This window comes from Loxodonta africana, chromosome 9 (assembly GCF_030014295.1).
Source record: "Loxodonta africana isolate mLoxAfr1 chromosome 9, mLoxAfr1.hap2, whole genome shotgun sequence".
NCBI classification, from domain to species: Eukaryota; Metazoa; Chordata; class Mammalia; order Proboscidea; family Elephantidae; genus Loxodonta; species Loxodonta africana.
Window position 1 is genome coordinate 78,919,973 of NC_087350.1, and position 238,073 is coordinate 79,158,045.

At 43.1% G+C, this 238,073-nt stretch overlaps 4 protein-coding genes across 11 annotated transcripts; 2 read left to right on the forward strand and 2 right to left on the reverse strand.

Moving 5' to 3' along the window:
• Positions 1 to 59,802: 59,802 nt before the first annotated feature.
• On the forward strand, positions 59,803 to 86,732 carry XPA (XPA, DNA damage recognition and repair factor). Of its 4 annotated transcripts, XR_010323059.1 has the most exons (8): positions 59,809 to 60,002; positions 64,084 to 64,194; positions 65,664 to 65,769; positions 69,484 to 69,649; positions 70,553 to 70,670; positions 76,036 to 76,180; positions 81,843 to 82,252; positions 82,723 to 86,732. XR_010323059.1 is itself a non-coding variant. In XM_064291700.1 (7 exons), exons 1-7 carry the CDS (start codon positions 59,831 to 59,833, stop codon positions 81,868 to 81,870), a joined length of 846 nt encoding a protein of 281 aa, XP_064147770.1. In that variant the 5' UTR covers positions 59,809 to 59,830; the 3' UTR covers positions 81,871 to 86,732. The 4 variants fall into 4 exon arrangements, 3 of the variants coding, with proteins under 3 accessions (XP_064147773.1, XP_064147770.1, XP_064147772.1); XM_064291700.1 differs by having other exon boundaries at positions 81,843 to 86,732; XM_064291703.1 differs by lacking the exons at positions 76,036 to 76,180; positions 81,843 to 82,252; positions 82,723 to 86,732 and adding an exon at positions 73,122 to 73,252 and having other exon boundaries at positions 59,803 to 60,002.
• On the reverse strand, positions 72,963 to 126,664 carry NCBP1 (nuclear cap binding protein subunit 1). 4 transcript variants are annotated; one of them, XM_003407845.4, is made up of 23 exons: positions 126,225 to 126,664; positions 116,850 to 116,938; positions 116,211 to 116,311; positions 114,484 to 114,640; positions 112,054 to 112,161; positions 111,380 to 111,501; positions 109,204 to 109,273; positions 108,555 to 108,770; positions 106,390 to 106,487; positions 105,593 to 105,656; positions 103,831 to 103,941; positions 103,139 to 103,203; positions 98,204 to 98,266; positions 97,894 to 97,968; positions 95,328 to 95,431; positions 91,820 to 91,942; positions 90,510 to 90,612; positions 89,451 to 89,544; positions 88,591 to 88,694; positions 86,616 to 86,730; positions 83,083 to 83,211; positions 82,065 to 82,178; positions 72,963 to 80,832 (listed from the first exon to the last, which is right to left on the reverse strand). In XM_003407845.4, exons 1-23 carry the CDS (start codon positions 126,256 to 126,258, stop codon positions 80,719 to 80,721), a joined length of 2,373 nt encoding a protein of 790 aa, XP_003407893.1. In that variant the 5' UTR covers positions 126,259 to 126,664; the 3' UTR covers positions 72,963 to 80,718. The 4 variants fall into 4 exon arrangements, with proteins under 4 accessions (XP_003407893.1, XP_064147768.1, XP_023400878.1 ...); XM_064291698.1 differs by lacking the exon at positions 126,225 to 126,664 and adding an exon at positions 125,820 to 126,173; XM_023545110.2 differs by lacking the exons at positions 116,850 to 116,938; positions 126,225 to 126,664 and having other exon boundaries at positions 116,182 to 116,298.
• On the forward strand, positions 126,662 to 149,754 carry TSTD2 (thiosulfate sulfurtransferase like domain containing 2). 2 transcript variants are annotated; one of them, XM_064291699.1, is made up of 10 exons: positions 126,662 to 126,883; positions 131,963 to 132,177; positions 133,439 to 133,752; positions 134,574 to 134,694; positions 139,542 to 139,667; positions 140,490 to 140,595; positions 143,822 to 143,922; positions 144,405 to 144,563; positions 145,148 to 145,286; positions 147,275 to 149,754. In XM_064291699.1, exons 2-10 carry the CDS (start codon positions 132,013 to 132,015, stop codon positions 147,511 to 147,513), a joined length of 1,470 nt encoding a protein of 489 aa, XP_064147769.1. In that variant the 5' UTR covers positions 126,662 to 126,883; positions 131,963 to 132,012; the 3' UTR covers positions 147,514 to 149,754. The 2 variants fall into 2 exon arrangements, with proteins under 2 accessions (XP_064147769.1, XP_003407627.1); XM_003407579.4 differs by having other exon boundaries at positions 126,666 to 126,883; positions 143,804 to 143,922.
• Positions 149,755 to 149,849: 95 nt separating this feature from the next.
• On the reverse strand, positions 149,850 to 234,365 carry TMOD1 (tropomodulin 1). The gene is made up of 10 exons (XM_064291704.1): positions 234,260 to 234,365; positions 216,847 to 217,014; positions 194,800 to 194,956; positions 189,661 to 189,780; positions 176,136 to 176,225; positions 175,034 to 175,164; positions 173,264 to 173,371; positions 170,233 to 170,376; positions 158,170 to 158,314; positions 149,850 to 150,265 (listed from the first exon to the last, which is right to left on the reverse strand). The coding sequence occupies exons 2-10, from the start codon at positions 216,964 to 216,966 to the stop codon at positions 150,201 to 150,203; spliced, it is 1,080 nt and encodes a 359-aa protein (XP_064147774.1). The 5' UTR covers positions 216,967 to 217,014; positions 234,260 to 234,365; the 3' UTR covers positions 149,850 to 150,200.
• Between the last annotated feature and the right edge of the window lie 3,708 nt (positions 234,366 to 238,073).

Here is a 238,073-nt window from a genome sequence, read left to right on the forward strand (position 1 = left end):
GCACAGAGACATGGAACAGCATGACAAGTTTGGATACCTTAGTGTTTTCATCTAGCTGGAGCAAAGGGATAAAGTTGAGAGATGAGAGAAAATACAGCCGAAGAAGTAGGTAGGGGTTAGATCAGAAAAAGCCTTATGTGCCACATTAAAGAATTTGGAATTCATCCTGAAGTCTACAGGGAAACCATGGAAAGCTTTCAAGCAGTGAAGAGACATGACCAGATTTGTATTTTTAAAAATACTGTAATCATAGCTATCATTAATGAGGTGCTAACTGTGTTCCAGGAACCTCAGATACACACTGTAAGAAGATTACTCTGGTTGCAGGGTGGTGAGTGGGTTGGAAGTGGGCAGAAGGGGGACAGGCAGACCAGTGGGAGTCTACTGCAGGGATTCAGGTGAGCAGAGCTGAAGGCCTGAACTGAGGTAATGGCCATTGGAATGGGACAGATAGAAGTGATCAGGAGGCAACTGACCACCTAATGACTGCATCACAGGAGGGAAGAAGAAGGCTAGGATGACTCAAATGTCTGGCTTAGCGATGGAGGAGCATTTTGGAGCCAATAGCATCACGGATTCTCAATATCTTAAAATACTAGATCCCAAGATTTGAAGAGAGTTTACAGACTATCTAACCCCCATCTATTTCACTTACCACTGGTGATTCCCAAGCTGATTTTAGGTAGTATAGGGACAAATCTTTTTTTCAAAGTTATTAACTTATAATTACTTTATCTTTTATCATATTAGGATCTGTTGTTGTGTGCCATTAAGTCAGTTTCAACTCATAGCGACCCCATGTCACACAGTAGAATTCCCCATAGGGCTTTCTGAGCTGTAGTCTTTACAGGAGCAGGTGTTTTATCCCATGGAGCTGCTGGTGGGTTTCAACCACAGACCTTTTGGTTGGCAGCTGAGCGCTTAACTGTTGTGCCACCAGGGCTCCTTGTATTAGGAGCTACCAGCCCATAAAACCCATGCTTTAAAGAGTGAGTTGTTATAATAGTACAGGTAGTAGGCAGATACAGCTGAAATTGGGAATGAGTGAATTTCAGGGATTTTGCACTACGTGAAGCACAGATTTTCTGCACAGGTTCCCAATAATGAACCCCCACCTCTTCAAGTGGTCCGGCTTCCAGTCACATCTGGTCCACCGGCGGTCAGTAGCTGGCAAGGACACCTATCTTAGAGTAGCCTTCAATGCCAGACCCAGCTTGTCCGGGTTAAGGATTAGAGGCTGTAATGAGGCACCGAAAATGAACGTGCAGGTTCCCCCGAACCGTTCACGAGCTTCGACTCACGGAGACGAACTTGTCTTCACCCGCCTGCCTGCCCGCCTGCCTTTTGTGCAGATCTCTGCATTGTCCTGGGAAAAGACTCCTGCGCGCAGGCTGAAACCTCGTGTGCGGAGGGCTGGGACCTTGAGGCGTCAGCCACTACCAGGGATGGCGCCCACGGCCCTCTGGGTGTGTAAGCCCACCCACCGTGGACGGGTCAAGGGCAGCGCCGGCCCCCAGAGAAGGCTACCCCGGTGAGGCTTGGCCTCTGGCTCAGCAGCCGGAAGGAGTTGGTTCTGCAGCCGGGCAGGCCGCCCCAGCTCCCGGGCGGTGGATGCCCGCCTGCCCGCCGAGACACGGCCTTTCCCGACGGGCTGGGCCTCCCTTTGTGCGCGGCTGAGCACAATGCGCGTAATCCCGCAGGCTTGCCCAGCACAGGCGGGCGGGCAGGAGCGCGCTTGGCTTCCTGTCTTGCTGAATGGTTTGAATGGGCGCTGGGCCCGCTCTTAATCCCCCAGCGGCTGACTGTCCCGACAGGGGCGAAGAGGAGGAGGGAGGGACGGACAGCGGCACTCAGGTCTCCTCTCCAGCAGGAGGCAGGTGGGGCCCCGCCCTGCACCGTTCTGCCTGCCTTTCAAAGGCAAGACGCGAGACCAGCAATGGGACCTCTTGCAGGCATCCTCTTGGAACCCTCTGCCCTTCTCCCAGGGCTGTCCTTGGCCAGAGCTGTGTATGCTGGGTAGTGCAGGAGAGCTTCCAGATGCCAGCACATCAGCACAGGAAGCACCCTTGGGGAACTGGTTCTGTTCCCCCCCTCCTACTTTACAAATGGGGAAACCGAGACCCAAGAGGTCAAGGACATGTCCAAGGTCACACAACAAGTGAATGCCAGATATAAAATAAAGGTTCCTGACTTCAATCAGGTGACCCTTCCAAGTGGCCATCAGCTGTTTCCCAAACTGTTCTTTGGAGCACCCACAACCATTTTGAGGTTTTTAGTGCTCCTCACAAAAAGAGATATGCCTGGAAAACACCAAGCATGCACAAAGGATATTGAGAAGCAAAGGCTGTGAGAAGTCCTGAAGTATGTGGACTCGGTCCGCGTTACTGTGACACTTTCCAAACTTATTGGGCAGTGCAGTCGTTTTTTCACATAGCACCCTTTCTCACGTAGAAACAGCACTCTGAAGCACACTGTCTGGGAACGCTGCATTGGATCCTGCTGTAAGCTTTCCAGAAGTGATTACAGAAATGATGAGGACGCTTCTGTTTAAACTCTGGAGTTTAACCCACGTGAGGGAGGAGGCACGAAATGCGACGGATCTCTTTTTACATTAGAGTCAACCAATGTTTATTGAGCATTTATTATTACCAGGTGCTTTCCACTCCAATCATCCGGCTAAGACTCACAACAATCCTGCGAGTGGGTCATAGAACCTCAGTCTTACAATCGTGGAACTGAGTACCTCGCTTATGGCTACGCAGCCAACAGTCAGCACGGCTGGTTTCAAGCTGAGGTCTGCCTGGCCTTACATCCAGTGCTCTTGCCTCGTGCTCTTCTGCCAGGCTTGCCTCTCCCCTTTCCACAAGATCTGATAATAAAGAGCCAAAAGGACTGCATTTGAGGTAAAAGAAAAAAAAAAAAAAACCCTGGGTTTATGCTCCACCCTACTCCTGATACACTGAGCGACCCTGGACGAGACCCAGTCCCTCCCTAGGCCTCAGTTTACTCATCCTTACAATGAGGGGGTTAGATGAGCTGGCCGGTCCCTATGGTCTCTCCTGCTCTAGGACTCCATGGTTCTATAACTCTGGTTCTTAGACCCAGTGGTCTTGAGGTTGTCCTACCAGGGCATAGATCACGCGGAGGAGTCAGTTCAGGAATTAGGTGACATGAGGCTGGGATTATGTTTGGTGCAGGGATAGACCAGCAGCCTGTCTGCAAAGTCAGGGTATGTGCCAACTCTCCTCCTGACATCTTGTCAGAGCCATGGGAAACTGCCACCCATGGCTCAAGGCTGGAGTCAGGCCCTGCATTGTGCTGGTTCTCAGTAGCCTGAACTGTGACACCCTCACAGGTAATGATTTCCTTAATGGGTGGTAGAGAAACTTGCAAGACTGGTGAGGGTGGGGCCAGGAAGGGGGCAGGCAGGTGGTAAGAAGGCATTGAGGTATTCTAGACCTGCCGGGTTTATTCTTAAAAGGCTGTATTTGTCATATTTTGGTCCACCAAAAAATAAGCTGCCCCCCCCCCCTTGTTTTTAAAGGAGGTAGTTGTCTTAGTTTGGGTTACCCCGGAAGCAGGCTCTAAGATGAGGTCTCGAGCGCAAGTAGTTTATTTGGGAGGTGATCACAGGAGAGGAGGTTGCTAAGGAGCATGGAAGTAAGGCAGGGAAGGGAAAGAACACAATAAAGAATGTATTATCAAGCATGTTAGCCATGTGGGCAACTGGAGCTCGGACCTGCTAGGGAACTCTGGAAGCCAGTGTGGTATGTGGGCCACAGAGTTGTCTCCCTGAGGGGCAAGCCAGCTGGAATATGTATCCACCAACTCCCTTCAGGCACTGGTTGAGCATGCTCCTAGGCAGGGGGCTGTTAATTCCCCAGCGTGGCTGGCCTGCACCAGCAGTGCCCAGCACAGAGAGCCCCCAGGCTGATCAACAGGTGCTGAGGCACGTGGGTGAGGCCCCAACAGGTCTGCAACAAAGGCTTAGTAAGCCAGAAGCCGAAACACCTGGGAAAGGGTTTAAGCTCCTCCACAAATTGCTAGGTAGGGTGGAGGGAGGTTGAGTAAGTCACTTGCCCTCTTCAGGCTTCAGTTTTCTCATCTATCAGATGTAAACAGAATCCCTGCTCCACCTATCGCACACAGGACCAAATCATAAATTGCAACAATACAATGAGTACATATTCACCTCTCTTCCTGTCTCCCTGCCACCATTACCACATGCCAGTTTACATTCACTTAAGTTGGGACTGTGAGTGTTGAGGCTGCCTCAGCACCTACACACCCCTCCTGCCCATCCTGGCCCTTGGAATAAGAAAGGACTTTAGATCTAGAAATTAAGTTTTTTACTTCTAAGGGGAAGGAGAATGATACAGCAAAATTAATATGAGCCTGTGTTAATGGATTGAACCGTGTCCTCCAAGAAGATACGCTGAAGTGCTAATCCCTGGTACCTGTGAATGTGACCTTGTTTGGTAATAGGTTCTTTGAAGATGTTAGCAGTTGAATTAACCTAAGGTCATATTGGAGTAGGGTGGATCCTAATCCAATCTGAGTGGTGTCTTTATAAGAAAGGAGAAGAGACACAGGATGGATGGACACGTGAGGATGCACCTAAAAGCCAAGGAATGTCTGAGGTTAGCAGAGAAGCTGGGCGAGACAAGAAAGGATCTTCCCCTAGAGACTTTGGAGGGGGCATGGCCTGCTGACATGTTGATTTGGACTTTCAGTCTATAGAAAGTAGATAGTAAATTTCTGTTCTTATGAGTCAACCGGAAACCCTGGTGGCATAGTTGTTAAGAGCTATGGCTGCTAACCAAAAGGTCAGCAGTTCGAATACACCAGGAGCTCCTTGGAAGCCCTATGGGGCAATTCTACTCTGTCCTATAGGGTCACTATGAGTTGGAATCGATGCAACGGGTTTGGTTTTTTGGTTTATAAGCCAACTGGTTTGTGGTAGTTTGTTACAGCAGCCCTCGGAAATTAATATAGCCTGGATTCAAATGTCTGTTAACCAAAAGGTCAGCAGTTCAAATCCAGCAGCCGCTCCTTGGAAGCCCTATGGGGCAGTTCTACTCTGTCATATAGGGTCCCTATGTGTCAGAATCGACCTGATGGAAACTTTTTTTTTTTTTTCAATTCAAATCTTAGCTCATTCTTTCATCAAATACTTTTTGCCATGTGGGCAACTGGAGCTACTATAACACGAGGGGCTGAGGCTGTTTAGATGGAGAAGACAGTCCCAATGGAGCTCTGTGGCCTTGGGCAGGCAGACCCCTTGCCCTCTCTTGGCTGCAGTCTCCCCACCTGTGAAATGGGCCAAGTGGTTCCTGAGATCCCCTCCAGCTCTATCACATCTTTCTTTAAGCACAGCGCCCCGAGTCCCCTTGAGGCCTGCAGCCCACAGGTCAATAGAGAAAATGGAGGCCAGGGTCCCGTTTAGCTGGCAGGGAAAGAGCCACTGGGTCCTCCGGTGAGACAGCAACCATATCTGGGCTTCCTCTGCTGTGAGTGCTGCCTAAGCTCTGCAAATAGCAGCTGAGGATGGTGGATTTGGTCAGCATTAAGCTGTATTAAGTCGAGCTTTTTCTACAAAGAGTATATTTTAGGATAAACATGGCACCAAAGCCAGTAAGAGGATGTAGCACTTGTAAGAAGTGGCTTCATGCCATCCCCAGCACCTAGCGCAGACAACCGTTCTAATCCACCCATATGCTGGACTCCCTCAGGAGAAGAAATCGCCCAGCACCCGCTTTCTCTGTTTCCTCTAGGAACACATTCTTTGACAGGGTGGGGGTGGGCACATGACCCAGGCTGACCCAATCAGAGCACCCCATCTTCCTGGCCACTCTGATTGGCCTAGGGGCGGTCATGTGACCCAAGACAGCGTCCTTTCCTGGGATTCTTTTAACTGGTGGAGAATAATTCCTTCTCCTTTTGGGTCAGGGAGATGTGTATCTAGGCCAGTTGGTAGCCATGTCCTCAATGCAACACAATGAAATCAACAGAGCTGAGAAGCTGAGAAGAGAGTGTTTTGATGGTGCCTGAGTCCCTGGTCCTAGACCTCTCTAAAGCCAGCTCCACCGCTGTCCTTCTTTGTTACTTAAAACAGTAAAACCCCGTCTTTACTTAAACGGGTGCGAGGTTGACTTCTATTACTCCAAACGAAGAGAGTCCTAAATGAGACCTACATCTCCCATTTATTGAGTTTACTATGTGCCGGGAACTTTTTCACTGCATCAATTAACAAAACCCTTCCCACAGCCACATGAGCCATGATTATTACGCCCATTTTATAGATGAGAAAGCTGAGGCTCAGAGGGGTGAGGGAATTACCTAAGGTCACCCAGCTGTTAATAAGTGGCCAATCAGGGATTCAAACCCAGGTTTTCCTAATACCCAAACTCATGTTCTTCGTTATTTCACCACAGTTCTCATCCACACCTCGTGCCTAGAAGCTTCTCCAATTCCCGTCAGCAGGGACACAGCTTCCGTGACTTCATCTTTTGTGTCTTGGCTTCTTCTGCTGCCTTTAAATTGTAAAATTTCTCCCACAGATAATTTTTTAATAATGGCCTCTTATATGGCTCTTAGCTTAGCAGTTCGAGTAAAAATCTCTGTGCTTGAGCTTCCTTGTAAGTTTCCACGTGTGATCTCTCCTCATACCTACACCAAGCTGAGCAAATGTTTCTTTGGATGTCCTTTGGAATATGAGATATTATTGATCCCATTAAACTGTGGCCTTAGGAACTGCAACAAATGTTGCTATCTCCCGAGGCTCGGAGAGATGAAACGACTTGCCTAGAGTCACCCAGCTTGTCAGGGACAGAGCAGAAATTGGAGCTTAATTCTTCGTTTAGTCTAGTCCCTTTTCCGATACATTTCTGGGTCCTTTCTTATGGCCCTCTGGGTCCCAAACCCTGTGCCACAAGACCTCATGTCCAAGCTCAGATGGTGGTGGCGCTGCTGCTGGCAACCAGTACAAAGCCGGAGAGAGAGCCCTTCCTCTTTTCTTTTAACCACTGAGAGCTTGAGCTTCCCTCATTAAAGTCTCCTGTGCAGGTTGTCGGCAAGGCTGTGAGTAGAGAGTTGGCGTAAAGTAGCTGCCCTTCCTTCCAACAACGGAGGGTTCCTCCAAAGCCAGTGCGGGCTGGCCGGAGACACAGGACAGCCCAGGACTAGCCTTGCGCTGGCCATGAATTAATGAATGACCCTGAATATGCCCATCACCATTACCATCACCACCACCTACTCCTCCCGGAAAAAAACTAATAATGACAAGTGCTCACAACTATTCCATGGGGTAGGTACTATAGTGATTCCCACATGACAGAGGAGGAAACTGAGGCACACAGCAATTAAATAACATGCTTGAGGCAACACTGGCACAACTAGTAAATAACAGAGCTAGGATTTGAACCGGGGCAGTCTGGTTCCAGGGTTTATTCTCTTAACACTTGAGTATGTAATCTTCCTAAAAAGTTAAACAACACAATACTAAAAACAACAAAAACCAGTTGCCATTGAGTCGATTTCAGCTCATAGTAACCCTGTAGGACAGAGCAGAACTACCCCATAGGGTTTCCAAGGAGCAGCTGGTGGATTTGAACTGCTAACATTTTGGTTAGCAGACAAGCTCTTAACCACTGTGCCACCAAGGTTCCAAACAACAAAATACCCTTTTAGATCTCAAATCAGAAATTTCTCTGCAATCAAACCATGCCAGATTTGGGGGTGGGAGGTGGTGCCAGACAGCCAACTCTGCTTCTGAGACTGAAATTACCAACTCTGTATTATGATAAAGCTAGAGTAAATGTATCTAATCTCCATTTATTTTATTATTTAAAGAAAAGGAAAAAGTCCCCTTCTCTGCCATTCATGTGGGCAGATTGAATTGTATCTCAACAGGGTCTCCCTCCTACCTTACAGCTTGGAAGCAAACCTTAATGCTTCTGAACTTTAGGAACCCTCCGATAAGGCAGGAGGAGAAGCCACTTGCCGAGTGTGAGTGTGTGCCTGCTCCCGTGTGTGTGCTTCTATGTGGAGAAGGGCCGGTATGCTTCTGCAGGCCTGGATCCCAGTTGTGAGAAGAGCTTGTCAGCTCTGGTGCTTGAAGGGGAGCGTTCCAGCCCACTGCCCCTGTATGGAGTCACTCAGACTTAGCTAAGTACACAGCAGCCAGAAGCCTGTGTTTCAGCAGCTGAAATTAGTGGGCAGCACAAAAATGTAGGTGTAGCTCTCTACCCCTTACCCTCCTTCCCGTTCCTCCCCCCTCTTTCAGGGTGGAACTGCCTGGAACAAGCCCAGTCCAGCCAACAAGTCTACACATGCAGCACCCGGGGAACAACCGCAGGGCAGCTCTGGGGCACATGTGGAAACACGCACCCTCATACGCACGCATGTGTGTACAAGCATATGGATGCACGCATGACCTTCTAGGAGGCACACTCAGGAAAGATGTGGGGCTGTGCGTTCTGGTTTTTCTCAGCTTCTGACTTTTTGGTGACCTCTGACTGTTCCCTCCTCTGAGCCTCAACTCTCCATCTGTAAAATGGGCATAACAATGTCTGCCTCTGCAGGCTGTTACTACTGTCCCCCCTCAAAAAAACATGAAGTGAGAAATACTAGAGCTCCAGATCTGAAAAGGCCTGGGGAAAACAATCTAGTCTAATGCTTCCATTCTACAGATGGGGGTGCCAAGGCCCAGAGAAGGACAGGGAATTGCCCAGCTCACACAGCAAGCCAGGGCGACTAGAGCACTGACCTCCCGGCTCCCCTGTGCCAAGCTCCAGGCAGGGCTCTGAAAAAAGCAAAGCACTGTTAGAGATGAGTTCTTGCCCTTGAATCTGAACTTCCATGTAGATGTGACTTTGAGACTAAGATACTGTGTAAACACCACTTATTAACAGAAGTCATGCACTGTGCCACGGGGGATGTCCTTCTTCCTTGTGAAATATTAGCTGATGTAAGCATAAAAAGGACGTCAGGAATTGTGATTTGCTTAATACGTTTGCTTTGCCTTATGCCTCTAAGTTCATACTAAGCTCTTACATATCTGCTAGTCTCTATCGACACTGTATCAATCCAACTTTACCCACGAGATAAACTCCAAAGTGAATGGAGAGATGGAACAATGGGAGGTGGGGACCCGAGTCGGCCAACTTCTCGATCCTCCTTCATGTGTCCATCTCTAAAGTGCCAGGCTTGGACTTGTCCAGTGTTTCCCCTGCCAATGTCTGCCTACCGAAGTCTTCCTCACCCCTGACGACTTGCCCCAAGCCCACCTCCTCACCCAAACTCTCACTTTTCTCTATGCACTGTGGCTCTGCATGCTGGGTGCTCCTTGACGGCAAGGACTGAAAAACCCCAGGAACCCTCACAGCTGCTCAGGAAATGGGTGTCCAGTGGAATGACTCCCAGGGGAACTCCTTTATTGCAAATTCCATACACCTTTAACTTCAGTATTGCTATTCCTTGGAAAACCCACTGTCAGTTTTTATAATTCTATCACCAATAGTAGTGTTACAAAATCAGACTATGAATAAATGCTTGGTTATTACCCAATTCAACAAAGAAGTCACTTACGTCATGAATAAATGAGTGTTGGTTGATATTTTCATTTACATTAATTAGTAAGACAAAAGTGAGACAATGAAGACGTCACTTGTTCATCAATGATACCAACATTTTTTGTTGAATCAGAAAACAGTTTTCAAGCACTAGAGGAATTTTCTAAATTTTTTTGGTTCTAATCACAATATAAAGGCTTATAGACACAACATATCTTTTTAGTTTAATCTGCATTATTAACACTTTCTCCATCACATTCTTAAGACTCTAGACTAATAAGAAAACATTAAATCAAGCCCTGATGTGTTCCATTTGCCAATTTCTACAGTGTAAATACCCACATTATGGCCAATCAGTTTCAGGTTACCAACATGATGCCACTGAACAGAGAGCTGGGGAGAGATGTACAGCAGCACACTGTTACAGTGTTTCCACCATACGGAAAGAATCAGATGTAATTAACCTCAACAGCAGGAGTCCCTGGGTTGCCCAAATGGTGTAGCACTCAGCTACTGAGAGGTTGAATCCACCCAACAATGCCTCCACCCACAGGTGCCTTGGAAGAAAGGTCTGGTTATCTACTTCAAAAAAATCACAGCCATTGGAAACCCTGTGGAGTGCGGTTCTACTCTGACACCCATGAGGTCACCACAATGGCAGCTGGTATGGTAACTCAACAGCAAAAAAAACCCAAAAAAGCAAACCCGTCGCTGTCAAGGCAATTCTGACTCATAGCAAAACTCCACAGCATACCCAAACCAAACCCGTTGCCGTCGAGTTGATTCCGACTCATAGCGACCCTATAGAACAGAGTAGAACTGCCCCATAGAGTTTCCAAGGGACGCCTGGTAGATTTGAACTGTTAACCTCTTGTTTAGCAGTCGTAGTACTTAACCACTGTGCCACCAGGGTTTCCTTCAACAGCATCCAAGCCCGTTGCCAGTCGAGCCGATTCTGACTCGTAGTGACCCTATAGGACAGAGTAGAACTCCCCGTACAGTTTCCAAGGAGCACCTGGTGGATGCAAACCACTGACCTCGACAGCACAGGTAACAGTAAAATGCCGCAAAATAATTAGGATGTGATGAGCTGTATTATCTTTGATTTCAATATTAATTTATCTAATTAGTTTATATAATTTAATTTTTAATAACAGCTATGTTTAAGTACTGCTTGCAAGATTCCTAAAAATTTAGCAGTCAAGCTTTTGTGAGTCTATACAAACCGGCTCCAGCGTGCCATAGATCTTCTTGCACGTCAGGGCCCAAACATCACCTCCTTCTTGATGTCTTCCTGGTCACTTCAGGTAGAGAGCATTTCTCCCTCCCATATGCTCAGTTAAAGCATGTCTATTTCTCTCCCCAGACTGGGGGCTTCAGGCACCAGGTCTGATTTGCCTCTGCCTCTCAGGGCCTGGCACTGAGTAGGCATCATACTTCCGTAAGCAGGTCCCAAGGCCTGTGGTGAACCAGTCCTTTCCACACCAACTCCAATTGTCTTCTGCAATCTCATTCTCCTGGTACATGGCCACCAGCTCCTCCAGACCCTTGCAGGCCACATGGAAACTGTAGGGACAGGTCCTTGGCAGCAGGGGCAGCCACTGGGCCTCTGTTTCCCCATTTTTAAAGTGCTAAGGAAGGAGGAGATGCAAGGAAGGAAGCCACACTGATACTCCTTCTAGCCTCTGTTTCTTAGGCGTATAGTTGTGGGAAGTTGTATTCAGTCTCTACATGCAATTTAACGTCTCGTGGTGTCTCATGTAACATACCATAAAAAATTTTCCTTGATCTGCATAGCTTTCAAATTTTCCATTATTAATGGCTGCAGGTGGTGTAGTGATTAATTGCTATGGCTGTTAACCAAGAGGTTTGCAGTTCGAATCCACCAGGTGCTCCTTGGAAACTCTGCGGGGCAGTTCTACTCTGTCCTATAGGGTCGCTATGAATCGGAATCGACGGCAGTGGGTTTAGTTTGGTTTTTGGTAATGGCTGCAGAATATGCCATATTTTATCTAACCAAAAATGCATCTTACATTTCTTTTATTGGGGGATATTTACGTAGCTTTTGGTTTCCAGCACCAGTTTTCCCTCATTGACACTACCATTGAATGTTTTCATTTCAGAAAAATATATGCTAATTTGAACACCAAATAATTACAGTTGTTTAATGTGTTTTTTATTTTAATTGCTAGTGCTACTGGACATTTTTCTGTCAATTTTTCTACTAGTTGTCCTTATCCTCTTAAATAGCACAGATCACAAAGCAAGTAGATTCTTGATGTCTTGAAGTATTACCAAGAGCAGGGGCTCCTGGGGCGTGTAGGCTTTCAACTCCAGACTATGATTTTGAGTGAATACAGCTCCCTTTTGTGCTCTTTTGGCCATTTCTCCTGTCAGGCTGTTAAATATTGTTTTTTGCTGGGGTCAGTGGGCCAACTTCTTGAGTCTTTGTTTGCTTCTACTCTGAGAAATCAGGCACAATAAGAAGGCTTGTCAGGACTGTCTAAAAGAAACCATGCCGGGCATTAGAGCTTGGTCGCCCCATTGTGAAGAAAGTATGTGGGTTCATGGCATCTCATAAAGCCCCGAGGCCTTCCATACTTACACCTTGACTCTTGCCTGGGGTCTCGGTATCTGAAGGTGTTGGTGTAATGATCCCCAGAAAAGAGGAGTGACTCCGTTTGGTTTTATAAAAATCATGCTGGTAGAACAAAAATGGTTAACAATATCTGTACATGCGCATTGAACTTGACACTTTATGAAGCCCTTTAAATACCTTATGCCATTGATCCTAACAATAACATTATGGGGTGGGTATGACTTTTACCAGAGTCCTTGGGAGATGCAAACAATTAAGCGCTCGGCTACTAACTGAAAGGTTGGTGGTTTGAGACCACCCAGAGATGCCTTGGAAGAAAGTCCTGGCGATCTGCTTCCAAAAAGTCACAGCCATCAAAAACCCTGTAAAACGCACGGGATCGCCAGGAGTTGGAATCAACCCAACAGCGATTTTTTTTTAATGGTTTTTACCATTTTACGGATGAGGATGTTCAGACCTGAAGAAATTATACATCTTACCAGTGATCCCTCGGCTGATCCCTCAGCTGTTCGTGACGGGGCTGGCCACTGAACTGGGGCTCTGGACTCTAAGTCCGTGACTCCCCAGCTACATCTGAGGGCTTCAGGACTTGAGCTCCTGCGTGTCTGGCTCCTTCACATGTTTGTTCATGTTCAAAACGCAGGATGTGGAGAAATTGCCTTTAAGTATAATAAAGAAGAAACAAGCAGATGAGCTCACGAGGTCTTTTGTTTGGGATGGTACCTGTTTATCTAACTGACTCTCCCCAAATCACTAATACAATCTTTGTAGCCAGGAGACGGGCCACCCTGTATCTGAGACATAACCCTCTCTTTCCAGAGTTCATAAGGTCATGATTCCACCCATCTTGGTGCCCAATGTTGGACAAATTCAAAACGAAAGGAGTGACTGTAGAGAGGGGGCTACTAATGCCATCCTGAGGACTCTTATGGGAGCCCTGGAATCTCCAAAGGCAGGTGGGGCCTGTAAGATTCTGTGGTAGATGAGGATTCCCTGTGGGTGGCCCTCCATAGAAAGGGCATTGGCCCCGGTATAGTGACACAATATGGGATAACATGGGTGGTATGAATTGAACTGTGTCCCCCAAAACTGTGTGTCAACTTGAGTAGGCCATGACTCCCAGTATTGTGTAGTTGTCCGCCATTTTGTGATCTGATGTATTTATCCTATGCGTTGTAAATCCCAATCTCTATGATGTTAATAACGCAGGATTAGAGCCAGTTATGTTAATGAGGCAGGACTCAGTCTACAGGATTAGGTTGTATATTGAGTCAACTTCTTCTGAGATATAAAAAAGAGAATTGAACTGAGAAGAGAGGGACCTCACGGCACTAAGAAAGGAGTACCAGATGTGCAGAGTGTCCTTTGGACCCAAGGTCCCTGCGCTGAGAACTCCTAGACCAGAGGAAGACTGATGACAAGGACTCCCCCAGAAATGACAGAGAGAAAGCCTTTCCCTAGAGCTAGCACCCTGAATTCAGATTCCTAGCTTCTTAAATTGTAAGAGAATAAACTTCTATTTGTTAAAGCCATCTGCTTGCAGTATTTCTGTTACAGCAGCTCTAGATAACTAAGACAGTGGGCTTCGGACTCAGAGCAGGGCTGGAGTTCTGATTCTGCCACCCGTGTGACCCTAGGCAGGTACTCAACCTTTCTGGGCCCCATTTCCATGTACCCTGAAGGCCTGTCCTATGTGTGACACTGGTTCTTACTTTATTTCTTTTGTTTTGAATGTCTAGCCTTAAAGGAATTAGGACTTTCTTAGGGCTGATGTGGAGACCCTGGTGGTGTAGTGCTTAAGTGCTACAGCTGCTAACCAAAAGTTTGGCAGTTCAAGTCCACCAGGTGCTCCGTGGAAACTCTATGGGGCAGTTCTACTCTGAGTAGAACTATGAGTCGGAATCGACTCCACAGCAATGGGTGGGTGGGGCTGATGTTGTCAGTGCTCTACCTGTATCCATTTGAATCTCTTTGCCATATTTGGGCCTACTTGTGGCCAGTACCCGCATCTGCTTGTCAGAGGACTGCCTGGGAGACTGGGTACCCTTCACTTTTACTGATAGGTGTCACTGGTACACCTATCCCAGCTCCCTTGATCCAGCTCTCATGCCCCTGACCAGGGCAACTCTGGATATGACTTTCTCAGTCTCCAGTGCTCACTTGAGGGACTGAGCCACAGTTATCCTTCGACAGACTTGCTTGATAAGCACCCTGGCTGGGCCTCCTTTCCTATCTGATCCTACTTTCTCACTTCTTTGCTGGTATCCCAGGGTAGTTTCTGGGGAACCCGACATAAGACACAACCTTGCTGCTGGCCTGTCTGTAAGCCAGAACCCAGGTGGGCTTACTGAGGCTCCCAGAGCATCTCTGCCCAAACCCACAAGTCCTCCCAACTGGCCACTCCATTAAAAAGAAAACTGTTAAAAATTCACTATTCAATAAAGCATTAAACAAGCTTTTTTTTTTTTTTAAAAAAAAAAAGCTTTTTAAGGAAACCATTTACCTTTGTAAGAGTTTTAAAGGCATTTTCATATATACGGTTTTATTTGAGCCTCATTACATTGCTGATACAGCGAGAAATTATTGTCCCCTTTTTCAGATGAGGAAAGTGAGGCTCAAATTGATGAAGCGTTTTGCTTAAAGTTACCCGGAAGCACATGCCAGATACCAAATGTAGGAAGCCAAGTTTTCCAAGCCCTGGTTCTGTGCTGGTCCACGGTACAAGGCTTCGTTTTTGACGGTTGTAATTAATGATGACTAACAGGTGCTTTGGGTACATTTTTATTAGTGTTTGTGGACTGATTTATTCGTCCTTTTGTAGTGTTCTCAGAGCTGGCCCATTCAGTGATTCTTAAAAAAAGAAAAAACTTTTACGTCATTTTCCCCATTATAGAAGTACTGTAATACATTCCGATCAGATAAAACTTGGAATATAGAGAAAAAAAGAGCAATATGAAAAAAATTTATCATCATTTCACCACTCAGAGTCAACCATTTAGTAACATTTTGATATATTTTCTTCTAGTCCTTTCTTTTTTCTATGCATAGTTGTTTCTTTGTGTTGCATACTTAGAAAGATTTACTTTTTTTTTTTATTGTACTTTAGATGAAGGTTTATAGAGCAAACTAGCTTCTCATCAAACAGTTAGTACACATATTGTTTTATGACATTGGTTAACAGCCCCAGCACACGTCAACATTCTCCCTTCTCAACCTTGGGTTCCCTATTCTCAGCTTTCCCATCACCTTTACTTTCTAGTCCTTGCCCCTGGGCTGGTGTGCTCCCTTAGTCTCGTTTTGTTTTATGGGTAAACCTCAGGAGTGACTTTATTACTGAGCTAAAAGCCTGTCCAGGGGTCATACTCTCAGGGTGTCTCCAGTCTCTGTCAGGTCAGTAAGTCTGGTCTTTTTTTGTGAGTTAGAATTTTGTTCTACATTTTTCTCCGGCTCTGTCTGGGACCGTCTATTATAATCCTTGTCATAGCAGTCAGTGGTGGTAGCTGGGCACCATTCAGCTGTACTGGACTCAGTCTAGTGGAGGCCGTGGTAGTTGTGGTCCATTAGACCTTTGGACTAATCTTTCCAAAGATCATTAGTGTCATTAGTTTTCTTCATTCTTCCTTGCTCCCAAAGAGGTGAGACCAGTGGAGTATCTTAGATGGCCACTCACAGGCTCTTAAGACCCCAGATGCTACTCACCAAAGTAGAATGTAGAACATTTTCTGCGTAAACTACGTTATGCCAATTGTGCTAGATGATCCCCAAAACCATGATCCCCACAGCCCTCAGCCCAGCAATTCGGTCCCTCAGGGAGTTTGGATGTATCTATGGAGCTTCCATGACCTTGCCTTGTACGACGTGTGCTGGCCTCCCCAGTATTGTGTACTGTCTTAATCTCCACCAAAGTTACCACTTATCTATTGTCTATTTAGTGTTTTTCCATCCCACCCCTCCCCTTCCTCGTAACCATCAAAGACTGTTTCTTTCTGTGTATAAACTTTTTCATGAATTTTTATATTAGTGTTCTGATACAATATTTTTCCTTTTGTGATTTACTTATTTCCCTCAGCATGATACCCTCCAGATTCATCCATGTTGTGAGATGCTTCGCAGATTCATCGCTGTACTTTATCTTTGTGTAGCACTCCATAGTGTGTGTACACCATAGTTTGTTTATCCATTCATCTGTTGATGGTCATCTAGGTTGTTTCCATCTTTTTGCTATTATGAACAATGTTTCAATGAACATGGGTGTACATATGTCTATTTGTGTGACAACTCTTATTTGTCTAGGACATATTCCTAGGAATAGGATTGCTAAATCATCTAGTATTTCTATTTCTAAGGATGCGCCATATGGTTTTCCAAAAGGGTTGTATCATTTTGCATTCCCGCCAGCAGTATATAAGAGTTCCAATCTCCCTGTAGCCTCTCTAACATTTGTTATTTTCTGTTTTTTTGATTTGTACCACTAATGCCAGGGTGAGATGGTAATTCATTGTGGTTTTGATTTGCATTTCCCTAATGGCTAGTGGGATACCCCGGTGGCGTAGTGGTTAAGTGCTATGGCTGCTAACCAAAAGATCGGCAGTTTGAATCCATCCAGGTGCTCCTTGGAAACTTTATGAGGCAGTTCTACTCTGTCCTATAGGGTCACTATGAGTCAGAATCGATTTGATGGCAACCTTTTTTTTTTTTTTCTTAATGGCTAGTGATTACATTTCCTCATGTGCCTGTTAGCTGCTTGAATGCCTTCTTTGGTGAAGTATCTGTTCATTTCCTTTGCCCAATTTTTAATTGGATTGTTTGTCTTTTTGTTGTAGAGGTGTTGGATTTTCCTGTAGATTTCTAGAAATTGGACCTTTGTCAGATTTGTAATAGGCAAAATTTTTTTCTAGTCTGTAGGTTCTCTTTTTACTCTTTTGGTGAAGTCTTTTGATGAGCATTAAGTGTTTAATTTTTAGAAGATCCCAGTTATCTAGCTTATCTTCTGGAGTTTGTGTGTTGTTAGCTATGGTTTCTTTCCTGTTAATGCCATGTATTAGAGTCAGTAGCACTGATCCTATTTTTTCTCCTATGATCTTTATAGTTTTTGGTTTTATATTTAGGTCTTTGACCCATTTTGAATTAGTTTTTGTGTATGGTATGAGGTATGGATCATGTTTCATTTTTTTGGAGATGGACATCCAGTTTTGCCAGTACCGTTTGTTAAAGAGACTGTCTTTTCCCCATCCGATGGTCTTTGGGCCCTTGTCAAAGATCAGGTGACTGCAGGTGGATGGATTTACATCTGGTTTCTCAATTCTGTTCCATTGGTCAATGTATCTGTCACTGTACCTGTACCAGGCTGTTTTGACTACCGTAGCTGTATAGTAGGTTCTGAGATCAGGTAGTGCAATTCTTCCTACTTTATTCTTCTTCAGTAGTGCTTTACTTATCCAGGGCTTCTTCCCCTTCCATATATGATTAGCTTTTCCACCTCTTTAAAGAACGTTGTGGGTATTTGGATTGGGATTGCATTGTATTTATATATAGCTTTGGGTAGAATTGTCATTTTCACAATGTTGGGTCAATCTATCCACGAGCATGGTATGTTTTTGCATTTATGTAGATCTATTTTGCTTTCTTGTGGTAGTGTTTTGCAGTTTTATTTGTACAGGTCTTTTACATCACTGGTTAGATTTATTTCTAAGTATTTTTTTTAGGGGATATTATAAATGGTATTGTTTTTCCTGATTTTCTTTTCATCATTCTCTTTATTGGGGTATAGGAATTCAACTGATATTTGTATGTTTATCTTGTGTCCTGCTACTCTGCTGAATCTTTCTATTAACTCCAGTAGTTTTCTTGTGAAGCCTTTTGGGTTTTTTATGTATAGTATCATATCAACCACAAATAGGGACAGTTTTACTTCTTCATTACCAATTTGAAGAGTAATTAGCTCTTAACTTATACCTAACTTGCCAGTACACAATCATCTTTTTTGATCTGTAAGGGCCACTTTTTTGAATTCCATAGTTTTCTTTTACAAAATAAGCTTGGAGCATCTTTTAATTGCAGAAAGTAAGGCAGTGCTCAAAAAAGAAAAAAAAAATGCTGGGGCATGTCAAAAGGACGAAGGAGTCAGCCAGCTTGAAGAGCTCACTGGCCAAATCTGGGACAATTTGTGCTCCAAAACAATTAAGAAAATAAGGAATAATAAACCATCGAGTAAATAGGGACCTATGAGTCGTTACTGATAATCAATCATAAATAAACAAATGACATGGGTAGAGGAAAGAGCTCTTGCTCACAGTAGTATACCAACCATAAATGTGGGGAGTGCTGGAGTTGGGAGATCATCATTTTGCAACCATCATGGTAAAAATTAGTTTGGACAAGAATCAACATGGGGTGCTACATCTTAGGGTAAAAATTTTTTAAATAAACTTTTTATTTTGGAATAACCTTTGATTTACAGAGAAGTTGCAAAGGTAATACAAAGTGTTCCTGTGTACTCCTCACCCTGTGTCTCCTAAAGCTGACATCTTACATTACCATGGTATATTTGTCAAAACTAAGGAACCAACACTGATGCATTAACTATAAACTCTGGGCTTTATTTCACCAGTTTTTACACTACTGTCCTTTTTCTGTTCCAGGATCCAATCCAGGATTCCACACAGCATTTAGTTGTTTTGTCTCCTCTATTCTGTGACAGTTTCTCAGTCTTTCCTTGTTGTTCATTACTGTGACACTTTTGAGGACTACTGGCCAGATATTCTGTGGAATCTCCCTCATTTTGGATTTGTTAGATGTTTTTCTCATTGCTAGCCTGTGGCTATGGGTTTGAGGAAAGAATCCCACAGAGGTAAAGTGACATTCTCATCACATCATGTCATGATATCGATGACATCACTGGTGATGGTAACCTTAATCATTTGGTTAAGGTAGTGCGTGATGGTTAAGATTATGTGTCAGCTTGGCTGGGCCACGATTCTCAGTGGTTTGGCAGTCGTATGGTGTGATAACTTCCGTGATGAGATTTAACGTTATGGGATCACCTCCATGATGGGATCTGCTGTGAGCAGGCAATCAGCTGAAAGGGAGTTTCCTTGGGCCCGTGGCCTGCATTGAATATAAGCGAATAGTCTGACAAAGCTTGGGTGCTTTTTGGTCATACTGGATCCTGCAGCTGGCTTCTGTTCATCTGACCTCTGGTTCTTGGGACTTGAGCTAGCAGCTTACCTGTAGTCTTGCCTGCCGATCTTGGGATTCATCGATCTTCACAGCCTGTGAGAAAGTGCTCTGCTCTCTGACCTGCCGATCTTGGGTTCACCAAACCTTGTACCTACATGAATCAGGAGAAGCCTCTATTCTGACCCACGGACTTGGGACATTCCAGCCTCTACAACCATATGAACCATTTCCTTGGTATAAATCTTTCTCTCTCTCTCTATATATGTATTTATACACATTACTGGTTTTGCTTCTCTAGAAAATCCAGCCTAAGACATAGTGTTTGCCAGGTTTCTCTACTATAACTTTACTAATTCCCCCCTTTCTACGTTCTATTCTCTGGATGCGAGTCACTAAGTCCATCCCCAAAGCGGGGGCGAGGATTAACCTTCTTCAAGGAACATTTGTCTCATTCCTTTATTTATTGAATAATTTATTTATACCAGTGTAGTCTCATGTATATTTATTTTATTCTTTGGGTTGTAATCCAATTCCACCATATTTATTTCGTTGCTCAAATTTTGCCAGTTTTGGCCATTGGAAGCTCTTTCAGATTGGCTCCTGTGATGCCTTAACATTCCTCATCCTTTTGTTTTTTTCGAGTATTTCCTTGCTTTTTGCCACTACTAGATGCTCCGCAGTGGTTTTTTTGTTTAGATGCTCCAGGCTCAACTTGCATTTTCCCTGCCTCAGCTCTGGAACGAGCAATTTCTCCAAGGTGACCTGGTTTCTTTCTCTGGAGAATGATATTTAGAAACTGCAATCTGAGTATTGGATGTGATTATTACTACGGAGGTGCAGAAAAAATTGTGATGTTAGGCAGGATATATGTATGATCTTAAAGCGTCTCTCCACAGATTACTTATTAGTGGCAATAGAAAAAAGAGTTAACTATATAGTGGAGAAACTAGACCACACCTTTACTGAGAGATCAAAATTAACATCACTAACAAGGGGGAGATGGACATGTGCACCTCCAGATATGATACCCTGAGAAGGACACAACATCACTTGTGTATATATTCAGCCTGGAATGCAAAACCTGAATCCAATCATGAGGAAACATCAGGCAAACCCAAAATGAGGATCATTCTTTGAAAAAAAAAAAACCTATATTCTCCAAAAATGTCAATATCAATGAAAGAAGAAGAACGGCTGAGGAAGTGTTCTAGATCAAAGGAGACTAAAGAGATATGCAGCTAAATGCTTTATGTAATTCTGGGCCCGGTCATGCACTGGAAGAGAGAAAAGTGCTATAAAGGACATTACTAGAAAAATTTATAGAAATTGGAATAAAGATGGTAGATTTGTTAAAATTATTGTAATCGATGTTAAATTTCCTGAGGTTGATAACTACATTGTGGTTATGTAAGAAAATATTCTTGTTTTTAGGAAACACACAGAAGTATTTAGGGGTTAAGCTGCATGATATAGGCAATTTACTCTCAAATGACTTAGAAGGAAATGATATGGCTTAGAGAGAATGATAAATAGGTCAAAATACTAACAACTGGTAAATCTGGGTGAAGAGTATAGGAAAGTTTTTTGTCCAAATCCTGTAAATTTTCTGTAATCTTGAAATTATTTCCAAATAAAAAGTTACATTTTTATGTAAATTTCATACATAAAAAGGACAAATGGAACATATGTGTAACTTTAAAGTTCCAGATTATCGTATGCCACTATTGGAAGGCTTAGGTAACAGGCTTCTTAGATCCAGAAGAAACCGTTTCCATTGTACCCACAGGTCTTTAAGTGGGCAACCTCGCTCTCACAACCACCTTTACAGGGAATGCACCCACAGCCTTGGACTGCAAATTCCACAAGCCTGGAGTGTACCCTGGAAAAGAAGACGGAATAAATGTTGTTGGAAGTATGGATTCACAAGGTACACATTAGCTCCCTTTCCTTGGAGAGGAAGTAAGTGTTTTTGAGTGATCAGGAGCATTACCAAACCTATTTCAAGCCCTCATGAACCTGTCAATCAACTAGGAAAAGCAAACAGCCTGGGAGGTGGCTGAGTCCGCAAATGGAGGGCAATTCTAACAGCTTCACACAAAGAGAAACACCAACAGGCAGACCCAGTCTCCTTTCCTGAAGCCAGTGAGGGGGCAGGTCCCCCCCATGGACTAAGAAGATGGGGACATTCTTCCCAGCCCCTCAGATCTTGTCTCAGTTACGATAATAGTAGCTAGAGTTTACCGGCCCCCTATCACAAGCCTGGCTTGGTGCTAAGTGTTTTATGTGCATGACCTCATTGACGTGTGCTTTTTTGTTTAGCCTCCCAATGGCCCCATTTTACAGAGCCACAGCTAAGGGCTCATTTTGGGGGAGACGATTTCTCTTGCCCTTGCACCTCTTTCTCACTTAACCCCACTCTGCCCCATCTAGAACTCTTGTCACAGCCTCCTAGCAGATCTCCTTGTCTCTTCTCCCTTCCCGCTTTCCTTCAGCTTCCACGTGGCCGTCAAGGGTTACAACTCCCCTTTGATGACGTCATGTCCCTCTGATGATGTCCATTTCAAGCTTAAATGCATCGAGGGATTCTCAGCACCTACAGAATAAAGAACACATTCAATATCCGTAGCATCTAAAACTCCCCAGGACTTAAAAAAAAAAAAAAGGACTTGGATGGCTTCAAATGCTCTTTTCTCATTCCTCTCTTCAACTAGTACCATGTTCACCATGCTCTTTCGGTTTCCTCAGACTGAAATGCCCTTACCTATTGCTCATTCTCCACCTATGGGAATCCTACTTAACCCAACTCCTACCTCCTCAACGAAGCTTTCTCAAGTCACTTGCCTCCAATCAGAATTATTCTCTGATTTCACTTCACGTCACCTTTAACACCATTACATACATCTCTAGTTAACAGTTACTTCAGTGTACCTTGTTTTTTGATTTGAATTAAGTGTTCATATGTCTCACCTCCAGACAGGAGCTGCCCACCTAGTCTCATGTGTCTACTTGAGCCAAGAAGTTCATTCTGCACCAGTATCATTTTCTGTCTTATAGTCCAGTCCAATCCTTGTCTGAAGAGTTGGCTTTGGGAATGGTTCCAGTCTTGGGCTAACAGAAGGTCTGGGGACCATGACCTCTGGGGTCCCTCTAGTCTCAGTCAGAGCATTAAGCCTGGTCTTTTTATGAGAATTTGAGGTCTACATCCCACTCTTCTCTTGCTCCATCAGGGATTCTGTCGTGTTTCCTGTCAGCTCAGTCATTGGTTGTAGCTGGGCACCATCTAGTTCTTTTGGTCTCAGGCTGATGTAGTCTCTGGTTTATGTGGCCCTTTGTGTCCCTTGGGCTCATAATTCTGTCTTTCTGACTTACACAGTGCTTCAGACAGGAGAGAATGACCTAACCCTCTGCCATGGCACAAAGCTCTGCACACAGTAGGTCTTTGATAACTGCTGCTGAAAGAAATCAAACTAAAATTGTAAAGGTTGCTTCATGGTTCAAAAATTTGGATTGAAGGGTACATGTTTTCCCATGAGATTTCAACTGCTATAAAAAAACTGAAAAGCAGCCAGTGACTTCTGCTTTAACCAAACCCGGCTACCCTTGTTAGATAGTGTCCTGAGGGGACTAGGTTTGACCCTTGTTAGACAGTGCCCTGAGGGGACTAGGTTTGACCCTTGTTAGACAGTGTCCTGAGGGGACTAGGTTTGACCCTTGTTAGACAGTGCCCTGAGGGGACTAGGTTTGACCCTTGTTAGACAGTGTCCTGAGGGGACTAGGTTTGACCCTTGTTAGACAGTGCCCTGAGGGGACTAGGTTTGACCCTTGTTAGACAGTGTCCTGAGGGGACTAGGTTTGACCCTTGTTAGACAGTGTCCTGAGGGGACTAGGTTTGACCCTTGTTAGATAGTATCCTGAGGGGACTAGGTTTGATTTGGATTGAAATATGCTTCCAGATTCTGTTGTCAGAGCTGGGAGAACTGTTGCTTAATGACAATACTTGCTTCCAACATTTGGAAAGCACCTTTGGGTTCCCACATATCTCCCCATGGTTATTATTTCAATAGTACATCTGCTTGGCTTTAAGTGAAAACCGAATGGGTCCCTTGAATTCTACTGAGTTTTATAATTAATTTTTTTTTAATTCATACATCTATGATCAACTAATTTTTAACAAGAGTGCTAAGTCCATCCAATGGGAAAGGAAGAGTCTCTTCAATAAAAGGCGCTGGGAAAATAGGATTCCCACATGCAGAAGAATGAATCAGGATCTATGCCTCATACCATACACAAAAACCATTTCAAAATGGATCTAAACATGAAAACTAAAACCATAGGCTGCAAGGACCATGGTCTCCGGGAACATCTAGCTCAACTGGCATAACATAGTTTATAAAGAAAACGTTCTACACTCTACTTTGGTGAGTAGTGTCTGGGGTCTTAAAAGCCTGTGAGCGGCTGTCTAGAACACTTCACTGGTCTCACGCCATTGGGAGCAAGGAAGAATGAAGAAAACTAAAGATACAAGGGAAAGATTAGTCCAAAGGACTAATGGACCACAGCTACCACAGTCTCCACCAGACTGAGCCCAGGACAACTGGATGGTGTCCAGCTACCACCACTGACAGCTCTGACATGGATCACAATAGAGGGTCTCAGACAGAGCTGGAGAAAAATGTAGAACAAAATTCTAACTGAAAAAGAAAAACCAGAGTTGCTAGCCTGAGAGGGTCTGGAGAAACCCTGAGAGTATAGCCCCCGGATACCCTTTCAGCTCAGTAATGAAGTCACTCCTGAGGTTCACTCTTCAACCAGAGAGTGGACAGGCCCACAAAACAAAATGAGACTAAAGGGGCACACCAGCCCAAGCGCAAGGACTGGGAGGCAGGAGGGGACAGGAAAGCTGGTAATAGGGAACCCAAGGTTGAGAAGGAAGAGTGTTGACATGTTGTGGGGTTGTTAACTAATGTTGTAAAACAATATATGTATTAACTGTTTGATGAGAAACTAGTTTGTTCTGTAAACCTTCATCTAAATTACAATTTAAAAAAGAAAGAAAAAAAAGCCCGTTCTCTGGAATTGTGTTAATTAAAAAAAAACTAAAACTGTAAAATTCTTAGAAGAAAATGTAGGGGTGAAGCTGTGGAACTTAGTTTATAGCAATGCGCTATCAGATAAGACAACAAAAGCATGAACGGCAAAAGACAAAATAGATAAATGGGATCTCATAAAAATTAAATACTTCTGTCCATTAAAGGGCTTTATCAAAAAAGGAAAAAAAATCCTACAGATTGGAAGTAAAATTTTGGGAACCATATATTCGATAAGGGTCTAATATCCAAAATATATAAAACACTTCTACAACTTAACAACAAAAAGACAAACAATCCAATCGAAAAATGGGCAAAGGACTTGAACAGACATTTTGCCAAAGAGGATACTCAAATGGCCAATAAGGACACAAAAAGATGCTTAACATCATTAGACATTAAAAAAAAAAAATTTAGGGAGATGCAAATCAAAACCACAATGAGATACCATCTCACCCCCATTAGAACAGCAATGATCACAAAAATGGAAAACAACAGGTGCTAGAGAGGTTGTGGAGAAATAGGAATCTTAATTCACTGCTGGTGGGGATGTAAAACTGTACAGTCACTATGGAAAACAGTTTAGCAGTCCCCCAAAAAGCTGAACATAGAACTACCATATGACCCGATTATTCCATTCTTCAGTATATACCCAAGGGACTTGACAGCAGAGACCTGAACAGACACATGAACACCAGTGTTCACTGCAGCACTATTCACAATAGCCCAAAGGTGGAAAGAGCTGAAATGTCCATCAGAAGATGAATGAATAAACAAAATGTATCGACATACAATGGAATATTACTCAGCCTTTTTGAAGTCCTGATACATACCACAACATGGATGAACACTGAAAACACTACGCTGAGCGAAACTAGTCACAAAATGGCAAATACTGTATGATTAGACTTACATGAAATAAGAAAATATATAAAAACCAAATATTATTGGTGGTTACCAGGGAAGTAAGGAGCCCTGGTGGTGCAGTGGTTAAGCACTCGGCTGCTAACCAAAAGATCAGTAGTTGGAACCTACCAGCTGCTCCTACAGAGAAAGATGTGAAAACCCTAAAGGGCAATTCTATTCTGTCCTGCAGGGTTACTATGAGTCTGAATCAACATGGAAATGGGTTTTTTTTTTTTTTGGTACCAGAGGAGAGAAAACCAAAAAACCAAACCTGTTGCTGTGAAGTCAATTCTAACTCATAGCAGCCCTCTAGGACAGAGTAGGACTGCCCCAGAGGGTTTCCATGGCTGTAATCTTTAAGGGAGCAGACTGCCACATCTTTCTCTCGCAGAGCTGCTGGTGGGTTCGAACCACCGACATTTTGGTTAGCAGCAGAGCACTTAACCACTGCGCCACCAGGGCTCCTTACGGGGGAGAGAAAGATGGGGAAAGAGGAAGTTTTTGCTTAGGGGACAGTGAGTTTATATCAATGCTGGTGGAATAATTTGGAAAAGGACCGTGAAGGATCGTTGAAGAGTGTCATCAATGTCACTGGATTATACACATAGAAGTTGCTGAATTGGTGTATGTCTTGTTGTGTATATTTTCACCACAATAAAATTTGTGTGTGTGTCTCTAGATGTTAGTGATGGAAAATAGAGTGTTGGGTGTTTTTAGCTGTCATAGAGTAAGGTGGCCAAACCGCCTCTCTTTCTGCCTGTTCCTGCTAGTTCAAATATAACCTTTTCCAATGCAATCTTGTTCCTCAAGATAGTATATTTTGTTATTTTATTTTTAGAGATAGGAAAAAAGAAGGAGGGTATTTTGTTTTGGATAGTGGCAAACATTTACTGGAAACCTCCCAAGTTGGTTCCTAGTTTCAAACAATCTGGAAAGAATAAAGTACAAGTCAGGGAGACAAACATTTGAGAGTTATGTGTTGATTTAAGAATGTTTACCCAATCCTGGTAAGACTCATTTGCCGCTAAAAGGTTTCCGTCGCCCTGTCCCCACCACCATGTCAACCTGCAGAAGGTCAAGTGGCCTTATGCATAGGGCTAATTCCCTGCATTCCTGATCCAGGGGGCACAGAGAGGTGGGTGAAGTCACTGCTGTCACAAGCAACCAGTGGTCAGGAGGAGATTAGGAACAGAGGCCTGCAGATGCATGGGTAATTCATATACACCATGACCTTCCTTCGAGGGCTAAAAAGCAGAGGTTTGGGGCTTATATCCATTTTGGGCAGAACTTTAGGAAAGGAAACAGGTAGACTGAAGTCTAGCTGTCCTTAAGATGGATGATCTCATATGACATTTGCCTGGTATGTTATGGTTTATCACATGCATATTACTAGCCTGCTAATGACAGAGTCAAGGGATCTGTCCTAAGGGCTGAGTTTCAATCCCAGCTCAGTTACTGACTTGCTGCGTAATCTTGGACAGGTAACTTACTTTCCCTGGGACCCAGTTTCCTCACCTGTAAAATAAGGAGGTTGTTGTTATTGTGTTAGGTGCCGTCAAGTCAGTTGCGACTCATAGTGACCCTATGTACAAGAGAACAAAGCACTGCCCTATCCTGTACCATCCTCACAATCTTTGCTACATTTGAGCCCATTGTTACAGCCATTGTGTCAAACCATCTCTTCAAGGGCCTTCCTCTTTTTCGCTGACCCTCTACCTTACCAAGCACGATGTCCTTCTCCAGGGACTGGTTCCTCCTAATAACCTGTCCAAAGTATGTGAGACGGCGTATCGCCACCCTCCCCTCGCTTCTAAGAAGCATTCTGGCAGTGCTTCTTCTAGGACAGACATGTTCATTCTCCTGGAAGTCCATGGTATATTCAGTATTCTTCCTCAACACCATAATTCAAAGGCACCAATTCTTCTTGGTCTTCCTTATTCGTTGTCCAGCTTTCACATGCACATGAGGCAATTGAAAACACCATGGCTTTGGTCAAGCCCACCTTAGTCCTCAAAGTGACAGACATCTTTGCTTTTTAACACTTGAAAGAGGTATTTTGCATCAGATATGCCCAGTGCAATATGTCCTTTGATTTCTTGATTTCTGCTTCCATGGACATTGATTGTGGATCTAAGTAAAATGAAATCCTTGACAACTTCAATCTTTTTTCCATTTATCATGGTATTGCTTATTGGTCCAGTTGTGAAGATTTAGTTTTCATTATGTTGAGACGTAAACCATACTGAAGGCTGTGGTCTTTGATCTTCATCAGTAAGTCCATGAAGTCCACTCCGCTTTCAGCAAGCAAGGTTGTGTCATCTGCATATCTCAGGTTGTTAATGAGTCTTCCTCCAATTCTGATGCCATGTTCTTCTTCATATAGTCCAGCTTCTTGGATTACTTGCTCAGCATACAGATTGAATAAGTATGGTGAAAGGATACAACCCTGTCCCACACCTTTCCTGATTTTAAACCATGCAATATCCCCTTGTTCTGTTTGAACAATTGCCTCTTGGTTTATGTACAGGTTCCACAGGAGTACAGTTATGTGTTCTGGAATTCCCATTCTTCACAATATTATCTATAATTTCTTATGATTCACACAGTCAAAGTCATCTGCATAGTCAATAAAACACAGGTAAACAGCTTTCTGGTATTCTCTGCTTTCAGCCAAGATCCATCTGACATCATCAATGATATTCCTTGTTCCCCTTCTGAATCCAGCTTGAATTTCTGGCAGTTCCCTGTCGATGTACCATTGCAGCCGTTTTTAATTATCTTCAGCAAAATTTTACTTGTGTATGATATTAATGATATTGTCTGATAATTTCCACATTCTACTGAATCACCTTTCTTTGGAAATGGTCACAAATATGGATCACTTCCAGACAGTTGGCCAGGAGCTGTCTTCCAAATACCTTGGCATAGACAAGCAAGTGCCTCCAGCATTGCATCCATTTGTTGAAACATCTCAATCGGTATTTTATCAATTCCTGGAGGCTTATTTTTTTTGCCAGTGCCTTCAGTGCAGCTTGGAGTGCAGCTTCTTCCTTCAATACCATTGGTTCTTGATTATACGCTACCTCCTGAAATGGTTGAATTCTTTTTGGTACAGTGACTCTGTATATTCCTTCTATCTTCTTTTGTTGCCTCATGCATCATTCAATATTTCGCCCATTAAAAAAAACCAAACCCAGTGCCGTCAAGTCAATTCGGACTCATAGCAACCCTATAGGACAGAGTAGAACTGCCCCGTAGAGTTTCCAAGGAGCGCCTGGCAGATTTGAACTGCCGAACCTTTGGTAAGCAGCCGTAGCACTTAACCACTATGCCACCAGGGTTTCCTTTTGCCCATAGAATCCATCAATATTGCAACTCAAGGCTTCAATTTTTTCTTCAGTTCTTTCAGCTTGGTTTTCTAACTCCAAGTCTTTGCATACTTCATTATGACACTTTGTCTTCTTGAGCCACCCTTTGGAATCTTCTGTTCATCTCTTTTTTACTTTATCATTTCCTTCATTCACTTTAGTCTCACAGTTTGTCATACTGTGGTGGCTTGTGTGTTGCTGTGATACTGGAAACAATGCCACTGGTATTTCAAATACCAGCAGGGCCACCCATAGTGGAGAGGTTTCAGCAGAGCTTCCAGACTAAGACAAGCTAGGAAGAAGGACCTGGTGGTCTACTTCTGAAAAAATTGGCCAGTAAAAACCTTAGGGAATAGCAGCAAAACATTGTCTGATATAGTGCCGGAAGATGAGCCCCTCAGGTTGGAAGGCACTCAAAATACAACTGGGGGAGCGGGGCCAAGATGGCGGACTAGGTGGACGCTACCGCGGATCCCTCTTGCAACAAAGACTCAGAAAAACAAGTGAATCGATCACATACATAACAATCTACCAACTCTGAACAACAAACACAGACTTAGAGATGGAGAACGAACAAATACGGGCAGACAGCGATCGTTTTCAGAACTAAGAGCCAGCGTACCAGGCAGGTGACCTTCGGAGCCCGATCTGGGGCAGAGCCCAGGGGGGCAGACGGCACAGAAAAGGGGCCCAGCTCTACCCCCCCCGAACCCATCCCGGGAGGGAGTCTAGCTGTTTGGCGCGGGCAGCGTAGTGGCCCAGCCGGCGGGAGAAGCACCTGGGAGGTAGTGACTGATCTTGGAGTGGGGAGAGCGGCATCCCAGCCGGGGAGCCGTCCTGCCGGGAGTTTGGCGGGAAGCGGGTGAGGTGCGAGCGTAGCGATCACCTTTATTTCCCTAAAGCAACCCCGGGGGGGGGCGCCCAGACGTTTGTGAGGGCCACGTCCACCCAGTTCGCGCGAGCGGTGCGGCGCACCGGAGGGAGAAATCCCCAGGAGGAAGTGACTGATCTTGGAGAGGGGAGAGTAGCGTCCCAGCTGGGGAGCCGTCCTGCTGGGATTCTGGCGGACGGGGGCGGAGCATGAACGCGGGGATCAGCTCTATATTCTGTGGTGCTACGCGCCTAGCTCTCTGATCCCTCCCCCACCCTCCCCAGGCGGCTCCATTAACATCCAAATACCCTGAGCCAGAAGGAGAATTCAGATAGGGATCTCACTGCATTTTTTTTTTAGCTGATTACCTGGAAAATCTAGTTTCCCAGTGATGGCTCGGAGACAGCAGTCCATATCAAACCACATAAAGAAACAGACCATGACAGCTTCTCCAACCCCCCAAACAAAAGAATCAAAATCTTTCCCAAATGAAGATACAATCCTGGAATTATCAGATACAGAATATAAAAAACTAATTTACAGAATGCTTAAAGATATCACAAATGAAATTAGGATAACTGCAGAAAAAGCCAAGGAACACACGGATAAAACTGTTGAAGAACTCAAAAAGGTTATTCAAGAACATAGCGGAAAAATTAATAAGTTGCAAGAATCCATAGAGAGACAGCATGTAGAAATCCAAAAGATTAACAATAAAATTGCAGAATTAGACAACGCAATAGAAAGTCAGAGGAGCAGACTTAAGCAATTAGAATGTAGACTGGGACTTCTAGAGGACCAGGGAATCAACTCCAGCATAGCTGAAAAAAAATCAGATAAAAGAATTAAAAAAAATGAAGAAACCCTAAGAATCATGTGGGACTCTATCAAGAAGGATAACTTGCGAGTGATTGGAGTCCCAGAACAGGGAGGGGGGACAGAAAACACAGAGAAAATAGTTGAAGAACTCCTGACACAAAACTTTCCTGACATCATGAAAGACGAAAGGATATCTATCCAAGATGCTCATCGAACCCCATTTGAGATTGATCCAAAAAGAAAACACCAAGACATATTATCATCAAACTTGCCAAAACCAAAGACAAACAGAAAATTTTAAAAGCAGCCAGGGAGAAAAGAAAGGTTTCCTTCAAGGGAGAATCAATAAGTTCAGACTACTCAGCAGAAACCATGCAAGCAAGAAGGGAATGGGATGACGTATACAGAGCACTGAAGGAGAAAAACTGCCAGCCAAGGATCATATATCCAGCAAAACTCTCTCTGAAATATGAAGGATAAATTAAGATATTTACAGATAAATATAAGTTTAGAGAATTTGCAAAAACTAAACCAAGACTGCAAGAAATGCTTAAGGAGATTGTTTGGCCTGATGACCAATAATATCAGGTACCAGCACAATACAAGGTCACAAAACAGAACGTCCTGATATCAACGCAACTCAAATAGGGAAAGCACAAAAACAAACAAAGTAAGATTAATTCTAAAAAATAAATAAATAAACAAAATAAAACACATAACAGGAAATCATGGAAATCAATAGATAAACGATCACAATAATCAAAAAGAGGGACTAAATATAGGAGGCATTGAACTGCCAGATGGAGAGTGATACAAGGCGATATAGAACGATACAAGTTAGGTTTTTACTTAGAAAAATAGGGGTAAATAATAAGGTAACCACAAAAAGGAATAACAATTCCATAATTAAAGAAAAACATAACGACTCAACAAACATAAAGTTAAACATTATGAAAATGAGGATCTCACAATCTACTAAGAAAAACGTCTCAGCACAAAAAAATATGTGGAAAAATGAAATGGCCAACAACACACATGAAAAGGCATCAAAATGACAGCACTAAAAACTTATTTATGTATAATTACGCTGAATGTAAATGGACTAAATGCACCAATAAAGAGACAGAGAGTCACGGACTGGATAAAGAAACACGATCCATCTATATGCTGCCTACAAGAGACACACCTTAGACTTAGAGACACAAACAAACTAAAACTCAAAGGATGGAAAAAAATATATCAAGCAAATAATAAGCAAAAAAGAAGAGGAGTAGCAATATTAATTTCTGACAAAATAGACTTTAGACTTAAATCCGCCACAAAGGATAAAGAAGGATACTATATAATGATAAAAGGGACAATTGATCAGGAAGATATAACCATATTAAATATTTACGCACCCAATGACAGGGCTGCAAGATACATAAATCAAATTTTAACAGAATTGAAAAGCGAGATAGACACCTCCACATTTATAGTAGGAGACTTCAACACACCACTTTCGGAGAAGGACAGGACATCTAGTAAGAAGCTCAATAGAGACATGGAAGACCTACTTACAACAATCAACCAACTTGACCTCATAGACTTATACAGAACCCTCCACCCAACTGCTGCAAAATATACTTTTTTTTTCTAGTGCACATGGAACATTCTCTAGAATAGACCACATATTAGGTCACAAAACAAATCTTGGTAGAATCCAAAACATCGAAATATTACAAAGCATCTTCTCAGACCACAAGACAATGAAGCTAGAAATCAATAACAGAAAAACTAGGGAAAAGAAATCAAATACTTGGAAAATGAACAATACCCTCCTGAAAAAAGACTGGGTTATAGAAGACATCAAGGAGGGAATAAGGAAATTCTTAGAAAGCAACGAGAATGAAAATACTTCCTATCAAAACCTCTGGGACACAGCAAAAGCAGTGCTCAGAGGCCAATTTATATCGATAAATGCACACATACAAAAAGAAGAAAGAGACAAAATCAGAGAACTGTCCCGACAACTTGAACAAATAGAAAGTGAGCAACAAAAGAACCCATCAGGCACTAGAAGGAAACAAATAATAAAAATTAGAGCTGAACTAAATGAATTAGAGAACAGAAAAACAATTGAAAGAATTAACAAAGCCAAAAGCTGGTTTTTGGAAAAAATTAACAAAATTGATAAACCATTGGCCAGACTGACTAAAGAAAAACAGGAAAGGAAACAAATAACCCGAATAAGAAACGAGAAGGACCATATCACAACAGAGCCAAATGAAATTAAAAGAATCATTTCAGATTACTATGTAAAATTGTACTCTAATAAATTTGAAAACCTAGAAGAAATGGATAAATTCTTGGAAAAATACTACCTACCTAAACTAACACATTTAGAAGTAGAACAACTAAATAGACCCATAACAAAAAAAGAGATTGAAACGGTAATCAAAAAACTTCCAACAAAAAAAAGTCCTGGCCCAGACGGCTTCACTGCAGAGTTCTACCAAACCTTCAGAGAAGACTTAACACCACTACTACTGAAGGCATGTCAAAGCATAGAAAAAGACGGAATACTACCCAACTCATTCTATGAAGCTACTATCTCCCTGATACCAAAACCAGGTAAAGACATTACAAAAAAAGAAAATTTTAGACCTATATCCCTCATGAACATAGATGCAAAAATCCTCAACAAAATTCTAGCCAATAGAATCCAACAACACATCAAAAAAATAATTCACCCAGATCAAGTGGGATTTATACCAGGTATGCAAGGCTGGTTTAATATCAGAAAAACCATTAATGTAATCCATCACATAAATAAAACAAAAGATAAAAACCACATGATCTTATCAATAGATGCAGAAAAGGCATTTGACAAAGTTCAACACCCATTTATGATAAAAACTCTTACCAAAATAGGAATTGAAGGAAAATTCCTCAACATAATAAAGGGCATCTATGCAAAGCCAACAGCCAATATCACTCTAAATGGAGAGAACCTGAAAGCATTTCCCCTGAGAACGGGAACCAGACAAGGATGCCCTTTATCACTGCTCTTAATTCAACATCGTACTTGAAGTCCTAGCCAGGGCAATTAGGCTAGACAAAGAAATAAAGGGTATCCAGATTGGCAAGGAGGAAGTAAAGCTATCACTATTTGCAGATGACATGATCCTATACATGGAAAACCCTAAGGAATCCTCCAGAAAACTACTGAAACTAATAGAAGAGTTTGGAAGAGTCTCAGGTTATAAAATAAACATACAAAAATCACTTGGATTCCTCTACATCAACAAAATGAACACCGAAGAGGAAATAACCAAATCAATACCATTCACAGTAGCCCCCAAGAAGATAAAATACTTAGGAATAAATCTTACCAAGGATGTAAAAGACCTATACAAAGAAAACTATAAAACTCTGCTACAAGAAATTCAAAAGGACATACTTAAGTGGAAGAACATACCCTGCTCATCGATAGGAAGACTTAACATAGTAAAAATGTCTATTCTACCAAAAGCCATCTATACATATAACGCACTTCCAATCCAAATACCAATGTCATATTTTAAGGGGATAGAGAAACAAATCACTAATTTCATATGGAAGGGAAAGAACCCCCGGATAAGCAAAGCATTACTGAAAAAGAAGAAGAAAGTGGGAGGCCTCACTCTACCTGATTTCAGAACCTATTATACAGTAGTCAAAACAGCCTGGTACTGGTACAACAACAGGCACATCGACCAATGGAACAGAATTGAGAACCCAGATATAAATCCATCCACGTATGAGCAGCTGATATTTGACAAAGGACCAGTGTCAGTTAATTGGGAAAAGATAGTCTTTTTAACAAATGGTGCTGGCATAACTGGATATCCATTTGCAAAAGAATGAAACAGGACCCATACCTCACACCATGCACAAAAACTAACTCCAAGTGGATCAAAGACCTAAACATGAAGACTAAAACGATAAAAATCATGGAAGAAAAAATAGGGACAACCCTAGGAGCCCTAATACAGGGCATAAACAGAATACAAAACATTACCAAAAATGATGAAGAGAAACCAGATAACTGGGAGCCTATGCTCATCTAAAGACTTCACCAAAAGAGTAAAAAGACCACCTACAGACTGGGAAAGAATATTCAGCTATGACATCTCAGACCGGCGCCTGATCTCTAAAATCTACATGATTCCGTCAAAACTCAACCACAAAAAGACAAACAACCCAATCAAGAAGTGGGCAAAGGATATGAACACACATTTCACTAAAGAAGATATTCAGGCAGCCAACAGATACATGAGAAAATGCTCCCGATCATTAGACATTAGAGAAATGCAAATTAAAACTACGATGAGATTTCATCTCACACCAGCTAGACTGGCATTAATCCAAAAAACACAAAATAATAAATGTTGGAGAGGCTGCGGAGAGATTGGAACTCTCATACACTGCTGGTGGGATTTTAAAATGGTACAACCACTTTGGAAATCCATCTGGCGTTACATTAAACAGTTAGAAATAGAACTACCACACAACCCAGAAATCCCACTCCTCGGAATATACCCTAGAGATACAAGAGCCTTCACACAAACAGATATATGCACACCCATGTTTATTGCAGCTCTGTTTACAATAGCAAAAAGCTGGAAGCAACCAAGGTGTCCGTCAACGGATGAATGGGTAAATAAATTGTGGTATATTCACACAATGGAATACTATGCATCGATAAAGAACAGTGACGAATCTCTGAAACATTTCATAACATGGAGGAATCTGGAAGGCATTATGCTGAGCGAAATGAGTCAGAGGCAAAAGGACAAATATTGTATAAGACCTCTATTATAAGATCTTGAGAAATAGAAAAAACGGAGAAGAACACATACTTTTGTGGTTACAAAGGGGGGAGGGAGGGAGGGAGGGAGAGGGTTTTTTATTGATCAATCAGTAGATAAGAACTGCTTTGGGTGAAGGGAAAGACAACACACAATACAAGGAAGGTCAGCCTAATTGGACTGGACTAAAAGCAAAGAGGTTCCCGGGATAAAATGAAAGCTTCAAAGGTCAGTGGAGCAGGGGCTGGGGTCTGGGGAACATGGTTTGAGGAGACTTCTAAGTCAATGGGCAAAATAATTCTGTTATGAAAACATTCTGCATCCCACTTTGAATTGTGGCGCCTGGGGTCCTAAATGCCAACAAGTGGCCATCTAAGATGCATCAATTGGTCTCAACCCACCTGGAGCAAAGGCAAAGGAAGAACACCAAGGCCACATGACAACTAAGAACCCAAGAGACAGAAAGGGCCACAGGAACCAGAGAACTACATTATCCTGAGACCAGAAGAACTAGTTGGTGCCCGGCCACAATCGATGTCTGCCCTGCTAGGGAGCACAACAGACAACTCCTGAGGGAGCAGGAGGCCAATGGGATACAGACCCCAAATTCTCATAAAAAGACCATACCTAATGATATGAATGCGACTAGAGGAATCCCAGAGACAATGCTCCCCAGAACTTCTGATGGCACAGGACAGGAACCATCCCTGAAGACAACTCATCAGGCATGAAAAGGACTGGTCAGCGGAGGGGAGAGAGATGCTGATGAAGAGTGAGCCAATTAAATTAGGTGGACACTGGAGAGAGTGTTGGCAACTCGTGACTGGAGGGGGGATGGGAAGATAGAGAGGGAAGATGGCAAAATTGGCACGAAACGAGAGACTGAAAGGGCTGACTCAATAGGGGGAGAGCAAGTGGGAGAAGGGAGTAAGATGTATGTAAACCTACATGCGACAGACTGATTGGAATGGTAAATGTTCACTTGAAGCTTAATAAAAATTAATTAAAAAAAAATACAACTGGGGAAGAACAGCCTTTTCAGAGTAGAGTTGACCTTAACGATGTGGATGGAGTCAAGATTTCAGGACCTTCATTTGCTGATGAGGCACAACTCAAAATGAGAAGGAACAGCTACAAACATCCATTAATAATTGGAACATGGAATGTATGAAGTATGAACTAGGAAAATTGGAAGTCATCAAAAATGAAATGGAATGCATAAAGAGCTATATCCTGCACAGCTGAATCAGACAATTGTATTGTCTAGGATGCCAGGAATGACAAATTGAAGAGGAATGGCATCACATTCATTGTAGAAAAGAATATTTCAAGAATCTATCCTGAAGTACAATGCTGTCAGTGATAGGGTAATATTCAAATGCTTACAAGGAAGCTTGATTAATATCTCTATTGTTCAACCAACCATTAATGCCAAAGATGAGAAACTTGAAAATTTTTATCCACTTATGCAGTCTGAAATTGATCAGACATGCCATCAAGATACATTGATAATTACTGGTGATTGGAGTGTGAAAGTCGGAAACAAAGAAGGATTTGTAGTTGGAAAATATGTTCTTGGTGATCTGGAGATCACATGATAGAGTTCTGCAAGACCAATGTCTTACTCATTGCAAATACCTTTTTTCAACAACATAAACAGTGACTATACACATGGACTTTGCTAGATGGAAAACACAGGAATCAAATTAACTACATCTGTAGACAGAGACAATGGAAAAACTCAATATCATTAGTCAGAACAAGGCTGGGGGCTGACTGCAGAACAGACCATCAATTGCTCATGTGCAAGTTCAAGTTGAAGCTGAAGAAAATTAAAACAAGTCCATGAGAATGAAAATACGACCTTGAGTATATCCCACTTGAATTTGGAGACCATCTAAGAACAGATTTGACACACTGAACACTAATGACCAAAGACCAGATGAGTTGTGGGATGACATCAAGGACATCATACATGAAGAAAACAAAAGGTCATTAAAAAGACAAGAAAGAAAGAAAAGACTAAAATGGATGTCAAAAGAGAGAGAATCTGAAACTTGCTCTTGAAAGTAGAGTAGCTAAAGGAAAAGGAAGAAATGATGACGTAAAAGAGCTGAAATAAGGTGGTGCAGTAGGTAATTTCTAAATTGGCCCCTGATTCTTCCTTTGTGACCCACATGACAAGAAAAACAGCATTAACCCCATTTTAGAGATAGAGAAAACTGAGGCTTACAGAGGGGAAGAGTGGGTTTGAATCCCCTAAATCCTGTGCCCTTTCTATACATTGAAGCCTCTCATTGCACAGTTGCCATCAGAATTGTTACACTTAGGAGAACAGGCATTGCAGGTGGAAGACCAGTATGGGGAAAAGCCCCAAACCCTGTCTTTGTAGCCCAGGCTCGTCCCCTTGCCCCATAATGCTCACTACTTTCTCTTTAGGGGATCCAAAAATTGGCTTATCAATGTAGGTTTTCCATCACCACTTAAAGAAGTTACCACAGACAGACAGTCAGAAACAACCCTAGAATGACAAGAATGCAGCCACCTCTTTAGGCATGTCAGCAAAGGACACGCTGACTGATTCCAAGTGGAGAGATGTCTGTGAGAGAAGCTCCCTCAATGGGCCCCCAGTGTAAGCAGTAGTGGCGTTAGTTCAAAAGATGGTAATTCTGGGCAGCCACACACAGGTCACCTTGCTCTGAGCTCTGCCCATGTCATCTCATTTAGTCCCCACAGCAATCCTAGAGGTAGGACGTGTCATCATCTCCACAGTGGAGGAGACAAAGGCCCTCAGAGGTTGGGGAGCTTGTCCAGAGAGTTACCACTGCTCTATGTGTTGGGTCTGAGACAGGACTTGAACCCATATCTGTCTGTGTGCAAGGGCAAGGGCTCTGTCCATTACCCCATGAACACACACCACTTTCAAGATTATTTTGGGATAATTTTCTCAAAAATCCTGGAGTCACACAATTAAAAAAAAAAAAAAAAGTCAAATAGAACCAGTAGTAGAGGAAACCTCTGGGGAGGAAATCAGCATGGCTGATGGGATGGAAAGGAGGGAGATTTCCTTTCTGGCATATATCCTTTGCACCTAAGTTTGGGACTATATATGTATTATCTATTCAATTTTGAACCATACGCATGTATTATCTATCTAAGTGAATCAGTTAGATTTAACAAAAGATAACCCAGGAGTTAGCAGTGAATCTCCATCCTTTCCCTGTCAGATGTTATTTTTTCTTCCCAGTGTGTCCCTCTGGGTAGGACATTGGTGTCTAAAACCAGGGACTGTGGGTTTGAATCTCATCTAGTTTGTTTCCCATGGCCCTTTTGGAATCAGTGTGGCTTATAAACTATGTGCACAAGCCTAACATTGGCTCTAGTCCCAGTTCTTCGACTTACCACCTAGGAGGCCTTTAGGAAAATCAAGCTGCTCATTTTGCCGGGCACCCTGGTGGCGTAGTGGTTAAGTGCTATGGCTACTAACCAAAGGGTCGGCAGTTCAAATCCACCAGGCACTCCTTGGAAACTCTATGGGGCAGTTCTACTCTGCCTTATAGGGTCACTATAAGTCGGAATCGACTCGACGGCACTGGGTTTGTTTTTTTTTGGATAATATTTCTAAAACATGATTCTGATGATATTACATCCCTTCTTTCAAGCGTTCAATAACTTCCTGGTATCAATCAAATCAGTCACAGGATGGAGAAAACAGTGAAGCGCTCAGCTGCTAACGAAAAGGTGGCAGTTCAAGTCTATCCAGAGGAACCTCGGAAGAAAAGGCCTGATTAACTGCTTCCATAAAGATTACAGCTAAGAAAACCATATGGGAGGAAAACCATATGGGAGCAGTTCTACTCCATAACACATGGGTCACCATGAGTCAGAATCGACTTGATGGCCGCTAACAACAACGGCCACCAGATCTACTACAAATCCCTGGCCACAGGGTTCGAGGCCTTCTGATCTGCCATGATTCCCCTGCTCAGGCCTGCTGCCCCAGACAAGCGCATCTCGTGATGATATGAACTGACCTTGCTCTCTCCTGCTTCCTGCCTTTGTCTTGCTCTTCCCCTGCCTGAAATCCCTTACCCTGTTCTTGTTGAAATCCTTCTTATCCTTCAAGGCCCAGTCTAATGCCATCTCTTCCATGATGTCTGTCCTCTCTTCATGTGGATAACAGAAGTACTCACATTACACCCTTAGCCACCTGCAGGGGCTTCCTTAGCCCCTGTACCATTTCAGGCTTTGCAATTACCATCCTCTCCACAGGTCCATCCTTTCCTAAAGAACAGTGGGCCTCCTGTGGGCAGGAAATGTGCATATATGCGCTGTCAGGGCCAGGAAGAAAGTCTGACATAGGATAAGTGTTCAGTGCTGCTGGTCATTAAATCAAATACATATTCCGGGATAAAATGAATGCTTCAAAGGTCAGCGGAGCAGGGGCGGGAGTCTGGGGAACATGGTTTGCGGGGACTTCTAAGTCAATTGGCAAAATAATTCTATTATGAAATCATTCTGCATCCCACTTTGAAATGTGGCGTCTGGGGTCTTAAATGCTAACAAGTGGCCATGTAAGATGCATCAGTTGGTCTCAACCCACCTGGAGCAAAGGAAAATGAATAACACCAAGGCCACACGACAACTAAGAACCCAAGAGACAGAAAGGGCCACATGAACCAGAGACCTACATCATCCTGAGACCAGAAGAACTAGTTGGTGCCCGGCCACAATAGATGACTGCCCTGACAGGGAGCACAGCAGAGGACCCCTGAGGGAGCAGGAGATCAGTGGGATACAGACCCCAAATTCTCATAAAAAGACCAAACTTAATGGTCTGAGACTAGAGGAATCCCGGCGGCCATGGTCCCCAGACCTTCTGTTGGCACAGGACAGGAACCATCCCCGAAGACAACTCATCAGACATAAAAGGGACTGGTCAGCGGGTGGGAGAGAGACGCTGATGAAGAGTGAGCTAATTATATCAGGTGGACACTTGAGATTGTGTTGGCAACTCTTGTCTGGAGGGGGGATGGGAGGATAGAGAGAGAGGGAAGCCGGCAAAACTGTCACGAAAGGAGAGACTGAAAGGGCTGACTCAAGAGGGGGAGAGCAAGTGGGAGTAGGGAGTGAGATGTATGTAAACTTATATGTGACAGACTGATTGGATTTGTAAACGTTCACTTGAAGCTTAATAAAGGTTAATAAAAAAAAAAAAAAGAGTGATAGAAACCACACTGGGAAAACCCTCAGGGTTTGCGTTTCAAAACCCCCCATTTTATAGGCGAGGCAATGGAAACCTAGACTGGGAAACTACATATCTTCCATCCCAGTCTTTCAGGAAAACTTGAGGGACTGGACGTTTGGAAGGTCCCATCTACGGCCCTATTAGCCCCTGGCATGGGTATTGGCGTTCCTGATTCATTCACAATGATGGCCAATTGCATACATTTCATGGCGAAGTTGTTTTGTTTTTAAAGTAACAAATTCAAGCAATTTAGTTTCTTTCTCACTATCCCCTGGCCCTTACCAGCAGATTGCAAACCGAATTTCACATAGCTGGATTTAGAAGTCTCTTTCAACTTCATCCTAGACTTTTTTTTTTAACCATAGAGCCCATGCCTTTCCTAGCTCAGATTTAGTCCTTCATGGCCCTTCAGATCTAAAGCTTTGAGCCTTTTTTGAGAGTCCTACCTTCCCAGGAGGAGCACAGGCAGGAAAATGACAGTTGTCTTGCACACCAAACCCTCCTAGTTGTAAAGGCAGACCAGCCCTTGCTGCCATGTCTTTGTCATCCGGCACAGGGTAAAAACAGTGAAGCAGAAAGGCAGCCCAGAACACCTGTGGCCATTATGAACAGCAAAGCCACATCCCAGCCCTGCGTGCTTTTTATTCTGAATGTGGCGGCATCTGTCAGCCACAGACGAAACTTCAGCAATGGAGGACCAAGAACCAGGGTTCAGACAGTTGACTGAGGAATTAGAAGGATTTTGTAATAAGCCCATTAATTCTGCTGGATTGAAATATCCTCAAAATCCACACAGCCAGAGACAGCTGTACTTTTGTTTATATTTTACCTAGCATCTTATGCCTGCTGAAAGCTATGGGGCAAGTCTTCAGAGAAGGGCAAGAACGGCCAGAGATTCTGACTTCAAAGTCCAGGGCTTGGATTCCAGAGCTACCCACTAACCAGCTGAAAGGGTTCCTGGCCAAGTCACTTAAGCCCCCGGAATCTCAACAAACTCATCTATACAAGGTTCACATCAGGACCACATTAGATTATGTATTTTACCATGAGTTCAAATTACAAAGAAGTATGCAATTGTTCATCTGATTTCCAACTCAGGAGAAAAGGAAAAGCAAAACTTGGTGGTTGAGGGAAGGCCATTTATCTGGATTTTCTCAGTTCCACGAAAGGAGGATTCACCCATCCTTCTTAAACTCCATCTCTTGCCTGAGGCCTGACTGAGGGCAGGGGTGGTTCCAGCACCTGGGTGGGGAGGAGCTTGCATGGAGACCCACCTGGACTTAGCTGTGGGGAGGGGGACTGCTGGGGGCAAAATGCTACTTCATTGACCCTCAAGGTCATCCTTTAAGGCACCATGCATTTCTCTGTATTCTGTGAGGAACCTTAGTTACTTCTCTGAACCCCAAATATTGGACACCACCAATATCTCTTTGAATGCAGGGTTTTTTATTTCACATTGGTTTCTCTATTTACACATGCCTCAAATATAAAAACCAATGCTAATGCTCTTGCTATTATGTTAAGTCAATGAAGTAAGAGACAAAAATTATACGTTGGGATCTCAACTATGTAAAAGCAATAGATGCAGTGAAGAAAAGACGAGATGGGAGTATTAACACTGGTCGTATCTGAGAAAATAGACAATAGATGTTTTTCCTGCTTTTCTTTATTTTCTAAAAATTTAAAAGGGGTCATCATCAATTACTCTTATAATAGAAAAAAACAATTCAATTCAATCAAATATTTGAATGCCCCAAAGGGAAAATCCAATTATATATTTTCATGTAAAATTACATATACAACTTCAATTAAAACTAATGATATATTAATAATAAAAAATTTGAAAAAATATTTTATGAATATTAATAAAAGATACCAAGTCTGAGTCACTCAAAAATACCATACAGATCGAAGCATATTACAATATATTTCTTATGCCCTAAAAATATCAAAACAGCGCTTGGTTTCTGAAAATAGTACACTTACAACAAGGACTATTTATGCATTAAGAGCACAGCACAAATGTAAAAGAATTGGGGCAGCCTTTTGGAGTTTGTTGTAACAGAATTTAACCTGTATTTATTTAGGCTCAAAAACATTGTCAGTATTGTTTAAAGTCATAAACTGGAAATCATGAAGCAATGTATTAACATTTTAAAAGATTGGAATTGTTGTAAGTAAATATATGTACTACGAATATATGTTCTATAGCAGCACTGCCCAAAGCTTAGTTCGTCAAGAGGCCTTGGACGTTGCCTGACAAGAGGGTTCAGTAGTCAGAGAAGTTAGGTAAATCCGAGGTTAAAGCATTCAACAGGACTCTTCCTTGCAAAACCTCTTGGAGCCGCAAATGTACTAATTTTCACTGCGACCAAGAGAGGTGGCGAAAGCATGTGTTATGGATTGAATTGTTCCCTTCCAAAAGATATGCTGAAATCCTAATCCTTGGTTCCCGTGAACATGACCATGTTTGGAAATAAGGTCTTTGAAGATGTTATCAGCTAACACCAGATCATACTGGAGTAGGATGGGTCCTACTCCAATCTGAGTGCTGTTCTTATCAGTGGAGCTAAAGAGCTTTGTAACATTTGTCCAAGCATGGCAGAGGCCAGGTTGGCCCAAGAGTCCAGAGGGGCAGAGAGACCAGGGAGAGGCCTGCCTGGGGGCATGGCCGAGAAGCTGTCCTGCCCGAAGAACTGTATCCTGAGTCCTTCCTGATCCTGAATTGTATGTAACCTGTTACTTCCCTAATAAGCCCCATAATTGTGAGTATTGTCATGAGTTCCGTGTGGTCATTGCAACAAATTACGGAACCCAGCAGAGAAGTAGAGAGCACTGTGGGCAGGACAGCCGGTGTTAGAATTGGTAAAAAGGTTGGAAAAGGGAGGTATGTCTGATCTCTATCTCATAGCAATCAGCCTTGTGCTATTGATGCGAGAGTGATTCTCTCTCCCCTTCAGGAAGTTAGGGGAGGTCAGATGCCCCCTCCATGCCGTTTTTACAAACGTCCACTTACAGATCACAACAAGCCGTTTAATGAGTCATGTTATCTGGAACCAAAGCCCAGTTCCCACCATGGTGTCAGGTCTCCTTTAGAGTCATTCCCCTGCAGAAGTTCCACGCTGATGAGAAACAGATCAGAAGGGTTTTTGGCCTCATTACAGGTTCAATACTTGGATCTCCTTATAAAATGGCTTAAGAATGACATACACACACCACCCCGCCCCGCCACCACACTTCTGCACACCCTCTGCTGGCATGCAAAGCGTGCTTAGAAAGGGGAGGAAAAACCCGAACCACAAAACCCTACATTCCTTTCGAGGGCTGTGTGTGTACACACCCTGGACCTTTTGACTCTCTTTCCCTAGTGAACAGGGGTTTTTGAGGCTTTGCATCAAGAGTCCCGGACTGTGAAGAGGCAGCTCTAAAAGGTCCAAGCCTTATGATTTCAGCACTTACCCTCTCAGGGGCTCTGTTTCTCCATCTGTGAAATGGAGCTAATGAGCCCTGGGTCCTGTCTAACTGCCCAGGATTATTGTAAAGATGAAACACAGAATAAAAACGCTATGAGAAGTTGGAAATTGAGGCTTGGTTACACGATTGCAAACAGGGACTGTCTACTTCCTATTTACTTTGCTTGAGGGTGGCGGGGAGAGGGAGAACTAGCTGGGGGCAGGTGGGAAAAAGTAACAAATACTTCCAGACACCTGCCCCCTGCCCTCTCTTCACAGTACTACTTATCTCGTCAATCTTCATCTTCTCGCCAACACGGAGCCACCATTCAGTCTCAAGATAACGAAAGCAGGAAAAAGACAGGACACACGAAGTAAAGTATGCCTAAAAGACCAACCATAGCCTATTTATTCCAATCCTGATAAAATGTATACCACTGAAAAAATGCATTCAAATGAGCACTGTTTTGTTATTTAAATATAATGTAATTTAAATAATATTATTATATTTAAATAATGTTTTTTAAAAAATAGTATCTGGTTAGCAGCACCTGAAACAGCCATAGAGAACTTCTTCTGAAGAAACAGGAAAAGATACCAAGAAAAATTCACCACACCTCTGAAGACTGACCAACAATCAGAATCTGAGAAAAATTACCATTCATTATAAGGCAAATAGAGCTGGATTAAGAAGTCTACCCAAGTGGCAGAAAGACTTAGGAAGACCTAGCGTCCCATAATGTATATTCCAAGTGCTTGTTTAAATTTTTAATTACAAAAAAGAAAACCACAGAAGTACGAAAAGAAAACACACACACACACACACACACACACCGCACACACACCGCACACACACCACACACACATTACGCACATATACTCACACACCCAAACCAAACCAAACCCATTGCTGTAGAGTTGATTCCAACTCATAGTGACCCTGCAGGACAGAGTAGAACTGCCCCATGGGGTTTCTAAGGCTGTAATCTTCACAGAAGGAGACTGCCACATCTTTCTCCCATGGAGCGGCTGGTGGGTTCAAACTGCCAACCTTTTGGTTAGCAGCCACTGTACCACCAGGGGTCCTGAGAGAGAGAAAAGAGAGAGAGTGACTATTTCTGTAATTTTGAATGGGCAAACTTTTCTAAGAATGACTCAAATCAGAAATCATAAAGACAAAAATTATTTTACCACATAAAAATTTTGAAGTTAATGTATCAAAAAGTCATAAACATATATTGCTGGTGGGAAAGTAAAATGCAGCCACTGTGGAAAACAGTTTGGCAAGTCCTCAAAATATTACACATAAAAAAAAAAATTTTTTTTTATAGGCATCATTTATTCAGCAATTCCAGTCCATACCCAAAAGAAGTGAAAACACATGTCCACATAAAAATTTGTACACAAGTTTGTAGCAGCATTGTCCATGATAGCCCAAAAGTGAAAACAAACGAAATGTCTATCAGCTGATGAATGGATGGATAAAATGTGGTATATTCACACAATGGAATATTATTCGGCCACAAAAGGAATGAAATACGGATACCTGCTGCAACACGCCACGTAACTGAAAGAAGCCAGTCACAGAAGACCCCATTTTGTAAGTTTTAATTTATACGAAATGTCCAGAATAGGCGACCCCATAGAAACAGAAAGTAGATTAGTGGGCTGGGGAGAGGGAGAAATGAGGAGTGACTGCTAATGAGTGAGAGGTTTTTGGGGGGGATGATGAAAATAATCTGAAATTAGATGGTGCTGATGGTTGCAAAACTGTGAATACACTAAAAAGGACTAAACTGTACACTTTAAAAGGGTGAATGGTATGGTATGTCAATTATTTCTCAATAACCAAAAAACCAAACCCACTGCTATCGAGTTGATTCCAGCTCATAGCAACCCTTTAAGACAGAGTAGAGCTGCCTCATAGGGTTTCCAAGGAGCGGCTGGTTTGGATTCAAACTGCTGACCTTTTGGTTAGCAGCCAAGCTCTTCACCACTGTGCCACCAGGGCTCCATTTCTCAATAAAGAAGCTGTTATTTAAAAAAAAAAAAAAAGGCAATGCTAATGATTAACAACCTGCGTTATGCAGATGATACAACCTTGTTTGCTGAAAGTGAAGAGGACTTGAAGCACTTGCTAATAAAGATCAAAGACCACAGCCTTCAGTATGGATTGCACTTCAACATAAAGAAAATAAAAATTCTCACAACTGGACCAGTGAGCGACATCATGATAAACGGAGAAAAGATTGAAGTTGTCAAGGATTTCATTTACTTGGATCCACAATCAACAGCCATGGAAGCAGCAGTCAAGAAATCAAAAGATGCATTGCATTAGGTAAATCTGCTGCAAAGGACCTCTTCAAAGTGTTGAAGAGCAAAGATGTCACCTTGAAGGCTAAGGTGCTCCTGACCCAAGCCATGGTGTTTTCAATAGCATCATATGCATGTGAAAGCTGGACAATGAATAAGGAAGACTGAAGAAGGGTTGACGCCTTTGAATTGTGATGTTGGCGAAGAATATTAAATATACCATGGACTGCCAGAAGAAGCAACAAATCTGCCTTGGAAGAAGTACAACCAGAATGCTCCTTAGAAGCAAGGATGGCGAGACTGCGTCTTACATACTTTGGACATGTTTTCAGGAGGGATCAGTCCCTGGAGAAGGACATCATGCTTGGCAGAGTACAGGGTCAGCGGAAAAGAGGAAGACTCTCAGTGAGGTGGATTGACACAGTGGCTGCAACAGTTAGCTCCATCATAACGATTGTGAGGACGGCTCAGGACCAGGCAGTGTTTCATTCTGCTGTGCACAAGGTCACTATGAGTCAGAACTGACTTGATGGCACCTAACAACAACAACAACAATGATAAATGAAAACAATTGTAATATTTCACAGGTAGGTTTAGTAGCCATATGTAGTTCTTATATAAAAATTAAAAAAATAAATAGGCCATGAAAAATTAGCAAAAGCCAAGGAGAAGAAAAGCTGCAAGAGAATTCCCAGAAAAAGCCGGTAAACATTTTTCTGTTTATGCTCATTTTAAAATTATTGTGATTATTAGATCAGCTACTGTTGTTGTTGTGTGCTATCAAGTCAACTTCAATTCATAGTGATGCTGCCATTTAACGTGTTCATAATAAGGCACAGATTTTACTGTCACAATTCTTAAAAACATGTTTCGAGAAGGGGTCCTTTAGGCTTTACCAGTGTGCCAGAGAGAACCACGGCACAAAAAAGGTTAAGAATCCTTGAACTATAGGAAAGTATATCTATATGAGGAAATGCGACGTAGCCATTAAAATTGATGCTGTAGGTCAGGCAGTAGGGCAATTCCAACCAGAGCTCCAACTGCAAGCTGGTGCGACCCCTTTGGAGACCAGCTGGTAAAAAAAAAAAAAAAGGCCCTTTGGAGACCAGCTGGTATTGTCTGTTAAAGCTGGACATGTGCATATCTGTCACGCTGCAGTTGCACTCCTAAGTATAAATGTGAAAGAAATAGATACGTATGCTCACCAAAAGCCATCTAAGGAATTTTCATAGCAGCTATAATAGCCCAAACCTGAAAACAACTCACGTGCTCATCAACGGTAGAGTGGGTAATAGTGATGCGTTTACACAACGGCGCACTGTAAGCCAACAAGAGTGAGTGAGCCGTTGCTATATGCAGTAACATGAGAGAATCTCATTAGTACATTGTTGAGTGAAAAAATATAGAAGAATAAATACTACATAATTCCATTATACGAAGTTTAAAAGCAGGCAAAAAATAAAGAGATGTTGGAAGTAAAGACAGTGGTTGCTTTTGGGAAAGAAGGGACTGTAACTGGAACAGCGACCAAAAGGCTTTGGGGTGCTGGGGGTGCTCGATTGTGTTATAAGGGTGCTAGATATAAAAGCAGATGCATTTTAGTGAAAACTCTTTGAGCTTTACACTTACGATTTTTGCACATTTCTGTTTTTATGTACTACTTCAAACAGAAGTCTGCTTAAAAATGACATTGTAGAAAAAGTTTAATGACATGGAAAGATATTGAAATTGCCATGTTATGTTGAAAACACAGCTTAATAAAGATGCAAAAAAGGAGCCCTGGTGGTGCAGTGGTTAAGCAGCACTTCGCTGCTAACCGAAAGGCCGGTGGTTCGAACCCACCAGCTGCTCCGCGGGAGAAAGATGTGGCAGTCTGCTTCTGTAAAGATTACAGCCTCGGAAACCCTATGGGACGGTTCTACTCTGCCCTACAGGGTCGCTATGAGTTGGAATTGACTCGACGGCAAAGGGTTTTGGTTTTCTTATAGGTGCAAAATGTATTCAGTGAAAAAGGCAAGGTGCAGAACTGTGTGTGCAGTGTGCTCTCGTTTTGTTTCCTTCAGGATTCTCACGCTTATGTATTTGTAAACGCCTAACGTACCTGTAGGGGGATACACAAGTACCTGACGGGAGTGAGCGCCTCGCAAGAGGGCCTGTGGGAGAGAGGTTTATTTTTTACTTTATTCCCTTTATTTAGTACCCTTAGAATTTTTTATTATGTGTATATATTGACAATTCAATGCATAAATAAATAAATAATGCAGATTAAAAGACAGAACGATGTCACTTTTGTGAAAATAAAGGGCTGGCTGTATCAATGAATACTAAGTTGTTAACCATGGGTGATGGAATTGGGGATTTCTTTTTTTTTTTTTTTTTTTGTCTTCTAGTGTGAACATGGTGGCGCAAATGGTTAAGCCCTCGGCTGCTAACCGAAAGGTTAGTGGTTCGAACCCAGGAGCAGCTCAGCGGCAGAAAGACCTGGTGATCTGCTTCAGTAAGGAGCACTGCCAAGAAACCCCTATGGGGCAGTTCTGGTCGCTGTGAGTGGGCGGCGGCTCTGAGTCCGAATCAACTCCAAAGCGCTTTGTAACAACGATAACAACGGTGTGAACACGTATTTCTTTTGCGAATGAGAAAGGTCATTTTAACTTTCTTTTGCAACTCGGTTTTGTCGATGCTCCTGAGGCGTAATTTGCATACGATGACTGATTTTAAGTGCATTTTAAATGCGTAGTTCAATGAGCTCTGACAAAGGTATGTATGTAGCCCATGTCATCACCACCCAATCAAAGTAGAAAACATTTCCTTCACCCTAGGAAGATCCTTCAGGACTGACGTTTTGCCGTCAAATTTACCCTCCCCTTTTTTTTTTTTTTTTAACCAGGCAACTTCTGATCTAATTCTATCACCAGAGCTCGGTTTTGCCTGCTCTAGAACTTCATAGAAATGCAATTATTTAGTAGGTATTTTTTTTAAAATAGGGCGTCTTTCCCTCAGCAAAATATTTATGACATTTATCTATATTTTTGTATCAGTAGTTCATTCTAAATTTTTTTTTTTAATGAAGAGTCACGTCTTAAGCCCTTTCTGCTTTCCAATCTGCACCACGAGACGCCATTCACGCAGGAAAAGTCCTCCGCAGCCTCCCCTAGCAGGTGTGCTGCGGCCCAGAGTGATCTTACCGCCCTCCTGCCCTGGGAGCACTGAGAACAGCCCTCCTCCCGGAAATCCCGGCCTGCCCGTCTGCTCCGCCAGCGCCAGGCTCAGGTGAGAGCCACCCTGCTCGTCGCCATTGTTCTGAGAGTGACAGCCTCCGGGGCAAATGGAAAGCCGTCAACCTGAGGGCTGTCAACTGCAGACAAGAATTCCTTTCTTTGTCAGGCTGGGTGGTCTCCCTAGCTTCGGCTTCACCTGCACAAAAGATGATAAGCATCGTGTGCACTTGCAGAAAACATCGCCACCACCCAACAACTCTAACCGCACTCCTTTGTGAGGCCGGGATTAGCCTCTACCTGGCTTCCCTTGACTGTGTATAGATGATCAAATCCCAGCCAAGCGAGGGCATCCAAGGGTTGTTAGTCCACTCCCCCACCCCGACCCCCACCACCTGCAGGTTTCGTAAAATGTGTTTGTCCCAGAATCTTAGTCACAGACAGCTGGAAGGTCCCTTGGAGGTCACCTGCTCCAACCGTCTCAGGTACAAGAGGGGATCTGGACACAGTCCAAAGTCACACAACCCAAGGACGGGACTAGAACTCACTTCTTTGGGGTATTCTTTCTACTACCCCAAGCTGCTCCTGTTATTAACTGACCCCCGACATAGCACAATGTAAAGTTTAATTTCTAGCTTTCCGGTAAAAAGGAAGTGTGTGGGGGAACCTTCATACCTGGTGGCTCTCCTGCAGCCTTTGTGTGAGTTCTTTGTATAAGGCTTGCTTTCCTTTGTGATCTGCACACCAGGGCAGGTTTCAGCTCTAGAATAGTTTGGTGCCCTCTAGTGGTTTTTTTTTGTAACAACAATAGCTACCCCGTCTTGGGTGCCTCTTGGGCAGAGAGGGTTCAACATGCATCGTTATTTCTAATTGCAGATTCGAAGAACAGGCCTATATGTAGGTAGTTTTACCTGCTCCAGAGCTCAGATATTCAATAATGTGCCCAAAGTGGCTGAGGCTGCATTCAAACCCAGACCTGTGGGAGCCCGTGTTCTGTCACTCCTCCTCTTCACTACTACTCATCACAGTCCTTACACTGTGACACATTCTCCTCACATAAATAAATACCTCAAAGTTTGCCCTGAAGGGGCCGTTAACGTCCCCTTTTAACACATGGGGAGGCCTAGGCTGGAGCAGGGTCACAAGGCCAATAAGCCCTGTGCCTGCTGTTCACTGCTCAAGGCTGCCGTCTGAACCAGAGCTCGTGTACAAGGTCTGCAAGGGATCTTCTTCCCCAGGTGGCCTCCATCCCGAAGGGGAACTGGGAGCCTTCAGCACTCCCACCCTGGGGACCAAGGGCATCTCTGAGCCTCCCTTCTTCCTCCCTCCCTCCCATGCATTCACGCTTGCTCTGTTCCAGCCTGTCTAGCCATACAATGGAGTATTATTTGGCCACAAATGCAATGAAGTACTGATACATGCTATGACAAGGATGAATCTCAAAAACATTATGCTAAGTGGAATCAGCCAGTTACAAAAGACCACATATTATATGACTCCATTCATAGAAAATGTCCAGAATAAGAAAATCTATAGAGAGTAGATTAGTAGTTGCCTAGGGCTGAGGGAGTTGGGGAGAGTGTGGAGTGACTGACAGTGGCTGTTGAGTTTCTTTCAGGGCTGAGGAAAATGTTCTAAAATGGATTGTGGGGATGGCTGTACCACTCTGTGGATATACTAAAAACCACTGACTTGTACACTTCAAATGGGTGAATTGTGTGGTATGTGAATTATATTTCAATAAAGCTGTTATGAAATAACAAACACTAGGAGACACCGCCTTTCATGTGTGCTTTATGTAATCCCTCTGAATTGGGTTCCCACTGACAGGTGGTGGATTCAGTGGAAATCAGCAGTGTGGGTCAGCTACTCCACTCGTCCCTGGACACAAAGGGGCTCTTCCCACAGACGCTGAAGTGCATCTTGCATCATACAGGGGATATAAGTCACCTGCATAATTACAACACAAGGCAGAATGTGCCTGAAGATGGGGGGCGGGAGCGGATATGGCCTCTGAGAAGGGGGGAGGGTACGTCCAGCTGAATTGTTGAGAAAAGGCTTCAAGGAGGAGAAGAGCATCCTTTCAGAAAAGATTGTGACAGGTGGTGATGGGTGTGACCAGAAAGAGTCCAGATTAGACTTCGAGCTGCTTGCGAGGGGGATCATGACTGATTCGTCACTGTATTCCTGAATCTCAGCACAGAATCTGGCTTAGAGCAGGTGCTCAGTGAGGGAATAAATATACAAATGAAAGAATAAATGAGGGTGTGAGCAGAAGAACTGCAGAGGGAGAGAAAAGCGTGAGCGAAGCATAGAGCAGAGGGGTGCGGGGCAGGTCTACAAAATTCATGATGAGGGCTCATGGAAGGTAAGCCTCCCAGAGGGAGGCTGGAGTCAGGTGAGGAGAACATCCGATTTCTATGGACTGGTTTTCCGTCAGAGAAGCATCGTGGTTAAAGCTGCTCTTCAGAGAGATGAGGTGAAAGCCCGAGTGGAAGACAGATTAGAGATCAGCCTGGAGGCTGGGGGACCCGTCTACAGGCTACTCAGGGAAGAGATGGTGGAGGCTCAACTAGGCCAGGAGCAGTGGGGTTGGAAAAGGGATGGGGACCAGAGACACTCAGCCACTTTCCAACCATTGTGTTGTTGTTAGGTGCCGTCGAATCAGTTCTGACTCATAGTGCCCCTATGTACAACAGAATGAGACACTGCCTGGTCCTGCTCCATCCTCACAATTGTTGCTATGTTTGAATCCATTGTTGCAGCCACTGTGCCAATCCATCTCGTTGAGGGTCTTCCTCTTTTTCTCTGACCCTCTACTTTACCAAGCATGATGTCCTTCTGCAGGGAATGGTCCCTCCTCATATTACGTCCAAAATACATGAGACAGAGTATCATCATTCTCACTTCTAACGAACATTCTGGCTGTACTTCTTCCAAGACAGATTTATTTGTTTTTCTGGCAGTCTGTGGTATAGTCAATATTCTTTGCCAACACCATAATTTAAATGCATTAATTCTTTTTCTGCCTTCCTTATTCATTGTCCAGCTATCCATAATGTTTTCACTAGCCAATTTTTTCAGAAGTAGATTGCCAGGTCCTTCTTCCCACTCTTAGTACGCCCACCATTGGGTGACCCTACTTAGTCTGCCCACCATTCGATGACCCAGCATCACAGCAACAAACAAGCCACCACAGTGCAACAGACAGACGAGTGGTGGTCCAAACATTATAAAAACCATGAAAACAAGTGCATGTGGTGATAAATACTTCACCTATGCAACAGAACTATTAGAGGAAACATTTGCCAATAAAATATAAGTGGTTTGTGGTTTGAAGCTGCACCCACACTTATTTAAAAGGTAATTGAAAGGAAAACCCCAATTGGGGGTGATAAGAAACAGGAAACCACCAGCCTGTAACTCCATGATGTGGACTGGAGCGCACACATTGTCCTGGACTGTGTTCCTACTCCCTTGGCTCCACCCACAACTGGTAGCAACAACCCTGGGGCCAGGCTTCAGGCAGGGCCAGCCCTCTCTGTTTCAAGCCACTCGGTTTGTCACTTGGGGTATTGGCAAGGACCTGGCTTCTGCTCTCAGCTCTGCACTAACCCAGGCAGGACAAGCGCTTGAGAGGAAGTATGAGGAAGTCTTTTCCTAAGTCAGAGACTGAGAACTTAGCGTTGAAACTGTGGGATGCTGGAGCTGGACTGTGCCTGGCTGAACCCAGCTGTCACTTATTAGCCGTATGACCTTGAACAGGTCACTTAACATCTCTGTGCCTCAGTTTCCTCATCAGTAAAACTGGGATTAGTGAATGTACTCCTTGAGTAGTTATGAGGATCAGATTAATTAATAAACTTAAAACGCTTAGATAAAATCCTAGCAACTAGTAAGTGCCACATAAGTATTGTTGTTGTTTTTATTATTATTACAATGAATAATAGCCAAAGCTAGACAACAGTGAAACGGACTGTTCTGAAGCAGAAAGTGCCCTATTACCACGGGTGTACAAGCAGAGACGAGGTCCCCGTAAGGTTTAGCTTTGAAACTTGACTTTTCAGTGCTGGTGAGTCATCCAACGAGGCTTATTTAGTACTAATCATCCAAATTGATTTAATCCCACAAACATTTACTGAGCAGCTACTCTGTACCAGAGACTCTGCTAGGCTCTGGACATGTTGGGATGAATCAGATGGCCCCAACTCTCAAGGACCTAGAAAGGACGGCAGGTACATATCCCCTCTGGTGTGATAAGTAACATCATCAGCACACATGAGGTTCAGAGGCAGAGAGGAGGCAGTCAGGGCAGGCTTCCTGGAGGAGGCAGTGAGAAGCAAGGTCCTCTGGGCCATACGGAGGACCTGGGGATGCCCAGTGGGGAAGATGTGCCCTTGTTGGTCTATGAGTGACAAAGGATTTTGATGTCCAGAGCTGATGTCATTTTTCTCTAGGCCCTGTCCTTAGTTGAATCATTTGGACTCTCCCACACCTTACTGCTTTTGAAAAGACAATTTCTGTGAGTGTTCAAGATGCTTGTCAAATCTTTCTGCAGACACATTTTATTGATCAAGGCTGCAACATGATGTTTTTGCCTCTGTTCCTTTATCTTTTGGTTCAGGGAGATTGAGAACCAAGTTTCGCCAGGAAGGTTTGCTTAGGGAATCACAACAAAAAGGTTTGCATTCCTTGGATTTCTAGGTCAACACAGCCTAAGTCAACAGAATCGGGCAGATTTCTAGGCTACAGCACCCTTGTCCCAGGAAGAGCCAATTTTCTCCCTGTGTGTCCCCCTGGCTTGTTCCTCCCCACAGGTGTTTTCCTATTGTGGATTTAGGCCAACAATGTTTAAAGTGACCATATTAAGAGCTAAAGCTCTGGAGAATAAGGGGAAGAGTAAAAATAAAAAGCCACACACATGTACTATTTACCAGATAATAAAGACAAATGTGCTCACATCCGTCATCTCAGGCATGAATGACCCCAGTAATGCACTTAGAGAGGAGGCCCTGTCAGGAAGCCCTGCCAAGTTTCTCATTTCCCTTTCTGGCTTCCATTCTTTCCTGTCTACTCTTTTTCAGGTCTTGGTTAGGGCATTCAATTCTTTCTGTGCTTATTAAAACAAACAAACAAAATCCCAGTTGCCAGTGAGTCAATTCTGATTCATGTTGACCCCATGTGTTACAGAGTAGAACTGCACCCCATAGGGTTTTCAAGGCTGCGACCTTTCGGAAGCAGATTGCCGGGCCTTTCTTCTGAGGTGCTTCTAAATGGGTTCAAATTGACAATATTTGGTTAGTAGCCTAATGCTGAACCTTTGATGCTTAACCATCTGTGCCATCCAGTGACTCCTGTTTTGTTAATTACCAGCTTTTAGCCAGGATCACAGTTGGTCTGGGAGGTAAGAGAGGTACTAAGCAGGAAGACAGATGTCGTCACATGTTGGAACTGTGAATGGGAGAGGCAAGAACACATCCCCTGGTCTTTTTTTCCTTTTGTGCCCCCACCAAGATGACTCACGCTGCTGTGCCCTGGGCAAGCCCTGCAGACTCAGCCGCCCTGTGGGGCGCACAGATCAGGGCATGCATTCTTCCCTTCTCTAAAGGAGTCTCCTTTCAGCTTGGTTGTGGAGTCAGCTAGCAATTTAGACGCAAATTACACGAAACTTGCTAACAAAGGTCAGTAAATCAAAGGGGAGGGAGTTGCCAGCAAAGGAAGACCAACAGGTTGTCAAGAATTTCAAAATATCGAGGCCTGGACAGCATCTGAGCTATGGCCGTTGTCTCCAGTATTCAGGCTTGGAATACTTCATTGAGGAGGAGGTTTTGGGTGCTGATTATTCTCAAAAGGTTACCTTGGGATAGGAGGGGAGATGTTAACTTTCCCCCCAGAAATCTCCCTCAGAGCAGTGTGGAGGCTACAGAAGTCATCTAGGGCCCTGGCTCTCACAGTTCGCTGTCTAATAGGATAACTGAGGGGGATGGGGGAAGTTAAGGGTTTTTTAAAAAAAATGCTGAGGCCTGGATCCCACTCTAACTAATGACATCAGAATCCCTGGGGTGGAACCTATGCAGCAGTGTTTTTTGAACTCCCCAGGTGCTTCCAATGTGCAGCCAAGTTTGAGAACCTGGGATGTGGACCCTTGCCATTCAAAGTGTGGTCTCAGGAGGCACTGCATCACCAGGGGTGCATCTCGGGTCCACCATAGACTGACAGACTCCGAATCTGCATGTTAACAAGATCTGCAGGTGAATGACATGTTTGAGAAGCAGTTACTCTTCTTGAAACATTGGACAATCAAATAATCTTGGGCCAAAATTTTCTCTTGGGAACTACCAGCTAGCTGGCCAAACAAGCCCTGGTGGCGGCCAGGTTCAGTTAATTTCCATTACCTTCCTGGGTCCAGTCAGGTTTTGAGCTTTTTTTTTTTTTCTTATTGTGTTAAAATAAACATTACATAATATTTAATATTAGTGACATTGGTACAGTCACCATGTTGTGCGACCACTACCACCATCTGGTTCTGGGACATCGTTATCACCCCAACAGGAAACCTTGTACCCTTAAATGGTCACTCCCCATTCCTTTTCTGGGTATTCCTTGGCTTTCTGTCACTATGGGTTTGCCTATTCCGGATGTTTCATATAAATGGAATCATATTATACGCGGCCTTTTGTGTCTGGCTTCTCTCACTCAGCATGTTTTTAAGGTTCACCCATATTGTAACATGCATCAGTATTTCCTTCCTTCTTATGGTTGAATGATAGTCCACTCTATGACTATGCCATATTTTGCTTATCCATTCATCAGGTGATGGACACTTGGGTTGTTTCTATCTGTTGGCTGCCATGAACATTTGTATACAAGTTTATGTGAACATTTGCTCACAGTCCTTTTGGGTGTATATACCCAGAAGTGGAATTGCTCAATCATACGGTAGTTATATGTTTAACTTATTGAAAAACTGCCAAACTGTTTTCCAAAGCAGCTGCACCCTTTTACATTCCTACTGGCAATGTACAAGGGTCCGAATATCTCCACATCCTCACCAGCACTTGTTATTTTCAGGTTTTTTTCTTACAGCCATTCTAGTGGTTGTGAAGTGGTATCTCATTGTGGTTTTGATTGGCATTTCCCTAATGACTAATGATGTTGAGTATCTTTTCATGTGTTGCTGGCTATTTGTACATTTTCTTTGTAGAAATGTCTATTCGAGTCCTTTACCCATTTTTAAAATTGGGTTATTTGTGTTTTTGTTGTTGAGTCCTAAGAGTTCTTTATCTATGCCTGATATTAGACCCTTATCAGATATATGACTTGTGAATATTTTCTACTTTTCTGTGTTTTTTTACACTTTCTTAATAGAATCCTTTGATGCACAAATGTTTTTAATTTTGCTTTAGTCTAATTTAACAATTTTTTCTTTTGTTGCTGGTCCTTTTGGTGTCATGCAGAATTTGGGTTTTTATCACTTGGAGATGATCAACGGATAAGGAGAGAGATATGAGGGGAAAGGAAATGAGGATGGCTTGAGATCCCTCCCTCCAGTTCAACCAGAAGATCTTAGCATTTATCTGCTTTGTATATGGTTTTGCTGTTTCAAATATACACATATAACCAATACGTTAGGATCACTAGATTCATGCTTCTCAAACTTTAGCCATCGGATATTCGTGGGAAACCTAAGTCTGTCAGGCTGGTCTTTCTGAAAATTCGCCCTGAATAGTATATGTAGTAATTAGAACTTAATGTTTTCTGGTTTCAATTTTCTTTTTTAATATACCTTATTTTTCTTGTTGCTGAGAATATACACAGCAGAACATACATCAATTCAATAGTTTCTACACGTAAAATTCAGTGACATCCTTTAAGTTGTGCAACCATTCTCACTCTCTTTTTCTGAGTTGTTCCTCCCCCACTGACAAACTCACTGTCCCCTAAGGTTCTTATCTAATCTTTTGAGTTGCTATTGTCAATTTGATCCCATATAGATAGATCTTAAAAGAGCATAATGCTCAAGGGAGACATTCTTTACTAGTTAAGCTAAACTATTTTAATTGGACTTCAGGGGATATTTTACTTTAAGGTTTACAGATTATCTCATGGAAATAATTTCAGAGGTTCATCTCTATGGCTCCAGAAAATTTGAATTCCAGGAAAGTTTGAAATTCAGTTTTACATATTCCCTCCTTTGATCTGGATTCTTGGTTTCAATTAAGCTTTATTTCTTCTTTTTTTATTATACTGTATATGAAGGTTTACAGAACTAGTTTCTCATCAAACAGTTAGTACACTCATTGTTGTATGACATTGGTTAACAACCCCATGACATGTCAACACTCTCCCTTCTCAACCCTGGGTTCCCTATTACCAGGTTTCCTGTTCCCTCCTGTGTTCTAGTTCCTGCCCCAGGGTTGTTGCGCCCCTTTAGTCTCATTTTGTTCCACAAGCCTGTTCAATCTTTGGCTATAGGGTGAACCTCAGGAGTGGCCTGATTAGTGAGCTGAAAGTGTGTCTGGTGGCCATACTCTTAGGGTTTTTCCAGTCTCTGTCAGGCCAGCAAGTCTGGTCTTTCTTTCTGAGTTAGAATTTTGTTCTACATTTTTCTCCAGCTCTGTCCAGGACCCTCTATTGTGATCCCTGTCAGAGCTGTTAGTGGTGGTAGCCAGGCACTATCTAGCTGTACTGGCCTCAGTCTGGCGGAGGCCATGGTAGGTGTTGTCCATTAGTCCTTTGGACTAATCTTGCCCTTGTATCTTTTAGTCTTCTTCATTCTTCCTTGCTTCTGATGGGGTGAGACCAGTGGAGTATCCTAGATGGCCACTCACAGGCTTTTAAGACCCCAGACGCTACTGACCAAAGCAGAATGTAGAACATTTTCTTTACAAACTATGTTATGCCAATTGAGCTAGATGTTCCCTGACACCATGGTCCCCACAGCCCTCAGCCCAGCAATTCAGTCCCTCAGGGAGTTTGGATGTGTCCATGGAGCTACCATGGCCTTTCCTTATACAGGCCGCGCTGGTTTCCCCAATATGGTGTACTGTCTTACACTTCACCAAAGTTACTACTTATTTATTGTCTATTATTAAGTATTTTTCCATCCCTACCCTTTCTCTCCCTCGTAACCCTCAAAGATTGTTTCTTTTTGTATGTAAACCTTTTCATGAGTATTTACAGTAGTGGTCTCATACAATATTTGTCCTTTTGTGACTGACTTATTTCACTCAGCATAGTGTCCTCCAGATTCATCCATAGTATGAGATGCTTCACAGATTCATCGTTGTTTTTTATCGTTGTGTAATACTCCATTGTGTATATGCACCGCAGTTTGTTTATCCATTCATCTGTCGATGGGCATCTAGGTTGTTTCTATCTTCTTGTCAATTAAGCTTTATTTGTAATTTTCTTAAAAACCAATGCTTCTTTTGCTCCATTTGCCACACTTTTGGGAAAAAAAGGATATTTGGCGCTCGATTCAGACCCACTGTCTATCTGGTGGCAGCTCAGCCACACTGAAGGAATAGTCCATGAAAAAGACAGTCAACTTCATGCATCCTAGCCTTGGTCCCAGGTGCTGCATTTGCTTGACATCACACAGCAAGCAGGTGAAGGTTTGAACCCAAGCCTCCTGACTTCAAATCTAAGGCTCTGTTCCCCTGACTTTGCATCTGGAAGGGAATCAGGTCAAGCAGGTACTGGTCTCTCTGACTGGCACTACTACTATTAACTGTTATCATTGTTTTTGGAAGCTATTGTGATGAAGACTTTACATCTAATCTTCCCAACAACTCATGAAGTGGTTCCATAATTGTCCTCACTTTACCACTGAGGAAATTGAACTCAGAATTTAACTTACCCAAGGTCACCCAGAGGGTAAGTGTCAGAATTAGGAATTCTGAACCACCGAGCGAAGCTGTTATTTTAAAGATCCCGAGAAGTTGTATCTGTACCAACCCCTCTCTAAGGTTACAAACAAACCAAACTAGTTGCTGTCGAGTGGATTCCGACTCATAGCGACCCTACGGGACACAGTAGAGCTGCCCCATAGGGTTTCCAGGGAGCGGCTGGTGGATTCGACCTGTCGATCTTCCGGTTAGCAGCCGTAGCCTTTAACCACCGCGCCAGCAGGGCTCCGTCAGGTTACAAGCGAACAGGTAGTTCCGGTTTTTCCGCGCACTCAGACCCCGCCCCGCGGCCCCTCCCTTCCACCGCCCCCCCCTCCGGCTGCGCAGGCGCGCTCCCTCTGAGTCCGCTCCCTGGAGGCCGCCGAAAGGAGGCGCTAGAGCACATCAGCGCCGTGGGCACGCTTTGCCCCGGCGGTGCGCGTGCGCGGGGCTGGAGCTGCGGTCGGAGGACGTCCGAGATGGCGTCCTCCGAGAGAGCTTCGCTGGAGACAGTGGCTTTAGAACAGCCGGCGGAGCTGCCTGCCTCCGTGCGGGCGGGCATCGAGCGGAAGCGGCAGCGGGCGCTGATGCTGCGCCAGGCCCGGCTGGCCGCCCGGCCCTACCCGGCGACGGCGGCAGCGGCTACTGGAGGTTTGGGCCCTGGCCGCGCATTCCCGTTCCCTGCCCGCACCTCCGTGGTCCCTCCCCGCACCTCCGTGGTCCCTCCCCCCATCTCCGTGGTCCCTGCCCGCACCTCCGTGGTCCCTGCCCGCACCTCCGTGGTCCCTGCCCGCACCTCCGTGGTCCCTGCCCGCACCTCCGTGGTCCCTCCCCGCACCTCCGTGGTCCCTCCCCGCACCTCCGTGGTCCCTGTCCGCACCTCCCTGGTCCCTGTCCGCACCTCCGTGGTCCCTCCCGGCACCTCCCTGATCCCTGCCAGCACCTCCCTGGTCCCTGTCCGCACCTCCCTGGTCCCCGTACAGACTCGCGCGGGTCGGGGCCGGGCTCCGGGTGTGGCGCTGAGCCCCGTCACATCTGCGCTCAGATCCTCCCGCAGTCGCGGGAATCCGCCCAGCTGGCCTTGTCGGAGCGACTTGGCCAAGACCACGGAGCCGTTCCCCGGGACAACCCAGGCCTCCTGGCCCCCGAGCCCGGGCTTCGCTCACTGCACGCCGCGTGCCCAGCTCGGTCTTTAGCTTGAGAATGCAGCCGCCGCCTGGAGGTGCCAGCCGGTGCCTGTCAGCGCCTCAGCTCTCCCAGACCTTCCCCTTCTGCTCTGTTCCTGCAGAGCTTCTTACAGCCCCAGCGGAGGTCCTTGTAGAAAGCCTTTAGATGTGTAACCATTTAAATAATAATCCTACACCTGCTCGCTCATTCACCCACTCACCAAAAAGCTATTGCGTGCCTAGGCTTAAGAGATGAGCAAGACTGCCACAGCCGCTACCTTTTTGGAACTAACCGAGTGGCACCTGTAGTGCCTCACATGTTTCAGAGGGCTTTTGAATGGTCTTATCTGATTCTCACAGCCAACCTGGAAAATAAATAGTGCAGACTTTGGTATCCGTGTTTTACAGATGTAGTTATTAAGGCCCAGAAAAGGAAAGGGATTTTCTCAGGTTCGGCAAGTGCACAGGATAATCAGGATTAGAACTCGTGGCTTCTGACACTGGGTTCAGAGTTTCCTTGCCCACCAGCTGCCTCTTTGATAATAAACTCATCTCTCATCCTCAGGAAGAAAGACTTATTCTTAGGGGAGTGGATCTCGTCTTCCCCCTTTCCCGGGACAGCCCTTGATTAATATAATCAGGTTTCTGGCTGCTGGCTTTGCCCTTGGTAGTGATTCACTCAAACTTTCCACAAAGTTTTAGAATCTGTTCCATCTTCTCCACCCCACCCCCCTTTTTAAATTTTTTTCCCTACATCCTGTTTTCCCTGATAAGCCTTCCAGTTTTTCCTGTCTCTGAATGCTAATCTAACACACACATATTTTTCTTTCCTACTTAAAGCCCTTCAAAGGTTTTCCATTGCCTCCATGATAAACCTGGAGCTCTTTTTTACATCACCTGGGTTCTCCATATTTCCACAGCCTTCTCTCTTTTCACCTCATACGTTCAACTCCGTCAATATTGCAGTTCCTCTTCACCCATCCAGCACATGGGACACTGTTTTTGCCCTTTGTACCTTACCCTTGCTGTACCTTGTGACTGGAAAGTTCACCTCATGTGATTTCTCCATCACTAGTCTGAGCTTTAGTGGTTAAGAGCTTGGCTGCTAACGAAAAGGTCAGCAGATCAAATCCAACACCCGCTCCTTAGAAACCCTGTGGGGCAGTTGTACTCTGTCCTCTAGGGTCGCTGAGATGGAATCGACTCAACGGCAATGGGTTTTAGTCTCAGCTTCTAGAAGGCAGCTCCTTGGTTTGCATCTTGTTTTTGTCTCTAGCCCTTAGCACAAGTGTGATACTCAGGCTTTGTTGACTGGATGAAAGGTAGGAATGCATCTGCTCTCCAGTCCCTTTTCTGTACATTCTCCTCCTTTCCTCACAAAGTGTTCCTGTTATTAAATAATAACACTTATATTTTATAATTTAAGCATTGTTTTCAAACTTGCCATTGAATTTGCTCTGTTGCTTTTTGCTATTGGTTCTGAGCAGAATTTCTCTCCCCCTTGACAGTGTAACAGGCAGAGAATCTGCCTTGTAACTAAAGCCGGCAAACCACCTTAGAGAAGTTCTCCAAGTTATTTTTAAAGTCTTGTACGTTATAAAGTGCTTTTTATATTCATTATCTATCTTGATTATAATACAGACCTTGAAAGTTAGGTATATCAAGAGGCATTTTCCCCGTTATCCATAAAGCCGCATGAACATTGACACATAGTACCTTGAAAGCGCTCCCCTCTCCAACATACTGGTGCCAGAGGTACTGTCTAAAGCCATGTGGATCCTCCCCAACTTTCAACAACATGCCAAGTGTAGAGAAAGTAAAGAACTCCCATGCCAGCTAGACCCAGATCACAAAGGAAACTAGAAAGTGATATAAGATTAGGCAGTGTTGGGTATCACCAGTAATGTAAGTCAAACCAATAAGGTCTTTGTCCCCCTTTGGGGGGCAGGAACAGGGAGGTATTCGGTCTACGTGTCTTGACTAAATACCCCTGTCCATTGAAACACCATAGTCCTAAAAAGTTTTTTTGCACTTCAGCAAACTCATACATTAAGGATTTTGACTTTTTGCTGTTACATATTTTGCAATATTGCCAGCTCAATTTGTTGTTTGCTGTTAATGATGAATCACTTCTCTTCACATTCCTCCCACCTTTAAACCCTCAAGGCAGCCCTTAAATAGAAATTTCCCCAATTTCGTTTATCCTGTTTGCTCCCTGTTCTGGTTAAGATAATCCTCTTAAAGTGATTTTAACAGTGCCTGGTACAAAGTTAACATTTAGCAAATATTAGTTATTATTAGTAGTAGCGTTATGGACTGTCAAAGATGTTGGTTTTATGTATATCTAAATTTTTTTTTAATATGTTACAGAGTTTTCGGTGGAAGTTTATATAGCATGTTAGGTTCTCATTTGACACATAATCCTAAATCTCGTATTGGACAGAAGTAAACACCTGGCCTGAGACTATTATCCTTACCAAAGCCTGCTTGAAGGTTGGCACTATACCAGCTTTTGGGAACTTGGGTTTTGGGAGTGTAAATGATAAAGGTAGTTTAGTTTACATTGCCTAAATTGTATCAACAGTGTGGTTTATGTGAAATGCCTGCTTAGACTTCTGGGAGTCTGAAATTTTGGTACATGCTAGGCAGAGGGTGCCTATGTGACCAGCCCCAACAAAAACCTTGGGTGCTGAGGCTCTAATGAGCTTTCCTGGTAGACAGTACTTCACAAGTGTTGTCACAATGTGATAATGGAGGAATTAAATGCATCCTAAGTCACTCCACTAGGAGAGGGCTCTTGGAAACTTGCCTGGTTTCCTCTGGACTTTGCCCCATGCACTTTTTCCCTCTGCTGATTTTGCTTTACATCTTTTTGCTGTAATCATAACCATGAGTATGACTGTTACAATCAGCTTGTTAACCCCCCACCCCAATAACTGTTGCAGTTTTAACTGGGATTACATTGACTCTTTGGGTAAATTTGGGGGAGAATTGATGTCTTTACAATATTGAGGCTTCCTATCTATGAACATGGTATATTTCCCCATTTATTTAGATCTTCTGTTGGTAGTGTTTTGTAGATATCAGTGTAGAAATTTTATACCTCTCCCTACCCCATTGCTGTTGAGTCAATTCTGACTTATAGCGACCCTATAGGACAGAATAGACATGCCCCGTAGGGTTTCCAAGGAGCGGCTTGTGAATTCAAACTGCAGACCTTTTGGTTAGCAGCCAAATGCTTAACCACTGTGCCACCAGGGCTGCATCTCTTCCTAGGTATTTGATATTTATTAATTCTAATTGTGAATTCCTGTGGATTTTCTACATATATAACTATATGTGAATAAAAGATGTTTTACTTCTTTCTTTCTAAACTTTACGTTTTTTTTTTCCCCCCTTGCATTATTGTACTACCTGGGACCTTCATTATAATGTTGAATAGAAGTGATGATAGTGGACATCTTTGTCCTGTTTGATATATAATAAATTTAAAGAAAGTCTGTTTATGTTCAAGGGAACATATGGGTTTACCTGTTTGACTTGTTGACTGTTTTTTCTTTTTGTAGGTGTGGTGAATGTAAAAGCAAACCCGAAGGTAATTGACACAGGAGGAGGCTTCATTTTAGAAGAGGAAGAAGAAGAGGAACATAAAATTGGAAAAGTTGTTCATCTACCAGGTACAGTGTATTCTTCAGAAAATAGGTTATCTAGAATTGGCTACTTTGTGTAATATGCATAATTCTTTGAAGATTGATGTTAAATTGCACTGCGCTTATTTTACTCAGTGAGCAGATTAACTTCATAAAAGTGATAAGTTTTGCAGTTTTGCTAGTAGATTAAAAATCAAAGAAACACCTGTACCTATGGAAATGATCAATAGTTTACTTTGTGTTTGTGTTTCTGATTGTGTACTAAGGGTTGAAACTCACTGTTGTTCTAAAATAGGTAAGGATAGCTAATATATTGACTGATAGAATAAATACTCAGAATATCTTGGTGGACTGAAATGAGGGGCCAGAACCTCATTTAGGTAAGTTCTTGTACTTATGTTGGGAGGTTAAAAAACTGTTGACGTAAGTATAAGATACTGTAACCTAAGGTCAATGTTTCAGTAAAAGTTATAATCAGGATGAGGATATCTTCAGTCTTTGAAAACATAAAAGAACTAGAAGCTTTATTTGATCATAAGTTTGACAGCCAGTGGTGTAATATGACAGTTTAAAAGAATCTATTCTAGTCTTTAGATGAAGCAACTGATGTGTACTCATTAAGGTAGGTAAGATTCTCTGTATGTCTGAACTATTTTATTCAGAAGGTTAGACTTGAAAGATTAGTTTGGATGCCATACTTTAAGAGGGATATTGACAAATGTTTAGTGTCAAAAGTGGGTGGCCAAAATGGAAGCCTGAAATTGACATATTAGGAACAATTGTCAAAACCGGTTAGGTTTAACTGGGATAAGGCTTCCAGCTGCCTGCAGATGCAACAAGTCCTCCTTTATGGAAGAGGGATTATACTTAGTGTGATTTGCTTTGGAGAGCAGAACTTGGAACAATGGGTGAGAATTACAGTGGGGGAAATTTTGGCCCCATGTAGCCCTCTAACTTACATACATTTAGCATTTTGCACTTAGATGCTGGCATGTGTATCATGTGAGCCTCACAGTGACTCCAAAATGGAGAAACTTCTTAACCATGCGAAGTGCTGCCACAAGGTAGCAAAGCACTGGAGGAGCTCAGAGAGTGAAAGACCACCTGACAGGGATACTATAGAGAAGAATTCCTACATCAGGAAGGAAGGTGTTGAATTCAGTCATCTTTAAGGGTCCCTGTGATTATGTATATGAAGACTCAGTTTAACTATTCTGTAGAATCCTGAATCTATCCTAGGCTATAATGCCTGTACTCTCATTTAACAGGTCATTCAAGAAATATTTATTGAGAACCTTATTCCTTAGATTAGTTCATTTTTTCATTTAAAAACTTTTTTTTAGATATATATGATTATTTAATAAGTTTTTTATTTTGTCTTCTACTTAAATGTATTTGTGTTGGGCATAAAATACATAAGAGAATAAAGTAGAAGAAAATGTATTGTTCTATTTACGGAAAAAGGAAACTTAAAGAATTAATCTTCCCTTTTTTAGGACCTGTTATGGAATTTGATTATACAATATGTGAAGAATGTGGGAAAGAATTTATGGATTCTTATCTCATGAACCACTTTGATTTAGCAACTTGTGATAACTGCAGGTACTTAACTTTGTTTCAGACAGTGTTCTTCATTGCTTATGTTTAATGCTTACATATAGGTTTAGGGCAAAACAGTCGATCCTTTTGGCTTTAATGTTTCCTTAGTTATGATTTTGATTTTGGGAGTTGACTAAAATTTCTCTGGTTTCCATTTTGAGAACGAAATACAGGAATTCTCTAGCCTGTGCTTGTCAAACTTATGATATGTCCTATATAGGAAGGATGCCAATGGCCTTGCCATAGAAATTTCCTTTTCCTTTCAGCTGGCCTGTGGGGTTTTACCATCTCTCAGTAGCAAGTTTCCAGCCCTTCTCTTCACCCAGACTCTAAGAATCCCTGTTTCTTACTTATCCCAGTGTATGTTGACACCTTGGTCAGAGAACTGGGGCCATTAGTGAGAGGAGGGGAGAAAAACCTTTTCAACCACTCTAGTGGTCCTTTCAGCCTACCTCTTTCCACTCAACTTTTCCCCCACTGGATAGGCAGGGAGAGAATAGATGAGGAGAAATCACATTCTTCTGTCATTTTTTTTTTTTTTTTTTTTACCTTTTTTCTTCTTCTTCTGGCGTTTATTCTTTTACTTTATCACCCCAGGAATACTTCTCACTCCACATAATTCTCTTATCCCTATTGTTTACCTCAGCCAAGTCCTGCGTTGGTGTCCTTCCCAATTTTAAGTCCTGTGGTTTTGTGATAGAATCCTTTGCTGCAACCACTGATTTCTCCCCTCCCTGACCTACACATGCACTTCCTTCAGTATTCACCATTTCATAAAGACCTCCTTCATTTCTCTACTATCCCATCTTTAATTCCAAATCCGTTTGACTCTATTCTCAAACCATATCCTGAATCAGTCTACTTCTCATTCTGTCTTACTACTACCTTAGTCTTGGCGGCCATCAGCTTTTGCCTGGGCCACTGCTTTAGTGTTCTAACTGGTCTCTGGCCCCTTGCTTTTGCACCCCTTGAGTCTTTTCTCCATATGGCAGCCAGACAATCTTTTAAAAATATAAACCAGACCATGCCACTCTTCTGCTCAAACCTCTTTAATGATTTCTGTCCATGCAGAATAAAATTTTTAATCTCTGCCATTGCTACGAGGCCCTTGCCTACTTCTGACTTCAGCTCCCTCTACTCCTCCTCACTTTAAGCATTCTAGTTACACCACCTACTTGCTGTGAGCTTCAGCTGCAAAGCACGCCTGCCCTAGAGCCTTTGCACTTGCTGTTCCTTGTGCTGTGACTGTACTCTAGCTATCCAGAATGCTTATTGCCTTCTCAAGGGCTCTGCTCAAATAGCACGTCATCATGGCCTTTTCTGATCACCCAGCCTATCTGGAAATTCCTGTCCCTTTACCATGGCTTACAGTTCTTTATAGCACTTTTACTTGTCATTTTTTGTTAATTGTCTTTTCCCAACTAGAATGTAAGCTTCATGGGAACAGGGCTTTGTATTCTCTGCTCTGTTCCCAGTGTCTCAAACCTGGCACATCGATGGGAAACAGCTGAATGAGAAGAACTATGTAATTACTGTGTCTACATTTTTATCTTGGCTTTGAAAAAGCTTAGATCCAACTGGAAACTCATGTTAGGTGGTTGGAGCTTGCATGTTTATATTCCTCATTTCTTGCCCATTTTGACTTTATGCTTTTATATTTTCTTTCTTATTGAGTCTTTGCGCTTACTTGTGTTTACTCTCATAAGTCATTTCAAATCATTTGTGGCATATGAGGAACTTGAAATAAGTACAAAAAAAAAATTCTTAAGATTACCTACAGACTAGGAAAACGTTTTTAGCTGTGACATTTCCGAACAGCGCCTGATCTCTAAAATCTACATGATACCGCAAAAACTCAACTACAAAAAAAGACAAATAACTCAATTAAAAAATGAGCAAAAGATATGAATAGACACTTCACTAAAGAAGACATTGAGGTAGCTAACAAATACGTGAGGAAGTGCTCATAATCATTAGCCATTAGAGAAATGCAAATCAAAACTACAATGAGATTTCGTCTTACTCCAACAAGGCTGGCATTAATCCAAAAAACACAAAACAATAAATGTCGGAGAGGCTGTGGGGAGATTGGAACACTTCTACCCTGCTGGTGGGAATGTCAAATGGTACAACCACTTTGGAAACCCATTTGGTGCTTCCTTAAAAAGCTAGAAGTAGAACTACCATACGATCCAGCAATCCCACTTCTTGGAATATATCCTAGAGAAATAAGAGCTTTTACACTAACAGATGTATGCACACCCATGTTCACTGCAGCAATATTTACAAAATCAAAAAGATGGAAGCAACCAAGGTGTCTATCAACAGATGAATGGATAAATAAATTATGGTATGTTCACACAATGGAATACTACGCATTGATAAAGAACAGTAATGAATCTGTGAAACATTTCATAACATGGCGGAATCTAGAAGACATTATGCTAAGTGAAATTAATCAGTTGCAAAAGGACAAATATTGTATAAGACCACTATTATAAGAACTCAAGAAATAGTTTAAACAAAGAAGAAAATATTCTTTGATGGTTATGAGAGGGGGAGGGAGGGAGGGTGGGACAGGGTTATTCACTAATTAGTAGATAAGAATTACTTTAGGCGATGGGCAAGACAGTACACAATACGGGGGAGGTCAGCACAACTGGACTACACCAAAAGCAAAGAAGTTTTCTGAATAAACTGAATGCTTCAGAGGCCAGTGTAGCAGGGCCAGGGGTCTGGGGACCATGGTTTCAGGGGACATCTAAGTCAATTGGCATAATAAAATCTATTAAGAAAATATTCTGCATCCCACTTTGGAGAGGTGGCGTCTGGGGTCTTAAATGCTAGCAAGCGGCCATCTAAGATGCATCAATTGGTCTCAACCCACCTGGATCAAAGGAGAATGAAGAACACCAAGGATACAAGGTAATTTTGAGCCCAAGAGACTACATCAGCCTGAGACCAGAAGAGCTAGATGGTGCCCGACTACAGCCGATGACTGCCCTGACAGGGAACACAACAGAGAACCCCTGAGGGAGCAGGACAGCAGTGGGTTGCAGACCCCAGATTGTCGTAAAAAAGACCAGACTTAATGGTCTGAGACTAGAAGGACCCCGGTGGTTACGGCCCCCAGACCTGGCCCCCGAGACATTCTGTTGGCCCAGGATGGGAATCATTCCCAAAGCCAACTCTTCAGACAGGGATCGGACTGGACAGTGGGTTGGAGAAGGATGCTGGTGAGGAGTGAGCTTCTTGGATCAGGTGGACACTTGAGACTATGTTGGCATCTCCTGCCTGGAGGGGAGATGAGAGGGTAGAGGGGGTTAGAAGCTGGCGAAATGGACACGAAAAGAGACTGGAGGGAGGGAGCGGGCTGTCTTATTAGGGGGAGAGCAATTGGGAATATGTAGCAAGGTGTATATAAGTTTTTGTGTGAGAGACTGGCTTGATTTGTAAACTTTCATTTAAAAAAAAAATTTTTTTTTTTCATTTAAAGCACAATAAAAATTAAAAAAATTCTTAAACTGTTAGATGATATGGGTCTGCTGCCAATGTAACAGCTTTTCAGAATAAGTAAAAGATAAAGTATTTTTTCTTTTAGAATTTTTATGCTGCTAATTTGACCTCAAGAGCTGCAGGAAAAAGTATATTTCCCTTTTGGTGAAAACTTAGTTTAGTAAAAAATGAATTTATATAATGGACTTAATCTGTTTTCAGAGATGCTGATGATAAACACAAGCTTATAACCAAAACAGAAGCAAAACAAGAATATCTTCTGAAAGAGTGTGATCTAGAAAAGAGAGAACCAGCTCTTAAATTTATTGTGAAGAAGAACCCTCACCATTCACAGTGGGGCGATATGAAACTCTACTTAAAATTACAGGTCTCTCATTAGTTGTATTCATTTCAAACTCTGGATCAGGTGAAGTTTTAACAATGAACTAATTATAATTCAGTTTTGCTTACAGAAAGTTAAAAAGATCTTTTTCCTTTGTATATGAGTCACAGTCGTATAATGATATTTAACAACATAATATTTTATTTTACTTTTTAGTATGGCACTTTGGAATAAATATAATGCTGTTGGGTGATGTTAGGTGTGCAATTCAGAAAGTAAAAAAGTTTGGAATAAACATCAGACCCTCTTCCCCAGGGTGGGGGGTGGGGGGGGGTAGGGGGGGATCATTAAAAAAAAAAAAAAAAGAAAAATTTCAGGAATTCACAAATAACCTAAGATTTAATTCCACCTGGGAAACACCCATCTGGAACCCTATCCATGTAACTCTAGTATATCTCAGAGCACTCAACTGCTATGCCACTTCTGTGAATGGTTATAAAAGTGTGCCAAGCTGTTTATCTGCCTAGTGCCTTGGGCTGCAGGAGTGCCCAGGCTAGTTACCTTGAGTCACAGCCTCCTGTATCTACCCCAGTGAATGGTACAAATATAATAATACCCTTTCTGTGCCATTATATTGAAAAGATTGGGAGGACCTGCTTTAGAGCACAGTTTGAATTGTATGTACTAGAAGATCCCATATCTTCAAATAAAACAAATAATAGATTCAGAGGGAGAACAACTTCTCTATTTACAATCTAATTCCGTATATATTTACTGAGATTTTCTTAGATGTAGACAGACATGTTATTAGAATTGCTTATCATTAATATGTAAAATCTTTTGAATTTCAGATATTTATAAATTTATACTTGAGTTAGATAATTATAACCTTGTAGTATTTTTCAACCTTGAATCACAACCAAATTAAATATGGATTCTGTGTTATAGATTGTGAAGAGGTCTCTAGAGGTTTGGGGTAGTCAGGAAGCATTAGAAGCAGCAAAGGAAGTTCGACAGGAAAATCGGGAAAAAATGAAACAGAAGAAGTTTGATAAAAAAGTAAAAGGTAAGTGGCTGCATTTTATATCATGACATACTGCTTTACCACTTTGTAAAAAACCTTCAGCTAAGTTCTTCCTGTGTGAAGAAGATATATAGGGATTTGATTTTGCAGATTGGGGGAAAAAAAGGTCAAGTTTGCCCTTAGTAGGTTGGTGTTGGAGGCACAGTCCAACTCTCACAGTATTGCATTTCTGAAAAGCATGTAAGCTGTCATCTTAAAGTGAGACATGCTTTTATATAGTAACAGCTTTAGGGTCGGGATGGTATTCCTGGTCAAGGATTTGGCACTGATGACATCTTAAAATGACCAACAGTGTTGTAAAAAGCAAAGATACTCCTCAGCAAACCGCTCTGATTGTTTAAATTGAAAAAATCTGAGTCATCTGACTTTTCAGCTAGGAGGGACCTTCTGACATTAGCTAGTTGAATCACTCTTATTTTACATGTGAATAAAAGACTTAGGAAGGTAGACTGTTAAATAGTGAAGAGTTGAGACTGGAACCAGACTTTGTTGACTGTAAGTCTGTATTTCTACATTCATCTCTCCATCCATGCATCTGTCTACCCATCAACTGTCCATTCCTTTGCCCATCTGTCTGTCCATTCCTTTGCCCATCTGTCTACCCATTCTGTTGTCCGTGCATCACCCATCTATCCATATATGCATGTCTGTCAGTTCTATGCCACCATCCAGCCATTCATCCAGTATTTACCAAGTGTCAGCTCTTTGCCAGGTACTGTATATATGGAGCCGTGGTGGTGCAGTGGTTAAGAGCTTGGCTGCTAACCAAAAGGTTGGCAGTTCTAATCCACCAGCTGCTCCTTGGAAACACTATGGGGCAGTTCTACTGTCTTTTAGAGTTGCTGTGAGTCAGAATTGACTTGATGGCAATGGGTTTGGTGGTTTTTTTTGTGCTAATGTAATACTGTCAGTTTGTCAGGGGAGAAAGACAAACTTAAAATCCTAACAGTGTGATAAGTGCTAAGATACTGATGAACTTAGGGTGCTATAGAAGCACAAAGGGCACTGTGTGCTCTATCATGAATCCCTAAAGAGTCTTAAAAAGGAGGCATAAATGTTCTTCATATATTAATTATATAGAGTCCCAGTGTGGCGTAAATTACAGACACGTGTGTGTGTATAAAACTTAAATTGATCCCCCTTTTTTTAGTATAAAAATGCAGGGCAGAAAAGGTGAAAACTACTACCCAGAGACAATTCTTACTAACATTTTAATGTCTGTTCTTCCAATTCTTTTCTATGGATAGATCCTTCTTAATATTTTTATAAAAACAGAAGTACTGTTGGACATTTATCAAGTTTATCAAGACAAGCCCATGATAGACATCGTCATATACATCTTTGTATACATTATAGCTAACTTATCAATTCCTGAATCAGAGGGTATGCACTTTTAGGCTTTGTATAGAAGTTTCCTATAGCAAATTATTATATAAGAACATTTCATTGAAGAATCTTTTCAAACTTAGCCACTGCTGTCACAGTATTCAAAGACATTAGCAAGGACCAACTGAGAGGATTTGAAAAGACTTTTCCTGAATTCTGCCCCTTTGTTTAATCTTTTCAATATTCTCCCGTAGCCCTTCCTCTCTTCCAACATCACAGAGAGCCTTGACGGTTAAAGAAAGTAACAAAAAGACATCTTAAGGGGTGTGAACGAGGAGGGCATATTTGTAGACTAATTATGTACTAGCCTAGGGTTTTTACTAACCTCAGCTACCTGGATCGCCTTAACTTTTCCCTCCCTGCTGCCTCCTTAAATCACTTTCCTATGGTATTTTGGTACAGACAACAATTGTGGATAAAGGAATAAAGGATTTGCAATTTATATTTACAAAGTCACAAATATTTAAAAAAAAAAAAGACTAATTTTTCTGGCTTTTGTAGTCTGGATCAAAATAGCTAATGGTGACTCACTAATTTGACTAAAGAATAAAAGATTGACATCGGTTTAATTTCATTTTGCTTTTTACTATAAAGATTCCCTTAAGATAGCATATTTATTAAATAATAGTATGAACAGAACATTTTTTAGATTTGCACAATTCTCAGGGTTTTTAAAAAAGAATTACAAATTCAGATATAACTGGCTGTTTTTCTCACTGTATTAAATTGCTATTATTAATCACTGTAAACTACTATGAATTTTCCTCATCCTTGAAGTTTGAATTTGCCCTGAAGTTTTTTGAGTAAGACCTTTTTAGGACTGGTTCATTTCATTTCTTGTTTGGATGAAGCATGTCTTTTAAGTGGTACATTTTCCAGGTCCCTACATATCTTTTTTTTTTTTTACATATCTAAGAATGTTTTTCTGTTGCTTTTGCATATGAAATCCTTTTGTAATGTTTACCCCACTGTCTTCTGGTGTTTCATGTGCAGAGGTCAATGCGATGCTTTCTTTAATTATGGCTTCTTCTTGTTGATTTAATTTAGAGGTTGGTGGATATGTTCCTGTCCTCCTGGCTAGGCCACAAAGGGCTGAGAGTGAAGTAGACACTGTAGAGATTAGAAACAAGGAGTTTACTCTGCAGCTTCCTAAGAAGGCTCAGAACAGAGAGGAATAAAGGCAAATCTAAAAGTTTTTTAGTTGAAAAGGAATTGGAACCTGATTCCTCTTGGTCTTCTGATTTTGATCCACAAAGAAGCTGACACAAAGCTTACCTCTTTATGGAAAGGTAAGAGATTACATTTACCTGCTTTTAGATTATGATATTCTACTTTAGCAATCTGAGAATTTATCTTAAGAAAAAAAGTATAAATAGTATTAGGTATATGTTAAGTAGACAAGGTGCAAGAGAAAAAACGTTCTTGTCAGTGATTTCAAGCTATTAAAGAACTATTAGATCCAGGAAGGCAAAAACAGTAATGATAGCATCATTACTGCTCAGTTTAACTGAATTTCAAAAAATACAGTATTCTTTGGCCTTGACATTGGATGTGAACTTTCAGTTGGTGCAGATACATTTTGGGTCTGCAACCCTCCTTCCTACAAACAAGGTAGTGATAAGGCCTTTCTTTAAAGTTATGCTCTTGCCAGCATTTTTAAATGGGCCTCCTAGGGTAATACTTCCCACCCTCCTATCAGGTCTTTAAAGTGTCTAGCCTCCCTCCAACAGTTCCTAATAAAGTTTACCTCATAAGCAGCATCGGGCCTGCTTCTTTTGTAAAATTAAGGTGTTTAAGTAAAGTTGGTGGTATAAAATTGTTTTCATTGAAATAAGGGCCTAGGGAAAAACTTTGGGTAAAAAGTGTAAGCAGATATCAGTAGCAAAACTACATATAATTAACCTTGAGTTCACCCTGATACATTCTTCTAATTTAAAACTGCAGGGTTCTTTATTTATAACTCCTGTCTCTGACAGTGAGAAACCTGCTCTCATTATCCTTAATATAGTATTTGATCATTGCAATGTAAACCTTAATGTCCAGTTATTGCTAGAAAGCTAAGACTTTCGCTTTAAGTAAATGAGTCAGAGGTGACTTGATGGCAATGGGTTTATTCTTTTAGTGTTAAGAAAATAATTTTTCTTACCTCTCTTCTTAAGTGCACTTAATATATTAGGCAGAGAGGTTAGCCTGTCAGTGACTGGGCTACACTCAAATTTTGAAGAATTTTCTCAGCGGGGCAGTAAAGTGGCCAGGATACCTTTCTTCAGAACAAGGCTGAAAATCAAGTAGGTATTGGAAATCAAACAGGAAGCATCTTCCTACAATTTATCTGAATCCATGAGTCATCCAAGCAGTCTGGGCAGCATATGTCTTCATTTATCTTTTATTTAGAAAATGTTCCAGGGTAAAGTAAAATAATAAAGGGACATAGAACATCCCAGATGTCTCAAAAAATCAGAGATCTTCAGTATACAAGAGGAGATTGACAGGAATAAAGGTTAGAATTTGGACGAACATGATCCCCGCCCCCGCCCCGCCCAGGTTGGGAACTTACCTAGAGGTGTATACATTGAAGCTTAAAAATAATAAATTTAAAAGAAAGTGCTTTTCAAACTGGAGGTATAAAAAAGGTAGTACTGCTTAGTGGTTAAGCACATAGACTACGCCTCTGCCATCAACTAACTGCTTGACCTTGGGCAGTTTATATAACTTCTTATCTATATAACTAGGGTGACAGTCATATTCATCTCCCAGGGCTGTGAGGATTTGAGTTTATGTATATAGGGCTTAGAACAGTGCCCAATACATAGCTGTGTTTATCCTCACAACCTAAGAAAGGTGTAAATACAAAGATTCAAGTAATATTTCGATATTGACATAGATTTTAAGTCTGAAGTGGGTTAAGGAAAATCTGTGATTTCTTGGTATACATTGATTTTTATGGTTCAGAGATTATAGATGATAGCTCTCATACTCTCACTGAGGTGGTCTGGTGCCTCAGCCAAAGAGTGCTGGGCTGGATGGGTTACTGGTCAGGATGCAAACATAAACCGTTAGGTTGCTTTTTTTTCATTAAACTAGAAACTGAGAAGTTACCTGTTTGTTCATTTTCAACTAACACTAAGCATTTGGTTTCTTGGTAATAATGTAATAACAACTTTGAAAATGTGACTTAGTTGCTTTTTAAAGCATACACATAGCTCTATTTCAAGATGACATTTTAACATGATGTAGTAGAGAAAGCTCCAAGGATTGGAGTAAGATGACCTAGGTTCACATTCTATCTTTGTCAGTTTTCCCACCTGCAAAATAAAGTGAAATAAAACAAAACTCTGTTGTTCTTTCCAGCTCTTAATATTCTGATTCTTTTATTTAGGTTATGCTTTCTAATAATTTTTAGCAACTCTCTTAAGATGGTGCCGTCATTTTATAGGATAAAGAACTTAAGAGACTTAAGGTCAAGTGCGTGAGCAGTTTTTCTGAGATGAGACATCAGCATAGTGGCAGAGTTCTTGGCATTAATTTTTTTCTTTTTTTGGAAGCAAAGCTTGACAGGCCTTTTAGATAAAAGTAGCTCCCAGTTTATACACAAAGAATTTAAAAATGTTTTTCTTAAGTCATTTCAGCTCACTCTCCTTTCCTGCTGCGACATCCAGTTTTCTACAGTCAGCTGCCCAAACACACGGTATCCTGTTAACTCATCTCCCCTTACGTCTGTTGGTTCTCTTGTTGCCATCTCTTTAACCCCATTCTGAGTCTCCCATTTCACACTACTTTAACAATAACTTGAATGATTTCACAGGCTACACCAGAGAGGTAAAAAAGTAAGCTTGCCAAGTTTTTACATAATCAATTTTGATTATTATCTATTTATAGATGTAGCGGAAAGCCTGATGGATTTATTTTGGGGTTCAGCTGAACACCACCAATGAAAAACTGACTTTTATTTTTATCTTAGAATTGCGGCGAGCAATAAGAAGCAGTGTGTGGAAAAGGGAAACAGCTGCACATCAGCATGAGTATGGACCAGAAGAAAATGTAGAAGATGACATGTACCGAAAGACTTGTACTGTGTGTGGCCATGAACTGACTTATGAGAAAATGTAATTTTTAGTTCAGTGATCTGTTTTACAGTATTTTGTATTTAAATAAAGGAAATTTAGATTCGCCTTAAACCCGTAGCCATCGAGTGGATTCCGACTCACAGCGACCCTAAAGGACAGAATGGAACCGCCCCATAGGGTTTCCAAGGAGTGCCTGGTGGATTCCAACTGCTGACCTTTTGGTTAGCAGCCGTAGCTCTTTCTTACTACACAAGGGTTTTCCAAAGATTGACCCTAGGGAGTATGAATTCAAAGTAATTTTAAATTCTATTCAAAATTCACCGAAATGTAGAAGTCTCTGTAGATGAAATACTGTATAGATACTGCTTCATTAAAAGTATGTACAATATGGCCTAAGAACAAGTGTCAGTTAAGGTTCAAAGGGCCCAGCTGTGGGCAGAGTATTGGATCTGTGATTGTTGTTTCCATAATGGGTGAGGAGCTGAGTGGTAGAGTATGTTCAAAAGCGGCAGGTTAGAGCTATGGATTGAAGGAATAAGAGACTAATGCAGACTCTAGACTGCTAGGGTAGGAGGAAGATAAATAAAGGCAAATGCTGGCTGAACTGGACTCATCCCAAGAAACAAACAGGAATGGTAGTATACCTCTGCACTTTAGAGGATGGGTCAGGCCTTCTAGGGTATTTCTGTTTTCCAATGCTGTGGAGGGTGTAGGGAACTATTGCTGGGAGAAGTCATGACAAATAGCTGGAACACAAAATGAATTGTGGGAGTCTGGCCATGTTCTCAGACATTAGTGTCTAGGCAGCCCTTTTCAAATGCTAGATTAAAAATGGATAAACAGCCATTTTCAAGGTTGACTATCTGATTGTTGACCAAATCAGGTACTGATAAGTTTATCATAACCACCACTACCACTTCCTACGTGCCAGGCAAGCACTATGCTAAGTGCCTCATGGGTATTCTCATGCAATCCTGAAAGGGAGACAACTTGCTTTTGTGCTTATTTGGCACTTCTGAGGGAAGGAGGAAACCCTGGTGGCAAAGTGGTAAAGTGCTACTATGGCTGCTAACCAAAGGGTCAGCAGTTTGAATCTGCCAGGTGCTCCTTAGAAACTCTATGGGGCAGCTATACTCTGTCCTATAGGGTCACTATGAGTTGGAATCAACTTGATGGCACTGGGTTTATTTTTTTTTTTTTTGAGGGAAGGAAGTGACATCATCTCACATCACTCCAGGCATTTGGATCAAGTTCAGCTGATCACATTCCCCCGTATCTTGTAAAAAGGATTACAGAATAGTTACAGCTAGTAAATAATAGGATTTGATCCCATGTGCTTGACTATAGGAACTATGCATTTTTTTTTTTTGACAAAAATTCAGTTAAGATAAAACTGGGTATTTTCAGGTTGTTCTTTAATATAACTCTTTATCCTACAGCTACAAATATAGGTAGGGCACGTATACATTTTTATCTTTCAACCAGCTGCTAGCGATTATTCTTGGAGAAAGGCAAAAGTCAAAATAAGTCAAACCATAACAGTCAGGCTTGAGACTATAATTACCCTACGTAAGTATTCAATGCAGAAATGTTTTATATATTTCTCAAGTGTTGATTCTGAACAGGGACAGAATATTCCCTGGGACAAAAAAGCTTCCATCTTGATGAAAGAGTAACAATTAGGGGTTTGGGCTGCAATGAGGAAGGGATGAGCTCTTGAACCAGATGGTCTAGGTTCAAACTCCACTTAATGGCTGCCGACCTTGGGCAAGTTCTCTAGGGGCCTGTGGGCAGGACTACTGTGATGAATAAATATGGTGCGTTTATAGCACCTGGCACTAATAGCCACCAGTTAATGAGCACATATTAACATCAAGACCAGTATATTTAGTTTCGTCTAGTTGAGGTATGTTTGTATTCACGTTTTACCGTCATGAGTTTTAGACAATCCTGGTATCCAGATATCACTGACAGCTCAATCTGTTTTACCCATGTTAGCAAGGTCTTTCCTTGTCTTTCATTTTCGGATGTAATTATACAAACCAATGCTAAATTATTTCCAGGAAAACAAAACACGTTATCTTCATTTGAATCGCTGCACGACTAATTCCTGGAGGGGAGATTTGGAATCAAGGAAAACAGTGTATGCTCACTTTATCAAAAGCATATTAAAAGGCATCAATACACTTAACAGAATATTGATTTATTGCAAGGTGACGTGTAGTGACGTGCCATCCTTTTGTCTGTGTGAGTTCATTACTGGGGAAAGTGAATGTTTACTCTTGTACTTTTATTTCTTCCAAATTCAATCCCTATTTCAGCTTTTCCATAGATATAGGTTCAGACTGGGACAGGGCAGGTCACATCAGTAGAACAGTTGTTAGAAGTAACCATTACACATGAAGAGAGGATTCAAGAAAAAAGGAAATGAAAACCTACAAACCCCTCTAGAATCTGGATCAAGTACAACTAGCCAAACTTTGCAATACATTATGCAAGGATTACAAAGCAGGTCAGGCTCAAATAAAAAGCTGCAACGACTTAAATGATTATCCTTTGATTCCTTGAGGACAGGAGCCATTTCTAAGTAACTATATAGTTTGTGCTGTGCTCACACAATGGGAAGGAGGAACATGTAAACAAAAGAACATTAGCCAAGAACCTGAGTTTTTACCCCTTTCTGCTAGTATCCTACCATGCAACCATGATCTTGTGAATAATTATTTCTTGTCTTAGACAGTATGGTTTTAAAAATCTTAGGAATTTCCATCTATTGAGTGGACTATATTCTGTAGCCAAGTGAATGTATGGTACACCAAAAACACCATATACGGAGAATGCTCAATGCATCATAAGCTTATTATACATTGAGTAAAAGGAGATACCTATGTTGGAAGCACACAAAAACACTACCAGTAGTTGTGGGATTATTGGTAAAGTTTCTCTAAAGCTTCATGAAAGAAGTAAAAAAAATTCTAGAAATCTGGAATGTCAGATTGCCAATTTGGAATGTGAGACTTATTTTACAAAACAGTCTCAAAACCATGTAGGAATTAGTAGTTACTTGGACCAGATTTCCTAGAAACAAAATTCAGACCCTTATCTAATTCCAAGTATAGCTTTAGCCAGTCTGGCTACCTCTATATGACCTTCAGAGGCTAGGAGAAATGACTGGATGCTCTAGGCAGGGCTTGGAACAGGTTCATTCTGGTTCAAACCCCTGCTGGGAATTTGCCTTTCTAACAAGTTCCCAGGCAATGCTAATGCTGCTGGTTAGGGAGTAGGGCAGTGGTTCTCAAAATTTAGTATCTCTAAGAATCACCTGGGGATCTTGTTAAAATGTAGATTGGTTCAGGATACAGCTAACAGACGTCTGTCTGACTTGAGGACAACTAGTACTTACTCTTTTCTGTGATGTAAATCTGCCCTCACTACAAATCCGACAAATCCTTCCTCACGATCAGCTTAACTTCCTGCACGTGCAGCTTCTAAATCGCTGAAACAGCCTGAGTCTTGTAGTAAATGCTAAGTAAGAACTGTATGCACCTGTTCCAGCTTACTAAAAATGCGACTTCAGACACAGGAACTGGTCTCATTCATAATACGAGGACTGCCGACATCTGGGGCGGGAACGCGAATTTTCAGCAGGGGTTTGAACCGGAAAAAACTGATTCCAAGCTCTGGCTGTGTACCAAAAACCCCATAGGGTTTCCAAGGCTTTAAACTTTATGGAAACACACTGCCACATCTTTCTCCGTCGAAGTGGCTGGTGGGTTCAAACTGCCCACCTTTTGGTTAGCAGCTGACCACATGAACTACTGTGCCACTAGGGCTGCAGCTCTAAGACAGTGGTTCCTAAACTTGTCTGCCCATTGGAATCACCTGGGGGACGTTAGGAACTACTGTGTCGCACTTGCAGAGAGAGTGGTTTAATTTGTAAAATCGTTTCTAGAAGATTCCCAAGTAATTCTAATATTCAGACAAATTTGGGAACGACTGCTCTTAAGTAGTAACAGTTTTATATACTAACAAAGTGTCATAAGATACTACTAAAAATATTTTGAAGAGAAAATTTCAAGTGAAGATAAATATATCTTCAGTAAGAAATTACCAATTTTAAAGCAGACTGATGATAAATCATGAAATACTAAAGTTTAAAAAACATAGTTTTATTCAGCCATGTTAGGTTATCCAGGAGCTGTGAAAAGCTACGCTACTTGGTAATAAATGCACCAGTTCTATATACTACTTTGGAAGCTTGACCTTTAGTGTTTCACATACCTCAAATTAGTTATCTATTTTTTTAATGCCTTAAGAAAATACCAAATTAGAAAAGCTGTATCTGTCGCACATAAGACGTCCCATGGTCAGCGTCACATTACTGTCATTAGGAAATCGTTTGCTTTGTACGGGCAATTAAAGATAACCAACTTCATGTTCCTCACTGTCCTCCTCCCCCTTTGTTTCATTTAATAAGTGAAGGATACTACAAGAAAGCAAGCATTCAAACCATCAAAAATAAGACAAATTATTTTAAGATATTTAAAAAAATCTTGACAAGAAGGAAAACATGACACTTAGGCCTGCAGGGCACAGAACTGCTGGAACACAGCCAGGATGTGAGGGTCTAATTCAGCGGTGAAGAGAAGGTTCTCCAGGGTCACCATGTACTGCTGGATTATTAGGTGATGCTGTGGACACAGGAAAGGCTGTTCAGTCACGAGAAAGAGCACATCAGCAATCCTGCAGAACACTTCCCTCAGCAGGAGAAAAAAAAAAAAGATTCATGCTGAAAGGAATAACAGGCCCTTGAAAAGCTTCAACATGAAGAAAATGTAGAGAATGAGAAAAAAAGGTGTTCAAAAGCTTTTTTTAAAAATCCAGTTCTGACCCAGTTTCTATGTAAATACAGTTCATGACGCAAGGCGGTAGTACCAGGCGCTATTACTACTTCTCTTACAGACTAGGTTCAGCTGCTTCTGCCCCCAACCAATTGGGACATAGTATGTATGATTTCTGCAAAGCAGCCCTGACGGCAAAAAGTGATTAAGGAAAATTAAAAAAAAAAAAAAGACAACAAAGTGGTAATGTTATAACTAGGAATAGAATAACTGCTATGGTTAAGGTTAAAACCAGGGTCTGTGAAACATGAATGTTTTTGAACCACCCCCTTCCCCCTTTTTTTGTTACAACCTTAGAGTACCACTTCGCAAAAGAAAAACAGGAACTTTCCAAAACCTTGTTTTGTTTTTTAAATAAATAGCTCATCTGTCTTACTGAAAATCTGTGACACCTTGTTGAGCCTAAATGTGAAAAAAAAGTGTCAAAAATTCTCTCTTCTGTATGCTCCTATTTAGACTGGTGAGAATTCCTATTTAGAGCTTAAAGAATCAGTCTAACTCTTCTTTTTTAATGATTCTGCTTTAATCACTTTTCTGGAACAAATGATTTTCTGGGGGTAGTGTTTGAAGATAAGAAAGAGTTAGTCCCACTCTCATAAATATCTTTAACTTATCTAGCAAAGGATACGACTTGTATTTTGTTTTTGCATAAAGACTTCAGGGAACTTACTGTGGTTCTGTAGGCAATGTTTACCATCTAAACATTAGATGTTAAGGATCTTTATAAATGCAATTAGTATGCCCTTAACATACTTTTTTTTTTTTTTTTAACATACTTTTCTTTACATTTTATATTACAGATTCTCCAGCGTAGAAAATGGCAGTTAGGAATCTCAGTGGTATAGAACCAAATTAAGTCTAAACATTCTGATGAGCAACAGTAGGGACGGACAAAAGGGCATGAACTAAAAGGGACTACAGGTACACAGAGTCCTGACAAATTTGACAATGATGTTCTTAATGGAAAATCCTTGTGGCTGAAAAGAGCAGTGTTTATTATCTAATCAAAGGTTCCCACAAACCTGTAAGAAGATCTGCTGGAGCCTCTCTATACAGTTCTTATACCATGGTGTTAATACATTGGTCCCATCAGTTTCACATCGTACCAAGTGCTCAGTCAAGATCATGATAAAACGCTAGAAGGGGAAACGAAGAAGCATTAGAGGGAGAATTTCTCAGAAGCAATTATATTTATGACAAAGACCTCAAGGTATTGTTTGCTTCACCCTGTTTTTTTGTGATGTCTATTCCTAACTCCTAATTCATTAAATGTTGTCAATCTAGAAAGGCAGGTTGGTGATAATATGAGTTGGTATATACTTTCTGGCAATATATAGACACTAGTGTCTAAACTGGAAACCCTGGTGGCATAGTGGTTAAGTGCTATGGCTGTTAACCAAAAGGTCGGCAGTTCGAATCCACCAGGCACTCCTTGGAAACCCTATGGGACAATTCTACTCTGTCCTATAGGGTCACTATGAGTCGGAACTGACTTGATGGAAATGGGTTTTTTTTTTTTTTTTTTAATTTTATTGTGGTTTAAGGGAAAGTTTACAAATCAAGTCAGTCTCTCATACAAAAATTTATATATACCTTGCTAAGTACTCCTAGTTGCCTTTTTTTTTTTAAATGTCTAAATTATTTACCCTAATAATTATATTTCTTGCCATTTATTCCAAGTAAATAATAACAAATGTGAACAGGAATCTCTGCACAAAGATGTGCATCAGAAAGGAAAACAATCAGCTAAATGCTCAACAATGGGAACTAAACATGAGACAAATGCATCCAAAAAATATTTTTTTAAAGCACGGGGAAATGTTTATGCAAGAATGACAAGTAACAACACAGAACTGCAATGTATACATGGTTACTGCTAAGGAGTGAACTTTCAGGTGACTTAAATTTCCTTTGTATTTTTTTTTATTTTAAAACTCTTCTATAAATGGACATGTATTACTTTTATTTTTAAAAATAACATTTTTTAAACTAAAGAAAGATACTGTTTCCTTTTACATATAATGTCCCAGGCCAGGATACCTGAAATATGACAAGGAAGAGGTTCTTTTGTTCACTCTGAGCTGACTCCACTTTTTCCTGTAGCCTTTCTATTTGCTCCTCAAGAGCCCCATCTTTCCTGTCACTGCTTCTGTCATCATCATCACTTCGCTACAGGACACAAAGGAACAAAAGGAAAACATTATTGAGAAGTACAACGTATTAAATCCTATTAAAAATGGAAATTATTTTATGTCTGGTTAATACTATTTAGACTTTGTCAAAGATCTGTTGTGGTTCCAGATACACAGTCTTCTCACTCAGAAGTTTTATTTATCTCGGCCCAGAATATTGGAGTCCCTAGATGGTCCAAGTGGCTAAGCACTCGACTAATAGCTGAAAAGATTGTTCTGAACCCACCCTGAGGTACCTCAGAAGACGGGCCTGGTGATCTGCTTCTGCAAGGGTTTTCAGCCTTGAAAACCCTATGGAACAGTTCTTCTCTGACACGTGGGGTCGCTATGAGTCGGAATCGACTCGACAGCAACTAGCAACAACAACAGAGTATTTACCTAGGCCAGGGAAATCTAGTTGTACCTATCTTGGGTGACAGTGGTGGGAAAGTATGCCATAAAGCAGTAGTGAGCTACCTTTTTTGCAAGACAGGCCTTTTAGGAAGAAAAAGAGTGTCACATTTTTCCTCTATTCAAAATGAAAACAAGGAACAACAACAAAAAAATGAAAACAGCTTTGAGCCCCATGAAAAACTGTGTATTCTTTAAAAAAAAAAAAAAAAGATTTTATTTGTCTTATCAAGAACGGAAACCCTGGTGGCATAGTGGTTAAGTGCTACGGCTGCTAACCAAAAGGTTGGTAGTTTGAATCTACCAGGCACTCCTTGGGAACTCTATTGGGCAGTTCTACTCTGTCCTATAGGGTCGCTACGAGTCGGAATCAACTTGACGGCAACGGGTTTGGTTTTTGGTTGTTAAGAACATAGGAAGTAAAACATACACCAATTCAACACTTTCTACATGTTCCATTTAGGGACACTGATTACATTCTCTTGAGTTGTGTAACCATTCTCACCCTCCTTTTCTGAGTTATTCCTTCTACATTAACATAAAGTCATTGCCCCCTAAAGTGCCTATCTAATCTTTAGAGTTGCTTGTCACTTTGATCCCATATAGATAGATCTTAAAAGAGCATAATGCTCAAAGCAAACGTTCTTTATTAATTAAGCTAAACTATTGTTTGGTTTTAAGAAGACCTTAGGGGATACTTCTGGTTTAAGATTTAAAGATTATCTCAGGGCAACAGGTTCAAGGATTTATCCAGCCCCCATGGCTCCAGGAAGTCTGGAGTCTATGAAAAATTTAAATTCTGTTCTGTATTTCCCCCCTTTTAATCAGGATACTTCTATGATATCTTTGATCAGAATGTTCAGTAATGGTAGCAGGGCACCATCCAGTTCTTCTGGTCTCAAGGCAAAGGAGACAGTTGTTCACGGAGGCAGTTAGCCATACATTTCATATCTTCACCCTATTTCTGACTCTCCTTCTTCCTCTGGAAAAACTATTCTTTTAACTCTGCCATTCTTTATTCAACAAAGTAAATGACCCAAGAAAAAACTGACAGTGCTTTTCATCGCTATTTGACCATATGAGCAGTAACAACAGGGAGGCAGTTTGCGAAAAGAATGGGCCACATGGCAAACCCGGGTAGGCCCTCATGTCGCTCATGAATCACTTGCTGCTCTTCCTCATCACAATTCAGAAATGGCTACGAATGGCCGGTAACAATTCAGGACACTCTGCTGGCAGTTATGAGCTCACTATACTTCTGCAAAGCTTTACAGCTCCCTCCCCGCCAGCCCTGAGGAGTGCACAGCATTAGCTTAGGCTTAAAAAAAAGGAGTGGGGGGACAGAAAAAACAAGATATATATTAATCTTCACAAATGAGAAAGGGAAATCTCTTCATTTTATAGATAAAAGGACTAGGATGAGACAGGTCAGACAACGTTCCCTGCGTCACACAGCCAGAAACGGGCAGAGCCAGAACGCAGGCATGTTGTATAGCAAGGTCCTTTTGGTAAGAACAGGGGCATCACTGAACCTAGAAAGCCTAGCAATCCCTCCAGGCAATACTCTACTGCTAAGACCCCATCTCTGCTAGACTACTCCAGTCCATAAGAGAAGTTATAAAAAACCTCACCCCTCCCCACCATTTTCATAGAACTTGCTTTTATATTTAGCATGGCACCTGTTATGGGGTCCACCTTATGTTCTAGGCAACTCAGTACGTGTTTGTCTTCTCCCAGCACCATACTGGGGTATGACTGAGAGCAGCACTGAGCAAGACAGCTTTCTGTGATGATGGAAATGCTATATACATCTGTATTGTCCATTATAGCAGCTACTAGCCACATGTGGCTATTGAGCCCCCGAAATGTGACTCGTGACTTGTATTTAATTTTAATTAAATTTAGTCACACGTGGCTAGTGACTTCTGTACTGGACTTGGTACTTAGGGAATAGTATGGCATGAGGTAAAGTCTTTGGGATTTGACAGACCTGGGTCAGATCCTAGGTCTGTCATTTACTAGCTATGTAACCTTTAACAAGTTACGTAGTTAACTGCTCTGAGTCTCAGTTTATACATCTATAAAACGGGAATACTATTTACCTCGCAGTGTTTTAGGTTTATGAGTGTGTATGTTTACATACTTAAATATACACTACATACATACACACACATTTAAGTGTATGATCTGTACTGAGCCCGGCACTTGAACTTGGTACAGTTCATCAAAATCATTAAACTTGTTTATTGTGTAAATTAACACTGGAAAATACTGTCACAAAGAATACTGGTACCATTATGCTAAATCACACTATACAGTCAGCTCGCTGCTTCCTCAAAAAAATGGCTAAAATACTAAACCTCTCATTCATATAGAGTCCTGGTGGCATAGTGGTTAAGAGCTATGGCTGCTAACCAAAAGGTCGGCAGTTCGAATCCACCAACTGCTCCTTGAAACCCTGTGGGCAGTTCTACTCTATCCTACAGGGCCGTTATGAGTCGGAATTGACTTGAAGGCAATGGGTTTAGTCTGGTTTTCTCATTAATATAAGAAATATTTTGTAAACCTGGAAAGACTGCCCCACAATGCTTCACAGTACTTAGGAAGTAGTAAGTATTTACATTCTCTCCCACTTCCCCTCTTGTACCAGAAACTCTTAGAGAAATACAAGTGTCCTCTTTCCTTCTTCTACCCTGTTAGTAGGGCAAACATGAAGCTGAGCTAGAGGGTGTGAACTATGGAGAAATTGTTTCCACCTTCCTTAACAGGTTCACCATGCAGAATAACAGCACACAGCAACGGACCACCTATCGATCCTCTTCCACTTCTACACACAGCTCTGCATAATTCAAAAACCAAAAACCAAACCCATCGTGCCGTGTGTCAAACTAACTAGGGCTCAGGAAAAACAAATCACCATCAAGGTAACAGACGCTAACTATTCTCAAGAGTTTCTGGTATACCTTCTTTAAAAGTGAAAACAAGGCTTACCCGTTTGTGTTGCCTTGCAAGTTTTTCTTTAGCTTCTTCTAGCTCTTTCTGGATCTTCAGAACATGTTTGCTCATCTTACGAATTGTGGAGTGCAAGATTTCCCAAACAAACAATCTTAAAGTAATACGGCAACTGGTTACTGTATGTTAAAGTTTGCTATGCTTACAGATAATAAATCCTCTGAACTTTTATAACCTACTCATTCTTAAGTTCTAAAATAGCCTTCCACCCTTTGGGCAAAATTAGTATATTTTTACAGCTATACTTATGATTTGCTTTGTTAATTGTGCAAGCAACTCTCCCTACCCATTAGAGTCATGTGAGCTCTTTGAGGGCATTACTGTGTCCTTTTAGTTTCTGTCATTGTTTGTATCTGCTACTATATATACACTGACGGTCCATGTACATATTTACAGAAATAGCAAACACTAACATTAGGAATAAAAATACATTTTCTCTCTTTTAAATTTAAACACTGTCTGAATTTTCCCAAAATAGCAACCACTAACCTGAGGCTCATTTCACTTGCTTTATACAATTTAACTAGCACACACTCAGCCAATTCTCTTGGATCATCTAAGAAAGGCATTAGCTGATAGCTATCAACTGACGTGCATTAAGAATGAAATAAATATTTATGTCACCTATCTTATTAGCCAAACTGCTCAAGTACCAGGATCACCTTGTATGTGCTTTGTTTGCTGCATGAATGTTTTATTTTTTTAAAGTAGTTTCTTAGTTACTTTTATATCGACGAGCTAAGTCTCCTAACTCCAGGATGCGTATAACACTTCCTTCTAAAAATTTTGACACCAATGAGATAATTTTAAACAAAAAATAAGACAAAATGTTTAAAAATCTCAAAGTTTAGAATGCTAGCAGACAGAATAAAAGAGTTGAGCACTTTAACTCTGGACAGAGTGGTCAGGGAAGGCTTTACAAAGTTGGAGATACGTGAGCTAGGTGTTAAAGAATGGACAGATATTGAGCAATGTTTCTATTTAAGAATACCTGGGTTTGAATCCAAGTTCTGTGACTTAGTTGTGACTCTTAACAAGCTAATTAAGCACTCAGGTATTTTCCTATTCTATAAAATGAGAACAATAATGGAACCTACCCTACAGGGTTACTGTAAGGATTAAATGAGTTGAAAATGTAAATCCCTCAGAATAATGACTAACACACACTTTGGTGGTCAGTATTCTGAGAGCTGGCAGAGATCTGAGAATATCTTTGTGTTGCTTTCATTTGTGAATGCCAACATGGCTGGACACACCGTTTCATCCTAAGGAGACCTTTCAGAGCAGTGTCCTCTGGCAGTACTAAATACAGTGGAGAAGTTAGAAGCTGTGATAGTTTTTTGTCTTTCCAAGTAACTTGCTTTTGCGTTTCCTGTTTGGTGTCTACTCCTGCTGTCCCAATTCTGATGGATTATAAAGCTTGTGGACCCAACTTCACCAATTAGAACCAACTTGGTGAAAAATCTCTTCCCTTTAGGTCTAAATACATCTTCTGCACTAAATCTAGGATTTTTACAACTGAGGGGAGGCCTACCAAGCTTTTGTCGGTTGCTCCATGATGTGTACTTAACTTATTACAACTTTAGTCTCTCTCTTAGCTCTTGGTGTGCATTTCAGGTTCCCACTGGAGCTGGAGCCCTTATGTGAATTTCTGCTTGGTCTGGCTCAGGCTCTGACACACAGCCTGGCTCCTGCTGGACTCTTCCCTCGACAGTCTGGGCCCTTTATCAGCATTTCTACCTGACTGGGTGGGTGGGTCCTGATTCAAATTATGTGTGTGTCCCTGAGAGACAATGCAACTTGACTGGCTGTGTATATTTCCATCGTCTAGGAATCTTTACCAATCCTACCAGATTGGACCATTAGTATGCTAATACAAACCTGGAGTGGACTAGAATTTGAAGCTCTTGTATTAAGAGATTACACATAAACTAATACTTAGAATCCGTATTACCTAGTAAAGTCACGAGATAGTTCTGAAGAGAAGATCCAATTTGCTACTGCAGCACAGTCAACAATCTGTGTACGAATCATCTTATCTACTAGTACAGCAATCATCTACAACAACAGAAGAGTTACTAGGGTAAGTCACGCTTATTGGGTCAAAATACTACTACTGCTGCAAAAGTAAAATATAAGGACTATAAAAGTCATTTTCAGTGGCTATTATGGGATCAATTTGACTACTAGGGCTGAAGATTTATTCTTCCCTATGCTTGGCTTTGGTAATGTAAGAGATACTACAGTACCCATAAAGACTGACTGAAAAAAAATCTCTAAATGGCAACACTTAACTGTTTTTAATTTTAGATAATACCTATACAAAAAAATATATAATTTCCACCGAGTCCCAAAAGTTAAAAATACAAGAATGTTTTATCATAAAATACTCTTAAATATCTTCTGAAATTTATTTCAATGCCTCTTTATAATATGAGGAGCCCTGGTGGTGCAGTGGTTAAGAGCTTGGCTGCTAACCAAAAGGTCAGCAGTTGGAATCCATGAGCCACTCCCTGGAAACCCTATGGGGCAGGTCTACTCTGCACTATAGGGTTGCTATAAGTTGGAATCGATTCCGTGGCAATGGTTTTTTTAATAATATGAAAACCATATATTGAGGTTTGAGAAATCTGAAGCTTGTTTGTATAAAGTGGTTAGACTAGGTAGCCATTTCCTACCCAACTAGTAGAATCTTACAAGTAGTAAGTAGTCTACCTAAACATTTAAAATGTGTTGAGGTGTTATAGTCCAAAGTCCAATCACAGTGCTTGCTCTTTAACTGGCTTATTTTATTAGTCATACAATAATTTTTACCTGTGGATGGTTCCGCCAGACCTCAAACATAACTCTTAGGACATGTAACTTCCCCTCATCACTTTCAGCTAGGGTTTTGAAGACTTCATGAAACCTGTTGGCAATAGGGAAAAAAAAAATCACATACACACTAATTCAATGAACATTTTAATGTTTTCAAAGCCTCTTTAAATAGAAATGAAAAATAAAATATAACCATTAAGGATGTAGGAGGCATGATTAGGAATTCACAGTTTTTATGGAACTTGTCATTAAGGCTTAAGAGATTTACATTATAGGGAGCCCTGGCGGCACAGTGGTTAAGCCCTTGACTGTTAACAAAAGGTCGGCAGTTCAAACCTACCAGCTGCTCCATGGGAAAAAGATGTGGCAGTTTGCTTCCTTAAAGATTACAGCTCTGGAAATTCTATGGGATACTTCTACTCTGTCCTATAGGGTCTCTGTGAGTTGGAATCAACTCGACAGCAGTGGGTATTGTTAGCCAAGGACTATCTAACAGATAAGGGCTCAAGAACCATCCCCAAACACAGGTGATGTATTCTGACTCTACGTTCTGTGGAACCCTGCAAGTAGTATGCAGCATTGGGAGATGACAGGGAGAGTTTCTCTGTTTGGCTGGGAGAATACAAGTATTCATCTTTTGAAGTCTGTCTGACAAGTTAGGAAGCTCTGTCTTTAGATGCCAACCTTTAGGTGGCTCCCCAAAACGTAGTCCTACTCTCATTTCTTACTTCCCTTGAGGAAGATGGTTAGACAGGGCGAGAACTTCCGACTGCATATATGAGTATCCTAAGTACCTAGGTTTTTCACTAGTTTCTCTAAATGTCTATGTGAAAAAAATGCACAGTCTGTGTATATATGCAAACACATACAGTCTGATAAAAGCCATGGGCTAGGGATTTTAGTTACTACAAACCAAAACTCAGTGTATCAAATCACATGACAATAGTATACCATTAAGATCATATTCAACAATTTTAGTAAAAGTTACTATACCACTGGTTTTCGGCAAGCAAAGTCCCAAACCCTCAAGAAAGGCTGTGCTCCTGTCGCACTTACTTCGCAAGAGCACTGAAGGAGTGGCTGAATGATTTGGCTGCCAAGTGTAGCAGAGTCTGTACAAAGACTTCGATTTTCAGTGGGTTAAAACTGAATCCTTCATCTGAAAATTAATCCACAGTAAGACAGAAAAATATAAGTACAGCAATTCCTTGGTGCCTCATCTGCTACACTAAATAGATAGCCTGTTCACATCAAAACACTAAGTCGACATTTGGGTAACTTCTGCAAGTACTCACAGACAATGAAAGACGATCACTGATTTCAAATACTCAAATTCTAAAACTAAGAATAATTGTAATTTTTTACTTCTTTGTGATTCTTTTCCTAATTCTTCTATGTGATTCATTTATGTTTAAAACACCAGAAAAATTTCCTTGTTTATATTCTGTCTATATGGTGGATAAATAACAAATAATTAATATAAATACTGTAAATCGTCAACACATAAGACTATGCCCTGAGATTTCAGAATACCCATGACCTTTAATACTAATCATGTTTTGATTTGAGCTTTCTAAACATATTTTCTCTAATATCATAATTCTAGTTTCTTAGAGAAATCCGAACAAATTCCTAGTAATAAACACCCAAAGACCATTATTGTTTTATTTTGATTCGAAGAGTTATTTTTTAAGCACACGTCCGTATACACACAAAAAAATTCTTTTTTTTCTGAAGTGGTTACCCAGTTGTCCTAGTAGACTTTTCATCTGTTGCACTGATTTGTCTCTTCTTTGTGCCAGTACTACACTGCTTTAGTCACTGTAGTTTTCTAGCATGCTTTAATATGGGATAAGGCAAGTACCCCCTCATCACTTTTTTTCCCACCCATTTATCGATTCAGATAAACTTAATTGTTTTGTCAATCTGCCCACGTTCCCCAGAAAAAAAACAACTAGGATTTTGGGTTGAATTACATTGTATGTACTCAGTAAATGTTAAATATTAGTAAGATAGCTTAATTTGGAGAAAACATACAACTTTTTATAATAAAATACACCAAGTCTTCCCATTTAGGAGCCTCTTTATAGTGAAAACAGGGAATGTTTAAAAACTGTTGAACGATAGTGGTATATTTTTCTGCATATTTAGGATGCAGTTATATTTTTAATTAAGCTACTTTACAGGGGTGTCTGGATCTCTTTTTACATAAGGGAGGAAATACCTGGATTAGCTGAATAGACCAAACAAATATATTGCTTTATGAACACCCAGTGGGATTTAAGCAGAAGTCATGTTGCCAATTATGTTTACGCTTTCACTTGGCCTATACACAGTTCCACTCAAGACGTATCTAATTCTCTTACCGTCGTCATCATCCTGGTTAGGATTTGGTACATCTTTCAGAATGCTGAAGATTTCATCATTGGTTGCCTTACTTTTAAAGGCAACAGATAAACAGAGGGCAACAGAATGTCCAGGAAGAGAATCTAAATACAGAAGGCGGGTGGGGGGGGGCGGGGGGAGGAGCAAGGAAGATCAGGTTTAAAAATTATTTCGACAAACAGTGAAATAACTAAGAAACAAACAAAAACAAAACCCACTGCCATCAAGTTGAATCCAACTCATGGCGACTTCGTGTGTTACAGAACTGCTCCTTCTTGTTGTTCTTAGGTGCCGTCAAGTCTGTTCGAACTCATAGTGACCCTATGTACAACAGAACAAAACACTGCCTGGTCCTGTGCCATCCTCATAATCATTGTTATGTTTGAGCCCATGGTTGCAGCCACTGTGTCAATCCATCTCACTGAGGGTCTTCTTTTTTGCTGACCCTCTACAAAGCATGACGTCCTTCTCCAGGGACTGGTCCCTCCTGCTAACATGTCTAAAGTATGTGAAACAAAATCTCGCCATCCTCACTTCTAAGGAACACTCTGGCTGTACTTCTTTGTTCATTTTTCTGGCAGTCTATGGTATACTTAATATTCTCTGCCAACACCATAATTCGAATGCATCAGTTCTTCTTTGGTCTTCCTTATTCATTGTCCAGCTTTTGCATGGATATGAGGTGACTGAAAATATCATGGCTTAGGTCAGGTGCACCTTAGTCCTCCAAGTAACATCTTTGCTTTTTAACAGTTGAAAGAGATTTCTTGCAGCAAACTTGCCCAATGCAATACATTGTCTGATTTCTTGACTTCTGCTTCCATGGGTGCTGATTGTGGATCCCAGTAAAATGATATCCTTAGAGACCATCTCAAGAATAGATTTGACACACTCAACAGTAATGACCTAAGACCAGACGAGTTGTGAGATGACATCAAGGACATCATACATGAAGAAAGCAAAAGATGATTAAAAAGACAGGAGAGAAAGAGAAGACCAAAGTGGATGTCAGAAGGGACTCTGAAACTTGCTCTTGAATGTAGAGCAACTAAAGCAAATGGAAGAAATGATGAAGTAAAAGAGCTGAACAGAAGATTTCAAAGGGTGGCTCGAGAAGACAAAGTAAAGTATTATAATGTAATGTGCAAAACCTGAAGTTAGAAAACCAAAACAGAAGAACACGCTCAGCATTTTTCAAGCTGAAAGAACTGAGGAAAAAATTCAAGCCTCAAGTTGCAGTATTGAAGGATTCTATGGGCAAAATACTGAATGACACAGCAAACATCAAAAAAAGATGGAAGGAATTCAGAGTCACTGTACCAAAACAGTTGGTTGATATTTAACCATTCCAAGAGGCGGCAGATGATTAAGAAGTGATGGTACTGAAGGAAGAAGTCCAGGCTGCACTGAAGGCACTGGCAAAAAACAAGGCTCCAGGAACTGACAGAATACCAACTGAGATGTTTGAACAAACACATACAGTGCTGGAAGTGCTCACTCATCTATGCTAAGAAATCTGAGCAACAGTTACCTGGCGAACCGACTAGAAGAGACTCGTATTTGTGCCAGTCCCAAAGAAAGGTGATCCAACAGAATGCGGAAACACGCCAAGTAAATTTTTGCTGAAGATAACTCAAAAATACTTGTAGCAGTACATCAACAAGAAGCTGCCAGAAATTCAAATAGGATTCTGAAGAGGATGTGGAACAAGGGGTATCATTGCTGGTATCAGATGGATTAGAACTACTCCTTACCAGCCCTCAGATACCCTGGGCTTTTGTAAACTCAAAAGCTAAGAATCACTGTATGTTGCTTTTATTTTTTGCCAAGGCCCCTTTCCTCATCTTCCCTGAGATGGCGGAAACTAAGTTTGAGTTTGAACAATGTGAAGGGCACCAACTTAAGAGACTTTTTCTTTTCTCTTTTGCTGAGTCTATATAGATGCTCATGTGATGTGACGCCACGTATTTACTATTAATGTCTATTGTATAAGATTTACGCTGGTCTATAATGTAAGGCAGTACCAGGACAATAGGAAATCCACTTTTCACTGAGTCTACATTTTAGCTGTGGTGTCAAAATATTCACATAAATTGCCAGAGAGCAATACAACATTGGCTTGCTAAAGGCTAAAATATATTTACAGGAGCGGTGCTTGGGCTGGACACTAAAGAGAAGGTAGAAATTAGAGTTAGAAAGGACACTCCAGACTGGAGTTACGGCACAGAGGTAAAGCCAAGAAAAAGGTGTATGCAAAAAGTAGCAAAGGAGGAGGGCCTGCCTGGAGTTGAGGTTCATTTAGGAAAAAATAACAAAATAGGAACAACTGTTAGGAGGGCCTTGAAAGTCAGGCTGAGTTGTTCCTATGGGAAAAAGGAAAGATCAATCAACAATATCCTGAGCTCTCTGATATCAAAGGCTGTTCCTCACAATTCTGTGAACCACTATGGCAAAATTCAAGGCTCGGCACTTATAAGTGCTCCATCAAGCTTTGCTCTTTCAGGAACGCACAGTGGTAATAAACATGGGCTTCTCAGTTGGTGAGTATGGAGCTCAATCTGGGCTCTACTGCTCAGGAGCAATCTCACTGTGGCTTTCCTTCTCTGAAGTCATTTTCTCATTGTAAACTTGGCATAATCATACCTATTTTTCTGAGCTGTTTTAAGGGTTAAGCCACATAATAACATAGGTTATATGCTCAGCACTGCGACCAAGACAGTTTATTTTAAGGAAGACAGATGTAGTCAGAGAAATAGGTGGAGAACTAGGATAAAATCTGAGAAGACAGTAGCGAGGACAAAATTTGAAGATGTAAAGAACTGTTACACAACATCAAATGGAAGGCTTGTGGGGGAGCTGCATTCGGTGCCACCTGAAAAGACCAACTTGAAAAAACTCCACACCTGACTCTCTACGGTGACCATCAGTGTACAACACACCTTACCTCATGGAGTATAAATACTGTGCTAAGTAGAAAACAGCTTATGAAGTTACTGTCCCTCTGACTTATAGTGCAACCTCAGAGATGATGGGCCAAAAAGTAAGAAAAACCCTATTTAAGAATTTCCTTCTAGAGGCAGGCCGTCTGTGCAAATAGTCCACGTGCACCTGTGCTCCCACACCATGCCAGACCTGATGTTGGAGGAGAAACAGTTCAAGTTATCTCCATCACCATAACAAACACCTGTTTTCATTTTTTTAAGTTCATCTTGCTATATTTAGCAGCATATTTAAAATAATGTCATGGATATAACATCGGAAACAACTGAATACAAGCCAGTAATAATTAATTAGATCACAATAAAATATTCAAAATGATTATAGGGCAAACAAATCAAAAGCCACCAGTGTAGACCACCTATTAAGTAGAGAAAATATAAACCCCAGGAAAAGAAAGTTCAATTTCTCCACCTTAGGTAAATTACTCCAGAGTAGACTTGCATTGGTACTTTTTAAAGACAGAGGGTTTTATTTCATTTTATTACTTACTGCTACTTTCATCTCCATACTTGTAAATGCAGGTTGGGTTTGCAGGACATAGAGCTGAGAAGGTAGGAGGAACGATATCTAATATACGCTGATGGTAAGACAACCTACAATACAAATAATAACCTCAAAAAGTATCTTTCATCAGTTCCATTCTTCAGTAACACTCTGTTTATCTGGATAGGTAAAATCTCCAGCACCCAGAACTCAGCCAACAAGCAAGAAGTGAAAGGGAAAAAAAAGTCCTATAACCTTTGTCGAAGCCAGCACACAAAAGCTTAGGCTTACGTCAAAACTTACTGGCTTGCACTGAGATGTGAGCCAGTGGGCCTACCAGCCTGGTGGCCAAGGATGTGGGGTGCTGATGGTGGGCACTTGGGACCATGTAGCGTGGTGGACTAGCAAGCCTGGTGGCCTAGAACGTGTGGCAGTATGAGTGGAGTGGAATGGAATGCAGGAGATTGTCTGCATGGCTGGGAGACTGGTGACATTGTACTAAATAATAATGAGGGTAACGGGGGCAGTTTCATTCTGGCTGAGAAGGTATTTACAATCACTGCAAAGGGAAGGCTGGAAAGAATGAGATGTTGGGTTAGAAATGGAGGAACTGGGGTGAACTCACAGTTTTATATATATATGTATTAAAAAACCCAGTGCCGTCAAGTCAATTCCGAATACGGGTGGATATAAAAATAGTTATAGATATATATGTGGGTATAGGTGTGTTGTGTGTATACAGGCAGTCCTAGGACTACGAATGAGTTGTTCCTAAGTCTGTCTTTATTTCCAATTTGTACGTAAGTTGGAACAGTTAGGTATGGTTCATTTCTAATGTCAGTTAGTCATATGTTTGTTTTAGTATAAAGTATATAGTGTATCTTCCTACGCATAAAAAAATTAAAGAAACACTTCCAGGTACACTAAAACATCTTTAACACAATAATAAAGTAATAGCAATAATGTTTTGATACGCATCGCAAAGTAGTACCCATTTGTTATTACAAACCATTGTACTTATTTTGAATTTTTAATGTAAAAGGCTTTATGGGGGTCGGGTCATAACTATGGGTTGTATGTAAGTCAGAGTTCGTAATCCAGACTGCCAGTACATGCATATATTCCCTAGCTCAGTCAACCAAATGGGCCTAGAATCATCAATAACACCCCAATAACAACAAGCACATCTAGTGCCCAGATCTCGGTTTCTAAGTATCACGCTCTACTACTGCGATCTGGGCTCCTTGAAGAAATAGATGATGCCAGGGCAGGGGCAAGGAAACACAAGATGAACCTAGAACGTCTGTACCAGAAAATGAGGAAATACTTATGAATGGTGGGGGATGTTAAAGAAAAAAAAAAAAAAAGACACAGGTGCCAGCTTACAGGGTCTCTCACTGGACAAATCAGGGACAAGTGGGCATCAAAATAATTACGGTAATGAATATGGTATACAAATAAAGGAATAAATAAATGAGGGAAAAGGAAAGTCTTTCTCACAGTAGAATGTCAACTAGTAAATACAGAAGGATGGAAAAAGAAAATCCCCACTTGGCAATATCACAGTAATGGCTGATAAATGTGGGGGTTGTGGAAGCTAAAGCTAGTGGGTGAAGGTGTGATGAGGAAAAGGATACTAGTGTAACCTCAGAACACTTCCACAAAATACTAATCAATTACAAAGGGAAAAATGGAGAATTTAAGATGGAGAAACCTGGCAATGACATGACCAGGCGATTACGGTTAACATCACCATTGTGGGATTCACGTGCCTTGTGATACAATGCATTGAGAAGGGCACCAACAACGCAGGACCTGAGTCTGGTCATAAGAAAGTATCGGTGCCATTCAAGAAAGTAAGGCCTATACTCTTTAAAACTGATAAGGACATGAAAGACAGAGAAAGAAAAGCAACTGTTTGAGATTGAAGGCATCTGAAGAGAATGACAATTAACTACTACACATATTTCTAGGTAGGATTTTGGACCAGAAAGGAAAAAGAGACACTGTGGGGGCAGTTCGCAAAATATTAGCATCATCTACAGACTGTACGGTAGTATTGTGCCAAAGCTGATTCTCTGATTGAAGAGCCTTATGCTGGTTATATAGGACAGTGTCCTTGTTGTGGAGAAATATAGAATGGAATGTTACAGGATGATGGGATACTATGTCTGCATCTCGTTCTCCAAAGGTTCAGAAAAAGACCAATGTAATGGGCATGACAGACAGGGGAAAAGGAGTGTTAGAGCAAACACAGTAAAATCTCAACAAGGGAATCTAGGTAAACAGGATATAGAGTTCTTTGTACCATTCTGTCAGCTTTTCTGTAAATTTGACATTATTTCAAAGAATAGTATTTAAAAAAAAACTTATTGGCATGATTCACATAGAATCCAGATGGCCATGGTTGCCTAATTTTTTCAGCCTAAACTTAGTTAAAAACTAAAATGGAAGAGAAGCAAATACTTGGGTTTTAAAAATCACATTCTGGACACATATCACAAACACACAGAACAGAAACAATCCCCTACAATTACGAGACATAAACTAAGGAGCAAGGGAAAGAACTTACCTCATACATTTTTCCAGTACTTCTCTTACAAACTTTGGTTTGGGACTTTCAGGATCTTGAGTAAGACAATCTGACCTAATGAGGAAATGTAATTTTATGAATTCCTACACACAGTCTGCACTTACATCCATCTTGTACTTAACTACAGTTTCCTTCTACCTTAATTATTTCATTTATACATAGTAAATATCAGAGAAATTATCTCAGACAGTGAGGAAGACTGCTTCTATGTTATGGTTTTAAATATTAACAGTTGGTTATGGCAGACTCCAGAGAAAAGAAGAATAAAACAAAATACAACACCACTTACCAATCTTCCCAGCTCCAACGGAACTGAAAGTTACTTAGATGATGGGAGAACCAATTAATAAACCTATGTGAAAAAGTGGTGGGGGGAAGCAGAAGACAAATGGTTGGAATTTACAACAGGAACTTAAATAATCCTTCAAACAGATAAAAAACCCTATTTTATATGAAAAGCACCCCCCCATATATATGTAACTTCCCCTGCCACCCTCACCTGTGCAAATCCTGTTAACTCATCTTTTTCTTTAAAAAAAAAAAAAAAAAAGTCCTCTATCTCACTCCTTCTAACAGTGCTATCATTTCTAAGCAAATAACAGAAACCATCTGAATGCCTGTTTTGTGCCAGCCAGGTGCCTTATATATGTTTATGTAATTTAATTCTCAACTTTCAAGGATAGTATTATTTCCCCCATAATAATAGACAATGAAACTGAGGGAGGGAGGGAGGAAGGGAGAGAAGAAAGAAACTGCAGATAAAACATAAATGGCAGAGTCATAGTATAAAAACCCAAACTGTTACTGTCAATTCGACTCACGGCAACCCTACAGGATACAGCAGAACTGCCCCATAAGGTTTCCAAGGCTGTACATCTTTATGGAAACAGACTGCCATGTCTTTCTCACAGGGTGGCTGGTGGGTTTGAACTGCTGACCTTTCAGTTGCAGCCAGGCGCTTTAACCACTGCACCACCAGGGCTCCCTCAGAGCCAAAGTATAGGCTCTCATAATTACACCATGCCCTTTTACCACAAACAACAAAATATACCATCAAAGCCACTTCTTACCCTAAAAACACATCTGATCTCTCTAGATGGGGAACATTTTGTACACTGTATAATGCTGTGAACTTTGTAAGCGCCCAATAAGCATTTGCTGAATAAAGGGCATGACAGGAATGTCCAAAACTAGTTGTTTTATTAATTAGAGTGGGAAAAAAACCACGGAAGACACTTTCCTAATGTAAGAAGTACAGTCAGAATGTTCCTTAGAAGCAAGGACGGCAAGACTACGTCTCACATACTTTGGACATGTTATCAGGAGGGATCAGTCCCTAGAGAAGAACATCATGCTTCGTAAAGTAGAGGGTCAGCGAGAAAGAGGAAGACCCTCAATGAGATGGACTGACAATGGCTGCAACAATGCGCTCAAGCACTAAAATGATTGTGAGGATGGCCCAGGAACAGGTAGTGTTTTGTTCTGTTGTACATGGCGTCGCTATGAGTCGGAACTGACTAGACTGCACGTAACAACATGTATTTTTAAATGAAATCAATCGAAACTACTCAAAACACTAAGTCAAGGACACAGGAGAGCCCTTACTGGTAATTTTCAGATATGGAATTTGAACAATGAACATGGAAGGTCATGGAAATTGAAGAAATGTTCAGTATCTGTCCTGATCCAATTTGGGAAACTGACAGAGGTAAGAAAGAACACCAGGTAGTAAAGGTGGCTACATGGACCTCTCCCAAAAGGTGAGGTCAATTAGGCATCCAATTACCACAGCTATAAAAAGCCAATGTGTTCTTTTGGTATAAACTGAGAGTCTTAAAGCTGTAGGCTTGAAAAGACTTTTTTTAAAACTGTGCTTTAAGTGAAAGTTTACAAACCAAGTCAGTATCTCATACAAAAATTTATATATACCTTGCTATGTACTCCTAGCTGCTCTCCCCCAATAAGACAGCACACTTCTCTCCACCCTGTTGTATTCCCTGTGTCCATTCAGCCAGCTCCTGTCCTGCTCTGCCTTCTCATCTCCCTTCCAGACAGGAGCTGTCCACATAGTCTCATGTGCCTACCTGAGCCAAGAAGCTCGCTCCTCACCAATATCATTTTCTTATAGTCCAGTCCAATCCCTATCTGAAGAGTTGGTTTTGGGAATGGTTCCTGTCTTGGGCTAACAGAATGTCTGGGGACCATGACCTCCAGGGTCCTTCTAGTCTCAGTCAGATTATTAAGTCTGGTCTTCTTACGAGAATTTGAGGTCTGCATCCCACTGTTCTCCTGCTCCATCAGGGATTCTTTGCTGTGTTCCCTCTCAGGGCAGTCATCGGTTGTAGCCAGACACTAGTTCTCCTGGTCTCAGGCTGATGTAGTCTCTGATTTATCTGGCCCTTTCTGTCTCTTGGGCTCATAATTAACCTTGTGTCTTTGGTGTTCTTCATTCTCCTTTGCTCCAAGTGGGTTGAGACCAATTGATGCATCTTAGATGGCAGCTTGCTAGCACTTAAGAACCCAGATGCCACTCACCAAAGTGGGATGCAGAATGTTTTCTTAATACATTTTGTTATGGCAATTGACCTAGATGTCTCCTGAAACCATGGTCCCCAGACCCCCGCCCCTGCCACGCTGGCCTTCGAAGCATTCTGTTGTATTCAGGAAACTTCTTTGCTTTTAGTTTAGTCCAGTTGTGCAGACCTCTCCAGTATTGTGTGCTGTCTTTCCCTTCACCTAAAATAGTTCTTGTCTACTAATTAGTGAATACCCCTCTCCCTCTCTCCCTCCCCACCCTCATAACCATCAAAGAATATTTTCTTCTGTTTAAACTATTTCTTGAGTTCTTGTAACAGTGGTCTCATACAATATTTGTCCTTTTGCAACTAATTTCACTCAGCATAATGCCTTCCAGATTCCTCCATGTTATGAGGTGTTTCACTGATTCGTCATTGTTCTTTATCAATGCGTAGTATTCCATTGTGTGACTACACCATAATTTATTTATCCATTCATCTATTGATGGGCACCTTGGTTGCTTCCATCTTTTTGCTATTGTAAACAGTGCTGCAACGAACATGGGTGTGCATACATGTGTTCGTGTAAAGGCTCTTATTTCTCTAGGATATACACCAAGGGGTGAGGTTGCTAGGGATCATATTTCTATTTCTAGCTTTTTAAGGAAGCACCAAATCGATTTCCAAAGTGGCTGTACCATTTTACATTCCCACCAGCAGTGTATGAGCATTCCAGTCTCTCCACAACCTCTCTAACATTTATTGTTTTGTGTTTCTGGATTAATGCCAACCTTGTTGGAGAAGGTATTTCACTGGAGTTTTGATTTGCATTTCTCTAATGGCTAATGATCGTGAGCATTTCCTCATGTATGTGTTAGCCGCCTGAAAGTCTTCTTTGATAAAGTGCCTGTTCATATCCTCTGCCCATTTTTCAACTGGGTTATTTGTCTTTTTGTTGTTGAGTTTTTGCAGTATCATGTAGATTTGAGAGATCAGACGGTGATTGGAAATGTCATACCTAAAAGCTTTTTCCCAGTCTGTAGGTAATCTTTTTACTCTTTTGGTGAAGTCTTTGGATGAGCATAGGTATTTGATTTTTAGGAGCTTCCAGTTATCTGGTTTCTCTTCTGGTGTTTGTGCATTGTTAGTAATGTTTTGTATACTGTTTATGCCATGTGTTAGGGCTTTCAGCATTGTCCCTATTTTTTCTTCCATGATCTTTATCGTTTTAGATTTTATATTTAGGTCTTTGATCCATTCTGAGTTAGTTTTTGTACATGGTGTGAGGTATGGATCATTTCATTTTTTTGCAGATGGATATGTTATGCTAGCACCATTTGTTAAAGAGGCTGTCTTTTGCCCATTTAACAGACTTTGGGCCTTTGTCAAATATCAGCTGCTCATATGTGGATGGATTTACATTTGGATTCTCAATTCCGTTCCATTGGTCTATACATCTACTGTTATACCAGTACCAGGCTGTTTTGACTACTGTGGCGGTATAATAGGTTCTAAAATCAGGTAGTGGGAGGCCTCCCACTTTGTTCTTCTTTTTCAGTAACACTTTACTTATCCAGGGCCTCTTTCCCTTCCATATGAAGCTAGTGATTTGTTTCTCCATTTCATTAAAAAATGTCAGAATTTGGATTGGAACTGTATCTATAGATTGCTTTTGGTAGAACAGGCATGTTTACAATGTTGAGTCTTCCTATCCAGGAGAAAGGTATGTTTTCCACTCATGTAGGTCTTTTCTGGTTTCTTGCAGTAGTGTCTTATAGTTTTCTTTGTGTAGGTCTTTTATGTCTCTGGTTAGATTTATTCCTAAGTATTTTATCTTCTTGGGGGCTATTGTAAATGGTATTGATTTGCTGATTTCCTCTTCAACGCTCCCTTTGTTGGTATAGAGGAATCCAACTGATTTTCCTGTGTTTATTTTATATCCTGACACTGTGCTGAACTCATTGTTTCAGTAGTTTTCTTGAGGATTCTTTAGGTTTTCTGTGTATAAGATCATGTCATTTGCAAACAGAGATACTTTTACTTTTTCCTTACCAATGTGGATGCCCTTTATTTATCTAGCCTAATTGCTCGGGCTAGGACCTCCAGAACAATGTTGAATAAGAGTGGTGATAAAGAGCATTTTTGTCTGGTTCTTGTTCTCAAGGGGAATGCTTTCAGATTCTCTTCATTTAGGATGATGTTGGCTGTTAGCTTTGTGTAAATGCCTTTTATTTTACTGAAGAATTTTACTTCTATTCCTATTTTGCTTAGAGTTTTTATCATGAACGGGTGTTGGACTTTGAAAAGACTTTAATGTAGAAGTTATTCATTATAAAATCAGGTACTATCTACAAACAAAAATGCACAAATTTATATAAAATATACTGTATTTAAAATCTCCTCATACACAACCTATTTTCAAAAATACAACATACCCAAGTACAGAGAAAAAAAGAAAACTACATCAAAGCACCAAACACCTACACAGTGAATGAAATTAAAGAAAATTCCAGTATGGACATAATTTCATATTGAAAATCAACTAGAAAATGTTTACGTTTGTTATAATGGATTATTTTGGAGAGGCAAGTAAGAAAAAAATCAACTTGGAAATTCTTAAAAAGACAAATGTCTCACTGATCAAACTGTTTTATATGGCAAAGGGAGTAGAAGTAATACTCAGTATGGAAATGAAGCAGTCACTGTACCTATCTACGCATGTTGTATTCATTGTGTCCAAACGCATGTATAACATTTCAGTTGCCTGTGCAAGCTGTGAATTTGAAGTTAAGGAAAACTATTCTCCACATTCCCCTAAAATAAGCCGTGACAGAAAAAAACAATAATGTTTCCCAGAAGTCGTTATAATGAGTAATAATGCTAAGCATCTTTTTATGTAATTGATTTTTTTCCACAGCTTTGAGGAATCACTGATGTACAATAAATTTGACCTGTATATACCAGTGAAATTAAAATAAAGAATATTTTCATTATCCCCAAAAGTTCCCCCATGTTCCTGGGACACCCATTTATTTTTTAAATTAGCAATAGAATACTAGTTTTATAAGGGGTTATTTGGTCTTTTCCTCCTATTAAATGATTCTCTAACCTCCTAGAGATCTAAGAAAGAAGACTATGTTAGTTTAGAGAATTTAGATTTTTTTTCTTCTTTTAAAAATTGAAAACACCAAGCTTTCTTCATAGTATTTTCTTGAAGTTCTTGACTGAAATAGTGAAATATTTACAGACACATACATTTACAGACATACACGTTAATACATATTATTTCAAAAGCTGTTTTTGGATCTAAAAAATTTAAACCTAGAAGCAGAAATGTTTAAATTAATCTTTTAAAGCCAACAGGCAAAGAGAGTAAGTTTAAAAACAAAGGAAAGGATACAACTTGGGGCAGAGAGCCAGGTTGAAGTTTGCACAGTTCAATAAGAAGTGTTGTATACATCACATCAATGTGAGGGGGTGCTGGAAGCTGAAACAGCTCTGCAAAGATCACCTAGAAAAGAATCATGAGTCAGAACTCTATTCAACAGCTCTCTATGCACTCCCACTGTTAGAAGTCCTCAACATGCTAAATCTAAGCTCTAACTTCCTTGCATTCAAAACTTCCTTTTTAATCTTTAAAATTATGCTCTTTCAAACACAAAAGTCTATGATTAAACAGTGTAATGAAATTTTCTTTTTTCTATAACTCAACAGCATGCAAGATCAATGCTCATTTCACACATACTCATAGAGAACTGTGCAGTTAAATTTCAACTTTGGAAGTTATCAGAGTTGATTCAGGGATGTACAGTTTACTGAGGGACTCAACAGACCCATTACAGTTTCATTCCTGTGAGCAGTAAGAACCCCTGCTAGACTCTGAGGATGGAAAACAGAAGACTGGCAACTCATTCCACACAGCTACACGTTAACTTTAAAACCCAAAAAACAGCTGCCTAGAAATTGTTTTGGTAGTTCAAAACTTGCCGTGTCTCTTGCTCAGAAACTTCTGCTTTCCACCCTCCCTAAATAACGCGTGGACCACCTACCTAGAATTCTAAAGCCCTGGTCTGCATTCCTTCTTCTCACCCAACACTCCTACACTTCAATCTGATGAATTTCTACATATTTTGCAGATTAAAAAATGACTTGCATTTTGCAATTAAATTGACATGTCAATAAGTCAAACTCATAGCCTAAGCATATTCTCAAGCTTCGTAAAGATAGGACAGATGCAGTACTTTTTAAAAAGTATTTTTAAAAAGCACACAAATGCAATATGAATAAAAAGTCAATCCTAAAGCAACACGTAACTACGTCCTCACTTTCATGAATACTTTAACAAGGTTAACAGTTCGACAAACTATATCCTTGTGATTGTCAAGTGAAAAACCTGTTTTTTGAGACATAAATCTCTATAAGGTGTTCAACTATACCATTAATATCATTCTGTTGTACGGTTAATATGAGGTCAAAAACATTTCTAGTCTTCCTACTCGCAAACTGCTTGCCTCTTTTGATTTCTAAGAATAAAAGATTCATACTTATCCTTACCTGTGATACAGGGACTAACATACTTAGGAGTATACTAATAATCATACGTCAGACAAGCAAAGTTAAAAATAGGCTATCTGCCTATAAAGTACACAATTTTTAAAAGGTATTTAAGCCACTTACACATTTGTCACGTGGACAATGTGCTGAGAGAGCTAGAGGTAACTTACATTATTCATGATCACCATCCACGAATGAAGACATACCATATATATAATATGTAACCAAAAAAACCAAACCCATCTGTTGAGTCAATTCCGACTCATAGTGACCTTATAAGACAGAGTAGAACTGTCCCATAGGGTTTCAAGGAGGACCTGGTGGATTTGAACGGCTGACCTGTTGATTAGCAGCCTTAGCTCTTAACCACTACACCACCAGGGTACAGGCAACTCAAAATTCCATTTTGGCTACTGGTCTCAACCTCCTCTTTTCTCTTTACTAACATGGCTAACAGAGCACTGAAACTGACAGCAATTTCCTCGCTCCTCTGTTAATTTTCAGTGCCTGACAAGTAGCAAGAAAAAAATAAACCAAGAGTAGATTGCACTTTAAAACCAACAGATAGATTCTGAAACTTAGAAAAATGCTCTATGTGGAGCGCATACCTCAACTATGTGGTAGTTCAAGGGGATCTTGTTCTTCCCTGGATAGCTCACTAGTTGTGCGGCACTACAAAAAGTGTAATTTAGGTTTAATAAGTACAGAAAAATACATGAAAAATCAGTTTCAAAAGCAGTATTTACATATAAAGAAATCTCTTCCGAAATATTCTATATTTCAGTTACTTCATTTAACTATGGCACAAATTATTTTGTGTTCTACAAGGAAAAGCTTTTTTCATGCAACTAAAACTCCTTGAAAGATCAAAGGAGTCGAAATAATAACACTGAAGAAATGTATTCAGATCTACTAACTTTACATAAAGTTTTAATAGGATGGACCACTCCCCAAAAACGATATTCCCTTCCACTATAAAATATAAACCAAAACTTTCCCAGGTCTTAGAAAATGTTATAAAAAAAAATTTTTTTCCCCAAAGCTTCAGTGTATAAATGCTAGAAAGTAAAGCAACATCATTCATACTCATTTTTTTCCTATAACACTGAAACCAAAAACAGCTTGCCATTCAAGTTCATTTCTCCCATAAGCATATGGCAAATATCCACACACAAAAGCCTGCATCCTATGCACATGATTGTAAAGCACCCAGAAAAGTACTATTTGAAGGTGAAGAGACCCAAGAAAGTAAAGCAAATGTCTTTAGAGATTGGTCATAACAAGTAGGGAGTCAGAAAGAGAGGAAGAATTTCTTATAGTCTTCACACACATCATTTTGCTCTGACAAAATCATCAAAACTGCCACTTTTTCTCTCCTCTGATAGTACCATGAAAATAATCTTACCACGTCTTCCTTTCCTTCCAGTGGGACTTAATGATGCAGTGAAGATTCTCTTCTATTACAAATCTTTCCACGGAATGACTCCCTGGCATAACAGGACCCTGGGAGAAAACCAAAGTGTACACACTTACAGACCTAGAAAAAATACTTTGTTTCATTGATTCGACAAGTATTTGAGAACCTATTATGTTCCATCAACAGCATCACTATATTGGGCGCTAGGGATAAAAGTTCTGAAGAGTTAAGGTTCTGTGTTTCAGCAAATATCTATGTGGGGTTCACTTTTATCTATAACAAAATTAGAGCACCAACTTCAGTGCTTTTCCCGCTACATCCCACACCATACTACCACTGCACATATCAATTATTATTTGAAACAAACTAAGTAATTCTTGTATATTAATAACCCTATATAGTTCATTTTAACCATAACGGATTATTTCCATCATAAACAAAGACATAAAAAAAAAAAAAACCACTGAAAGATGTCCATATTGTTTCTAAAAAGTTACAAAATATTACCCACATGACATTTTTAAAATTTTTTAAAAATGGTGACTTCAAGGTGATTTTTTTCCTTGATTATTCTCTGTAATTTCTAAATTTTTAAAATAAACTTTTTTTTTTTTTTTTTTAAAGCCAGAATGAAACAACAAATCCTCTTCATTTTAAGGGGAATAAATATTTCATTTACTTATGCTCCCCTCTGGCAAAGGATGAATGGGCACATTACAGAGGCAACACCATCCTTAAATATAAATAGTACAGGCAAAACAAATTTCAAGGTCCCATTCTCGTCCCCCTTACATAAGTAAATATCTCATCTCAAAGACTTTAGTAGTCTTAAAGGTAAAGACCTCCAGTTAAATATGCCTAATTAGGCTGTTCCATAATATTTACTAAAAGTGCTTCATTATATATGGAACACAGTAAAATGGGCAACAAGTTGATAATTTTGTATATATAACCAATTATCTGACAAACTTCTATTCTGAGGCAGATTACACATACACTCAATTTTCACTGGTCATAAGCACTAAAAGTACCATAGGACTAAAAAGAGAAGGTAGGAGAAAGAAAATTCAAATTTGGCCTTAGGTGGTAATACAAGCTCTTGTATAGATACCTCTATGCCAGTGGTTCTGAAATGCCTCTCAGGGAACATTTTGGCACCCTGGAGACATTTTTGCTTGTCACAGCTGAGGGGGAGGGAGAATGATCCTGGCCCCTAGTGGATAGATGGCAGGGATGATGCTAACTAAGCATCTTACAGTACATAGGACAGCCCCTCACAACAAAGAATTATCCAGCTCAAAATGCCAATTTTGAGTTAGCCAAGCAAACTTCTATTCAGAATCAATCCGGTAATCACTATGCTTGCTGCCCAGCTATTAAAATTAAGATAGTCAAACATGCAGAGGTATAAAATAATTAAAGTACAGTTAAAATATAAATTTTTATATCAACTATTAATATTAAAATTATGTATTTTCTTAATTATTACAGTACAATGGCTGCCAACTACATGACTTCATAATAACAATGCATATATGTAAAAACTATAGTCACTTTATATTAACCTATGGGGTTTAATTAAAAATACTTTCTAACATTTATTTTTAAATAATTATGTAACACGCTAATAATAATTTAAGACAAGATGTGAAGGCTGGAAAGAGGGAAAAATCTTTAAAACTGAGTGCTTTTTTTGAAACATACCTTATTCATAATAACAGCTAATAATTACTGAGCACTCATCATGTGTCATGCTCAATTCTATGCATTTTATGTACATTAATTTAACTGTCACAACAATTTTATGAGGAAGATACTATTATCATTCCTCTAGGAAACTAAAGCACAGAGAGGTAAACAACTCACTGAAGATCACACAGTCAAGATTAAAACCCAACTCAATCTGGCTCTCAAATCTACACTCAACCAGCACACTACGCCTCCGGTTAATCTACACACACATGCCAAGTATAATGTCTTGCATTATAAGATGATACCATTTGCCAAATTAAAGTACTAACTTCACTGCCATCAACATTCTTAGATAATAATTCAAAGTTGAAACTTATTACAGACATAATCCAAGCCAAGATCCAAGCACAAGTGCAATGGAACACAGATTCTCTGACAGGCCCCGTCAGCCGGTCACGCACCTCAGGGTCATCCGTGTAATCAAACATCCTAAAGACGACCCGCGGCATCGGGTACACCGAGTCTTCCGTGTGAGGAGGTGGAGTAAAAGGAGGCAGATTGTGCTGCAGGGCTTCACACAGGATGCTGTCAAAGGCAAGATAAGGTCTTAGGATGTGCCGTTCCTGCCAGCGATCCTTTTTCAATTTCTGAATCTGGGCCCACAGGCAATCTAAATACTGAAGACAGATTAATTTTTAATAATTAATATGGATCTGGAGGCTAAAAGAAATAACATTTTGACTAGACAAAAACAGAAGTCACTCCTTCTAAGATACATAAATAAGCTGACTTGCAATTAAATATGGGACAGTGGAATATGCTAGGATTTTGTCTTCATTGCTTTATAAAGTCTGTTTGGGGCTGTTACACTTACATTTCTCCAATTTGATATATGAATAAAAAATCTGTCAACTGTATGATACCTGAATGCAGAGAACAAGGGCATGTTTATCAAAACGCTACTATATGGCTATTAGAGCTGGACCGCTGATGTGAAATGTGGAAACCTAGCTAAGGTGTACAAATGGAATGATCTGAATATGCTACAAAGGTAAGAATTTTTTCAGGAGTTGACTGTGCCTGTATCATAAGAGACTGAAATCACTTTACCTCTTCTTGGGGATGTGGTTTATCAGCAGTCCATACTTGTAACATGGGTATATGAGTCTTTTGGCGTCTTCTGAAGATAAAAATGACAATTTACATTTAGGCTTTTAAAAACATGAAAAGATGCTCAGTTGCTTTCTTAATTAATAAAACGCAAATTAAAGCAATGAAAATATTTTTTTCTATCAGATTGGCAGATACCAAAAATTTTGATAATATACTGTATTGCCAAATGTGAGGAAATATGCAGTCTCAAACATCACTGGCAGCACAGTTAATGGGTATTATCTCTTTAGAAGAGATCTGGAAGAGTGTATCTCTTTGGAAGACAATCTGATTTGACTGTCAAAATTAAAACTGTTCAGACACTTCAACCCTGCAATGCTATTTTCTAAGAATTCACAACCCCCACAAATATACTTGCACATACATACAAGGATATTTACTGCAACATTGTTTGTAACACCCAAAGACTGAAACAGCCCGAATATCCACCAGTAGGGGACGGGTTAAAGGAATCATGGTACATTAAAGCAAGGGAGTACTATATAGCTATTCAAAAAACATGGCGTAGAGCTATGTACTTTTATGCAACAAAAACCAAGTTACATTAAAAGAATAAAACATAAAGTGCATAACAGTGTGTATACTGACCTATCATTTATAAAAAAAAGAAGCCGGTTAAACACTCAAATGTTAATATATTCATATTTCATCTTTGAAAGAAAATAAAGAAATGTTCACAATGGTTACTTCAGGGGCAGGGAACTGGATAATGGGAACTATCTTCTCTTGCAAACATCTTTTTAAACCGGTATAACTTTTCAAAATCATAAAAATAAAAATACATTAAAAAAAAACCCATCATTTAATGGCAGCTTAATATATATTTATGATATACTATGTATATTATGTATGTATATAGCATATATATTGTATAACTAGTAGATTCTTATCTTTAGACAACTTTATTTGGAACTAAGTAGATATTAACTGTATCCAAAGAAGTATTATTTAATATGCAGAAAATAAAACTTTTAACAAAACTAATCTGAAAAAAATTAATAGGACACATAACCATTACCATGCTGCTTGGTAATTAAGCATATGTTTACTAACAAGCCTATTATTTGTATCATGTCTAATAAAATAAATGCAAAGATATGGGGCTACTTTAATTGAAATGTGTCACATTACTCATGTTGTGAGTTGTGGTGGGAGGTTAAGACCACTCACTGTTTTAAAGAGTTGGCTTCAGATTAACTCCATGAAATAAATATGCTCTGCATGCTAGGGAAATGGTTCTCCACCTGGGGACTGTATTAACAATTAAAAAAAAACACTGTCATCAATTCTGACTTATGGTGACCCCGTGTGTGTCCAAGTAAACTGTGCTCCAAAGGGTTTTCAGTGGCTGCTTTTTTGGACGTAGATGGCTTGGCCTTTCTTCCAAGGTGCCTTCGGATGGACTTGAACCTCCAACCTTTCAGTTAGCAGGCAAGCACATCAACCATTTTGCACCACATGTGAATGTCCAAACCTCTCTCTCCAAATGTGTAATTCAGTATATCCGGGAGTGGTAGGGTCAGAACACATTTCAGAGCCACAGGAGACTACGCACACTAATACTTCAGAACCATTCGAACATCTACACAAGCAGCTTAGAAGAAGCTATGTTACCAACTCCTTTGCAGTGGCAAAGTAAGCAAACACATTTGAGTACTCTGAAGTCTCAGTGAGTTACAACAGTAGGTATATGAGGTTTCCTAGAGAAAGCCTTCAGAAACTCTACAGCTTATTTTTGACCATTTAAACTCAAATGGTATCACTAGCAGATAAAATCTATCACATTTAGCTACTTGTATCAGGTGGACACTTGAGACTGTGTTGGCATCTCCTGTCTGGAGGGGAGATAGGAGGGTAGAGAGGGCTAGAAACTGGCAAAATTCTCATGAAAGGAGAGACTGGAAGGAGGAAGCGGGCTGACTCATTAGGGGGAGAGTAAGTGGGAGTATGGAGTAAGGTGTATATAAGCTTATATGTGACAGACTGACTTGATTTGTAAACATTCACTTAAAGCTCAATAAAAATTATTAAAAAAAAAAAACTATCACATTTATTATTGCATTAGGATATCCTTTACCTAAACAATAAAGAATACTATGAGCTGTGCCCTTACTTCAGATAGCTTTCAGTGTTGGCAAAGATGCGGTCCATTTCTGCATCTTTCTTTTCGTACAATTCCTTTCCAACCCAGGGCAAAGACGATAGAAATGCATACACATACCAATCCTGCCGCACCTAAAGAATTTTTTAAAGGGTAAGTTAAAAATAGGTGTTATTCAATTTTCATTCACATTTTATTCATTCTTGAATGAAATCCTATGGAAGTTAAGTTAATAGGTCTTAAGTAAGACATATGGTTCATCCAGAGCATTTCTAGATATATTCTAATCTTACCGGATAGAATCATTTGAATGAACACAGAGATGTCATGAGAATCCACAGTATGCCAGCTGACATCCCTTTAGATACTAAGAATTTATAATGTTATCTTCTGTTTTTTAATCACTAAAGGGTTTCCCCCCTGCCTCATTTGCTGTGGAGTTGATTTCAACTCATGGTGACCCCCATGTGTTCCAGAGTAGAACTGTCCTCCGCAGGGTTCTCACGGCTGTGACCTTTCAGAAGTAGATCGCCAGGCCTTTCTTCCGATGTGCCTCTGGGTAGATTTGAACCATCAACCTTTCAGTTAGTAGCCCAGCATTTAACCGTGTGCACCCACTAAAAGGTTACTAGTAAAAAAATTCGTATCACTATTTAGACAAGACTCAGCATAAGCAGTTTTCTTACCTGAGGTACATCTTCTTCCTGAGTTACACTTACAAAATTTTCAAACATAGCAACCATTGATGGGGCAGCTATTACGTGACAGTTCACAAGATCAGATAAAAAGCGAACCTGTTGGGTAAAACAATTTCTGCTATTAGATCTAACTGTTGCACTTTATACTTATAAAACAAAGCAATATTACAATGGTCTAACCCAGAGGTCTGAAAAACTATAGTCCAAGAGCCAAATTTAGCCCGCTGCTTTTTTTTTTGCACAACCTGCAAACTAAAAAGTTTTGAGATTTTTAAATCAAAAGAGTTCTTTTATGACACACAGAAATCCTATGAAATTCAAATTTCAGTGTCTACAAATAAACTTTCATTGGGACACAGTCATGCTCATTCATTTACATACTGTCTAAGGCTGCTTTTGTGCTACAACAGCAGAGTATCAGTAGATGTGACAGAGATTGTATGAAGGAAAAGAATGTGTTTTTTATAGGTTTCTATGCTATACTATGCGAAGAAGCCAGATCAAAATATTTTAGCTACTTCAACCTACAATTTCTTCCATTTGGCTGTGAATAAATTTTGACTGGACTGCAGAAATAAAAATTGCTGAACAGATATTTATTAAGTGTCCTTTGTGCGCCACTGCTAAGCACTACTAAAATTCCCGGCCACATGGGAGCTCACAGTCTAGTAGACAAGCACAATTTCAACCCAAAGGGGTGACTCCTACACTAAAAGGTAAATAAAAAGCACTCTGAGAATAGTGATGAAGGGAGTAGGGAAAGCATCATAAAGGAGGTAACAATTGGGCTAGGTCATATAAAGGAGGTAACAATTGGGCTAGGTCATATAAAGGAGGTAACAATTGGGCTAGGTCATATAAAGGAGGTAACAATTGGGCTAGGTCATAAAGGATTAGAAAGGTTCTCTTCAAGAGGAGAGCAAGGAGGACATTCCAGGCACAGGGGTTCAAAAACAATGCGTGTTCAGGAACCCGGCAAGTAATTTTGACAAGGCTGGGAGGTGGAAGGCAAGAATGGAGGACATATTAGGGCAACCATAATGGGTCAGGCTACGGAGTCTAGACTGAATCCTATAGGCTGATGGCTGTCCAAACTTTTTTAATTGTGTACATTTATCAGTAAAAAAGAATGGGATTATACATCTTTGCCACATGAATATTTATTTATAATATATGCTGTAACATTGCCAATCTATATATTAAATATTAGTAAAAATTCTATTTCCATTAAAGATAATAGGAGCTGTAATATTCCTGCAACCCAATGAATCACTGTGTGCATCATGCTATGATGATCAGCCACTGTAGACAATGGGAAGGAAGTGAAGTTTTAACCAGTAGACTAACACAAAAAAAAAAAACACAGGAAGAACCAAGTTATAGAAAGGATCACTCTGGTGCAACTGTAGGAGACAAAGTGAGAGGCAGAGAACCTGGATGTAAAAAGATTAGTTAAGAGGCTGTAGAGAACGTGAGGAGGAAGGCATGAACTATATTAGAGATCCTAGAGACAAAGGGAAAGGGATGGATATAAGAGATATTTAAGAGGTAGACCTGATAGAGCTTGGGAACTACTTATAGTTATGAGGGGACAAAGGGAAGATAAAAATTAATTTTAAGTTTCTAGATGGGTTACTCAGTACATGGTGGCCACTGTGTGGATGTTGTGTGGACTGCGTGGAGGGCAGAAGGAAAGGAGCTATGAATAATACATTAATTTAGGAACTTCCAAGTAAGATACCTGAAAGTCACCCAGGTAGCATTTAGAATACAGGCCTAGAGCTCAGGAGAAACAGTGAAGCTGGAGATATAGATTATAGATTTGAGGATCATCAAAATAAAGGTGGTTTATGAAGCCCTGGTGCAGTGGTTCAGAGCTCGGCTGTTCACCAAAGGGTTAGGAATCTGAATCTACCAGGCTGCTCCTTGGAAACCCTATGGAGCAGTTCTACTCTGTTCCACAGGATTGCTGGGAATCAGAATTGACTCAGAGTCGATAGGTTTGATTTTTTGTTTGCTATGAAGCTATGAGAATGCTACAGGAGAGTTTTTAAGGAGAAGCAAAGTGAGAACAGAACCCTGAAGAATACAAACATTTAAGGGGCAAAGAAAGATGATCAGTAAAAGGAGACAAGGAATAAAAGGGAGGTGGCAGCAGGAGGTCCTGAAAAAGTGGTGTTGCAGAAACCAAAGGTGGAAAAGATACTGTAAAAAATCACGTGCTGTAGGGAGATCAACTATGATTTAGAATGAGAACAAGCCACTGGACTTGGTAATGAGCTCTGCGTACGTTTAACAAGAATGGTTTAGAAAAAGTGGCTGTTGGTGCGGGGGGCTATATTTCAAGAGAAATTACTTGGCTGTAGTTCACTTCCCCCCCATTCCAACACTAAGTCATAAACTAAAAAAATAACTTACCAAATATACGGCTTCATTATAGTTGTTCGCTTTCAGTGATTCTTTAAGTTGACGAATCATGGCTTCTACAAATTCTCCACCAAAGTTGTAATTCCTGGCATTCAGCAGTCCGACTAATGTTGTATAAATCGTCAACTTCTCAGGTAAGAGACGCGCACTGATTTGAGAACCCAGTACAAGAAAATGACAAAAATAATGACATTATATTAGGTTGCCGAATTTTAAATTATACAAACTCTTTTTATCATTTCATGAACTTTGGAACAGGTTTACTCTTAAATATGTTTTGAAAACTATTTCAGAAATGGCATAAATGCCATGGAGAAGAGTTGAAGACATGCTACCCACCATTTTTCCTTTAAATTCTAGTTAGTTAATGCAAGAGTTAAGAAAGCAAAACACTCTAATTGTGAAGTTACCAAACTGAAAAAAATATAACGCTAGACCAGCTTTTCTAAATACCAGTTGTATTTAGTGGAACTGAATAGCACTTCCACAGAAAATGGTTTCCATGGTGGTTGAAACAAGTTTCTTTAATGCAGAATCATTAAAGGGTATACAGCATTCAGTGTTTCTAAACTTAGTTAACAAATGTCACAGGACCAGAATTGTACTTTGAGAAACACTATTCTAGTTGCTTTGAAAAGATACAGAATTAAAACCAGTTTCAACTAGTTCCTATCAGTTAAACTGCTGAATTCTTAACATGGTACTCTGAAATAGTAAGATTTCTTTATAGCTCAGTTTGCTTCCCCCAAGCATATTAATTTTCATTAGTTATTTGAAAAGTAGGGAAGAGGATTAAAATAAAAGCCCTTAATTTTTGGAAAATGCATGTATTGCTTCCTTTAGGCAGCCTTAGAAAAGCAAGTAAAAATCCGTGATAGCTTAGCCGGAAGGGATCCTCTTATACTTGGTTCTTTCACGGTGTCTAGCAGAGTTTTAGGGACAATTGAGGGCTTCAAAAAAATACTTGCATTGATAGTAATCAGGCCCCTCAAACCCTCCCAAAACCAAAAACTTAAAAAGAACACTGCCAGTATTCTAAAGAAAAAAAAAAAAAACTAGTTAAGCCTTAAAAAAAAAAAAAAAAAAATCATGGTTTCCATCACAGTTTCAGCATAAATACTACTTTCATTCATTTTAATAAATGCTTTTAAAATAAAAGTCATCAGAGTACATCAATGTCTCTCTGAGAGATGACAAGGTCTGGACTGCTATCTTCACCACTGGGAGAGACTGTTTCATGATTTTATAAAAATGTGAGACTCTTCCTACTTCTATTTCCTCAAAAATTAAATGCTACCACCTGTTCCAGCTAACCTAACTCAGAAAACGATTATGCCCATTAATAGGCTCAAAAGCAAAGCATCTTGAGTCTTCAGAGATGGGCTGTTACTCAACTGACCAGTTCTCAAATTTGTTTGGTACTATTGGTTAAAAAACACAAGTTCAACTATTATTTAAATGTACATGCTTAAAAAAAATCTCTCAATGTGGAAGTGTCTACTTTCTCATTTCAAAATAGTGAAATGATTCTAAGATTCCAAGAAACAAAACAAGGAAAATGCTCAATTTTAGTATTATTCATCCCTAAGAAAGAGTTCACCAAAGGACCAAATGTCATTTCATTTGTACAGATTTCCCCACAGAAGGAACATTCCCCAAAGCAATGAAGAGTAGATAATACATTATCACCTGGATTCATAAATCTTTTGCATACATACACTGTACAAAGAAGCCTTAAGATCTTGCTCTTGTAGTTAGGAAGATCAGCTTCCAAAACACCAGCTAGGCCTTCTAGGTTGCTCTCCAAAGAGCAGGCACTCTGTAGAGGACAGCATATTAAATATTTGTCAAGTACTCAGCAACTGATGAATTAAATAAAATTTCTTGATGATAATAAAAAAGTTAAAGTCTCATATGCATAAGGTACTAGGATAGGACTAGTATAAATCAATTTAGGTAGTTATTGTTCTTTAGAAATCCATGAAAAGAGAACTGATGATGTTAAAAAGTAGTGTAGTAGAGCAGAATAAATATTAGGACACCACAGGCTCTATTCCATCTTACTAATTCACTATATGACTCTGTGCAAACCACCTCAAGTATCCAGGACTTGTTTGGTTCTTCATTTATCAATTGAGAGAACTATTCCTAAGGTCCCTTCTAAGCTCATATTCTGTGAAAATTACTCATTTATCTGTATCCAAGGGGTTTTTAATATGCACTTACTTTGGGATACACATGCATGGTAATAGAAGGTTGCCTAAAACTTAGATCATGGTTTTCAGCTACAGAAATTTATCAAAGCAGGGTCAATCACAACCCTAAGGTCATCATAGGTTGCCTACTGTGGTACATACCTTTTCTCCTACTTTGCATATTAAAGATTCCAAATGATCTTCAGTTTCATTTGCATCAGAGGTCTTTCTCCTTTTGTGAGGCTGGCCCCCTGTTTCCATAATTTAAAAAAGACAAATTAACATTGTATGATGGACACATTTCAGCACAGCTTCTAGACTAAGACAAGACTACGAAGAAAGGCCTAGCAATCTACTTCTGAAAACTAGCCAGTGAAAACCCACAACTGGTCATGGGGATGGCGCAGGACGGGGCAGCATTTTGTTCCACTGTGCATGGGGTTACCATGAGTTGGGGGCTGACTCCACGGCAGCTGACAACAAGAACAACAAAACCACACAGCACTAGGGTATAAAAAAAAAAAAAAAACTAGGGTATAGTTTACCACAAATAAGGGGAACTTTAACAGCAGACATACACATTCAAAGGAAAGTCTTGAGCTCTGTTATCAAACAACTGGCAGAAAAAAGTACCATGTGTTTTATGATTCCCTGCTATAATTGGCTCTTCATTAACTAAAAATACTTACTGATCCTGATTGCATTCAAAACTATATCATCCAAAGAATCTTAATATAAAAAAAAAAACTACCTATCATTCTGAAATTATTACCAATCATCTGTCCTTTCATTTGCTCAAGAATTCAATTGGAATGAAGCTATGCTACAAATCACCACCTTAAGCACCGGACCATCTAGTAGTTCAGACCCTCGCTCTTGATGACCTCTTACCATTTTGTTTTAAACTGTAACATATCCACCTTAAATCATCTTGTGGAATAACATGAGGCTAAAAAAATTACAATAATGATGCTAAGGAACACGGTGCCATTGCTACACAATGTTGGCTAGTCTCTTGATATAATTCAAATTAAACTTTACCAATTAGATTATTAGAACAGCATACAGACAAGGAAGCAATAACCTGTAACTGTGCTGGGAATCTGGATTAATAATGAAAATCTGCAATTGGATACAGGGTTACCCAGGAGCAAGTTAATATACAGCTTCAATCTTCAGATTTGTACAGCCAAAGGAAATGAACTATATTTATAGAGTTCATAATCACCTACTTGCCTTCTGATACATTTGGCTTGAACTGTGTAATGATTCTGACAAAACAGTCCCTAGCTATTCTAAGCTTGGGTTGTTATAAAGTGCCTCCAATGACTGAAATGATCTTCAGATACCACATAAACCTAAAGTAGTTGAATAAAACCAATCTGTTATTATCCAGACAGATGCTATAAAAGGCTACAGGGTAAATCACTCTGCTTTGACACTCCAGCCCCTTAATTACCATTATAATTTGGTTTTAATAACCACTGAACATAGTTTCCAAGGGATAATGCCACCAAAAGTGTAAAATGTATGCAGCCTGACAGCTGAGATGTATTCCTGGAGATATTTGCCCTTGTGAAGTTGTAGACATGTGGCAGAGTCACATCAGTGACCTGATTCTCAAGTGTACATCAAGCCTAAGTCACAGGCTCTATTAAGGTTCTACCACCCTAAGAGCCTACTTTAAACATAAAAAAACTAAAAACTTTAAACGTCTTTTATTTCCAGAATTCATTAATTGAAAAATAACTGCACAGCTGATGCAATGTTTCTTTAATCTGTCAGCCAGGACATTAAAAGAGCCTTCCTCTAGAACAGTAGTTCTCAACTAGAGGTGACCCCCCCACCCCCGCCCCAGGGACATCTGGCAATATCTGGAGACATTTAGTGAGGAGAGGCAGGGACATTGTTAGACATCCTACATTGCACTGGACAGCCCCCAACAACAAAGAATAATCCAGCTCAAAATGTCAACAGTGCTGATGCTGAGAAACTGTATTCTAGGGAACAGGACATACTAATAGTGCTCTTTAGAATCGGATTTCAGTGAGGACAGGAGAATGCAGCTGCAGGAAAACTGGCTAAATGAGAACAGTTTAAGTAGGGAAAAAAAAAAACCACAAACACACTGTTCTCTTCTTTCTGGTCCTTTATCTACTTTGCCAACCCTTTATCCCACCCCCACAGCCTCCCTAAATTAACTCTCCAGCTGGCTTGTTCCCAAATCAGTTTGGAATCATACTCCAGTCATTAAAACAACTCTCTGGAGTCCTCTAATAAGCTTGAAAAGGGGAAAACAATGCTGCAGGGAGACAAAGAGTTTCTGAGGAAAAAATAGAAAATACATGTATTTCTCAACTGCAACCCCTCTTTTCCCATCTTGTCATTTTGGCTATATCGACAGACAAAATTTGGAGAATGGCAGGAGGCAGAGGTATGACGTGCACCACTCTCAACTGATATTTGAGAGGATAAAGAGGTGAATGTAAACTATAAATATAATCTGAACTCACGGACAATAACAGGGTATTGAACTCAGGAGGACCTGGGCCAGGAGTGGGGTAAAACAATTAAGAATAAAATTTTGCCAATTGCTGAATGCTTTGATGTACCCTTAAGAAAACATATCCATGGTAGCTCCCAAAGCAGGAACAGACTTCACATTAAAATATAACTATATTCCAGATGAACTCCTAAAACTATTGCCCTGAGATAATCTTTAAACCTCAAACCAAAAATATTCTCAGTAGTCTTCTTAAAAGCAAAAACTAATTTAGCTTAACTAGTAAAGAATGTCTGCCTTGAACACTGTACTCTTTTAAGATCTCTCTACGTGGCATTAAATTGACAACAGCAATTTGAAAGATTATATAGGAAACTTAGGGGACAGAGTTTATGTTAATGGACGTGGTGTGATGGGTCACTTTAGTGTGGCCTTTCTCGCCATGGTCTTGTAACTCCCACCCAAATGACTGGGTGGGACTGTGTGAATAAGGTAATTGTGGCCCACCAAGGGGACTGGTCAGTTTTGCCATCCCACTAGGCTTAAAATGAGCCATTTCAGAGGTGGGAAAGAAAGGATCTCACCATCACTGAGGAAGGAGTGCCAGGAGTGTGGTATGTCCTTTGGACCTGGGATCCCTACACTGGAAGTTGGAGGCATGTCTGACCACTGCTCATATGAATCAGCCTTGGGCTGTTGATTCTCCTTTCCCCTTCTGAAGTTAGAGGAGGTCAGAAGTCGCCCCTGTGCCATTGTTATAATGGGGGAGGAACAACAGCTCAGAAGAGGAGGGTAAGAATGATTGCACAAATCAAAGAAGGTAATCAGTCACTGAATTGTTCATGTAGAAATTGCTGAATTCGTATATGGTTTGCTGTGTATATTCTCAACAACAAAAATAAATTATTAAAAAAAAATCCTGCCAATGTGCTTGTTACACAAGCTTTGAGAAAATAAAGCCTATAGCTGGCCATAAACTACACAACTAAGTATATTACTCTACTAATTATTTCAATTAAGTTGTATTGGTCGGTATATTTCTAACAAATTTAAGAATCAAAAACCTTTATTTTATAAAGTATAAAACAGAATAAAGCAGAAGAAATCATTTTCTATCATAGCTTTCATGTTTATGAATCTCATTTCCCATTTATATACGTAAAAACAGCATGGGGGCAGTGTCTGACATCCTCTAACTTCACAGGGGGGAAGGAGAATTAAGATCAATGGCCCAAGGCTGACTCCTATGAGACAAAGGTCAGACAAGCCAGCTCTCTCCATCTTTACCAATTCTGACACCAACCGTCCCTCCCACAGCACTCTCCACTTCTCTGCCGGGTTCCATAATTCATCACAATGGTCACACAGAGCTCCCAGACCATACTCACAGTTATGGCATTTTTAACGGAAGTAATAGGTTACAATTCAGGTTCAGGAACACTCAGGATATACTTCTTCCATCAGGACAGCTTCTTTTCAACCGTGCTCACAGGCATGCCTCTCCCTGGCCCTCAGCCTCTGCCCTACTTGGGCAAGTGTTACAAAGCTCTTTTAGCACCTGCCAATACATCCCCAGAAGCACCCTAGACACTCAGTCTACCATGCCGTCTCCTGCTGTCGTTTCTCTGCCATCTCTTCTCAAGCTGTCTGTCTCCTGGTTCCAGCAGCTTCTCAGCACACGGATCCCAGGTCCAAAAGACGTGCTGGCTCCCAGCTGTTCTTCCTTACTGGTGGTAGGATCATCTTCCCACCTCTGGGGTGGCTCATTTCAAGCCCAGCGGGATGGCAAAACTGACTAATCCCCTTGGTAGACCACAATCGCCCTTTCGCACAGTCCCACCTAATAACTTGGGTGGGAATTACAAGACCATGGCTAGAAAGGCCACACCAAAGTGATCCACCACACCATAATATAACACCGCAACTGTTTTTTCAACCACTCATCATATGTAAATCCTAATGCGCTTTTAACTATCCTGGCTGTTTTCTCTGAATCTTTTTGATCTCTGACATATATATTAGAATGGAATCATTACGCTATTTTTAATATTAAAGTTTTCTATTTCTTTGTGCACAAAAATATAACCATGTATCAGTTTTACAAAGTAAAGTTATATTTTGTTATTTAAAACTCATTCTACAGGATCTGAATCCAAAAAGCCAAATCAAACCCAGTGCCGTAGAGTCGATTCTGATTCATGACGACCCTATATGACAGGGCAGAACTGTCCCATAGGGTTTCCAAGGAGCGGCTGGTGGATTCAAACTACTGACCTTTTGGTTAGCAGCCATCCTCGGATCTGAACACACCAAACAATTTTTTCCCCATAAGGTGATCCCAATCGTATATAAACTGTAGTACGTCTTATAACCTTATTAGTATTAGAGGCACTATAAGAAATTTTAGACCCACAAAGTGGAAAACAAAAAATCAACAGTGTAAAAGAGAAAGATAACTTTGATTCTACAGATTTAAAACAGTTAAGCATTGCTTCTGAAACCATATATACTCTCTCTCAGAACAAATCCCCACATTTCTATGCTTAAAAAAATTTATACAGTTAAGTAAAAAAATCAGTCAGTCTAAAAGATAAGGATCTAAGTAGCTTAAACGGTTCTAATATGGGCTTTTGGACAACTATGGACAATCTAAATACCTTTTTAAAAGAACAAAATAAACAATGTATCGATCACCTATTATATACATAGCCTACAATAACTGAAAAGCTTCAGACACATTCTTAAAGAGATCCTAAGAAATGATGTGTTAGATTTAGCACCAGACTAGTATCCATATGAGGCACTGATGGTTCAAAGGCAGAACACGTGGGAGGAGACCCAGGTTCAATTTCTGACCAATATACCTGATGCACAGCGACAGCTCGTCTGTCAGTGGTAGCCTGCACGCTGCTATGATGCTGAACAGGTTTCAACAGAGCTTCCAGACTAAGACAGACTAGGAAGAAAGACCTTGCAAGCTATTTCCAAAAATCAACCAATTAAAACCCTATGCCATGGATTAAATTACATCCCCTAAAAATATGTGTCAACTTGGCCAGGCCATGATTCCAGTATTGTGTGGTTGTCCTTCATTTTGTGATCTGATATAATTATCCCATGTATTGTAAATCCTAACCTTTACGCGTGTGGTTATGAAACTATTTGGCAGTGAGCTGTCCGTTATGTTAATGAGGCAGGATTAAAGGTAGTTATGTTAATGAGGCAGGACACAATCTACAGGATTAGGTTGTTTCTTAAGCCAATCTCTTTTGAAACATAAAAGAGAAAAGCAAGCAGAGAGGAGAGGGAACTCAGTGCCACCAAGAATGAATAGTCAAGATCGGAGAGTGTCCTTTGGACCTAGGGTTCCTGCGCTGAGAAGGTCCTAAACTAGGGAAAGACTAATGACCAGGATCTTCTCCCAGAGCTGAGAGAGAAAGAAAGTATTCCCCTGGTGCTGGCGCCCCAAATTCAGACGTCTAGCCTCCTAAACTGTGAGAGAATAAATCTGTCAGAGCCATCCACTTGCGGTATTTCTGTTATAGCAGCACTAAGATACCTATGGATCACAAAGGAACACTGTTTGATTTGAAGTCAATGATGGGGATGATGCAGGACCGAGAAGCATTTTGTCTCAGTGTACATGGGGTCACTAGCCAACAAGAAGTATCCATACAGATTACTTTCCATTTATGACCTCCCTTTCCTTGTGTATAAACTGACCACTAGATGAACTTCATTGGCATAGTCTTCTAACTGGTCTCCCTAGATCCTGGGTAGTCTAGTCCCAACACAGCAGCCAGAGATACACTTTTTAAATCCCCCTACATAACCTGAGGAGTCCCTGGGTGATGCAAATGGTTAATGCACTCTACCACTAACTGAAAGGTTGGAGGTTTGAGTCTACCCAGAGACACCTCAAAGGAAGGGCCTGTCTGCAAAATTAGCCATTTAAAACTATGGAGCACAGTTCTACTCTGACACACACGGTGTCACCATCTGTCAGAGTTGACTTGATGGCAACTGGTTTACATGCTCTGACCCTCTGTTTTCTTTCTGATCTTATCACCTACAACTCTCCCCCTTCCTCATTCTGCTCTAGCCACACTGGCCTCCTTGCTGTTCTGTGAACTTGACAAAAATGCTCTAGCCTTCAGGCCTACTCATGTTTCCCTTTTCTCTTAACACTGCTCTTCCCCAAGTATTCAAATGGCTTGCTTCCTTACTCCCTGAAGTTCTTTAATCGGATGCCATTCTCAGTGAGGCCTTCCCTGACCTATCTACTTACGTACCTAACACAGTAAAACCTGTAAAAGTTGGAACTTGTGAAAGGCGGAAACCTGTCAGAAAAGGAAAACTCAAGTATGTCCCACCAACATAAAACAACAGAAAAGTGGTAAGACTGCACTTTGTCAAAGGTGGAAAACTTGCGAGACCTAGAAAACAAGGCAGTCTCTTTGAGTTCAGGCTCCTGAGGGTTTCAATGTAGTAATTTCTCCCCCACAGCACAGTCTCTATCCCCTATACTCAATTCTACTTTTCTTCAAAGCATTCATCACCATATGCTCCATGATATTTTACCTAATCGTTTCTGTCTGTAGCCCTATACAAGAATGGAGGCTCTACCATTATATTATCTACTGAGGTACTGCCAGTATTTAGAACAGTGCCCAGTACTGTTAAATATTTATTGAATAAATGATTATACCCAGCCGGACACACGGAAAATCAGGGCTATCAGTGGGTGATGAGAGCTGATAATAATCCAGAAATGCTCAGCTATATCCATCTAATTCTGACTTTAGCAATCCCTAGTTTATTTTTAAAATCCCGTTGCATCAAGTCAATTCTGACTCATAGCGACCTTATAGGACAGAGTAGAACTGCTCCATAGAGTTCCTAAGGAGCACCTGATGGATTCAAACTGCTGACCTTTTGGTTAGCAGCCATACCACTTAACCACTACGCCACCAAAATATCCTTCTATAATATTGAAGCTTTTAATATTTGTCATTTAAAAGTATTAGTAGAAGCTTAATTAAAAAAGCATTCAAAATATTTGATTCAGGTCACTGTCTAAGGTAAACTCTAATAATCATTACCCATACTGTAGCAATTTACAAAGTTCCCAATTTGATGTACTATAAGGAGGAACTATAAATTGTCCCTCCATTACTAAATCATCTGCCATAGTGAATTTTGCTTAATTCCTTGTTTTCCTTCTTTTTGTCTGTACTTACTTACTTTGAGGTTCTTGCAGCAAGGTCTAAACGTACAGTCATTTAGTGCCAGCCAATGTTAAAAACAATGTCACTGAATTATACACTCATTTTCCCTCCCTTTTAGGGGTGCCTTAGAAGGGAGAGGGAGAGGAATGGTAGAGAAACACATAAGAACAAAGAAAATGGGAAGAACAAAAGACTCATGTTCTCTAAACCCTAAGCGATGACTTCAAACATAATACTTTTGGATTAATCAAATTCTAAGTACACAAAAATTGTAGTTTTTGTGTCCTGTATGTATGTTCCTTGGAAACTCTATGGGGCAGTTCTATTCTGTCCTATAGGGTTGCTATGAGTCGTAATAGACTCGACGGCACTGAGTTGTTGAGGTTAGTTTATGCATGTTACACAAGAAGACTCCATGTGTTAAAATCAAAGCATGCAGTACAATAACACCTGTGTAGTAGAGAGAGCCCTGAACTTGCTTTAGCTGGTGTCTGGGCACTTCTTGCTGTGTCTCCATGTTAATTACACTAAGTCTCCGTACCCTTGGGTGTCTGAGGAGGCTGGGCCAGAAAATCCTCTCAAGCCATACCTTAGTAGCAATCTGGTATTTTCAGATTTGTGATTCTGTCCTCACCTCTAACTGCCCCAATATTCAAGAAGAAAATGTACTGAATTAAAAATTTTTGTTCTTTATTTTTTCCTTACGTTGTGGGCATCTGCCACTGCTTATCACCACTTAAGCCTTAACAGACAAAGTAAAAAGAAAAAAAAAAATCATTACGAGCCATTTGTTTCATGAATTATCTCATTTAACCCTCAGAAAAACCAGAACAGGTAAGCAGTGTCGTTCATATTTTACAGATTAAGAGTGAAAAAAGGTTATATAACTTGGGCAAAACCCCAAAGTAAATCGTGGGGTCTAGCTTGTAACCTATACCCCCAATTCCAAAGCCTGGCCTCTCAACCATTACTCTACACCCTCTTCAGCAAATAATGCACTCAAATATCAATAACGGACTTAATCTTTCATGTCTTTCTGTCTGTGGATGTGTGTTCTTGACTGATTTTCATAATGCTTATGTGAATGTAAGCAACTTTTGCTGTTTTTTTTACTAGTAAAATTCTTAAGTTTTTACAACGGCCACAACGTGACCCCCATAAGTATAACCACCCAAACGAAGACGGGAACCCCAACTCTAAATCTCTAAGAGCTCTCCTGCTAGTTCTCCGGCATTCCATGGAAATATGTTTATAGTCAGCTTAAAATCTAATGCAATACTATACATCTGCTTATTAGTGAGTAACCTCTTGGGTGAAGACACAAAATCTCCTCTCTCCAGCTCGAAAGAAGGCAAATCAACGGATGTACAGTAGAGGAGCAGAGCTCAGACTGCAACTCACCCGATCTCTCAGTCACTGCTTTGTTCCTTTTCTTCAGTAAAGTCTTGAAAAAGCTACTTTCAGATAAAGCTTTGAAGATCAAAACGAGCGCCTGGTACCAGTGGGTACCGCTCTCTGAGACGGCAGCACAGACATGATGTCGAGGGCCAAATTCTGAAGAGTCCCTATAGACCAGGGGTTCACCAAGCCTCATTCCCCACCATCGGTCGACGACCAAAGGCGCTGCGGCTGGCACGAAGCTTTCCCGAATCCGCCCAGCCACACCCCCCGCCATCCTCCGTGGCTCCGCGAACGCTCCCGGGAGAGAAGGGCTTGCCGTTCCTTCCCTTGAGACCCGAAAGCCAAGGAAGGCAAACCTCGGCTCCCACCGGAGCGCGCCCTGGCGGCCAGGCTCTGGGCACTCACCATCGTTTTCGTCGCTGTGCCGCCGCCGCGACATGCCGCACGCCGGTGCACTTCAGAACCGAGACGCCGGGCAGGAGGCACGGCAGGAACCGTCCAGCAGCCGGCCGGCGCGAGGACAGCGGCGAGGAGCGCGGACCCACCGGCGCGCAGGCGCAGTCGCTCGCTCCAGCTCCCGGAAACCCAAGGAGGGTCGGCCGAGAGGGTTCGGCGGGCTCGGATCCGGGAGAGACGGCGTCTAGAGGCAAACCAGGAGCCGACGTGTGGTCTGCACGCAACCGCCCCCCTCAGCCTTCCTCCGCCTCCCGGCCGCTTCCTCCTCCCGCCAGTCGCTCTATGTCCTTCCGGGGCCACGCAGAAACCGCCTCCGCTTCAGCCAGTCAGAGCCCGCCGGCCGCGAGCCAGGCATGGAGGCGGCGGGCGGCTGGGACAGACTCTCTAGTCTCAGCCTCAGCTTCAGCCCCGCCCCCGGGTCCTCTCAATGGTTTTCCCGGCGGCCCTTTCGCTAACGGCCACCAAGACTTCCGGAGCGAGGTGACGTCCGAGCGTTCGTTCCTACGTAAACACACAACCGGGGTTGTAGGTTCCAAGTGCAGTGAGTGACCATTGCTAGGCGGACACAGTTCAGTGAAGAAAGACCCAAGAATAGATCCGACTGGCGGGTACGTGCTCATTTTACCCCCACTTCCCGTCTTGTGCCTCGGGAACGCTGGGCGGACAGATTAGGCCAGGCCCACCGTGCGGGGTGGGGCCGGGATGGGAGCGGAGCCGCACGTGTCGCCCCCTACGATGGGAGGAGCGGCCCTGACGCGAGCCTCCGGTTCCGGGGCTCACCCTCTGGCTGTCATCTTACCTCTCACCTCGACGAGTGGCTGGTTTAAGGACGAACAAGTTGATCGTTCTCAGTATCGTTTTCACTAGCTATTGGCGACTGTGTATGTGTATATGAACATCTCCATCCCTGACGTCTCTCCGAGCACCACACTGGTTTCTCTGACTGCCTCGTCCATGGCCATCTGAAATTTCACAATCGAAAATAGAAGTCTTGTTTCATCCTCCTGGCCTAACCTATTCCTCCTTCAGGCTTACCCATTTCAGAAAATGGCACCATCCATTTACTTAATCCAAAAATGTAGGCTGGAGTCATTCTAGAATTCTCTTTCCTTCACTTCTGCATAACAATCTACCCGTATCTCCTGCTGGCTCTACTTCCAGAACAAATCCAGAATTGGTCCACATTTCTCCACTGCTGCCATTTTTTCTTCATTTGCTGCAAGCGTCATCTCTTGCCCTGATGAATGTCTAACCCGACTGGCCTCCGTGGGTCTTTCCTTGCCTGCAGTCCTTTCCCCCCAGAACAGCCGGAAAGATATTCTTAAAATGTAAATCAGACCATGCTATTTCCTTGTATAAAACTCTCCAGTGACTTTCCACTGCGAATTGCAAACCATGGCGTACACTCTTCTACCTTCTCATCACTGTGCGGCAACCACCCTGGCTTTATTCCCGTTCCTTCAATAAGTCAAGCTTGGCCCCACTTTAGAAATTTACACTCAACTTTTTCTTTTGCCAGAAGGTCTCTGCTCCTAAATCTTTGTGTGGCTAACTTCTTGTTATTTAGGTCTGAGCTCAAACATCAGGCTCTTAGTAAGATCTTCCCTGGCTACCTAATATAAGTTAGCTGTCCCTGCCACGAGATCATGCGTTGCTGTTTTATTTCATTCATTCAGTCATTCAACAAATACTGTATTTAGCACTTACTGTGTGGCAGACGGAAACCCTGGTGGCGTAGTGGTTAAGTGCTACGGCTGCTAACCAAAGGGTCGGCAGTTCAATCTGCCAGGTGCTCCTTGGAAACTCTATGGGGCAGTTCTACTCTGTCCTATAGGGTCACTATGAGTCAGAATCCACTCGAGGGCACTGGATTTTTTTGGGGGGGGGTGTGTGCCAGACATGGCCACAGGGTGGTACAAACGGTAAATGAGCTTGGCTACTAACTGAAAGATTGGAGGTTTGAGTCCACCCAGATGTGCCTTGGAAGAAAGGCCTGGTGATCTCATTCTGAAAAATCAGCTATTTAAAACCGTATGGAGCATAGTTCTACTCTGACACTCATAGGGTTGCCATGTGTTGGAGTCAACTCGATGACATCTATTTGGTTTGGTTTATGTACCAGGGACTGTTCTAGATGCTGAGAATATAGTGGTGAACAAAGGAAAACCTCAGCTCTCTTGGAGCTAAAATTCTAATGACCCATTTACCGTACAGTACCATACCCCTTGCCATCGAGTCGATTCCAACTCATAGCGACCCTATAGGACAGAGTAGAACTGCCCCACAGGGTTTCCAAGGAGCACCCGGTGGATTTGAACCACTGACCTTTTGGTAAGCAGCCATAGCACTTAATCACTACACCACCAGGGTTCCCATGACCCATTTAGGCATGGGCAAAAAGACCAGTGAAGTCTGAATAGGAAGCAAGGGGGGAGTAGTAGAAAATAAGATCAGAGAGGTTGTGGGAGGGAGAAGTATGGCAAAGTCTTTGGACTTTATCTGCAAAAACCGAGACGCCTTGGAGGGTGATCTTACTTATTTTTTATAGGTATCACACTGGCTGCTACAGTAGGAGGGCATTAGGCTGTTGGAATAATTCAGGCAAGAAATGATGGTGACTTGAACTAGGGTGGTAATGAAGGTGATGAGAAATGGTCTGATCTGTTTATATTTCAAAAGCAACGCTGATAGGATTTTCTGAACAGAATGATTTCTGAATAGGATGATAGTGTGAGAGAATTAAGACTCAAGGATCATCCCAAAGGTTTTTTGCCTGAGTAACAGGAAGAATAGGATTGTCTTTCACTGAGGTGAGGAAGACTGGGAAGAGCAGGTTTGGGTTGGGAGGAGTACATAAAGAGTTCAGTTTTGAACAGTTCCATTTGAAAAACGTGTTAGACATCTAGCTAAAGCTATCCAGTAGACGGCTGAATCTGTGAATTTGGAATTCAAGAGAGAGGTACAGGCTAGAGATAGAAATTTGGGGTCATTCAATATGTAAGCCAAAAAACAAACAGATACAACTCTTGCCATCAAGTTAGTTCTGACTCATAGAGACCTTATGGGACAGAGTAGAACTGCCCAATAGGGTTTCCTTGGAGCGACTGGTGGATTTCAAACTGCAGAACTTTTGGTTAGTAGCCAAGCTCTTCATCACTACGCCACTAGGGCTCCGATGTGTGGTATACTAAACATAAATTTTTGGTTTCTCTTATTTTTCTTTCTTAGTGGATGTATTTACAGAAGTAGAGAAAATTATATAATGAACCCTCATGTACTCATCATCCAACTTCAGCAGTTATCAACTCAAGGCCAGTCTGGTTTCACCTATGTTAATGTGCTCTTCCCCCCAACCTCCACCATTATTTTGAAGCAAATGTAGTTGTTAAGACTTTGGGACTAGGTGAGATCACCTGGGGAGTGGGCACAGATATGCAAGTTTAACAGTTAAAGGTTGGGATGACTAGGAGGATCCAGCAAAGGAAACTGAGAAGGAGTGGCACTTACCACTATCTGGTATTCACGTTTGTTTATTTTTTTAAATGTTTTTTTGTTTTAGGTGAAAGTTTACAGAGAAAAGTATTTTCCCATTCAACAAATCGCATACACAGTGTTCCACACATTGGTTGCAATCCTCGCAGTGTCAACGCTCTCCCCATTTCCGCCCTGGGTTCCCCATTTCCTTTCATCTGGTTTTCCTACCCCTTCCTGCCCTTTCATCTTTACTTTTGGGGCATATGTTGCCCTGTTGGTCTTGTATAATTGTTTATTCTATGGAGCGTATTCTTTTTGGGTGTTATTGTTTATTTTTTAGGCCTGTCTATTCCTTCGCTGGAAGGTGGTTTCCAGGAATGGCTGCAGTTCCAAGTCAGAGGGGCGTCTTAGGGCCATAGTCTTGGAGGTCTTACGGTTATTTGTATACTTATTTATTGTCCTTTGCCCCTTTCTAAACTATAAAGTCCAAGTGAGTAGAGACTTTGACTTTTTCATTCAGAACTTCATCTCCAGCACATAGCTAGACACGCAGGAGAATGTCCACAAATAATAGTTAAAGTGTATAAATATATGAAACTAAATTAGGTGGTAACTGAAAGAGATCATTTTGGGGTGGTAGGAAAGGCGTGTGTGAAGATCCTGAACCAGGAGAAAGCAAGGGTTGCTTGTGGAACTAGGCAAAGGTCCAGTGTGGCCGAGCAGAGTATGTGAGGGGGAGTGTTGCCTGAGATGAGCCTAGAAAGGTAGGGTGACTGTTCCAGGCTTTCTGAGGAAGAAGTGGCACTGGGGTGGCAAAAGACCATGAAAGAGGTGACATTTGAGCTAGATCTTGATATAAGTGATTAGCATTTGGGCAGAAGAAGGGAGAAGCAAGTGAGGGAAACAAAGAGGCAGAAACCATAAAAGCTGGAATCAACATGGCATATGAGTGAAAAGGTGAAGAGACCAGTTGAAACAGTAGATCCAATACAAGGCAGGTTGGGAAAGCAAACTGAATGTGTCGGGTGGGATCAGAGTGTGCTCTCTGCCCCAGCTGGGTTTTAGAGTAATCAAATTTTTAATTTTAAATTTAAAATACAGCCTTCAATTAAATTGAAATATTCAATGAGCTAGACACTTCACATATTCCTTTCCAGTCCTCACTATAATGATATAAGGTAGATACTGATATCCCTGTCATACAAATCAGAGAATTAGAACTCAGAGTTCACGTAGCTGCAGCCAGCTGTGCCCCAATCCAAAGCCCGTGCTTTCCCCAGTTCTTCAAGTTGCCTCTAGGTGTTTGTCGCCTGCAACGTCTGTTTTATGAAGGACAGAATGTAGTGTGTTGGTTGTACTGTGTCCAGTTTGCTAAGATTTGACCACAGTAGCAATTTTGACATTTATTTTGGCTCATTAAAATGGAGCTCACTTAGCTATTTCCTCTAAGGAAAGGCGTTCACACAGCTCAGAAATTAAACCAAAACCCACTGCTGTCAAGTCTATTCCAAATCATAAGGACCCTGTAGGACAGAGTAGAATTGCCACATAGCATTTCCAAGGCTATAAATCTTTACGGAAGCAGACTGCCACATCTTTCTCCTGTGGGGCAGCTGGTGGGTTCTAACTGCCAACATCTTGGTTGGTAGCCGAGTGCTTTAGCCACTGTACCACCAGGGTTCCTGCTCAGAAATTAGGGGGCAAAAAGCAACGGTGTTCATAACCAAACGTACTAGCACACTGCTTGGCTGATGGTGGTTGTTCCTGGTGCTTTTCTGGTGTCATGTACCCTCTAATTCAGGTTTCTCCTTAAATGCTATTGCATCAGAAAGGCTTTTCCTGCCCTCTGTGCCTTAAAGGGACCCTCTATCAGTCTGTCTCCTTTCTCTGCTTATTTTTTTTTTTCATATCCCTTTTCGCCACCTAACATTTTGTCAGTTTATTCATTTACCTTATGTTTCTCCCCACTGGAGTGTAAACTCTAAGAAAGCCAGAGACTGTTTCCGTTTCATTTACTGATGTATCCCCAGTGTCTAGAACAGTGCCTGGTGTAGAGTACGTGTTAAATAAATATTTATTGGACAAACAAGCAAATGAATGGATAGGTTGGGCTACAGAGCCCATGCTTATTTGCATGATCTATTAACTTTAATTTTACTTCAAGAGGTAATCAAAGCCTTTGACGTTGCTGTTTTCCCTTGCTTACATCCTAGGAGGTAGTTAACTGAAAGGAATCTCTGCCCCACTGCTGCAGCCAAACCAGATGCCTTCTTCCACTTCACCAGACCAAGGAGATGACCTGGAGTCCTGTGTTTTAAGATTTTCAGACTTGGATTTAAAAGACACAAGTCTTAGCGATCCCAGTAGCTGTCTCAAAGCAGAGTTAGATCACAGTACAAAGAAGAAATACTCCTTTGCAAAGAAAAAGGTAACATTACTACTAATGAATGGTTCATGATCATGTAAATATAGTTAATGCAGGTACATCTAGAAATAGCTCATCAAGTTTGTCCTCCAGAAACTGGAGAGCTAGTAAGACTAGCCATACTCATCATAAGGCCTAATCATTAACCAGTGATGTTAATTCAGTGCCAGACAAAGGACAATCATGGGCGAGATGAGACCCTGGTACAGGTGTGGCTCAGTCTTTGAGGAAGCCAGATTCTAGACAGATGGACTAGATTCCTTTCCCCACCCGGGGTTATGGGAGGAATCCCAGGAACCCGGGAGACCTAGTCATGAGCAGAAGAGATGGGCAATAGGTACTTGCCATCCAGTGAGGTGACCAAACTTGGAACTGTTCCTAAACCCTGCTGACTAGTAAGGTAAGACTTCTGGTGGGTTGGTGGGGGTCCGTTGGTTGAGAAAAAGGACAGGCATACTGAGTATAGCTGAGGTTGGGTTATGATGGGGATGGTATTGATGTTGTTCTCTGTGCCTTTTATCCTTTTTTGTCAGAAACCGTCTTTCTTCATTGATATGGAGCCAATAAAAGATAGTTTGCAGGAGAGGCAATAGGTTGGAAGTAACAAAAAACTAAGTCTCAGTTGCATTTCCTCAGTTAAGTCATTTTCCTTCCTTGGAACCTCAGGCTGTCTACTGTTAAGAAAGGGGGCTTTCAGTCAAGGATTAGGTAGTAAAAGTTTAAAAGCAATTCAGTAGAAGAGGGAGGCTAGAGTAGGGCATTCTGCATACAGGGAACAGCAGGAATAAAGACAGGTAAATGGAAACAGTGAGGAGTCTGGGTTAGGCCATGTGTCAGGCATGTGTGGAGGAAGAGAATAGGTAAGTCGCGAGGGGGCCAGCTGTGGAAAATCAGTATTGATGTTCTGATGCTATATGTTTTTCCAGTAATAGAATGTGTGCTGCTGAAAGCAACACAATGTCAAACTATATTGTATAGCTATTCCAGTGTGATGTATAGGTTTGCATTCTGAGAATAAAATTATGATGCTGGGAATTATTAAACCTCCGTAATATAAAACCCAGTTTTTTTTTAGCTTCTCTAGTCATCTCTTCTAAAGCTTGCTAATGAGAGAATTGTTGCTCTCACAGGGAATTCTATAAAAGAGTCGAACATAAAGCTAGAAACCTCTGTAGAAAGGTAATATAGGGGATTTCACTGAAACTTTCACTAGCCTTAGACCTAAGCTTATTTAACAGTGACATTATTTGAAATGTAATTGCAGGCATTTGCTCTTTTCGTCAAAACCAAAGAAGTTCCAGCATCTCCTTTTGAATGTAAGGAAAAATGGTGGAAATGTTGTCAACAACTATTCAAGGACCAGATCAGCATCCATAGACATGTGGCAACACAACATGCCGATGAAATTTGTCACCAAACTGCTTCTGTTTTAAAGCAGCTGGCTGTGACATTAAGCTCCTCAAAGGGTCTTAAGTCTGCAGACAAAAGGAACCTTCTAAAAGAGTACCTCACTCATGACCACGAAGTGTCTGCTTGGCTCCCTGATATTAGCTGCTTTAGTCCTGATAAGCTGATAGGGTAAGATTTTCATTTGATAGTTTTGGTTTGATTTTAAAAGACTTTTCCAACTACATTGAGATACCACTACCCACATACTGAAATAACTAAAATGAAAAAGACTGCCTCCACCAAATGTGAGTGAGGAGGTGGAGGAGCTGAAACTCCCAGTCGTTGCTGGTGAGAACGTAAAATGGTACCACCACTTGGGAAGAGTGATTGGCAGTTCCTTTTAAAGTTTATCATACATCTTGCCTATGGCCCACTCCTAGGTATTTAACCAAGAGAGATGCGAACATAAGTCCACAAAAAGCCTTGTCCAAGAATGCTCATAACAGCTTTATTTAATAATAACCCAAAACGGAAAACAGCTGCAGATGCCCATCAACAAGAGAACGCATAAACTCTGGTGCAGTCATACAGAATACCACCCAGCAGTATGAAAGCTGGCACTTCTGATGCACAGGCATATGTGTGAGTGGATGGCAGAGAAAGAAGCCAAAGAGTACTACTTTCTGTTTCTGTTCACATGAAGTTCTGCAACAGGCTAAACTCATATGATGATAGCAGAACAGAGGTTGCTTCTGATGGGGACGGGGGCTTGACTGGGAATGTGAGAGAGGAAGCTTTTTGAGGTGTTGGAAATGTTCTAAGTTTTGTCAGAGGCATGAGTTACGTAGGTGTTTGCATGTGTCAAAAGCATACACTTAAGGTCTGTGCATTTCACTTGTAAATTATGCCTCAATTAAAATTTTTTTTTAATAAATAAGTGGGTGACTATGAATTATGACATTCTTAAGCCAGATTTCAAATGTTCTTTCCCTCTGGTTTTCTCTTTGTAGTGGCCAGGGCATTGACGGAGGGGAGGTGCTACTTTATTACTGCTACTGTGACCTGCAGGATCCCCACTGGATCTGTGCCTGGCAGACAGCTCTGTGTCAGAACCTGCACCTCACAGGCAAGGTAACGCCTCTCTTACCTCATCCTTCACGGGGCTCATCTTGCCTCCCAAACTTGGATTACGGAGGCTATACTCATCACAAAAAGGATTCTCTGTTAGATTCTTGGGAATTAGCAAAATCCCGTGGGGCATTAAACAGCGGGAAACCTTTTCTGTAGAGGGCTAGATAATAACTATTTTAGGCTTTGCAGGCCAGATGGTTTTTGTTAAAACTACTCAACACTGCCATTTTATCATGAAATTATGTAATTTTTTGCTGTATATATAAAAGAATAGGTATTGTTACATTCCCATAAAACTTAACGTACAAAAACAGGCATAGTTTGCCAACCTCTGGCATAAAGAAATGGTCACGATGTGTTAACTAAAAAAGCATTCTACAAAATTATACATAAAGGTGTGATTCTAAGCTACTGCGTATTTTTCCTGGAACGTGCCAGGGTCTCCTACCATCTGAGAGTGTGGACATTTGCTGTGCCCGTTCACTGTCCGTCACTTCAGGTCTCTGCTTGGCTGTCACCTCCTCAGCACTTAATGTCGTTCTCTCTCCAATCCTCATCACCCCCTTCCCCTGCTTTTTTTTTTAAAAATAACATTTTGTTGTGTTTTCGTTGAAGGTTTACACAGCAGTTTAGGTTCCCATTCAACAATTTCTACACAAGTTGTTCAGTGCCATTGGTTACGTTCTTCACAACGTGTGAATGCTCTCGTTATTTCCATTCTGGCTGTTCCATTTCCGTTGATTAGCTTCTCTGCCCCCATACATTCTCATCTTTGTCTTAAAGTAACTCGAATGTTTGGAGCCCTCGTGGCACAGTGTTTAAGAGTTCAATTCAGCTGCTAACCAAAAGCTTGGTAGTTCAAATCTTCCACCACTCCTTGGAAACCTACCCTATGGGGCAGTTCTACTCTGTCCCGTAAGGTCACTGTGAGTTGGAATCGACTTGATGGCAACGGGTTTGGTTTGGTTTTGGTTGACTGTTAGGTCTCATAAAGGTGATTTTTTTTTTTAGAGGAGCATAGCACCTATGAGTGATATTCATTATTTCTTGAGCCAGTTTGTTAGATACAAGGGGAACCCAGGTTAGTTTCGGTTCAGGGTTTGAAGAGTATCTTGGGAATAGTCTCAGGGAGTCATCCAGTCTCAACAACTCCAGTATGTCTGTCTTTTTTTTTTTTTTTTTTAAGCAGTTTGAGGTTCTGTTCCACATTTTCTCCCATTCTATCAGGGCCCATCTATAGTGGCTCTGATTAGAACAGTCAGTAGTAGTAGCCAGGCACCATCTCGTTCTGCTGGTCTCAGGCCATGGTTCGCATAGACTGTTGGTCCTATAGATTAGTTTCTTCTTTGAGTCTTTGGTTTCCTTGTTTCTCTTTTACTCCGGAGGAGTAGATACCAATAATTGTATCTTACATGGCCGCTCATAAACTTTTATGACCCCAGACAGTACTAACCAAACTAGGATGTAGAACATAACTTTATGAACTATGTTTTTTTTTTCCAAAAGAATTGATCACTACTTGAATGTATAACATCTGTTTACTTCTTTATAATCTGTTTCCCTTACAGCTTCATGAGAACAGAAACTTTGTCTTAATTAACTGATGTATTTTCAGTGCTAGAACAGGGCTTAGCAAATAATGACACTCAGTAAACACGTGGAACATTGAATAAAGGGAATGAATACATGTTGGTAACAGAACCATAAGTATCCTATGTGTATGTAAGTGTACGTGTAAAGATACCCAAATGTTAGTAATGGTTCTCTCTGCCTGACAGGATTAGGGATCGTTTTTATTTTCTTTTTATTTTTCTAAACTATTCTCCATGATTTTATATGTATGCATAATGTACGTATGTATTTAGTCATCAAGGACTTTTTGGTGTAGGTATATGTATAGTATATACACACATATATGTAAATACTTTTATTATTTTTTAATTTAAATCGTAAATAAGCTAGGTTCCCTTTGAGATCCCCTCTGGTTTCCAGCATCATACTGTCTTATACCTAATCTTTTCCACACATGTCCCAGGTTTTAATTTCCTGAGGCAGCCAATTGATCAGGCAGTGATACTTTCCACAACCAAGTTTTTTAACGTGGTGACAGAAAACCTCATTTACCTCATTTAGTCCGTCACCGAGTCCTGCCATTTCTACTTATAAACTATCCTTTGACTCCACTTCTCCACTGCACCATGTTAGGCCAGGCCACTACTCTCTTAGCTAGTCCACTGCAGGAGCTTCCAAACTACTTTCTGTTCTTCCGTCCTTGCCCGCCGCCTGTTTAACCCGTTCTCCATACGGCAGCCAAAATGATCTTAGAAGGGAAAATCATATCGACCCCCTGGTCGAAATCTTCCAACGGTTGTCCAGCACATTCAGAGTGATACTCAAAATCTTTTATAAGCCCTTAAGTTCCTCCATGATTTGGCCACTTCCTGTCTTTTCCGCAGATCTCTGACCATTCTTCATTCATTACACTCCAGCGACATGGTCTTTCATTTGCTGAAACCCACCAAGTTCTTTTTTGCCTTTGGGTCTTTTTACCTGAGGACTGTCTTCAAGGAACTCCTACACCCATTCTGTTTCTCCTAATTTTTATTCACACTTCAGTTCTCAATTTTAATGTGACTTCCTCAAAGGGACTTTCCTAACTCGTCAGTCTAAATTCATTTTTCCCATTACACTCTCTCAGTATTGTCTTGTAGTTATTATTTTTGCACTTGTCAGTTTGTGAGTTTTATCTTAATTATCTGTGATCTCTATTAGTCTGTAGACCCCAAGAGGGCAGGAACCCTTAACGCAATTCCTGGTACTTAGTTAAAAAAAAAAAAAAAATTTGTGGAATGAATATTACCATCTCTATTCAAAGAACTTTATGCCTTGAAAGATGGATATACTCAACGGTAAAACTGAACATGCAAAATATGAAATCAATCCCTTTTCTGGGTTTAGGTGGCAAATTTTTATCCTTGGCCCAGTCCAGGAGGGGAATTAGCAGTGAAGGTCCCCGGCAAAAGGTGGCAGCACCTGCCTAGAGCTCGGCTCCAAATTGCCAGACTTCAACAATATCTGCCCAGTTTACTATGATAGTTTTTTGATGGCAGGAGATTTGCTAGAATATTGGCACTTAGGTAGGGGAAAGAAGAACCTGAAAATCCAGGAATTATGGAGAGAAGCTTCTGATCCCTATTGCTATCCATTCTTTACTACCTCAAGGAATTTCAGGGAACCATCAGAGGCTTTGATATAAAGGAAAAATTAGAGGATTTGACCCAGAAGAATATGGTTTTAAATACAGATCCACCACCTACCAACTCTGTGTCCTCACTTCCCTGATCTTCCATTTCCTTTTATGTAAAGTGGGGATTATGATACCTTTCAGAATTACAATGTGAAGCTCCTTTCTCAGGTAGATGCTCAGTAAATGGTAGCTATTACTGTTCTCCAAGAGCTACTTTGGAGTATTTGTGTTGAAGAATCCCAGGGATTGAAAGTCTAGTATGTGAGCTTAGAGATTGTTCTGCCCTCACTATGTAGGAAGTAGATGTGTTTGTTTTTTGTGTTCTGAGATGAAAAAATAACACAGGGAAGGATTACCCTACTCAAAAGACAGCTGCATAGAAGTATGTATCTCTTTGTCGTAGCCTGCCAGCCAGAAACAATTTCAGAGTGGATTTCTTGACCCCTCTATGGGTTCTGCTGTATTTTTCTATATTTATAAAAAAAAAAAAAAAAACCTGTTGCCATCAAGTCAGTTTTGACGCGTGGCAGCCCATGTATCGTAGAGTAGAACTGCTCCATAGAGTTTCCTTGGCTGTAATCTTTACAGAAGCAGATCACCAGGCCTTTCTTCCGAGGAGCCTTAAGTTGCTTCTCTTTTCAGAGAATGCCATGATAGCACATAGTGCTGTACTTTCTCTAGAGATCATAGTTCCCTGAAGAGATGATACATCTTTAAACCCAGCTAAAGGACTTTTTAATACCGAAACAGTCAGCCTTGTAGGTCTGCCAGAGCATGACCCCTTAAGGTAGGCTTGTGACCCAGGTTCTAATGCCCCCATGGTGAAGCATGTCAAAGAGAATACGGGGTTTAAGAAACAAAGATCTCTCGATGTGGATACACATTCATTGCTGCAGCAAGTATGTGCTGAGTGTCTACTATGTGGCCGGCACTGCTGTAGGAATGGGTGTGCAACAGTGAGCAAAACGGACACATACCCTCCTGCAACCTGCATTCCAATGGGAGGGTTTCTGGTGGTGGGCTTTCCCCCAAACACTGCAGAGATGTACTCACACGCATTCCACGCCCTCGTATTTGCTCTGTGCTTTAGGACTCGGGTAATGTTTCTTTAGCAGTTTTCTCATTGCCGATGGTCTTTTACCCCCATTTTTTCAAAATGAAGACTTGAGGTTCAGAGAAGTAAATTAACCTTCTCAGGGCCACATGGCAAGTAAGTGACAGAACTGAATTTTGATCCTAGATCTGCTGACCTCTGTGGAAGACTCTGTTATACTACCTGAAGTAGGTAGAGCTCAAATTCACTTCCTTGGCCCTTGGATAACAGGAGCTCCGGAGCAAATGGGGCTTTCTAGAGGTTTCATTCATTCATTTTCTTGCTCAGCACACATTATCTGAATACCTCATCTGTACTGGCCCTATGGACAGTGCCATTTTAGAAAAACACAGGTATCTTTATCCAGTCACATTTTGGTGTCTACAGCAGTGTGTCTGCTTTTCCTGCTATACTCATTGACACATATGAGCCTGTTGTTCAGCCCTAGAAACATAGCTAAGCTAAGAATGGGCTCTCTTCCCTTTCTCTCACCATCTTGTATCTTAGGTTCGAATCGCTAAAGAAGGAATCAATGGGACAGTTGGTGGAAGCAAATTGGCTACCAGACTCTATGTGGAAGTCATGCTTTCCTGCCCATTGTTTAAGGACTACCTGTGTAAGGATGATTTTAAGGTAAGAGAAATTGAAAATAAAATGCGTCTAGAGTTGTCTGCTGCCTCAGTTCCTCTCCTCCCTCCAGGTTATTGAAGAGGAAGTCAATGTAGAGAAATAAGCAGTACCAGGTAAATGCCCTTTCCCCATTATGTTATGAGGGAAGAGCAATAATAGAAGGCATATGGGGCCACACACTTGGAATGCTCATCCCAGTTCTTCCACTGAGTAGCCATGTGACCTTAGGCAAATTAGTGGCTTCTTTGGACCTTCGTCTCCCTTCTTACAAAACAAGGACCTTAGAGGTTACACAACCTAGGACTCTATAACTGGGGCATGTTTGCTCACTTGGGAGACCACTTGGCTGTTGCTTTCATAGCTGAGCTGTTTTGTTTGAGTGGCTTTCTTCTTTATCATAACAGATGATACATGGAGTATAATAGCTAAATATAAATAGATGATGGGAAACACCTTGCTAATGTTAATGCTGGTAACAACAGGAAAAGAAAGATCATTGCTTTGGAACAAAAGCTGGGACACAATTACATGTTGGAATTGCTCAGTGGTGTTTCAGGTTTATAAATGCGTATAGCTATAGAAATAGCTTTTCTATTTTATATCCCTGGAGATGGTAGGTATGCAACAAATATTTATTAATATTGAACGATCTGGAACATTCTAGACTTAGTCCCCTTTTGCCATTGAGTAGTTCCTCATTTGAGGCTTCTTAAGATTACAATTATCATTATTACAGAACAAGCCATAACTCTTGTATTGTCACTTGTCTTATACCTGGGGGTGGGAGAAGAAGACTGTATTCTGTTTTTGTTTCTCATTGGTCAGACCAGCAAAGGAGGAGCTCACTGTTTTCCAGAATTGCGTGTTGGTGTATTTGAAGAAATCGTGCCCATGGGGATTAGCCCCAGTAAGATCTCCTACAAGAAGCCTGGTATGTCTGCTTTTAGAAGGATTGTGCTTTTCTTCACAGGGACAAAACTTAATAGAGAGACAAATGTGAACTCTGATCAGCGAGTCGTAATGAATCCTCTCTCTGAAATAGCTGTGGGTGGCTAATACTTGGGCCCATTCAGTGCGTGAATTGGTTCTTCTCTTTGGTGCTGTGGTAACTGAAGACTCCCCATTGAATGTCCTATCTTAGTTGTTCTTGATGATGATTTCAAGTTGTTTTCTCTTTCCAAAGATATCAGTTTGGGAAGAATATAATAATTACTTCTAAAGAGTTCTTCAGCAGAATAAAACAGGCTTTTTGCTACAGGAAGCAAGTGGCTTTTAATACCTAAACAGTTTGTTTCCAAGTGCTGTAGAATGTTCCCCCACCCTCCCTCCGTGGTTACTATAGAGGATTGAAAAACATTTGTTTTGTGGAAGTTTTATTTTTTAAATACTTTCTACTATGCAAATTTTCAGACAGAAAAAGAGAAGAAAATAGTACAGTGAACTCTCATGTACCTATCTCTCAATTACCAATTCATGGTCAACGTCTTTCATCTGTACCCCTACCAACTTCCCCTATTCTGGATTATTTTGAAGGAAATCACCAACATCATGTCATTTCATGTATGAATATCTTAGTTGATATTGTCATATCATTAAAAAAAAAAAACTGTGAAACCATTATCACATCTAAAACATTTTTACAGTAATTCTTTAAAATTATCAAATGTCCATTTCAGTGTTCAAAATTCTCAGTTCTCATAGTGTTTTCAAAGTTTGTTTTTATAAGCATTTAAATGTGATCTATGCATTGTAATTCATTGATACACCTCTTTGTCTCTTTTGACCTATAGATTCCCCTCCATCTTTTTTTCCCCCATTGTAGCTTATTTTTTGAAGGAACTGTGTCATTTGGCTGTAGAGTTTCCCACAATCTGGATTATGCTGATTGTATCTCCATGGTGTTTAACTTCTTCCTCTGTCCTCTGTATTTTCCATAAATTGGTAGGTAGATTTAGAGCAAGACTGCCCAGTAGAAATATGTGAGCCACATATGTAATTTTTAATTTTCTAGTAGCTTTTTTTTTTTTTTAGTAGCCACATTTAAGAGAGTAAAGTGAAACAGGTGAAATTAATTTTAATAATATACTCTAACACAGTATATCTAACATATTATCATTTCAACATCTAATCAATATAAAAATTATTAATGAGATAGTTTATGTATATTTTTTCCATACTAAGTCTTTGAAGTCCAGTATGTGTGTTACCCTTTTATAGCACAACTCAGCTTGGACTAGCCACCTTTCAAGTTCTTGGTAGCCACATGTGGCTACTGGCCACCATACTAGACAGACCAGATCTGGAGGCTTGATGAGATTCAGGTTTGATTTTGTTCTTGCTTTTCCTTTTTTCTGTTTTTTGTTTTTTTACAAGATTACTTCATAGGTAGTATCATTTTCTTTAATTAAGAGGCACATAGGTCTACTTGACTGTCAGTTTTTAATATGTAAATATTTTGAAAGAGGTAAATGGGAGTAAGATACAAGCATCTGGGAGAAGAGGCTCACGTGAGGAGATAAGGGCCAAGAGGAACTGTGTCTGCTTTGTGTCCCAGTCTTAGCAGGAGGCGGTATGACTACAGACAGCTATTCCTGCACCTACAGGGCATTGCTCAGGACCTTAGGGGAGAGCAGGCTCCAGGCAGTGCTCTACTACTTTCATTGGAGCCAGGTTGTTTAAGGAACCTCAGGCCTCAAGGTTGGTGGAGCAGCAGCGTTAATAGCCACAGCGGAAACAGATTCCCTGAGAGCAGAGTTTTAGCAGATTTTCCTTCCTTCTCATTGCATTTTTGACCCACCCTTTTTTACCCCCAAAGGAGCCCTGGTGGCACAGTGGTTTCACTCGGCTGCTAACCGAAAGATCGGTGGTTTGAACCCACCAGCTGCTCGATGGGAGAAAGATTTGTCAGTCTGCTTCTGTAAAGATTTAGAGCCTTGGAAACCCTATGAGGGCAGTTCTACTCTGTTCTGTAGGGTTGCTGTGAGTTGGAATTGACTCGATGGCAGTGGGTTTGGTTTGGTTTTCACCCCCACTATTGGGTGTCCATTTAAGCATCTGCCAGTAACTTGTATGGAATCTGGCCTCATCACATTCTTCCTACAATCCTAGGTTGGGCAGGTAGGAATCCCGATTACTCCGCCATGCTCTAACCCCACCTGGGCATGGAGCAGTTTCAGGTGGTTGCTGGGATTCATCCCTGAGCAGAATGAGGGTCCTTTGGTGCTGTGAGCTCCATCGTGAACAGCGGCTGAAGTTACTAGAGCCCCCACCCACAAGGTGTAGTAACCCTGCATTGCTAAATTCTGCAGAAGTTTCCCACAATCTACTGAGATGTCTGGACCCCCAAAGGTACGGGAATATTTGTGTCCTGGGGAGTTGAGGCAAAGAGCCTCACCAGACTTATGGTCCCTCTTTTTAGTCCCCTTGCATTTTACTGATCTTCTTCATCTCCTTTTTCTCCTCAATATTACAGCTTTTTCATCCTTCTTTCTCTCTTCCTTCTTTGTCTATATTATTTCTGCTGCCAAGCCCTCCTACCCTCTCTTTTACTTATGTACAGAAACATAGACCTTTCTTCTTATCTCTCTTGTATTTTTAAAAATATATATTTCAACTTTATTCCATAACTTTATGCCCACACCTGCCTACACCAAGGTTTTTAGCCTTGAACTTGGGCTTGACCTTGGTATAGAACAGTTTACAAGGCCTTTAGTTAAGCACATACCTGCTCAGGCTCCCCTCCATATGCAGTAACAATAGAATAGCAGTGACAATAGAATAGTGGCCATTTCCTGACCCACTAGTGCCCATACAGTGGACCAGTAAACCCACATGGCAATTTAGATCCCATTTGTCTTGTGGAGCCAAGTATGAGGATGCAAAATTATTTGATTCATTATTTCTAAACCGCCAGGTCTCCATAGTGTTCATCTTGGGAGGAGGGAGACTGAGGGTACCTGGAATTACTAAATTGTTTCATCGTGATCATCAAATAGTGTTATTTTCAGAAATACTTGTTGTTTATGAAGAGAAAAGGTTCAGGTGGATACAAATAAGGCACAGGTTAGTCCAATTTTGATTTTGTTTTTTGGAGTTTTTTTGTTTGTTTTTCTTAACATAATTTTTTAATTTGATTTTAGGAATCCATTTATCCCCAGGTGAATTTCATAAAGAAGTAGAAAACTTTTTAACTCTGGCAAATCAAGAACAAAGTGATACTATCCTACTGGACTGCAGAAATTTCTATGAAAGCAAAATAGTAAGTATGAACCAGGCTTGAGTTCAGTGAAATGGTAGGTCTCCCCCTCTGCACAGCATGGCATGTTTCCCGGGGGAAGCTGTGTGCCCATCTGTGGCTCAGTCACATGGATCTCCTCCTAGTATTCACAGTTTCAGAGAAAACCCAAGCCTTTGAACTCAGGATCTGGTGAGAGTGTGAATTACAAACACCTTGGCACATGATATACTTTTTGGCTCCCATGAACCTACCCTTGACATATGTAGCTGATAAGGGCCTTGTAAAGTTTGCTTTGGGCAGCCTCTCCAGTTCCCCCGAGGAGACCCACAACCCATCCGTCCTTGTTTGTGAATTGTAGATCTCGAAGTTGAAAGGTCAGAGTGATGAGAACAGCCACTAACAATTGCTTCCTGGTCAAGACTGGAGTTGTTTGACACAGGTGGAAGCTTTATTCATGCCAGGTATATTTTTCTGATTATTCTCCTTCTGCTCCTCTATTGTAGGGACGGTTCCAGGGCTGCTTAGCCCCAGACATCAGGAAGTTCAGTTACTTCCCTAGCTATGTTGACAAAAACCTAGAGCTTTTCAGAGAGAAGAGGGTGCTGATGTACTGCACTGGGGGCATTCGTTGTGAGCGGGGTTCAGCCTACCTCAAAGCCAAGGTGAGTCGTGGAGGCAATGAAGCCTCCACCAACAGCGTGAGTGGAACTTTCCATCCCCCACCTCTGCACCCTCCCACACCCCCAGCCAGCCACAGGGTTTATTTTCTCCTTGTCTGGGTTCAGCTTAGAGTCTTTAAGTATGAAATCTGAGGTTCTTAAATCTCAAAATGTGAAAAGCACTTAATGGTCTTAAAGACTCATCAAGTATAAAAAGGAAAGATTAGTTAATATCTCCCTGCCCCTTATCCTTTTGCTCGATCCTGAGAAGAGCAAATTCAGTGACATTACACATCCCAACAGGTGTCTTCCTATATTTAGGCTACAGCAAAAATAGTTGGGCTTCCAAGGATCTAGAAGGTGAAGGCCCTGCTTGCTGCCATCACCCATCCCCCTAGTAGGCAGGATCTGGACTGTTGTTTCCTTGACCTCCTTGGTCAGCACTTCCTCAGTGTCTCAGTGATAGGCCTTAATGGACCAGGACCAGGAGCCCTGCTGACAGAGAGGGATTCTCTACTCCTCCGTGGAGCTTCTTCCTGGTCTCTGCTTGTCTCTCCAAATGTCCTGTTTTTTTTTTTCACACATAGGGAGTGTGCAAAGAAGTGTTCCAGCTCAAAGGTGGCATCCACAAGTACCTGGAAGAGTTTCCTGATGGTTTTTACAAAGGGAAGTTGTTTGTTTTTGATGAGCGCTTTGCCCTTTCCTACAACAGTGATGTAGTGTCAGGTGGGTCAGCACAGAACCAGAACCCAAACTGATAATCAGATACTCTTTGTATTAAGCATTCTAAAGGAGCTACACAGGGAAAGCAGGCCGGTACTCATTATCTGAAGAATAAAGCAGGGAAAAGAAGTACTAGAATTTTGCCAGCAAAATTGGAGATACAACAGTGGAGCAGACAGAGCCCCGGATCAGGAGTCAGGAGGCCTGGGTTGGCATCTTGGCTTTGCCTTTACTGGCTGGGACCTGGGCCAGTCCTTTAAAATCAGAATCATCTCACTTGCCCTGCCTACCTGCTAAGAGCTGGACTAATAGTCCAAGTCAGGGGTCATAGCCTGGGGTCAGTATATAGATATTAGAGGGGGTCTGTGAATTTGGAAGGGAAAATAATCATAGCTTTCTTTTCTATAACCTCTCACTAAAATGTAGTATTTCCTTCAATTTTGAATGTAGACAACAAACCAGTCATGTTGGATGTACCTGTGACTTTGCCATCAATAGAAATCACAGTGTTTTCATACCACAGTACACTTACTGCATAGATCTCAAAATAGCATTCATACTCATCTTTGCTTCAAAATTGAAATAGTTATTGAAGCTAGCACCGAGTCTTATTTAATGTGTTAATAAAGAAGCACATATTTTACTATCTCACAAATTTCAAAAATATTTTTGTATTTCTATATAACATATTTCCATTGTAATTCTGTATATTTTATGCATTTAAAACCGTTTTTCTAAGATGGAGCCCATAGGATTCACCAGACTGCCAAATAAATCCATGGCTCATAAAACTATAAGAGCCCCGAGTTTAGATGGTTTGTGGACACACATGACATGCACGTTTTGAGGAGTGGGTGGTGTATTCTAAGGTGGGAGCTGAATCTAGGGCCCAGGCTAGAAGCAGGAGTGGCCACAGGAAGTGATGGCCACAGGAAGCCTGCGGTTTGACCACAGTGTTGAGTTTGCGCCGAAGTATGGTACCAGATGAGGGCAGCCAGTGACAGAAGAAGGATGGAAAAGTGGCCCCTGCGCTTCCCCTGTGTGCCACAGTTTGGAGATGAAACGGTCGCAAGCAGTCAACACTAGTGTCTGTTGCAATTTTCTAGAATTCCTATGATCAGGGACCGAAAGTGAGTTACCATTCAGACAATGAATAAGATGCATTTGATTGTCTTCCTCCCTTCCTTCTTGGTCTTTTTATTTGCTTTGATGGTCTTGTATTTGTGTCTCTTACTGACAGACCTGTGTTGGAGCTAGATGCAGTATAAATTATAAATAAGTAGGAAGAGTAGATTTGACGGATTTTTTCAGAAGAAATATTGGTAGGACTTAATGGGTGCCTGCATGTGAATGTGAAGGGGAGAAAGAAGGCCGAAAGGTAGCTTAAATCAGCAAGGTAAGGAGATTTGAAGAAGGTGTTATCAATGGTAACAGGAAGTCAGCAGGGGAAACACAGGCTAAGAGGGGAGATAATGTGAGTATTCAGAATTAGGTTATCAGGTACCCTAGCAACAGCAGGGAAGTCTCAGGCCTAGAGAAGAGAGTGAGTGAGATGGGACCTGCAATGTCGAATGTAGGTATGGGACGGTCTGTATTCTGCTATGTTGCCCTCCTGGAAAAGGGAATGATCTAAAGGAAGAAGATCATTTAACAAGGGGCCGTTATGTCAGCTTTGGAACTACTAACGAGAGAGGAACGGTAATACCTGTGCTCTGGATGGGAAAAGAAAACTGGGTTAGTAGGTGCCGGAATCATAAAGAAAATTCCCAGAAGCGCCCTTCCCCTCCAAAAAAAAAAAAAGTTTGGGGGAGCACATTTTTTTGTTAGAAGAGAGACTATTTAGAAATTTCCCCAGGTCCAACAGGATATATTAGATTCTGGTGAGCTAAGAGCTATATTTGGGAACTAGAGAAGTTCCTGTCTACATGTACGTGTGTGTGTGTATGTGTGTATGCACATGCTTTTAACAAGGGTTTTCCTTGCTTTCCCAGAATGTTCATACTGTGGAGTCCAGTGGGACCAGTATAAACTCTGTTCAACTCCCAAGTGCCGCCAACTCGTCTTGTCCTGCCCTGCCTGCCGAGGACAGGGGTTCACAGCCTGTTGTGTCACATGTCAGGACAAAGGGAGCAGGCAGGCTTCAAGCCCAGCGCAGAACAGCTTTAAAGAGGAATGTGAGTGTACAGCCCGACGGCCACGCATACCCAGGGAACTTTCACTGCAGGCATGACTCCTTGTGAACCGAGAGCCAGGACCCGATGTTGGTGAAGATGAACAATTGCTTATGTGAGCAGCACCTTCAGCATTTTCCCCAATCCTTCACAAAGCTAGCTTTGGGGCATCCATGTATAGGAGAATATCAAGGCTGCAGCAACAGAGAACTGGAGAACTTCAGTGCTGGCCAATGCCACCAGGGCCAACTGGTCACCATATTGGGCACCTACACTTCACAGGGGGAGGGGAGAGGGAGTTGGGTGCTATCTGACCACTTACCTGAGATATTCTGACTCAGAAGATACTAAAGTACAGTAAAATGGTGAGCTGTGGGGGATCCCATAGCTGCTGAAGGATAGAGTCTTGAGCCTGGTGACCATGTTATGCCCTTTCTCTGCCATGTAACAGGTCTGTTGGTAGACACTGCTCTTGTCATCAAACCTGCCAATCTTAGTAGCAAAAATGTGAAAGTTGTGACCCTGGGAGTGGACTTCTCTGAACCAGGCCATTTAGGCCATCTGCCACCCAGCCCTGCCACCATCTTTTCTCTGACAGCCTGAGAGCATCTAGACCAGGGGTCTAGGGCATGGCATTTGGCCCACTTCCTGTTTTTGTAAATAAATTTTTACTGGAACACAGCCACATCCATTCTATTCCTTTGCATATGATCTATGGCTGCTTTTGCACTACAGTAGCAGAGTGGAGTAGCTGCAGCAGAGATTGTGTGGCCCACAATGTCTAAACGTTTACCATCTGGCCTTGTACAGAGAAAGCTTGCCAGCCTCTGATCTAGACCAACAGCTTATCTGATGGAGCAGATGGCCTTAAGGATGAGGTCCACCTTTACTGTTTACTGATTTGTTTTCTCTGAGAGGTCTTTCCCAGTAGTCCCTACTTCTCCCAGCACCCAGACTGTTAACTTTTAGGTATTCTCTTTGATAGATTCAAATAAGGCTTGATGACGCTGACATTTGGGCAGCAGTTTTTAGATTAGCACATGGGATGTAAGAAGACACATTCTTAGTGAGGTCATTCAGCACTGTCGTGGCTGCCCAGGCTTTTGGCCAGCACGCTGGGCACTTTTGCCTAAAGGCCATGTCCGTGTCCCACAAGTTCCAAGAAATATATACACAGCCATGCACAGACCAACAGATGTAATATTATGTTGCAGTTTCCAGTGATGCAAAATGCAGCTGCAATTGTGTTTCAAGGAGAAGCCAGTGGGGATGGCCTTCCCTGCAGAATGGTGCCGGTCCCGGGCCCCTCCGCAGCCTCGGTCGACCCTCTTCCATAGTGGTGAGGCCTGGCTCCACCTTGTTACCCTGTACTGTCCATACCGTTACAGTTCAGTGCACAGGATTTTCCCTTTCTCATCAAAAGCCTTTTTGCTCAGTGCTCTGCAGCTTAGTCTCTGCTCATCAGCTCTTTGGCCTGGTCCTTTATCATAAGATTTATTGAATTACACATGAAAAAAAACTCCCCAAAGCAACAGAAGTACTAGTTTAACTGGCACTGTGGTTAATTAAAAGGCACAAGGGCGTTATGGCTTAACATTTTTGCTGGATCCCAAGAGATGCACATGACATTAAAAAGGGATATAGCAGAAATACCAAAATTACATTTTCAGAGTAATCATCTTTGGATGGTTTGGCCAGGATTTCCTGATTTGCTAGTATCTGGATTTTCTTCACCACTGTCCTTCAGAGACTTAATTTACAGGTTTGAGATCAGTGATAGCTTGTTTAATAATACATGATGAGATAGGTAGTTGAAGTTCATAAGCTTGGCCATGCTAACACCATAATAGCCACAATGAACTGTAAGTTTATCCTTCTAGTGTTTTACGTCACATAAGCCATGCTCTAATTTCTCCTTTTTGCCCATTGTGCAATACAGAAAGGTGTTTTCAAGTATTTGGCTGTAGGTTTTCCCATCCATCATAAGGTTGGCATTTGGTAAGGAAAGTCTTTTCTGACTCCAGTATTAAATTGTAACTAAATGTCAGACGTTCATAAAGAACACTCAGGGAAGTGTTTGTTGCCTGGGATTGGTAAGGAAAGATGGTTTTCGAAACTTGAAATTTCACCACTGGCTTTTCCTGTCATTTCCTTACACCCAGCAAAACAATCTCCTGTTCTTTGATTCCTGGCAGAGCTCTGTGGCTTCAGTCTTTTTCTTGAGGGGAAATATTGTGTTCCTGATCCATTAAGCAACTCGGCAACTTTAATCTTGAATTAAAGAATTTTTTTTTAAAAAAGGGTTAATAAAAATATTTCTATTTGCTAAATAGCTAAGATCAAATTTGTAATAAAGTATTTCATAAGGCTTCTAGAATCCTGTGGAAGAGTGTGCTGTTTGTTCATGTGTTACACACCTGAAACACCGCATAGCAAGGCCACTGAAACTGGGCTCCTGGGGTTAAGTCAATGTAACTCCATCTTCAGTAAGATCTGCCGGTTTGAGGGTTTCTTAGTTTTAAAATAATAACTAGACTGAACTTCTGTGACTAAAGAAAAACTTCACATTAACCATATTTTATAAAAACTTCCACTACAACCACTAGTTAACCTAAAACCTTAGTGCATGAAGAACTGAACCACAAAAGGATTTTGTGCCGGCATTTTGCCTTCTGGTTTGCCCGGCAGAGCACAGATTATCGGTAGAACATGTCCAGTTCAAAGGCATGATTTTCGCTTCCACGCACTAGATGCCACTCCTGCACTTGGGAATGATGGGCCCAGTCAAGTCTGCGAGCCTCCTCTTCCTCACTGCAAAGGAATGGAGATAAGAGGTAAGTGTTGCACTGAGAAAGCACTGTCAAGCCTTTCGATAATTTTTTTTTTTAAAGCAAAAGACTTAAGTCTGTTGGTTTTAAAGGACAGTTATGTGTGAGTTGTGTAATGGCCCTCCAGTTTTCACTGTACACTAAGCCTGTGACAGTGTAAATTCATTTACAATGGTTGACCACACAAGTATAAAGCCCTTGACGCTCCTTTGCCTACAGAGGCCCCACAGTTGAAGATATTTACTCTGGTTTAGATAAGAGTTAAACTTGGTCTCTGTCTTAACAAGACCAGGGTCTTAACCTCATGAAACAGCTCCCCAGCTCCTTCTGGGTGCTTCTGCCCCCCTAAACAACAGTTTCCACCCTAAAGATTACACTGCAGTATCTGTCCCCATCTGTCCCCATGTTTAGTGTAGACATTTTCCCCAGGGCAGGACAATTATAAGCTCAAGTTAAATGCCATAAAGAGGAAAGCACTAGCCAGGAAGTTGCAGGCTGGAAACATAGCTTATAGAATGATGGGGGGAGGGGGGCATCTCCTTTGCTACAACAAGGGACAGTTCTGAAATGAATTACAGTGTCTGCAGATGGAGAACAAGCAACAAGCTAAATCAGCCACAAGAGGAAGGTCAAGGAAGTCTGAAGAGCCGGTAGGTGGCAGTCAAGGGGCCTGCTGGTGTGGCAGAGACAGGAAGCTATTGCTGAGAGGAAAAAAGTCTGTCTATATATAATTTTTTTTTTTTTTATATACTTAGATGTCTTCCAGTTCCCGGGCTGAGGCGGTAGACCTGCGGCCACCAGATCGCAACAAGCTGCAACAGAGCTGTAACAAGAACCGAATCAGCTTGTGCATGACACTGTAAGGCAGAGCCACTCAGGGATGGGGTGTCGTGGTCTGGAGCTGTTGCGGGAGGGATGGGGGGGTGGGGCCTGGGGTACACAGGTTGCCCAGTCCGACCTAGAGCTCAGTCTATGCCTGAGCTCTCCCCACCCCCACGCCGGGATGAAAAGAATAATTACTGCAACTCAGGGCCAGAAGTATCCTGGATAGAGGGCAGTGTCCATCCTAATTCTTGGAGATACCAATGTCTGAAGGAGCCCTGGCCGTGTGACAGTTAAGTGCTCTTCTGCTCACTGAAAGGTTGCTGGCTCAAACCCACCAGCAGCTCCACAAGAGAAAAGACCTAGAAATCTGCTCCCGTAAAGATTACAGGCTAGGCAACCCTAAGGGGCAGTTCGACTCTGTCACGAGATTGCTATAAATCCAAAATGGACGGCACCTAACATCAGAATTTCTGACAGCTTGGAATAAATGTGAAGGAACAAAAATCAACATCCAAAGAGCAGGAAGAGTTTGCCTAGAGTGACCAGAGAGTTTTTACAGGGACCAGACTCCTAGGCATCTGCTTGCCATGGCACTTCTTTCACACACTATACCTCAACTGAGCCCCTCCAGCAATTCTGGAATGCTGGTATTGTTATCATTCCCATTTTATGGATGAGGACAGTAAGGCAGAGAGGATAAATTTCTTGCTCAAAGCAATAAAGCCAGTACCAGAGGGAAACAAGGTTTGCGGCTCATCTGAGCCTCAGTCCAGTGCCTCCCCACAAGGCCCTGCCCTGCTACCTCCCCCAAGACAATTCTGCCTCCTCTCTGCAGGGTTCACACAACCACATTCTATCTGATTCTCACAGGGAGGATTAGCTGCTTTTCCCTGTAGAAGAGAAGAGACCCATGGTTCCTGGGAGACAGCAGCAGAGCCAGGGCATCAGTCCCCCAACCTATGGTTCAGAGCACAGGATGGGACTCGATGATTCGTATCCCTCCACATGCCCTCTTTGTACACTAGGCTGGATTTACACAGAGTCCCCAGCACTGACTCCAGCAAGGAATGGAAGGGGAAAAGGGAAGGGGACCCATGTAGTAAGGTATTTTTTTCCGTTTTACTGCTGAAGAAAATTGAGGCCAAGAGAGGGCAAGCAATTTGCCCCTGGGCACGGTGGCTAAGTGGCAGATCTGTGTGCTGAACTCAGTTCTCCCAACACCTTCCTTCAGTTCAATCTGCTTTTTACTTTCTTTAGACTTCTCATTGCTTACCACTGCAACAGCTGGAGACCCGTCTGCTGTCAGAGCCAGAAGGACTCACGACGTCTGGACTGACATCCTCCATCCCATGCTTGAACCCCTCCACCACTTCCTGCCTGAACATCCCCATCATGTCTTCTGGAAGCCTTTTATATTCCTTTATATGTTCAACAGCATTTAATGAGTGCTGCTTTTTTTTTTTTGTTACATGTGTAGGAGTCCCTGGGTGGTGTAAACACTTAACGTGCTTAGCTAGTAACCGAAAAGTTGGAGGTTTGAGTCCACCCAGAGGTATCTTATGGGGCAGTTCTACTCTGTCCTATAGGGCTGCTATGAGTATGAATCGACTCGACGGCAGTGGGGTTTGGTTGGGTTTAGGGGTATCTTGGAAGAAAGACCTAGCAATCTACTTCCGAAAAATCAGTCATTGAAAACTCTGTGGAGCACGGTTCTACTCTGATTCACATGGGGTCACCATGAGTCAGAGCTGACTTGATGACAACTGTTTATGGTTATGATTACATGCTAGGCACAGGAATCAGAAATAAAGATACAGCCTAGCAGGGGACCAAAATGTACAAACAAGAAGCTTGATAAAACATCACAAGGTCCCGTGGTAGATCTCTAGATCAGGTAGGAGGGGGACAATGAATGAAGTGGTCAGATCTTCTGAGGATGACTAGGGGTAACACAACAGCTAAACCTTAAATGCTGAAGAAGTAGAGGGAAGGCAAGTGGGGAGAGCACTGGGAGTAATGGCCCTCTAAAGGTGTGCTTTCACTTGGGTCACTGGGCTCTCAAGCTACCTGGAATGATTGGTCCCGTATGATATGGCAAGAGGACAGCTTGTCAGCAGGTGTCCAGAGGTGAGTCTGGCAGGGCCCAGGGTGTCCTGATTAAAAGCACAGGCTCTGGTGCCAGACTGTCAGTTCAATCCCAGTTCTGCCCACTTTCTTGAGTAACTTTACCTAGCTCTCAAGGCCTGTTTCCTTACTGTAAAATGGGGTGATAATAGCACCTACCTCACTGGGTTGTTGGGAGAATTAAATGAGTCAGTAATGTGGGAAGTGTTTAGAACAGTGCCTGGCACACACGAAGTACTACGATTATTAAGGGTCTTGTGAGCCATGTCAGGGTTTACCCTGAGAGCAATGGAAGCCCAGAATGGGTTCTAAGCTGAAGAATGAAGGTCAGTGGTTTGAACCCATCAGCCACTCTGAGGGAGAAAGATGAGGTACTCAGGGACGGATCACCCAATAAGCAAGGTTTGCACAGGCTTACTTGTGCTTACTTACTAATTTGTAGTGCACAATTTCACCTGTTTTTTCATAAGCACAATCCATGTGAAACTGTGCACTAGAGATTAGTAAATAAACACAATTAAGCCCTTGCATACCTTAGTTACTGGTTAATCCACCCCTGGGTGGCTGTCTGCTTCTGTAAGGTTACAGTCTTGGAAACCCTATGGGGCAGTACTACTCTGCCCTATAGAGTTGCTGTGAGTTGGAATCCACTCAACAGCAACAGGCTGGGATGCTTCTTGGAAAGGTTGCCCTTGAAAATAAGGCAAAAGAGCGACTTTCCCAGGGAAGGGTGTTTTCTGCTTTTAAACACGTTACACCTCCTCCCCACCTTATGCCCCCCACCCCAACACACGACTGTCTAACTTGGAGGCTGCAACTCAGATTTCATTAAGTGGACAGCGCTTCAGCACCAGACTTCCGGAACCTGAGCACCCCTTGAGCCTGGCTCTGAGCTATAAATAGTGTGGAGACAGGAGTCACCTGAGGCATTGCTGTGGGGAAATGTAATTCAGGATTCACAGCCGGTTCCTCCCTGACACCCACTGTACCCTGGATCCCTGCTGCACAGGGTGGGAAGGACCCAAGAAGTGCCAGTCAGGACTGACCTCCAGGCTGGTTGTGGTCTGCAGAGGCACCAGCTGACCTGGTGGCCTTGGGGACCTCGCAGGCAGGCCAAGCCCCAGCACCCCAGAGCCCCAGCCTTGGGCCTAGAGCCAGCACAGGGGCTGGTCAGAGTGAGAAGGAAACGTGAGCAAGCTTTTTCCCTGGCCAATCTGGGAGCCCTGCTGCTGGCTATAGCTGTAGAGCACAGACACTGCTAACAATCACAGAGCTGGGGAGTGGCTGGCAGGAGGCTTTCATGATCAAAACATGCAGCTGGAAAACATGGAAGCCTGTCACATCCAAAGCAGGATGAAAGTACTGTGTTGGAAAGGAAGTCTGGACTTTCTTTTGCAAGAAGACACTAATGTACTGTCAGACTCCAAAGCATTTCTCTTGCAAAAATTAGCAGATGGCCACAAATTTGCTTTTAAAGCGAGAAATCCTACACCACTAACTAGCACTCTGAATGTTGCGTGTCATCATGTAGCAAGACTATTCTGCCCCCATTCCTTCTGTGGGAAACCCCAAGGGAGCAGCTGCACATAGTTCCCTGGGGTGGTGGTGGTTATGTGCCGTGGAGTTAATTCCAACGCTAGGAGTTGCTATGAGTCCCTGGGGTAACTCTCCTCCCCACCCCACCCCAAAAAAACCCATTGTCATCAAGGTCAATTCCAACTCATGCTGATGCCATGTGTTACAGAGTAGAACTGCACTCCATCGGGTTTTCAGGGCTGTGATCTTTCGGAAGCAGATCGCCAGGCCTTTCTTCCAAGGCACCTCTGAATGGCCTCGAACCAGGGCTCAAACCACTAACCTTTTGCTTAGCGGCCAAGTGCTTAACTGTTTGCACCACCCAGAGGCCCATTTCTATCACCTGCCATCCCTCCTCAGGAAACTACCACAGTTTTCATTTCCTGCCTGCTTCTAGCACCAAATTCCTGAGGTTAGCATAAAGGCCCTTGGCTCACAGTCTCCCCACCACCCACCAGCACCATTCCTTGTGAACACCCCATATACTTGTCTATTGACCTGCCTTTGCTCATGCTGTTCCCTCTGCTTGGAATGCCCTTCCCTTCCTTCTCTGTGAAGTTCCTATTTATCCTACAAGGTCTCACTCCCTATAATAGTTCCTCGAACCCACTTAGATCTAGCTCTCCCATACTACATATTGGGTCCTACCACCTTGCCTTTGCTTATGCTAGTACCCCTGCCAGGGATGCCTCCTGACCTCCCCCATCAGCCTATCTTTTCTTTTCAAGTCTGGCTACCCCTTATTCACCCTCCCAACCAGGATGTTTTGCTTAACTGGAATCTATCCTCATAAGTCATTTCCTCACTTTGGATACAGGTTATAAGCATTCTTGAATTTTTAGACATGTCTTTGAGTCTTCTCAAAGGAAGGCCATAAGGCTTCCTGAGTCAGAGGACTAACTAGCTTTTCTGCATCGTGTGCTACACCTTATATCACCCAGCACAGTCCTGGGCATACAAAAGTCACTCAATAAATGGTTGCTGTAGTTAACAACAGATGTGACCTGACTGAGCCACTGCCTAGAAACTCCCGTCCCCTGGCTTCAGTTTCTCCATGAGGAAATTGAATGGGATGAGCTCTTAGGTCCATTCCAGCTTTGGCATTCTAGGGTCCTACCAAGGCCTCCTTTGGAAGAAGTACAGCCAGCATGCTCCTTAGAAGCGAGGATGGTGAGACTTCATCTCACATACTTTGGACATGTTATCAGCAGGGACCAGTCCCTGGAGAAGGACATCATGCCTGGTAAACTAGAGCGTCAGTGAAAGAGAAGACGACCCTCAATGAGATGGATTGACATAGTGGCTGCAACAATGGGCTCAAACATAGCAACGATTGTGAGGATGGTGCAGGACATGGCAGTGTTTCATTCTGTTGTACATAGAGTCACTATGAGTTGGAATCAACTCGATGGCACCTAACAATAATGACCATGGCCTCCAAAGGTCCCTGGTGATGGGAAGTGGGGCTGAATTTTGGAATCACAGACTGTTATGACTAGGAGAGTCCTCAGTGGCTGTTTTGTCCAACCCCTAGTTGATTCTGGTATCCCCTCTCCAGTACCACTCATCTCTGGTCATCTAGAACCCCTGCCCCCAGAAAAAAGACCTCCAGATCATCATGCCATTGGAAGGCACAAGCTGGGTTAGCCCTGAGCTAGGCAAAGTGGGGGCACATAAAAAGTTTCATCTATGCTAGAAGAAAAAACGTGAGGCTATGGCATATCAGAATAAAAATCAAGACTTAAGTGTTGGTTCTGAAGTCGTATCACAGCTGGGCCAACCATTTAGACTGCTGGCCCGCAACAATTCGGTTTAGCAGCTATCACCTCTGTTATCGATAATAATTAGGGCTTTTTAGTTATCCATGTTTGTTCTTATTTTATTTCAGATGAAGGCACTCCAGGTAAGCCAGGCACTGGGTGCTTTTTTTTTTCTAATGGGTTTTTCTAGACTTGCGACTCTAGAAAAAAAGTAGCATCTGGAGTGAACAATGAATGAATGGCCCCTGGACTGTGATATCCTTAAAAGCAAAAGCCTATTATCTTCAACTGTATATAAAAAAAAAAAACTTGATAAATGTTTGTTGAACTGAGGGACTCAATCTAATGTGTGCGTGAGTGCGAGTGTCTACCTCTGTGGTTGTGTATACACAAAGGTTCTGTGAGTTCCTACCTGCGTGTGCACACCTACACACCTCCAGTCTTCAAGGGCCTCCCCATGCTCACCTAGCCTGAGACTAATAATTAGGAAGCAACACCCCTGAACTCTGAGCTGTGCTTTAGTATTAAGCTCTTTGTGTTTTATTGAGGGTTGGAAACCAGAAAGAGCCATGTGTACGGCAGGTCTGAATTTGATGAAAAACTGGCTGAAAACAATGTCCTTTATAAAATATATTTACTTCATAATTTAGCTCCGGAAAAAACTCTGTTAAGAACCTCATGTGCTTCCTTCTCTCCGGTAATAAGACTAATGTAACTTGGTTTGTCTTCCTTTTGCCTTGGTGCCATGAAACTTGGGGCTAAATACAATGATCAATCATGTTGACAATATTCGAACTGCTCCTTGTCCTGGTTTTTATTTTTCTCTTGTTTTCTGATAGTCTCATCAGACATACTTCCTTTATTGTAAACTATATCAAGTTCTTTTTAGCTGAAGTTCTTTTTAGCTGCCAGCAGGATACACATAATACTCGTGAGAGCTTGTGTACGATTGCCATTCTGGAAGTCAATGGATAATTGATCAACCTTTTCATTCAACTGATTTGCTTACCTAATTGACATATACTCATAAGCAAGCCTGTGACATTTTCTTCAGATTAAATGAATGTAATCTGCTTTTACCTTACTTTTGAAGATGACTTTTCAACTTTTACCTTAAAAGCAATGTCAAGTCTCCTAGGCTTGGGGCTTTGGTTGTAACGCTGGTGACTTTGGGATTGGGGCAAGAGATTGTCTGACAAGGAGAGGACTCTTCAGAGTTTAGAGAAGAGACTCAGAAGAAGAAAAGATTTATAGGTAAGACTTGTATACTCCGAGTTTCATCGCGTTCAGCCAACATGCTGAGCGTGAGCTCTGGGCCCAGCCCTGCATGGAGCCGAGCCATGACAGGGGGAGGACTCAGCCTCAGCCCTGGCACTTAGGGAGCTCACGGTCTAGGGGAGGGGACAAAGCACAAACGCAGTGATAGAAAACAAGGAAGACACGATCAACAGAAAAACTGGGGGCTAGGCACATGGAGAGGACTCCCCTTGCAGAGGGTATCGGTGGGCTTTCCCCTGGAACATCCGGCATAGGTGGGGGAGTGGAGGCAGGTGGGCAGGTGGGGGGGTGGAGGCAGGTGGGCAGGGAGTGAGTTTCCACTCACCAAGGTCGTTGTTGTTCATCATTGCATTGGACGCCCGCAGCCGGGGCCCCTGCTGGGTAAAGTGGTAGCCAAATTTGAGAAGTGTCGCGTTTTTTTCCAACATGCTCACGATCTCCATTTCCACTTTGTTGCCCAGGGGCTGGCTCTTTGGTCAAGAAAAAAACAATAATCACCATTCATTCTCTTTGTACAGTACCTAAGCCACCTCGACACACAGAAACCCTGAGTGGTGGGCAAGGAAAGATTTTAATCTCCTCTCCAAGAGCAAGGAGATGGGAGGTTAGAGAAGTTGAAGGGTCACACAGCCAGAGTGACTAAGCAGGGGTTCAAACCCAGCTCTTTCCACAGCCTCACCACAACTTCTCTTTGAGCAGGTGTCCAGGTAGGAACTCCACCACAGGAGAACCCTAGACTATTTGAGCAGGGAGAACCTTCAAATCACCTACACTGGGGAGATTTAGAAGACCCTGCTGCCTGGTCTGCACCCCATACCAACTGAATCAGAATCTCTGGGGGTGACACTTAGGCCATCATAGTTCTTAAAACTCCTCAGGTGATTCCAAGATGCAGCCAAGTATGAGAACAAGTGAGCTAGTTGTGATTGGTAAAATGTGTATCAAACTTGGCTAGGCCATGATTCCCAGTATTGTGTGGTTGTCATTTTGTAATCTGATGTGATTTTCCTATGTGTTGTAAACTTCTATGATTTTAATGAGGCAGGATTAGAGGTAGTTATGTTAATGAGACAGGACGCAATCTACAGGATTAGGTTGTATCTTGAGTCAATCTCTTGAGATATAAAAGAGGGAGTGAAGCAGAGAGGAGAGGGACCTCATATAACCAAGAAAGAAGGGCCAGGAGTGGAATGTATCCTTTAAATCCAGGGTCCCTGTGCTCAGAAGCTCTTAGACTCGGGGAAGATTGATGACAAAGACCTTCACCCAGAACGGACAGAGAGAGAGAAAGCCTTCTCCAGGAGCTGGTACCCTGAATTTGGACTTCTAGCCTCCTAAACTGTGAGAGAATAAATTTCTCTTTGTTAAAGCTATCCACTTGTGGTGTTTCTGTTATAGAAGCACTAGATAACTAAAACACTAGTCTAATCTCTTCCATTTACCTCATAACTAATTGAGGCACAGAGCGGGAAAAGGATTTGTCAAAGATCACACAGTAAGTTGGGAATGCCAGAGTTTGCCTCCTAAAGCCCCATTCCAACCATTTAGCCCCCTACCCCCAAATTTATACTGATCATGTGACAAAGATTAAAAAAGCAAAAACATGACAATACACAGTGTTGACAAGAATATGATGAGGATGTTCATCACAGTCTTGTATATAACAGTGGGGGAAAATGAGAAATAAACATTCATCAAGAGGGAGTTACTCCAATAAATGATGGCTTAGCCTGATAATAGAACATGGGCTGTAAAATAATGATGCAAATCTTTAGTCGCCGGCCTGGAAAGATGGCCATAAAATGATACTGAATGGGGAAAAAATCTAGGTCACAAAACAGGTTATATTTGTGTAAAGTTACCTATATTTTCCATATCTGGAGGTAGGCTGATAATGGTGGGATTTTGGAGAGCTTTTATTTTCTCCTTTATATTATTGTACTATTTGAATTACCATATATAGTAAAATAACTAAAAAATAATTTTGAAAAAAGGCTTTAAAAGACACAGAAAGCAAGGACTTCCACTAAGTAGAGTGTAAAAACCCAGATGTTATACAATAACAGATGTTAAACAAATACAAGAAGACTCTGAAAAGTGCAGAGAAGAAGTAAGACCAGTGAGGTTCCTCAGGCCCCAAGGAACAACACAGCGGTGAGTTACTGGGTTTTCTTTTGGCCTCATAAATCCCAGACTTGGAGTTGAAGAAGCTGCCAGCCCACAAATGCCAATGACACGGACAAAAAAAAAAATCCAACAAAAGCCTGCTTGCTCTAGCCAAAGGACCAGATAAGGGACTACCTAGAATGAACACAAAACTGTCAAAAACTGGAAGCTACCCAGATGTCCTTCACTGGATGAGTGGCCCTCTGCCTAGCCCTCCATAGCTTAGCCCTTGCCTTCCTTTCCCTTCTCATTCCTTACTCAACCTGTCTACCTCTGGTGGTCTGGTACTTGGTGTAGTCAGGTATGCTCTCCTGCCTCCTTGCCTTAGCTCAAGCACTTTCCTCCATAAGGACAACGCTTACACTTCTATGTTCATGTATCCCTACTGGTTTAATACACATTGGAAACGCTCTACCTGCCCCCCTCCCCCAAAGCCTCTTCCATGATCCCTGCCCTGGGACATCATCTCTCCCCATTCTCCACTAGAGTGGCACATCAAATAGCCCTGTGCCCAGCACAGTCTATCTAAATTGTTTGGGTCACTTGCCTTTGTAGCTGTCTCTCCAACTAGACCTGTGTTGTCCAGTACAGGACACTAGCCACACGTGACTATTTAAACTTAAATAATTAAAATTAAATAACATTTAAAACTCAATTCCTCAGTTGCACTAGCCACCTTTCAAATGCCCAGTAGCCACATGTGGCTAGTGGCTACCATATTGGTTTGCACAGATATAGGACATTTCCATCACCACAGAAAGTTCTGTTGTATGACACTGCTCTAGGCTGTGAGCCTCTGCATACGAAGTACACAGTACCTAATAGCACTTAGCCCAGGTTTGTAGAACAGAACTAAAGGGAGGAAATAGAAACATCCTTGTTGTTCAGCAGCAAGGGACGGTTAGAGGATACATTAGGCCACCATCTAAAAGGACAAGTATGGAACTACAGTTAAGACTCTTGACTGAGAACTGTTCCCAGGCATTCTGAGTTCACCAGAGCTCAGCTGAGTTCAGACGGGGCTGAGAAAGCTGACCACAGCAGGCTGAGAGATGCTAGTGACATTCTACCAGCCCATCTGGCAGGGCTCCTAAAAGTACTGGGGAGAGCTCAGGCCTGTCTTTGGTGGACTCAGCAAGGCCTTTGGCACTGGCCGGCTTGGCCTGGCAGACGATGAAGTGACCATAGGAGGCCCCAAGAAGGAACTGGCAGCTCCCCTCTCCCTGTCCACCCCACCTCATTTAGCAGGAAGCCTGGCCTCTTCATGAGGTCACCTGGGGGGGAAAGCTCTGCTAGCACTCAGGCAGGGCTAGTCTCAGAAAGCACTGGTCTCCCTCAGCAGAGGGGCTGCCAGGTCTCCCAATTATTTTTCGAATACTTATTTAGTCCTTACTGTGTGCAGGCAATGTCTTGAGCACTTTTCATAAGCTAACTCATTTTCTCCTTGCTATAAACCTATGAAATACGTACTATTCATATAATTTTCATTTTGTAGATGAGGAAAGTGAAGCACAGACATATTAAGGAATTTTTCCTACATCACAGAGTGAGTCAGTTGCAGAACAAGGATTCGAATACAGGCAGTTTGCTCCAGAGCCTGTGCCGGTTCCCACCTCACTGGATTGCCTGGGAGAGAGCTCAGAAGGCAGACGGAGTGCTGGGGAGAGACGTTACAGGCAGGCAGATTTTTGGCTCAGCATGCAGGATTGCTATCTAACCATTAGAAGTATCTGCACCCTGAAGGAGCTGCCTCGTAAGTTAGTAAGTTGCCTGTCCCTGGAGGTGTGCAAGACAGGGAAGACCACCTCTGGTGAGGGCCTCTCTAGATGTCACCATGAACGGGGAAGGCTTAGGCTCCACGACCTTTAAGGCCCCTGGGGCCTACTTCTGTAAGTGTATGAAGAGCTTGCTTGGATAGCATAAAACAAATCAAGAAGGCATCCTCAACAGTGGGTGAGAAGTAGTGAGGATCCCTTTGAAGAGAGACCAAGTGGCTGGCCAGGCCAGGACTGGCAGCAGGAGTTTCTGGGCAGCAGGGCCAGGGAGACGGTGGTCAGGGGAGAACACTTGCCCCCCCTTCAGATTTGCTACATAAATACCTTGTGAAGAAATATGGCTTCATTATTAAAAATTCAAATAATACAAAAGCAGGTGAAGTAAAAAGGAAGAGTCTCCCTTCACACAGTTTATCCCTAGTCCCATCCCCTTTTCACAGAAGTAACCACCATGCCAGTGGCTGTGTCCTTCCAGATTTTTTCTACGCATGGTTGTACAGAAATATTCAGGGTTGGGTTTTTTCGTTTGTTTTGTTATTATTTTTTCGTGCTTTTTCTTCTTAAAATGGATACATACTATTCTTATTATTCTGCAACTTGCCTTTTTCATTTAGTATTTTCTGGAGACCTTGCTAAGTCAGGACATATGGAACTACCTCATTCCTTTTCACTGCTTCATGGTATGGCCTGGTATAGATGGATATTTAGGTGGCTTCTGTTTTTTCCTATTACAAACAGTGCTGCAATAGACTTGACAGTGGAGAGAATGAGTTGCCATTTGGGTAAATATAGAGATGTGGAATTGCTGGGTTGAAAGATGGGCACATTTTTAACTAAAATAAAAAATGAGTTGCCATCAATTCTGACTCATGGTGACCCCTTATGTGTCAGAGTAGAACTGTGCTCCACAGGGTTTTTGATGGCTGATTTTTTTGCAAGTAGATCACCAGGCCTTTTTTGTAAGGCACTTCTGAGTGGATGCAAACCTTCAACCTTTAAGTTAGCAGCCGAGCATGTTAACCATTTGCACCAGCTAAACCCACTGCCATGGAGTCGGTTCCAACTCACAGCAGCACTGTAGGATGCGGTAGAACTGCCTCATAGGGTTTCCAAGGCTGTCTTTACAAAAGCAGAATGCCATATCTTTCCCCTGTGGGAGTGGCTGGTGGGTTCAAACCACAGGACTTTTGGTTGGCAGCCTAGTGCTTTAACCACTGCGCTACCAGGGCTCCTTTTGTACCACCTAAGGATTCCTTGGAGCCTGGTGGCACAGTGGTTAAGTGCTATGGTTGCTAACCAAAAGGTCAGCAGCTCGAGGAAACCCTGTTGGGCAGTTCTACTCTGTCCTAGAGGGTCGCTATGAGACAGCAAATAGTAATGGCTAAATTGCCCTTCCGAAAGGATGCAACCATTGGCATGCCCTTCAGCAGTGTGTGACAGTGCTGTTTCCCTGCACCTTTACCTCGACTGATATTACCAATCTGATGTGGGAAATGATCGGATTTGCTATTTAACAAAACAAACATCCAATAACTCATGTGGAATGGATTGAACTGTGACCTGGAGCTTGTGGCTCTGAGACCCCCGTTCTGGACAGAGGCACCAGGGACATCAAGAAGATCACTTTGTATATCTGATGGGGTCAATCGTGGCTTTTCCTTCATGATATGGAAGATATGGACATCCTGGAATACTTGGAAATACAGCTGAAAGGAGCCCTGGAAAATGATCTAGTCCCACTCCAGAGTCCCAAACCCTTGCTGATATTAAAACTCCCTGCACACCACAGCTGCCAAATTGTTCTGCTCTGCTTGCATACCTCCGGTAATGGGAGCTCACCACCCTTTGGGGCACCCTCCTCCACCCCTGGGTAGCTCTGTTGACTAAAAAGGCCTTCCTTGCCAAACTTCTGCTACACAAAAGAATATGGATGAGTCTCCCTGTGGTAGTTTTAAAGTCTTCCATTCCAAAGGTGGAGCCTGACTCCCCTCCCCTTGAATTTGGGGTACGCTTAGTGAATCACTTCTAACAAACAGAATATGGCAGAGGTGACTTGTGTAACTTCCAAAGCTGAACCCTAAAAGGCACCTGTGGCTTTCTGTCTTCTTTGCATCACTTACTCTGGGGAAGTTAGCTGCCATATAGTGAGGACACTCAAGCAGCCCTATGGAGAGGTCCATATGGCAAAGAACTGAGGCCTTTAGCCCATAACAGTGAAGGAACTGAGGCCTCTAGCCAATAGCAGTGAGGAACTGAGGCCTCTAGCCAATAGCCACTGAGGAACTGAGGCCTTTTGTCAACCTTAGTCAAGCCTTCAAATGACTGCTACCTCATCTAAGGACACCTTGAGTGAAACCTCACCAGAGATCCTGGGCCAGAACCACCCAGCTAAGCAGCTCCTGGACTCCTGACCCTTCAAAACTGTAGATGATACATGTGTATTGTCGTTTTAAGTTGCTAAGTTTTGGCGTAATTTGTTACATAGCTATAGATAACTAATACACTCACAATGTTAAGCAAAAGAAGCCATACACAAAAGAGCATATATACGTAGTTCCATTTGTATGAAGTTTAAGAATAGGCAAACTCATCTACGGTGATAGAAATGAGAACATGATTACTTTGGGGGATATCATTTGAGAAGAGGCATGAGGGAGTTAGCTGGGGTGCTGGAAAGGTTCTATAGCTTGATCTGGGTGGTGATTACACAGGTGCATACATACATAAAGATTCACTGAGCGGTACACTTAGGATGTATTTGCTTTACTATATGTAAGTTATTCTTCAATAAAAAAAATAATAAAAAGGAGGGAAGGAGGTAAAGAGAAAGGGAGGCAAAATGTCTTCCTTCCACAAGCTAGACTCTGTCTCTCAGAGGTCAGTCCTCCCCACTCTACCCTTGGACCCCCAACTGGTTCTAGTTAGCAATAGAACTAACAGCCCCCATGTATTGAGGGCAGACCATATGCCAGACACTGATTAAAGGGATCAACAGACTTTGACACATTAAATTCTCTCACAACTCTGAGATAGGTATGCGTATTCCCATTTTATAGATGAGAAAACTGAGTCATGGATACATTAAGTGACTTTCCCCAGATACACAGCCAGAACGTGACAGCTGGGGCTTAGCTGGGACTTGATCCGTTGTCTGACCTCAAGTGTCATAGATATGAAGTCAGGTTCATCCCTGGTTGGTGTGTGTCCTGTCTAGAAACCCCCTGGCTTTTCAGAACAGATTGCAGCCCCCATGGGGATCTGACTCATGGTGTCACATGGCTGTTGTCACAAACTATTCAAATTCAATCTGATCTGTGTAGAAAAAGGTTTCCTCTGAGTCATATTTTTCCTCTCATTTCCACTGATATAATTTCATTTTCCCTGAGAAGCAAGGTCAGGAAAGGAACATAATTGCCATTTAGAGGAAGAGACCAGACACACATCGTCATCTCACGGAGGCCGAACATTTCCAGGTTGAATTACTTCAGTACACAATGAGACTACAAGACACAAAGACATTTAGTGCACAAACCAAGAGTGACTGCTCAGAGGCTAAACGTGTAAGGAACAAAGCAGAGAACACGATTGATCAGGAAATCTTGCCTCTTGGTTTTCAAGTGTGTGTTTTCCTTATATTTTGCAAAATAAGAAGTCGTATTCAGCCTCAGTTGAAATAAACTGAGCCAGCTGCTACGAGGGTGTAATCTGAAATCAAGGGGGTGTCTTGCCATGTGTGAAAACCTACAAGGTCCTTCTGTTTTCTTTCTAAACCGGTTTCCACTCAGAAAATAACCCGACCTGGACAAAGAAGTACAATCCACTTCATTCACTTCTCCTCAAAATATTAAGCACATCCTTACTTAATACCTAGGGACCCTGTTTGTCAAATTGGAATGAAAAGCAAGATATCGGCCGGGACCCTGAGATACTGCAAATACCATTGTGGGGGGTCATGTTTTCAGGCCCTATCTGTTCTGAGGGGCAAGGAGAGTGCCCTGTGTCCAGAAGGTACTAGAGAGGAGCCTGCTGAGATTAGGGGGTAAATCAAGAGGGGCAGAGAGTCACTGTTTGGATATGGCCTGCTTGGGATGGGACGGGGCCTGCAGGCAGCCTCCTCCCATCTGTAGTGTCTGCTCCCTGGGTGCAGAGAGGGTTTCTCCTATCCCTGGATCAATATAGCCTGTTGGAAGCCAGGACATCTCAGTTCCAACTCAGCTCTGACACCAGCTTGATCTGTTAGTGACTGTAGGTGGTCCCTTCCTGTCTCCGATCCTCAGTTTCCCCACCTGTAAAAGGAAGGGGTGGACTGAATGATTTCTCAGAGCCCTTCAGTTCTAGGTCAGGGCCCCCTCCACCCTCCCTACCCTCATTGCGGTCTCAAGGCAACCCTAACAACTTCAGGCGGTAACAGAACTTTGCTTAGAGATAGTGAGAGACTGGTTGAGTAAACAGACGGCCTCAGAGTCCTGATTCCTGAATTTGTGTCCCGAGCTGTCACCCGGGGTAGAACTCCCCAAGTCCTTTTCTTTGGCCATATAAGGAAGAAGGAGGAGAGACTCACTGACACAGGTTACCAGCACAAGGGCCAAGGAGAAAGCTCCGGCCTCCAAAGACCTCGGTGACTAACCCAGAATAAGGAATAAATCAAATGCCACTCAGCACCTCCTCTTTGTCATACACCCTGGAGCCCAGGGCTGGGGCACCCAAGGGGAGGCAGCTCGCCATCCCCAGGCCTTCTGGAATGTTCGGTAAGGGGCGTAAGTGGCCTTTCCCTGAGCCTGGGCCAGCAGAACCCCCTCCCCAGAGACTTGCCTCCCACCCCTCCCTCACCCTGTGTGCCAGGCCCAAATCCAGATTCCAGCCATGCAAAAGCATATTCCTCACAGGTCCACCCCTCCTGCTGGGGCCATGGCTCTGTGCTGCTCTCTGTGGCCCTGATCCTGCCCTCCCCATCCCTGCAGCCCTCTCCCATCCAACCAGGAACCGTCTACCCAAGGCACAGCTCTGGTGTAGACGGCAGCCCACAGCCCACCTTCCCTAAACCTGCCATTCAATGCCCTTCAGGGGCCCAACTCCTTTTCTGGTTTTTCTCCCACCAGGCACCTGGCACTGCCACTACTTTCTGGATGGGTTCTGTGGCTTTCCTGCTCCTTCTCTTTGTTCCTGTATTCCTTCCAGCTGGGACATCACAGCCTTTATCTCACCTTCTATCCATCCTATGGAGTTCATCTCCAACTCCACCTCCTCCAAGAAGTCCTCCGTGATCCCTGCTCCTGACCAAGGGCCTCCCTCCAGTGACCCACATGGCCTACTATTTGTGGCTTGCTTGAGTATCTGGTATGACAGGCATTTCTGCACCTGTTTTTTCTCCCATCCAGCCTGGAATCTCTGAAGGGCAGAGCCTGAGCCTTGTTCATGCAGAGCCCAGCACAGCCCTGGTGTGTAGCCAGCACTCGATAAAGAGGCTTCCAGGGGGTGACTCGTGCACTGGCCACTTACCAGGGTGGAAGGGACAAATGACAAATGCCAAGTAGGTTCACATGAACATGAACTGGTTTCAAGAGCCCAGACAGGCGAGGTACATGGACTCTGGAGTCACAGACCTGGCTTCAAATCCTGCCTCTGCCACTTACTGTGTGACCTGGGGCAGGTTCCCTAGCTGGCCCGGGCCTCAACTTCCTCATCTATGGGTGTCTTAATACCTATTTACAAGGTCTTTGTGAGCATTGGAGCCCTGGTGGCACAGTGGTTAAGAGCTCGACTGTTAACCAAAATGTCAGCAGTTCAAATCCACCAGCCATTCCTTGGAAACCGTATGGGGCAGTTCTACTCTGTCCTATAGGGACTCTATGAGTTAGAATTGATGGCAATGGGTTTTTTTTTTTTTTGGTGAGCATTAAACGAGGTGATGGATATAAAGCATCATAAATGCTCGTAAACTAGCTTTTAGAATAAGTGTGAACTCCCTGGATCACCTTCAAAGTAATTATAAAAATTAACAACTTCATAGTTTACATCTATCATCTCCTTAGAAGTTGAGATTCTTCTTATTCCTGTTTTACAGGTGAGGAAACTGAGGCTACAGGAAGTGAATGTTCTTGCCCTGGGGTGTTCAGCAAGGATGACCTAGTCAGCACTGGCTCCATCTCTGGGCTCTGAGGGGACAGCAGTGAGAGGGAAGGCAGGCAGCTCGTTCCTCCTTAGCTGCCACCACAGCGACCTGAGATCAGGGCTTTGGGTAGGTTTTGGCCAATATTCAGGCCCAGGAGTCAGGTTTCAGCTGACGCTGGATAGGCCCTGACTCCCTGCCTGACCAAGCCCAGAGTCACAGAGTAGCCAATCTCAGGGTTGGCCCAGGGCTGTGGGCAAGCCTGCTGCACGCCTTTGTTCATCTGCTCTCCCCTCATGCCTTCAATAGAGCAGGCTCAGCAATGGCCAACAGAGGTGGCAGCAAGGGTAGGGGAGGGTAGGGAGGGGGCTGGGGATGGGTGATGCCACTGTACGGAGTGCAGTGCAGCAAATTCACATGATAGGGCTGCTGCTGGCTCCCATGGCCTCTGTATGAATTAGAAGAAAGTGCCCTCTCTGGATGGACAAAGCCCCACACCAAGGCACACAGCTTGGAGAGTGGAGTGTGGGTTGGATTTTGCCCCTCACCACCTCAGTCAGGCACAACCATCATGTACAATATGCATGAACACCATGCACAACCACCCGGGGCGGCGCTGCTCACCAAACACCCCTGCCTCAAGCACCCCTGCCAGGCCAGGTCCTGAGATGGCTACTGGGATTTGGAGATGACTTCTGAAAAAACACAGCACCAGCTCCTGAGAAGCTCACAGGGAAGCCAAAGGTGCTGGGGGAGCACAGAGGAGGGAACCCTTTACTCTCCCTGAGGAGAGGCTTGGAGGAGCTACAGCTGGCTGATGGGAGAAGGCAGTGTTGTGCTGGTAAGCTGGCTCTTGGAGAAAAAGGTCTGATTTGAAGCATTTGCCAATTTCCATGGTGTAAATACTCCCACCACGGGCAATTTCAAGGTACCAACGAGCCATCCCTGATGTGGGGTTGGGAAGATGTACACAGTCTGCTCTCGCATTCAAGCTGGCTCCAGAACACCAATGGGAGGAAGGAAAAGAGGATTTCTCCAGGCAGAGAAGGGGGCAGGGGCAGGAGAGGACATTCCAGGAGGAGGGAAAAGCCAGAGCAAATGCATAGAGGCATGAAGGTATATAGGGAGCAAGTTGTAAAGAGTTTTGAACGAGTTGTGATTGGGAAGGAGCACTCTGAGAATCCTGGAGGCTGGTAACATTGTAGCTCTTGACCCAGATAGCGATCACATGTCTGTTATGATTCTTTAAGTTGTACATTTAAGTTTTATGTACTCTTCTGTATGTTTGTCATATTTTACAATAAAAAAAAGATAACAAGTACTAAAAATCGCACTCAGGGATAACAACTGTTTACAACTTTGTAATATGTCCTTCCAATCTTTCTTCTATGCATATATTTATACACTCATTCAGCAAAACTTTTTATGCAGAAAAAAACAACAAAACTTTTTTTGCACTGAGTTTCTTCCCCATAAAGAAGAAAGCATGTGAAACAATAAGGTGTAGTGGAAAGAGTGTCAGATTCAAATCCTGCTTCCTGAAGTGCTAACTTTGTGATGCTGAGAAAGTTGCTTGTCTTTAACCTCTCTGAGCTGTTTCTTCTGCAAACTGGGACTGATAATCCCTACATCTTGCAAGGCTATTGTGAAGAACAGAGATGATGTACATAAGGTGTGTTACACAGAGCCTGGCCCAGAGTAGACCCTCAACATATGTAACAATACAAGATATGTTATTGGCATCATCTTAGAAAGTCCGAACTGAAAGAGTTGCCCTAAAGCTAAATGACTGACCCACAGAAAAAAAATACAGAGAAATAATAATTCCATAAGGACAAAGACAAACTAGAATTTTCTGAGAGAGTAACCTAGATAGAGGGGCCTCAAAACCCTGAAGAAACCAGGGCTATTTAGCATGGTGAAGAAGATGCCAACGGTTTCTGAGATCTGTGCCCAGGTGTGCCCTGTGGGCAGCAGAGGGCAGAATGAAGCCCAGCAAACAAGACTTAGAGGGAGCTGATTTCCACCTAACATAAGGAAAGATATTCTCATAGTCGGCACTGTCCAAGAGGGTCATCCTGGTAATGACTGAGCCCCTATCCCCCACCGCCATCACTGGGTGTGAACAAGCAGAAGCAGGAAGAGCACTTGGTGGGAAGGATGAAGAAAGAAGGTGAGCGTGGTGGAGAGGTGTAGACTGGACAATCTTTGAGTTCCCTTAAAGCTGGGCTCCTGGGTGTCCAGAATCAGCATCGCCTGCTCCACCGGCAGCATGCAAGCAAGTGCAGAATGGAAAGCTTCAGAAGTAAAAGACCCAAGGAGGTTCTTCCCGTCCTACCTGGTTATCAATTTTTAGCTCCACAAGAGAAGTGTTGTGTGGAAGGGCTTCTACCAGTCTCAGGATCCCAGCTCCAGAAATGAAGTTGGATTCCACATTCAGTGTCTTCAACACCTTGTTCACCTTGAGCATCTCAGCAAGGGCCTGGAACCACGAGAGAGAAACAGGAGTGCTCGAGTGTCACACAGAGCAAGGCTGGAGCCCCTTCTGGGTCGATTCCTAAAATACCAGTGGGGTCTTGCTGGGAGCAAGAGGCCCTCATACACTGAGGTTGGCCATTACCCAAACACAACTCTAGGTCTCTCCTCCCCTCCACCTTGCCATGGCTCCTGAGACCCTACTGGAGAATGCCACACTCCTTTAGCCTCCATTCAAAGCCTTCTATACCTAGTGCTACTCCCCTGCACATCCACAACTCACCACTCCCTGACAGTGGGACGTCTCTCAGCACCTTGTGTCTGCCCAGTGCTTCCCTGGTACTCTGCCTTTGGCAATCTATCTCTGTCACCTGGGTGCCCTTTCCTTTATACCTCACTTATTCAAATTCTGCTCATCCTTCAAGGCCATTCTCAAATGCCCCTCTCTCCAAGAGCCTTTGCTGACATCTCCAGCTAGCTGTGGTCTGCCCTTCTGAACCCCCACAGAATTTATCCATAACCTCCCTACTGGAACTTGCATTCCTCTGTTTTTACATTGGTGTTGCTCTGCCATTAGACTATATGTTTTTGGCGGACTGAAAATGTATCTCATTCATCCCATCTTGCCCTCAAGGCCCACAAAGTGCCAGAAAACATAGTAGATCTCCAGTCACTATTCACTCGTGGAGTCCCACTCCCCCCACATACTCTCCACTTCTCTTCTATTTCCCTGTTGGAATTCCATGGACCAATGGTTTCTTCTGCAGAGAGCAGAAGGGGGAAGAGTTGGGCCTGGGAAACAACCCCACTTTTTTTCTTTTTTTGCCTAGGGGCAAGTGACCAGGGCCAAGTGGAAGAGAAGAGCTCAGGTGCCCCCAGTACATTTCTGGGGAATTCCACCAGTGGGTGTAGATGACAATCAGAGCATCTGAAGGAAATGAGGTAATTAGTAGTTGGTGGAAAGGATGTCAGAGGAAAGAAGACACCAGCAGTGATAGGCCCAGGACGTACAGATCAGTGGGGCCCGGTTGTCTGAAATGATACTTCAAGCCAGGCATGCCTGCCCTACTCTCTCTGCTTGCTGAAACCCTAGTCAAGGCTCAGATCGAAGCCACCTCCCCCGGGGAGCCTTTGCTGTTGAAGTCATCACTCTCTCCTCAGCTCCCTGAAAAGTCAGTGAGCCCAGGATGGCGGGTCAGCTTCCTCTGCAACCATTTGCCTCCCTGGGCTCCCTCCCCACTCCCCTCTCCCTAGGGAGAACCTCTTCTGTGTCCTCTCTATGCCCTCCACACCCTCCCCTCCCCCAACCAGGAAATGCCTGGCCTGGACTCATCATCAAGATACTTCACAACCAGTAGGCAAGTGCACAATGAGCCCTGCTGGCATAGTGCTTAAATGCTCGGCTGCTAACCAAAAGGTCGGTGGTTCGAACCTACCAGTGGCTCTACGGGAAGATGATGTGGCAGTCTGCTTCGGTAAAGATCACAGCCTTGGACACCCTATGGGGCAGTTCTACTCTGTCCTGTGGGGTTGCTATGAATCGGAATCAACTCAGTAGCAAGGGTTTGGATTGGTTTGGTTTAGACAAGTGCACTAGGCCAATCAGAGGGACATGCTGGTGGCTGTGCAGGGTCCTAGGGGTCCCTACTATGCAGGATATTAACTCCTGGTTGTTGGATCATGACGGAGGAACTGTCTGGGACCCAGGGGAGGAGCTGGGGTGTGTGGTGGGGGACACTTACAGAGCTTTGACAGCGTTATTTACCACTTGGCCTAGAAGCATTTCAGTATCTGACAGTGGGTATACGGGTATGAAAAAGCTGATGTCAGCTGTTGGCCTGGCACAGAGGCAGTGCCCAGGAACATTTCTGGACTTGAACTGAGCACCAGCATGGATGTGCTTGGATTCTGACCAGTGGCAGAGCAGGGGACAGGCCCTGTGACTTTCCAGTATTGTCTCCACAGGCTAACTCAGCATCCATTGGAGTGCTCCTGAGGTCAGAGGTCCTCTGTCCAGAGGTTTCCCACCAGGGTCCCCAAGGCAGCAAAGGGAGACCTATTTATATTATTTTCAAAAATACTGAAGAAAATTGTCCTGCTTATTTTAAAAATGAGAAAAGAACTGATTGCTACTAGATGATTGATTTCCACCCCTGGTTCGCTAACTCCTGAACTTTTAACCTGCTCTTAATGTTGTAGTAATCACACTGTACAAATGGGCAGTTACATCCACTGGGCAGAGCTGAGGCTGGCTTGGTCACAGTTGTATTCCCAGAGCCTAATTCAGTGCTGGGCACAGAGAGGCTCTTAAACATGTGTTGAATGCTTTAAAAAAAAAACAAAACTCATGACTACTTTAATAATAAGTATAATTCAGTTTGATTGACCACATCTTTTTAAGATATGGGTAAAAAACAAAATAAAATTGGTCATTGGAACCCACAGATGAAGACGTTGATTTAGAGATGGAGAAACTGAGGCCCAGGAAGGAGCAGGCCCTGATTCAAATGTGATGAGCTGAGTGAAGAGCGATCTGGCTTCAGTATCCACATGACTTGCATTTGAATTCCAGCTCCACTGCTTGCCGGCTGCATGACTTTGGACCAAACAAGTCGCCTGACCTCTCTGAACCTCAGGCACTTCATCTGCAAAATGGGAAGGCCTGCACCTCTGTCATCAGGGGATGGTTGTGAGGATTAGCTGGAGATACGTACCGACAGGCCTGGGTAAAGACCTTCCTGTCTGCATCCCCTTTCCTGGCTCCTAGCCCAGTGCCTTCTCACACACCATGCAGGGGTTCTTCATACATGGGCACAAGTCATGAGACCACAGGGTTAGCTCTTATGTTTCTATGCCCCCCACCCTCAATCCAGCCAGAACAGAAAGGTACATACATATGCCACGGGGTCATTGCTCCTCGTTCCAACAATGCTGAACTTCTTCACATACGAGTTCTCTTTCAGGGCTTCTGCGTAGGCCTTGAGGGTGGGTATGGGGATATTCTGCAGAGGGAAAGGCAGGCAGTGACCAGCGGCCCTCCACCCGGCACAGGGCAGTGCAGACAGATGAGGCAACCACTCTCCTTGCTGACTCCTAGCAAGTCCCTGACCAAAAGGCTGAGTGGCCAAAGGATCCCGGCGCTGCCCATTCCCTGGCTTTGCCCCAGATGGATGAGATGTGAGGAGAATTTTCTGGTAAACAGACTAAGAAAACTCTTCTTGAAAATTTCAGATAAGACCTGCAACTCTTTCACGCTGCGTGCAGAGATGGGGGAGAAGCAAAAAATCAAGGCAGGGGACTCAGAGGAGCATTGTGCAGGATGAGGGAACAGGAGCTTGGCCTCCGCCTTGCAGTGTTTCTGACCTGCTGTGTGGCTCTGGGAAAGTCTCTTCCCCTTTCTTGCCCTGTTTCTGGAAAGTACGGTTAGAGTGTTGTGTGAGATGATCTCTGAGAGATAGCTATCCCAGTGTGCCTCAGCCTTGGCTACACATCAGAGGCTCCTGGGGAATTTTCCCTAAATGCTGATGCCTGGGGCCCGCCCCAGAACAAGTCAATCAGAATCTCTGAGAATAGGGTCTGGGCACTGGTATTTTAAAGTATTTCCTCAGGTAACAACGGCTAATCTAGGCCAACTGCCTCATTGTGCAGAAGGCAGAACTGAGGCCCCAAGAGGGCTGAGCCCTTGCCTGAGGCCCCACAGTGAGGGCACAGAGCCGAGGCCAGGCTCCAGGTTCCCACGTGGCTCCACGTAGGCATTCACTGCCAGCGCACACAATTCTAAACTGGGCAGGCCTCCCACTGGGCACGTGACAGACAACTGAGGCACCGGAGAGAGACCCTGGCTGTGTTTTCACAGATCTCTTATTTCAGGGTGTCATTTTAGCTTCCTGTGGGAGCTGAGCACGGGGGAGGCAGGTAGAGGAGAACACTGGAGGTGCAGGTTTCTAATCTGATTGTGCCATAGGGCTGGCAGCCACTTAAAAGAAAGCAGAGAAGAAAGGAAAGAGGAGCAGGGGCTGAGGGGCCAGCTTCTTGTTTTACCCTCACCCCCTTCCAGAACTAATCCAGCAGACCTCTGGGTAGAGCAGGTGGGTGGGCAGCTGTGACTGCTTCTGAATTCCTCCTACAGCCTGCCCAGGCTAGAACTGCCTCTCCATCTGTCCCTCCTCTGTCCTTGGTGGCCACGTGGGGAAATGTCCAGAGAAATACAGGCAGAGAGCTTGGAAGATTTCTTTGGACATTTGGGCCAACAGCTTCCTTCTGGGGCTGTAAAATGAGGTTGAATATGAACATCCTAGTAGCAATGATGGTTCAGGGTAGGGTTCTCCCCATCCCCGAGTCTGGTGGGCACTGGTGTTTTCAGGTGTGTGTCTGACTCACAATTTATCTCTAAGAACCTCTCAGTGTTTTGAACAGCATGGAGGGTTTCCAGAGATAGAGCTGGGTTGGCTCATGGTGAACATCTGGGCCTTATGTTTGTTTATACCATTCACTCCTCTCAAGCACTCAGATTGGCAAGGCTTTGCCCACATTCCTGATCCAGAAACACCCTGAGGCCACACAGGACCTTGTTTACTCTGCCCGGTCAAGCCTAGGCTGTTTGCATCTGATTGGTATAGGACATGGATGTGGCTTTCCCATGAAATGAAATAAAAGGAATTTACCCGGATGTTATTGAGGTTAACATCTTCAAGTTTCGGGTCGTTGTTCTTTATCCGCTCCAGCGTTTCTTCTACGTCTGTTGAATTTGGTTGTTCGTCTGGCACAGGCTTGTATTGTGTAGGTTTGATCACACCTAGAAAGAGTGATGATAAATGGCAGGGGGCTCACATAAACACAAGGACGCTGAAAGGAAGCATCAGCAGAGTTCCGGGACATGTGAAGGCTCTGCATCTCAAGGGCTTCCAGGAAGTGGGACACTGAGGAAGGAGCACTGTTCAGGGAGCCAGGAGGCTCGAGCTCTGCTTGGACTCTGCCTTTGATGTCCTGCAATTACCTAAACTCTCTGAGCCTCAGTGTTCTCATCTGTAAAGTGGGAACACTCGTTCTACCTGCACTTGTTAGCTCAGTGGGCTCTTGTGAGGATAAAACGAAGCCTGGATGGGAAAAAAAAGTGTAACGGTTCTATAAAAACATTTTTTTTTTTTTTTTTAAGGGAGGGATAATTATTCTTTCAGCACCCTCATTTCTCTTTGGGGTCAAGACACCAGCATGGAAGCAATGCAGTGGAGTAATTAAAGCGATGCAATATTGGCACAGGAAAGGACAAATGGAATCATGTAGCAAAAGAGACACCAGAAACAGTGAATACGTGGAAGGTTATGATAAAGGTGGAGCCTTAAGTCAGTGGTGAAAAGATGAACTATTTAAAAGCTGGCATTGAGACAATCGGAGAGCCATTAAAAAATGAAAGACAGTTCAAACTCATCTCACACCCCTCACAAACATGAACTCCAAGTGGAACAAGAGGTTAAATATAAAATGTAAGCCTCTCAAAGTTTTAGAAGAATCTTTTTATAATTTAGGGGAATCTTTTTATAATATTGGGATGGACAAGGTCTTCGTAAATAAGACGCAGATCCCAGGAGGGTGTGAAAAGGAAGAGTGGCAGATGTGGCTACATAAGAATCGAAAGCTTCTGCAAGGAGCCAGAGCATCAGTGAGCAGAGGAAAGCAAGAAGTGTGAGGGCCTCTCACTTCCATGAGTGACCCTGGGGGCGAGGGGACAGGCAGAAGCCTGGCCAGCTGGCAGGGCCGAGTACTCACTGTTGAGTCCCTCCTTGTTCACGATGGAGCTGCTGCCCAGGGCCTGGTAGTACTGCTGGTTGCTCATGAGGGTGTGCATGCCCAGGATAGCTGCGGGGAACAGGGATGGGCCCGTGACTCTCCTCTCTCAGACAAGAAAAGCCTCTTGGGGACAGATGCTCCACACCCCAGGAATTTTTCCTCACAGAAATAGCAAGAAACACTTGCGTGAAAACTTAAATATTTATATTATTTGTACTCTTGTCTCTTTTTACATGACTCTCAAGTCCCCATCCCTAGCCTAGACTTTTCTAGTCTACCTCAGACTCCTAGATATCCCCCTGCCCCAGTGTCCCATTGGTACTGCCAACCTAACCTGGCCAAAACAGAGTCATCAATTTTCCCAGCAATGACCTCTTCCTTTGGATCACCTTCCATCTTGTCATCCGGCCTCTCCCTTGGGGTGAAACCTTAGGCACACGGCACCTCCTCCTCCTACCCAGCCCTCACCTTCCTAAACAGTGCATTCAATCTCTGCAGTGTCACTCAGATTGGTCCCACCTTCTGTCTCATCACCTCTATGCTGGTAGAGACCATCATTTCTTGGCTGAACAATCACAGCTACATAGTCACTGGTGTCCTGACCTCTCTCGTCTTCGCCCCTGACTCCCAGTATTTGGCAAAGAATAGGCAGAAAGATCTTCCTGGAAATGCAAATCTGGTCACATCTGTCCTGTGCTCAGTCACTCTTTCATTCATTCATTTTGAACTACATTTACTGAGTGCCCACATCGTGCGCTCGGCTCTGGGGGGGACAGCAGAGAATAAAAAAGACAGGGTCTCTGTCCATGTAGCTTACAGTCTGCTCGGGGAGGAAGACTTTAAGAAAGTAACCATACAATTACAAATATAAGCACAGAGTATGGTAAGTGTTGTAAAGGCAAAGCTCTGTGTGTCCTGGGTGGAATGACAGAGGGAATTGGGATGGGAAGTAAGTGTTGGCCAAGTTAAGAGAAAACCAGTACCAGTTGCCATCGAGTCAATCCCAACTCATGGCGACCCCATATGTGTCACAATCAAACTGTGCTCCACAGGGTTTTATTTTTAACTTATTTCTTTGTGTTGTTGTTGCAAATATACACAGCAGAACATAAACCAATTCAACCGTTTCTACGTGTACAATTCAGTGACATTGATTATATTCTTCAAGTTGTGCAACCCTCCTCACCTTCCTTTTCTGAGCTGTTCCTCCCTCATTAACATAAACTCACTGTTCTCTAAGGTTCCTATCTTTCAAGTTAACTGCTGTCAATTTGATCCCATATAGATAGTTCTTAAAAGAGCACAATGCTCAAGGCAGACATTCTTTTTTTTATTGTGCTTTAAGTGAAAGTTTACAAATCAAGTCAGTCTCTCATACAAAATTTTATATACACCTTGCTATATACTCTTAGTTGCTCTCCCTCTGATAAGACAGTACACTCCTTCTCTCTACTCTATTTTCGTGTCCATTCGGCCAACTTATGACCCCTTCTGCCCTCTCATCTCCTCTCCGGACAGGAGCTGCCTACATAGTCTCATGTGTTTACTTGATCTGAGAAGCTCACTCTTCACCGGTATCATTTTCTATCCCATAGTCCGGTCCAATCCCTGTCTGAAGAGTTGGCTTTGGGAATGGTTTCTGTCTCGGGCTAACAGAAGGCCTGGGGACCACTACTTCTGGGGTCCTCCCAGTCTCAGTCAGACCATTGAGTCTGGTCTTTTTACGAGAATTTGAGGTCTGCATCCCACTGCACTCCTGTGTCCTCAGGGGTTTCAAGGCGGACATTCTTTACTGTGTCGTTAAGCGCTGTCAAGTCGGTTCCGACTCACAGCAACCCTAGGTACAGCAGAAAGAAACACTGCCCAGTCCTGTGCCATCCTTACAATCATTGTTATGTTTGAATCCGTTGTTGCAGCCACTGTGTCAATCCACCTCGTTGAGGGTCTTCCTCTTTTTCGATGACCCTCTACTTTACCAAGCATGATGTCCTTCTCCAGGGGCTGGTCCCTCCTGCTAACATGTCCAAGGTACGGTACGTGAGACAAAGTTTCACCATCCTTGCTTTTAAGGAGAATTGGACTGTACTTCTTCCAAGACAGATTTGCTCATTCTTCTGGAAGTCTGTTCAATATTCTTTGCCAGCACCATAATTCAAAGGCATCATTTCTTCTTTGGTCTTCCTTATTCATTGTCCAGCTTTTGCATGCATACGAGGTGATTGAAAATGCCATGGCTTGGGTCCTCAAAGTGACATCTTTGCTTTTTAACACTTGAAAGAGGTCTTTTGCAGCAGATTTGCCAAAAGTAATACATCGTTTGATTTTTTTTAATTTTTTTAAAATAATTTTTATTGTGCTTTAAGTGAAGTTTATAAGTCAAGTCAGTCTGTCACATATAAGCTTATATACACCTTACTCTGTACTCCTACTTACTCTCCCCCTAATGAGTCAGCCCGCTCCCTCCTTCCAGTCTCTCCTTTCGTGACGGTTTTGCCAGTTTCTAACCCTCTCTACCCTCCCACCTCCCCTCCAGACAGGAGACGCCAACACAGTCTCAAGTGTCCACCTGATACAAGTAGCTCACTCTTCATCGGCATCTCTCTCCAACCCACTGTCCAGTCCCTTCCATGTCTGATGAGTTGTCTTCGGGGATTCGTTTGATTTCTTGATTGCTGCTTCCAAGGACATTGATTGTGGATCCAAGGAAAGTGAAATCCTTGACAACTTCAATATATTCTCTCTTTAAAAAAAAAAAAAAAAGTTTTTTTTTTTTTAGTATGAGTCAGAATCGACTCGACAGCAGTGGGTTTGGTTTTTTTGGGTATCATGATGTTGCTTATTGGTCCAGTTGTATTTTTATTTTCTTTATGTTGAGATGTAACCCATACTGCAGGCAGTAGCCTTTGATCTTCCTCAGTAAGAGTTTCAAGTCTTCTTTGCTTTCAAGTCTTCAAGCGAGGTTGTGTCATCTGCATATTGCAGGCTGTTAATGAGTCTTCTTCCAATCTTAATGTCTTGTTCTTCTTCATATAGTCTAGCATCTTGGATTATTTGCTCAGCATGCAGATTGAATAAGTGTGCTGAACAGATAAAACCCTGATGCACACCTTTCCTGATTTTAAACCATGCAGTATCCCTTGTTCTGTTTGAACGACTGCCTCTCGGTCTAAGTATAGGTTCCTCAGGAGCACAATTAAGTGCTCTAGAATTTCCAATCTTCACAATGTTATCCATGATTTGTTATGATCCACCCAATCGAATGTTTTTGCATAGCCAATAAAATACAGGTAAACATCTTTCTGGTGTTCTCTGCTTTCAGCCAAGATCCATCTGACGTTATCAATGATATCCCTTGTTCCACATCCTCTTCTGAATCTGGCTTGAATTTCTGGCAGTTCCCTATCGATGTACTGCTGCTACTGTTTTTGAATTATCTTCAGCAAAATTTTACTTTCGGGTGATATTAATGATATCGTTTGGTAATTTCTGCATTCTGTTGGATCACCTTTCTTTGGAAAGGACACAAATACAGATCTTTTCCAGTTGGTTGGCCAGGTAGCTGTCTTCCAAATTTCTTGTCATAGACGAGTGAGCACTTCTGGCCCTGCATCCAGTTGTTGAAATATCTCAGTTGGTATTTTGTCAATTCCTGGAGCCTTGTTTTTCACCAATGCCCTCAGTGCAGCTTGGACTTCTTCTTCAATCCCTTCAGTTCTTGATCATATGCTACCCCCTGAAGTGATTGAACACCAACCAATTCTTTTTAGTACAATGACTCTGTATTCCTTCCATCTTCTTTTGATGTTTTCTGTGTCGTTCAATATTTTGCTATAAAAAAATAGAATCCTTCAATATTGCAACTCAAATTTTTTCGTCAGCTCTTTCAGCTTGAGAAATGCCAAGCATTTGGTTTTCTAACTCCAGGTCTTTACGCATTTCATTAAAATACTTTGTCTTCCCGTGCTGCCCTTTGAAATCCTCCGTTCAGCTCTTTTACTTCATTATTTCTTCCATTTGCTTGAGTTACTCTACATTCAAGAGCAAGTTTCAGAGTCTCTTCTGACATCCATTTTGGTCTTTTCTTTCTTTCCTGTCTTTTCAATGACCTTTTGCTTTCTTCATGTATGATGTCATCCCATAACTCCTCTGGTGTTTGATCATTAGTGTTCAATGCGTCAAATCTACTCTTGAGGTGGTCTCCAAATTCAGGTGGGATATACTCAAGGTCGTACTTTGGCTCTCGTGGACTTGTTTTAATTTTCTTCAGCTTCAACTTGAGCTTGCATATGAACAATTGATGGTATGTTCCGCAGTCGGCCCCTGACCTTGTTCTAATTGGTGATATTGAGCTTTTCCATTGTCTCTTTCCACAGATGTAGTCGATTTGGTTTTAAGAAGAATTCAGGGGATATTTTTGGTTTAACATTTAAAGATTATTCACTCCATAGGATTTTCAATGGCTGATTTTTCAGAAGTAGATCACTAGGTCTTTCTTCCAAGGTGCCTCTGGGTGGACTAGAACCTCCAAACTTTCAGTTAGCAGCCAAGTGCATTAGCCATTTGCACCACCAGGGACACCAGGTTAAGAGAAGGGAGGAAGAATGCTCCAGGCAGAGTGAATGGTGAGTGCAAAGCCCTGAGCGAGGAAGGAGCACTGGGAGAAACAGGGAAGAAGAATAAAAATGAAGTTGGCAATGTGGTGAAAATAACAATGACCACACCACCCACCTACTGAGTCCTTGCTATGGTCCACAAATTATGCTTTACATCAGTGACATAGATTGAACTATGTCTCCCGAAAACATGTGTCAACTTGGTTAGGCCATGGTTCCCAGTACTGTGTGGTTGTTCTCCATTTCGAGATTGTCCTATGTGTTATAAATCATAATCTCTGCCTGTGGTTAAAGCGGATTAGGGTGGGATGTAACACCCTTGCTCAGGGCACATCCCGGATCCAACGTAAAGGGATTTTCCTTGGGGTGTGGCCTGCACTACCTTTATCTTACAAGAGATAAAAGGAAAGGGAAGTAAGCAGAGAGTTGGGGACATCATACCATCAAGAAAGCAGTGTGGGGAAGAGAGTCCATCCTTTGGACCTGGGGTTCCTGCATGGAGAAGCTCCTGGTCCAGGGAAAGATTGATGACAAAGACCTTCCTCCAGAGCTGACAGAGAAAGCCTTCTCCTGGAGCTAATACCCTGAATTTGGACTTCTAGCCTACTAGACTGTGAGAAAATAAATTTCTCTTTGTTGAAGCTACCCACTTTTATTTCTGTTATAGCAGCACTAGATGACTAAGACAATCAGCTATTTTCAGTTTGGCTGCACACTGGAATCACCTGGTAATTTTCAAAGCTCCAGATGCCCAGGCCTACTACAGATCAATTGAATCAGAATCTCTGGGGGTGGGGCCCAAGCATCTGCATTATTTTAAAGCTCTCAGGTGGTTTCAATGTACAGTTGAGGCTGAGTACTGGTGCCTTACATTAACGTCCTCAACCCTCCCAACAATTCTCTAGAATGAATTTTATTCAACTAGGCAAGGCGGGACCCTACAGGGTCTGCTAGATTGAGGTAAGGAGTTCAAATTTTTTTTTCCCAGGTACAGCCTGGGAAACCACTGAAGGCTTGAGGAGGGAGTGGAAGGTCTGACTGGGATTCTGAGAACATTACTCTGGCAGTGTGTGAAGAACTGACTACACAGGGGAGACGTGGACCTGAGGGATCCAAAGGGCTATTATAGCCATCCAGAGACAGTGGTCTCTGATGGCCAAGTTCAAACTCCAGAGCCTGACTTCCAGAGCCTCCCTGAGCTGGCCTTGCCTCGATAGACAGCCTGGCCTCTTGCCCACACCCTCTCTGCTCCAGCTGCACAGTCACTGCTCAGTACCGTCTCCTGCTTCTGCCGGTGCTGGCCCCTATGCTGGCAATTCTCTCTGCATTTGCAGTGCCCACTGCTGAAACAGCCCCCATTGGGGTTGCCAGATGCGGGCATTGGTGCTTCAGTGGTAGAATCGTCTTCCATACGAGAGATTTGGGTTCCATTCCCAGGCAAAGCACCTCATGTGCAGCCAATACCTGTCTGTCAGCGGACACTTGTGTGTTTGTATGATACTGAACAGGTTTCAGTGGAGCTCCCAGGCTAAGACAGACTAGGAAGGCCTGGTGATCTGCTTCCAAAAATCAGTCACTCAAAACCCTCTTGATCACAATGGCTCCATTGTGCATGGGCTCGACGTGAGTCGAAGCTGGCTCCATGGCAGCTAACAACAATAGGATTGCTAGAGTTAGCAAATAAAAATATAGGATGCCCAGCTGAATTTGGATTTCAGATAAACAATGAATATTTGTTTTAGTACAGATATGTCCCAAATATTGAGTGGAACATATTTATCTTAAAAATTATTTGTTGTATATCTGAAATTTAAATCCTATATTTTATGTAACATCCCTACCTCCATCCTATAGGACTTTGAGTAACCCTTCCTCCTCCAGGGAGTCTTCCTGGATTCCTCTCTCTCAGCTCTCCCTCTTGGTTCTCTCACAACACTTGGTGTTTGCTACAGCACGTAGTCTACAGGATATTAGAGACGCCTGGATACGCATCTGCTTCCTGTACTGGTCTGTGAGCTTCTGGAGATCAAGGAAGAATAGTTTATCTGTCTCCTCCGCCTTTCCTATAATACAGTCGGTATTTGGTAAATATTTCGTGATGGTTTTTTAAACCCCCATTTTATTAGACATGGCTCCCAGTTAGAGAAACAGCATGAGAGCCCTGGATAAGGAGTCAGGAGACCCAAGTTCCAGTCCTGACTATGCCCCTGACACTACTGTGACCTTGGGCAAGGCCCCTTCCGTCTTTGGGTACCACTTCTGTACAATGTGTGCCTTTGGTACAATGAGGGAGTTAGACCAGATCTGTGGTTCTCAGTCATGGCTGCATATATGAGTCACCTGGAGAGCTTTAAACATCAATGCCCAGGCTCCATCCAGGACCAACCAATCAGAATCTCTGGAGATACTATTTTTAATGTCCTTGGATGATTCTGCTGCTCAGTGGGAGCTGAGAACCACTGACAAGATGATCTCGAAGTCCCTTCTGTTTCTCATATTCTAAGAGTCTTCTCTGCTAAAATTAGCCTTGCTCGTTCATCACTAAGTAGAAATGGTTAGGAGAGATACATCTCCATTATTGTGAGTTCTCTGGGTTTTAACTTAGGCTGTGTCTACGTGGGCAATAGGAGCTGAGGCCTGAGTCAGCAGCAGGTGAATCAGATCACTGTGAGTCACCTCCTGGAACCAGCTCCTCCAGCTCCCACAGAGGGGGCAGCTCGTGGTGATTCTGGGCTGTGGCTTGGTTTTCAGGGAAAACAAGGTTTGGAAAGGTTGCTGGGAATCATGTGAAAATCAGCCTCATATGGCTGGCTGGTCTTGCCATCTGTATAAAGAGATGGAAGATGCAATTGGTGCTCAGATGCCAGCTTCCTGGAATAATCTAGAAAGGAGGGCAGAGGCAAGGAGGCCACAAGGAACTGCCAGGGGGCAAAAAGGAAGGAGACTTGGGCTCTAGCCTGAGCATTGGTATTACTTTTGTGAATAACCTTGTACAAGTACTTTCCCTTTATCGGCCTCAGTTTTCTCACCCGGAAAATGGAATGTGTTTGAATGCAGATCTCTTACATTTGCATACAACTTAGCTGCACAACAATTTCTCTTTTTATCCCCTTTGATTTTTCCAATAAGCATCTAGGGCAGGTGTTGATGACCCTGGCTTGTACAGCACACTTAAGAGAGAAATGGTTTGCCAAAGACCATTAAGTGAGGACTCCCCGTCTTCTAAGTTAGTAATTGTGCTTACTTACTAATCTGTAGTGCACACTTTCACATGAAATTGTGCACTACAGATTAGTAAGTAAGCACAGTCAAGCCTGTGCCTACCTTGTCTATTGCAAGCCCATGCACACCATGTTTACCAGTTAATCCACTCTTTAGTGGAGAATTTCACCCATTCATCCGCACAATAGGTCACTAGCAGCTCTAAAGCTTTAGAACTTCCCTTTGACTTTGAAATTCTAAAGGCAGATAACATATATTTTAGGAGGAAATATATGTCAATAGCAGGCCTAAGAAGAAATAAAAACCATTTCGCAGCTTAGAAGAAATTAGGGTTGCAAAAAGGAAGGAAGAAAGAAAGAAGGAAACATAGCAAGGAAGGGAAGAAGGGGCCAAGCTAAATTTCCATTGGTGAGCAAATGCCTGGCAGTCTGAAGCTAGTGTTACCTTGGCCAGGCCTAGGCACCAAATAACAACTTTCCCTTTGCTTGGCTTTATACACCCACGTCACCAGGAGTGGGTGATGGGAGAAACAGCACATTGACACAGCCTGCTGCTTCATTCCTTGTAGACACTAACAAGGCTGAATTTAGCGCGAGCGAACTTGATAGAAAAAAAAAAGTCTACATCTTCCCCAAAACTCAAAAAGGGCTATTTTTGAGCTCTGAAAAAGAACATCACGTTCTCTTTCCAGTCTCTGCCTTGGCAGTATTCGTGTAGTTTGTAATTCCATTTAGCAGGCAGAGATAACGGCACTCATCCCCAGCTTCTCCAGCTGCCAGTGGCCTGGGCTGGCTCGGAGCATACACAGATGGCAGGCAGGAAGGTGTTTTTCCTGCCTCCTTTTTTTTTTAGAAAGGTGGGAGGAGCTGGCTCCAGCCCAGGACTTGAGTGCAGCTGAACACTTCCGGATAAGCCAGGCCCTGACCCTCTCAGAATCCCTAGACAGGTGCCTAAGAACATGAGAAGAAACCAGAAGCCAGAGTTGGCCTGGCTAAGACCCTAAAGGTATCTCCTCAGGTAGCCGCACGCGGGGGAGGGGAGGTGTCAACTGCCCTTGGGGATGGGCCGGGAGATGCCTCTTCTGAAGGACAACCCCACTCCGGCCCCTTCCCCTATTCCCTTTCTGGGCATCTGCCCCACTTGAAGGGTCCCTAAAGATAAGTCAGGATCACATCCCTCGGTGGGAAGGGGGGGCAGGGATAATTCTGAGTGCTTGCAGCTGACGCCCTGCAGGCCTCCCAGGCTACAACCCAAGGCCACAGGCCGAGAACTTAGTGCTGTCAGGGTCCTATGCATTCTGCCCTCACCCTGTGGGGACACTCTTTAGGTTGGAATTTACATTTCTTGTCTGTCCTCTCCATGAAATCCTGGGCCCCCAGGAGAGGACTGGATCTGATTCATTCCTGTACCTAGTAGGAGTTCCATTATGTACGCTGAATGAATGAATGCATGCAAGAACGAATGATACACAAACAAGAAAGCAAATGAACAAATGAAAGTTTGCAGGCCTTGCCTGACCTGTGTCCACACCTGCCCCTAGGTATCCACCTCCATGTTCCTACCATGGGCACAGACCAAACCTGCAGAGCAAGCCGCTCAAAGGGGCCGGCCTCCTCCCCAGTTCTGAGCCTGGGCGCCGGTGGCTTCCTTGCTTGGGACTTTTCTCCTCTATACTTCCTTTCACTCACCTCTGCTCTTCCTCCTCTAGATTCGGCTTCCATACCCTTCCCTCATCTCCCCCGGCCCCAGCACCTAAACCAAACCTCCCGATTATTACACCTGTCCTTTTTCCTGTATAGCATTCACTCTCATTTGTCAGGTAATAGCTGCCTGATTATTTGTTTAACGTTTGGCTCCATGAGGGCTGTTTTCTGACCATTCCTTCTCAGAGCCTAGTCCAGAGCCTGGCACACAAGAAGAAGGCACTAGATATATTGTTGTTGAATGTAGGAAGGAGTGAATAAGCCAAGGCAACCTTAATGAATATGCTTTACCTGGTGGTTGGGTCAGGCAGACCAGGGATGACCTGGCAGGCCCCACGTCCCCCTGTCCCTACTTCTCTTTCTCTAAGGAATCATCTACACTCACAGGCCCTGTGGGTGGTAGACTTGCCACACACAGCACGGCCAACCCGAAGCCCGCTTCCAGCTCATGTGGCCAGCGAATCACCCCCCATCACCAGCACCGCCAAACTGGGGGTTGCAAGTTTAGAGATTGCCCCTGGGAGCTTGCTACCCTCACTAGGTCTCTGCTCCAGTCTGTTTCTGCTTTCTCCAGCACGCGGTTCAGAAAGCCTGGCATCATCTTGGCCTCTGGTTCAGCACCAGCAGCAGCTGGTCTCTGGTGGACCGGGTCTCCGCTGCTCTGCCTGAGCCCTCAGGCTCACCCTGGGGCCTAAGCACCATCACTCTTCTTCCCAAACCTCTGCTCTCATCAGCTCCCTCCCCACACTCCCCTAGTCCCAGGTTTTACCTCCGTTCTTACTGTGGCCTGCCCTCCCCTCCAGATGATTTCCTTTGACTTGGCCAAGCACCCTCTTAGCCCAACCTCTGGGCTCACTGGGCCCTTCTCCACCCTGTAGGGCTTTGTTCAGGTTACACTTGCAATGACACTGGAAGTCTGTCCTGGAACGATGCTGACTGGGTTCATACCTCCTGAGTAGGTTATTCAACCTCATAAAATTAAAAACCAAACCAGTTGCCATCAACTAGATTCTAACTCATGACGCCCCCTGTGTTTCAGAGTAGAACTATACTCCACTCAGTGGCTGTGACCTTTCAGTAGATCATCAGGCCTTTCTTCTGAGCTGCCTCTGAATGGATTCGAACCACCAACCTTTCAGTTAGTAGCCCAGTACATTAACTGTGCCACCCAGGGACTCCTATTCAACCTCATGGTGCCTGGTTTCTCCAACCATAATACGGGGACAATAATAAAACCTACTTCATAGTATTTTTGAGGGTAATAAATACAAAAACGTATTCAAAGCCACTCACTTAGCACCTGGGAAGTCGTTGGTGGTCAACAAATGCTCAATCCCTCCCTCCCCAGAGACACTGCCACCTTTGAAATGGCTGATATAAAATGGCAGGCACTCAAGGTTAGCCAGTTAACCTTAGCGTAGCCTTACAGCTACCCCTCTCCTTTCTGGACATCGGAAGGGTATGGTAACATGAACAGATAATAATTAATCATGCCAACAAAAATAAAGAGCAATTGCTTCAAGAAAGCAAGACAGGAACTTAGCACAATATTGCAGTGCTATTTTGGCACAGGAACTGGCAGGAGCTGGTGGGTCTGACAGCAGGGCCATTTGATAATCCCTCTGAGCCGCCTAATGAGGGGATGACGTCATGCAGGGTCATCAGAGGAGAAAGTCCTGGATGAAAACAACTCCAGAGTGAGTCAACGTGGAGATGCTGGATGAAGGCATCACCTACCTACTTGCTTCACAGAGTAACCTGGAGTCCAGGGGCTTCCCCACCTCAGGGAAATGGTTCGGTGAAATATATGGGTATAAATGTAGGGTCTAACACGACCTAACGTGTGTGGCTTCTGAAAGAACAAAACAAATCCTTAACTGCAAAGCAAACCAGGTTCCCTGAGCTAAATGTTCTGTTTCTATTTGGGGGAAATACTCGATGCTTCTGTACTTCCTAGCAAAAATGAAAACCATTCTCTCTCAGCCCTGCCACCCTTCAAGCCACTGCCTTTTGTCCTTCCCCGAATTTTCTATCCAGTAGAAAGTGTTGTCTGGATGCAGGGTCTATACACCCGCTCTCCCTCATTCACTTCTTGGGTTCCTGAAGCCTGGCTTGGCCTCCACCGCCTAGGGTCACCCTTCATACACAGTTGAGTCTTCTCTCTGCCCCACTCATAGCCAAGAGGATGTGCACAGTCTCACGATGTGACGAGGCAGAAGACAGCTGTGGCTGAGTCCCCTGGCATTGGCAGCCCCTCCTGGCCTCTCACCTTGTGTGTGTACCTCGGGGTCTCCTCCGCCATCCCTGAACCCCATTCTGTCTCCTTGGCTGTTGTCCTGGGTTTTACCCTTTTGGATTTGACCTTTGGTTCCCAGTTCATTTGTTGCTAACTGGCCTCCACGCTGGCTTTGCTCCATATCTACAACTTGCCTCCCAAAGGCTTCTACCTGGCCCACACACTTGCCCCTCCAGAGTCCCAGGCCTCCGCCCCTGCCATGTCTTCCGTCCAGAGCTTCACAGTGTAAATGGTGCCCGCATCTCTATACCCACGTGGACTCCTTATAGAACCCTAGACTTTCATGTGCAACTGTCTCCACCTGGGTGACATAAGGTACCTTGAACTCCACAGGCCCTAAGCTGATCTCAGCATTTCCCCTAATCCTGCTCTCCTACCTTGCCTTCATGGATGGCACCATTGCCCACTTAGTTCCTTGAGTCAGAAACCAAGACATTTGCCTTGACTCCTCCCTTTAAGTGCAACCAGCCTTCTACCTCTCACAGCCAGGCAGTCACACAGGCCCCTTCCTTCCTCTCCCCTTCCCACTTGCCTTGAATCTCTCCCCTACCCCTTTCCTCTCCTGCAATCATTTGGGGGACCATCAGCAGCTCCCAAATCTGCAGTATAAAAAGACTACCCATTCTCAAAGACAGGGGAACACAGCGCAATGGGGAGCCCTCGTGGTGTGTGATGTGGTCAGAGCTTGGCCCTCAGCAGGGCTGGAACACAGAGTAGGGAAGGGAAGACACTGGTCAGGAGAGAAGGGCAGCGGGAAGAGTTCTGAATATCAGGCCATCTTCTGGGGTTTTGGAGCCCTGGTGGTGCAGTGGTTAAAAGCTCGGCTGCTAATCAAAAAATCAGCAGTTCGAAACCCCCAGCTGCTCCTTGGAAACCCTATAGGGCACTTCTACCCTGTCTTGTAGGGTTGCTATGAGTCAGAATCAATTTCACAGCAATGGGTTTGGGTTTGGCCTGGGGATTTAGTGGTTGTTCGTGAATAATGAGTAGCATCCCTGGTGGCGTGCTGGTTAAGAGCTCAGGCTGCTAACCAAAAGGTTGGCAGTTCAGGTCCACTAGCCACTCCTTGGAAACGCTGTGAGGCAATTCTACCCTGTCCGTAGGTGTGCTATGAGTTGGAATAGACTCGACGGCAACAGGTTATGAAGATCATATGGGAACACACATGGAAATGGAAGGTGTTGCAGTCATATGAGATGCTTACTCAACGCCTGGTTTCTGAGCTGGCCGCAGGCAAAATGCAAGGTTGTAAAATCAGAAGATTTTGCCCCACCCCCTTGTGAGCCTCCCAAACTGGAGATGCCAAGAGTCCTTTGTTCCAATCTATTCTCTCTTCCTATGTGGCATGGGCAGGATTTGAGGCAAAGGGCTAGTGAGGGTATCCCACCTGGAACATAGCCTCTCTGGGATACTTCCATATCCCTCTGGGGTGAAGTCTCAGCAACAACAGATGGCTCCTCTGTGTGGTAGGACTGGAGCATTTGGTGGTTTTATCTCTGCTTACCTCGTTTGGGTTAAGATGGATATCTGTTTTAACATTCTTGATCTCCTTTAATCCTTGTTAGAAAATACAAAGGGTTTTCATGTTGAAATAAACCATAAAAGGCTCCCTACACACGCTGACAAAACCCTCCTGGAGGATGTGGGGAAGCTTCTTGAATGCCCCTTACCTGCAATGTCACAGAGTTCTGCATCGGACGCGTTGGCCAAGGCCTCCTCCAACTCAGGCTCCAGCGTCACACTTTCCAGCACGGGATCCATTGGCTTCTTCTTGGGGACCCAGACCTTTCCTGCAAACACACGGGGTGCCCATTACAGGGTGCACCTATGATGGCCAGCCTCTGCACGGGCCCAGATGGGCTGTTACAGTGCCCTTCAGGTGAGTGTCGAACTTCCCTAAAGAATGGAACCAGAGATCTCCAACAAAAGCACCCTTCACATTTGAAAAGAATAAATTTCATAATTTGGTAAAAACAGACCACTGGCCATTGAAAGCATCAGTCACAATTTTAAACAACCTGTAAACAGGAAAAAAAATTCAAAGAGGAAAATATAATAGAATGCCAGGGTGAGATAACCTTAATCAAGTGTTCTGATATTAAAGAAAACTTTGGAAACATTTCTAAATAAAATATACTCAGATTATTAAAAGAAGAATAGGGAGTAAAAATCTAACCTTGCTTTAGCAAAGGTGCAGGTACAAAGACGGTCACTGCAGTGTCCACTAGGTGTGATTATTGAAGAAATCGTGGTGCCTCCAGACGATAGAATTCCAACATTATTATAAAGAATGACTGAGACCTCTACTTACTAAGGAGGAAAATGCCCAAGACCAAGTGTATGAAGAAGTAAGTTACAAATAGCATGAGCATTTAATTCAATTTATGAAAAAGTATATACATATTTATCCATGCAATGGATAAAAAGTGCTTCCTATGTGCCAGGTGCCTTTCTAGGGGCTGGAGACACAGCAGTAAGGTCCTCATGGAGCATTACAATTTAGTGGAAAGAGACAGATAAGAAACAAACATGTAAAGGTATCAGATGGTATTAGCACCAGGCTGGGATGTGGGTGAGGTGGGTGCTGCTATTTTGGGGAGGTGACAGGGAACACTTCATTGGGATGATGACCTATGATGTGGTACCTGGCAAGAGTGAGATGAGCCATGCGGTAATCTGGGGAAGGGCAAAGGCCCTGAGGTCAGGTTCCAGGAACAGCAAGGAAAAGGGTGTGGTTGTGGTGAAGTTAGGGAAGGAGGAACTAGTAGGTGATGAGGTCAGAGAGATTGTTGGGGGGCAGATCACATAGGGTCTTGGAAGGCTCTGAGAGGACTTTAGTTTTTCCTCTAAGCTGGGAGGGTCCTAGCAGAAGATTCACAACATGCTGTGACTTAGATTTAAAACGGCTCATTCTGCAACTCTGGCTGTTGATTCTGGAAAGCCTGAAAGGGAAGATGGGGCGAGGATGGAAGCAAAGAGATGTCAGGGGGCACTTGGGATAGTCCAGGCTTCAGGCGAGAGAAGGTAGTGACTTGGACCAGCGGTGGAGGTGGGAAGGGAGCAGGAAGTGCATAGAGAAATATCCAGAAGGATGTTCACTCAAATCGGATCAGTGGAGAGAATTACTTTGCTTTGTTATTTAAATTGTTTGCAGCAAAGAGCAATTATCTACATAAGCAGGACAAAGCCATTTGGAGGAAAAAATGTATCATAATCTCCATCTTAATATCAGACTCTAGGAATCCAGAAGAGTGTAAAACATACAAAGAAAACAAAAAAGCCTGAAAACAAATCCAGCTATGAAAGGAAGATTCGATGACTAAGATGAACATTCAATAAATATTTAAGACCTTGCAGCAGGTTCCTCCAGCAAGGGTGGTGACTCCAAGACACTACGAGAGGGGACCTGGGCTTTTTCCCTTCCTCCATCTTACTAGCTGGAATGTAGATGTGATGACTGGAGCTTCAACAGCCAGATGCACCATAAGGACAAGGACATATTGCAGGGATGATAGAATGAAAAACTGGGAAGAGACTGATCCCTGATGCCAAGGAAGGTGCCTTACCAGTCCTGGGATTTCTAACCCGGCAGCAATTCTAAGTGAAAGGAAATTAAACTTCCGTCTTGATTAAAACTCCTGTCCTTTTATTTTTTCCACCACATACAGCCATATCTAATCCTAAGGATAAAATCCTCCATGGAGCTTTATTCCGATTCCCCTACTTGAATGAGAACAATGTCCTATTCCAAATTCCTCAGGAATTTATGGCTCTTATCACATCCCACCAGGTCTTGTGGGGACTGGAGTGCTGTTTCCCTTCAGCCCAGGCCAGTACCAGGCCCAGCATGGGGCAAGTGCTCAGTAAGGGCTGGAATGAATGGTCCTGAATCTGCCAGTTTGACCTGGAGGGACCTCTTCTCTGTCCCCTCTGCCAAGACTCCACTTCATCAGTCATAAGGGCTCTAACAATCATCCTTTACATACTTCATATTAATGATGAGGAGGATGAGGATGATAATGATGAACCTTTAGGTTTGTGTTGCTGTGTGGAAACAATCCATTCTGTGGGTTGGAGAGGGATGCTGGTGAGGACTGAGCTTCTTGGATCAGATGGACACTTGAGACTATGTTGGCATCTCCTGCCTGGAGGGGAGATGAGAGGGTGGAGGGGGTTAGAAGCTGGCGAGATGGATGCGAAAAGAGAGTGGAGGGAGACAGCGGGCTGTCTCATTATGGGGAGAGTAATTGGGAGTATGTAAAAATTGGGAGTATGTAGCAAGGTGTATATAAGTTTTTGTGTGAGAGGCTGACTTGATTTGTAAACTTTCACTTAAAGCACAATAAAAATTATATTAAAAAAAAGAGAATCCATTCTAGCCACCCTTCTTGGGTTAGCCTGGTTTATCATGAAGGTAGCCAGGGCTCTGGGAGGCTGAAGAGCTGTCCCGGCTCAGGGTGAGCCAGCATTCTGGGGAGGAGTGGCAGGGTTGGTTTGTCCACTCAGGTCTGCTGCTGACTCCCTCCCAGTCTCAGTCTCCCCATTTTTCAAATGTGTACGTAGGTGGGAACACAGGACCTTTAAGGTCCCATGAAACCCAAAGAGTCTTTTATCTTTATCTGTTGCACAGAAATCATTCCTCATGGCACAAGGTCCCTGTTAAAAAGACCTCTGGAGCCCATACTCTCAAGCCCAGCAAACTCAGCCCACTGCTACCCACCCCCACCACCTCATCCCCTGCCACCCCCTTCAGGGTGCCTCAGACCACACAATCCCTCCCAAATTCTGTAATCCAGATGTCCCTTGGGCCTTGCTGACTTTTCCAGTTTTAGGTAAAACCTGGACTGAGCTCCAATTCCGAGGTTTGGAATGGCTCAAAGTCCTCCCCACAATGTCTGCTCTTGCTTGCTGTTTCTATTTATTATTTACTAAGCAGGTACTCTGTGCAGGGTATTGTGCTAATACAACAGGAATACAGAGATGACAGACAGGGACCCTCATCTCATCACGTTGGGGAGAATGGAGGAGATTGAAAATAATTAATTAGACAACCAGTTAATTAGAATTATATCTTAATTCAACAAATTGATTGTCTACTATGTGCTAGGAATTTATTAGCTGGTGATAATGATGAACAAGACAGACAGGGTCCTTACACTCATGGAGCTTATGTTCTAAACAAGAAGCCTACAAGGTTCATTACACATGTATTTAATTTTAGCTCATTAATTCATTCGACAACTCTCTACTGAGCCCTACTATAAACACTAGGCCCTGTAGGTACTATGTGAGCAAAAACAGCCCAAGTCCCTGCCCTCATGGAGCTTATGGCTAGTGAGAGAGAATGATAAACAAAGAGATAATGATAAAATGCAAATTCATATGAAGGACACACACAGATTCCTGAGATGGAAAATACTGGAGGGAGGGCTGAAGGAGAAGTCATATCCTAAGCAGCAGAGAGGCAACTTCTTTGAAAGAGAAGACAATACAGTTGAGACCTAAAGGATAGTAGTAGCTAATACACACATAGCATTCACTACGTGCCAGATGATGTACTAAGTACTTTATATATGTCTTAGCTCATTTAATCCTCATAACAACTTCATACTCAGTTCGAACCATCAACCTTTTGGTTAGCAGCCGAGCACCTAACCACTGTACCACCAGGGCTCCTTACAACCTCATGAGGTTGGTTATATTATTTTCATTTTCACCATATTATGGAGAAGGAAAAGGAGGCACAGTAACTTTAAAAATCTACTCACGCTCACAGAGCTAGTAATTGGTAGTGCCAAGATTAGAACCAAAGCAGATACAACTCTAGGCTGTGTTTCTAAATCATAACACCTCTTAAAGGGGAGAAAGAACCAGCTATGAAGACAGCAGGGAGCCGGGCGGCAGAACCAGTATTCCAGAAGGAGGAAATATGTGCAAAGTTCCTGCAGTGGAAAAGAGCTTGAAGTGTTTGGGCAATGGAAGGTAGGCCTGTGGGACAGCAGTGCAGCAAGCAAGGGGGAGCATGGTGCAGTGATCCGGAGGGCAACAGAAAGTCCTGGAAAGTGGGTAGTCAGGGAGAGCCCCTCTGTTCCCCTAGGTCCTTCTAGGTGGCTTGCTTTGGCCTGGGGCAGAGAGACTTGGAGAGACAGAAGAAGAAAGGGAAGAAAAGGATGATGCAGAGAGAGGAGCTTTGGGGAAGAGTGGGGAAAGTAAGGGCAGAGATAGTTAGGGCATCTCTTACCCCTGGTTTGCCTGAGATAGTCCTTGTTTAGGCCTGATGCCCTGATATCATTATTAATAGCTCCTTCTTTCACTCTCAAAAGTGTCTAGGTTTACACAAAAAATAATCAGGACACCCTAGTTAAAGGAGATTTAGATTTTAGATTGCTGGTCTGGGTGAATATAACTCTTCTCAGTCTTTCTAAAATCTTCACCAAACCTACTACGTTATGCACTGGTGCTATCAGAGTTGGGTTTGTGTGTTTTGGCCAGGCAGGGGTGAAGGCAAGGAGGTCCAGTCACATCTGGCCCAACACAGGGCCCGGCAGACAGTTGGCACTCAATGAATGCATGGGGAATAACATACAGCGAAACCTGCGAAAGCTGGAACTCAACGAGTCTATATAATGCCTTGTTTTGTTAAATCCTGCAAGTTTTTTGCCTTTGACAGGGTATAGTCTTAACCACTTTTCTATTGCTCATTTTCATGGGAAATATTTTAGTTTTCCTTTTCTGACAGGTTTCTGTCTTACATAGGTTCCAGCTTTTGCAGGTTTTACTGTATTAACAAAAGCAATGTTGTGCAATACCTCGTTTTTCCCCTGTGTAGGGGACCAGGTCTTCTCGGTCCTTAAACTCCTTTGCTTGCTTTTCCAAGTGATCCAAGAGCTCGTCTCTTTTAAAGGGGCCTGTGGGCGCCTTGGTGGTCTGATCCTTCTGCCTCAGGCCTGCAGGCAGCAATGCATTCTACAGTGGAGGTGGTGGTGACGGGGGAGAGAGAGACAGACAGAGAGAGCCGTCAGCTGCTGAAGACTTGCCTTTCTGTAGAAACTCATCATTGAACAACAGGGACCTCAGAGCTTGCTCAATCCAAGTGCCACTTCTTACATGTAAGGAATATGAACTGGAGAAGGGCAGAGACTCACCCAAGGTCACTGTTACGAATTGAATTGTGACCTCACCAAAATATGTATTATAAATCTTGACCTATATGTCTGTGGTTATAATCTCATTTGGGAATGGGTTGTCTTTGTTCTGTTAACAAGACAGGATTAGTATAGGGTGTATCTTGATTCAATCTCTTTTGAGATACAAAAGAGATTAAACACAAGCTAGCAAGAAGAGATGGGGGAAGAGAGATGCCAAGCCACATGAAGATCGGCCAGGAGCAGAAGCTCAAAAAGAGACAAGGACCTTCCTCTAGAGCCGACAGAGAGACAAAGACTTCCCCTGAATTCAGACTTCTAGCCTCCTAAACTACAAGAAAATAAACTTCTGTTTGTTAAAGCCTTCCACTTGCGGTGTTTCCGTTACAGCAGCGCTGGAGAACGAAGACAATTACATAGCAGATGAGGGGCAGAGCTACGGGACGACTCAGGTCTCATCATCTGCCTAGTTTCCCCATGTCTATGGTTTTAAAGGCAAGAGGGCAAGGGAACAGGGCAGCTGGCTTGGTGCTGAGCACAGAACAAAAAAAAAAAAAAAAATTGTTGCCATCAAGTCAATTCCAACTCATAATGACCCTATAGGACAGAGTAGAACTGCCCCACGGGGTTTCCAAGGAGCAGCTGGTGGATTCGAACTGCCGACATTTTGGTTAGCAGCCAAGCTCTTAACCGCCGTGTCACCAGGGCTCCGTCCTCAGACCCTGAGCACAGAGGGGCCCTCAAAGAGCACCTGCTGAGTGATAACTCCTATTAAGTTGGTGTTTGGATGCATGGAGTTTTAACAGCAGTTGTGTGTAAAGCGGTTGGAGGGGAAAGAAGCCAAAGAGTTCGAGTTAGGGTCCTGGATGCAGAATAAGGCAGGAAGGAGCAGAGCCAAAAAAAAAAAAAAAAGGCAGGAGAAAGGCTGAGCAGAACCACAGGGTGGGCAAGGCATGTTTTTAGGCTGTGAGCGCTGGTCCCAGCTGCCACCCCTCCTGACTGGTCCCTGCTCGGCTGTGCTGGTTGTTAAATATTTTGAACATCGCCCCTGGAGATGGGTCTCCCAAGAAAGATAGCATCAACCAATCCCTGCATTCTCTTCTTCAAACATGAGCAGACTTCTGTGTGGGCTTACTACTAACCGGAGTCCTAATTAGGGTAGATTCGAATCACATGGGCTTCACTTTAACGCAGCCCCAGTACCTTAGCAATTCAAAGAAGCTTATAGCTGCAAAGATCCTTGGAAATCATCTAGTGCACCCTCCTCCTTGACCTCAACGAGAAACTGAGGACTAGAGCAAGGAAAGACTTGCCCAAAGGGTTTCAGGGGCAAATATAGAAAATCAGCATCCTTGTTCAGACTTGAAGGGTGGGTTTAATCTTTATTTCTAATTATTGCTTTTCATTCAGAGAGCTTCGGAGGATATCTGGAGGGCAGACGTGTGTAGCACCTCATCTAAGCTCTTGCTGTACCCCCAAATAGCCTAAATTGGAGAGGATTCCTTTGTACCATCAAACGCACATCTCAGTTACACAAACTCCAGGTCCTTTCCTGAAAGCCCCTCTGAGAGGGGAATGAGATCAGGCATGTGAAGGCAGAAGTCCCTGGGTGGTGTAAATGGTTAATGTGCTCGACTGCTAACCAAAAGGTTGGAAGTTCAAGTCCACCCAGAGGTGTCTTGGAAGAAAGGCCTGGCAATCTACTTTCAAAATCAGTCATTGAAGACCGTGCTCTGACACACATGGGATCTCCATGAGTTGGAGTTGACTTGACGGCAACTGGTTTACTGGCTTTACGAGGACTCCTTGCAGCTTCCATCGTGATGGGAGAAACCCACTGCGTTGTAACTGAGAGGAAGAGGGTTTGCACACTCTCATCCTTCTTCAAATCTATATGATTGTGGCCACTGACTTAATTAATGCACGGTTTCTCAACCTCAGCACAATTGACATTTTGAGCTAAATAATTCTTTATTGTGGGCAGCCATCCCGTGTATTATAGGTTATTTAGTAGCAACCCTGGCCTCTACCCACTAGATGCATGTAGCACCTGCCACTCCCCAGTGTGGCAACCAGAAATGTCTTCCAGACATTGCCAAATGTCCATTGTGGGACAAAACTGGCCCCCATTTGAGAACCACTGTGTTAAACCAAAGTCCATATAATTATAATATGGAAATAAAAAAGTTTATAATGTATGTCAAAAACATTATTTACATAACACATTAAAATTTAATTTTATTTATTTAAATCTTTATTGAAAGTAGTTGTTTAAAACATAAAAACATCAAAAGCCTTTTCTAGTAATTCTTAGCTTATCAGAGTTTTAAAGTAAATATTGAGAATAGCAGCCTCGATAGAAGTCAAAGCTTATTTTCCTTCCATTAAAGCTTAATGAAACATCTCATGATTTTCAATTAAAAGCAAAGATAACAATTTTTTTTATAGTGCTTTACATGAAGGTTTACAGAGCAAATCAGTTTCTCGTTAAACAATTAATACACATATTGTTTTGTGACATTGGCTGCTGACCCAACGATATGTCAACACTCTCCCCTTTTCAGCCTTGGGTTCCCCATTACCAGCTTTCCTGCCCCCCTGCCTTCTCGCCCTTGCCCCCGAGCTGGTGTGCCCATTTACTCTCATTTTGTTTTTATGGGCTTGTCTAATCTTTGGCTGAAGGGTGAACCTCAGGAGTGACTTCAGAACTGAGTTAAAAGGGTGTCACAGAGCCATACTCTCAGGGTTTCTTCAGTCTCTGTCAGACCAGTAAGTTTGGTCTTTTTTTGTGAGTTAGAATTTTGTTCTACATTTTTCTCCGGTTCTGTCCGGGACCCTCTATTATGACTCCTGTCAGGGCAGTTGGTGGTGGTAGCTGGGCACCATCTAGTTGTGCTGGACTCAGTCTTATGGGGACTATAGTAGTTAAGGTCCGTTAGTAATAATGTATCTTTTAAACTCTTCATCATTTATTTTAACTTGTTTCCAAAAATGGCTTATGACCTTACACCTTATGTAAAAAATGACTCAAATCGATCGAAGACCTAAATGTAAGAGCTAAAATTATAAAACTCTTAGAAGAAAACATAGGCATAAATCTTGGCGGTCTTGGGTTAGACAATGGTTTGTTAAATGTGACACCTAAAGCACAAGCAACAAAAGGAAAAGTAGCTAAATTGACTTCATCAAAATTAAAAACTTTTTGCACTTCAAAGGACACTATCAAGAAAATGAAAAGACAACCCACAGAATGGGAGAAAATTTTTACAGTTCATTCATCTGATAAGGGACTTGCACCTAGAATATATAAACAGCTATTACAACTCAACTATAAAAAGATAACCCAATTTTTTAAATGGACAAAGGATTTGAATAGACATTTCTCCAAAGAAGACACAGAAATGGCCAATAAGTACATGAAAAGATACTGAACGTCATTAACAAAAAGCCCGTTGCTGTCGAGCTGATTCTGACTCATAGCGACCCTATAGGACAGGGGCATAGCGACCCTATAGGACAGAGTAGAACTGTGCCATATGGTTTCCAAGGGGCGCCTGGAGAATTCGAACTGCCAACCTTTTGGTTAGCAGCCATAGCTCTTAACCACTATGCCATCAGGGTTTCCCAACATCATTAGTCATTACCCAAAACCCCAAACCTCTCATAAAAAGACCAGACTTAATGATCTGACTGACACTAGAAGGACCCTGGCGGTCATGGTCCCCAAACCTTCTGTTGGCCCAGGACAGGAACTTTCCCGAAGCCAACTCGTCAGATGTGGTTTGGACTGGACAATGGGTTGGAGAGAGATGCTGATGAGGAGTGAGCTACTTGCATCAGGTGGACACTTGAGACTATGTTGGCATCTCCTGTCTGGAGGGGAGATGGGAGGGTAGAGGGGGTTAGAAGCTGGCAAAATGGTCATGAAAAGAGAGACTGGAAGGAAGGAGCAGGCTGTTTCATTGAAGGGAGAGTAATTGGGAGTATGTAGTAAGGTGTATGTAAGTTTTTATGTGAGAGACTGACTTGATTTGTAAACTTTCACTTAAAGCACAGTAAAAATTATCAAAAAAAAAAAAAAAACCCAAACCAAATCCATTGCCGTCGAGTCGATTCCAAATCATAGCGACCCTGGATGTAAATCAAAACCACAAGCAGATACCACTTCATCTCACTAGGATGGCTATTATCAAAAAGTCAGATAAGAACAGGTGTTGGTGATGATGTGGAGAAATTGGAACCCTCATAGTTTGCTGGTGAGAATGTAAAATGATGCAGCTGCTGTGGAAAACAGTTTGGCAGGTCCTCAAAAGTTTAAACATAGAGTCACCATATGACCCAGCAATTCCACTCCTAAGTATATACCCAAGAGAAATGAAAACACATGCCCACACAAAGGCTTTTACATGGATGTTCATAGTAGTATTGTTCATAATAGCTGAAAAATGGTAACAACTCAAATGTCCATCAACTAAATGAAAGGATAAATAAAATGTGGTATATTCATAAAATGAACATTATTAGCTACAAAAAGGAATGAAGTACTGATACATGTTCCAATATGGATGAGACTTGAAAACATTATGCTAAGTGAAAGAAGCCAGACACAAAGGACCACAGGTCGTATGATTCCGTTTACATGAAATATCCAGAATAGGCAAGTCCACAGAGACAGAAAGTAGATTAGTGCTTGCCTAGGGCTGGGAAGCCTTGGAGAAAATGATAGTGACTGCTAATGGGGATGGGGTTTCTTTTATAAAGTGATAAAAATATTCTAGAATTACAGTAATTGTTGCATAACTGTGAATATACTAAAAACCATTGAATTGTATGCTTTAAATAAGTGAATTGTATGGTGTGTGAATTATATCTCAATAAAGCTGTTATTAGAAACACAGAATATGTTATTTAGGGAAAATCATAAAAATGGCTAATGCAATGACTAACTGGCCATGGAATGCTAAGGATAGAAGGTTCTTCATGTTCATAGAACAGTGGGTGACAACAATGTCACGACTGACCAGGCTAGAGCTGACCAAAGTCTAAAACGGTATCCTGTTGATGTGGTTTATGATACAAATTAGTGATGGCAAAGTTCCATGGGTAAGAAAATACTGCCTTGGATCTCTCATGTTGATTAGAACTTAAAATTGACATTCAGACTCAAGCTATCCAATAACTGAGGAGAAGGTTCCCACAACCATTTGGTGTTTGACTCTATCAGCAGATATTTGGTGAGTGTGTGTGTGTCTGTGTGTGTGTGTACAAATGTATCTCTCATGCCTACATTTCTTTTTCATTGAACAAACTTCCACCGAGAGAGTATTATGTGTCCAGGCTGTGTGCTAAGAACCTAGGTCAAGACTCTACAAAGATCTCTCAAATTCGGAGTCACCAGGGAGATGGGGAGAGCCCCAGTGGCACAGTGGTTAAGCGCTTGGCTTCTAACAGAAAGGCTGGCAGTTCAAAACCACCAGTCTGTTCGGTGGCAGAAAGCTGTGGCAGTCTGCTTCCATTAAGATTATAGCCTTAGGAACCACACGGAGCAGTTCTACTCCATCCTATAGGGTCGCTATGAGTCAGAATCAACTTGACAGCAATGGCTTTGGTTTGTTTTGGTTTTGGGAGATAGAAGGTGAATGGGGGGAAGTAGAGTGAAATCAGAGAAAATCTCAATTACAGCAGATGTAGGAAAAATGTAATTTTTTTTAGTTTTTGAGTTTTCTCAGTAAACACATGGTAATTAAGATTCTAAAGGAGTGTCTCCTTTACTGAATAGCAAAGAATAATATATCATTGGCCTATAAATTACCTGCATGGTGCCTGTGGGCAAGTGGAACCATATAACCTTTAAGGAATTTAAGCATCATTCTCTCAGTCTTAAAACGCGCACAGGGTAAATTTGCTTGGAAAGTGCTTTCTTTATAATTAGTTCAAAGGGAAGCATCAATTTTTCTCCTCCAGAATCATTATCAATTCCTGCATTAACGGAATCTATACTCACGTACACACGTCACACATACACTTTTACCCTGAAGACAACTTGGTTACAGGTTAGAGTTGCTTTGAAAAGTTTTGTTATCCAGGATCCTGATTAAAGCTTCAGGCCCTTACAACGGGAAATGTACTGGTGTGAGGAGGGCAGGGACTAATGCCTGGGTGATCTTATCATCTTCCAGTAGGAAAGTTAGTGTTGGTTTTAAGGAAGAGGATTTCTAGATGTAGATTGTAGACTAAAATTATAGATGTTAAATACTTGGGAGTGGGAGAGACTGGCACACTGGAGCCTTCATGCCCCCAAACTACCCAGCTCCAGTACATTGTTGCCATGTGAGAATGTGGCAGATATGCCAATTTTTGTGTGAAGTCTCTTGATTTTAAATATTGGCAAATAATTAAACCATTTTTAAAACAGTGTTCAGGCAGGATAAAACACATCTGGAGGCCAAACTCAACCCTTGGGCTACCGTTCTGCTAAAATTCCATGTACAGAAAAGTCAAGATATTCATTCATTTATTCTACAAATATTTACCGAGCATCCTGCCCATACTAAGCCCTGGGCTAGAGGAACAAAGAGGTATATAAATGGATTTTTAATTTAGAATTTTTATTTAAAAACACATTACAATTGAACATTTTCTTGGAAACAATCGCAGGGAGAAAAATGAGGCAACCTCTTCCTGTAGTTCCCTACTCCTGGTTTTCTCAAACAGTGACTTCTTTTTAAAGGTTGTAAAATTGGAATGCGGATATGCAGCTTGAGAGGCTAGCGTCTTAGTCTAATGCTCACAACCACACTCTGAAGTCCAGTTGTCCAAAAGACAATGGAAACTTTGATCCTTAACTGTGCTGTTAGGGTCCTAATACCCTGCAAACAGGTGCTAGTAAGGCCAAATATCAAGTAACTACACAATTATCATTGCTATAGATAGCTAGGGCTACGTGAGAAGCCATCGCAGCTCAGCTAGGGTGGGTTGTTCAGACATACACACACACGTAACACATGCACACACACATACATCTGTATTAAAACAATCACAGACTCTCAGAAGATCAGAGCTGCAAAGCCCTAAGAGGTCCTTTAGGCCAGTTCTTACATTTTCAATTGGGGAAACTAAAGTACAGAAAACTGAAATTACTTGCCCAAAGTCACACAGCTTGTTAGCCATGCAGCCAAGGACCTGAGTTTGTATACAGATGGCACTGTATACAATTAGCATGCTCCAGGATTGATATGAGTATCTTCCGATTGGCAGCTAAGCATACATAAAATGTCCCTTACCTCGATTCTTCACAATGACAAAAAACAAGCAGTTTTATTACTTTCTCAAATAAATTGCTACCCTTGTTGTTCAGTGGTTAAGAGCTCCGCTGCTAACCAAAAGTCGGCAGTTTGAATCCACTAGCCGTTCCTTGGAAACCCTATGGGACAATGCTACTCTGTCTCATAGGGTCGCTATGAGTCGGAATTGACTGAAAGGCAACACATTTTAAGAAGAAATGCAAATGTGCCTCCCTTGGTCCTGGGTTCCAGGTCTATTTCTGAACCATACACAATTCCTTAGTGGAGAAAGGGCCGGTTAGTGACCATGTGGTACAACCTCCTCGTTGGATATTGGAGGAAGCCAAGGGCCAGGAAGCGGAAGGGTCCTGCCGAGGGACAGGCACTAGACTGAGCCCAGAACTCTTTTCCAAGCCACAGAAAGCTTTTCAACCCACCTGGCTGCCTTCTTCTAGGAACAGATCCAGGAAACCGGATGTGACACATGTGAGAACCACGCTCACACTCCAAGTATTAGGAAGACTGATCTCGCCTCCTTATCAAACTAGTCTCAGTTTACCGATGGAGAAACTGAGGCCCAGAGGCATGGAGTTACTACTGGCCTGGGGTAAGAATGAAATGAGGAGGCTTATCTTCTTCAAATTCCCCCTGACTCCTCTCTCCCATTCCTATTTCAAACAATTTAACTTAAACATGCCCTAGACCCCTAGCCCCTCCCCCCCCCCACTACCCCTGGCCAGGCCAAAATGTTGTCTAGCCCAGACAGTCTCCCAAACACCTTTTACAAAGTATTTGACCAAAAAACATTTTTTAGAATTTTATTTCGCAGTTATCTGCCATGTCTGTTTTCACTTATGTAAAAATCATTGTCCTTTTGGGCCCTTTCTGATACAGAATGCTTTGTCTCAGCATTAATGACCCGGCTTCCGGGTCCTGCTGCAGATCACAAAGCTGGAGAGCTTTGCATTCAATGGGGGCACTTTCTTTTCTTTTTATTACTTGTGATTTTAAGTGAAAGTTTACAAATCAAGTCAGTCTCTCATACAAAAATTTATATACGCCTTGCCATGTACTCCTAGTTGCTCTCCCCCTAATGAGACAGCACACTCCTTCTCTCTACCCTGTATTCTCCGTGTCCATTCAGCCAGCTTCTGTCTTCTCACCTCCCCTGCAGACAGGAGATGCCAACATAGTCTCATGTGTCTACTTCAGCCAAGAAGCTTACTCTTCTCCAGTATCATTTTCTGTCTTATAGTCCAGTCCAATCCCTGTCTGAAGAGTTGGCTTTGGGAATGGTTCCTGTCCTGGGCTAACAGGAAGTCTGGGGACCGTGACCTCTGGGGTCCTTCGAGTCTCAGTCAGACCATTAAGTCTGGTCTTTTTACGAGAATTTGAGGTCTGCATCCCACTGTTCTCCTGCTCCATCAGAGATGGCAATTTCTTATCACACATGGGAGGACTTAAGCTGAGAGTGTAGAAGCAAAGGGGCAAGGAGACCCCACTCATGCCCTGGTCAAAGAATCTCGACTTCAGGCACAAAGGAGACAAGGGGGATCTGAACCTCTAATGCCCTCCTCTCTCCAAACATCCCCCATCCTGCCCCCACATGTACACCCCGGGCCTCTTCCTCTCTTCTCTTTCTCTCCAGAAAGATCCAGGCCTTTGGTTTGGTCCCCTGACTGCTGCAGGGCTAGGAAAACTCAATAGCTGCTCCTTCTCTTAGTCAGCTTTATAGGGCATTAGTGCTGACGTCGACAGGCAGCCCTATGGCCCAAGCCCAGCAATTGTTTCTGGTGGGGCAGATTGGTCATAAAAGCACAGCCCATGTCTCCTCGGTGTCCATGGCAAGCCCGTTGCCGTCAAGTCGAAGGTGAGGCCAAACCTCCCCTTCCTGTCTTTCTCCTAATTCTCCAGTTCTGCCTCACTCTCAGAGAAAATGTCCTAGTCCTGTGTGCTGGGCCCTGGGCATCCTGAGACAATGAACTTGTGATCCCTGCTCCATAGAAGGAATCCCTGGCTGGTACAAATGGTTAATATGCTCAGCTGCTATCTGCAAGGTTGGAGGTTTGAGTCCACCCAAAGGCTCCCCAGAAGAGATGCCTGGTGATCTACCTCCAAAAAGTCAGCCATTGAAAACTGCTGTGGAGTACAGTTCTATTCTGACACACAGGGGGTTGCCATGAGTTGAAATCAATTTGATACCATTTGGTGGTTGTTGTTGGTGGTTACTCCATAAAGTTCAGAGCTAGAGGAAAGATACAAGACCAGTGTAAGCACCTTACCCAGCCTCAGGCTTCCTGGAGGAAGTGATTCCTGAGCTGAGTCTTAGGGGTCAAAGAGAAGATGGCCAGGTGAAGACAAGGAGGAGACGGGGCATTTCAGGGGGACAGAAAGCACAGCACAGGCTAAGGCATGGGGTGGGGGCATGGCTTGCTGGGAAAGGAGTCTGGGTAAGTCCAAGGTTGCAGGGACCAGAAATGTCTCCATTCCATGAGCACCACTCTTGTTCAAGCTGGCGCCATCAAAGCAACCTCCTGGCTGGTCTCCCTGCTTCAAGCCTCTCCACCTCCATGCCTTTCCCTCCCAGCAGCCAGACAGACCTCACCAACATACATATCTGATGGCTCACTTCCCAACACACTCAGAAATGCTCAGCGCCGTCACTGACCTACAGAATCGTGAGCAAATTCATCAGCCAGGCACAGAGCTCTCCACGGTTTGGCCACAGCCTACTGCTGCCTCTCTAGCCTCCTGATCCTCTTCTCTTCTTCAAGCCATCCACATTCCAGCCTCTCTGGGGTGCTCCACGTTTCACAGCCGCCAAGCACTCTCACACCACCAGGCCTTTGCTCAGGCTGTGGCCTCTGCCCACCATTCCATCCTTCCTCCCTCTGCCCTCGTCTTCTAGAGTCCCTCCCTTTGGCATCCTGTTCAGCCTTAGCAGTGCTTCCCACATTGACCTGGCAATTCTCTTTCCAAACTCCCTATGGCATCTGGCCAGCTGTTATATAATGCTCATCCTACTTTGTCTCGGAGCACATCTATTTGTCTGTATCTCTCTCCAAGGAGACTGGATGCCCCTCAAAGGCCAGCTGAGATGTAGCTTAGTCTTTTCTAGATCCTCAGGACCAAGCACGGGTGCTAAGTAAATGTGGTCTGAATTGTCCAGAATCACACGCCACTGATGCTCCAGTTGGGAAGAGGATGGAATGATGTGGACACCCTTCAGGCCAACACCATATGTTGCCCCAAGCTGTCTGCTGGGTCACCCAACTGATCTTCAAGGAGATTTGGGGGGGGGAAGGACACACAGTGAAAGACATAAGTGTTGGGGGGCAGTTCTTGGGTGGTGCAAATGGTAAGAATGCTCAGGTGCTAACTGAAGGGTTGGAAGTTTGAGTTCACCCAGCAGTCCTCAGAAGAAAGGCTCGCCAATCTACTACCAAAAAGTCAGCTATTGAAACCCTGTGGAGCACAGTTCTACTGTGACACACATGGGGTTGCCCTGAGTTAGAGTCGACTCAATGACAAGTGTTTTTTTCAAGAGTAAGGGATGTTCAAGATGGGACCAGGGCTCTTTGACGGGGATTTTGAGAAATGCCAACCTAGAGAGTGAGAGGTTTGCAATGTTTTCTTTGGGGCTTGGATTTGTCGGTTAAATTCTTGCCAATATCTCTCATTTCACCTCAGTGCCTTCAACAGAGTGGAACATCAGGCCATCAAACTGGAAACTCAGAGTGACAGACTCCAAATTGTCCCCAATATCAAGTCTTTCCTTCTTCAGGAATAAAAGCACACTCACCATCTAGCTCAGCACATGGCCATGCAGACTAAAGACTGCATTTCCCAGTTTCCCTTGCAGCTAGGTTAACCCCGTAACTAAGATCTGGGCAATAACATGAGAAATGCCTGTTGGCAATATCTGGAATGTTTCTTAAAAGGCACCTAGATTGTGGCTTTTCTTCTTCTCTTTTTTCTTGTTTTTCTTTTTTCCTCTATTCTGCTGTCTGGAATGCAGCTACTGTGGCCACCAGCTTGGACAAGGAGGATGAAGGCTACATATATCCTAGGAATGGCAGAAAGGTGAGGTGGTAGACCAAACTTACTGGTCTGACAGAGACTGGAGAAACTCCAAGAGTATAGCTCCCCGACACCCTTTTAACTCAGTATTGAAGTCACTCCTGAGGTTCACCCTTCGGCCAAAGATTAAGCAGGCCCATTAAAAAAAAAAAAAAATCCTAAATGTAGCTGAACCACATATAGGAGACTAAATGGGCACACCAGCCCAGGGCAAGGACAAGAAGGCAGGAGGGGACAGGAAAGCTGAACGAATAGAAATGGGGAACCCAACGACAAGAACGGGGGAGTGTTGACACATTGCAGGTTTGGCAACCAATACCACAAAACAGTATTGTATTAATTGTTTAATGAGAAACTAATTTGCTCTGTAAACATTCATCTAAAGCACAATTTAAAATATTTTTAAAAATGAATACTTTTAAGTGATTTTCTAAGTGTTGTGTGTACATATGGACTGTGACGGACACACACAGAACACTAATGCCATTTCCATATTTGTCAAAAGAGAGGCTAACTGGATCAATGTTTGCCAATCTCTTTTGACTCACCAGCCTCTATACAGTAACGCATAATCTCTGGAAAATTTTTATGAATTAAAAAAAAAAATTGACTTAGAAAGGTGAGCTGGAAGGAGCCTGGGACGCTGGGGTATGTAGGGAGCAGAGCTCCATGCCAGCCCTATACTGCCTACCTCTGGACTTTTACCTGACAGATGTTATTCTGAATCTTTGCTACTTGGAGCCAGACTGCATCCTAAGTGGCAACCTGGGTTCTCAGGCCAGGACTGTGAGGCCACAAAACAGGGTACTGGTGCTCCTTGGCTTTGGATTTCCCATCTGAGAAAAAGCTTCTAAAGCCCCTGCTAGCTTGAAATCTCAAAATAAAGGCTTGTACTCCATATAAAAGCAGCTTATTACTAACCATTTTTATCACGATTGGACGTAATTGTTTATTTCCATTCAACTTAATAGATACCTCATTATGGAGGTACTCTGTCAGGGCAAGCTGTGCAGGTTTTGCACTTCACAACTCCAAGGCACTATTTACTCTCTAGTCTACGTGACCAGTGTCTCCTGGAGTTGAGAAACAGTGTCTCCTGGAGTGTAATGGACAACTATACCTGGCTGCCTTAGATCTATGGTGGTATGAGATGTGGTTCCAAGTCTTAAGAAGCTTAGATTCTACTGGACAATCATATGTTCACGTGCAACATTTATTAAGCACCTGCTAAAAAAAAAAAAAAATTTTTTTTTTTTATGTGCCAGGCACTAGGCTAGGTGGTTTTCATACACTGTTGTTGTTAGGTGTCATCGAGTCAGTTCTGACTCACAGTGACCCTATGTACAATAGAACAAAAGCGCCATCCTCATGACTGTTGTTATCCTTGAGCCCATTGTTTCAGCCACTGTCAACCCATTTTGTCAAGAGTGTTCCTCTTTTTCTTTGGCCCTCTACTTTACCAAGCATGATGTCCTTCTCCAGGGACTGGTCTCTCCTGATAACATGTCCAAAGTATGTGAGACAAAGTCTCATCATCCTCGCTTTTAAGGAGCGTTCTGGCTGTACTTCTTCCAAGACAGATTTGTTTCTTGTTTTAGCAGTCCATGGTATGTTCAATGTTGTTCTCCAACACCATAATTCAAAGGCATCAATTTTTCTTTAGTCTTCCTTATTCGTTGTCCAGCTTTTCTTCATATATCTAATCATATTTACTATATATATATAAAGAAAAACTAAAACCTGTCATATGGAGCAGAACCAGAGTCACAAATTGGGAAGCCTACAGTCCAATCTAATACTGAAACTGGGTTTATCTAGTCTGTGCATTTGAATGAGCTGCTAACATTTAAAAACAGGCAGTTAGCCTATAAAAGATGCAGATGTCCAGCATCTCTTGAAAAATTAGACAATCTGGCAATACTGGGCCTGCACTCTCACACTGGCAATGTTCAGTGCCAATGAATGGCAAATGGCCTTTGGACAAACACGAGATTTTCTGTTTGCCACAGTCCCTGCCACTCCCTACTGTCTCTGACACAGAGGTCAAGAGTAAGTTACCATTTATCGTTGGCAGTGCTATTGTTTTTCTCCCTGGAAAGTTATGTGGCAAGTGAAAAATTCTTACATCCACATCTCTTTCAAGAGTGTAAGAGCAGAAGATGAATGAAGATAGCCATACGCTTCAGAAAAACTGGTCCCTCTTCCTTCATTTATGTCACCTACCTGACATAATGGGTGCCTAGTTTGCTGTTTCTCAGGTAGAAAATATTAAGGACAGTAGGAGAGATGAGGAAGGGATTGAGGGTAGGAAGGCAGAGTTTAAACTTTACCTATAGTGATTTTTTTGTAAGTCCGATCTGAATCAAATAGTCAATATTTTAACATTTGTTAAATTTGGCTGACGGGAACATAGGTATATTCTGCACTCTCCTATGTGTTTAAATAGTTCCTCATGAAAAATGTTAAAATCAAAAGGGAAACCGCTTAGCATCCTCAGTGAAGGGGAGGTGCTATGCTGCTTCTTGGAGGAAGAAGTATCAGGAAGGCTTCCCAAGGGAGGGGTGAAGGAGCTGGGCCTTGAAACATGCGAAGACTCTGACTTGAGGAGCAAGGGCTTCCAGGCCCAAGAGGTCACCCTGCAAGCAAAGGTAAGGAGGAGGGAATGATGGGGAAAGGGAGCATTCTGGGGAGGCTGAAGGCCAGCCTGAGGAAGGGAGAGAAGGCAGGGCTGGGGCAGGGGGTCAGTGGGACCAGAAGACAGAGGGTAGGGGGAGGCTCAATGACACCTGGCCTGACCCACCCTCATCCCACTAGGCCCATCCTGGGCTCTGCGCAAGGGCAGGCAGTGTTTCTAAGGATGTGTGCCTATTTTTAGAGGAGAGATTTATTTCTTTCCATTTCAACTGTTTACTTCTGTCCTAGGCTTGTGATTCTGCTGGTTTGTGTTACAAGGGAGAATCATGGCTGTGGCCCGAACTTGGCTGCTTCCTGCATGGCCAAGAGGGCCCTCCAGCTTACAGACATGACCTGGGGCCCTAAGTGGGGAGGATCTTACGACTCTGTGGAGGCTGGCAGGAAGCCATGTGGTGTGACAGCAAGCCCCAGGCTCTGGCCATGGCTCTGCAGTCAGCTTGCTATGTGACCTGTCTTCTCTGGGTTTCTGTTGTTGTTTTGCTTTTTCATCACTAATATGGTAGTAATAATACTTACCTCATAGGGTTGGTATTAGGATTTGATGAAATACACAAAGCACTGAGTGAACAACGTGTGTCCAGGAACTAAAGCCAGCTGCTGTTGAGTTGATTCTGACTCACAGCGACCCCATGTGTGTCAGAGTAGAACTATGCTCCATAGGGTTTTCAATGGCTGATTTTTCAGAAATAGATTGCCACACTTTTTTCCAAGGCACCTCTAGGTGGATTCGAACCTCCAACCTTTCAGTTAGCACCTGAGCATGTTAACCACCTGTACCACCCAGGGACTTGGGTTCCTGTAACTGACCAGGTATGTATACATCAGGGGTGGGCAGGGCCTCGGGGGAGAGAGTTTTCTAGGCGTCCTGCTAGCTCGAGATTCTACAATTCTAGGTTTTCTCCTCCATCGTTTCGTTCTACAATTCGTGGCTGCTTGTTCCCAGAACTATGGACACGTTGTAGGCTCAGGAAGGAAGGGTCTGCCTGAATTTACTTCCTATCACTTACAAGCTGTGTGACTCTGGGCCTCCATTCCCTCATCTATATTGTTGTCATTGTCAATTGCCGTGGAGTCGTTTCTGACTCATGGTGACTCCATGTGAGTAGAGTAGAACTGCTCCACAGGGCTTTCAAGGTTGGGGCCTTTCAGAAGCATATTGCTAGGCCTGTCTTCCGAGGTGCCTCAGGGTGGGTTCAAACCACCAATCTTTGAGCTGGTAGTTGACTGCTTAAATGTTTGCACCACCCATGAACTTCCCTTATCTGTTGTTGTTAGATGCCGTCCAGCCGGTTCAAACTCACAGCGACCCTATGCACAACAGAATGAAACACTGCCCAGTCCTGCGCCATCCTTACAATCTTTGTTATGCTTGAGCTCATCGTTGCAACCACTGTGTCAATCCACCTCATTGAGGGTCTTCCTCTTTTCGGCTGACCCTATACTTTGCCAAGCATGATGCCCTTCTCCAGGGACTGATCCCTCCCGACAACTTGTCCAAATTATGTAAGACGCAGTCTTGCCATCCCTACTTCCAAGTAGCATTCTGGTTGTACTTCTATAGAATGGTGTTAACCCCAACCTATGAGGACCAATCTCAGAGGACCCTTGTGGGAATTTTAGGAGATGATACACGTAGAGTGCTTTGCATGGTGCCTGGCACATAGGAGGACAGCAATAAAGAATAATAGTTACTACTATTATTACTATTTCAGGCTTTCCATGCCTGGGAACTGTTGCTTCTATTATTGTTTCTATGGTTATAATGTGTCACAGATTCCAAACAGCTGACTTTAAAATTAACTCTTAGGGTCCAATTTCTTTATGAGGTTAGGATTATCTCTATCATCTTCTCTCCTACAAATATTTTGATCCTTTTACTAGGCAGTTTTAAAAAATATTCTGCCTTTCCCCCAATGCCTCATTGACATGCAATATTTATAGTTAAATTCCTTGTGTAGGTGGTTTGTTTCTTCTTATTCTTCTTTTAAGAATAGTGTTCATGGTGAAGATAACATAACAGCCTCAAAGGAATGTGAATTGGACCAAACAATTTGCTGGTTACATTTCACCCCGTTCCCCTAGTTCCTTTCCAGGTTGGGTCCCACATGCGCTCACAGGTGGCCACGGTTAATAGCACAGACTAGCGGTCAAGACTGTCTAGGCTGGAAACCCAGCACTACCTGTGTTGCATCCTGGGCAGGTTGTTTCATCTAAGTCTCACTTTCCCCACCTTTAGAATGGGGCTAATAACTGACCCTACGTCTTGGAGGATTAAATGAGATCATTCCACAAAGGGGTTTGCCTGTGGTCCAGCCAGTCCGTATCTAGCAGTCATATAAGAACTTGTACCCTATTCCCTGCACAAGTCACCATGTGACTTGTCATTTTCAAACCTCTGTGTACACTACGTATTTTCCCTGCTGCCCAGCACAAAGGCAATCTGAACTGAGCAGTTGGCTCAGGTTCAGAGCAGCATCCACTTAACTCCAGAGAGACCGAGAAAGGGCAGGGCCTCTTGGGGAATCAGTCAACAGTGGATACTTTTAGCACATGCAGCATTCCTCTCCCGAGGGAGTCCAAGTGCAGCAATCTCATGATAAGCCCCAGCTTTTCCAGACGGAGAGTTAGAGATAGAAAGTTTCGGGCGTGGCTTTTTTTTAATGTGCAGTTAGGAATCCTCTGTTGCAAACAGAGCTGCTTTCCAACTCCTCGTACTCTACTCTGTCACATGACACTGGGGCTTAACAATTGCATAACTGAACACGTAACCCCCTGAAGTGTCTGCTCAGTACAGGTAATGAGACTGCCAGAATTGCTCACAAACTCACAGATGGTTAGAGCTGGAGAGGGCGTCAGAGGGCACCTAGGCTGACTTTGTCCATTTTACAGAGGGGGAAACGGAGATCCAAAGGGGGAAAGCATGTGACTCGAATACGGACTCCTGCCTCTCAGGCTCTTTCCAGAAAGAAAGGAAGATGCTTTGGTAATGCATCACCGTCCTAAACCGGGAAACCAGAGTACATCTGTGGCCCAACCTTCCTGAAGACTCATGTGAAGACTTACAGTGGCGTGGCTGAGAGCATGAACCCTGGAACCACATCAAGACTCTGTTGTAGGACCTGGGCAAGTTATTTCACCTCTCAGTTTCCTCATCTGTAGAATGGGGATGATAATAGTGCCTGCATCTTGGGGTTGTAATGATTAAATGAGTGCCTGCCCATAGCAAGTGCCATATAAGCACAGGCAGTCCCGGAGTTATGAACGTCCGACTTATGGACTTATGGATGACTCATGCTTGAGAACATGCTGCCATAAAGCCTATTATATTAAAAATTTGAGTTAAATTCAATGGTTCATAATAACGAATGCATGAATTACTTTGTGATGCTCATGAAAACATTGCATGGTTTAGAAGTGTTTTATATGCATAGAAAGGTAAAATACATATACTATATACTAAGATAAACATTTCATAAAAAAAAAAAAAATTTCTTTTTTTTTTTTGACTAACTGATCCTAAATAGGAGCCATATGTACCTGTTCCAACTTACCTACAAATTCGACTAGAAGACAGACTTAGGAAAGCATCTCGTTCGTAACCCAGAGACTGCTTGTACTTGTTAAGCAAAAATAAACACAAGAAGAGTACAGAGTATAATGGAGGGCAGTGGCCTTGGCATCAGAGGGGCTGGGTTCTGGTCTGGTTCTCAGTTTGGACGTGAGACCTAGTGCAAGTTCTTTCCCCTCTCTGGGCTCAGTTCCCACTGTGTAAGTGGGGGGCTGGACACCTGCTAGTCTCTGTGTCCCCTCCTGACTCAGAGGCCTCTCAAGGTCTGCATACCTTTGGCCTCTCCCTGTGCTGTGATTTCAGAATGTGGGCCAAAGAGGGTGAAACTCTAGCTGGAATGTTTGTGCTCTCAGGAAGAAAGGAGGCCCACTAGACCTTTTCAGAAATCACATACTGTCTTGCAAATCAGGTAACAGAAGATCTCAATGAAGGAGCTAATTGTGTGGCTGGCACCAACAACCCACTGGTCTCTGTTATCTCCTATACACTCTTTTTTGTCTTCTCTTTTCTTTGAACTTAGAAAGAAAGGGATCTGAAAAAGTGTACATTTTGAAACCACAAGGGTACGAGAATCACAGGTCTCAAATTTCCCATCCCAACTCCCAAATCCCAGGAGCCCTGGCGGCACAATGTTTAAAATATTCGGCTGCTAACCTGAAGGTCTGTGGTTCAAACCCACCAATAGCTCCATGGGAGAAAGATGTGGCAGTCTGCTCCTGAAAAGATTACAGCCTTGGAAACTCAGTGATGGGGTAGTTCTACTCTTTCCTATAGGGTTGCTGTGAGTCGGAATCAACTCAATGACAATGGCTTTTTTTTTTTTTTTTTTACTCTCAAATCCATACTCACAGTTACTTTTGGGTTCGAGTGGGAGGTGCACATACTTAGAAGCCAATTTGAAACCCGAGTCTCCACACCCTAATAGTAGGACTACAGGCAAGTTGGTGAGCTTGCTGAGTCTCAGGTTCTTAGCCTCCAAGGGGCAGATCATACCCTCCCCTTTCTGTTGGTCACCTGGGAGGAGGGCTGGAAGGAGGAAGAGCTGCCTATCCAGAGGTATGGAGGCCCTGGGCATTTGCTGTGGGACCAGATGTCCTGATATTTCGGTGGGGGCACTGAAGGGGAACATGTGTGGGAGCTCTTTGCCAATTTAGAAGTGAACCAGAGCTTGGTTTGGGGTCTCAGGGCAGTCCTCAGGGGCTACACTCAATCCTCAGAGGGTTCTTCTATCTGCCCCCTCCCCACTCCCTTGGCTCTGACCCTCATTCTCGCACTATTTGCAGCCACAGCCTAATCTATTCTCGATTCTATCCTGATGGCTCAGGACAATTCTAACCGCACAGAAGCGGCAACAGGCCTGTGAGATATGTGGGGGTCCTCACTTTTCCTCCCCGGGAACAGCAAAGCCTCTACAATATGGCGGCAAGGGTTGTGGAGCGGGACAGGGCCCTCCCTTACCTTCAGGAAAAGAACTGTCCCACCCTGCTGGCAGGATGGTGGGGGCTCCCACACCAGCCCCTTCTACCTTTCACACATCTCCCCAGCACCCCTCCAGTCCATCTGCCTTCAGGACCCGGTTCCTAAACCACAAAGCCCACAGAGTCACTGTCCTTCCAGGGCTCCCAGGGAGCAAGAAGAAGAGTCCAGACTCTTCAGTCTGGTGTGCAAACCCTGCCCCCACCCCCATTAATCTAGTCCCAACCCCCTTTCCAGTCCCATCTAACCCTCCACAGAAACCACACTGAGATTTACCATCCCCAGTCACCTTCCGTACCCGAGCTATTGCTTGTGGCATTCACTCAGCCTGGAATTCCCTCTTTTTATTCTCGACTTAGAAAAATCCAGGGCTCAGTTCCAATATCACCTGCTCTGTGAAGCCTCCCACCAGTAAGAATTAATCCTTTCTCTGAGCTCCTCATCTGCTCCCATTTAGGACACAGTTTATTATACCCTTGTCCCCACCAGACTGAGCTCCTGACAACAGAATCCCTGCCAGGCTCACCTGTGGGTGCCCAACAGAGGGTCTGGTGCCTGGCAGGCAACTGAGTCACATTTATTCAACTGAATAGAAGTAGCTACATCCCCCTTTCTTTCTCGCTTTTTAAAGCTGTTCTTGTAACTCTATGCGACAGTGGATAGAATTAGAACAGAATAATTTGACAGCAGCAGAGCCAGAAGCCTGATTATTCCTTGCCTACATCACTTGTTCTTACTGAAACCCAGTCCAGTAGGAAAAAGAAATGGCGCAGGGGAGCAAGGAGGAGACCCAGGGCTCTAGCCACCAGGGGTGCCTTCTATCAACCTGAGCAGCCTCATTGGGGGAACTACCTCTTCGTGGTTGGGGCAGGGGACAGTCGTGAATAACAAGACGAGGATGCACTCCTGGAGGGGTTTTTCATCCTACAGGGCCTGGGACACAGGACGAAGATTCTGCGTTATCTAGAAATAAACTATCTAATCACATCTGGAGGTAAGACCTGAAAAAGAACCAACCAACTCCCATCATTTCATGGATGGAGACTGTTATAGATTGAACTACGTCCCCCCAAAATATGCGTTGTAAATCCTAGCCTGTATGTCTGTGGTTATAATCCCATTTGGGATGGGTTGGTCCTCGTTATGTTAATGAGACAGGATTAGTGTAGAGTGTATCTTGACTCAATTTCTTTTGATATATAAAAGAGATTAAACGAATGCTAGGAAGCAGAGTTGGGGGAAGAGAGATAACAAGTCACATGAAGATCACCCAGGAGCAGAAGCTCAAAAAGAGACAAGGGTCTTCCTCTGGAGCCGAAAGAGACAGAAAACCTTCCCCTAGAGCTTGGCGCCCTGCATTTGGACTTCTAGCCTCCTAAACTGTGAGAAAATAAATTTCTGTTTGTGGTATTTCTGTGGTGGCAGCACTAGATAACTAAGACAGGGACACTGAGGCCTCAGGAAGGACAGCAATTGGCTCAAGGTCACACAGGATATAAGAGACAAAGCCAGGGTTGTAACTGGAACATCAAACCTCTAAACCAGTTGGCGTTGGGTCGATTCTGACTCATGGCAACCTCATGCGTATCAGAGTAGAACTGTGCTCCAAGTGGTTTTCAATGGCTGATTTTTTGGAAGTAGGTCTCCAGGCCTTTCTTCCGAAGTGCCTCGGGGTAGACTCGAACCTCCAAACCTCCAACTTTTCGTTAGTAGCCTAGCATATTAACTGTTTGTACCACCCAGGAATCCCTATCAAATCTCTAGTCCTGCATTTTTCTTGCTAAACTGTGTTCCTCCTACATTTACCAAAAGAACCAAACCCGTTGCCATCGATTCTGACTCAATAGTGACCCTATAGGATACAGAACTGCCCCATAGGGTTTCCAAGGAGTGGCTGGTAGATTTGAACTGTCAGCCTTTTGGTTAGCAGCCTGCAGCTCTTAACCACTGCGCCTCCTACATTAGCAGTAATTATTTGAGGGTTAGTGAAAACGCTACTAAAGTGTTTTCTTTAATGGATTGCTGCTAAACCAGAGTTTGGCAACGGGTGGTTTTAACAAAAAAAAAGTGAAATATTCTTTTAATTAAAAAATATAGCAAATGAAAAATTCATTTAATTAAGTGATATTCATTACTTACTTGCTCAGTGCTGAGCATTAACCTGGGTACCTGGGATGGAGATAGAGGGCAAAAGTCTCTGTCTAGCACGCCATCTACAAATTCCTTCCTTGGCCCTGCTCACGGCTCCCACATGGCTGGCCAAACCCCCTACAGGACCAAGTGTCCTCCTGCCTTTTGATGCTGTATATCCTGACTGCAGAAGTGAGTACTGAGCATTAAACAAACTTCTTAAATATGCCAGCTATGAGATTCGATGAGAAAACACCAGACGAGTGGAAGGGATTCTTCTAGTCTTTTATTTCTCAGCTAATTCATTCCATGACACATTAAAAACATCTGCAAAGGCAATGTTTATTTCGATGTCATTGCCATAGAAGGAAAAAGATACGGTAGCTTCAGGAAGCTTACACCTATCCCTCCCCCAGGTGGTAATTAAGGGTTTCTGTTCCTGCACCTGTGACAACGTGCTCCCCTTTCATGCCTACTCACATCAGGGTCCAGCTCATCCAGCTCATTTTCCAGGGTCCTGAGCTCTTCCTCTGTTAGGGCTCCGAGGATTTTATCTTCATCCAGGTCACGGTATTTCTCTAGTTCTCGTCTGTATGACATTGTAGGAGAACTTGTCTTTGTCTTGTAGCTTCTGTGTAGCTCTGTGACCTACCAGAAAGAGAAAAGCCTTAGAAAGAGCCTCCTTGGACAAGACTGGTGCTCTCAGGGTCTCAGGTGGGTGCTCACCATTCACGTGGTGACCTGGCCATGTTTCCTAAGCTGCCAGGATAGTGATTACTATGGTGGAACACTGCACTAATCTGGACTAATTCTCTGATAAAACTGTACAAAGTAGAGGTCCTTAGGGCATGTGATTTAATGAGTTGTAATTGGCATGACCATTGATTACAAATAAATGAGTAATTATAAATGGCTTAAGAGTACCTGAAAACAATTTGATTCTTCAAGTAGTTCGAACACTTTTCTGTACAAACCCCTATCTTTCACCCCACACTCCAATGGGAATCATGAATGCCAGAAACTCTGCCAAAGCTGATTTAAAAAAAGGAGGGGGCATCAATAGTTAAACGAGCACCTACTACATGCAAGCCCTAAACATCTCATTCAATCCTCACAAAATATAGCCAACAATAATAGTTTTTTAAAAAAATTTTTTCACTGTGGTAAAAATATACAATGAAATATTTGTCAATATAATAACTTTTACTACCATATGCCAGGCAGCATGTTAAGCACATCACAAGGATCTTCTCATTTAACCTGTGAGGTGTTTATTACTATCCCCACTTTACAGGTGAGGAAATTGAGGCTTAGAGAGCGGTAAGTGTCCTACTCACAATCACACCATTAGGAAGTGGCAGAACCACAATTTGAGCCCAGATCCACTGGCTTCAGTGCCCGCATCGCTCTAGCCATCATATCACAATGCCCTTTTCATAGAATCACTTACTGTCATGCAGAAAGGGGACTGCTTAGTCTGGACCCCTCCTTTTTATTCCCAAGGAAGGTGGCCTGGAGAGAAGAAATGATGTGCCAGGGGGGCTCAAAGGGACCAGTGTCCAGGTCCCCCACGTCCCAGGCTGTGCTCTCTTTGGCTAGAGAAGGCTATTGTTGGTTTGCATTTCATGGAAGATACTTAACACCTGTGTTTGAATCCTGTCTTTGCTACTTCCCTTAACATTTTCATATGTGTTAATTCATGTGATCCTGACGATACACCCTGTAAATTGGGTCTTCTAATTTAAACCATTTAATCATGGAGAAAACAGGGCTGGCCTAGGGCTTGACCCAGGACCTCTGATATCAGACCCCAGGGCTCCCTACTACACACACTGTCTCTCACCTAATCTGGGAAGACAAGAGGTCCTCAGCCCTTCAGTCCTCCAGCTTAACTAAATCTGATAACATGGCTTGAGTCAAGCACCCTCCAAGCCCGGCTCACAGGTCACCTTCTCTGAGAAGCTGCAGCGTCCCCTCACTAAGCAAAGTTCATCTGGCCCACAGCAGTGGTCTGGGTCCACACCTCTCTACAAAGCTCATCTGCCTCCCGCTTGACTTCCCCATGGGCAGGGTCTGGGTTTGCTTCATCCCCCCACCTCTGCTCCCCAGGGCCCAGCCCAGGGCCATGCACATGGAAGGAAGTTTTCACTGAAATGAACCCAATTTCAGTTCCCCACCTGCTTTTGATGGTCCAATCAGACAGCCTTGAGGAGAATTTGGTCTCTTCTCCTCTTGGAAAATGTTAGCTTCCTGCAGAAGCGGCTGTTATCTCTGTTTGTCCCCGCCTGTCTGTCCTTTGACCTACGTGAGCTGAGCCATTAGCCTTCCTTTCTGAAGCTGACGGCTAGTCAGCGAGGTCGGAGCTCGAGGCTTCCTTAAACGCTGCAGGGTGGAAAGCAGTACTGTAACCCACTGTACATACCCACAACATCACCTTCTTCCTAGCAGTTTTTAGACCTCCCCGCAAACAAAATCCATGCTCATCTGTGAAATGACTGATAGAATTTCCCAGAGTAGACAGAAAAGAAGACTAGAAGACAACCAACCAAGCAATCAAAAAACTAGTTGTTAATCAAAAACAATTTTTTTTTAAACCAAAACTAAAGTTCACCAAGCTAACAGAAGAAGCCTCCACTTCCGAAAGCGGAGAGCATGTTTTGTCAGTTTAAGCATGCGGGTGTGTGGGTATATTTGTAAGAGAAATCTGACAGCTGGCTTGATAAGAAACGACTTGCTTCCCAAGCACAGAAAACGCCGGTGCCATTCTTTCTTGGAGGACAGCTTAGCTTGGTCTATGTCTTCCTTTTACCAGATCCCAGGACTGCGATGTTCAGACCATAAGTGGACCCCTCCCACTCAATTCATTCCTATTTAGTTCCAAGGAAAGCACAACCAGCTGACAATGCTCTGGTATAGGTGAGAGTCTCCCTGAAGGCCCTCAGAGAACAACGTGATTTGGCTTTTCCTGAGGGAAGCCAGGAAATGGAGAGGAGCCTTCATCTCCATACAGGGGCCAAGTCTGGCCCTGGTGACGGACATGGAGGCTTCTGGAAGAAACTCACAGAGAGGTCATAACCACCTCCAAACTCTTAGGGTTGTTTAGGTGGGCTGCAAAACACAAGTTTTTGGCACTCAAACAGGTCTGGGTTATATAAAGTTCCACAAGACCCTTGACTGCAAAACTCAAAAACTTTGATATGCTACCACGCACTGGGCATCACCAAATGGATAGGTTGCAAACAGATTTTCCCAAACTTTGACTATGAAGCCATTGTTCTGAGAAACTGCTCCTGGAATTCGAATCGCAGGAAACAAAGTTGGAAAACAGGCTCACTTCTGGGTCACATCAGAAAGACACCCAGAACCATACAAGAAGGGACGTAGGTGGGGACAGGACCAGCTGGGACACATCTCTTGGGAAGCTGGACAGGTTTGGGACCTTTGGAGTGCCTCGTATCTGTTATTTTTGCCACCAGACTCTTTTCCCAGATGATTTGCAATAAAACCTGTAGAAGAAGAGTAGTGGGCTGAGCCTGGAGAAAGAAAGCACCAGAGTGAAGGGACAGAGGAGAGAGAACTCCGTATCAAAGCAGGCCAGTGAAAAACGAGCCAGGGAAGGAATAAGAAGTAGGTGGAAACTATGGGGCCTGCTGAGAAACGGATGTGGGCTCAGAGATGTCACCCTGAGGGGTGCAATCATCAGAAAGACCCTTATATCTCCTGAAGAAGTCTCCCTCTTTTCACATACAGGAAAATTAATGCACTATTTACACACCCCCAAGGTGCTGTTGAACTCAAAAATTCTATTTCATACTTTAAAAAGCCCTTTCTGATGCCAAGCGTCCTCATGAATTTCATGGAATGATGAGGCATTAAATTAAATAAGCTGAGAGGAACTGAGAACTCCTAAGGTAAACTATGAAGCTGTCAGCTTCACGCCACACTCATTGACTTGGCCACAGGGCGATTTCTACACAGGAGGATTCTCCTGTGGTCGGTGACGTAAGGGGACCGGAGGTAGGGAAGATGCAGGGTGGGCAGGAGGTGAAAACTAGCACATTAGTAGAGCCCGCTGTAAGCTCGGTCTTCAATTATGGCTTGGAAGATATTGTATCTTATAAGTATTAACAAAAGGCCTCCGTTTCCTTAATAAAAGAGGTGTCATGGATGGAGCACAGGCCTGTGATTCATAACACTTTGGCTGGAGAGCTAGTTGTGACGGTAGCTCCCTGGGTGACTGTCACCAAGTTCCTTCCCTTCTCTGGGCCCCTGCTTGCTCATCTGTAAAATGAAATAACTGCATCACATTGGTGTTTATTTCCTTCTTTTTTGTTTTCTTCCTTCTGTTCTTTCTCTCTTCTCTCCCTCCTCCCTTTCTTTTTTTTATTGTGGTAAATATATAGGTAACAAAATATTCATCATTCCAACAATCTTCACATACGGAAGTCAGTGATATTAAAGACATTCATCATGCTGTTCAGCCATGTTGGCGGTCTTTAAACTGTGCCCAGGCGACCTCGCAGGCTCAGGAAGTGTCTCCAGGGCCACTGCGGGGCTTGGGGGGGGGGGGGGGCGGGGAAGGAGAGGCTGACTGAGGGGACTCAACCCCAATTTTAGCTGTTTTATATATTTGGGGTTCCAAATACAATTTCCTTTAAAGAGAGGCTTCTGTGGCTAAAAAAATTGGAAGTCACTGGACTGGGTTTCTTTGTCTACAGAGTGAGCGGGTGGCAGTACTCACCCCACAGGTGTTGTGAGGCTGAAGTGGCAACAGCAGATAAGGTGTGCAGCCTGGTCAGCACAGGTTGTTATTAGGAGGCTGCTTTCCCTCACACACTATCGTAAGACTGTAAGGTCCCTCAGTCTTATTGTCTGCACCTCCACAGAGCCTAGCCCTGTGCCTGGCCCAGAGGTGTCCCTGAGGAGGAAATGAACACACCTGACTTCTGCTCTAGCATCTTTGGGACCTTGGGCAAGTCCCTTCTCTCCTCTGATTCCGTTTTCCCATTCTTAAAATGAAAAGATTGGAGCAGGTCTGGGAGGGAGGGATGGGACAGGCAGGAAGAGGGTGTAAGGCCTCCTGGGCTCCCACCATGGCCCACCTGAACCATAACAGCCCCTTTGTAACCTGCTATATAGATTGGGTCCTGAGTAAGAGTTGATTAGGGAAAAAAAAAGGCTGCTAAGTAAATTCAAAATAAACTTAAAAACTTGTCTTCCACTTTTGGTGTATATTTCACAATTGCAGCACATCCAGCCACCATGCTTCTCAATGGCAGAGGCCCTAAGCCTCTGTTAAATGTGAAAAGAGAATTTACAAGCTGTGCCAGGAAGTAAAAACTCAGCAGGTTGGATAGTAAAAATTAGCAGGTCAAAGGCTGAGACCATCCATCAGGGAAGCTTCAGAAGTGAAAGCTCAGAGCCAGGGAAGCTCCTTGGAGTAGGGGTGTAAGGGATGCTCTTTAAATCGTTCCTGGGAAGTGGCTCCAGTCTCTCCTGCTAATGGGCTCCCCAGCCTCTGCCTGTGTGGGAATACTCAGGGAAGAAACACTTGAGCAGCATCTGATTATGGAACGCACTGCCCTGAGCTCAGGAAGCGCTGAGTCACAGCTCATATGAGTACTTTCCAGTTAGAGACCATCTTCTTATTTCAGCCACAGTCAATGTCTGAGGATGGGTGAAGAAAGGTTGATTTTCAAACAAAGTTTGATTCTTCATACCCCATTACTATCATTATGAGATGATCCCTCACATTAAATCCTGCATCCCAGGACACTGCTGTCTACTCCTCTTTCCTGACCCTCTCTCTTCCCTTGGCTTCAGGGACACAAGGGTGCCTGGGATACCACAAGTCCCTCCTAAGAAAGTTGTTCCTCTCCCCTCAGCCCTTCCTCAAGATACCTCCTGGGCAGCCATGCTTTGTACCACGTGACCACTCACTCTCAGGTGATTGGATAGAGTGGGTGCCTGCTTCAAGGGCAGCCAAACTGATTGGCTGGTCAATGACCTATGAGGTGGCACGGCACCAAAAAAAAAAAAGAAGAGTTGAGCAAATGAGCTCCTTCCATTTCTTGGCATTGAACTGGGACTTGAGGAGAGAATAGGGCAGGTGGCAGGGGAGCTGGGGGGAACAGAAGCTGAGCTGACCATGAGGAGCATGTGCAAACTGGGCTGTGAGGATAGAGACATGTTGACAGTGATTGTCGTCATGAGAGGGAGAGTTCACTGCCTGAGAGGGAGGTGGAAAACCCTGTGTCCAGAAGTGCCCAGGCTCCTGCTCCCTCAGGCCTACTTGCTGTGGATCATGTTGGATTCCCATGAGAACCCTGTCCTCCCACTGTCCTCGGCGTCCACCACTACCCCCACCCCACTGTACTAAAGTAACTCGGATGAGTCCCTTTTCCTTGCAGTCCCCTTCTTTTCTGATCCCCCTTCTGCATCTTCTTCATGATGCATTATTCTTGGCTCACCTGTTCGCCTGGGCTCTGTGCCCCCTTCTCACTTTCATGCTGTCCCTGGGTAGTTCTCATCTTCTCCTGTGTGGCTTCTGCTACCAGTAATAAGCAGAATGACCCTCCGATATTCCCTCTCCAGCCCAGGCCCTTCCTGTGCCCCAGCTCCCTGGGTGTCACATGAAGAACAGATGAAGGACTAGGGGAAACATGGCCACACTCTGGAAATCTCTAATGGGGTGACCTGGGGAAGACGGAACAGAAGTGTTCTGTGGGAACCCAGGGGTAGAAGACATAGATTTACCGAGATTACCAAGATGTAGATTTCCAATCAACACAAAAATAAAGCTTTCTAATTATAAAAACTGCCCCACGGATACACTGGGCTGATTCAGGAGGTAGTGAGCATTCCATCATTACTAACATGTAAGCAGAGATGAAAAGGAGCCCTGATGGCACAGTGGTTAAGTGTTTGTCTGCTAACTGAAAGGTTGGCGGTTCAAGCCTACCAGCCACTCTGCTGAAGAAAGATGCGGCAGTCTGCTTCTGTAAAGACTACAGCCTCAGAAACCCTATGGGGCAGTTCTACTCTGTCCTACAGAGTCACTATGAGTCAGAATCAACTCAGTGGCAACGAGTTTGGGTTTTCTGGGGGGTAAGCAGGGATGATAGAGTCCTAAGTAAGGGTCTTACAGAGGGGGTAATGCATCAACTGGCGGTGGTTGTTGGGGAGTTGACTAGGTGAGATTTAAGGCCTTTCAAGCCCTAATTCCCTCATGAAAGACATGTTGGGAGCCACTGAATGGAGAATGAGGACTTAATGACCAGGTCTCTTTAAAAGACCTGTTTTCTGGCCTCTTTGCATTTATTTTCCCTGGCTGATCTCATTCTCTCAGTCATATGCGAAATTTCTGAAAAAGCAGGAAAACTAAAGGTAGTGTTTGACTCCGACACTTTCTGCAGTTGCTACAAGCCCCATCCCAGGACACACTGAGCCTCAAAGGTCCACGTGTCAGTCCAAGTTGTCAAATGGCTAAAATTAGAAAGACCTCATATGTGCATATATGTGTGTGTGTGTGTGTGTGTGTGTGCATTTAGGGGACTGGGGATGAATGTGTGTGTGTGTATGTAGGGGGAGGGGGATGAATGTGTGGGTGTGTGGGGAGTGGGGGGTTGTGGATGATGTGTATGCGTGCATGTGTGTGTTTTCATTTTGCCTCTCTTGAGGTCATCAAGGTGTCTGAGTCATCACATGAATCATCATAAGCAACAAGGTTCCAGGGAAAGACTCTGAAACCACCTTCCTGTCCCAGCTGGCCTGCCAATCTGCCCTCCAACCATGCTGCACTCTACTTTGTGGCTCTCTCCACTCCTGCCACTTCCCTAGTTCAGGCCACCATTAGCTCTCATTTGGGCTTTTGCATATGTCCCCTCCCCAAACTGGCCTGCCTGCCACCAGACTCTGCCCTTTCCATTTCATCTTCCCCAGCACAGTTGAAAAGGGTTTTAGGAAGCCAAGTATCTTAATGCAAATGAGGGAAGCCATTGGAGTTCTATGGAAGCCATTTCATTGTTCTGTCCCCCTCACCTCCAGGCCCCAAGACTGAAAGCTACTTGAGGGCAAGCACCTCCTATGGTCTCCCATGATCCAAAACTAAGTTCTTCCCCTCTTAGTGCTCAAGAAATGTTTACTGAATGAATGAATATTATTGGCTTTGACAGCCATAAGTCAAAAGCATTGGTAGAAGTCTGCTTGCCAGAAAGTTTATGTAGGTCACTCCTTTTCTCATTCTCCATTTTACAAACATGAACTTTCTCACTTTGCCTCACGGAAGGTGTTAACACGAGGTACAGTTTTATGAAGCAGGCTTTTGCATTTCCTGGAAAACCAATATGAAAATTAGCATGAACGATGCCAAAACGCAAATGGCAAAAGGGGGAAAATATATTTGCTGCACATTTGATAAAGGGCTAATTTGCTGAAGAGACAAAGAGTGCCTACAATCAATCAAGAAAATTAGAAGAGCCCAATGAAAACATGGGAAAAGGAAAGAAACAAGCAGTTCACATAAAAAGAAATACAAGTGGCTAATAAACACGTGAATAGATAATGACTCTCATAATTATAACAGGGCATCGGGATTGGAGGAAGACTCATTAACAACCTGATATGCAGAAGACACAACCTTCCTTGCTGAAAGTGAAGAGGACCTGAAGCACTTACTAATGAACATCAAAGATCACAGTCTTCAATATGGATTACACCTCAACATAAAGAAAACAAAAATCATCACAACTGGGCCAAAAAGCCACATCACGATAAGCAGAGGAAAAGTTGAAATTATCAAGAGCTTCATTTTACTTGGATCCACAATCAACACCAATGGAAGCAGCAGTCAAGATATCAAAAGACACATTGCAACGGGCAAATCTGCTGCCAAGGACCTCTTTAAAGTGTTGAAAAGCAAAGATGTCACCTTGAAGACTAAGGTGCGCCTGACCTAAGCCATGGTATTTTCAATAGCATCATATGCAAGTGAAAGCTGGACAATGAATAAGGAAGACTGAAGAATTGATGCCTTTAAATTGTGGTGTTGGCGAAGAATACTGACTATACCAGGGACTGCCAAAAGAAAAAACAAATCTGTCTTGCAAGAAGTACAACCAGAATGCTCCTTAGAAGCAAGGATGGAGAGGCTGTGTCTCACATACTTTGCACATGTTGTCAGGAGGCATCAGTCCCTGGAGAAGGACGTCATGCTTGGTAAAGTATAGGATCAGTCTACGTGAGCGGCGCCCATCTGGAGAGGCAATGAGAGGGCAGAGGGGGTTAGAAGCTGGCCGAATGGACACGATAATAGAGAGTGGAGGGAAGGAATGTGCTGTCTCATTAGAGGGACAGCAACTAGGAGTATATAGCAAGGTGTATATAAATGTTTATATGAGAGACTGACTTGATTTGTAAACTTTCACTTAAAGCACAATAAAAAATTTTTAAAAAGGTATTTAAAAAAAAAGCATAGGGTCATCAGAAAAGAGGAAGACCCTTAACAAGATGGATTGACACAGTGGCCGCAACAATGGGCTCAAGCATAACAACGATTTTAAGGATGGTGCAGGACCAGGCAGTGTTTCGTTCTGTGGTACACAGGGTCGCCATGAGTCGGAATTGACTTGATGGCACCTAACAATAACAACAACAACTCATAATTACAGAAAAGCAGATGGAGAAATGAGCTATCAGTTCTCATCTGCCAGTCTAGCAAATGTTAAAACATCTGAGAATTTCCAGTGTTCACGAGCTGTGGAGAGAGCAGCATTCTTACACAGAATAGAAGGACACATTTGCACACCCTCTTTTAAGGAAATTTATGCCATATCTATCAAAATACACACACCCCTTGACTCAGCAATCACACTTCTAGGAATTTATCCTACCAGTTTACCCACTGAACTCTGCAAAGATATATGTACGACTTATCTGGTATGATATAATCTATAATAGCAAAAAACTGGAAACCACATTAAAGTCCATCAAGAGAGAACTGAGTAGATATAGCGTAGACATAAAATGGAGCGTTAGAGGGTTTTATTATCCATTATGCCCCTGAACCTTATAATAGTAGCAAGCATTATTCTGTACTTACTGCATACTGGACACTGTGCTAAGCTCTTTACATTGATCATTTCAAGTCCTCTTAACAACTCTGTGAGGTAGGTACTTTTGTTAAATCCATTTTATAGACAAACTGAAGTGCAGAGAGGTGAAGGAACCTGACCAAGGTCACAAAGCTAAGAAGTGGTAGAGCCAGGATTTGAATCCAGGCAGGCAATCTAATTGCACTCATTATCACTACCCCATGCTGCCATCCTATAATAGCTAACACATAATGCTAGCAACATACAGGCACTGCCCTAAGAATTTCACATATAATAACTATTTTAATCCCCCATGAAAAGCCCACTTTATAAATAGAGAAACTGAGATACAGAGGGGTTAAGAAAGTTACCTGAAATTACACAACCAGTAACTTCGCAGCATTTAGGTTTGAACCCACGGAGGTGGTCTCCAAAGTCCATGTTCTTAACCACTATACTAAACTGCCTCCCATCTAGTGCCCATCATGATAATATACTCTTAGAATTAGGACTAAGAAAACATTTCTCTCTCCTGAAAGACTGGTGTTCTTCCTTTTATTATCAGACATGAAGAGCCTGCAATCTATCTTGTTTCCCTTTTCACCTCAGCTGCCCCAGTTCATCTTAGAGCTGGTTTGAGCATCCAGATACAGTTGTCATCTTCAGCCTAGATGCTGGCATAATTTTCTCTCCTTATTTTCTGTGTTGGATGTTCCTTACCTGGGCTTTTGAATGGGCTTCAGGGGGATCAGCGTATTTTCTGAGACAGTATGTGTTCTAGTTATCTAGTGCTGCTATAACAAGTGGATGGCTTTAACAAAGAGAATTCATTCCCTCACAGTCTAGGAGGCTAGAAGTCCGAATTCAGTGGAAGACTTTCTTTCTCTGTCAGCTATTGGGGAAGGTCCTTGTCATCAATCCTCCCCAGTCAAGAAGCTTCTCAGTCCAGGGACCCTGGGTCCAAAGGATGTGCTATTCTCCTGGCTCTTGTTTCTTGGTGGTATGAGGTCCCCAGGTCTCTCTGCTTGCTTCTCTCTTTTATGTCTCCAAAGAGATTGACTTAAGACATAACCTAATCTTGGAGATTGAGTCCTGCCTCATTAACATAACTGCCGCTAATCCCATCTCATCAACATCATAGAGATAGGATTTACAATACGTACGAAAATCACATCAGGTGACAAAATGGTGGACAATCACACAATACTGGTTATTATGGGCCAGCCAAGTTGACAGGTATTTTTGGGAGATGCAATTCAATCCATGACAGTATGCAAACTGTTGTGTATACAGATGCGTTCATTTTTCTCGAGCAAATGTCCATAGTCTCCATCAGATTCTCAGATCTTAATCTTCAAGGCTTCTGCCCTGTCTTTTTTTTTTTTTTTTTTTCCCATTTCTGTCCTTAGTAGTTACATTACCTGTGTAGGTTTCTTTTAAGTCATCTCCAACCCTTGCAATGGTGTAAGTGGAATGCAATTTAAAAGCCATAAATAAATGCGTACAATTTTGCCACTCAATCTGAATTTTTAACTCTTTCTGAGTTTGCATGGAGGAATCTGTCCTGACCTCTCCCTTGCCTTGGAATTTGCAGACTTCTGATTGGTTTTGATGCAGGTGTCTCAGATCCTCAGGCCAGCACTGGCCAGACACTCATCCTGCGCTCATAGGTACCCAACTTATAAGCAGTGTGAATGAGTTATAGACCAGGAAGAGCCCTTGATTTGGAGTTACAGCTTAAATGGTCCTTTGCAGGTTTAAAAAACATTATCTTAATGCAATGGCCAGCAAAATCTTTGTGATAACTGGTGCTTGCCTTGGTGCTCAGAGTGGTCCAGGGCCAGTAGCATCAGTGACACCTGGCAGCTTGTTAGAAATGCAGAATCTCAGGCCCCTCCCCAGATCTACTGATTCAGAGTCTGCATTTTTAACAAGATCCCAGGTGATTTGCATGTGCATTAATCAAGTTACTCAAACCCTGGGAAACACTTTGGTTTTCTGGAATATGTACCCCACCTGGGTGGCTTGGAACAATTCCCACTGGGACTCACCGTCTTATCTGCAAAAGGGAGTAATAATATCTACCCTTGTTCCCTCACAGGATTACTATCAGTTTCAAATGAGATAGTGGATTCATTCATTGGCTACATACTGTGAGGGGGCAGACAGGGGCTGGGGAGGCACTGGGGAGCAGACCAAGCTGGTCTCAACAGCCTCATGGAGCTGATGGTCTGGTGGGTGGGAAAAACGTGTCATGAGTGTTGGCTGGTGTTGTGTGATAGTCATAGTTATCACAGAGCTTTCATTCGTTTATGTTTTTTACTCATTCATTCATTCAATGGTCAGTTGTTTATTGAAAATTAAAGTACCTGCACTATGCCAAATCTGAGCTCTGAGCTAGACACTAGGGAAGTGGGAGGCAAATAAGCCATAGACCCTGTTCTTAAGGAGCGTTCAGTCTAGCCAGATATAAAGACTTTTTAAGCAGATGATTGAATTTAGAACACACAGTGACCGGTGCTCTGAGTTCGTGCAGGGGGCTGCGGGAGCACGGGTCGGACGAGGAGAGGCTCTGCATCCAAGGATGGTTACAAGTCCACCAGGCTAAGAGGGGGGAACAGCATTCTAGGCAGAAGGATCAGCAAGAGCAAAGGCAGGGAGCATGACACTGCACTGCATACTCACACCACAACCAGAAGGTAAGAAGCTTCTGGGGAGTGTCAGGAGGTAATTTTGGAAAAGTATCTTCAGGCCTGATCTTAGAAGGTCCTGGCGTTCTGTGCTAAGGAATGTGGTCTTTATCCAGTAGGAAACGGGTAGTCCTCGAAGGAAGAGAAATAACATAGCTGTAGCCATGTTTTATAAAATATCTTTTAATGGCAGCATGGAAGAAAGGGACGACTTGAGGCAGACAGACTTTAAAAGGCTCTGACAGTAGCTCAGGGGAGTGATGGTGAAGTGCTCAATTGGGGCAGTGGATGTGGAGATAGAAATGAATATAAGAGATATTAAGGATGTAGATTTATCAAGACTTGATGACCAAATGAATGGGGTGGTGAAAAGAAGGAAGTTTCTGGCTTGGTATCTGGGTCAATGCTATTACCGTAATCCAAGATGGAAGACACAGCGGGAGGAAGACTGGGTGATGAACCTGTGTCTTGGCCTGTTAGGTTGGGAGTGCCTTTGGAACATCCTATTGCCTAGGGAGTTACACATCCCTAGAGCTGAGGAGAGTAGTACAGGCTGGACACATGGATTTGGGAATTGTGAGTTTATAGTTAGTGGGTAGAGCCATGGGAGTGAATGAGATTGCCCAATGAGAGGGTGTGGGGTAAAACAAAATAGGGCTGAGAGTGGCATCAACATTTACAAGTATGTGAAGGAGGCTGAGTAAGGCCAAGAGGCATTTCTGCTTCCCTCAGTTCTCTTGGGCATGGAGAGTGTATACCCCAGGGGTCACAACTCATCACCCACCAGAATCATGTCCAGGAAGGGACCTTGGAGCCACCACCCTAGAGGTGCCAGAGTGAGTGGTGGCTTGGGATGGGAATCCCAAGAAAATGAAATGAGACATATGGGCAGGCCTTGTCTCTCTCTCCTTCCTCCTTCCTCCTCATGCCCAGTAGGGTCCAGCTCTTTCACAAACCTGTTTTCTCCAATAGAAAAACAAAAGGATGTAAGAGGAGAAGTAATGCTTGAGTTTGTTTGGTTTTTCAGATAAGACAAGGACCCAGCACCCCCTAACACTGAAGAAAACCTCCCAGACGCATCCCAGGTTGATTCCAAGGAGCTCATTGTTTTGTTGTCATCAAAAGCAGAGTCAGGTCCCATCGTGATTAACCAAGGGAGGATTAAAAAAAAAAAACTAGAGAGAGAGGAAACAGCCCCAGAATTATGCTGTTTGATTCATGTTCTTCCATTGAAACAGGTCTATGGCTTTAAGCTGGTAATGGATTCTAGCAGCCAAATAATTGATCTATCTGGTGTTCTGGCTTTAAATGAAAAGTTAAGTGGCCTTTTTAAAAATGTTGGCAGCAAGGCTGGTCCATTAGTAAGACCGAAAAATCAAAACATTGACTGGAAAAGGCCATTATGACTGGGTTCAGCAGGAGTCATCGATGGATGACGTCATTTCAGAAATAAGCAAGCCAAGGTCACGAGGCCTGGGCAGGGTCAAGCTATCAGTCACAGCCCATCATCACCCTCCTTCACAGATACTGAAGTTGGCCAAAAGAGGATACAGGAGCCTGAACCAGCATGGCTTCATTTCACCCTTTCTTTGCTCTGCCCCATCCCAGGGGACTCGGGCAACCGCAGGGCCTGTGACATCAAGTGATTTAAGGAAGGTCCCTCAGATACCTCCCAAGAGCACAGACAGCCTTTAGGTTCTCTTTTCATCCTCCTTCCCTTTCCTGGGTCATTTTCCACATTTTATCACACTCCTCCTCCCAGAAAGACCTGCCTCCCCTATGTTCCTGTCCCCAGCTCCTACTGCTTTCCTTAGCCCTTCCTTTCTCATCCAAGCTTCAGCTCCCATTAGCTTCTGCCTCTGCCCCTTGCTGACTGACACTAATAATATCATCATAAGGTACCAGGCACTGGGCTGAGGGCTTCTCCTGCATCATCTCACTTAACCCCACAGCAACCCATGTAAAATGGGTCCTATTATTATCTCCACTGTATGGAAGGGGAAACTGAGGCTTGGACAGGTTGGGTCACCAGCAGAGGCGTATTTAAGGTATGGCATGTGACTGGGTGCCCCTTGAAGGGGGGCACCACTAAGCAGTTTCTATTAATCATCGCAGTTTCCATTATCACCTGTAAGAGATCATTCAGTAAGTTTAAAGTAATACTTTCATATTTGAGAGCCTTCATGGGTCAAGGCAGGCTATATGAGCTTGCTCTGCTGAGAGTAGGACGGGAAAAAATTAAAAAAAAAAAAAAAAGACTTTGAGCACATCATGGACAAATTTTCGTCAGTGAAAGCAAGGAAAGTGTAGTTGTAATTTTCATGTAGTGCCAAAATGTGTTAAGTAAAAGATTGGGATTGACTTGTATTTTTGAGCTGATGTTATGGTAAATTTATCTAAAAGATGGGTGTCAGGTGTTCGGACGGGGGGTGGCAATTTTAGTGCTTGCCATAGATGCTATTTTCTATAGATATGCCTCTGGTCACTGGCCCCAATAAGGCAGTGGCAGATACTGTTCTTGGACCCTCTGGCATGCTCTGGCCAACGTCACCAATGACCTAACTGCCAATTCTAATGGCCCCTTCCCAGTCCTCACCCACCTTTGTCTCTGCAGCAACTAGCATTGCTAACCTCTCTTCTCCTTTGGCTCTTGGGAAGTCACTTTCTCCCACTCCTCCTCCACCCCTCTCTCTTCACCCTGGGTTCCCCAGGATTTCATTCCTGGCACTTTAGTTTTCTCATCCTAGAAAGTCTTCTGAGAGAAACTCCAAACCCTTTTGATTCCAAGTCCACTAGAGACCATCTTGTCCACCCCCTCATTGCTCAAGGTCACTCAGAGTGGGTGGCAGAGCTGGGGCTGGAGCCAGGTGCCCTGACCTCTACACCAAACCACCTTCCCATTACTCAGAGCTGCCGCTACATACTCTGAGTTTTCTCTGCACTGCAGGATGCCTCCCCACCCTGGAGGATAAGGTGCAAGGACCTGATAAGTTGGGGCGAAGGCTATTTTTAGAGGACACTGGCTTTCCACTCAGGCTGGGAGGAACCCAAGGGTTGTCTAAAACATGCGTTTGCGAGACTTACTCATTAAAAAGAATTATACACCAAAGTGACAGCATTCCTTGTTTTCACCATTATAACCAAAAACCAAACCCAGTGCCATCGAGTCGGTTCTGACTCATAGCAACCCTGTCTATTATGTGGCTTGAATTAATGTGAACCTTGTTATTTGGCTCCATTTCTAGGGGGACAGACGGTTTGCACTCAGCTACTAACTGAAAGGTTGGTGGTTAGAACCCACCAGTGGCACCACAGAAGAAAGGCCTGGCAATCTGTTTCCAGAAAGATTATAACCAAGAAAATCCTATGAAGCAGTTCTACTCTGTAACACATGCAGTCGCTATGAGTCAGAATCAACTCAATGGCGACGAGTTTGAGTTGGGTTTGGTTTCTCCTTAATTCTTTTATCTGTGTGGTTTTAAGATGGCTTTACAGAAAATAATAAAAAGTAGACACAAAAAGGAAACTTCAGGATGAGGGCGCTATTGTCTGAGAAAGAGAAACTCCCCCACCAGCGGATCAAAGAGAGGGAGCCTTGGTGGCGGTGCTCACAGATCCTGAAGACCTGCCCTGTGCAGCAGGAAGCGTCAGGAATAGAGACGGGAAAGACCACCGGAGACTACAGACCTCCTGGCGTGGCCTTCAACCTGTGACCTTGAGCAGAGAGAGGGTTCTGCGACCCCTCACGGAAAACAAAATGGCGGTCACCTCGGGGCGGACGATGGAGGTCCTTGGGGTGCTCCCGCTGAGGGCCCAGCGCCTGGGTTCAGATCAGGATCTGGGACACGAAAACTTGAGCCGGGCCACCTCTGAGAGTCCGAGAGAGTCGAAGGGCGCGGCAAGTACCGCCTACAAGATCCGTAAAAGCAAAAGGAGCGGGAGGGCGGCGCTTCGTCTTAGAGCACGTGGGGCCCTCTCGGTACAGACGGGGAAACTGAGGTCAGAGAGTGGCTGGATTGGAACCCCTGGCCCTACCTAGTTCATTGAGTCTCAAGCTGTTTGGGTCACATGCTCCTTTGAGAAGGTGATGCAGGGTTCCCGGCGGAGAGAGTCCCCTAAGGACTATGGACGCACCTCCTGGTGGTGTACGGCCCACGCCATTCCAAGGACCCTGGTGGGGCCCCCGGATACGGCCTGGGTCTGGGGGGGCCACCAGAGTTTCTGATTTCCGAGAGTCCCCTGGATATAGCTGCTGTGTCCCCTGGGTCCCAGGCCCGAGCTAACCCAACAGGTGGAGGCAGAGCGGGCGGCCAGGAGCGCGCCCTGCCGCTCTCACACCGCGGCTCCTAGCTCCACCACGCGAACCAAACCTACTCTTACAAATGGGGAAACCGAGGCCCAGGAAAAGGAGGGGGGTTGCCAAGGCCATCTCGCGAGTTGGCGACAGCAAGGCGGCTCTTGTGTCCAGGCTCTTTCCCGCTCCACCTTGCCGCCTGACGCGCGTCTTGTGGTGCTTTAAATCTCGCCATCTCCCACATTTTGGGAAACTTTTTCTGACACAAACTGGCGCTGCCGAGCCCTGAGTCCTCGTCTGCCCGAGCAGTTACGCCCCCACTTCCACCCCCAGAGCCTCCACGGGCGGAGAAGAGGCCGCGTCCGCGTCCGGGGCTCGGCGGGCACCTGTGCGCAGCAGAGTGGCCCGCAGGCGCACAGCCCGGCCGCGCTGGAGCCCGGAGGGCGGCGGGGGCGCCCCGCTCCGCCACTACCCGGGCCCTCGGCGCTGCTCCCCCACAGCCCCCACGTCCTTCTCTCGTTTACAGACAGGTCGCGGAGGCCTGAAGCGGAGGGTACTCTGGCTAAGGCCACGCGCCCAGGGCGGTGGGGACCCGAGCATCAGGCTCCGGACTCCGAAACCCAGGCTCGCCAGCCCCGGAGGCAACCTGAGGCGGCGGCAGCGGCCGCGGCGGCTATTTATAGAGGGAGCCACGCTCAGTCCCTCTTGGCGGCGGCGGCGACAGCTGAATATTTTGCCCAGATATGGCTGGGGCCCCGGCGCGGGGGCAGGGAGCCCCACGAGCGCGAGGGGGACCCCAGGCAGAGTTGGGGGCTTACCCGGTGGTAGAGCCACGGGAGCGGGGGCGGGCGCGGGCTGCCGCTAGGCGGACACGGAGGACCACGGACGGGCGCGGGCGGCACAGCGGCGCTCGGGCGGGCGGCTGGCGAGCGGAGCACGGGCTGGACAGGCTCCTGGGCGGCCGCGGCGGGCGGGCGCTGTGGGCTCCGGGGGTGGGAGCCAGGGGCGGGCCCGGCTCCGCTGTCACCGCGCCCCGCCCCGCCCGCCGTTTTCTCCTCCTTCCCCTCCCCCTCCACTGGGGGCCTCGAGGCTGCACCGTTCCTGCCTGGGGAGCGACATCCTCTGGGGGGCCGCGGGGAAACCTGGCTCCGCTGCAAAATGGGTGCTGGTCTCCCCCTCTATGAGTCTCGGTTTCCTGACGTGTTCCAGGAAGAGTTTGTTTAAGTGACTGGTTGTTATCTGGGAAAAGGTTAGCAGATTCATTCCTGTGGACTCTAGATTTTAAGAATTGGGAGGCCCTTAAAAGTCATGGATGAATCGGCCTGAGAACAGAAGAACTAGATGGTGCCCGGCTACCACCAATGACCGCCCCCCCCCAATAGGGAATGAAACAGAAAGTACCTGACTGAGCAGGAGAAAAGTGGGGTGCAGAGCTCAAATTCTAGTAAAAAGGTCAGACTTAATGGCCTGAAACTGGAAGGACCCCAGAAGACATGGCCCCCGGATTCTCTGTTAGCCCAAAACTAAAACCATTCGCAAAGCGATCTCTTCAAAGATTAGACTGGACTATAATACTTAAAATGATAATCCTGAAGAGTGTGTTTCTTAGCTCAAGTAGATACATGAGACTAAATGGGCAGCTTCTGTCCAGAGGCCAGATGAGAAGGCAGAAAGGGACAGGAGCTGGTTGAATGGAGACAGGAAATACAGGGTGGAAAGGAGGAGTGTGCTGTCACATTATAGGAAGAGCAATTAGGGTCACATAACAATAACTTGAATTGTAAAATTTGACTTAAAGCTCAATAAAAAAAAAATTTAAAGGGATGTAGGAAAAATTTTGATCAAAGATTCCATGGAAGAATCCCGATCAAAAGGAGGAAAATGCAGAGCAGAATTCTGAATTCTCATGGATTCCAGACTTCCTGGAACCATGAAGGTTGGATGAACCCCTGAAACTATTGCTTTGAGGTTATCTTTAAACCTTAAACTAAAAGTATCCTCTGAAATCTTTTTAAAACCAAACAATAGTGTAACTAGTAAAAAATGTCTGCCTTGAACATTGTGCTCTTTTAAGAACTATCTATATGGAATTAAACTGACAACAGCAACTCAAAAGATTAACTAGGAAACTTGCCAAAACTAAACGCACTGCCGTGGAGTCTATCCCAACTCATAACAACCCTATGGGAAAGAGTTGAATTGCCCCATAGGTCTGTAAGCCTGTAAGTCTTTACAGAAACAGACTGCCACATCTTTCCTCCCAGAGGCTGAACCAAGACCTCTTGGTTAGCAGCGAGGGCTTTAATGACTTTGCCACCAGGCCTCCTTTCAGATAGGAACCTTAGGGGGCAGTGAAGTCATGTTAATGGAGGAGGAACAACTCAAAAGGAGGGTGGGGACATTTGGGCAACTGAAAAGAATGTAATCAATGGTACATGTAGAAACTGTTGAATTGGTATGTTTTGCTGTGTATATTCTCAACAACAAAATTAAAAAAAAAAAGAGAGACTGCTCCAGTTTGACTTCATTGGATTGAAGCGACGACCCTTCCCATTTTACCAGCAGCCCAGCTACGTCTGGTATGACTGAAGCTGGTATAAAAATCATTTTGTTAACATATATAGTTCCAACAGAGTGGAATGCTGCTCTCCATCCTGAGAGAATAGTGTGCAAAATCGCAACTTAAAATAACCACCACCAAATAAGTAAATTCCAGTTTCTAGAAGGCTAGTATGTTTTCCAGAACAAATCACACTGAAACAGAAATTTTGTTTTGAATAAAAAACCTATCATACAAAGGAATTTGTATGGACATAAGGAAAAGTCTCTTTTATGGTGAAGTAAATTGACCCTAGTAAAATCAACTCTTTTTAATCGTGGTATATAGATTACTATTGAGAAATACTCATTTTGGAAAAAAAAAAAGTTTTCCACTAAAATGTATTCCAGCTGTAAGAGAATGCTCTTTTCAAGGAGTATGTGCCATGTATTTTAATAAGGCAATGATTTGCTATTTCAGATTAATTTTATATTTTTTTGTTGTGCAATACAACTATACAGAAAAGTACATACATCTTCATCGTGCAGTTTTGTGACATTGTATAACGTGAACACTCTGGTCAAGAAACAATGCTGCCAGTAGCCCAGAAGCCTTCTCATGCCCTTCCCAGTCATAACTCCTTCCCAGAGATGATCACATTCTTGATTTTTATGGTAATCACATCCTTGCTTTCCTATTTCCTCTGTAGTTCATCATTTGCTCAACTTTGTTGTGACATTAATCCGTGCTTCCTGCGGCTGTGGTTTGTTCACACTGATTATACTGTAGAGTTTTCCATTGTATGAGTATAGCACGAGTTTTCAAAAGTCTGTTTTATACCAGAGACTACATCAGCCTGAGAGCAGAAGAACTAGATGGTGCCCGGCTACAACCGATGACTGCCCTGACAGGGAACACAACAGAGAGAGCCCCTGAGGGAGCAGGAGAGCAGTGGGATGCAGACCCCAAATTCTCATAAGACCAGACTTAATGGTCTGACTGAGACTAGAAGGACCCCGGTGGTCATGGCCCCCAGACCTTCTGTTGGCCCAGGACAGGAACCATTCTAGAAGCCAACTCCTCAGACATGGATTGGCCTGGGCAATGGGTTGGAGAGGGATGCTGGTGAGGAGTGAGCTTCTTGGATCAGGTGGACACTTGAGTCTATGTTGGCATCTCCTGCCTGGAGGGGAGATTAGAGGGTAGAGGGGGTTAGAAGCTGGCAAAATGGACACGAAAAGAGAGAGTGAAGGGAGGGAGTGGGCTCTTTCATTTGGGGGAGAGCAATTGGGAGTATGTAGCAAGGTGTATAAAAGTTTTTGTGTGAGAGACTGACTTGCTTGCTTTGTAAACTTTCGCTTAGTCCGTTTTACTATTTAATAGCCCTTTCGGTTGTTTCCAGGTTTTAGCTATTACAGGTAGTGCTGCTGTGAGCATTCTTACCCAGTATACTTGTGTACGAGTGCACACATTTCTGTTGGAAGTGCTGGCTCACAGAGTATGCCTAGCTTCAACTTTAGTAGACATAATGCTGAATTCTTCCAAAGTCATGGTACCGATTTACACATCAGTTTCACATTCTCAACAATACTTGGAATTAAGAAAAACTACAGCATTTTAGTTATTCTGGCACATCTGTCTCATTTCGGTTTGAATTTGCATTTCCCTGTGTCCTAATGGGTTGAGCACCTTTTCTTCTTTTATGAAGTGTTAGTTCAAATGTATTGCTTGTTTTTCTTATAGATAGTTTATACTCTCTGGGCAATGGGAAGCCACTCAAGCTTTGGGGAAAGAAAGGCTGATGAGGGGCATGCTGGCTTGCCCGGGCGGCTCCTCCAGCCAGCCCCACTACAACACTGATGTGGATAGTCTTCACATGGTTTGGTGACCACCTGATTTGGGACACACCGCCACCCCAGGGTAGGGTTATTTAAGGTGGAGGTATGATGCTGAGAAAGCATCTATTATTCCAAAACAGTGATTATCAAATGTCTGCTTAAAGCCCATCACAGGTCTGATGAAGAAAGCAAGGTCAGAGGTAACAGCAAGTGACAGCTGGCCAGGTATGTACTTGATTTCTCTATGGGAACTGC

What these genes read in the sequence shown, in the direction of transcription:
- XPA (XM_064291700.1), top strand. Translation starts at nt 59,831, where the DNA reads ATGGCGTCCTCCGAGAGAGCTTCGCTGGAGACAGTGGCTTTAGAACAG. An exon ending in GCAACTTGTGATAACTGCAG is followed by an intron (nt 65,770 to 69,483) that starts GTACTTAACTTT and finishes ATCTGTTTTCAG; the next exon opens with AGATGCTGATGATAAACACA. An exon ending in GTTTGATAAAAAAGTAAAAG is followed by an intron (nt 70,671 to 76,035) that starts GTAAGTGGCTGC and finishes TTTTTATCTTAG; the next exon opens with AATTGCGGCGAGCAATAAGA.
- NCBP1 (XM_064291698.1), bottom strand. Translation starts at nt 126,093, where the DNA reads ATGGCGGGGGGTGTGGCTGGGCGGATTCGGGAAAGCTTCGTGCCAGCC. An exon ending in GTATGGAGATGAAAGTAGCA is followed by an intron (nt 91,943 to 95,327) that starts GTAAGTAATAAA and finishes TTCTGTATTTAG; the next exon opens with ATTCTCTTCCTGGACATTCT. An exon ending in CTATCTCGTGACTTTACTAG is followed by an intron (nt 86,731 to 88,590) that starts GTAATACGGATT and finishes TATTACTTTAAG; the next exon opens with ATTGTTTGTTTGGGAAATCT.
- TSTD2 (XM_003407579.4), top strand. Translation starts at nt 132,013, where the DNA reads ATGCCTTCTTCCACTTCACCAGACCAAGGAGATGACCTGGAGTCCTGT. An exon ending in ACTCCTTTGCAAAGAAAAAG is followed by an intron (nt 132,178 to 133,438) that starts GTAACATTACTA and finishes ATGTAATTGCAG; the next exon opens with GCATTTGCTCTTTTCGTCAA. An exon ending in ACCTGCACCTCACAGGCAAG is followed by an intron (nt 134,695 to 139,541) that starts GTAACGCCTCTC and finishes CTTGTATCTTAG; the next exon opens with GTTCGAATCGCTAAAGAAGG.
- TMOD1 (XM_064291704.1), bottom strand. Translation starts at nt 216,966, where the DNA reads ATGTCATACAGACGAGAACTAGAGAAATACCGTGACCTGGATGAAGAT. An exon ending in TGGATGAGCTGGACCCTGAT is followed by an intron (nt 194,957 to 216,846) that starts GTGAGTAGGCAT and finishes CCTCCACTGTAG; the next exon opens with AATGCATTGCTGCCTGCAGG. An exon ending in AGCTAAAAATTGATAACCAG is followed by an intron (nt 158,315 to 170,232) that starts GTAGGACGGGAA and finishes TCTTGACCAAAG; the next exon opens with AGCCAGCCCCTGGGCAACAA.